The sequence below is a fragment of the Haemorhous mexicanus genome, chromosome 2 (genome assembly GCF_027477595.1).
Source record: "Haemorhous mexicanus isolate bHaeMex1 chromosome 2, bHaeMex1.pri, whole genome shotgun sequence".
Taxonomy (NCBI): domain Eukaryota; kingdom Metazoa; phylum Chordata; class Aves; order Passeriformes; family Fringillidae; genus Haemorhous; species Haemorhous mexicanus.
The window spans coordinates 56801270-57037305 of record NC_082342.1 but is presented as its reverse complement, the minus strand read 5'-3'; the positions used below and the strand labels follow the sequence as shown (position 1 = coordinate 57037305).

Below are 236036 nucleotides of genomic sequence, written 5' to 3'. Positions count from 1 at the left end.
AACACTTCCTGAAAATAACTGCATGTAAGTCAAGTAGACATTGCCTTTATGCCCAAGGTGGACCCCTGAGTTTCTGAATGGCTTTTTTCATTAATTATTTGTTCTTTTAGTTTGAGTCATTTACCTTAAGGAAAAACTATATGACCAGAGCCCTTAAAATCTTAGTGTGATGAGACAGTGATAGGATATTTTGCTGTTTAATTTTTATTTGTTTATTTGCTTTTTCACATGGATCCTCTACATAAAAGGCCAGTTTTTCTGAACAGCCTGTGTTGTGCCTTGTTTCTATTTTTGGCTAGTCAGCAAGAAGGATTTCAAGCATTTTTAGACACGTTGTTTTCCTTAGTTTCTGTTTCTCATCCACCCTATTACACTGATGTTATCTCCTTCTAGATGTCCTTTACTTCTGACTAAACTTCCAGGAGCCAGGATCTCCCTTCTCCATGTCAGAAGAGATAAAACAGCCTGCAGTCATCACAGGTGTAAGCAATTAATATTTAAACATGTCAAGAAAATCCTTTTTATTAGAAAGATCCGCTCCCACCTATAAGCTGGATGTTGTTAGTTGTTTGAACAACGCTTCAAATGTTGTTACCCTGATGGATGAGTTGACAGTGAAGGCACATTTTGAAGTCAGAAAGGCTCCAACATCTGAAACTCAAGTGTCAGAGAAGTCACAACCATTGCCAAATCTTGTCCAACAAGTTATACCACAACCAGAAAGAATTCCCTCTATTAGTTGGTACATGCATTTTCTTTTGAAGCAACCTGTTCTGTTTCCAGATGCTTCTTCATGGGTGTGTATTTCTTCAAGAATGTGTTTCATGAGCCAGAATGCTTCTAGCTAATGTAAAACATTGGGCTGACAGGAACCAATGGAGTTTTAAAACATGTGTTTATCTATGCATGTGTTCTTTTGAAAAAATAAGAAGGAATAATCAAGGGAGCACTTTTTTACCTCTCACAAATCTAAAAGCTGTTTGTATGAGGATACCAGCACTTATATCTTGTTAATCTTCTAGAAATATTAGATCGAGCTCTGAAAAGAAATCTTCTCTTTTTCTGATGCGAATAATTTTTGCAGGATAGATTTTTCCTCAGAACAGATTTTTTTAACAGAAATGCAAATGTAACTGCAACGAAGTAACCATCTAGAACTCAGCTGGTGTGCCCAGTCTTATATTCATCACAAAAGTGGGTTTGGCATTCTTACCAGTCTGCTTGGGCAAGTCTGGTGGGCACCAGCAAACATCCTGTTAAATCAATTGGATGTACACAGTGAGATAAAATGCTTGGATTTTGTGATCTGTAACTCCAGAAGGTACTTTGATTTCAGTGGTCAGTTTCTGTGTGTCAATGGTAGATAGATTGTGTAGTATGTGTAATTTACACCACTGAGAGTTCCCTTACCAAAGCTTGACACAGCAACAGAACTACAGGTGTCAGTAAAGAAATGCCTGGCACAGGGTGTTTTCTGTTAATTTGCTTAGTTCCTTACTAAGTTTCTGGTTTTGTGGGCTTTTCCTCTCAGACAGCAAAACTGTTTGACAGCTGTTACCGCTGTGCAGCTGGTGAAAGTGTTCACAAACCACTCATTTGGTACACAGACAGGAGCACAGTTCAGCCTGCAGAACAAGGCGTGGTCAGGAATGCCACCTGCTGTCTACCTAGCCAAAGCTAGTAAGGGCTGCTGTACTTTCAAATGCTTGGGAGTACATGTACTTTCTGAAGACAAAGACAAAAAAGGTTTGTAGTAGTAATCTGAATTTGTTCCACAAAAGGCTAAGTAGTAATAAAACTTCAGTGGATGTATAGGTTGACTGGGGTCAAAGACATGGCTGGATGCATTTCTCTACCCTGTGACAAAAGAGGAGTGACAGAGCAGGACATAAAGAAAATATTTCCTTAAACACAAAGAAGGGATAGCTTTTGTTATGGGTGTTGTCATAGGCAAATGAGTGTGAGAAAGGAAGATTTCTGTGATGAAGGAAAAACAAAATGTACACATACATTAAAAGAAGGGAGGGAGGGAGGGAGGGAGGAAGAAAGGAAGTGGCGGAAGGAAGGAAGTGGCGGAAGGAAGTGGCGGAAGTGGCGGAAGTGGCGGAAGTGGCGGAAGGAAGGAAGGGGCGGAAGGGGCGGAAGGAAGGAAGTGGCGGAAGGAAGGAAGTGGCGGAAGGAAGTGGTGGAAGGAAGGAAGTGGCGGAAGGAAGTGGCGGAAGGAAGGAAGGAAGGAAGTGGCGGAAGGAAGTGGCGGAAGGAAGTGGCGGAAGGAAGGAAGGAAGGAAGTGGCGGAAGGAAGGAAGTGGCGGAAGGAAGGAGGGAAGTGGCGGAAGGAAGTGGCGGAAGGAAGGAAGGAAGGAAGTGGCGGAAGGAAGGAAGTGGCGGAAGGAAGTGGCGGAAGGAAGTGGCGGAAGGAAGGAAGGAAGGAAGGAAGGAAGGAAGGAAGGAAGGAAGGAAGGAAGGAAGGAAGGAAGGAAGGAAGGAAGGAAGGAAGGAAGGAAGGAAGGAAGGAAGGAAGGAAGGAAGGAAGTGGCGAAGGAAGGAAGTGGCGGAAGGAAGGAAGGAAGTGGCGGAAGGAAGTGGCGGAAGGAAGGAAGTGGCGGAAGGAAGGAAGTGGCGGAAGGAAGGAAGTGGCGGAAGGAAGGAAGTGGCGGAAGGAAGGAAGGAAGGAAGGAAGGAAGGAAGGAAGGAAGGAAGGAAGGAAGGAAGGAAGGAAGGAAGGAAGGAAGGAAGGAAGGAAGGAAGGAAGGAAGGAGGGGCTAATGTAGAACTTGCCTCAATATGATGCCCAGAGCACATCGGAACGGGAAGCGTTATGAAGTCAGGGATGTGAAAGGTTGTATAAAAAATGCCCATAATTAGTTCGATTTTTCTTACAGTATAATAGATAAAAAGAATCTAACAGTGCTATTTTGCATAAAATTTACAGGTCCTGCAGTGAAGAAGAGTATCTGAAAGAAGCTGGCCATGATATATTGCTGCTCAACTATGTCAGCCCTTTGAAAATATTTGCAGCCCTTTATGCTTTCATCCCTATAGATGAATAGGTGAGAACTTGGCTCTGCCAGGCTCTTCACTGCACACAGCATACTCCAAAAGAAATCCACCACTGCCTTAAGAGCGTCACTAGTTCTCTGCCATGAAATTATTTCTTGGCATTCTCAAGTATTTTGATGTCTCTTTCTGTTAAGGTTGGACTAGAAAATCCAACCAATAGGCAGGAGCACATGAAAATATTCTGTGTCTTTAAGTCAATTAGAGCTGGGTTTTTTAATGATTTATTTTCTTAGAGGTTAATATTGTAGAATCTTTTCACCGGACCAAATCAATCAATTTCCTGAGCTAACCTTTTTTCAAAAAACTCAGACAATACTGACATCATCTGGAAACTGGAAATATGACTCTGGGAATGATTTGGCCAAAGGTCACCCTGACAGCAACATGTAGTGATGTAGTCTGTGTCCCTTGAAGGTCCGGGAGAATGTACAGTTCTGAAGTTTCAGGTTAGCTCATGCTATCTCGCTTAAGGATTTATTGTTGTGCCTCACAGTCAGCAGTAGTGGCTCTAATATATGTGATGCTGAACCAGCCACCTGGCTGAGGAGCTATAAAACTTCTGTTTGTTATAACTCACTGAAAAGATAACACTAGCAGTACAGTGTGCACTTTAATACATACCAAACCCATGAAATCTTCCTGTTCATCTCCTGCTAAAAAAACCCCTCAACCATTGATTTCATGGGAAGTACTGTATCAGCAAAACTAATAGAGTTTAGTCTAAATTTATTTGATTCCAGAACATGGCAGAATAAAGGACCTTTCAAAGCAGGTGATTGTCTAAACTATGTGGCCACAACCCTGGCAAGGTCAATTACATTGGTCATGGCACTCACTTCAGTGAGGGCCCAAATTTCACCTAAGAAGAAAAAAAGAAACAAATGATTTAGATCATGGAGCCATGAGAACAAATATTTGCTTGAAGCAGATGAACTGCATCATCTTAGTGACACCATGTCTCTGTGGCTGAAGTATAAAGCTTATCTTCCTTTGCATATGCTCACTAGTATCCTTACCATGACAATAAAAATATAGCAAAAAAAAAAATTTTTTTTGCAAAAAGAAAATACAAGCTGGACACATGAAAATTATGATGTGTGCCAGGCCTGCTGACCTAACTCTTCAAGCAATGACTGTCTCCTGGCAAAAAGTCTCTGGAATGTGTTCTGTTTTATAGGTGAAATAAAAATAACCCAAACAACTGAAAACAAAAATTACAACAATTCACCATCAGACAAAAAAAGAGTATCCTTCATTATGTCCTGATCTCAGCTGAATGTCTAGCAAAGGAAATCTAGAGAATGAAACCTAAATTACGGGGCAGTGCCCTCAGATCAGCTGATCATCAAAAGGCCCTCTATGAGATCATGGCAAGGTCATGATGTGGATCATGACAAGCAAAAGGTAGATCTAGTGAATTGCAAGAATGACAGCATTAGAAAAATACCTTTGGAGTCAGTACATCAGCAACACAAGTATTGACAAAGACTGCTACAAACTTTAACTCCAACTGCTGTATTTTAATCGTGACCTGTGGGTCAAACGTCCATGTCTTATGGATCTCTGTCAAATCTCTTAGTGCTTTCCTCCTCTGACTTGTCTGTTCTTGTGAACAGACTCTACTTGTAGTGCCTTAGTGGAAACTCAGGAATTGCCTTAAGTCCCCCCCCCAGCATTTTTGTTATTCCCAGAACCCAATCACTATGGTCACTTTGTTTTTAGAGTTCAAGTTACTGTAGATGTGTGATAAATGTAGCATATATTTCTGTCATTCAGGATTCAAACAGGACTCCAAGATAGTATAACTCCACTTGGCTAGACAAAAGATACATAAATGTAGAATGAAGTGCATTTTTGCAGCCCTTTCCACCCCCCCCCCCCCCTCTTTTTAATTACATTGACTGACTGGTCTTGTGTTTTGAAGCCAATTTGAATTTTCCAAACCTGCTTTTAAACTCCTGTTGTCCAACTTCTGCCCTCTTGCCCTTTTTGCACCTACACACACATACATCTTCCATGCAGGCAGGGTAGTATGACACTCTTCTCTCAGCTCCTGGCAATTTCTTTACCATAGTCAGTATCCAAATTACAGTCCTTAGTGTTAGTAACTGCTCTGCTGGATCTGGTAGCTGTTCATTGGGATGTAGTTACATTAGATAATAGAATTTTCACCTTGCTAGCCCAGCAAATCCTGCATGAATGTTGTAGTGGCACGGAACAGACAAGATTATATGGTCAGGGATGTCTGGCATGTAGAAACTCCCTTTTAAATGACAGCTAACAATTTTGTCAGGCAAAAGTGTATCTGGAGCCACGCGTGCACATGGAGCTCTTGAGGGAGAAAGCCATAGTAGGGCATGAGGCAAAAATCATACAGCTTCACCACAAAAGCCATTGTCTTGTGAAACAGCACTTGAGGGATGTTGCTAGTAAAAGTTGCAAAAAGCATGTTGATGATCACAGCAATTTTCATAGCAGTAATACAACATCAACCTAATTTTACAGGTATGGGTGTCATAAATAGCTTTTCCTAGTGCTCATAACAATTCTGTTTGGGTGACTTTAATGGAACTTTATTGCTACTTCAGGAGAAATAAGTTTCCAAAATGCCAGAAGTCGCACTCTCAGACATCTGTTAGGAGCCTAGCCAAACAGCTTCTCAGCAACTCTGGTGTGGAACTACCTGGTGCATTTGGATTTGATTCTTTCTGTAAAGTTGACTCAGAAGTGTCATCTGGGCTTGCCTCAACCATTCATCTTTGTGTGTCAGCTCATACAGCCCTTCCAAAGCCTTGGCGAGATGCCATCACCCTCAGAGATGCTGGAGAGCTGCTGTGTATAAAAATAACTTATTACTTAATGCCTGACACTGGTTACAGTCACTGCTGTTGGCTGCGAATTGCAAACAATTTCTAGGCAAAGATCTGCTCACCTCCAGATGAAATACATTTAAACCTTCAGTTTCTTGGTAAAATGACCTGGCATCCCTTTCTGGTGGTCATTTCTGCCTTCATGGCATTATTACAGAACTAGCATCCCCATGACTGGTGCACTGGAAACAAGTAATTGTGTCCACAAGGGCAGGCAAGTGTTGTTCCTAAACTTTGGTATATGTGGCTCGTATTTATCCATTTACAATCTGAAATAGTGGGGATGGAGTGAGTCTCTGCCAAAAACTGGCAGCCTGATGGTGGCTGAGTGTGTCCTGGGATCAGCAGTGGGCTGGAGGACATTGGGGGAAGCATGTTGATGGGCTTGGTGGTTCTGGTGCCGCTCTGTGGCTACACTGAAAGGGAAAAGCATTTTGTGTTTGCTGCTTAGATGAGAGTTTTGACAAAGCAGGAGCTCTGTGTTGGCATCTACTGCAGCTGACTTGGTTGGTGAGGCTGGGTGTACAGAATGGTGTCAACAGCTTTGTGAAGCACTCACATTCCCTGGCAGAAGCTCAAGGAACATTTCCAGCAACCTCCAATTACAGTACTAATTACAAGAGATTATCAAGTTCCCCAGAATAGACCCCAAGCTTCCTTTTGCATGCAAACTAGCAACAACTTTCTTGTCCATGCAGGTAAAGCTCTCTTCAGAGTATCATCAGTCTGAATCTACATCACTCATCACTGTCATTTTTCTTTAAATGCCATCTTAAAATATTGTTGTGCATGCAGAGCACATGCCTGTCAAAAAGCAAATGTCATGTTGAGTGAACTGCCAGTCTAGAGGTTTTGAAAGGATATTTTTATGCTAATTTTGATGATTAGAGGCTTCTTTCTGCTTCTGTCCCATACATGTCCTTTAATGTGATAAAGTCTAGAGTACTAATAATATAGGCAAGGTAATATCTCAAAGAAAAGCATCAGGTGCTTTAACTAGATTGCAGTGCTAACTGGCAAAAGTAATAATTTGTGCCTCACTGAAGAAAGCTTATGACAAGAAATGCCCATGCTGGCCTGGAGCTAGACTTTCCTTTTACTGATCAAAAAGCAGATTATTTTGCTATGGTGTAATTGCTGATCCATTGCTGATATAGTGATTTAGGGAGCTCTTAATATTAAGTGGCCTGAATCTATTCTTGCTCTCTTCAACTTGAATATCTGAACACTTGCAGACAAAATTAAGAACTTTTAGAGGGATACATCTCAACAATCTTCTAACACCTAAAAGTCAGAGGTAGACCCCATCGCTAACCATCTCTACCAGAGCATGGAAAGAAAGACACTCTAAGAATGCAGTTCATCCTCAGATTCCTACCTAGTCTTCTCATCTGCATAGAAAACTTGTGCACTGGACTGTTGAGTAGACAATTTTTTTTTACCCCTATTTGTCTGACTGTGACTTTTGACTTCTCTGCAAATAATTCTAAGAGTATGACCCATCTTCAGTACTGTGTAAATGAAATACTGTGTTTGAATCCCAGTGTAACCCCAGGTTCTCCTTATGCTCATGGGAAAAGGGGTAAAAAACCCAGGAGGTTTGATTTTACAATTAAAATATAAAATGTCTTGTTTTCACAGCAAAATGATCTAGTTGGTGCCTGTAGGCATGTGACATATCATGCAGATGTTTATCATTTTGGATGACATATCATGGACTTGCCAGTTTAAAAGGTAGAACTGCCCAAGGGCTGGTTTAATTTTTGCACCTGAATCAGAAAAAATGTTTACATTTTCATTCATAAATCAATGCTGCAGTCTAGTTCATACCTGCTACTTCTGTTCTCTCTTCTCCTGTGCCTCTTCTCTTCATTTGTTACCTTCTCTCCATCTTCCCATGCAAATCCTTCTCTGAGAAGTATGTGTTTCACTCTGTCATAGACATGCCCATTTGGAATGCATAATTCACCTTCTCAGATACCAATATTTATCTAAATTTCCTTTAGTGTGATGGGATTTGGACACAATTTCTACTATCAGTAGTGAAGATATGCCAGCATACTACCACAAGGATACTGGCTGATGTCTGATTCATTGAGTAGCTGTTTTACAAGAGACTTGAGCGTGAGTAGGAGCTCCATATGTTGAGCTTCATTTTCCAAAGTGTCAGGCACTGTCATGAGGATATACCTAAGTTCTTGGTGATTCATGGACAGAATTTCTGTGTTTTATTAGGTTGAGCCTTTATTTTTTTCAGTCACTGAAGTTAAAAGAAGCCCTCATGGATGGGTATTGCAGCATAAATTAACTTCAGTTGAAGAAACAAGATGGTTGCAAAGGAAGAAGAAAGTAAATTCTTACTGCATCAATAAGAGAAGAAGGATTCATTGCCTTTGAGAATTCGAAGGAAGAGGATAAGAATTAATTCCCTTTTTGTCACTGCCTCAGCCCTATTGTGCCTCATTTTTCTACAAATGTCTAAAGACTCAAGCAATGGGCAGTTCTTTAATATGCAGAGCTAGCACAGAGTCCTCTCTACTCAAATATGGAAATGGCTTAGCAAATATCTAGTTTCTCTAAGGCCAGCTTATGGTGTATACTTGAGTAAAGAATTTTTTCCTTAAAAAAAAGGTCCTCGTTTTAATGGGTAATTTCCCTTGAAAATGGTAAACTGCAAATTAAATGCAAAAAGCAATTAATTATTGAAATTGTAATATCCTTGTAAAGGTTAAGAGGTAATATAAATGAAGTTCCTGTGAGCACATTAGTGGAATTACTATCTCCCCCCTTATAAGTGGTAACTGCAACGACCTTGCTAATTAGCTTTTTCATTGGGAAAAGGAATTTTGAAATACGTAGTTATATTGCAAAAGCACTATCTATGAGTAGGTTATTTTGTTACAATATAATATCGAGAGAACACTCTGGGTGCTGAACCTTCCCAGAGATGGTTAAGAGATCTTCCAAGCGCACATATGGAAGATGAGTGAAGCCCCCATAAACTAAGAGGAGATGATTAGTGACCTGCTATGGCAATTAGACATGCCCAAGTCTATGTGGCCTGATGATCCACCCCAGAGTAGTGAGGGAATTCGTGAAAAGAGCTTGCCAAACCACTTTCAATCACCCAGCAGCCCTGGTTAACTGTAGAAGTTCTAGCTGACTGAAAATTGGGAAATGTTGCACCCATCTACAAGCAGGGTGGAAGGACACTCTGGAGGGTTGGAAGGACGCTCTGGAGAACTACAGGCCTATCAGTCTGACCTTGGCACCGGGAAAAGCTATGGAAGAGACATCCTGAGTGCCATTGCATGGCCCATGCAGGACAACCAGGGGATCTAGCCCAGCCTACAAGGATTTACAAAAGGCAGATCCTGCTTGACTGGCCTGGTCTCCTGTATTCTATACTTATATATGTATTATAGAGATGTGTATATAATCCATGTATCTGTGTTATAAATACACATGATATATCCATGTAGGTATATGAATGCTATATACATACTGGATTTACTAAGCACAAGCATTTTGGAGAGTTGTAAAAAAAGAAGGTTGTTTCTTCCTCCACTGAGTACATGTTTTGGACATTGATACACCTGGAAGTGAGCTCTGTTTGGGTTTCAGCTGACAAGAACTGGCATTACAATTCTTCTGTGGATGAACCTCTGTGAGATTTCAGAAGTCCCAGCTTCATGGAGTCCCTGTACAACCCTCAGGGTGCGATGGGGAGGGGAGGAAATGAGCTTCCGCTTGGAAAATGAATTGGCCATTGTCCCCAACAAGAGGATTTTTAGCTTTCCTTTCTAAAAACCCCAGAAATCATTAGCCATATCCTTGGGAATGTGATCTAATAGGGTGACCTAGATGCAAGTGATTGCTGGAACTCACAGGGAGAGGCAGCTCTGCTCCAGTTCTGTGGAAAAAGGCTGGGGGAGGAACAGGACTCTGCCTTGAGCCCCTTTTTCAGATACACCGAGTTTAACCAAACCGCTAAAAGTCACCTTTGGGTTCTGCAAAGGCACCTTAGAAGCCTCAGGACAGTGGCCCGGGGCGGTAACAAATCCCAGAGTTTTTATGGAGAACAGAAGCACACTCTGTTCTCTGCCCCCGCTTTTCACACACACGCCCTTCCCCGTCCGCAGCCGCATCAAACGCTGCGGAGGGGCCAGGGCAGAACCCGCGCCAGCCCCGCGGGGCCGGGCGGTGCGAGGTCCCCCCGCCCCGGGCTCGGCCGCCCCCAGCCCTGCTCCGGCCCCGCCGCCCACCGAGTGTCACTGTCGAGCAGCGCAGCGCAGCGCCCGCCGCCCCGGGCACCCATCGCCGGGGCACCGGCGCGCTCTGGGCCCTGCGCGGAAACTGTGACCTCCTGCGGAAAGCCCATCCCAGACTGAGGCTTTAAAGTGAAAAGAAAAATCCTCTTTCTGTTGCACGTGTCGTTAAACAAACCCGTGTCTGCGAACGCGCCCGCCGCTTAGTGCGAGGAAGCACCGCGGCAAGACCTGCACTTAGTACGCTCCCCGCATCTTTCTTTGCCAGCATCAGGAGAAGATAGACAGGTGTCCCACTCGTAAGTAAGATAACACATTATTTGTATTGGGTCTACATGCACAGAAGGCAGGCTGCCAGTAGATAAGCATTTCTTACTGGGAAATCACTTGTTCATCATCCAGATGTTTCTTATTTTAAAAAGACAAATTAAGAATAGTGGAAATTCAGGATTGAAACCAACCATGTTTTTCATGAGTTTGTGCAGGGCTAAGACAATTCCCTGGTAAAGGAGGACAAATCTGGGACCTATAATCTCAGAGCTCAGTCACTTTGGCCATATTTGCAAGGGCAGAACAGGCATTCCAGCGGAGGGGCTGGTGCAGAATAAACTTCCTAGGCCTCTCCCACAGCCACCAGACTTGTCAACAACAGGACACAGAAGAGAAAATCAATAACTGTAGCTACTATTTTAGAGCCTTGCAAAATGTAGAGCACCTGGTGTCTTTTATATAATAGATGATAAGTAATAACTTCATAAAGATGAAACAACATACAGAGGGTTTATGGCAAATAATAAAGATTGTTTTCCTCTTTTGTTTTGCATAGACATGTTATTTTTATGTGCACCCAGAGATTAAAAGACTGATGTTAGCAACAATAGCATTGCGTAAGACAACTGTCTTTCAGAAATATGACAAGTTTTGTTATAAATTATTAGTAAGAGAATTCACAAAATCTATCACTATTAGAACCACCAGAAAAATATGTGTTGATGACAGGATAGTATTAAAATAGAAGTGAAGAGAGTATCTTTTGGTTAGAGCTAAGTTTATTGGCCAAGATTCAGGTCTGGATGGGACAGCTCAAAACCCCAGGTGTCTAGTTCTACCCACAGCAGAAAAAATGCAATTTGTTTGACTTGGAAGGACAACATACAGATGGTCAGGATCTGGTCACTTGAATTTGTCTTCTTAGCTTCTATGAGAAATTTTCAGGTGTTAGAATTGAGGTTCTCTTTTCATGTCTGTTAAGTTGATTTTTTTCCCCTAGCTGCTGCAAGATTGGACATAATTTCAGTCAAATATACTAATTACCAGGTTATTTCTCTAGCAGTACTTGTCTGTTTGGTTTTCAGTGACTATTTGAATAATTCAGTTGACTTTCTGTTGCTTCTGTTGCTTCTGTACATAGCCTCAAGTCTATTTTTGTACCTATACTTTCCTTTTTGATTTAAAATCGAGTACAGACACGACCTGAAGATCCAGTTTTGTGAGATGCTTGGAACCATGTTGGTGTGATCACTTTTCTGCAGACCACATAACCAAAAACAGATGGTGGCCTGAAAGATAAAACTCCTTTGGTTTGTTTTCTGGTCAAAGACTGAAGAATGAGGTGGAGGTTTGATAGCTGCTTCATTTTCCTTTGGGTTCAGGAACATACATATTCCCTGATGGCATATTATGTTGTCTTACAAGTCCTACTGTAGTGAAAGAGTCTGTGGTCGAGCCTGTGATGTGTATATTAGCCAGGATTGATTTAGGTACCGTGACAGGATTTTCTGTCTTTATTCTGCTGTGCTGATTAGCTCCATCAAGTCTGTAGTGCCCCAGCTGTAACAGCAGCTTAGTCAATGGATTGAGGAGAAGCAAAATGGTAAAATCTATAAGCATTTTTCCATGTCCCTGCTAGGGTAGTTTTCTGACAATGTATTCATGGGTGTTTGATTCAGTCTGACTTCAGTGGTTGCAGCAGAGGGTCATCTGTGGCTCAGGTTCCCTTGACCAACTATGAAGATTTCTCACAAGTGGATTCTTTTAAAATTCAAAACACCAGGACAAATTTTAAAACTAGCTGCTATTTCAGTATAGACAAGACCATGGGGACCATGTGTTTTGTTACTGCTGTATTCTGAGGAGGTATCTGCTTTTGTAGTTGCGAGAAAGATTGTGAATCCTAAAGCACAATGTAATAGCTCCCCTTTTATTTTGAACAGGTTAAACTGGAACAGAAATATTTCAGCTAACTTTCAAGTAAAATACTTCCATGCACAATGATCCTGAAAGGGGAATCAAATGTTGATACAGTTGAAGCATTATGAGTTTAAAACATTAGGAGAAAATGGAATGAGAGTTTGGATGTTACCTTATATACACAATGTGTTTAATTTGTTCCTAATCAAAACAAAACTCCCTGGACAGAAAATGAATCATGAAATGAAGCTTATTTCCCTGCAGGCGACTAAGCCATGCAGCCAGCTTGTGGGGGCATTCAGAGACAGTTGGCAAAATGCGATGCTTCAGGAGAGATGCAGAATTCAATGTACAGTTTCCATGAGGGAAAGCAGAATGGCAGCAGCTCAGGGAGGGAATGTACAGGCCATATAAGGCAAATAAATGAACTGCTGTAGAGATGCCATTAGCAAAGCAAACACTGACTTGGGGACCTTGGCATATACCATGGAAGAGATAAATTGCATGAATAAATTCATGCTTGTTTGCTTCTCCCTAGGCTTCCAATGCCAATTTTTACTGAGAAACAGTTTCCATGTGTGAAACAGAAGTTTTTCCACAGTCATTTTAATGCCAGGCAATTTCTACCCATGTCTGATCCCAACACATGCCTAATTTAGACATATTTATCACAGTTTCATTATAACCCAGGCCTTTGGCTAAGAAAAGAATGACAGACCTCAGTCTTTAAACAATTAAACAACTTTTTAATAACAGTACTCAATTCTTCTTCTTTACACTGAGAGCAGAGTTCCATTGACACAGAATTAGCTTAGTATCCCTGTCATTTCAGGCATTGGAAAAATGAATAGCAGGGGATAGAACAGCACACTGAGCCAAGTGAAGGCATGTGAGCAGTAAACAAGGAGTGTCTAAGCTCTCCAAAACGTGCACAGCTCCTTGCAGAAGTGGAGACCTGAGAGCCCATGCATGCTTGGGGGTGGAGGCACAGCACCAGGCAGAAAGGTGATTTGAGGGGAGGATGCTGGAATGGTATGCTGTGGAGCAGGCTCCAGCTCTCAGCTTTGGGAAAGTCATACCAGCTCCCTTTCTGTCAGACACCCCGTGGGCACATCCACTTTCATGTTTTGGTGTGGATCAAGGGTGTGCTTTTGAAGTGAATCTCCAGATCATCCTCACTTACCAGGTTTTATTTTGCCCAGCAGAGGTGAGTACACAGAGTGGATCCAGATGGCAATATAGCAGAGGACAGGTGCCAGGAGTGTATCAGATGCCTTCTGAGTTCTCATGGGGCCCCTTGTTCACAGACCCAACCTAAAGTGAAACTGAAGAAAAAACTGTGGAAAAGTGTGAACATCATTTAGGCCCTCAACACCATGAGATCCAATGCCAGATTAATCCACATTACTTGTTAATATAGATGTATAGTAGGTGGATGTAGCCTAGGGGTAGTCAGCTGTGGGTATGGCTGCTTTGGGGTTGTGCCTTCATTGTCTTCCTTGTGGAGTACTTTATTGCATATATTCTAGCATTCAGCCTACATTTAACCCACTTCTTTGATTTTTTGAAGCACATTTCCTTAAATACACTTGAAATGTTAGGGTGGAAAACTTGATCATGCTAGATACTTTCCAATCCATTTCTTATCCCTTGAGAAAGTATGCATTTTCAGTAATATTCTAATTTTAAGACTTTGCATTACAGGGAAAAAACATGGAAGGCTAATTTTAAAAATATAATAAAGCAGCTTTGTAATTCAATTCTGAAAATAGCTGCTGTTACTATTAAATGGTGTAAATGCAGACTGAGTGCAATAAACCTCACTTCCATTTAGCATGAATAATATTAATGAATGGTGTTTAAATTACACGCCAGGACTGTAAAAGAAACATTACCAAAGAGATTTTGCATGTCTGGTGCTGACATAATTTAAACCTGTCATAAAATTGTCTTGTATCTGAGAAATATATTCACGTTTCTGGGCGTAGAGGAAAAACCAGAATGGGAAATGTCTTTTTCTCCCAGAGGCTCACTGTGCAGAAGGCAACCGCTCCTCAAAACTTTCCCACTTTAAACACTGGGAAAGGGCTGAAGCTCCTGTCTCTCCGCTTGACCTAACCCATCCGGGAGGAGCTGCTTGGTACTGTGATCACATTTACTCTCGCTGTAGACCAACTCGGGAACTGTTGCGATCAAAATGCTGGATCAGCAGCTCGCATGCAGAGACAGACACAGTTCTTATCACACGCACACCATCAGGATATTAGCCCATATTTTCCCATGTAAGGACTGCAGCATTCCCCCTTTCCTTCAAATACTCCTTCTTCGCTGTCTTTCCTCCCCTCTCCTCTCCTGCTCTTTCCTCCTCTCCGTCCCCGGCTTCACCGCCCCTTGCACCCCGCACTGAGCCGCCGAGCCCGGCGACGCCGCAGCGCTCCCCGCCACCCCCGCACCACCTCGGCCCCGGGACCAGAGACCCCCCCGTTGCAGTCCAGGGCGGGCTCGGGAAGCCGGGACCCACCCCCGCAGCGACCCCGCGGGGCCGGGACCACCGCCCCGCCCCGTGAGGACTCGGGGAGGCGCCCCCGCTCTCCCGTTCGCCGCTCCCCCGCCGCCGCCCGGCCCCTCGCCCCCGGCCCCGTCCGCGGCCCCGCAACTGCGCCGACCGCGGCGGGTCCCGCCCGGGGAGGCGGTGGCGGGGAAGGGGGAGGAGAGGCGGCGGAGTGCGCTGCCTCCCGAGGAATCAAACGGGAGGAGAGAGGAACGCGCGGAGGAAAGGACGGGCCGGGCTGGGGAGGGTCCCGGTCCCGGTCCCGCCCGCCTCGGAGCACCCGCGTCGCCTCCGCGCCGGGACCGCGGAGAGTCGCGGTAGAGTCGCTTGGGGCGGCCACCGCCCGCCGGCCCCGCGCCCATGTGCTCCCGGCAGCCGCGGCGGGCAGCCTCCACGCCCGGCGTGTCCGTAAGTAGCCCTTCGCTCCCCGGCACCGCGCCTGCCCCCATCCTGGCACTCCTGGACCCTTCGCCGCTCCTGCTCCTTCCAGACACCGGCTCTCCAGCACTCCATGCGCGGCTGAATCCCCTTCCCCTCACGGACCCCCTGCACCCCCTTCCTTTCTCTAACCCCTGCCCTCCCTCGCTCCCGGTACGTTGCATTTCTTTCATGAGTTCCGATCCTCCAGCCTTCAGAACGTCCTTTCTCTCCCCGACCCCTCCCTACCCTGCACTGCCACATCCCCTGCATCCCCGGACCCTCTTTACCTCCTACGTTCCCTTTCCCCGCTCTGACACCCAGCTTGGCAGCATCCCTTGCCCGTTGCAGCGGACCCTCTAGACTTCCTTCCCTGCACGTATTCCCAGCCCACTCATCCTCTTGTCTTCCCCAATCCTTCCTCTCCCGGGCCCCCGTCTGTCTCGTATCTCCCGGTCACCCCGGACCGCTTTCCCTTCCCGGCCCCGCAGTTTTCCGGCTCTCCGTCCTCTTGGGTACTGGGATTCTCCACACTCTTGGCACCTCTGCCTTTCCAGCCCGTCCCCGGCCGCATTCTCCTTTCCCTCTCATTCTGCTCCTCTTGGACCCCCTGTCCCCACAATCCTTTCTCCTCCCGCGTCTCCTGCCCCTCTCGGATCCCCTGCCCCTCTCAGGTCCCCTGCACTCCGGCCCGCTCCGCCCGGCACTCCCCCACCCTGCCGGCTCCGCGGGCGCTGCGCCCGCTCGCCCGCAGTTTTTCCCTGGCATCAGTTTTAGTTCCCGGCCGCCGCCTTCCCTCGGGGCAAGCCGTATCTCTCCGCCGCCCCCTCCTACCCCTGGAGGGCAGGGAGCGGGGTTTCGAGACCGGAGGGGTGAGCCCGCCTCCCGGGCGAGCGCCCGGGCTGTGAGCTGGCAGGCTCCAGGGAGACTAAGCTGGAGCCCCGCTGGAGCGGCACGATTTGCCGGGTCATACCCTGCGACTCCCCATGTTGTCCCTTATTTCCAGACGTACCTCGTCCTGCGATTCAGGGAATGATCTCCCCTAAGTGCTGTGACCCACTTTGGCTTAGACTTTTGGTGCCACGCCAAGACATAGACAGATCCTTCTCTAGATGATGCTTCTGAAGAAATGGTGCCCCCTCCATGCCTCTCTGGCAAGTTTTTATGCCCCAGGGTCTGGCAGTTTGCAGGATGAAAGACATTTCTGTGGATAGGCTACGGGTAGATTGGTGAACTCTTCTTCAGTTGCAGTATAGGCCTTTTTAATATTACAGATGAGACTTCCTTTTCTTAGTGTTTTAAAAGTAAAAAAAAACTTTTGGGTAGTGCACATGGCTAATTTCATGTACAGACTTTCTCTAAGTTCCCTCCTTGTGCTGAAGTAGTATTCATTTTATTGCCTTTTCATGAATTGGATTCACTGATTGGCGTCTAATCATGCTTAGAAGAAAAAGCCCCTGTAAATAGCTATCAGAATTAATTTGGCAGCAACTGTGAGAAATGATCATAAATTTACAAATGCAGTTAGAATAATGATCCAACATCAATTTAACGAGAAATACACCCCCAGCCTCTGGGAACAGCATGTAGGTTTCTGTGACAGTCAAATGCACTTGGGCACACTGATACTGAGCTGAGAGGCTGGGATTTGTCTGACAAGGACACAAAGGGGTTATGGCTCCTGGGTTTGAGCTGGGAAGAGGCAAAGAAGAGCTGGGCTGAATGCAAGCAGGAATATTATGAGAGAACTCTGTGTTTTAATTGTGGGCTCCTTGAGGTTGTGTAGGGGTGAATCCTGAAGATGTAGCAATGTCTCCATATACCAGAAGCCCACCTGGAGTACAGGTTCCTGGCACTTTGGGACATCAAGCGATAAAAGGCTCCTTTTGCACAGGGATGCCAAACAACTTGGAGTGCTGCGAAAAATATCGTCTCATATCACTTCTTTTGGGGATGTGTAATAAGTTTTACTTGTGTCAAAAGAGTCTGAGCTTGAAATGCCTTAGCCGCTGTGGGTGGTTCTGCACTGAAGCTGCAGGACCATCTATAAAGTGAGGTACATTCTCCAGGCATTGTAGGAGGAAGGTCTAGCTAACTAAGGATAAGCAGGACCTTATCTGTTTTTTCTATCGGCACTGGAAAGATCGGAACTTACAGTTGAGAAAAGTGAAGCAAGTACACAGGAGACCCCTGAAGGTGGCTGCAGAGCATTCCTGGATGTGCACAGCAGCCTCTTCCAGCTGGGCTGCTGGCCACCACCATCACACTGACAGAAGCTGGTGTCACTGAGAGTGGTTGTAGGGTCTGCTTGCTGGGGTGGGACAGAAAAGTGACATGTCTTATTCAGAAGTCTTCTAGGAAGGGAAAAACATTCTGGCAGACAAATATTATTTTCTAATGTCTGTGTTACTGAACTTGTATTTTTCTCCTTTTTTGTGTTTTGTTATTTAATTAGGGACCTTTGACTTCATGATGGGAGGAAATATACCCCCGGCTCTTAGGATCCGAGCTTCTCCCAGTGTGAGGATTTGTCAAGGCTGAGAGATTCCGGATTATCCATAAAGCCCCTCTAAAATACACAGTTACTTTTGTGTCTTCCCGTCTTGAGGGGTCTTGGAGCAGATACAAAAATGGCCTCCAGCCTCACCTGTGCTGGCATCGTCTGGGCCTTCCTCTCCTTCCTCTGCGCTGCTGCCTCCTGTGTTGGCTTCTTCATGCCCTACTGGCTCTTGGGGTCTCAGCTGGAGAAGTCTGTTTCCTTCGGCACTTTCCGGAGGTGTTCCTACCCGGTGCGGGATGAGAGCCGCCAGATGACCGTGATGGTGGAGCAGTGTGGCCGCTATGCCTCCTTCCAGGCCATCCCGAGCACCGAGTGGAGGATCTGCACGGTGGTGACGGGCCTGGGCTGCGGGTTGCTTCTCCTGGTGGCCCTGACAGCGCTCATGGGCTGCTGTGTGTCCGAGCTCATCTCCAGGACTGTGGGCAGGGTGGCAGGAGGCATCCAGTTCCTGGGGGGTAAGTGCTCTTGCGGTGAGGGGATGGGGATGTCCAGGCTGTCTGTTTGCTCGTTTGGAGACTCTTCTGGTGCTTTGGGAAGAGGAGGGGGTGATTCAAACTTTCTCCTAGCAAGGGAGACCACTTGGCTCCCTCGATGACTGAGCTGCTTGTGTGGCTGCCTGAATGTGGCCCAAAGACGCAGTGGCCTGTGCTCTCTTGTGCTCCAGTCCCTGTCTGGTCATTATGTGACCTTCGAGAGCTGCGTGGCAAGACGGCTTCTGCGGGCCAGCATCTTCAAAGCAGTTTTGTGGATTGTAGTCTCCAGCACAGCATAGCTGAGTTGGAGGTACCTGGAGAAGCATGTGGGCTACAGATCCACATGAAAAATGCTTCATGGTTTGGCAGAGAAGAGGCTGTGTTGTGTGGGAACAACCTCTTTCTCCTTCTTACCCCTATTACTGGCAGAGCTTCCTCCAACTCTGCTCTCTGCAGCTGCACGTATCTGGCAACAAGCTTTGGCCCAGGTTTGAAGTGTGGATTGTTTATCCCTGGTGGAGGTGGCCCACAATCTCCTGGGAAGAGCCCTGCTGGACTGGCTGACCCATGCTGCCTGCTGATGGTGCCGCAGGTTTGTTGGCTCCATGGGCTAGACAGCGTGTGGGAGAATTACCTCCGCTCCTTTTGCTAACTTGTAATTGTGTGGCGACTTTGTAACTGTAAGAGTATTTGAAGGGTATGAGACAATAAATAGGATCCACGAGCATGCTTTTTACAGGGCACTTTTCCCAGTAAATCATCACCCTCTTGTCATCGGTGACATGCAGATCAGTGGCATTCACTTTGCCTGATGCAAGCGCTCCACCACGCACACGCACTTGCCCCCATAAGGTAACATGTTTCTCTGAGCTTTGGGTGATGAGGCAGTGCAGGTGCCAGCTTTTTGGGTGCCCTGGAGCGTCTGGTCCCAGCCAGGCTTTCTGGCTCATGCCCCAAAGGAGTGGACTCTAGTGGAGCCCTCATTTCTCTCCCCTCCAAACAGGCACTTGCCCTGCAAGAGCAGTCTGATTACATGCTGTGACTGCAGCTTATAAGGAAGCACAAGACAAAAACTCCACTAACTGTCCAGCTTGGTGAGGACAGCTGAGGCTGGGAAAGGGCCCTGTGCCAAGCCTTCAGCCAGATGATACCAGTGTAACTCCCTCCTGGCCACAGGAAGTCTTGTCTCCAAATTTTTGAGTAGTTTCTGCACTTTGGAGCAAGCGGACCCTATCACTTCACCCTTCCCTCAGCTTTGTGACCCACAGGCATTCCTGTGTTTAATCTGTCTGACAACTTGAAAGTGCAGCAGCTGCTGGAGAGTTAACTCTGCTGGGAGCTGTGGTTTCTTGAAACCTGCTCCATTATACAGTTCCAGCCAGGCAGTTGGGGGTGGAGGAGGTTCTCTGTTCGGTGACAATCTGCAAGCCCGCTTTGTCTGACTATTTTCACTTATGGCCGTCACAGGCTTTAACCACCCCCTCTTTCCAACTGCTGTCTCGGCTCATCTGGTTTTAATTTGCATCTGGCCCCTTTCTCGTGACCATGCTCCCCCGTGTGCCTGTGGAGCAGGGCTGGCAGGCGAGCTTACAGCTGTTTGCTTACAGCCACCCCAGCAAACACGGCAGCTCCAACAGTGGGCAGGTGGCCAGGGGATGCAGGAGGAACCCTGCTCCCCATGACACTGGTGTGGGCTGAAGGCATGCACCCTTCTCTGAGGCAGGATGGTGGCTTGTGGACAAGGAGGTGAGAGGTTCCTTCAGAGCACACCATGGAAACCTCTTAAGCTTGTCCAAGCTGACCAGGCAGCATCCCATCCTGCCTGGAAGGGCACGAGCAGCTAGTGCTTGTTCTCAGTAGGTGGCAGTTCAAAGAAACATGAACCTGTGATACGAAATGAAAATTGCCAACAACTTTGCTTACAGTTCAGAAATTAGTTACGCAGCGTGTGTAATTTTCCTCTCTACTGGCTTTTATGGTTGCCTCACATTTCATTCAGTACTGCTGGAAGTGTGTAAGAAAAGACCAAAGTGAGGACTGTCATTTCTTAACCTGCTTAAAACCTGCCTGTGGGGACACAAGGGAGAGGCCAGGTGGTGAAAGCCAGTAATTTGGATAAACTGAAGGGACATATTAGGGTAAAGAGGAGTTTCTTACATCCCTCATCAGATCCCTAGCAGCTATAAATCAGTGTAGGTTAATTGTTTAAATAACACGACTACATTTACTCAGATGTCTAACTTAGGCACTATAATTATTATCTTGTTTTATGTCAAGATAGCCGTGAGCTGTTCACCTTATTGACAAACAGGGAATGCCAGCTCTTTGTTCCCTGTAATGCAGTTGTAGGTGTAGTTGTATACCATGATGTGGGCTTTGAATGTGGCTTGGTGGCAGTGCAGTCATTGTCATTTTAGTTGGTCTCCACTTAGAGATCTAATAAAATAAAACCCTTATAAATGTTGATTTTTTTTTTTTTTTTTTTTTTTTTTTTAATTTTGAAGTAGAACTCCCACCTAGCTTTCTATAAGGAAAAGCCTAGGAAAATAAGCAGCCACTGAGTGATGCTATTAATTAATCTTCTGTGTTAGGACAGGGAGGTGGCTAAACGGTTTCACTTTCTTTTTGTCTGAGCCATCTGCAGCCATACCCTGCTGGGGCTCTTGCTCCAGTGGCAGAAGATGAGAGTTGGAATAAACCATATTTCTCTTGAAGTTAGAAACCAGCATAAAGACAGGTTCAGTGTATCTAGTTTATGGCTTTACTTGTGCTCCCTTTGTTTAGGATCCAAGTAAGTTTCTCAACATGATTTAAAAACACAGACTTGAGGAGGAAGTAAGCTAACGAATAATGGATTATTGTGGGAGGCCCAAGAGCAGAGGAGATGTACAAGCCACTGAAGCTGTGGTGAGCCAAAGCTAAAACTTAGTCCAACACTAGATGTGTTTTTACTGCTATGAAGACGTGGCAGAGAGGTTTGCTTACCAGAGGTGGTAAGCAAACAGCCTGATCCTTTTCTTCTAGCTCTTTGAAGGAGGAATAACTCCAAGTAGGTCAGTGGAATAACACCTGTAAAAAAGTAGTGCAGCTTGTGCTAGCTAAATGGTGCCAAGGTTTTATAGCTGGGATTTCCCCAAGTTGCATGTGGCAGCTCAAGGGAGTGAATTATTCATGAGTGCTTTTACCATAAATCTGCTCTTCTGATAAAACTTGAATGGCAGAACCTGCAAGAAATTGCAGATCTAGGCAGAGTCAGAAGGGCTCTTTGGATATTGCTTATTCCTATGTATTTCGGCTGTATTTGCTATTTCAGATGAACCTGGCTGCAGAGTATACATGTATTTTAAGGTGACTCTGGGATGAATCAAGTTGAGTTTCTGTTCCTACTAGAAAGATTGCATCGTAGACATCTCCCATTTGTAATTGTGGGAGCTGCCTTCTTTCCCATACAGGATCAAGTGGCAGCTCTGTAGCCATTACAGCAATTGCTTGCATGAAAAACGACACTTTTAGCTTTTTCTAAGGCAATTTGGTGGTAGGTGACAGGAAGTGTCCAACTCCCCAAGGCCAGCCTTTGCTGCAGTGGATGTCAGTGGTCTGCAGTCTACAGCTGGAAAACTGCTGCTGTGGTCTCTCAGACCATGCTTCCTGAACACGTCTCTTGGACTGCTTCAAAGAAATGACAACTGAGGTGGAAGTTACGCTGTCTGAAACCTCTTGAGGGCACAGTCATGTAGATGGATACAGTCTTCACTGATAACTTTAAGTGCAGTGTTTCCAGCTGGTTTCCTTTGTGTGTTTGGAAGGCTGAGGCATATATAATGTAGCTAGAACAGATTGTGAGGATGCAGCTTTGACCATAACTATTGAGGATATGACAGCAGGGAGTGAAGTTTAACAAATCTATCGCAAATTGGAGTCTGTAATTATTGATCTTCTTTTCATTGTGCCATGGCAAGTCAATTCCACTTAAATGGAGAAACTAGAAATTTAAAGGTAGGTAGCTCAGATATGACATACTAATTTGGTGAATAGTTTCACTCTCTAAATGCAGAGCAATGATTTTAAGAATATAGCAATATTTTTAAGAACATAATGAACTTAAAGGTTAGCCAGTTTTATGAGAGGCAGTGGATCAAAAGGCACAAGTACTGCAAGGATGGTCAATTTAAAGAGCATTACACTGGCAAGATGAAGCTTTTCATTAAAGTGGTCAGCACGTGGGAATGAAATCTTCACTAGCTCAGAGCTCCCTTTTGCTGGGTGGAACAGCTAAACCAAGCTCAGTGTACAGATCTGAGGGAACAAACAGTGCAATAATCTGCTGGCTGAGACACCTCTCTGAACCTGACACTATGACCCTGATTCTGAGTGCCACGTGAGAAGTGAACCCTTTTCATGATTATGGGGTAGCCACGTGGCTGTCAGCAACTGGCATGTTTACTGTCATCTTTAGTATTCATTGATTGCACTCTAAAGGAGAACAAGTTTTGCTACTCCCTTCATTAAATGAACAAAGTTTTTAGCAGCATCTACTCTTCCTCTCCTTATTTCTCTGTCTTGTTTCCCTTGTGTCTCATGGAAGTGCTGAAACTCCTGAAACTATGGTCCTTGAAATTGTTGGTTAGAAAATCTGGAGAGCTCTTGGAGCAGGGGGTGGTGAAACGAGCATTTTTTTTATTTGAGAAAAAGGGGACACAGTTCCTAACAACTTCTCATTTTGTCTCAGAAAGTAAAACGTGGCCTTATGAAAAATGCTCTCAGGAGTACATGGAAGAGTACATTGCTGAAGAATCCTTCTCCAAGTGTTGTGTGCCAACAGAGGCCATCATATTTTCCATCACCCATAAGGTGCTCAGGGCAAGTGCTTGCTGGGTGCAGAGGGCAGAAAAATATGGACTGATCCCTCAAGATGAAGAGAATGTAGAGTGTGGGGTGATGTTTTGGTTCTGTGTGGTCTGTGATGAAATCTCAGAGAAAGCCTTTGCAATTTTGGGCTAGAGATTCGTACCCAGAATGCAGCTTATCTTTGTCTAGGATGAGGATTGCCCCATCAGGTCCAAACAAAACCTGCAAGTTAATGGCATATTAACGGCCGAATCTGACCTTGCAGGTGAGATGATACTGAAGTGTAAGGGACAGGTGAGGAAAGAACACTAGGTTGTGGCCTGGTGGGGTCATGTAGAGAAGCTTTCCCTCAAAGGATTTGCTTGGGGAAACAGTTAAAACAGTAAGAAGAGGCTTTTGGGGGAGATGGAGTCACTGAAACAAAGTTGTATTTCAAGAAGCGTGGCTGGCAGTTAAAGACAGCTCTGGGATTCAAGTGGAACAAAACAGACTTGGATCTGAGGCTGGCTAAGAAAGAGGCTCTGAGGAGAGTAGTTCCAGTTGACTACAGGAACCAGAAACTTCTGGGAGAGGTTTTTGTGCAGCTGGAGGAAAAGGCACTGACCAGTAACCATTATTCCATCTGACAGCTCAAGTGAGGCTTTCTGCTTTCTGCCTGGAAGACTAAGATCAGCATAATTTGCTCCCTATGGAGAGAAAATGCAACTGAGAAAAGCCTTGTGGGAACAGGGAAGATCTGAGATGGTCAAGGGACTTCGATCAAGAAAACAGCAACCCCAGACTCTTTTGTGGTTCTCCCAAGTAATTTCATCCTTTCCCCCATATATATACTCTTGCCATCTCTTCTTGCAATTTTTACCTGAAATAAAACAGACATCAAAAAAAAAAAAAAAGGCAAAAATATCCTTTTAGTTCTTTCATTCTCTTCAGCCTAAAAATATTTTTTGAAAGACTAACTTTTGGGGGGAGGCAAGGCAGGTTCATTGCTTCTCTCAGACTCATCTTAAACTACAAGTTAGCTGTTAAGGGCTGTTTTGTCACACCTTCCTTTTGTCAGATGCAAAACTTCAGTGACTTTGCTGTGCTCCTGTAAACACATGATGGGGCAATCCTCATCCTAGACAAAGACCAGCTGCAGGCTGGGTATGAATCCAGCATATGTGTGCACGTATAGACACTGCAGGAGAGGCAAATGAAAGGACAAGAAGCCTCTCAAAGGTAACAGAAGAGGAGAAAACAATGAGAGCAACACTGTTAAAAGTTGCTAGTGAGTGATTGTGTGTCATGTCATAGGCTCATTGATTCAGCAATAATAAAGTCACCAGAGAACACTGTGACTGCTTAGTCTGAGGTCTGCAGTAGCATGGTTTGGAGGACAGCCTTCATATAATTTCAGTTTGAACTAGAATGTATCTCTAAGAAAAAAAACTTCTGGTCTGAATTTAATTAAGTTCGAGAAAAGCCTGATCTCCATAAATTGTTCCAGTGGTGAATTACTCTGACTGCTTTTTCTTCCAGATCATTTTAACATTAATGTTAAAAATGTAGCACCAAGAATATATCATTGCAAAATTATGCTTTCTCAAGGAATATTTTGTCTTTTTTTTTCTTTTAAGATCTGACACTTAGGTTGCTTTTAATCCATTTAAGCTTTGCTTTGTTGTGGTTTCTTTAGCAGAACAACCTGTATAGAAGCTGCTTTGTAGCTGGTGTGTTTCACACTAGTTCTTTCTCCAGTTTTCTTTAGCAATCCACCAAAGGATTAAATGCAGTGTATAGTTTTGCAGCTTCATCCCTTTTCAGCTAAACTTTGACTTTCTAAACTGAATCCTCTGGCTGCTTGTGCCAATGTTCAATCTTTGCTTCTCAGTACTACAAGGTACCTTCACATACTGTGGCACAGCATAGAGTCAAATTCTTGTATTTCGATTTGGAGTCCAGAATAAGTAAGGCAGGGAAGTTCAGGACAAGGGAATTTGGACAGTAAAATTTTCTTAAAGATTCTGTAGCATATGTTTTATTGAAGATAAGCCAGCTCTCTTTCTGCTGTGTTCAGATAGGAATTAAAATATAAGACAAATTCAGGATTGAAGCCTGAATGTAATATATGAACCAATGCAATGCATGTCCTCTGACAGCTTATAAAGGACCATGCTTAGATTCCTACTCTCTTAATCAGATAGGGACTTGCATTACTTGAATCTTTCCTGAATGCATGGGCCATCAGGTCTGACTGACAGGGAATCCATCTAGCAAGTACTTACCTGGAAGAGGTTAAGAAAGGTGCAGATTTAGATTCTGTGTATTTTCAAGAGATGATACTGTTTTGCATGGTTGCCTTCATCTTGGTCACAGAAGTTCCTGCTGCTGCCCTGACAGATCTAACAGCATAGGTTTTTGTGAGATTTTCCTTGAAGTCCTACTGAAGGAAACCTGGTTGGCAAAGTTTGCAATTTAAGCTAACCCCGACCATTTTATCAAAACTGGTTAGCAAGGAAGGATCAGTAATAAACATTACTGGTCCTCAGGTGCAGAATCAGTGGCTCTGAGGAGGCCATCCCTGCCAGCAAGGTCACAAGCAGTACAGAGCAGGCAAGGGGCTGTAGGGCTGCAGAGACAAAGGGGATGTAACTTGAAGAAGACAAATGATGTGGAGAGTAGCCTTCATACTTAGCTTTACTTGTCTTAGTTTTTTAATTCTGTTCTCAACCACTTCAGATAACTCTTCTGGTGTTTCAAAATCTTCCTAAAAAAAGCATCAGGGCCCTTACAGGCTGCAAATTTTTTGTGTGTCCTTTGAAGTCAGTGACACTTAGTACAAATTACATCACTACTTCTATTCTAGGATTATTGGATTTGACATTAGTCTAAAACAGGTGTGGTTCTCATGATGACTTTCTTCTTTAAGAGCTACCCCAGTGAATTAACTTGTTTATACTGAATTGTTTTGAATACATATTCATTTTGGTTTTTTAAAAAAATTACATTTAATCCTAATATAAATTTTGACTAAATACAGAGGAAGAAAAAGCCCCATGCAGAGTTTCAGCCTGGAACAAATTCTGCAAGTAAGATTTTGATGGTTTGGAACCACATTTAAAATGGAAATTCTGATGTATTAGGAAAAAAAAAAGATATTGCTAAAATACTGGGAAGGATCTCTTTACTTCTCTTGTTGTGCTATTAATGTTGACTATAAAAGTGATGCTTTGAATATTACTGCAGCTGTGTTGCGTTTAAGCAGAATTTTGCATTGAGAACGGAATTTTTGATCTAAAGAAGTCCCGGAGTGCTGTTTTATTTATCTCTAGAATGAAGTTCAGTCTTCCTGCTTTTTTATCCCTTTTTTTATTAGAAAGAAACAATGGTGCTCAGCACTTCTGTGACACTTTTCATTTCAAAAGGTTTTGCTTGCATAACCTAATGAAACTTCAGAAAATGTGAGGCAGGGGACCAAATAATTAATTTTGCTGGTGTGGAGTCAGAGTAAATTCAGATGTACCTCATTTCAGATCCTTTACATTGGTGTTGATTAGAGAAGAACCTGGGTTGTAGTTAGCAATTTTGTTTCTGCATTGAAAGATCTGGCTTGTTTTGCTTCCTGAGATATTTCAATGGATATTTGAATATTGCTGGGAATTGCATTTAGGCATCAAAATGTTTCAATATTTTCCAGTGCGAGTGAAGTCATATGCTCTACAGACAGGATAGAATTGTTCCCAATGGTGTATTTTCCAGGATTTTGTCCAGTCTGGTGTTAAATGTCTATGTAATTTGTATTTTTTTCTCATTTCTCTTAGGAAACTCAGCTTACTATGCATTCCACATGGAATTTTTTTTTTTTCACAGTATTCAACCTGTATTTTCTTTTCCTTGCTCACATCCTTTTATTTCTCCAATACACATTTTTGCCTTCTAAGGACTTTAACGTTGGCTACACAAAGTAAAAAAAAACAGTTTTCAAACTCCATCATTTCAAGGAAGTGAGGAGTAGAACTCAAGAGAAGCCAATGTATTGATTCCATGCAGTGAGCAATTAGGCAGGAATGTGGTGTAATTAATAAACACAGAATCTATTTGTACAACCAAAACTCCAACCACAACTGCTTAGCTTGTGGTGACCTTCATGCTGGCTGGCTTCCTGCTCAGTGATTTCCTTTGGCTCTGTGGAACACCTTTGTTGACTTCAGTGATGTTAAGCTTTTTATGCTGTGCAAGTGCGAGGTCCTAAGTGACTTTCAGATCAAATGAAGAGGGCCTTAAGTCACAGAGAACCAAGAAAGGATCCTCTCCTTGCTTTTGGGATGACTCTGCCACCACAAGATATCGCAGGTCAGAGGGGCAATATTGCATTTGACAGATCCCTTCTAGAAGCTGTCCTCTATCTTCTCAGGCATGAAAAATTGGGCATGGTCACTGCACCCTGACAATGCTGGTGATAAGGCTGATTCACTAGGCTTGATTAGATCTCCTTTTTTGTTTGTTCCGCTGTCAGTCCCCTGATGTCACAGGTACATCTGAGAACAGAGGCAGACTTTTTTCCCCCTCCAGACTGGCTTTTCCTTAGAGCCTGACCTGTTGAAATCAACAGCAGTATTCTGCAATGGAACCCAGGGGAAGAGAGGATCTGGAGCTCAGCGCCGTTGCTACTTGTTGTGACTAGAGGGATTTGGAGGAGGTTGCTGCTGTGTGCAGAGACCTTCCTGGGATACGAGATTCTACCTAATTCCCCAGGTATGGAATACTAATTGCATCAGGACTAACACCTTAGCACAAAACTCTTTCTTGAGAGGATTGCTGTACCGTGAGCTGAGCCCACATTTTCTTGCATAAGCCTGAAAGCCCCAATCTTTCATGAGGACTGACCACGTTGAATTGATTTGCAGGTAGAGTTCTTTACTAGGAGAACAGATTTTTGTGTAAGCTTGGCAGTAAGTTTGTAGGAATATGAAGAAAAATTATAATGAATGAAAACTTAAACAATAACTTATTAGAAATCATTGTTATTTTATCTTGTAGCAGAATCCAAAGAGCTTCAGAGAGAATTAAGCAGAAAATACAGAGTTCTGATAAACAAAGTGTAGTTTCTATAGTAATGTAAAGATTTTACCCTTTTTTTTTGTAAGCTGACTATTCAGTTTTCTTGCCTTGTTTCCCAATAAAGATGCCTTTGTAATATAAATTTGTATTGTTAATTTGAGAGGAACAGTTTTCTAATAAATACAAAGTGAGAAAGTATTGAGATAAAGCCATGAAGGGTCAATCTGGGATAACGGAAGCTGCTTCTGAAATACAGCACCTTGTGAAAGGATATGAAACCTGCTAACATAGCAATGTATGAGAAATGTATGGCCTTACAACTTCTGAGGAGTGCACTGCCTGACTTCTTCACAAGTCCAGGTTTTTGTCCAAGTCTGCAGACAAATGAAAGCCTATTTATGAATACTTTTAATTTTTTTTTTTTTTTTAATTGAGAGCAAATTTGATATTCAGAGCATCACAAGTCATTCAGGCCAGGCACAATACAGCTGAATGCCAGTCCCTGGGAATGGTTACTAGGATGTACTAAAAAGTGCTTTGTGTTGGGGAATTTATGGAAACCAGGGTAGAGTGATGTTGAGGGACCTTTGTGAGTGCATCTGCGAGAGGAAATTTATTTGTTTCAAAATTTGCTCTGACTGGGCCCAGGTGCTGCTAAGTGACAACGAGCTTTGAATGTCACTTGGAGATTAGTGCAATCTGTCTGGCAAATTTGTACAAACATTCCCAGGTGTACCATGTTGCCTCTGTTATGGTTGTTGTTATAATGTATGAAGCTCTTGAAATCCTTTGTGATGGGGAAAAGGCAGAGGCAGTTGCTGCTCCAGAAAAGTACTCACTGAATCAAAGTCAAATGGGGAAATTGAGGGAGATTTGGGTTAATTTCATTTTTAATATGATAAGAACTGATGCCAACCCATTTCTTGTGTGCTTTGTAGAGGAGTAAGTAAAGGGAGACCTCAAAATGTTGGCTTAGTAACAAGTGGCAAATGTATTACTTTCAGGGGTAAAGTTCAGATAACCTTTATTCCCTTAAAAGCTCTTTTACTTCAACTGTATCCTCAGAAAGGTATGAGCAGAGGAGGGAGCAGTCAGAGGCAGGGGCATGTGCAGGTAGGGAAGCAGGGGAAGTGGGAATGGAGAGGGCTGTGAGAGGAGAGGAGCATCACCTCCTTGTGAAATTCCATTTGCCATACCTGCAGGCAGATGGATTCTTCGGTACTGCTGACTTGCAGAGGGTGTTTCAGATGTGGCATGGGCTCTGCACAAGAAAATTGGAAACTAAAGGCTCCTGTGCTATAGTATGTTTTAGATTTCAAGGAATTCTGTTAGTTTTCAAGTTCTTTTTTTGGCACGGCAGTGAAAACATGACGAATGGTACTAAATGCTGGCATAAAACTCTTTACTGCCAAGACAAGCCCTGAAACTATTACAGGCACATTCTGCAAAATCGAGAGGTCATGGTAAAAGTCATGGCATTTTTATGAGAAATCCTTTTAAAAGAAACACAGTGGCTGGCTTTGGAGAGCTTTGTTCAGTTCTAGAAATCTCTCTTGCTAGAAACTTTGTCTCCAGAAAGTATTCCAGCTTCACCAGCAGACCATTAAAAGGAGAATCTGGCCGACTGGGCCAGGCTACAAGTTCCAGCAGGTTGCAATGTTAAAATTCATCAGTGAGGTAAAGGTGCAGACTCTGAGCCTCTCTGTGTTGTCCAGAGCTAAGACTACTGATAAGCCCCTGAACAACTGAAGTAATGAGTGTACTGAAGCTGTTTCCAAAAAAGATGGGCTGCACAGCTTTTTTGTCCCGTGTCCTTAACCAGAGTTTGAGGGATTACTCCCACAATGAATGCAAGCAGTTCTGTTTGGGAGATCAGGCTTTTCTAATAACAATTTCAGAATAATGTTGTTATAATAATTAAGGAGTAAAAAGATCCCTTAACCGGCTGCAGTGGAGTGATGCTTTGGCAATTGTTCCCCATGTGAGCACCGTTCAACAGAGTCCTTCTCCTATGCTGGCATCATCTTCTATTTCCTATTCCCCTCTATTGACTTCATTGCCCAGGCTGTGGAAGGGGACACCATGACTGAAGATAGTTTATGCTGAGCCATTAACATCTCTGATTAGCTTGTTCCTCTTTTCCATAACAATTTGCAATAAAAACTGTCAGGAAAGCACTGTGCAAAGGCCGGGACAAGCCATATACTGGAGACGGCAAATTCCATTTCATGCCACTAAGCCAGGGATCCGGTGCTAAGAACACAGGAAGCTGGGAAGATAAATACTGTAACTTTTCATCTCATGCATAAGAATTGCAGTCTGTTTTGATCTAGTGATAGAAAAAGTCATTCTGCTTATCTCATCTAACATAGTGGCTAGTCTGATTACAAGCTTCTCTGCTTGGCACTTTTTTAAATTCAATTTGGCTGCCTGTGCCCTTGGCACACAGTGGGTTTCATTAAATTTCACAGCAGTTAGTTTTCATTCCCTCTGTGACACCTTTTTATCAACATTTGACTCTAGTGTAATTTCAAGCAATTGTGCTTTTTTTTTTCTGAAGTGCTTGTACCATAATAATTTGGCAGAGCAGGTGGGGGAAGACAATTCAGACACTGTTGCAAACCTCTGTACAAAAGTAATGTATGAGAAGCCAGGTCAGCTTGCAAGTGTTTTTCACATATGACAGCAAAAATGAGCTCCTTCTCTTTCTGTATCATTGAAGACTGTCAAAAGTGCAGTTAAAGAGCTTGCTGTAAGAGGCAAATTTTATTTCCTTCAAGCGAATCACAGCTTCATTTTAAAAGCAGACCTAGTGGACTGTTGCTGGATTGACGACCCAAGGTTGTTAGACGAGCCTGCAACCCGGATTGCTTAGCAAGTCTGTGTGAGTTTCCTTATCAAAAACAGATGAGAAGGTTGGTATGGCAGGAAGGTGTGTGTGTGCATATGAGCACAGGAATACAGACAGCAAATGCAGCTCTTTTCCTTTTGGTGTGGGATGCTCAGTTTTTGGTAGGTGGGGTGAGGCAAGACGAGCACCCCAGCATGGGCCTGGCATCTCTTGTCCCCCAGACAGATCCTGGGCAGATTTTTACAGCTATGAGTGGTTTTGCCAAAGTATAAGTGGTTTTCAGGTGCACTCTAAAAGGTCTTTATTTGCAGAGTGTAATGCTAGCCCTTTTTCATTCTGCCAAGCTGAACTCCCAAAAATAATGTGTTAGGGTTTCTCAGTAAAATTTTTTAAAGTACCTAATTAAAAATTAATTCAAAGTGAAGCTTAAAAGTTCTTAAAAGTGAGATCTGCATTGTGAGGTGACTAAGAGACCAACAGATCTGCGCCTCACTGCCAAGGCAAGGACAGCCAAGCTTAGGAAACCATAAATTATTTTCAGAAGGAGACTTCCAATTGAGGAAAGTTTTCCTTAAGCCCTTTAGAAGGTGTTGCTTCTTGTCCTTTCAGTTTTACTAATGGAATGTCTTGCTTTCCTCCACCCTAAGGTCTCCACTGTGCCCTTGTAGGCAAAGAGTTTCCGAATGTACACTGTCTTGAGCATCCTGAAACAAATCAGATTTTCCTTAAACACCTCAGAAAAGCTGGAGATTGTGGACAGCTCCCCACCTTCTTTGCAGGACACACCTTTATGCCCTGTAGTTCCTGGAGAATATCTGCTGGGAATTTTCCTCAAGGTACCCCCCCTTCCTTGGAAGTTCCCCATGTGATGGGACTGGTCAGTCCATGCATGCAGTGGTACAACATTTTTTGGTGGATAGGCTGACTGTGGTTTACATCTCAGTCAGTGTCTTGAGTTCCCTGAGAAGGAGGAGGCTTGGCAGTGCCAAGAAAGCAAGGGGGTCTTTGTGGCAGTGACTCCAGCATCCACCATGCCTCTGAAGGGCAGTGGCTGCTGCAAGATCTGTGTGCTCCAGCTGCCACTTCCACATGGTGAGCCGGGTACCCAGCCAGTGCAAATTGTCACAGTGCCATTGAAATCAGCCCTGACTCGGGTCTGGCTGGAAAAGATGGCCTCACCCTTTCTTCTGGGAATGGCATTTCCAGAGCACAGTTTTCAGTGCATGAACCTCTGGCTACGGACTGAAAGCTCATTTTGGTTTTTCCAGGTTGGCTGAGTACATTGGTTGGCTGGTTTATGGATGAAGGCATAGCTCATAGTTTCTGTGAGCTTTTTTTCCCTCCTAAGCTGAATACAAGAATACAGATTATTCTTTGTCTTAGCATGAGGGCTTGAAGTACAGAATCTTGGTGTTTTCTGCACGAAATGTGCCAGTGTAAGTAGCAGACCTAATACAGTGTAGCAGACTGTTCAGCAATAAAATTGCTCTGGGGGAAGTTTCTTCCTCTTCCACAAAATTAATGAGCATTTTATATCCTGAAGTCTGGAGATTCCTATAAATTTTATACCTAGCATAATGGTAGAGGTTTAAACCACAGAAATCACATTATGATTATGATCTAATTATGCAGAGATCCAAGACACAGAATTTTTGATCCCTGTATGGGCCATTCACTTAAGAGGGGACTCAATGATCCTTGTGTGTCCCTTCCAGCTTAGCAATTGGTTGTTATTCTGTGATTCTGTGATTTTTTTTTTTTTTTGACATCAATATTTTGAGAGAAATTTTTTTTTTACCAGTGTGGCCAGTGGCAGCTCTGAAAGAGTAAATAATAAAAATATTATTTGAGAATTAATCAATGCATATCTTAGAAGAGTTATATCTTCATATTTTTATCTTAGAGGACTTTAATAGAAGGCCACATCCTTTTGCTTCAAGATGATGCCTTTCTTTATCAGTGCTGATGATCACTTAACCCTGCGGGCCTAGAGAGAAACAGGAGTGCCAATGCCACGTGGATCCTGAGGACTTACAGGCCTTGATATATATGCAATCTATGGATATTTCAAAACTGATTAACATTTCATAACCTGAGTTAAAGTTATACTTGGCATTTCGGTAGTGTCAAGGCAAAATTAATCAGAGCTCAAAAGATATGCACTCTTACTGACATGCTAGTGACAGTGGAAATAGAAACCACTGGGAAATATCCTGCTGAAAGACAGACTCTAAACTGGATTTTGGAAGAGGATCTGCAAAACTGGCTTACTGCCATGGACAGACTCTGAGGTGGTGTCTAATAGTGTAGCTGGCATTTAGTGACTAAGGTACCAGCTTAAATGACTCAGGGCTCTGCCAAGTTATATGTCCTGTAATAAGTCACTGCAAATCTTCTTACTTGTGAAACATTAACATATTAAATATGCAAACTAATCTCTTGAAACAGTTCAGATAAGCAGCATTTTTAAATGTACTCAGTCAAGTGTTTTTCAGCCAATGAAGCTCAGCAAGCAAATGCTTTCATCTCAGTGGCTCTCATGAGAATGATCAAAATTTATACCTGGTTGTGATTTTAGGCTGTGTGACGGTCTGTCTGTCTTTGTAGTAAAAATAATGAGCAGAATTAATTTTTCCCCTATTAGTTTTGTTTGTCTTTGTTTTAAATGGGTCAGCGATAATCTTTACAAATTTCAAAAGATGTTAATTCAGCCTCAGTGAATGCTGTTAGGATCCAGTTTGAAAAGCATCAGATCAAATAGGATGCCTTTTCAGAAATCATGCTTTTTATTTGTTCCATAAAATAGAACCCCAAACGAGGGATTAGCAGAAGTTTTGCTTTAATAGCACTAAGTACCTGTAGGAAGATATGACAGACTCCGTGTCTGCAGAAGGGTGTCTCTGTTTCCCAACAGAAGGATGGTGTAGCCCGTCTGTCTGTTGTGAAGCTGGCCATCATTTTTAGGTGGAGAGGAACCCTCAGCTAATTAGTTTTGAAACTACAAATATTTTGCCATACTTTTGTTCTGGAAAGAACACCCAGTGAACAGGGCAAAAGTAAATAATAAAGAGAATCTACTTAGAGCCAGCTGCCACTGCAAACACTAAAGCAGCCAAAGCTAGAGAAGACCCAGGAGGGGGTGAAGTTTGGAGTGAAAAGGGGTTGGACTTTATTAGTTTCTTCCCCCCTAACTTTTTATATTTTTCTGCTTGCTCATTGTGAAAATTGTCTTAATCTAGACTTTGGCAAAAGCGCAACAGCCTCCACTACTTTCACTTACCTCTGAATTCAGAACATGGTGACCTGTGTACTGATCCATTGGCACAGTGACCTGGATTTTATCTAACATCTGGAAACCATTCATGTCTCTCTCATGAAATCTCTTAGATTCCTCTTCACATTTACCCCCCTCCTTCCAGGACACTCTTTGAAGTACTTTATGCCGTATCCAGCAAGCATTCCTTAGTATGCTACTAAGGAAGTGGTGGCATACGAAGGTGGTATGGTAGTGGTTGTTCCCATTTAAATCCAGACTACTTAGATTCTCTTTAAAATATCAGAGATTTTTCTTAAACTCTGGAGACACAAGGACACAAAGACAATGTAGAGTCTTCTGTCGTTCAAACATGGTGTGAGGTGCTATTTCCAGACTGGGAATGTGAGCCCACTTTGAAAATAGACTGGGCTTGCTGTAAACCAAAGGGACTGGTAATGTGGTTTTCAGAGATCTTGAACAGTGGATAAATGAGAATGGGAAGAAACTGTTGCCACAGGACCATGGTTTCAGCATTTTTCAATGTGAATTCACAAGTTGCAATCAGATTTTTTATTGCAGCCTATCTTCAAGTGCTCACAAGTAAAACTGAGAAGACAGGTGCATCTCTGAGGAAGCTAATCAGTCTGTGAGGTGGATGAGATGGGCAAAACAGGATGGAAAAATAGGAAAGATCTGAGGGAGAATAAGACTGCATAATTATTTTTTTCCTTCACTATTTGAGTACATAGTTTGATGTAATCTCTGGCAAAGCTGATTGACAGAATTCTATATTGTAAGTTATAGAAGTATCTCTCTGGAAAATCTTTATCTTCCAAGTGCCTCAGCACAGATGCAAGGAATATTTTTCCTTTTTACAGTTAGGAGGCTAGAAAATTATTGAAGGTTATACTTCCAGAAGAGTTCAACAGAGGCCTTCCAAGTCTTGGGTTCAAGCATAGCCACTGACCCAGCTGTCATGTGCTGCTTCCTTACAGTAGTTCATGACTAAAGGATTATCTGCCAGACATTTTTGAGGCAGATGGGAATTTATACTGTGTGCAGCCCAAACTGATGGTGGCTGTGCAGTGTTGGTCACAAGCTAACACAGACTGTTTCTCAAGGCAATTTACCCCGTTGAGCTCCTTGCTGCCGTAATTAAATGGCTTTGTGTAGTCCAGCTGTGCAGAAGGCATGTCCTAACTGAAAGACACAGCTAATTTTCTTTCTTTGTGAAGCTTTTCTTGCAATAATGAATACTATCCCATGGTTCAAAAGAGGTCATAGCTTCTTTTATGTACAAAGATTATATATGCTTGTTTAGATGACTGGTTTTCAACTTTTCCTGTCTGTTGACTCCCTAGATTGCTGAAAAGCATGGCTGAGCTTGCTGTGCTTAGTTACCTTTTGTGGGTGATGAAACAAGAGTCTGTGACACCTTCTGCGGTCTATGGGTCACTCCCACTGAGAGACCATTTTAGAAAATAAAACATTTTCCATGGATATATTTGTAGGTTAGAGCTGCTTTGTTATGTGGGAGTTTTTTTGGGAACATTTTATTTTCCTTGTGTACAAAGAACAATGGTCCTGTAAACTTCTGGCCAGAAAAGCAAGCAAACATGCAAGCAAGGAACAGATCTGCCAAACAGATCAGAAGGGAGATTTTGGACCAAAGATCTCATAGAGCCATTAAGTAGTTGTCTTATGTACCTGTAAAATATACAATACCTGCACTTTTATTTTGATATGCAGATACATATTTAGAGGGTTAAGGCAATGTGGATGATACATTCTTTCAAAAGCTTTATTCGGGTATTTTGTCCCACTTTCTAAGTGGATCTTTCACAGGAGCAATTAATAGCTCTGCAGATTACCTGGCACTGAGCAAACAATACTTTGCAGCAGGCTACACAGCATCATATTTAAAAAGAAAGAAACATTTAAGACCAGTGGTGGACTGGGGCACCTGGTGGGAAATCAGTGTTTGGAAGCTGATGGAAAATTTACCATTTGTAGGAGTGGGACCTTGATGCACTGAGCAACACAGTGACTTGGAGTCTACATCTGATAGCTGTAAAAGGACCAAGGCATTGATACTTCTCACTGCAAAAACTACAAGGAATCCTGTGTAGCTGGGCCTGCCAGGCAGGATCTAGCACAGCTAAAGTGACCCTCTGGCATGTCCCAATGATTGGATCTCTATGGAGCTGTGGCTGTAAAGAACAGGGGAAGCTCTTTTACATTCTGTGAAATAAGTGCCAAACAACAGAGTTTTGTGATAATGTGATTGCAAGATTAATTGGCACATGCATTAGCAAAGGACACAGAAAATTTGCATTTGCCTGTGGGAAGAGTGAGTCAGAATGGCTTTGTACCTGTTTCCTATTATGCGTGTGTCACACGTCTTTAATATTTTTAGTTTAATACTTCATTTCATTGTTTTCTTGATTATTTTAATTTTCTGAACTACGTCAGTGTGAAAACATATCACAGAAGATGCTGATACTTTTTATTTATGTAAGATGCTTAAATTATACTTCTGAAGTTACTTCCCAGCGTTTTATTTACCTTGCAGTCATAATTATTTAGTGCCTCCTCCATCTGCTTTTATTTAATTATGACTGTATAGACAGCAGCCACAAAGATAAGCCTCTTCAGGCTGATCTGTTGCACAGAGAGCTTTCTGTACACTGTAATGAGCCTGCTTGACACCTGGCAATTAAACAGAATAGACTTTTTTTTTTTGCTATTCAGGAGAGTTGGCATGATATCAGGCATGCAGTGATGTGACTTGGTTCTCACATGTGGGGCAGACTCGCCCTGGCAGTATGAAAAGGACAGGTGAAATAAATTAGAGAGTTGCCAGCTGCTTTAAACAGCCCTGTTCAGCTCCATAACCCGGGTTTGTCAAATGTCTGGAATTCGATACATTTCTGTTTGAATGTCTTCTTCAGCCTTTTCAACTGTTGCCAGAGAGAACCTCCTACTGAACTTCTTGCTGCTTAAAATTCAAGAGTGCTTTCAACTCCCCCTCTAAGGCAGAGTTTGTTACAGAATAAAGATATTCCTTATCATGCTACTTATTTAATATATCCTTTTTGATGCTGTAAAGATTGCTGGAGGGACTGGAGTCTGTGTATGCCTGTTGGCTAAAATTACACTCTTACACACTTGTTTATTGCTAGGACAATATCATTGATTCCCATGGGATTTCTCCAGGTTCACGCCTCATGTAACCAAAATCCAGATATTTACCTGCCTGTTTTCTGGGCACATAGGCACAACTCCAGTTCCCTTTAGAAAGGAATGGCTTTGACCAGTGTGGGCCATTTGTCTTTAGCCTTGAGTGTATCTTAACTTTTCACGGGTGTGACTTGGATCTACAGTTGCTAAGGTCAATGAAAATAAATGTTAAATTAGAAGTTTATCGACAGTTTTATCACTAAAAATATATGCATTGTGTGTACAAAAGGTAATAGTTTGCCTTTCCTTTTCATTATTACACCTTTCTGTGAGCAATGTCCTTTAAATTAGTGTTGTGACTTTGAGACACTAACCATTTCCAAAAGTGCATTTATTTTGTACTTTAATGAAGCGAACATTGTAATTAATTCAACAGTAGGATAAAATCTGTTTATTTTGGTCTAAACATTGGAAAAATTTCTTGAACTTAACCTTAAAACAATGATGACTCAGCCTTATTTCTCAGTGGTTTCTAATGTGACTTGGATCTGCTCTGCCTTAATCCTCATCATGCTACTCAGCTACCTACTGTGAAATAAAAAAGGCAGTTCCCAGAGGGAAAGACAGCAAAAATTGCTTTCAAAACTTGCTTTTTAAAAACAATTTGCAAGAAATTATAACTTTTTTTGAAAGACTTTTTTTAAGGCTCCTTTCTTCTTGGTCACATTTTTCTGGTGTTTTTATTAGCAAACCAATGCTGCTTCACTCATTCCAGTAATAAGAGTATTTCAGCCCAGATTCATACACTGGCCACTACTCATGGACCTTGTGCCACTTCCTGGATGCATGAGGGGACAGCAGTGGACCTTGTCTACCTTGCTTTTAGCAAGGTTTTTGACACTGTCTGTCACAACATCCTCATAGATAAACTCAGGAAGTGTGGACTAGATGACTGGGCAGGGAGGTGGATTCTAAATGACAGGTCCCTGAGGCTCGTAATCTCAGGCACAGGATCCCGTTGGAGGCCTGTCACTTGTGGTGTCCCTCCAGGTTCAATTCTGGGGTTCAATATTGTTTCACCTACTCATCAATAACTTGGGTGAACGCGTAGATGCCTTGTCAGAAAGTTCACTGACACAAATCCAGGAGGAGTTGCCCTTCAGAAGGACCTCCACAGGTTGGAGAGACGGGCAGAGATGAGCTGTCTGGAGCTCAGCAAAGGCAAACGCAGGGTCCTGCACCTGGGGGGGAATAACCCCATGCACCAGGACAGGCTGGGGGCTGACCTGCTGGAAAGCAGCTCTGTGGAGAATAACAACAAGCTGTCCCTGAGCAGCATTTCCTTCTGGCCAGGAAGGTCGATTGGATCTTGGGGTACATTAGGAAGAGCATTGCCAGCAGGTTGAAGGAGGTGACCTTGCTGTCATACTCAGCCCTGCTGAGGCCACATCTGGGGTGCTGTGTCCAGTTCTGAGCTCCTCAGCACAAGAGAGACAGGGAGCTCCTGGAGCAGGTCCAGTGGAGGGCAACAAAGATGAATAAGGGACTGGAGCATCTCTTGTGAGAAGAGGCTGAGGGAGCTGGGTCTGTTCAGCCTTGAGAAGAGACAGCTGAGAGGGGACCTCATCAATATATATAAGAATCCAAAGGAAAGAGGAGGATGGAACCAGGCTCTTCTCAGTGGTGCCAAGCAATGGGACAAGAGGCAAGGGGCAGAAACCAATGAACAGGAAGTTCAACCTGAATGTAAGGAAGAATTTCATTTGCTGGTGTCTAAACACTAGAACAGATTGTCCAGAGAGATTGTGGAGTCTCCCTCACTGGAGATATTCAAGAACTGCCTGGACACAATTCAGTAAAATTTGCTCAAGGATGATCCTGATTGAACATGGAGCTTACACCAGATGACCCACTGTTGGTCCCTTCCAACCTTACCAATTCTGTGATTCTAGGAGATGAAGGGAGCTGTTGGAAAGTAATCGAAGCCTGGATACCCCAATTATACCATAGTGGTCAGACTGGAACTTTGGGTCTCCTGCTGTTTCTCCTCAGTCTTTCCCCAAATGGCCAAAGACATCTTTTTTTTGACATAATTTCAATCCCTTTATTTGTACTGATCAGCATTGTCACCTGCTGGTTTTGTACCTGTGTGCTTCAGATGATAATGTATGTTTTAGTATTTTCTGTCTTCTTCAAGACGTAAGTACTTTGTGCTTCCTAATACACTTTGGAAAAATATTGTGGGCATCTAGTTCTCATGTTCTTTTCTTTTTCAAGCCATTTATTGCTTGAAAGACCAGTGCAATAAATAGCAAGCTCAGTAGTCAGTCAGGAAATTCCTCAAAACTTGTACCTTATGTTCTGATCAGCTTGAGCCAGCATAACCAGATGTAGGGGGGCATCCTGCTCTCCCAGCCTCACGTCCTGATCCTGCAGCCCACCAGCTTTGCACCACCCTGCCACATCAGGAACTGCTCTGCCTGAAAATTGACTTGGAAAAAAAAAAGTTATTTTTAGCTGGATCAATTCCCCTGTTTGATTCCCAGCATGGCTGCATAAATGTTTGTGCTGGCACAATTGAAAGGATGCAGTGAGAGTGGGAATGAGCAGTCCCAGATCTGAGGAGGAGGATGCCAGGAACTGCATGCACCACCAAAATAGTGCTGTGCACTTGGAACCCTAAGGCGTGACCCTCAGTCGGAGCATCTGTGGAGTCCCAAGAGAGCTAGAATGTAACACTGTATGTAAATGCAGGTGATGATGAATGTGGAAAGTGAATGTTTTCAGCCAGAACACTTGAGAAGCAGCAGTTGGAGTTACAGAGCAAGAAGTTTTAGCAGAGCCTTGCTGAACGTAGGGCTTTTTTCTTTTTACATGATCATCACAAAAACAGCAGGGTTGTCTCTCATTGCCAGATTTTCCTAAGTGCACACTGCAAGTGAGAAGTACACGTGATAAACAAGGTTAGGTGCTTGATTGCTTGGAAAGGAAATAACTTCTATTACAATATATTTTTCAATGGCAGCTTTTAGGTTCCCTTCCCTGTAGCCTCTGTGACCAAATCCTTAGTCACAACTTGAGGCTGCAGAACATTGTCATTATTTGGTGGTTAATGCAGAGATTTCAGTAATCCTCAGGGGGTAGGTAAAAAAAAAATGAAGAAAGGAAGAAAGAAGCTTCCTGCTGATGAGATTTCCAAAGCCAGAGTTTATGCACTGTATATTTAATAAGCCCAGGTGAAGCAATTTTATTGTTTCTTTCCAGGATTGTATGAACCTTGTATTCAGGAGTTCTTTTCAGTGGGATTCCTGTATCCAACATTTAAACAGTACTTTCTGGAGGGAAGCAAAGAGATCTGAAATTTCAAGTCATGGATCTTTCTAATGCAGTTTTTCAGGATTAATTTTGCATGTAATCATGATACAGTTTGTCTTCCCCAGCCGTAATACATCACTGCGCTTTTCTCTGAGAGCTGATTGTTACTTAATTCCTGCAGCCAGGTTGTGAAAATTCGAGTTTTTTTCTCTTCAAAACATACTCTCATAAAAAAGGCATTTTTCAGAGCTGCATCAACTGAAGTGTTTTTGTTATTATGCTTGGGTGCTTTATGATGCTGTTAGCATCCTCCTAACATACTATACAAAAATGATCCATTATGCCATGTTAGTTGCTTCACTATTTAATCTGCCTTGCATTTGTTGTCTTGTATTTTAAAGTTAAGACATGGTCTTCTAAATGTAACCATCTTCTCTTTGTGGGCGTAAAACCCACAAAAAACATGTTCACTGTGGATTGCAATATCTAACGTTTTTTGTTTACAAAAGGAAGAATGGCAGGGGTATCTATGTTCCCAGGGACTTTGATCCTCTGGAATCTTTCTGTTTGCAAATAATGGAGCAGGAGGTGTCAGCAGCTCCAGAAATCTTACCAAGTTACAGAGAATTGCACTGGTTTCCCAGAGTGAATGGAATCCAGGCGGTATGTTGTTGAGCACGGCCAATTAGGATGACTGTTCCATGTGTTTGCAAACATAAGACCCCCTTCCAGAGACCCAGTGGATTTCAAATCTCTCCCTTAAAATCCCATGCAGTGTTATTTCTTTACACATCTCTTCTTTAGTCTGCTATACATTTGCTTGCTTGAAGTCCAGTCTAATGTCTGACACTGGCAGGTAACTATGTAATTTTCAGAAGAATAAAAATATCAAAGCCACAATACCAAAATGACAGCTGAAGTTCAGTGTGCTCTATTTTAGCCTTCTCCTCCCATTTCTAATTTGCAATGGGCTGCTGAAGTTAGCCTCTACCGCATGGCTGCCCATTGTGAAGCTGATGCCCACAATCACTTGCTTTTTCTATGGAACCACTGGGGCACAAGGGGAATTTCATGATCTCAGTGACAGTGATAACAATGCAGAGTCAGATCCTGACATTCAGGAAAGCTGGTGTTGAAACTTGGCAATGAAACAAAAAGAGCCCAGTTTTAAACCCCCGTGATAAATTATCCTAACACTTAGAATTAAATGTGGAGCTGTTTTTAAAACATGCAGGGTGTCTCACATTGGAGCAGGTCTTTCTGAAATATTCTATTTCAGAATAGCTACTGGATATTTGTGTACTTCAATAAGGGTTGCACAAGCAGTTTTAAGTGCTTCATGGTAATGTCTTAAAGCATGCCATAAACATAGCAGAGCAGCTTCTTTACAGGCAATGACATTACAAAAATATTATCTCAGTACTCCAAAAGACTGTTCCAGACCTTTGGTCCTTTGGTGGTTAGAAGTCTTCTCCTAATCTTCAGGATGAATTTATGTATTCTTAGTACATACTTATTTGCTCTTGGGCCGATGTCACACCTTAAGTTATATAACTGTTTTCCCCCTCTGCTCTAAGCTGCTCTGATGTATTTATATAAACAGTAATTTCAGCCCAGACTTAACTTCCATTGTTTACTTTTGTTCATTTTTGTTTAAAATCATGGGTAGTTTCACCTCCTCTTTTGAGACAGGGTTTGCAGTCGTCTGTCTCACTCTGTTCATCCCTGACAATCTTGCATGAGTTTGTTGCTTCTGTTTTTAATATTTGCTTCCCTCAGTTTTTCAGGTGAATGGTTTTAGCCATTGGTTGGGGTGCTCGATGCAGTGAAGAAAGTACTCTACGCCTCTCCAGTAGAAGCTTGGCCCCACCTGTGTCACATCCCATCTATATTAAGAGAGAATGCACAGTTTGGAGGTGCTCTGGTCAGTGTAGAGAGAGCCTGGACAATTAGATCACATAAGATGTTTCAGTTTTAGCTAAAGTTTGGTGAGATGAATCCTGCTGCCTCTGGACAACCTTATTTGGTAGTAGTCAGCCTCTTTCAAGACCAGGGGATGATCTATGAGTACAGCCATGGCACACATGGATATGATTCTCCTCCTCCAAGCTGGCTTCATAGGGCATGAAAACACCTTGCAATCTTTTAAAGAATCAGTTCAATGACACCATGGCGTAATGCTTTATCATCTGTTATGCTCCACTGCACTGAGTACGTCCCATAGGACAACTCTAGATGGAGGTGGTTGTCTGCTGTCCATGTGGAAGGTCTGTTCCCCTGATTGATTATCCTTCTGCATTTCACACTTCAGATCATCCCTGCATAAGAGAGCTCTGCCTGACGAATGCTAATATTGGCACTACAGGTTGTGCCTTATTTAACATCAGGCTCACATTACTAATTTTCTTACTTCAGTTTCAAGATCTTCACTGGATGGCCCTGTGTCTGTACATTTAAATGATAGGAAACTGGGAACTTGCTCTCATGGATAGTGACAACATCCTTTGTTCACTAATAAGCCTTGGCAATTAATTGTGAAACTTGTGTCTGCACAACAAATTATTCAGCACACGTGTGGCATGTAAGCCCCATGTTCTGGATTCAGTAGATCTTTCTTTGAGTCTCACTCCATAGGCATAAAATTATGCCATGAATGAAAGATCATGCTTGAAAAAAGGACTCAAGTGTGATGCCTTGCCAATGTAGTTTGTTAATGTCTGAACAAGTGTAGTTGAGTTTCAATTATTTATGATAATATCTTTTAGCCTGCCAATAAAATAGTGTAATATGTTTTCTAAAAGTAATGAATTCCTAGAAATATGAGATCTTGTTACTAACATAAATTAAAACTCTGCTGTGAAGTGGGATGAGTAGTACCCTTGAGGGTAAAGGGGTTGTTGAGTTCTTTAAATGTGTGGATTAGCAAAATGTGAATTAATGAGTTGTTATTATTTATAGAAGCAACATCTGATCAGTGTTTCCTCATAATTCATACCTCCCAAAACCTGGATTTACTTTGCTTTTTCTCAGCTAAAAGCTTTAGACTCAGTAATATTTCTTCTACAGAACCAAGATTCAGCAGTATTTTAAACAGGTTCTCCATTTTATGCTAGAATAATTATTCCTGATTTACGTTCTGTTTTGCATACAATGGTCAAGTCCCTACTTAAAATTCATGTAGCCCCATTCATGAGAAAGACTTTTTTAACAGTTCAGAGGTAGAACAAGGCAGCTGAGGAGATGCCTGAGACCAGGACTCGGACCAGAGACTTTCTTTGTGATCCTGACCGAGACTCTCAGGGTGCATCCACCTGCAAGACAAGATAGCTGCATACCTGATCTGTCTCTACGCCCAAAGGAGAGAACAGTTCATCAATCAGAGGCTATTATTTATACCCTAAATAATTGTCCTAGATGATGAAGGCTTTATCATTTGTCTATTCTATGGTATTTGGTGGTCTGCTTCACGGTGGTCTTTCATGAGTGTCAGAAACTTTCCTGAAAGTCACTCAACTTTGGTGATGATTCCTCACTGAGAATTATTTCTCAAGTAATAGAGCTGTTTTTAAATGCATTTTTTGTGTAAGTATGTTTGATAATATTTGGCTTATGGTAACTCCTAGCACAGCTGCAATTGCATCTTATCTGTATTGCTGTATCTGTAGTGCTTATCTGTACTGCTATTCCTATATAAAGGAGCAATGCCAGTGAGTTTGGCACCAGAAAGAAGTGAAGGGTGGCACACCATGACATACACTTTTATATGCTATGTCTGCAGCATCAGTGCAATCCCAGCACCTCTGGCTATGTTTTGTACTGTCTGAGCCAGGGAAGTATCTGAATCACAAAGCTCCATCACATAAGAGTCCTCCTTTAGTGCTGATTTCTAAGCTTTAGCCTCTGTGATTATTTCTGCTCCATAATCTCATTACCTAAACACTCCTATATTGAACAGTCTGAGTCACTTACCATGCTGTAAACTAATTTATTCCAGTCTCTTCTGAATGCGTTTGCTTTTGTGTTCTGGTGGATAGAAATATCTCTGTGCTTTCTGCCTCTCGCTGCTGGCATCCCATCTATTTCTGCTGCTTCCCAGGCTGGCTGATATTCTCAGAGAGCTGCTGTTTCCTTCAGTGAAAACACCCCATATTTCTCTCTGCATTTACTGGCTTGTTCCTAGTTCTACTTTTGCTCCCTTTTAATTTTCTCTTTAGTCTTAAGTATATTTTCTTTCTGTATCCTCAAGATGATATTTAGTGGTTTCCTTGGTGGTTTAGTTCTCTGTTCGTATGCCATATTACAATAACCCTCACTCAGATATGTAGGTGTCTTTTCCTATTATTACCATTATTATGTCTGCCACATTCATTACCAACTGGCAGCCACAAGCTTTACATACTAAATAGTTTTCCCCTCAAATACCCTTTACTTCTCTTCTCTCAAGTTTATTTTTCCTCTCAATATATAGGACAAATTACATGTGTAACTACATTAATGACAATGGGAGCTATGGGTGTAAATCTCCCTTGTGCTGAAAGGAGAATGGGTCCCCAAGTCTCCTGTCATCCAGGATGCATCCTGGTGGGCTTTCTCAGTGCTTCCCCTTTGGGGTTTCCCCCATCCTCTCCCCCTGGCACAGAATATGCAGCTTGCAGGGAAAAATGTGGCACAAGTCATGGTGAATTGAACAGATATCAAAATCCCTACTGAAGAATGAGTAAGCTATGCTGAAAAAGTGCAGAAAGCAGACAGGCACTAAGGAGGATGAATGCAAGCCGTGCCTTGAATAATTAAATGGAACATAAATAAAACAGTGACATGATTTGTTTCCCCACTTTCCTTGTGAATAGGAGACATCAGTTCTCATTCTTACTGGAAAGGAAACATCAAGTTCAGTGATGTTACTCCTGATTTGCACTGAAGAAAGTGAAAAAAAGTCTTCATTTTGAGAGATGATATTGAGAGAGTTGTTGGAGAATAATGAAGCTACTGAACTGACTAAAGTCTCCTGTTACAGCCTGGAATATGTCAGGGCAGAGTTCACACTTTGCCTTTATGATAAATTAGTATTTATTCTGGAGCAAATATATATATTATGGTACTAATATTTCTTATGAGTGAGATGGGAGACTGAACCATGACAGAAATAAAACTGTAAGAGAGTTAATTTATTTGGCATGGTAAAGGAGGCTATTCTGTGAGGTATAGCAGATAAGAAATAGTGTCATGTGACAATGTTAGTTGAGTGCTTTAGCATATTCAACAAAGCAACCTAACTGAAGCAAAAAACCTGGCCACACTGAAGTATATCTTGAAGGGGATTTTATTGTGTTTTTCTTCAGAGGTCATAAACAAGCCACTGAATATTGCTTTTTGCACATGGTGGGAAGCAAGTTGTCCCATTGGTTTCAGTAGAATGAGATGGCTTTTTGTGCAGGCACCACTGTTATTATTCTTTATTAATTCACTTGGCATCCAAACAGGACTTTGCAGACAGACACAGTAAGGTTTTTACCCTGAGGAGCATAAGAGTGTAATTAATCCTAGCAGTGATTTTAGCAGGACATTTCAGGCATTGAAAATTACATCTTGATTTAAAATAAGATTTAGAGGAGAAGTATGGACTGGTTCTACAAACTTGTGGTGTCTGCCCCACAAAGCCCTCCCCTGTCAGCATCTTTCTTATTCTGTGGTCTGTTGACCCTTTTCATTTCGGCTTTGACATGCAAAAAGGGAGAAGTGCTGGAGCTGTACAGCTGCAGTTAGGCACTCCAAATGTCCCTCCAGGAAATACACAGGAGTCACCATCTCATGGTGGAGCTGTTCCCTCCTGGTGCTTGGCTTGACTGAGATGTAGCTGCTGTGTAGTTGTGTTCTCAAAGACAGTCTCCCTGCTCAGCAGAAGATTGGACAAAGCTGCCTAATGCCACATGTGGACAGCAGAACATTCCAGTTCCTAAATATTTTCAGTGTTTTTCAGTGAGACCTAGTGCACTATTACTGTCATGCATGAGTTATTTTTAATACTGCCATGGTTCTAATTTTTATTTATTCAAGACAAATTCAGTCCTGGAATAAGCAAGCGCAGCTCCAAGGCAAACCTTAGGATCAAATATGAAGTAAGGCTCCAAAGATACACATTTGGCAAGAGGATGGGTACTGGTTTGTGAGAAGAGGGCCTGACAGAGCTTTTAAACCCTTTTTCGGGTTTGTTGTAATTCTCTTCATACCTGTGAAGAGAATTACTTGTAGTTGTATGTCTCTGTAAGGATTCACATCCATTTAAGTGGATGGATACTTGAGCCTAGAAAGTACCATTTCTGAGTCAATGGCAGTTCACAGGTGATGCACCACTAATATTTTACTTGATGGAAGCAATTTTGAACACTGAATTAAATAAATTAAGACTTTACTGAATCTAAAACCAGTTTAACTGGCTTTTTTTGGTTTAAATTTTTCTAATTGAAAATGTAACATTACAATCTGCATTAAAATTACAATAATCATAACAATGACACCCAGATTTTATGTAGCATATGTATTTCTTATTAGTAGAAACTGGAAACTGGTAGTTTCCAGTTATGATGATAATGTGCGAAATAATTTCCATGGGTTCATGTGCTTGCTATAAAAATATAAGTTCAACCCATAGTCTTTAGTGAATACTTTGTTATGAAGAATCTATAAAAAAATGGCCACTTGGGAAGCAATTACTAATAATTACAGAATCCTTCATCACTGCTTTTGATCTTTTGCATGCATGGATCTAAACCCCTAATATTCACGTTGCTGACAGTACAGCACGGTTCAACAAAAGCTTTGATGCCAATAGGAACAAAAGGCCTTTTTAAAAATATTCAATTCAGCAATTACTGTCACAGCTCTACTCCTTAAATGCAACTGTGTGTGTTCTTTGCAGTTAATGAATTCATATTACCCTTTAGAATTCACAATCCTTTTCCCAGCACTTTCAGTTTTAAGGTGTGAATTGTATCAATAGTGATATCCATCATCACTAGGTGTTTGCTCTGTGGGCGGATGGTGCTCTGTGCGCAATGTGTACAATTACTTTTGAACTGTAGACAAGATAATAGTCAGGCCATTTCATGCCTTAGGCAAGGGACATCTGCCAAGCATATAGTGTACTCTATCAATAGGTCTTCAATCTTTTGCATCCCATGAAATTAATTTTTCCTGGGGCTATAGATAATTTGTCTTGTCTAATGAAAGTACAGCGATTTCACAAACAACAGACAATAATTCTGGAAGCTTGTATTATAGAAAATACTTGTGTTCTTTTTAAATGTGAGAAGCTGATTTGTTCAGTGAAAATAGTTTAATTTTCTTGGAAATTATGAAAGTAAAACATAGGATGTGTCAAACACTCAAACACCTTCTGCCAAGGCAAAGGTATTTAGAATAGGTCTGGAATGCAAACTGTGTCCATAAAGACATATGGGATATATGTGATATATTTCTGTGATATATTTCTATGTGACTCATGTCACACATATCTTATATAAATTATGTAAGGTGAAATATAGCCAGCATCATTCACTCCTTTGTAAGCTACAGCCCATTGTTTTTTGTCACTTGAGACCGAGCAGTCTCTGGGACAAGGGACAATCCTGCCATTCAGCATCTCAGCAGCATCTCAGTGCGCTCCTGTCTGTGTGTATTACAGGTTGCTGCTGCCTGGTGCCCCATTTCTGGCAGGTCAGACTGAGTCAAACTGCAGAGATGAGCCCTTGCCTCGTGAGGCAGGAGGTGTGTGGTGCTGTGTCCTGTGACTGGGGATCACCAGAAGCTGGACTGGTGCATGTGCCATCTAGCAAGGCTTCTCTCAGCGTGGGGCTGGGTTTGACCTCTTCTCCTTTGCAGAAGTTAGGTGCTGAGGCATTCTTCCAGCTTTAAGCTCACCTGTATCTATCTGGCAGAGGTCTCTGCCTGGCTGTGTGGCCAAGGAATAGACGTGAATTTAGGACCAGGACTGGAAAAACTCTACATAGTTCAGCTACACTGAAGAACTACAAAATCCTGGATATGGAGAAGGTGAATAAGGGCTAAATGTTCAGTGGTTCATCCTGGGCAAGGGTAAATGTCCCTCAGATGGTCTGCTTGGGAGACATGTTCAAAACTGCAAGAAGAAGGTGGTCCTCTGTATAATGGGCAATGAACCCATGGGTTTCCCTGCCAAAGGGTGTTATGAGTGCAAAAGTTCAAGAAGAGAATGAAAAGGAGTACTTGAAAGAGAGATTTACGAAGGATCATTAAGCAGGTGAAGCACATGAGGTTTAGAAAACCTGCTCAGTTGAAAAGAGTTTGAATAAGAAGCTGAGATACTGTGTATGGGGAAATGCTGTAAATGTTGCCCCATTTCTTAATTTGCAATGGATATGGCTTATGGCTCTGCTGGAGGCTGGAACTGGGCTAGGCAGACCCCTTGTTTGAACCAAATGCATCCTCATATAAACCACAGCAGTGGGGGAGAAGGAAGCAATTGCAGGCAACCTCCTAAACAAAGGCAGGCATCTCTTAATGCCTGTCCTGGAAAGATGACAGTATTGGAAATCAGTTGAAGTCATGCTTGTCTGGGGCCTTCAGGAACAGGCCCTGAGATCTGTCTGGCTTGGCAGTCCTTTCTTATCTTTTTAAAACCTTTAAGTAATTTATTTCCAGAGGATTTTGAATGCCTGCTACGGCAACTGGAAGTTTGCCACTGTTGTTCTGCATCTGTATCTCTGCGGATTTGCTGGATGTTGTGGTTGAGTCAATTCCACTTTAAATACACTTCAAATTTTAAATGGTGACGCTAGCAGTGGATTCAGTCAGCAACAACATAAACAAATAGGACTCCTTCATCTCTGTGCAGACTCTTGTGCCACAATTCCCAATATGCTTCAAGGGCATGAAGTGGCTGTAGAGTTTCAATGACCTCGCTTATCTCCTTCTGTCAACTTAAACAAGAAAAACTCCTCAATGAATCATGTAATTACAAGTTACACAGAGATAGGAGTCTGAAACTTGCAGTATTTGGGTTCTACCTGTAATTTGCTTCCCTTGAAGCAAAAAATTTATGCCTTGTGTGCCCACTGCTCCCCCACCTTGTCTTTTGCATTCACAACCCTTGTGGACTTTACAGAGGACTTGTGAGCTTCCTCCTACATTAATCAGTGCAGGTTTTCAGTCTCCAGTGAAACAGGTTTTATCATGTAGTGTTTCCACTGCTGGGCTAACTACTTTGCTTCTCTTTGGAAATTTCTTGAAGAAAAGCTGGGATACTAAAAAGCCTGCCTATATTCACAACTGAATCAGTTGGTTCAACAAAATAAATTGTATCTTCCTGAATACTTTGTGTTTTTGAGATCCTTCAATGGTCTCTATTATAGCAGAACTATGTTGAGAAATGGCCAGCGCAGCAGGAAATCTATCAATGGGTTTATTAAAAAACACATTAACCATTTTGATCACAGAATGAGTTCCCATTTTTATGAAGTTTGCATCATTTGGAAAAAACTTAGGTGACCTTTATAGTAAAAGATAGATACCTACTTTTTGCATTTTTCTTCTTGTACAGAATACTGATAGATAGCCTTGTCTAAGAAAATAATTTGAGATAATAATGTATTTATGAGACATGTCTTGGAGCAAAGGTGTTTACAGATAAGTTAATACCTTCATATTTCTTGGTTTTATTTTATGTATATATTTTAGACCTGACCCTCTGTACTTTGCAGAAGAGGGCTCTAATTTTGCAGGGAGGCAAGGCCATATCCTGACTTGGTGAAGTAAGTATGGGACCAGGTCCTGCCACAGGGCCTGCAAGACAGCACAGAGCTAGTGCAGCCACGAGTGAGACCCATGCTAAAGAACATCCTGGTGAGAGCCTTCCTGGGCTGTGATCATCTGAGACCTCCTTTGCCTTCTTCATCCTGCTAAATATGCTAGTGTGTGATATCTGACATGCTCATCACCATACTGAGTGCCTACAGGAATTATACTTGCCTTTATTCTCCCCACAAACTCAGCAAAGAGTAGATTAATGCACTTTCTGTTCCTCCTACTTTTCCTCCTACTCACTCATTTGCTTCGGGCACCAGTAAACTCAGCAATTATAGCAGCAGCAGCAGCAGCAGCAGCTTCCAAACAATGGATTTGGCCAATAAGAAAGGCATTCTTCAAACCTGCACTCTGCTGCTCAGCCCACAGTCAGAACAAAGTCTGCACCTCCCAGCAGCAAGGAGGGCAAATGTGCTAAAAGAGAGGCTTGCAAACACTCTTCCCTTCCTCCCTTGCCAAAGGTAAATACTGAACTGGTTTGCAAACCCAGCTGAGGGTGAGGAAATGTTTTCCCCAATGTGTTTAAAAAAGGAGCTTCACCTTCCTTTGCCTGGGACAGCACCTCCAGATGAGTAATTTTAAAGCAAAAATCTTCGAAAAATTTCATAAGAAATGAAAACAGGGGGATGGAGAGTCATTTGACGGGGAATACTGCCTGCCCACAGGCAGTGTTATATTAACAGTGTTAAATACAGGGGGCTCTGTATCTAACATTGCATTGAGGGTGTTTCATCCCCAGCCTCAGATTTCAGAGTGTCACTCTTGGTAACATTTCATTAGCTGCAGTGGGGGAAATGCTACAAGAACAGACACATTAGACTAAGCCAAAGCTTTCTAATTTGCCTATGTGAATAAATTAGGGACTTCACTGGCTTAAATTTTATTATGAGGTACAAACTCTTTGAATAGTTATTGCCTTTCTCAGGTGAGTCAGTGTCAGAAGACAGCAAAATTGAGGTCCTTTATTGCAGACCTCAACAAAGTCTGCTAGATCTCACCGTCAGGGGCAAAGGGATCTGCAGTGGTCACCAGCCCTTATTCCTTTCTGAAAGCTGGAGAAAATTGAGTTTTCCTTTCATAATAAATTACATGCCAACTTAGAACCTACCAAGATTTATAAGGCCAGATTCTGGCCTCAGTTGGCTTCAGTGTGGCAGCACTTTACATACATCTAAGGACAGAGCATAGTTCACCTTTCAATGGGTCTCCTTCCTTCCCTGTCTGTTGACAGGCAGTGTTTTGGATTTAAGATGAAGTTGCAAAGCCAGAGTGGAGCCTTTATTGAACATTCCTTCTTTTTTTTTTTTTTTTTTTTTTTGTTCCCCTTAATCAGAACCAACACCAATAAATGTCACTCACACTAAACATTTATATATTTCTGCCTCCTGGATGGGAACTTGTGGGACCCTTTGCTTTGATAGTCACTCTGCATCTGAGTCATATTTTGAGTTTCTCAACCAGCAGGTCTGTTCAATTGCTATGGCTTTTTCTGAAGAACAAAGGGTGTGTCCCTGTTGGCACTCTTTTATAAAGGTTGCCCTGTGGACTGTATTTCCTTTGTGTCTTCAAAAATACCACAGGGCAGATGAGAGTTGTACCTTCTGCATTTAAAAAAAATTAATTAAAATAGTATTGCCAATTGAGAAAGTCAGTGAGGACTTTGACCTTTAGAATAAGCACTGCCAGAAATAAAATAAAGTGTCAGGGTGTTGTAAGAATTAAGTGTATTACTGAGTCTTCTAGTGGGAAGGAATCCAGCATCTTAAATGGAGGGCACCGGAGTCTCTTGTTGATTACAAATGACACTGCAATGCAAATCATGAGCAATGTTTCAGGCTGTTCTCTTCCCCTCTTCCCACTCCAGTGATCTCTGGGTGCTCACTTAATCAAAGAAGAAGTTAAGTCTCCCAGAGATGCACAGTGACCCACACAGCCAAGCCAAATGTGAACCCACAAAATCCTGAATAGCTGAAATCTGTTGAACAATAGGAGAGAAAATCCTAGGAATCTAATATTTGATCGATGTAAGGCATTGCTTGTTAAGGCAACTGTCTGTAGGATGAGGGGGGGAGGGAAGCAGAATAATAATTGGAAAAGGAGTATATCAGGACAGCTTTTCTGTCTTAATATTTCCCTCTTTCTGCCTCTCAGAAGGCTTTGAAGGGGATGCAGTTATTCTGCTCCATTCCTTCTATAGACAGGATGAAGGATCTGTTATTTTAAGACTGCGGACTTTGTCAACCTCTAAGTTCACATTATACAGGGTGAGGATCAGCTATCTTTCTCTGTGTTTATACTAGGACATGAAATGCAACACTGGCTGATGTATGCTCCTTAGGATCCTAAGGCTGATAGCTGATGTTCCAAGAGTACCTGAAGAACAAAATAGGATATAAATCCCTTCTTCTAAAACAAATGTAAGAGGAAATGTAACTCTTCTGTAGGAAGGGAATTTTCATTTCACCCATGTGTGACAGAAGGTCTGTTAAGTAACCAACATGCTTAGAGCTTTGAAAAGGAGTGTGACATGGTCTCTGTGGGCAATTATATTTCACTTAAACACATGAATTACCAACAGACTAGGAAGGAGAATATATCTGAGGCCAAATGTCTCCATAAACCATCGTAATAACAAGGAGGCTGATCCTTCCCGTCTCCCATTTGGACTTTCTGCCACTGCCCGTTCTGCATTGCAATGCTCATTATAAGCTGAAAAGTGTCTCTGAATTTTACTTTTAAACCACCAGCCACCATTTTGCCATAAAGCTGAGCCATTTATATTTTCTAAGCCTGTCCTCACGGGTATCAGAACAATACTGTGAAGAATAAAAAGAGCAATTGCCATGACTCTTCTTTGAGAGGGGTGAGTGTTAACAACCCGTTTGCCCCAGAGGCTCAGTCTCAATTGGAACTAAGGGGCTCAGTGGTTGGGTAGTCCTCTGATCAGCACGAGGCCGTGTGGCAAAGACGGAGGCAGAGGCAAGGGCTGAGATCCGGAATTTGTGCCTCTCCAGACAGACCTCCTTCTACCCTGACCTTGAAAATTCAGAATTCCAAATCCCTCTCCTCATATGCATTATTTAATAAAGAAGAACCTTTTCTTAAATATTCAAAAAGCCAGACACTTTGGATTTCTTCCCTCTTTTCTACTGTCTTTGTGATTCTCGCTCAAGAGCTAAGCCTATTTAAGTTTTGTATAATGATGCATATTGTAAAAGTTTATTGCAACAGAATTTAATGGCTGGGAAGCAGAAGTCTGCAGGCTGAAACATTATATCAAAGGTAACCTTTTGATAGAAAATTTTGCAGACATGGTAAATTTAATCCAACTCAAGTATTTAACTCTTCACAGTATAATATTTCTCATATCTCTCTAAGGTGGGGAGAAAAGAGGCTTGATTTCTCTCCTGCCTTGCATAATTATTTATACTTCTGCAAAGTGGATACAAAGTTCTTCAGAATCTCAGTGGCAGGATTTTCCATGCAATTTCTGGAGAAGCTGAGAAGTGCAGAAGGGATCAAGCAACAGAGAACTGGGGGATAAAAATCTCCATTCTGTTGCCTTAACACAGGTGTTTAGCATCGCTTGAGATGCCCTAAATAACCTTACCTGTCCTCAAGCTGCCATTCCAGAATTGCATGGATTTCCCATGGATCTTATATCACATATGCCAGGCCTGTGATCTGAGATACCCTAGGGAATTTTGGCTGGCACCAAATGCTTATGTTTAGGCAGTTGACTCAAGTTCTAATAAACTTGACTGCCTGATTCTGGCTGAATTCACTGAGATGAGAGAAATTTGAAGTTTGTTATAGGCAGTCTGAGTATAGCCTTTAGTTCTTGCTCAGTGGAAAACCAACTTCCATCACATAGGCTAACCCATTTAGTAGCACTTTGGGCATCTTTTGGACCTTGCTGAATTAGATGTGAGCTTGGAGAAGGAGAGCACAGGCTCAAGTGAAATTTTTGAAAACCTACTGTAGATTTCCTTGCCTTGCCATTGCCAGTTGCATGGGATTCAAGCCCAAGAGTTGGAGAAAGGATTGCCCAGAAATCAGGATTTCCTTATTTTCTAATCAGCTCCTGGATACTTGTGCTTAAATCTTTTCACAGCTTGGTACCTCAGCATCCTCTTCAATGGCTGGGGGTCATGGCACTGACATCCCTTCTCATGAGCTTTGACAGGTTATGGAAAAGACTGTGATATCATCTGATTTTGGGAAAAAACTGAAGAGACAGTTTGTTAACTACACTGGGATATTTCATGGAAAAATTAAATCCTGTGTGTGCTTTCCCAACTTTAGGATTGTGCTATGGATGGATGCAAAACCTTCTCTAGCAAGTAAATACTGCATTCTGTTACTCTAAGCAATGAATTGTGGCATCTGACTTGAAGTAAAACCAGAAAAGAAGCAGTGAAATTCTCTTAGGTATGGTTGTTACTGATCCCCATCTCAGTGGTTATAAAGCTTGGTCTAGCATATATAATAATCTGAAATTGATCTAGTGAAGTCCTTGCCCACTTTGAACAAGTATTTAATTTTCTCTGTTGCTTATACTTTGGGTCAGTCCTTTACTACTTATGTTGTCTCCTAATTACCTAGGAAACCTATTGTGTTTCTTCTATTACTTAGAAATTCTTCCACTGAGAACATTCATGATCTAAAGTGCACATCCTGAGCTCCAGGTGACAAATCACCTAGAGAGGGAGCCTAAGACTTCTCATGGCCAAGTGAGTGCAAATTATCTAGTCCTAGAGCAATCAGTTCTTCCATCAAAGAGGACATTTACCCCCACCACTGTCAGGAATACTCACTATATTTATGTAAAGCCAAGCTCAGTTTTCACACAGCATTTGACCTTGGCTCCTTATGGTGATGTTTATAATCTTCAGTAGGCATGAAGTTATAACACTCTCTTAGGCTGTCTAATATGATTCTACAAAAAATACTCTAAAATTGGGAAGCTATTTTAAGAAATGGAAATTCCCTTTTTGAAGGTAATTCGAACCATTTTGCATCATGCCAAGAGACTGACATCAATCTCAGTTCAGGGAGATTATTAAAAAATCCCCAGGAAAATATTGTTCTTTTCTATTACATTGTCTGATATTTCTGGTAATATATTTAGGAGGTGAATTGAAGCAACACTCTGTAGGTTTCATTACTCCAGCTCCCCAGTGGATTTTTTTTCCGAGTTCAAGGCTCAGAAAAAAAACCTGTTTCTGACTAAATAAATTCCCTGTTTAGTCTTCTAAAACGTTTTCAAGTGTAGAGTTCCCTGGACTCTTGGTTCTCTTGGTGTGTTGGTGGTAGATAGCTTTCACAGTTAATTCTCCTTTAAGTGGAAAGAAGGCCATTTCCAGGCTCAAGGGCAGCTCCTACTTATATGTTTAATTTAGTTGAATGACTTCAATTTCATTGTTAAATTTATTATACTTATATTAATACTCCTAATTCCTTCACGTGATTAGGAATTTTGTCCTCATATGAGCTCACCTGTGTTTGATTCCAGAAAAATTCTGCACAAAGCCTTGTTAGGACCTAACAGCATTCCTCCTTGTAGTGTGAAGTAGAAGGAGGGACTGGATCAGGTTACATAGCAGGGGAGAAAGGCAGTGGTGGGAGGCATACCCCAGTAAAGCATACACCAGCACGTGCACGTTGTGTATGGACACATGTTCTGGGTTTGCACAGCACCCTTCCTTGGGGCTGGTAACATCAGTAATTGATATCAGCATTGTGATGGGGGCTGTGAAGGTTATCAGATGAAGCATTCCTAGGGGATAACTCATTTTTCAAAAAAAGGGTACAAAAAGGTATTACTTTGTTACAGGAAGTTCATTATACAAGACTATGGGCATGGGGTTGATAGCCACCTCCTGCAGAGCAGTAATCCTTTGTCTTTAGGATATATAGGTGTGCCATTATCATAGCCTTTGGTAACAGGGAGGACATTCAGCAAGTGAACAGGACTCAACTGAGCCACTGGAAAGCTTCATTTGATGTGCAAATGGACGGGCCTGTTCAATAGGGTACACATGTCCCATGTGTGTGTACATGAAACTCCACTTAATGTCTGCCAGAGCCTGCCAATAACACAGTGTATCAGATAAGGACTGGGACCCCTTGGGGGACTGCTTATCTTAATGTCACTAGCAGGAGTAAATTGAGTTTTCAGTCTGGAAAAGCCTTTCATTCAAAGTGAACAGCTTTGACATGTGCTGTAGCCCTGATTAGGGAATAAACTCATGAACCAAAGGTTGAAAATTATCATACCTAACCAGAATGAGCAGCAAGAAGCTTTCTGGTATATCCTAAATGCCTGTGTCCCTGAAAACAAAGATTTTAGCAAAAAAAAAAATCCAAACAAAATATTCCCATGTAATCTTTTCCTCACAAAGGTACGATAAAAATATCTTTGCACTTGCACAGCATTGTGGAGGAAAGAGAAAGAAGTGAGATCTCATCCCACTAAAAGACGCAGAAATGTCCTGTATGTGTCTATTTCTTGCCAAACTGTGAAACTCAGACAAGCTGTTACTGTTTCCAGAGAGGCCTTGTACCTGCCAAAGATCTACTCAGAACATCCTAAAATTAAGCCAGGGTGACAGATCATGTCTATACTAAGAGCATAAAACTTTCGATGTTATGCCTTGAGCTCCAGCACAACATAAACAGGCCAAAGTGAAGTGGCTTAGTACAGTGGGAAAAATCAGATAATGCCATTAGAAGGAACAACTCTATGTGAAGCCAAAATAATTCAGATGATGTAGTCTGCTTCTGCTTAGGACAGAGTAAGGACAAACAACCTTGATTTTAACAGAACTGCTTGGAAAAATAAAGGACTACTCAGTCTGAATAGAAGTGAAGAAGTCTGGTCCTACGATGTGAAACAAAATAAAACCAAATTTTCTTCCCTGAATACAAGAACTGAAAGAGTCTGTTCTTGAAAAAAATCTATTTTTCTGTACTCAGAGGCTGTGTCAAATAATTTCCTAGTGGTAGACAGATCAAATTCCAGCTCTGTTAAGGGGTACTTGAAAGAGTGGAAACATTTGAAGCTAAATACTTAGCGTTAGATCCAGGAGGGTGAGGACTAATTTGTGAATCATCAAAAGGCCCAAAGGCAACCTGCATATAAGTGCTCAATTTTGTGCTTTAGTTTGTCATCATCATAAAAATTGATTCTTCTGTGCTGCATGACTAATATTTATAGGCAAGACTTACTGATGGGAAGGGGGTTATAATAAAAGCTTTTGTCTGCCCAGGTAAGATAAGGCTCGTGCACAAATTTACCGTGCTCTCACTGCTCTGTGGTAACTCTCCTCGGAGTCTCTCCACCGGTGGGATTTATTGCACAAATAAAAGTATATATCTTGCTTAAGCCTGCTGGTGTAGACTCACTTGAGAATCAGTCTGCATGTAAGAAAACTATTTCACATCAAAGCATTTTCAGACTTTCCCAGTCTTGGTGCTAAGTTTGCTTATTGGTGGATTATTTTGGGTTTGCATAGGAGTGACTGGAAAGAGATTTTTGGCCTGTAATGGCCAAAGGTTACTTATTATAAAGATGAAATTTTGTCAACCACAGAGATACAGAAGATACAGACTGAAAATTAGAGAATTAGATTTATATAAAAGTTTCCAAATAAATAAAAGGTAAAATACAATGTAATTTACTAGGATAGTGGCAGAGAAAAATAGAGAAGTAGTAAAAAGGAATAAAAGTGTGAGACATATAGGAATTCTGGCAAAAAACGGCTTTTATTTTATGGATGCAATCACCTTACATAATTAAATGCGGCTTCCTAGGCAGGGGTCAGTCTTCATTCATGCCACCATCACACAGGTGAGGAAATGATTTCCCTAGGGAAGGCACTGAAATGACAGCAGAAAAAAAACTGTGAAAAATCATTATAAAATGTGCAACCACTGCACTATCTTTCACTATGGTTTAACCCTTTCCTGTACACTTTGCAATAAGCCAAGCTGCTTTGAAGTATTCTTGCTCTCTTTTGTCTTTGTGATACAAACCATACCAAAAACCAGCAGGTACAGTGGGCCAAAGGGATTTTCTTTGAGCCACATCTCATGATGTTGTGGTTAAATGCAATGACTGTACAGAATCTTGATGCTGCAGGGCTGGATGCCACTCATTGCACTAATGTCTCATTCCTCTTTTTACCCTCCACCCCTGCTGTGAGCACCAGTGGAAGAGGCAGAAAGCAGGGCAGTGCAGAAAGGCCCCACTGTGCTTCTTGTTCTGGAGCCATGTGTTAGCTCTCCAGTGAGTACTCCAGAGCTTGCTGTTTCAAAGTCAGGCTTCTCTGAGGCATGCTGAGTGCTCTTATCCACTACCCATGACATGCCTTGAGTCAGCTGGAATGCAAAATATGCTTGTTGGGAGTTGCGAGAAGACTGTGCCAACATTGTGGGGTTTATCATTTAGCTCTCTGTTTAATGTTCTTTTGTAGAAATTTTTCAGTTCTCTTTTACTATGATTTGGTGCTGATTGCTGGGAAAATAATTATTTGAGTGCTGATGCTCTGTGCTAGGCTGATAGCACATGTGACACAGATTCAAAGCCTCTTAGATGTGACTCTTTTACTGGACTGCCTGAACCTCTGGAGGATGAAAGTGCTATGATTTCATGTTCAGGTTTGAAGAGATTTGCCTTTCTCCCATGTTATTCCTGTCTGCTTCTTACCTGTCCTCATGATTATATCTGGCACTTGATTGAGATGGAAGAAGATGAGCAGGCAGATGTTGCAGTTTCCCTCATGCCTTGTGGGCTATTTAAAACCTCACTCACATTTTAAACCCTCCTGCACTCATTTTACACTGCAAAAATTCACCACAGATGGTGTAATGGGAATCTGGTCCCTGATGTCTTTATGCTGGTGGGGTGATTCAGGAAAGTACAAAGCCCCTGTGGCAGCCTTTGCAGATAGAGGGGCTTTTGAGTACTTGTTGCCCCTCTCAAGGGTGAGGTTGTCCCCACCAGTGGCCACGCATTTCCTTACCTGGCCCCTCCTCACCTTTCCCGTGTCCAGTGATATGACCAGCTACGTAGTGGTGTGGGGCTTGGTGAGAAGAGGGAGATGCTGTGTTTAGGGGCACAGTTGGGAAGCTCTGCAGAGCTGCCCCTTTAGGGTTGTGTGGTGATTGAACAGCTGAAAGCTCCACCTCAAAGGCTTCAGCCTTAAAAGTGCTGCCATTAACTAGCAGTGACTTGTGCTAAGGTCATGTCTGTACTCTCATAAGTTTTATGGCCCCTGTACCCCAGTTATCAAAGGTGCTGAATGTGCTCAGGTAACCAATTCATTCTTACAAGGCATGGGACATGTTTTCTCACACTCTTCCAACCTGTTTTTGCACCTGTCAGCCGATCTAAATTGTGATACGGCATTTGGGAAAATGCCTTTTGCAGAGCAGAAGTTATTTACCCAGCCCTGGAATATTTTGCTTGGCTGAGGCAGTCTTTGATCTTTTGTTCTGGGGCTTTAAGAGTTGCACATCCAGTCTCCAGCAGAATGGTAGCTGGAGCCTTTTGTAGGTAATCTCCTTTAAAAGCCAAGTCACTCTGGCTACCTCAAGGTCTGAAGAGTTCTCGTTTATAAATGACATGATTTTCTAAGAAATGGATTCACATTTTAATCTGCATTTGAGCATCTACCTTGCAAATCCATTTAAGCAGCTCAAATTATTTGGCAAGGCAGTGGAACCCCAAAGTGTGAGCTAGCTTTCCCAAGGAAGATTTTTCACTCATGCAAATTTGGGTTTCAAATACCACCAGCAGAAAAGCAGAACAAAGAAGAAGGAATTCAACCACCTAAACAGAGATTTCTCATTACACCTGGTTGGCTTTGTTTTTCGGATTGTGAATGAACCCCTGAATGAATGCACAGAAACACTTCCACACTGTAGTCACCTATTGTATAGTGAATATACCATAATTCATTTAGAAAAATGAAAATACTGGAGGGCCCCAGGCAGCCAATTAAAAATTTTTCCTAAGTCCAGATAATGCCTCAAGATCTATTTTTATACCTGCTGACAAATTAAGCCTGTATTTTTTTCCTTCCTGAATATAATTCTTGCACAGTTAAGCACACAGTAACTTTCCATTGCTTTGCTCTGATGTTTTACTGTTTCAAGAGTTAAAATACAACAATTCACAAAGAAATGGACCAAAGACAGGTAGCCGGGTAGGTGCATTATTCTTCTGCAGTCAGATGCCTCATGAATCACTGCCCTTGTAACAATTTTAATTAACTCAATATATTTCCCATCAGGAATTTAAAACAAACAACCATTTCAGAGGGAGTTACTGACTTTGTGTACCTCTCACAAACAGCAATATGTATACAGGAGAAGGAAGAGTTTAGAGAAACTGCTTTAAGAAGTGTTGTGTCTCTAGAGCTGCCTATTTCACAGCTCTCTTTCTACCTCCAGCTCCTGCCTATGCAGCATTACTAATTTACCTTGACAATTGACACTCGCTGTGTTTCCAGCAACAAAATCTGTAGTGACACAGTGACTTAGCATTTCTGTGTTTGCTGGGAGTGCAAAGGGAATTGTGCCGTGTGCTGCTGCCTGACCCTCATTATGTATTGCATCTGTTCTGGCTGGGTGCTGCAAGAAGTGCTAATTCCTGTCTTGCCATCTGCCTGAAATTGTCATAGTCCTTCAAAGCCGTAGATGCATCCATCCATCCATCCATCCATCCATCCATCCATCCATCCATCCATCCATCCATCCATCCATCCATCCATGTCACCATCACTACCTTTGGGAACTCACTGCTTTCTAGCCCAGCCCTTCAGTGAAGGCACCAAGGAGAAACAGCCAGAGGCAAGCAAAGAGTATTTTTTATCTCATGTCATCTCAGGAGAACCTCCTCAGCACTGGACACCACTGCAGGGCCAAGTTGTCAACAGCTTTGGTGGGACACAGACATGGCACAGGGAGTCCTGATCTGCCTTAGTCTATCCCAGTAGAAATCCCATTTTTCTTCTCTCTAACCTGCTCTGGGACACAGGGTGTGACCTTACCTGGCACCTGCTTATCTTGGCAGCTACACCAGTGGGGGAGTGCTCCAAGGCCACAGCACCTGGGCAAGCAGTGGGGGAAAGGAGATGCTGCAAAAGTGACCTTTATGTGGACACTCTTTGTGACTTGGGAAATCCCTGAGCTACAAACTCTTGTTACAGGATAAAGCTATGCTTTCTGCACAAATACCTCAGAATGTTTTGTCTGGAGTCATACTAGTCTGCCAGCAATCTCCTTTGGCCCATCTCACGGGTTCCTGGGCTGGATGATCTTCCCATCCTGACTTGGCCAGAGATAGCAATTTGCTCTGCACCTGGCATTTCCCAGCAAAGCAAATAATAGCTAATGAGCTCACTGCTGACATTAAACATTTCAGAAGGTATTTTTAAAAATAATTCTGTTTGTTTATAATTATATATATATAAAAAGATAATTCTGTTTGCTTCTAAAGGAAATAAAGCTATGAAAGCAGCTGCACGGACTTTACATAGGGACCTCTGAGAGAATGAATTTGTAGGCTGCAAATTTGTAGATGCATTTTTATTGGCTTTATCAGTTAGGTTACAAATAAAAGCTTTGACATGGATAAATGCCATCATGCATGTGTAAAATCAGTGAGAAAATTCTCAAAAATCTAATAATTGACAAATGCACTAGGTCACACATGTATAGCTGAGACACTACAGTATAAGTTTTATTAAATATATTGAGTTACCTAATTTCGAGAAGATCAACAGACACATGAGGTGGTTGGAGTTTTTGCTAATGGGGAATAAGTGGGAGGTGTCAGGATGTGCTCCTCTAAAGGATGCAGGGATGAGAGGTGTCCTCCATGGAGAGTGGCTCTGTGCCACCAGGACTGTGTTATTGACTGTCACAGGGACTACTGGGCATGGGGAGGGGCATGGATAGCCCTCTGTGGGATATGCTGGCATGGACACCCCCAGCACAGCCCAGCACATGGGGTAATGCTGCCATTACCCCTGCCAAATTGTACACCTGAACATCAGGAGGCTTTTCCTCCTTCCCTCTGGGAATAATTAAGATTTTTCCTAAAGCAGGCCTGGTGAGGAAGTGGGTGTGCCACAGGTCATTTGGAAACATTTGCTAACGACCTCCTTGGTTCCAGTGCTGAATGCTAATTTACATTATGAATTTCACTCCATGGCCGTGCTTTCTGCCAGAAATGCTGACTCAAGATGCCATGAGGTGAAGCTGTCGGAGCTAGCAGAGATATTTAGTAAATCTGCTAAAGGCTGCACTAATCAGGAAAGAAAGGGATAAAAATTCTGATTAGAAGTGACATCATTTTACTTAATGTAATTTTTTTAATGCTTTTAAGGACGGCATCACACTGAAGCTTCATATAGTATCTGCATCTTAAAGCTAAGATAAGTTTAAAAAACCCTTGCATATAATATCCAGATCTAATCTTACCCTGCCAGCCAGCAAGTTTCCAGGAAAAGGAGTAAGGATCTGTAATTTAATAGCATTCAGTATAATTAGCAACTGGTGCCAAGAGAAGAAAATGTAGAATTAGCTGTACTAACTTTGAAGGGCCTGAAACAAAGGGGGAATATGCATGAATAGCTGGAGATTCCTCAGATAATAGTAATGTCATAAATTTAGAATATTATAACATACTTTCTAAAGCGAAGTAATTTCATATTCCAAGTAGAGAGCAAATACAAAGAGCTTTCCTAAAGCATGCCATAGATTAATGAATTTCAAACAGCAACATCAAAGTAAATCTAACAATAACACTGCCACAAATAAAAAATATGATGGGAAGCAGTTAAAATATAAAGACAAAGGGCCAATTTTTTCTCACATTATCCTGGTGTAAATCCAGCGTAACTTCGTAAATCTCCTCTGCAACTCTTGGTCTAGAGATGGGAGTGACAAAGAACAGAATTTGATTCATGCTTACATTAAAAGAGTATAGAGCCATGAAAGAAAAAAGCCTGAGGGGTTTTAGAAGATGAGAGATCTTGAAAGCAGGGAGAGAAATGCTCTGGAGGAAATGCTCAGAAAGACAGAGCTGTCTTTTGCTATAGTGTGCTGTTATCCCGGCGTGTTGTAGGATCCCCATCCACATTCCAGTGAATGCTGATCTGCAAAGCACAGGAGGAGTCGCTCCAGAAACCCAGCAGATCAAAAGGGACCTGAAGAGACAGATAACTTGTGTGGGGCTTGGAAACATACAGGGCTGGGGGAGAATGTAAAGCTCCCTTATGAGCATGGCTTTGCTCCTGGAGAAGGAAGAGGAGAGACCTCCAAGACAGCTGTCTCCTGGGTCAGCTCTGTGCATGCTGCCTGTGCCAGAGTGCAGAGCCAGAGGAGGAGGGGGCTCGGGCTGGCCATGGTGCAAAGCCACGTGGGGCAGCCGAGGTGCACAGCCCCTCTGACTGGGACAGCCATGGGTGACAGGACTGCAGCCACGTCAGGGGCGAATGCAGAGACCTCCAGGCTGGGACTTCCACACCAAGGGAAGCAGACAGGGGAGGTTACCTGACCCATTGTGTCCCAGGCACCTTCTGTTTCCAGTGTCAACCACTTTGAACCAGCTGCAGCTTCACCCTCAGGTGGCTGAGCAGATGTATGATCTCCCTTTGCTGCAAGGCTGATTAGAGGGGAATCACTGGGTCATATGCTGCCACTGCTGCCTCCAAGACTCTCTCCTCTCCCCAGGCAGTGGGAAGGAAATGAAGGAAGTGACTTATGCATCCCCAGAGTCATCAGTAATGCGTGAGACACCTGAACATTTCAGCTGAAATGAATAAATATGCACATGCATCCACTTACTGGGGTGACTTAGCAAATGCATTCCGACAGTAAGATACTGAAGCCTGCACACAATGAATATAACTAAATATTTTTGCTGGAAGCTGTTCAATTGTTACCATCAGGGAAAGCACGGTTAAGGCTGACATGTCCTCTCCCTTCTGTTAGCTTTATTCTCCCTCCTAGTGCTTCTGCCATAAGAAGCATTACACACGTACATAAAAAAGAAGGCTGGGTAATGATGGGACTTGGCAGGACATGTTATTTGGGTTCTGCAGCAACCTACTGAAGTGCCACTTGCCAGGTTGCAATTCAGCCTGAAGAGATCAGGCAGTCAGTGTATCACATAGCAAAGGATTGCTAAAAAATAGAGAGGACTTGTGTCAAACTCAGAGGAAGTATTGACTGAAGCCAGAAGCGAAGTTAGTGCTTCCTTCAGTGTTTCTAATCTGTCTAAATGACCCTCACAAAGAAGCCAGCTGCAGACTTCTTACGTTTGCTCTTACCTGTAAGTGAAGAGCAGGCAGGAAAAAAAAATCAAAGGCATGTCAGATGTGCTGTGAAACTGGGTCACTGCACAGCAAATGGAATTTTATGTGAAAATATGAAGAAAATGATGGGTAAAAACATGAAACACATGAACCTAATGAGAACAGCTCACAAAGCAAAGCCTTTGGAGTAGCAGTTGCCTGGTTTACCAAAAGAGCTGAGCATTTGAGAAATCAGTTTCCGGGAAATAAATCAAAACTGGAGACACTGCTAAGATATCTGGCTACTCCTCAGTACAGGAGCACTGCTTTCATCATATGGGCTATGGTCAAGGAGCAGATAAGAAGGATATGGCACCTGCTTGGATTTCCTTGGATTTCCTCAGATTTCCTCATTTTCAGCTGTTGTAGACGTCTTCCAAAGCTGAAGAAAACTGAATTTAGTCCTTTTTCTGGTGAGAGCTGCAGAAACTCGTGTCCATTAAGGCAAAGGGAGAGGACCCTGTAAGGCCTTGGGACAAATCCCATTACAAAGGCAGTTGGGAATTTTAAAGCATCCCTTTTAAAAGTTCTGGTAGCATCCAGTGTAGTACTTGATTGAACAAAGACCTCCTTGTTAAAAGCTGTCAGCTGCTCCAGGGGACCGGGAGAAGGAATTATGGCAGATCTGGAACAGGCAGATTTCTCTGGTACACAGTGGGAGGTTTTGGGATGCTGCATGCACTCCTTGATCCGAATAGGCAGTTGCAGGTCAAGAAGTTCTTTGGGGTTTGACTGAGGAATGTCAGATGGAAAACTGGGGAGATCAATTTTAAGTGGAAAATTGTGAAAACTTATTTTTTCTCCTTGTTATTTCTAGATCATGGCATTTAAGTTCAGGAGTAACTCCAGGACATTTCTTCCAAGTGGGTGGGACACTGCATGCCAAGTTTTAGCAGTAATGGGGAGGATGAGTTTGGAACACACCTGCACATTCCTCTTCTTTAGTGCGGTGCCAGAGGACTGCTGGGGTGGGATGTAGTGTTGGTAAGGATGTTAAAAGTAAGAAATCTGTATGATTTAAAGTGGTAGTGGCCCCCAACAGGTAGGGAATGGAAGGAGAGGTGGTGTGTACTGGGTGTCTTCACCAGAAAACTAGGTCTCTATGCACATACAAACAGAATAAAACATATTTTCAGCTGGCATTCCAAGCTAAAGCCTTTGAGGTAGAAACACACTGGTGTTACTCGGTAAATCATGAGTTGCCTTCTTGGAAGAAATAGAGCGTTAAATAGAAAAGCTAAGTGAACTCTGATGAACCAAATGGCCTAGGCTTGTTCCATCATTTTTTATTAATTACACCAGGTGGCTCTCAGAGTAGATCTGAATGCTCTGCTCTTTCTCTGAATTGTCACTTGCTCTGATTACTGGAAGCCTAAAGTGATGGTGACAAACTATCCTCCCCTGGTGTTCTCTGATAGAGAGCTTTAGGAGAAGAAGGACCACCACATGGACACAGAATATGCAGAAGCCACCAGAATGATGTACAAACAGAAGGGCATGGGGTTTACTGCCCTGCAGGAACAGAGTGAGGCTGTTGGGATGAAAAACAGCTCCTCTGATAAACCACTATGCCAGAGATAGCTCTCCACTGCTGCCTTTTTCTGTATTGCTTCCTCCTGAGGGCAAGATGGCTTTCAGGTAGATTCTTACCAGACATGGGGGTAAGAGGGTGGGGGACAGACAGCAAACGGCCTTTACTGCAGGCCTGAGCTCAGAACTCCCCTTGTCTTTATTTTAAAAGAGGTTTTTTGGCATCAATTTTAGGTGAACAATTTTTTCTTCAGCCTTCAGCTTCTTTTTTGTGCTCACCTCAGATGCCACTGAGCCACCACAGTGATGACAGTTCATCCTTTAGATGGAGGATGTCAGTTGCCAATGCAGAGTATTGATTTCTGCTGATTGCTAATGAGTAGGTGGAACTGTGACTTGCATGGAGAAATTGAGCTGATTCAGGAAATTGGAAATGTTATTCAGGCCTGTGGAAATTTCCTAGCTAGCATTTGGCTGTGAGCTTCTTTGGTACAGGCAATTCCCTAGGGAAAACGTCTCACCCTCTCTTTGCCTTGGTCTCTGAAGCAGGTTTGCATGAGACTGGTACCTCACCCTAGCCTAGGGCAGGGAATTCAAAGGAGGGGATCAGCCCTCACATCAGAATATGAAACTATGTGACATATTTGTATTTTTAAAGCAGCTGCTTCTGATCTGTTGGAAGTTCATCTGCCTTCAGAATAGTATTTACATGGATAATGTAGTGCACCTCCAAGGGTAGGCAAGCAGCCACCTCCCATTCAAACTGATTTTCATGGATATTATATCTGCACCAACAGTTAGCTTTAAATCCCAGCTCCTGATCTGTGTAGAGTAATTTCTGTCTGGTCTTGAAAAAAAAGGAAAGTCTGCTTAATGCAAGATGCAAGCAGGACAAGAAATCCCTCTATATGAGTTCTAAGCAATGGATCCTCTGTCATCCCTTGAGATTTATTCAGCTAAATTTTTCTATTTTGATGTATCTCCTCAGTGCTTTGATATATTTTTCTCCCTGTCAGCAAGTCACATCTTAAGCAGTACAGATGCTTTGCAATTAAACAGCATTTTGAAGAGTCAGTTTCCCCCCTCCTCTCTCTCCAGTCTTCATCTGGTATTATGCTTGCAAAGTCAGTGGCAACTGGAAAACTAATCCTGTTAACCTCACTGTAGGATTTCTGAAATTAACTTTCTAGAGAGGAGAAGAATCTTACTCCTTACTGAATGTTGAGACTTAAGAATTACTCCCTTCCCTTGAGCCATACTGCTTTCATATCTCCACAATGGATGCTGTATAAAACTTAGGACAGGTATTCGTGTTAACAATAGTCAAAAATCATATTAGGATGTCATGTGGTCATGTGGGATAAGATTAGTGCTCCAGCTGATCAGGATCCACCTTCACCTGCTCTAAAGGACCTTTTAAATCGATTATCTGTGCAACCTGATCTAGTGGGAGGTGTCCCTGCCCACGACAGTGGGGATTGGGACCAATTTCTTAACACTCTATGATAACCATCAAATTTCTCTAGTTTTTGACTTAATACAAAAATGAAATGTGATCTAGCACCAAACTTATTTTCCAAGTCTCTTCTAAAGGGATGGACAGCTCAAAAAGGTGTCCTCTGTTTAGTCTAGGGATTTTTCCACACAGCTATGTTAATCTGTGTCTTGTGTAAAAAAAAAAGTTACATAAAAAAGCTTGTTTGGATTAATTTAGAAATCACAGATATATATATTTATAAAAGACCTTCTTTCAGCTCATTTTGTGGCTCAGTTTACTAAGTTTTAAGGTGGTGAGATGACTTTGCCAAGAGCATGCAGGGCCCTAATGTGTCAGCTTTGATGAGCTCTCTGGTCCTGGTGGGTGTAGAGGTGTTATGGATGCTTCAGGCTGTGAAAGAGCAGCTGAGCTGCCTCTCTGTGCTGAGAAGGCAGGATTGCCTGTAGAAAAGCTCTGTCTCAACATGCTGCAGCTTTCTCCTTTGTTTCATCCAAAGGTGAGGAATATTTATGAGTCACATGGCTCATGACATGGCAGATGTATAGCCTAGGTGTGGGTGACCTCGTGCTGGGGAGGAGTCCTTGCAGCAAGCTGATAGCTCTGTGTCTGCAGCCTGCTCTCTGTGGCAGGAGCACAGGAATGCAAGATAGCTTGTAAATAAATTACATCACTTGGATGGAATGAAAGCTGGCTGAAAATGTTTTGTATTCCTTTCCTGGAGGCTCCTAGATGTGCAGGATAGCTGTGCAGGGGCCTGGTTGTTGTTGTAGCTGTTGCTGCAGGGCCTTAAGTTTGCTGATAACATATGTTAAATTCGACTTACAAGGAGATGCACCAAAGGGGGTTGGCAGTGTGAAACTGTAATTAAGCCTCCACAGAATTTGGGCTTCTGGGGCACGTAAGTTAACACAGGGAAAACTTGGTTTGACTTTAATGGAAAAATACCTATGGTGAACAAAGAAAAACTTGTAATTGGTTCATCAGAAACCTCTTCATTGTGGAGGTTTTTAGGTTTATTTATGTGTTTTGAAATCAAAGGTTTGTCAGGTGAGATGGGCTTCTCAGTCAGTGACAGCATTCAGCATTCATGGAGAAGATGTCTTTGCTTTTGAACATCTTCCATACCTAAATTCCATTCATCTCTTACATGAAGGACAAGGGACATCTGGATCACCAAATCCAGCCCTCTGACATCAAAAGCAGCCTTATGGTGTGCCAGCAGCACTGGCCTCAGTGGAACCATCCCTCCAGTATTCCTTGGCAGCACTGGTTCCTCAGCATGGCAAAAGAGGGAAAACCACTCAGCACTCTTTCAGAGGGCTTTCTGGGGCAGGACAGCTGCTCACTGGGACCCAGATGCATCCCTGCTTCCCCCTCCAGCCCACTTACCCTGCCAGGTAGTGCAGGAGTCTGGGGCAGAGCCCTGGAGCATGGTGACCTCTCACAGCTGGAGGAGGGAAAGAGTTTAAACTGCTGAATCACACCACATGCTCCAATTTCTGTGCAAGGGAGATGTGGGGAAAGAGCTTGCTCTTGCCATCAGATGTGCCATCTGCCCTTAATAACCTATGATCAACTCATTTTTTATCCTCTTTTGTATGTAGTGTGGCACTGGGAAACGATCACAGATCTGATGTTAATACACAAATAGTCAGCAGGCTAGTTAATCACAGCATTCAGGAGGCTCTGGGCCTGCCTTGCTGTTTGGCAGAGATAAATTAGGGCATGCAAGTGATACAAAACAATATCTTAACATTATTAAAACCTCATCCCACATTTCAGAAGTTATTCTGCCACTTACAATTCCAATAGAAGGTGGAAGTCTGTTTTCCATTCTCTGTATTGAATATGCATACATACGTGTATGAGTAATTGACACTGCTGGCAGTTTTTCTATTAATAAAGCTACTATATATCAATAGAAGTGATTAATAGTTGCTGTGTCCCCAGATTACATCAGATCATTCAGTGCAGGGCATATAGATCCTTCCCCTGTGTCTCCAGGAAAGCACAACAGGCTGATCTCTTTAAAAGAGGATGCAGCAGTTCAGGGGGGATGCAGCTTGTGGGGCTGCTGGGCACCTGAACCTGCAGGACAGGCTGCAGCAGATCTTGTGTCTGCAGCTCTGTCATTGGTGTCTTTGCAGACTTCCCTGCAAAGTTTTCTGGGAAAGGTCTCTGTCATTGTAGCCCCCAAATCTTGTGGATACAGTGGAGGAATGAGCTTGCAGAGAAGTTTATTGGAGTTTGAATTGTGCTTTTTAAGAAAGACCACTGCTATGTGACTGGTTCAGTCAAAGTCCTCTGCACAGCTCTTTGCAAAGGGTTTGGCTTTGCCCAGAGGGTTTTGTGACAAAGGTCACGAAAGGAAATCCTTTTCATGACCCTTTTATGCAATAATGATGTATGCATTAGTAAAGAAATCTTCCAGGAGATCTTTGGTTTCTTTCAATAGCAACCATGCTAAGTGTTGGTATTTTTGACATTCAGAAAGGATTCCTCACTGCAAGTAATTCAGCACACAAGCCAGCACAAAACCAGCATATCTTTAAAGTCTCACAAACACACCCTAAATTCCAAACACATGGTCAAGACCAGATAGACATCAGGTAAGAACCATTCAATGTTTTTATTGCATTTAGGCTTCAAGTTGGCCTTCTGTGTGACATGAGTTGCCTGAAGAATGTATAGGAATTCAAAGGATGCAACTGCATATCTGTATAAAATAATTTTCTTATCAGGGTACCAGTACAAAAGCTACCATATCTCAACATACTGAATTTTTTACTTTCCTGATTCTCAAAGCCTTTGCTCTGAAAAGGACCTGTTTGTTGCAGCAGAGTTGGTGGAAGGCATTGTGGTCTAATCCCACTGGATGAAGGGATTTACTTCTTCCTCAAGTAAGAGGCAAGGGGCCCTAGTAGTGAAAGAGTTTTTATGAGCTTTTGGATGATGCTGGGAAGAATTAGGCTTTGCTTTTAGTATCATACACCTTATCACACAGTTGTGAAGAGAATTGCATCTCTGCAAGAGCCAGCAGTTTTAAAGATAAAGCTCTTCTGAGCAGGACCAGGGGCACTGGCAGAGTCACTTCCACAACAATGGAAGTGTGGAAGTGTGATGGAACTGTCCTGCTTGCTCATCTCCATGGTCTGTCAGCCAGAAAGAAAAGCTGGTCCCAGCTGCAGCACGTGTTTACTTCTGTACCTGCTCGTGGCATTCAGGTGCCTTTTCCTGCCCCCTGAGGACCATGATACTCTGATGCACTCCAGGGCATTGCCATGGAGAGAAGAGCACGTGCAGAGCTGGCTAGAGTGGGAGAGGTGGCTTGGGAGCTACAGAACCATTTATTTAATCTACACCCCAAGTAGCCATTATAAACCCTGAGCTATGTTCTAAGGCTGGAAAGCATCAGGCTTTTTTTACTGCAGCATTTAAAAATACTTAAGCATAAACTCATGACCTCTGAGAAGTTTTTTTAAACAATGTGCTTACCACTTTGCAGTTTTGGGAATTGGCCCAAAAATCTCTCTGAGCCAAGAGCAGAACAGCATCCTTGTAAACACATGTGAATTGGAAGGGATTATAAGGATTGATGAATGCTCATAGCTCTCCTTAGGTAGACACTGACTTTCAAACCTGAACCAAACCACAGTTTTTAGAGTGAGTAATTCTGAAAACTTAATGTTACCTTCCAAATGGCATCCCTCCAGTGCTGTTGTTCATTAGTTGATAATCTTCTGTAAAGCTTTATGCTTGGGAATGCTTCTCTGGGAGAGCCCAAACCACAGTCCTTCCTAGTTTTAATAGCAGTTGTGCCATTGATGTCAGCTGGCTTTGGGTCCTGCCCTAAATGCTTATAATATTGAATTATGTGGCAACTGTGCATTTTCCATTGAACTCAGCAACAACAAAGTGCTCTCCCACTGCTTATTGGAGAAAGGTGGTCTCCATAGAAAAGTAAGTAAGGAAAAGCCTCCCAACAGTCTTTGTGTAATTGTTGGCCACCACTGCTGCTACTTTCATTACAGGAAATGTTTCCTTAAAATTGCTATGCTGTTGGTGTCACCCATTCTCTGGTCACTGCCTGACAATATTAATAAGGCAGTGACAAAGTTGTGTCAGAAAGTTCCAGCTCTGACTTTATTTACCCTTGAGGGCAGATACAATCTCAGGAAGAGCTTTGAATCCTATTATGGCAAACCGTGGCTGCAGTGGCAGGCTGATGAGATAGAGAAACCCACATTTCCTTGTCTGGAAGCATTATTAATAATGTTTCTGAGGGTTGTTCAGTTATTTTCTAGTTTTTCCTCAAATGTAAGGCCACCTGCTATATGTATTTAATATAAATACTCTGCTTGGGATTTTCTTCATAGCAGATAAGAAAGATTACTGTAAATGATCAGAAGGGGTTACTTACTTCTGTCTCTAGACCCAAACAAAGCCTGTGACTCCAAGGATCACAGGCCAGGAATGCAGCAGATTTGTTACCTATGGTCACTCCAACATGGGGCAGAGAATGCTGACTCTGCTCCCCTTTTGATGAGAGTGGAAGTTGCTTGCATCAAACTGCAACAATGGATGCTGCGACCTTGGTGGGGCCGCAGCAGCCCACTGCTGGACAATGATGCTTTTGACTGGCTGCAAGGCAATTGTTTCCAGCAACAGCAGCCCCCACAAAACTGGATAATGAGATTTTTTTTCCATGCAGTCCCCACAAGAAATTTGTTTGCTCAGGAAACAAAGATGCCTAGCAGGACTTTTAAGTCTATAAATGAGACCGTGTCTCTTCTCTTCGTATTTACAACATGGCTAGCCCTGTCATCTTTGGTAACAACACCAAAAGGACTATTTGCATAGAAAACAAGCCCTCATTGTTCAGGAAATTACCATTGAAATTTATTTTATTAAGTCTCTTCTGTTTGGCTGACCATGGTGTGGGAGCACTGGAAGGCATACAGGGCAGAAAGACTGCTGAAGTCTAAATCAGACTTTAATAAGGAAATGCCATGTTTCATTTAAAAGATTCTCATCACCTTCCCTTTTGTGCCATCAAGTGAAAATAAAAGTAGGGCTATAACTACATCACTGCCTCCACTCCATATTAACTGTGAGATCTCTCACATTTCTTTCCACACCTTTTCCACTCCTCCCTAGCTTTGCTGCTTGCTTAGCAGGCTGTCAGGATCTCGGCGCCCTCTCAGATAAGCAGATGACTAGCTGTGGTCCTTGTTCATTATGGGGTGACAAGCTTAAGGAATAAATACCTACAACATGGAAAGTTTCGTGCCTCAGGGTGTCAGCCTGATGTGGTTGGGTGGAAAATGAGGTGGCCTGAGCTTCCCCACTCTCCCTGGAGCATGAAATTGGACAGAGACTGACTCTGACAGATGCTCACCCTCTTTGGGATCTTATTGCTGCTCTCAGACCCATCCTGTCACATTGCTGCATTATGCTCTTACAAACTAATGTCAAGTCTTGCTTCTCCTTAGAGTGCTTGACAAACATTTTGGCCCAAATCCTTCTTTTTATTACCCCTAAGCATTTTCTTTTTTTCATTCTTGTATCCTATGCCCTTTTTTTCCTAACTCTTAAGTTTTTGCTTTAGGCAGTTCTTCCACATATGTTCTTTCCCATACTTCTTAATTCTTTTTTCCTTAATATCTTCCTTGGGATCAAGCCAGTTGATCCCCAAAGGATATTCATTTCCTTGGCCTTCCCTGAATTCCTAATTATACTTTTGGTCCAAACCAAACTTTATAGAACCCCCACAGGGCTCTCAGGATTTCAGGGAGGCTCCATGCACCCATTGGCATGACTTTGGATAATGGGGACCTAAGACTATAGTTTCTTCAGGCAAGGATTTTTGTCTCTAAATTCTTGTGTCTGCTAAATCCCTGGACCCCAGGCTGAATGGTGTTGCGTGGTTGCATGGGTGACACTTAGGACCCCTAGAGTAGATCCTAGGGTAATTTTTGAGAAAGCTTCTTTTGCAGCTGTGAAAAATAGAGCAGTGGGGACAACCAGTGGCTCAGAGCTTCAGGTCCATCCCTACCCCTCTCTCTTAAAGGATTGCAATTTTATTTGGTCTTCAGGAGGCTGCTACAGTCATTACTAGGATTGAACACTGATCCTGAAGTTAGTATCGGTGTATTGTTAAGTGGCAATAGTGCAATTGTAAAACTGAAATGAAACTCCTGTGCCACTGAATTTTGTCTTCTCTTAACACAGGTCATCACATTATACACAACTTTACCTAAAAGGTAGGTGTTTTAGTTTGAGATAGCAGTTTTCCTTCTTAAACTGGGAAAGTACATCACTGAGAATGTTGCATTCAGGACGGGATTTTGTCTTTTGAACATGAAACTGTGATTACAAAGGATCTCTCATCCCAGAGACATCACTGCTACCTCTGAAAGTGGTGGGCCCACATTATTCTTTGCCTCAGCGGGCTCATTCTTGGCACCTCTGTTGAGCAGCATAATCTTTCATAGACTTGCATCCTAGGTACATCCAGCAGCTGGAAGTTAACTTGGATAGGAAAAAAAAAAAAAAAAAACAAGAAAAAGAGGAATATTTTCTGACTTGATATGATGAGCCCCACCATGCAGCAATATTAATTCTAGAGCCAGAACCTTGACACAGCTGGAAAGAAGAGCCAGAAGAGTTCCAGAATACCTCTTACCTCTTCTAAGCAGTCTGGATTGATGCCAGGTTAAAGTGACTTTTCTCTGCAGCCTTAAAATTGCCTCTTTTGCTCTCCTTCACAAGAGACAAGAATGAACCAGCTGCACTTCACTATGCTTTATCTGATGAAGCCTTTTTCATGCTTTTCATAAAAGTAGGCAGCATTGTTCTGAGTGAAAGAGAAGCACAGTTTAATGGGAAAAATAAAGGCTGAGCACTGGATAGTTAAAGTGACAGCTATTGGTGTGGGCAGGCTGGATGCTGCACATTTGTCTTTGGCCCAGGCTGGAGATAGGAGGGCAGAAGTTATTCTCTGAAGTTCTCTGAAGTTGTTCTCTGATTATAAAGGTCTCTTCTTCTGGAAAAGCTGTGAATATATATCCATAACAAGAAGCCATATTCTGCTTAAACTGCTTTAAGCTAGTACAGTTAGCAATTAGCCTTGCTCCAGCTTTTAATAAACACTTATCAGAAATATTTCATGGTAATTTTTGATCAGATACACACAAACATTCAGCAGCAGCATTCAATGGAAACTTCAGAAGCTTTACCACTAAAGCTTCTCAGTGGATCTGAATTCATCTGTAGGCAGACTGATCAAAAGTAAACTGCTATTGGCATCTAAATATAAAAGATTCAGTTTGTAACTGATCACAGTCCTTTGTGAAGCCAGATGAATGGGAATTATTTTAAAGGCTTTAAACATCTTTTTATTTCTTATCTCGTTTATTAATATTATCTGTGGCTAGATGCTCAAGCAAAGCACAGGATTAATCTGACCAATTTATCACTTTCCGCTGTGATGTTAATTTATTGTACATGGAAGTCCATGGATGTGCCGAACAACATGGTTCTTAATAAATATAAACTCCATTATTAATCTTCTGGTGTGGACAGCCAAAGGGCCAACCTTCAGGAATCAGTATAAACCAACAAAAGCCCCTGCTTCATCAGCATGAAGTATACAGCAGCTGATGCAGCTTTGTAATAATAGACCATCATAAAAACCTTTGAAATGGAATGATCTCAGTAAGGACTGACATCTGTTATGATTATTTGTACTTAAGTAAAAGCACCTATTGGACCCACCATACTTAAAAGGATGAAATCAAAGTTCAGTCTAGAAGTTACTTGCAAATCCAAAGTTTCCTGGAATTAGCACAAATTATAAAATATTTTGATCCTGCCTCAGAACAAGGTCTGGTCATTGCATCTTTGATGCCTCCCAACTGAAGGTTATGATTCTGTGGAGTCAATGTAAAAATATAATGGAGCAAATGAGCGTTTAACTTGGCAGATCAAAAGGGCAGAAAGATAAAGTGACACCAGGCACTGCTATCAACAAAACAAAAGATACAGGCAAGAGAACTTTCTGTTTCATTGTCCCTTATCTCCTGCTGGAAATTTTTCCTACTTTGTAGTTCCCTCCTCTTCTGTATTTCACACATGCTATACTGATTTGCTGATTCGTAGTGGTGGCACTTTTATTACCCTTACATCACCCTTGAGTGTAGCTCACACAAGCATCACTTTCCAAACAAACACAATTGTGGAAATGGAATAATGCAGTGGACAAGTGCTTATTCTTGACTTTGAAGAGCTATGGCTGTTTCATGTCACCGTCATGGTTTTCAGTTATTCTTTCTCTCCTTTTACTTGTGTTCCAAGCAATGTGTCCTGCTTTCTTTTCCAGGTAATGCCTAAGCTTTATGCTTCTTAATTGCAAAGCACCATCTATTTGTTGGTTTCTCACCGGCAAACAGATGGAAAGTGAGAACACATTCACGTGGTGGTGCCAAGCACGGAACTCTTCACTGCTGGATTTAAATGTAATGCTCTTTACAGAAAGAAAATGCTGCTATTGGTGCAGCTGATGCATGCAAGGAAAATCAGCTTGTAAAAACAAAATCAAAAGAACTATGACACATTTTCATTTCTCCCTTCTTCTCTCTATTAATATATACCTTTTGTATTTAATGTCTTTACCAACAGCATGACTGTTTCTTGCTTTTCTCCCTCATCACATCCTTGAATAACGAACAAGTTGTATTAGTGTAAACCCTCTTTGCTGGCTTTGTAAAACAACAGTTTTTCTCATGCACTGTCCTTATGTTGACAGACCTCAGAGTGTTAAAATTCTGTTCTTTCAATTCAAAGTTTTTTTTTTCTGGCTGCTTTGTGTTGGTGTTGCAGCCCTGTGCCTGTGGCTGCAATAGGTGCTTTTGTGTCTGCTCTGGAGTTGTTAGTGCTGGTGCTTACTCTGCTGCCTCCTGTTTCTGGTGAAATTGATGGTTTCAGGTCCTCTTTGATCTGTGTTAATTACAGAGGGGCATGAAAACAATGTTAATTGTTTAGTTTCTGACTCCAGTTCTTGTCCTCAGATACGCATTTCTCCCATATTGACTCTGTGAATGCAAACACATGGGTTTTATCCACTGCTGGACTGTGCCCTTGCCAGCTCCTGTGACCCGATTTGAACAGCAGCTTGTTCTGCTCAGTCATGTGCTGACAGGTGCAAAACCAGGCTCCTTATTTCAGAATTGCTTCCTGTTAGGTGTGAAACCTGAGCAAATAATTCTCTTTCAAAAGGAAAAGCTTATATTGTTTTCTGGATGTTTATACCCCACTGTGTAGGTATTAGTCTCTCTGTTATGGGCAATATTAATAATTGACAGAGGGCAGGAAATGCAAACAGATTTAATCTTAGCACCATACATTTATTTAACAACAACATATACATTTTTAATGGCATTATGGATTTTTAAGTAGGGGGAAAAATGTGCATTCTCTCACTGGGGTGTGATTGAGGTCTTACATTCCTATGTGGGAGAAAAAGGTCAGACCTGACCTTGAGGCATTTAAACACAATCTTAAATAGCCATGGTTGTATTGAAACCTACTAATTCTTTTAAAAGTATCTTCAAAGGGAACTGTGATAGGATGCAATCACTGGAATATAGTTATTGTAGGTCTCTGAATTGCTATCTAAACACAAGCAAGACAGAACCTCAGAAAATCTTTATTAAGTACCCTATTATTTGAGGGGCAGGTCATAGACTGTACTACCATTTAAAAGATTGAATAGCTTTTGGGAAAGTATACTGGCAAAAAATTCCAAGTTAACTCCCAAAGCCAAATATGATATGAGAACCTATTCTATTGTAGACTCTACCCTGCTATTCAGAAATAGTCAATCTTGAATCTCTTCAGTGTCTCAAATTCATTTGAAAATACAGGCCATAGAAGGTTTTTCTTATCAGGTTTGAACATGCCCTTTTTGGGCTAAGTGCTCTCCAGCCCAAACTGTTTCACACAAAAAAACCCAAAACAAAACAAAACCAAACCAAAACCAGGGAAGGAGGAAAAAAAATAAAGGTCATGGGATTCCCTGCATTTGCCCTCCATGTGGTGCACAAATCACTGGAGGTAGAGGAAGCAAACTGCCCTTTGGCTTAAATGACAATTGCTGCAAGCTGTCTAACCCCAGCCCCAGGGTGCAGTCCTTCAATGATGACACAGTTTCATTGGTCATCTTAGAACATAAATTCGCTGATCTGGCCTTGCTGAAATGGCCAGGAGCAGAGCTTCTGCACTCATGGAGACCTGGTCAAGCTGGGCTCAATGGCAGGTCAGCTGGAGGTCACTGATGCAGTGCTCAGCAGCAGCAATTGTCTGTAAAAGGGTCACTAAGTCTCATTTAACATCTTTCTAGCTGAGAAGACACCTTACCATTATTTTCAAGATGACCCTAGATAAGTTCAACCTTTTATCTTGCATTTTAGCTAATTTGTTCGTAAAACAGATGTAAAAACAATTTCCTGCCTCCAATATGACAGGCATAGCAAGCAATGGTGGCTGGGGGCTTTCTGATGAAGCAAATTCATTTTATAAGAATCAGATGTGAGAAGCTTTTGCTCAGGTCTTTGATCTCAATCACTTGCCTCTGGGACATCAGTTGCAACCTTCAAACCAAGAGAGAAGCTCTAACCAACCTGTCTGCTGCCTGATGTAGAGAAGGAGTGCTTAGAGTTTTGGTGTTGGCATTTCATGATTTTTCAAGAGTCAGAACTGAGATAATTCTAAAGGAGGACAGGAAACAGTTTTGAAATACCAGGAATTTTTGAGGATGGGCAAACATGTTTCCAGATCATAACTCTGAGCAGCCAAAAGCTTGGGGAGGGATAGGAATTTTAAGTGCTGTGAGGGATGTAAGTGATAGTAAGTGTTAACACGGGCACACACGCACACACACACACACACACACACACACACACACACACTTTGTTTTCCCCCTCTTGGATTATCTTTGGCCTGGAGATATAACAAAAATCTTTACTGCATAGTTTGGCATGGAAATATTAGTGTACATGTGGGCAGAAGCTGAAAATGCCTGCAGCTGACTATGGGTGCTAGCTTGTGTTAATTTTGTGGTGGTTGTCCTAGACAAAGTCCTTTGGGGATCAGGGGCTTTCCCAGCTGGAGGCAGACTGTCAGGGCTAAGATGGGAGTTATTCCACAGTGGCATGCAACACAGATGCTTCCAGCTCAGCTTCACAAGGCCTGTTTCTGCCAAGCTTTCTCTCACGAATAAGCCTGCCTTGGACTAATTGTTTCATTGGATTTCAAGGAAGAATGTTTTCAGGCAGGTGAGAGCAGGCTAAGGTGAGGTCTTGTGCCTTCTCTCTGGTTTGGCCAGACACAGAATAGCACCATGGCTTCAGGAGCTGTAAAACTGCTCTAGTGCCAGGTTGTGTTTGAGTTTGCCATGCCTTCTTTCATAGGGTACTAACTCAAAGGCCTGCAGCATCACTGGGCTTAAGGACATCGCTTCAGTGATGTGGCTGGAAGGGCTTCCAGATCAGAGCAGCCTGCAGTCTGCTCAGCCCATACTACAAGTGGTAGAGCAATATGCATACCAGTCTTTTAGATATCCATTAAGCATCTCTCTCTGTTGCAAGAGGGGATAAGATTGCATCATTGCCTTGTAGGATTTGTGCCCCTGCGGTGACAAAATACTCCCACTCAGCCAGGTGAGGTTCCACAGAAAATCCTCACAGAGCCCAAAACCAGAAATCCAACCCCTCTAAACTCCCAGCCACAACTGTCTCTGCCTAAGCGTGATTGTCAGCATAATTTAAAAAACAAGATAAAGAAAAAATGGAGGCACTTTCTGAATTAGTGAATAGAGAACTCTCTCTAAAGTCTTGCCATTGTTCCTGAGAAGAATGATTTTGTCCAGTCCCAGTTTTGTTTAAGGAGAGATATCAAAGGAAGGAGTGAAAGAAAGAAAAGCTATTGTAAGCATGAGCACTTTCATTGCCCTTCATTCAGAACACTGAAATCTGTAGGAATATTGTGTATGTATCTGGCAGCAGAATTGTACCTCATCATTTGTGGCTTCTCTGTTGTGTTATTTTTTTTTCTCACTTTGAACTCCTCCAGTTCTTTTAAGCTCTTGAATAGATGTGGTGACACAATGGCTTTCCATGCCCCCTGCCACTACCATGATCCCTCTGATAATTTTGTCTCCTGAAGCCCCTCTGTACCCTCAGTCCAAAGTTTAAATCAGGTGCTGACTGCAACTCTTTCAGCTGTGTTTGGTGGAATTTTACTGCTTTGGAGTCGTGTTAAATCTGATATATAGCTCAATCTACACTGCCCACAAAAGGTAATTGTTCAATTTTATTTTTATGGTGCTTCAATTTACAGCAGGTAGTTAGATTTTGTATAGGTTTATGCATTTCAGATGGCAAAGCCCCATCATTTTAGTGCAAAACTTTCATGTACCCACCTGCAGACTGTATTTTAAAAAGCCTGGCAATTTTTTGTTCTGGGTTCTGGGACAACTTTGTTACTTCCTGTGGTTTAATATGATGTGAGATTAATTATACCCTATAGGTAACTCTGCAGCTTTTGTCTTTGTGTCTGAAAAGAATGTTTTAGAGGTGTCCAGCCACATGAAGCAGGGGGGAAACATTGTCTATGTTATTACTTTGCCATTCTTTAGCAATAGACTGGCCTTTGCTGTGTTGTGATGGTTCTGCAGCTTGAGGAATTGGATGTGGATTTCTCCTTGTGATGGGCTACTTTTTCTGTCAAAATTGTATTACTGGGGTCATATATGTATTACAGGTTTATTGTGAGCCTAAAGAACATTCCAGCCAATGAACACCATGATATGCCACGCTTAATTCAAGCAGATTAACCTTATGAGACAATAAAAGAAAAAAGAGTTGCTGACTTTAGTGGGAGGCTTGGATGATAATTATCTAGGTTAGATGGCAAATCAGCAGAAGGTGAAGCAGTTTGGCTTTCACAGGAGACTTCACAATGTTGTTTAATTTAGTGGTATTCCATTAAGCAAGAAATACTAGAGTAAGAGTCTGTGGGGTGTTTCTTGTTGTCTTCTCCATGCTGAAGCCTTATGTCTTTTTGTACTGGCCCACTTCAACATTACACAGGAGCAAAGAACTGTCTGTTCTGATGCTGTAAGTGAATTTCATCTAATATCCTGTCACCATAATGGTCAGTGCATCTGAAAATACTTCTGGATGCTTCATGTTGGTGCTGAAGGGAAGATCACTTTCAAAACTTTATCAGTTGGGAGCATGTGTGTCTTACAAAATACCTCATGCTTTTTCTTCCCATACCTTGGATGTTGCTGAAAGGCTAGCATAAATAATTTCTTTAGTGCTAGCTGTTGCTCTTGCCTCTGTATCATTAATAAATTCAATAACCAACGTCTCTAGCATGGAAATTGTGGGCATCCTGCTGGTAATCTTTTGCTACAGTAAAAGCAAGCTATCTTTGATCTCGGTCTCTCAGCCGCTTTCCAATGCTTGACAAAATGTTACCTCTCATCCCATGACTACTCTTTTTTAATAAGTCTCTAGAGAGGGGCTTGGTCAAAAGCTTTTGCAAGTTTAAATAAATGGCCTCTGGTGGTTGCTAAGGGACAGGGTGTTTCAGGTCTCCTTGTGAAAAGTGCAAAATGCAAGTGTATTTGCAGGCCAAGATTTCTTGTCCCCCCCAGCTGCAGGAGGGGCGTTTATCTCAGCTGCCTTTAACTTCTACATGCTAGCTGCCTAAGCTTAGTTACCTAGGCTGTGTCTTCAGTCACTGTAGAGAGAAAAAAGAACATCCAAAGGGCAGTTAATTTCTTCCTAAAGAGGTGTCTTTAGAGGTTTCATTTGACAAGATGCTGACTTCAATGACAGACCTGGTTTAAATAGTTTCTGCTCTGAATTTGCAATTTCCATCCCTTTGGATGAGCTGGTACAGCTGTAGCTGGGACCATGCTAGAAGAGGGAAATTGAATGGATTTTTTTCATTTTTAACCTCACAAGAGGCTCTTGTGGAAATTAAGGATATGGTTTTGCAAGTCTGCTGAGCTGATTTAATGGCTGATTGACACTGAAAGGTGAAGGTCTGGGTCATCTTCCTTCTGCCTCTCTGACAGAACGGTCTGGTCCTCCCTTACATGTCCAGTTTGTTTCCATCCTCTTTCTGTGTCGGCACAAAGCTCCTGCACTTGCATGATGAACTTGCCAGGGAAACTTTCAAATGGAGTATGGGCACTACCAAACATAATTTCTTTAGATGCACTGTGACCTTGATTTTGTTGTTGTTGCACCTGCCAGAATGACAGTGCAGGTGGTCACAGAAGAGAGTGTGGAGGAGGTTGTGCCAGACCACTTGGTAGTAGTGTGTGTTTTCATGGATACAAAATAACTCATGGATCCACATCCTTCATAGTCACTGGATGAAAGTTAAGGTTATGTCATGCTTTGAAGCAGGTTGCCCAAGGCTGTAGCCAATTCAAAACCTGATTGGACACTATCCTGAACAACTTGGTCTAGTTGGCCCTTATTCAGCAGGGCATTTGGGCTGAATAATTTCAAGAGGTGCATTCCAACATCAGCTGTACAATTATTCCTTGATTAGGGACTGCTCCACAAAAAGGCTTTTTTTAAACTTGTCACATCAGTTGTTTAAATCAGGATTAAAAGCATGGTCCCACAAATAGCTGTAATGGAAGGATTGAGAAGTGGCAAACTGGATCACAAAAGTGTGAAAAATTGACTTTAGATTGGTAGGAAATGGAAGTCTTAAAAACAGTTTTTGCTGTTGCAGTCAGCATCTAGTTGAGCAACCTTTATAACAGTCTGGAGAAATTTTGTTCACTCCAGGCATCTATTTCACGTCACTGATTGAAGCAGGAGGCTTGATGAGTAGCTTAGATTAAGTGGCTAACTTTCAGATGACTAAAGTTTATCAAGATGAGTGTTACTATTAGCTGCTGCTTGTTAGGGCTACTTGAGACCCAGAATGCAACAGTTGTGAAGGGCTGACTGGAATAGCCTCAGAGGGCTCAGGAAAAGCATTTCATAAAATGGTAAAATAATTTCACTCCTGGGCTTGTTTTTTTGATGTTAATGTAATGCTTGGAAAACTTGTCTGATCACTGCGCTTTCCTGATTTCCTGTCTCAAACTGATTTAAGTGGGGACTCCATTAGGACATCAGAAATGATGTGGTAATTTGGTGTGCTCAGAGCCTCTTTACTTATTTAAAGAGAATTAAGGCAGTGAGTGAGCCATCCATTATTTATTGGTAGCTCTTAAGAAAGCACTATGGTAGATGCTGTTGCAAACAGACATATCATGTGATTGAAGAATTAAAGACTGTGGATGACAGTTTCTGAAAATTGTTTCAGTCTTTCTAAACAAAACCTTTCCATGCTTTGACATCTTTGAAAAGATTTCTTTGGAATCTCTTTCTAAATTGTATGAAATGGTATTTTCAGATGGCACAAAAAAGCCACATAAATTCCTCTACATCCTAAGATGCCCCAATGTTGTACGTCCTTCTTGAATGAGGAAGGCCAGACGGTAGGAAACCCACTTGGTACATAACCTAGCTGTCATGCAGCCTTCAGGGATGAACTGTGTCCCTGATTCAGTGGCTAGGAGACAGCAGGACCTACAGCCTTACCTCCTACCACCTTTGTTACTTGCTGATCACCAGGTACTTCCTAAAAGCAGAACCTGCTCCGAGAGGCTGCAGATGTGGTGGGTCAGAGATGTGGATGTGGAGAAGGGATCCCAGAAGAGGTACCCTTACCTTATCTATATGCAGAAGTCTCAACCCCAGCTTTTCTTGCCTTCTTGCCAAGCCAGAGGCTTATTAGAATCTGACCCATGTGTTGCTGTCTAATGACAAAAACCTACTCGCAAATTACCTTTCTTATACTTAGTATACTTAATATCAGAGGGAGGTGGAATGTCCCATGTATTTATGAGATGATGTCAAACTGATAACCAATGGCCCTAGAAACAGTGAAAGTTACAAAGATACTTAGGCTAAAATATTAGGTTGGGGACTCATTATCCTGGCTTTGAATGCTTGCAGCACTATGATTATGTCTGAAATAGATGTCTAGGTACACTCTAGAAGAAGAAGGTGCTCCTGGGCTCCAATTCGTCTGGCTGATTTTAATCATCTTGCTTTGATGCAGAAACTCCAGTTTGTGCACTAAAAAGTTTCTGTCAGTTGACTAGAAAGGAAGACCAAGTGAGCACATCCACGTGGAACTGAGTCCCCTCCCGGTGTACAGCAACTGCAGCACGTGTGTGTGTATGTGTGTGTGTGTGTGTGTGTGTGTGTGTGTGTGTGTAGTCTACCTTTCTCTGTGTGTGTGAAAAGCCTTCCATAAAAATCAGATTGTTGCAGCACAGCATATGTAATAAAAAACCTGAATTCAGCTGGACTTCAGGAAATGAGAAAATCAGTGTGTGACTAGAGGAAAAACATGGAGGAGACATTACTGGTTTAATAGCACCAAGACTAAATATAACTGCTGGCCTGTTCTTTAGACTTCTGGAAAAAAGGTCCAGTCTGTTGTTCCTATGAGTATTTCACTAAAGAATGCAAACCCCTTGCCAGGTGAGATATTTGCTTTTAAGTTTCTGCACAATATGGAGCCATTCAAACTCATATTCTAGTCTGCTATTTGTATATGTTGCAAGACTTCCCACTTTTTCTAAGTGTCTTACCAATGTGCAGAAAAGTCAGTACGTGCAGCCTTGAGCCAGCTGAAGAGTCTCCATCTGTATTTGGAAATCACAGGACTGCTGTGTCTCTACATAATTAGTTCAAGCACGGTGCCAGACTAATAGGACTACATAGCTTCCAGATTGCATCTGACTGGCTTGGAGAGATGCAGACATCAGAAATTTAAGCATGTACTCTGTTGGACTGAGGAATGTCTGAGTGATATCAAAGACTTCTTTTTTTTTTTTCTTTTTTTTTTTGGGTGTTGTTGAGTGTTGTGCAAAAGAACTAAATGAAAGCAGTCACTGGAGTGGATGATGTCTACTTTCTCTGTAAGTAGTTGTGGCCCATCACTGAAGTCTTCAATGAAGAACTGAAATCCTTAGAGGAGATTGGAATTTTGCTGTGGGGTTCTTTTCTGCTGTAAATATCACTAACTACATTTTGTGCAGGCAGTCTTCATTGTTATGTAGCATTAGTACCTGACTAAAACTGGAAACTTGTAACAAACAGGAAATCAAAGGACATAAACCCAAGTTTCTGTGTGATTTTGAAGGACCAGTTGCTTTGCACCAGCACTGGAAATGCTTCAGTTTGACTTAATGCATATCAATACAAAAAACAATCAATCTCAGAAAGTATCTGGTTTCCATTGGCACAAAAAATTAAAATGAACTAACTGTTGTGGGATTTTTAACATGGTTTTGGCTTTTTTCTACTTTCACAAAACCTGGATATTTTTCACCCATAGCAAAAAAATGAATATGTTTAGTGTTTCTCCATATACTTTTACTGTTCATGGTGGAAGCCCAAGAGAATCTTTATTTCCTAACTTTTCCCATGAAAGTGGAGCTGATGACCCAAGCTCCTCCCCCTACCCCCCAATCTGAGACTCCTATGAAGAGTGCCTTGGACCTTCCCGAAGTTTTACCTGTAGGAAATATTTTTAAAATGATGAATCTGCAAATTCTGCAGAAAAGAGCAGTTAGTGAGTAGTCAGAAGGTCTCATGATTTGGTGACTCTCCTCCCTTTTTGACCCTTTGTATGGACATAATCTGTAGTCTTGTGAGCATGCATTCCATGGCCTTCAGCAGCATCCCCCAGAAAAAGTAGTTATTATATTTAGGCACCTGGGAAGCAATTTACTGATGCCCTGAATGAACAGTAAAAATCTCATGTTACTGGCCATTAGGTTTGAAGGCTTCTTCACCTGTTCCCATTCTTGACTGTGTACGAGATCTCTAAAGGGAGGGACATCTTTAATTCTGCATCTTCATAACCTATAGGAGGAAAATAAGGAGCAGAGGAGTTTCTTAATCCCTTGCAAGAGCTTGTGTTCCAAGCTGTAGTCTCAGCCAGTGCACATATATTTTAATTCATTTGTAAAAGGTCATTTCTACTAATGAACTTCCTCAGAAATTTCCCTCTTGCTTTACAGTGTAGACCCATGAGAATAAAGTCCTTGTGCATGGCATGAAAGATGGGACCTGGTTTAATTGTAATGTGTTGTTTGCTGACCATTAAATAAAGATGAAATAAATTGTCCATTTCCTGTCTCCAAGGCTTGTTGTTTGAGCATATTACTCATCTGGGGAGAGTGCACTGTATTGCCAAGGCTGAGAGCACATACATTTATCACTAGTAACAGCACAGGGATGAGATGCTTTAGCCTTGTCTTTTGTTTGTGAGATTAACTTGTTTTCAACATTGTGAATTCAATGTTAGGGAACAATTCCATACTCAGTTGTTTAAGAGCTGAATATCATTTTCCCTCCTGTAGAATGCAAGTTCCTCTCCTGAGCAGTGTACTTTTGAGATTTTACAGCTGTTATTCACTACTGAAATGCTGCATCAAGCCTAAATATAGGGGGAGGCAAGATCTTTTCACTGTGGAGAGGGTTCATGCTCTCTTTGCTCTCTTCCATTGGCTCTATTTTGTTTGCCAGTGAGAATATTTCCTCTGTAGAGTTTATGGACTCGGGCACCTTTAATCCAAAACCTGAAATTGCCATAATGTCATAAATGTCATAAAACCCTAAATCAAAGGCATTTGGTATTTGGAGTTGTGGAGTCTTTTTAATCTCCTCTGGTCCTTGCCCCTACTGTGAAGTCTATTTATTTGGGTGTCAAATATGGATTGAAATGCATGATATTGTTAACCCTTTGGCTTTAAATGGTGATAGGTTTGTTACCTGCAATGGCAACATAGAGAGATGGGACAAAGGAGTGATGCAGATTAAAGTGATCAATTATTCTGCCTTATCTGGTGTGGAGTCATGATGTAGACTTTGCTTTGTGCAGTGCCTAAGGAGATTCCATGGAGATTTCTTAAAAGTGAGGTATTGGCAGGTGCAGGTGAAAAGGAGCAAGGAGAACTTCACTACAGTCCTTAGGCATTGGGGTCAGAACCCACCATCTGACTTCCAGCTGGAGGTCCTGCAGAAGCCAGCTTCCAGAGACATTGGTGGTTTGGGTCCGTGGGCCCTTACCAGCCACGCTGCTGTGAATCCATGGCAGCCAGAGGTCATTCTTAGCCTTGTATCTCCAAAGAGGCCCTTGGGGAACATGTTGCCTTTCAGCTGCTGAGAAGAGGACTTGTGTCTTCTAGGTGCTTGTGCTCATCTTGCAACATGTTCCACGCTTCCCAGAACCGCCTGGCTTCTCTGTGACAGAGGAGAGAGCAGTCCCTTGCAGGCAGTGATGCTTTTATTCCCAGTCTCACAGAGGACAGTGCAAACTGCCGGTGATACAGGAGAGGAAACCAGTCTTCAGAGTGAGGAGGGAATGCAGAGGCTGCCTTGAGTCTGAATGGCCTCACACCAATCACACCACTGGATGATGAATATTACATTTATTTCTGGGTAACAAAGGATCCAAATTCTTACTGCTTCTGGGGAAAAGGTTGGAGGCAGCTCCAGGGCACTATGTGAAAGGAAATAAAAAATCAGTTGTAAATTATTACAACCCAGTGGAAAAAGAAAAAAAAGAAAAAAAAAAACAAAACCCCAGATCATTGCCTTTTATTACAATGCTAAATCAACAAGAAAAAACGTAGGTGATTTGTCAAGGTGGAATCCACATTCCTTACAACATCCAAACTTTCTTTCATTAGAATGTCAGTATTCTGATCAAATGATTTTGCTTTTATTAATAAGGCTTGATGCAAATGAACCCCCCAAAGTGCTAGTTCCTGCTCACAAGAAATCCTATCTGCATGGAAGTGGAGTAGTTGTGTAACTCTCCTTCTCAAGGTGAGCACAATTAAATGTAAAAATCCTAACAGACCCAGGGCTCTCAAATCTCTTTATATAGCCACAGTGATAATTGATAATGCTCTGACAGAATTTCATCTGTGTCATTGAAAGACAGCAAGCACAAGCACACACAGCTGATCACAAACAGCAAAAAGAAAGTTGAACTAAGATATTCAACAAAAGCTTTGTCCAAAATCAGTTGATGGGCAATTGCAAGCACAGAAAAAGCTTTTTGAATATAGTTTTTGAATATTTTAATGTCAGCTGCACAATCAATATTTTTCATATATTGTGTATACTATTTTACTGCACTGGCTGTTTTTGTTAATTCCCAGCTCTCCATAATGCTTTGGAACACTTTCAGCAGACACTCACTCAATTGTAAGGAAGATTGCCTCAGTGATTGCACCTTCATGGAAAGAAGAGGAGAGAGGGGCGAGGTGTGGGCAGCAATGAGAACCTCTTTGTAGCTGAGTAGATTTTTTGGGAAGAGAAAGAAAAGATTTCATGGAAGCTTTCATGTTGCTTGGTTATGAAGCATATTGAAATGTCATATAGGCATAATATAGTATAATACTGGATGGGTGGTAGACAAGGTTGGAGGGGGCATGATCTGTGTGGCTGATGTCTGGAGGAGAGACAGACCAAGTGTACCACAGAGGGAACCCAGAAGGTGCTGAGCCTGAAGAAGTATAAGGCTTCCTGGGGGTCCCTTCAGAGCTTTACTGAGAATACCACAGCCACTGGAAGAACCAAAGGGTACCAGAAAGTTCTTTGGCGCTAAGAGGGAGATGGGTTAAACCTCTTCAAGAGCTGGTATATTGTTTTTCCATCAAAAATAGTTGACTGTCCTGGAGGTCCTGGAAGCATAATTACAATGCAGGGACTGGGGTGGCTCAGTCCAGATTCTGTGTGGGAGAAAGATTCCAGGGCATGCAGACCCTCACTTAGACTGTGGTTTCCACAGTTTTGTGGACAGCTTATTTAATGTTGGTTCCCTTTCCCCTTCTTCCCTAAAAACATGAACTAGAATGTGAAAAAAAAAAGTAGAGTTTAATAAAAGTTGTAATATGTGCTATAATTTACTGAATAGCTTCTACATAAGGGCTAAGTAGGTAGGACTTTTCAGCCTGGAAAAGAGGTTACTGAAGAGGTTATGTGAAAGACTTATATAAAAGTAAAAGAAAGAAAAGTGAATAAAAGACTCTCCTATTCATTAGAAAAACTGAAGGGCATCAAAAAGTATTAGCAGGCAGTGAGTTCAAAACAAACAAAAGGAGGTGTTTCTTTACCCAGGTAGTGAGAAACGTGCATAGAATTGCTTAAAATGCTGAACTGTCTCTTTTATGAGAGTAATTTATGACAGGAAAATCCCCCAAGGGCTGTCAAGTATAAGGGCATTGCCTCTGGCTCAGAAAGTCCTTGAGCTGCAGAGTCTGCTAGCCTGGAGGAATGATCTGGAGAAGGGTCTGTAACTGACTTGCTCTGTTCTTCTCTGATGGCCAGATGGGAAATTAAGGAGGTCTTTGATGTGACCCAATAAATCCCTATTTTTTGTCCTACAGTTTAGGAAGGGCTTCTGTCCCACTGCATCTCTTTCAAAGACCCATCTGTAGGAGAATCATCTCGAAACCTTTCCAAATATCTTCCTGTTCTTCCACATGTGCGTTGCTGCTTGATGGTTTAGCCATATGGATTGCACAGTGCTGTGGCTTGGCCTGGGAGGCTGGTGAGCACAAAGGAACAAAATCCAGTGTTTATGCTTTTAGAGTGTGTTTGGAGTGCATTTTAAAGCACTTTTTTTTCCCCTTTATTGTCTCTTTTATTCCCTCCCAATCACAAACCATACACTGGTGAGCTAAGTGCACTGGGTTAATTGTCTCTGTTTGTGCTAGGGGAAGCTGTGGAAAGGTAAAGATAGCATAAGCTGTCATGGGAAATTCTTGGGTCCAGTGTTTTCCAGAGAATATTGCAAGGACTGTCAGCTGCCCCTGATATGAAGATAGCCACTTCAGAGCTGCTCTAATTTATGCTTATCTTTCTACAGGCTCTGGAAAACAGGTAACAGGAGAGCAGCACGCTCCAATTATGCCCTTGATGCACTCCTTATCCTGAGGACCATAAGCATGACAGCTTTTATTCTCTTTGCTCCTTGTGTCTGCTCCTTAAGAAGGCACAGCAAGAGGGAGAGAGGGAAGAAGGGAGGGGAGCCCTACATGGGTAGCAGAAGGGTAATTTCTCCTGGTTTTAAATACCTTTGGGATTTTTCTTTCTTCTTGGATTTTCATATTTCTAAAAATGCAGCATCTTAGTGGTTAGCAAAGCTCACTTATTTTGTCAGAGTATGAAATTTCTAGCATAATGGAGAATCAAGCCTGCTAGACTGCTGCAGGCAAATTGGTCAAGGAGATTTCCAGAGCTGCTTTGTCTTTTCATTTGGAATTCCTCCATTCTCCCCATCATCAACTCATCCTCTATATCCCATGTCCTCTTTTCTATTTCACATTAGCAAAATGAACTAGACATACCATTCTTACAAAATTAAGATATCAACTGGGGACTGACTGATATGTGATTTCATTCCTCACCACCTTCTCCCTCACTCTCAGAAATGTTTATGCTTTCATTCCTCCCCAGCCTGCCAGGAGAAGCCACTAAAGCATTTAAATGATGAGTCTGTAGCTGGGGAGGGCAAGAGGGTGGTCTCCAAAGCATGGCTGGGAGTTATTAGTCCAGGTTAATTACTAGGGAAATTTATGTAGTGAGCATCAATCAAGGCTTCAGCACATCAGATTCTGCTGTATAAACTGGCCTGTGCCCAAACTGCATAAGATGGCTTTTGTCTTAATATTATTACCATGATTTGCTAGCTGAATGTATAGCTCAAACATATTCTGAAAATAGGAAACTCTGGCAAAAACCATCAAATATTCCATGACTATGAATGTCAGTCTGCATATTGAATGGATTAAACTTGGACTGCCTGGGGTTAGTGATAAATTATAACAATTTGGAGCTGGTGGGGTAAGGTCCAGCAATGGATTGTTGCATGTTGCCTTTGCTTAGGGTTACGGAATCATGTCAAGGAATTATGGAGTTAAGGATAATATGCATGAGCCAGTTTTGCTGGTGGGACCGAGGCAATGTTCTAGACAAAAGAACGTTGTAGCACTGGTATTTCCTTTATCAAACCAGAAACTCTTTTAAATACTTGCAAACAAGTGAGAATTACTCCCTGCTGGGTCTGACTTCTTGAGAAAGCCATATTTGTCAAATAAAAGGGATTGGGTGGTCCGTGGTAATAAATAGTGTATGTAACTTTTCCATACTGGCTACAAAAGAACCAGAGGCAAAGAACACTGCAAAACATAAAATGTTTAGAGAAGAATTAGTTGGTGCCCAGGCTAAAAATGCAACCTGGCCTCATCATCCCCTGTCATTTCCCTTGTCTCCCAGTTCCCCACAAGAAGCTTCCAGTTCATCTGCCGCTTTCCTCTTGGGCTCTGTGGAAAGCATCTTGTTCAGCTCAAGCTTAGGGGAGGTAAGAGACAGTGGGTTGGCTCTCAACCCATCTTAGACAGACAAGGGTGTGTGGGATCTGGGCTGGACTTCCTTCCTTATTTATTTAAGCACCTACCTGGATGCAGTGGCATTGAATGTCTGTCCCCACTGAGGCCACCACAGTCAGATGCTGGGCCAGGTGGGATTGCAGGTGGGCTTCAACCCTCTGGTCATGTGCTCATTGAACTGGGTGCAAACTTTGGCTGAGGGAATGCCTCTGGAACCTGAAATTAGGTATAATTATTTAACGACAACCAAAATCATGAAACTCAGTGACCTGCAGCTTAACAGTTATAGTGACCAAATGTCTTTTAAGAAAAAGACTGAAGAAAATCAGACTATTAAATGTTACACAAACTCACCCTTTACTTGGTAAAACCACACTGTTTAAACTTGTTATAGCACTTCCATGGCCGCAAGATGCAGAGTGCCCAGCTGTGGGCTGCTGGAAGAGTCCTGTGACACACACACAGTGCCTGTGACCTGTGGTGGCAGCGATGGCTCCCTGCCCCAGTGTCCCCGGGCGAGGCAATAAACCCGCAGCGTTCAGGCTGCATGGCAGTCCAGGAGCCCCAGTCACCAGCCCACATTCCAAGAGCTCCACGTCCTGCCTGCCAGCAGCACAGAGTGGAAAAGCTGCTGAATGCCTGCCTGGCTCAACCGGCTTTTCCTATTAACATTCCTCCAGCGTGAAACCTTGGCGAGTGCCACGGAGCTGGGGCTGGGTGGGAAGAGGGCAGCGGGGAGCCCAGGCACTGCTCCTGTGCTGGGACAGCAGTAATGGGGGACAGCAGTGGTGGCAGGGACATCATCTGCTGCTGCTGGCAGGGGATGAGAGCAAAGGCAAGAAGAGGAAATTGGGCACAGGGGGAAAGTAAAGTCAGGGAAGAGGAAAAGCTAGGGATATAAAGTTCACAGGTAGCTTGTATGTTTTCTGTCTCTGGTTCCCACCCTTGCCACACCCAGACACTGTCACTCGTAAGGATCATACACTGAACCACACCCTGGTGCTGTGGCCTGAGAGAGGCCAGAGAGAAGGGCCAAAGGCTTTAGAAACAGCCCCATAAGGGGCACCACAGGGTGCGTGGGGAGGCACATGCTCAGGGCTCTCCCCTCTGCAGGAACAACGTGTGATGAACTGACCACCCCCATTCTCCTTCTCCTTGTGCTGCTGGGGTGGGAGGTAGAGCTGGGATGGAGGAGGAGTAGGGGAAAGGTGTTTCTAAGATTTATTTTACTTCTCATTATCTTGCTCTGATTTTGTAAGTAATAAATTCAATTAATATCCCCATTTTGAGTCTGTTTTACCTGTGATGGTATTTGGTGAAGGATCTCTCATGAACAACCCACAAACCTTTGTTATAGTTTCTCTCCCCTATCCACTTGTGGAGAGGAGTGATAGGGAGGCTTTGTTGGGTGCCTGACATCCAGCCAGGGTCAAATCACTACACCCTCCTCTGAAGAAGGAAAAAGAAGTGGATATCTGTGTGGTTATCAGGGAAAACTTTATTCCCTCAGGGCCAGAAGCTCTCCTGTGGATGGAGATGAGGTTTATAGCATATGAATACTGTGCAGTAAGGTCGAAGGTTGTAGATATGTTGATAGCTATAAATTTTATGGGTGAATTATTCCCAGCACCCTCCAGTTTTATGGTGGACAGCTCAATACTTCTGCTTTTGCTGGAGCAATGCAGAGTGAGCTCTGTGCATCAGACTGACATTCCCAAGTGGGCCATAATCTGCTCTCACATAAATAAATAGTATGCAGCTGTCACAAAAGCTTTCATGGATTCAGGGCAAAAAAAAAAGAGGATGAAGATATGTGGCCATTAAAATGCTTAATATTCAAGTGAGCCTGATGTCCTGTGGAGCTGACCCAGAGTGTTTTCTTGTTAGGAAGAGCAAAGCCAGCCAACTGGATGCTTTCCTTTCAGCAAAGTAAGTGACTTCTCCTGCTAACTGATGCTCTCTGGTGCCCTGTGCCTGCATGCTGAAGGGGAATCAGGCACTGTCTAGAGTGTCATTGTAACACAAAGCTTCAAGGGTCATCCTCAAAACATGAGTCTTTTCAACTTCCTTCAGCCAATGAATTGACTGATTCCCTCTTGTCCTGCTTTGCTCTGTGATGCCCATCAAATATTATTTTTTCTATACTCTTTGTGAAATCTGTAGTAACCCCGTGGTAGGTAAGAAGAATACACCAACAATTAATTGATCCGCTTTTAAAATATTTGGAACCCAATAAAAAAATAAATAAGCTTAAGGGACTAGTGGACTAGTCTAAAGACAAATGATCAAGAATGCATTTGTCTCAAGGTTTTTGCCAGTTTGCAGCTGGCAATTTTGGTGGCTGTGGTTTTAGACAGAACAAATGTGGATTCTACCTTGGTTAACATACAATACAATACTAATGTAATACCAATTACAGATAAACATCTTAATTAAAAACTGAGGAAAGCATGCTTTGATATTGTCTAAAAAGTAGGATTGGAATGTAATCTGAGTCTTTACAAATGCAATAGGGAATAACAGCTATTCTTGGTGTTCTGACAAATTCCTCATAGAAACAGCATTTATTTGGAAACAGCAGAGCCCTTAGTTTTATCTTCACAAAAAACTGCCTACCATCTTGACAAGAGAAATCAGTGTTTGCACTCAAACACAAACCATGTGACTGCTTAGTATGTCCTGAAATGAAGAGCATCTTTTCCAAAAGAAGGCTAATAAGCTTCTCTATATAATTATTGAAATTTGGCAAATGCTTTACACAATAAGGCTGTTCTGGTCACACAGTAATTTCATTTTTGCTTGCTTCTCACAGATACCTGTTATTCAGTGATAGCTGAATTTGGACACAATACAGGCAGAGTTTCTGAGTTCCTTGCTGCTGTCTGGGTTGGGTGGGTAAAAGCAGGAGGATCCTAACAGAGTCCCTCTGGAGACAGTGGAGGTCAAACAGCAGTCAGGTGTAACATTTGGCCGGGAGGTTTCCTGAGTATCACAGGCCACATCCTTGGGTGCTGCAAATACAGCAAATCACTGAGCTCAGTGGCCTGTGTGGGTTTCTTCTGGGATGTTCAGGTGCTGCTTTTCTTCCACTTTCTACAGTGGCTTTTTATGCATGAAAGGCTCTGAATCAAACCTCTAAGTAGTATGTAGGATGAAAAGTACAGCGAATTTAGGAGCAGCTATCCAGGAAGCTAACTTAGCAATAAGAACTTCATAATAAAGTGCTCAGTGAGAAAGAGAACTGAAATTTGAGAGTAGTAACATGCCAACAATGGAGCACAAAGGAAATGTTTGAGGCTTTCAGATGTCCCAGCTGATTTTTGATGCTGAAAAGATATCAGATAGTCAGAGCTAGCTGCACACTGGAGACTGGTGTGAAACATGCTGCAAAGTCTGTCTTCCAGCTGAAAAAACAGCCAAGCTATTACAAGGCAATCTGGCTAGCATTATACCTTTTAATATATTTCCAGACTAGGTTCTGAAATCCCCAGAGGATCATGAGCCTCCAAGGTCATCAGGGTTTTGACCCTTCTTTCATTGCCATAGCAACCAAAGCTGTCTTTAGTGTTTAAATTAGTTAATCAATTGCAGTTCTTGATTTATGCTCATTGGCAGCAGCCATCCTTGGAAGTTATTTCTTGACTAATATGTGCTTTTATCACAGGAGGGTATTCCCACACTCCAGTTTAATAAGACCCTTTGATAGAGGAATTGACTTCATCATCTGAATTCACTACCTCATCTAGAGCCAACTAGTATGAATTACTGTCATAGTTTAGTGTTGGTGTTTTGATTTTTTTCTGCCTAGAATCATCTTGATTCTGGTTTACATTCCCTTAGAAGGAGATGGGGGTGACTTTGTTGGAAAAAAGCACAGGCTCTAATTGCTTCCATTTTATAGAATGCTCCACCTTTCCACTGTATGTGAATGAAATTGCAATGCAAAAACAAGTTAATCACTTCAAGCAGTACTTTTGAGTGAGATCAAAATAAGAACTGTTGCCTGTTTAACTGTCATGTTCTGATAATCCCTGATTCTTCTGATATAGCATGGAATAAAGGATTAAGGTCAAGGTCATCAACTGAAAAGCCCTGAGATTCAGGACTATACATTGTTTTAACTGTGTGGGTTTGGGTATGTTGCTGCAGCCCTTGGCAATGTGCTTCCTTGAATTGTAACATGCAGCTAGCACTTACACTGTGCTCATATGGAATCAGAACATTTAATTGGCTTTCCTGTTTGAAATGGCACCTTCTTCTCTGTTTCTTCTGCTGTTAATCAGATACTTCTGCAGGGGTGCAGGTGCTCCGTTTTGCCTGGCTTAAGAGAGGCACAGGCTTGCAGGGATGAGAAGGGACCTCTGAAGGTCTCTAGCCAAAGCCCCTGTTTAAATTCCTGCAGGTTGTTCAGGCTGTGTCCAGGTGAGTTTTAAATACCTTCAAGAATGGAGATTTCACAGCCCCTGGGCAGCCCTTAGCATGACACTGCCTCACCTCTGCAGAGATGTATTTCTGAGGACTGCACTCTCCCAGTAATATTTATTCGTACAGTAATATACTTTAATAGTTTTGCACTTAAACCTGCTTTTAACCTTGGACAATTAGTGAAGTCAGACTTTGGCCGTGCACATTCCGAGAAATGCATGCTCTCTGTGGAAGCTCAGTATTAAAAGTAGTTTCCAAATACTGGTCAAGTTCTGATCTGCAAGCAGGGTTTTCTTTCTCTTCTACTCATTGGTGGCAGCTTTAAGAACAACAAGCATGGGGAAAGCTGGGAATATCATGATGAACTACTAGGAAACAAAGATAATGTCTTCTCTGTTTTGGCAAGTGTCCACAGCTAGAGTCCTGGATGTCAAAGCTCACTATATTTGGTTGAAACACTGAACACATGCTTCTTGTAGTGCCCATCAACAACATCTATTATTCATTGGTGTTTCGAGAAAGTCATAGAGTTTGCAGTGCCAAAGCCCATGTCTTGCTGAATGGTGAAAAAGTTTTCACTGATGCAGAGTGGAGCGTGCTGTTTGCAGAGCAAAAAAATAATCCCTGCAGTCCAGCATGGTGATGCTTTCTGTTGCCTTAAACCGGTGGCCCCTGGGGACATGTTTGTCTGGGCTGGCTTCTGACAACATGACCTCATCATTATGCTAAACCCATGTTCTTCCTGTCTTTACACAAATAGTCCTGCAATCCAAATGAGCACACTCTTTGTTGTTTTAAAGAGTGGCTGGTACCAAAGCGAATCATTTTTCTTTTGATTAGCATTTTCAAAGGATAACCTTCGTGAATTTTCCACAGAGGCTGCTGCTTCTGCTGCACAGTGCATCTGGTTGAGTTTTAATCATTTAGCAATTCTTGGCCTCAAAATGCTGTTGTTCCTGGGACTTCTTGAAAGCTGTGACATGACGGCTGGTGGGGACAATGCCTTTTTTCTGATGTGTGCTCATTGCAGGATAGGACTCATGTTTTACATCCTCTGCTTACTGCCAAGGCAGCTGCTGTTGAGGGGAAGGTGAAACAAAAGAAGAGGCATGTTTGTAATATGCAATGGCAGCACATCTCTGAAAGGCACGGGACTAAGTGCCAGCACAGGGAATCAATAAAACCAGAATAATTTTTATATGCTTGCTTATGGCCTTGGACACATTTCCCCTGTAACTCCAAGAGGATTTTAATTTGTCTAAGTTTTGATGCAACTGTGACCAAGAAGTTGAGGTTTTGCGATATATATCAGGCACTATCAAGTGAACTGACAAGCCCCGTATTTGCAGTTTCTCTGGACCAACACTATCCATTTGCAGAGGGATTAATTAGTTATGGTGCTCAGAGAAAGGATTTCAGCAGTAACTTAAGGAATGTATTGCTTAATGTAAAATAAATGAAGTGGGAGAGGGTACCTAGATTAGGATGCAGCTTGCTCTTTTGTGATATTTAAGATGATTGCAGGGATTCAGAATAGTTTGTGTATCATTTTGGCACCAGTCCTGAGCCTTTTAATATGATCCTATTTTCTGACATGACCATGACTGAGGGACTCAGGCCCTTTGTGAAGGTAGCAGAACAAGGCAAAAGGTGCTGGCCCTGTGCCAGACACGGCGTGGTCAGGGCTGACAGTGACCCTCACTGCTCCAATCTGTGCTGGGAGCAGCGGAGGCACAGTTTTGGTTGGAGCTGGGATTTCTTGCGGCCACTGGGCGCTGTTTGAAAAGTAACTATAAAAACAAGAGGCTGTGGTGGTCTCTCCATAAAGAAGAGGTTAAATAAGAAGATTTAAGGAGACAAGGTCACAGCACCTCAGAGGAGGTTTGTGTCGGACTTTTGAGCTCCTTCTTGATCCTTTAGTCTGACATGGGCTGCATCTCCTTCTGTGGCAACACCAGGGCACCACAAGTGTGGATGGGATAAGGTATTCAGACTTTGGTCCTATAGGAAACATTTTAAATTATTGTGCAGCAGCGCTTCTTGTGAGAATGAAAGTTTTGTGGGAAAACTGCCTAACAAGGAAAGCAAGGGGAGAGGAACCTTGCAAACAAAAAATAGGATTTAGTGGTTTCTCATTTCCAGTAACTGGCAGAAAAGCCATAGGATATTATCTGAAAAGTCAAACTGAGGAAAAGTCACTGAATGAAGAAATCTGTGTTAACAAGCATATGCAAACTGCAAAAAGCAGAGTTTGCCTTTGATGTCCATGTTATCTGTTAATTGTGTGCAGATAAGGAGTGATTGTCTCACATTGACTTCAAGTTGCATTTCCTGTCATTATCCACGATACTTTGCTACTTTGCTCTCTCTTTTTTTTTTCCCCCTTCACTTTGCTTTTCTTAGCTTTCTCTGCTTTCCCCCTACTTGTTCTTTATTTAAAGAAATTGCAGAGACTTCCTATTTCTGTCTTGCCATCTGGTCTAACTCCACAGTGGCTTTCCTGCTAGATCACTGCCACTGGAACAGCATAGCAGGTATATGCCATTTCAGGCACATACGTTTTCCAGAAGCAGCTGTTACAACAGCGGGTTTTTCTTGAAAATGGAATTTCAAAGTCAATTAGGATGATAGTTGCTTGGATATTTAAAAGTAAGGCACAATTAGACCAATATCCTTTTCAGATATTTGGGGGTTTATTTAAAGGAGAGGATTCTAATCCTTAAACCTATTATTGTCTCTTCATTTTAAGTATGAGAATTTAATAATATAATTTTTTCCTTTCCTTTTTTACATAGAAGCTCTGCTTTCCCTTATAGACTGCCTTCCCTTGCTGACACAGTATTCATCACTGTTTATCCAAGTATCTTCCTTCATGTGACTAATCATTTCCACGTGTTTTCCTTTTCACCTTCTCCCTAAGATCAGTGGGCTGTTCAGTGACATCACTGTGCAAGTAGTAGGAAGAGGTTCTGTTTGGGTAGTGGTTCCTTTTTTTCTAATCCTTGTTTTCAGTTGTTTATTCCCCCTCTTCTAGTTAGTGCGCAGGGGCTTTCATTTTTCTCCTTCTTGTTCAATTTGCTTTAATACCCTTCAACATCCTCAGTCATTCTCAGTACACCTCCACCTCCCAAATAAGCCAGGATCTGAGATGATTAATCATGGCATAGCAGTTTATTTTCTCTAAGGTATACATAGCTGAGTAAGATTTAATGGGCTTCAAAGGACAGACTCGGGAAAACAGCAGGACATTTCAATTATCTCTTTGGAGAGACAGAGGAATTGTCAGGAAGGCAATAACAGTGATACAGAAAGATATTGCAGTGAGGGGAGAGGATTTGCTTGTAAAAGGCATTAGCATGGGACTCCCCTGCTGTCTGACACCTGACAGCAGGGGTTGCTGCTTAAAGCCTGTTTTTAAGACTTGCTCTAGCCATGCTGTTCTCTTCATCCAGGGTTGTTTCTAAGCAAGTGAAAGCTCAAAACAAATTGACTTTTCCAAATTACCCAAGCATGGTGTTTCTTGTTGATTAATGAAAGCCCAGCTGCCAGTGAACCAGATGATGACAAAATTAGGCCCGTGCATCACTCAGTCCAGTTTGTGCAAGCCTCTGCACCAAGCAGCATCTTTCCTACCCCTTCCCCCCACAGAGTAGTTGCTGTGTTGAAAAGCATGACTTTTAGTCATCCTCAAAGTATTTGGGAGCTTGCCCTGAGATTGCTGGAGATGTTTTCAGGATGAGGGTCACCGGGGGGGATAGTGAGAGCCCAAATCAGGTGTTAACCCTCAATGCCACAGGGGTGCAAGCTTCTGTACCCTGGGAAAGTTAAACCATTGCCTGGGGGGGCTGGTTTCTGTCCTACTTGTGGAAACTTATTAAATATTAAATACTTAAATAGTTGTTGCACTAGATGGAAAAAAAGGAGTTTCCCCTCCCAAGCAGTCTCTCTCACTCTTTGTCTCACTGAATAGTTATTTCTTCCATGCAAGCCCAAGCCCAGGGACTCACAAGGGCTGACCTCAACACAGAGCAGGGGAGGACAGGAGGGTACGCAGTCTGCTGCTGAGGTGCCCTGGTTGTATGTGAGAACTGATGGGATATTGGCCCTACTCTTGTGTGAATCTGCCAAAAAATGAGCTTTTTTGTCATTCGGAGTGTTGACACAGAATTAAATTTGTTTGGGATTTTTTTTTTAATTGACAAATACTAAAAATACCCCAACAAACCATATTTTTTACTTGATTTGATTTATTATAATTTTTTAACAAGTCAATGATGTTTTCATTTTTGATTCAGGGGCCAATTATCACATAACCCTGCTAGAAATAATTAATCAATAATTGTTTTTCTCTCGCTGCATTTTCATTGCAGAACTGTTTCATTTTCAATTTTGGTGCTTTACTTACTTGACAAAACCACCTTTATTTTATAGATTAATGCTGTTGGACAACACTATCATCTGCTTTTTCATTTTGTAACACTGTTTAGATCTAGATTCATGTAGATAATGTATACACTGTGTAACAGCAAATAAATATCATGGGGTTTGCTGGAAGAAAGGTAATACTAGATTTGAGAGCCTTGTTCCCTGGAGAAAGGAAACTGTAATTGTTTCCAGAATGCGCTTGCCCTATGACTTCTGAGCTTCACAGGCTGTGGGACTGAGCTCCCACTCTCCCCTGCCTTCCCACAGCAGGCTGAGCTCAGCCCTGGAGAAGGTCTGTAGCACAATCCCTGTCTCCAGCTGAGAAAGAGGAGTGCAGCTCAGCCCTGGAGCTGCTGCCTGGGGAAGGGCTGGGAGTTTGCAAGTGGGTGGTGGCAGCTCCCTGAGTCTCTCTTTGGGGCAGCAGCATTGCCTTCTATGCCTGCAGCAGTTCATGCAGAGCTGTGAACATCAGGGGCTTGGGATTGGCTTTCCTCCACTCTGGCCTCATGCCTGTAGTCCCTTCTCTACTACTCTGAGTATTAGTGGCTGCTGGAGTTTGGAGGATTTGACCTAACAACACGTTGTAGCCACAAGAATACACTCCATCCATCAAATACCTCGAGGGGGAATTGCTGAGTTGGTGAGGCATGGTGTTCTAATCTCCACAGCCTGCAATGGTTTGGGTAAAGGACACTCACCACAAATCACAGTCACAGGTGGTTTTTTCTGAAACCCAGAGGTCATAACCCATGGCCAGTAATTTCAAAAGTAAGCAGTGATTATTGTGCCTCAGGGCTGGCGGGATCTTCTCAGGAAAGGCTGATTTCAGACTCTGAGCACTTAATGCCAGGCCTGGCTTCAGCTGAAGCGTGTTAAGCCCCCCTCATTTCATTAGTGATGCCTGATGCAGCATGCATGTCCCAACAGGCTCTGGGGGAGCAGCTCTGCTCCTCACCAATTAGTTATTGGAACAGGAACAAGGCCACCATTCCATGTTCATTAATTCTGGATCTTTGCACTGCAAAGTCACCTGGCTGCACCAGGGGGATCCAGGACAGGATGATCATATTCCTATTGAATTTGCCAAGGTGCACACTGAGCTTTTTGCTGGCTGTTGGGTGACAAATAACATGTGGTCCAGCATGAAGTTGCTTCAGGTCCTTTGACACAAAGTCTTCAAGTAAAAAGGAATCCTTTTAAAATTTTAGTCCAATTCGAATAAATGCAGTGAATTTTTACCTGCTTCTTTATACTGTGTGCCTGTTGCAATTCTTGCTCTGATACAGGGCACCTTAGCAGCGAATAAAGAGTCTTGTAGACCCATGCCCACGTGTAATCCTATGCAGAAATTGAAATCCTGAGTACACCAGCAGCACCCCGTAACCACAATTCACGCTCTTTGCAGAAATTTTCCTTCTGCTCTCCTTTTCCCAGCTTCATGTTTTTGTCATTTGCTGAACAGACTGAGGCTTCAGACAAATAGCTTTCCAACAATAACTAGAGGTGGTAGCAGCCATGTCAAGGATATTATAAAATCCTGCTGTCTGTGCTGTTTTGCTTAATCTTGACGACACAGCCAAGGGAACCAAGCACCGAACAGAAGGGATGTAAAATCACCTAAGTCAGTAGAATGACAGATAGCAGGCTTTGTCCTCTTGCAGATCTTTATGAATGCTTAAAATTATGGCTGGGCTTGGATTAAAAAGCATTTCAACCAAAATATTGCATTTGGGTCTTTCAGACACTGAGTCATTTGAAAGATGGAGAACATTTAATCTTACACCCACACAGACATCTTCATTTCCAAAACAGAATCTCTCCTGACGTTTAATGACTCTCCAGTCTGTGTTGAAACTGAATGCTGAAAGGAAAATACATCAGTAAGCAAGGGAATGCTAAAACTTTCTCTGTATTTGTTCAAACATCATTGTCAGCATCTCTGGCTTTTGAGGGTTTATACATGCTAAGTATTCTGAACAATATTCTTTATAGCCTCCAAAATCTTTCCTATGCATTATATTTTTAACTCCTTTTTTTCTTCTTCTTTTTTTTTGAGTCCCACATCAATATTTCACTAGCCAGTTCTTTACTGACCAGAGTAAAATACTCTGGTTTTCCACAAGCTGTTTCTCGGCCTGTCCTGGACTACTGATTTCCTTCATGTCTGGTCCCTTTTGATTAGTCATTTGTGCCTCTTGAACTTAGACAGGCTGGAAAATATAATGAAAAATGGAAGTTCTGGAAACTGCTCACTGTGTCTCCTATGAGTTCTCCTTCATAGATGCAGTTCATTTCTGTTGTACTTGACATATCAGGTGGTTCTAACTGCTTTCCTGTTTCAATGGGAACTTCTCTCAAGTACATTTTTCATGATCTATGGAGATTTTGTGTGAATGCTGTAGTGTCACTTAGTCACTGTTAAGGCAGACAGTTGTCAGCAAAGTAAAGGGACGGTTTTGGAGGAACTCTGACTATAAATCATTTTGAGCCTGGTTAATGATGTCACTTCTTTAACAGACTGGGCAGTGTCTGAAGCTGTCCATAGCCCTCATGAGGATCAGAGTATCCTCTGCAGCCTTTGGCAGTGCTGGGACTGAGCTCTCCTGAAACTGTCCCCAAATAATCATCTTGCTTCCACATGGCAGCAGACCAAGAAGCCAAGAGCTACAGAGAGTGACAACAAGAGCTAGTTGAAGCAAGCAGCCATCAGCTGGGAAGTTCACAGGATGTTATTTTACCTTCTGAGTGATGTTGTGTATGTGCCTAAGAGAATGGCAACCTTCAGGGAAAAAATGAAGTCCAAGGCTTAGAGGTGGCAGCTGCCTTGGCTTGAGGGGTCTGCTCTGGAGACCTACTTGATTATCTGCCAGCAGAATGAGCCACCTTACAAGGTTTTATAATGTGTGTTTGCCTACTCTGGCAAGCCTGACATCAAAATGGCATTTGTGGATTTGAGAACCCCTGGGATGAGTGAAGTTGCAGAGACTGTAACCCAATCCTGAGGAATTACCATTAAATCCACCCCCTCTGTGACCCTAAAACCCCATTCATACAGCTGCAGGCTGGCTCAGCTGAGGCTGCTCTGCTGCTGCAACCTCCCTCCCTCCCTCTCTCCATCCAGGTGTCTTACTGTCACTAGGGAGGGTCACACAACTGTTTCTGGCAAGTGAAATAACACGGTGAGTTTCTGTCTTCCTCTAACCATCTCACTGAGTTCTGGAGAAATGAGTTTACCTTTTCCTGTGGGGAGACATGAGACCCAGCAGCAGATGTTTTTTCCCAGCAGTTTAATCCCTGGTTTTGGTTTGGTTTTTTTTTCTGCAAAGGGACATTTCTCTTTATTTTCTTTACATTAGTTTTCATCACCTGTGTTTTCCTTTTGTTAGTGAAAAGAGCTGATAGGAATTTAGAGCAGAGGGTGAAATGGCAAATGAAGTATTTTCACTAGCTGCAACTCACTTTGAAATATGGTTTGTAACGTTACCAGCATCCGTGTGTACAGAAGAACAGTGATTGATTTTGTCCTTTCTGTTCTTTGGCACTGACCCACTATAGCTCCTTTCAAACCCAGTGTTTTAAAGACAGAAGGCTGCCTTGGAGAATGGCCTTTGATGCACAGGCATAGGCACCTGTGCTGTGCATCAAAGGCACAGCACCTGTGAGAGCTGCTGGTTTGTTATGACCCTGCTAAGAAAGGTACTCAGGCTCTGCAAAGAATCACTTCAGGTGCCATTTGGTGGATCCAACAGTATAAAGGCAGTAGCATAAATAATCTTGTCTGCTGTGAAATGCCAGGGATGCTGAGCTCTATGTGCAGTGTGGAGCTCCAGTCCAGGTGCAGCACTCCAGGCAGACCCTGTCTCTGCAGTGCTCACCCCTTTTAGTAATTTCAGCTCTTACAGGGTGTTCTTACAAGAAAACAACTCCATTCATCATTTCCAATGCCAAACAGAGAGAGGATGCTCACGTGAGATCTCGTTGCTGCACAGTGAGATAAAGGCAAGGCCACACAGGTGTGTAATCACTGGTGCAGAGTGGGAGCTGCCTCTGGGATCCCCCATCATCATCACTCAGCTGAGTCTGCCCTGCACCAAGGGAGAGAGGCAGCACAACGTGGGCCTGAAATAAGTCTGCACTCCTCCTCATGCATGGCTTTGTCAAAAGGTTCTCATTCAAAAGAGGTGTCTTAATTGTATTTTAGCAAAAGCATTTATTTCTCTCTGCACTGTCATGTGTTGGCTAATACCCTGTTAAGCTCTGTGGTGGGTTCTTGTGGTGGATTAGCTGAAGTTTCATCTGTTCCTTAGAAAGAGTATATCTTTGTCAATATGTTTAGTTTCTCTGCAAAATCAAACCATTTAATATGCAAAAGATAGTATTTATCATTTATTTCTTGAAATAAAATCAGGGACGAAAAATACTGACACATAAAACAATCCAAAATTTCAGATTTTTAATCCTGTAAAATTTCAATACATTGAAACTCACAGATTTTTAATAGATTCAAATTCTTCTGAATAAGTGACAAAAAACTATTGAACTTGTTATTGATATAGTTTGACATGATAGTTCTTTTGTTCAGTTGCTCTTTTTGTACGATTTCTTGAAAGATTTTTGAGAGGGGGAGAGAACAAAAGAGAGTGAGGGAGGAAGGTGGGGGAGGAAGAGAAAAAGAAAAAAGAAAAGAAAAGAAAGTGTTCTAGCCATAACTATTCCAGTTTCCCTGGAATAGTTTCCCTATTACTGGCCTACAGTGCCTAGTTTAATTTTCTTCAAATAAAAAAAATGGTAGAAGAATTGCCATACTGAAGCTGAGGACATGTCTTTTTGACATTAATCATCTTCAGCACGTTATGTCTGTAACTGCTTGTACATGCTGCTCGGTAATCGCATTATTCAGATCTGAACTTTACGTCTGACTTTCCTTCCAAAGTTTGTCAGAAATGATCACATTCAGAATTTCAAGTATAATTTTTTTTTACTAAAATGTTGATTAAAAAGACTGGCCCAATTTCCAAGTTAAAATACAAAATGTTCACTTTTTTTGCACTATATAGAGCCATAACAAGAAGAACAAATTTTAAAGGATTTACAAGAGTGATTGGCCTAATTTATTAATTGGTTCCACTCATTTGTCCCTGCCTCTTTCCCCAGCTATCAAGAGTGTTTCCTTTGCTTCTCATACCCATGGAATTTTCTAAACAGCCCACAAGCTTTTGTCTCCTCTAGATTCTCCTAAATGCTTACTTGTTTCACAATGCTCTTGGGGCCATAGTTCAGCAATAGTGACATTCAGGTGGGTATTATTTCCATCTGACTAAGGGTAAGACACCTTTATAACTATTTTCTTACCTCTTACCTGGCGTGTTCATTGGTGTGTGACTTTTGGTTCAGTTGCTTAAATAGTTTAAGGCAGCATAAATTAAAGTCAACAAACTATAGGCTTGTTTCAGTCAGTGTATGAATATTGGTGATACCAGAGCTGAAAGTTGAATGTTCAGGAATCAAGATTAAATTCTCCTTCATACATTTTTTTATAAGCCCATATAATCTCTTGACTTCTCTCCCTTTTTTTGGATAAGATTAATTTTGATCTCTGAGCAAAGAAGTAAAGTGATCTGTTGTTGGTATTTCTTGTGCCTGGCACATCCATCATGGCATACTGGCAAAAATGGTTTGTCTCTTCTGAAAACTGCTGGCTACGACAGAAACCTAAGTATGTCAGGTTCATAGCAGGAGCTCTGTAAAGCTCTGTGTAATTAGTGGAGGCTAAAAAAGTTAAAACTAGATGGTCTAATAGTTTCTCAAGTAAGGGTAATTATTTCCTAAAGTTGTTCTTTCTTCTCTTTTCATATTTTGAATTGTAGAAATTGTGGGGTTGGAGAGGCAAGGCATCTGAAAGCCTTCTTCACTTTAAAAAGATTAAAGAATCCTCCACCTGCACTGCTCCTTGTGATGCCAGTAGAATTCTTATATTTGGGGCAAAGATTGAGCTGTGGCCCAAAGGCTTGGAAGTTTCAGAAAAATACAGGCTTCTTACTTGCTCATTAAGCATTTTCTTTTCTTATCTACAAATATATGCAGATAAGCTCTAATTATGTGGACCCATCTGTTGTATTTAAAGTGTGATAAATGTAGATCCTAAGTTTAAAGCTTCATAGAAGCTTATTATATTTCAAGACCTTCTTTTTAAAGTATGAATTTTAGAGTACTATATGCATCTAGAGCAAACTTTAAGAGTCTGTGGAGATCTGCAGGTTTCCTGTCAGATGATTGTGAACTCCCTTTTCGCTCTTTTTTGGGAGTGTCCGTGACAAAGAATTTTACTCACTCTGGCCACATCTCCTGCCATTTTTGAGGCATCTGTTCCTAGCACATCTGTTTAACACTGTGGGGTAGAAGTGCTTTCCTTCTTTCTTCAGCAGAGACCTGTTAACCTGCCAGAGAAGATCTTTCAGCTGAGCATTTCTACAAATCTATTTGCCATGTCTCATTTGTGTGTCTTTTGTGACATTTTCTGGCACAAGCCTTGGAAAGGAGAGACAAATGGAAAGCTTCTTAGAATTCTGCCTGATGGTCAAGGGTAGAATTGTGATCCCCTTTGATGCAGCTGGATTGTCAGAAATTTACTGCAACTTTTCTTTCAGATTTTGCAGCAGGATTAAAATACAACGGGTCAGGGGGAGATCCAGGTGATGCATTGCTACATGAATTGGAAAGTCCCAGGTGTCTAATACCCTATATTTTCTCTTCCAGTTCAAAGCAAACCCATGTGACACATGGCTTGCTTAAGGAGCACAACTAAGCATTCACATTTTTCTCTTGAATGTGCATTTGGAATTATGGATTGCTTGTATGACAGCTCTTGTGAGGAGACCCCTGAGATAACACAGTGGGTTTTCTTCACTCCTTGCTCTGCCTCCCAGCACAGTCCAGACTCGTCAGGCTTCTTGTCTCTCAGAGTCATCCTTGGAGAGCAGAATGACAAGAAGACAGGGATATTTACAGGCTTGCAGTTTCCTCTTGTGATCCAGCAAGTTGTGCTGCTTTATGGAGATGCCAAATACCTTACAGCCATTGATAAGAATGTCCCTTAGCCAATGTTAGAAAACACCAGATGTCTTTCAAAGAAGGGAAGTGGCCATTTTTCAAGCAAGGAAACCAACAATAAATAAGGACAGCAGAAATAAACCTGTGTTTCAGTCAGAATGGGTGGCTTCAGCCATGAATAGCAGGAGAGAACTACAGGAGCATTGCAGCAAAGTGAAACTGTGCCTTCCTGTTCCATTGCTCTGTGTTAGAGACACCTGATTGAGGGGCTACAGACCAGCAGGGAGCTGGTTTGCATGCAATCACTGAGCCTGTGACAAGGCCCTTCAGTGGGGATGTTGAAGCAGTCTTAGCATGGCTCTGTCCTGCAGATCAATGAGTCTGCAGGTCAGTTGTCTTGACCTGTGTCAAGTAAGGACACAGACTGAGATGAGTGACTATGACTTGACATCTCCTACTTCCGAGAAGTGTTTCCTTAATGACATCATGAGCTCTACCTTAGCTTTTGAGGAAAAAGTGTTAAGGGCAATGTACCTCATACTGCATACTTGCTTGTACACGGTAATATCTATGAATATTTGATAGAAAGCTTGCTGAGGCTTTCTTAGAGGTGTTTATGTTCTGAAAAATAGGAATTGGTATGATTTGGCTGTGAAATCACTGTAACCTTCCTTTTATTTTTCTCAGTCCATTTGTAGTGATGGAAACTACTGTTTGCATTGATTTTTATTAGATCACTCTTTTTCTTGAAAGAGTGCTGAAGCAACTCCCAACACACCACAACTCACATTCCTCAAGAAAATTATGGCTGAATTAAAGCTTAATTCAGATTCAGAATGCAAAGCCCTTGAACATTTGTGATGCACAAGCTTAAAAAAGATGCAAACCTCATCCAACAGTGAGTTGTCAAGCATCAGAGAGGTCTAAGGAGCATTCTGGGTATCTTTCATTGTCCTCAGTTGTTGACATTGCATTGTTTACTACATAACTGTTTGGTCATAGAGAAATATTTCTCCATGGAATTTAGCCTGCAGCAAGGTAGTGCCCCTTCACATTCTTGTGGTTACTGGAAGTGAAGTTTCACAGACAGGTTAAAAGATTTGACAGGAGGAAGATTTGACAGAAGATAGGTAATGTCTATTGAAAGCAAGTCCTACTATATCATCCAAGTGCTATCTGGGATGTAACCAAGTCTGAACAGCTTCAGTCTGGCCGACAACAGCTATTAAAGCTACAAAGAAGTGTAATCGATTTATATTTTGCATATTGACTGCTGCACTTTTCAGGATTCACTTTCCTATACTGATGCTGTCACAGTCCATATGCCAACAGCAGTAATGCCCTCAGCTTCCATTCTTGTGGATGGAACAACAGAAGGATAGCTATTGCAATTTGACATCCAGGCTGAGAAACTCCAGCATCTGCTGCAAAAACTGGCTCACATATTTTGAAAAGGTTCAGCAGAGGTTCTCCCCCCTCCCCCTGTCTGAGGGGGTTATATAAAAGACTTCTTAATATTAAAATATTTCCTTTTTTCTATGTGGTCTTTAAAATAAAGCCTCTGGGGCTGTTAATATCTCTGATGTTACAGCTTTGAAGACTGCATAAAATTATTTTAAAGGAGAAGCTTTTAAAGGACCCATCCATTTCTAACATTGGCAATCAATCTAGTTTGTAGCTCTAGATATAAGTGGAAACTGATATAACACAAGTTAAAGGCAAAAGATTTTACATGACAGTTTGAAAAGACGCATATTTCTAAGCACTGAACTTTCATTTGTTAGGATTTCATTTAGTGCAGGATGCTCTCTAAAACTGCAGCTGTCTCAATGCATTTGGCTGCAGATTGTAGAGTGTAAAAGATCTTCTTTCTTTTATGTAGCTAATTCAGTAAAAAGAAAAAAATGAGCTAATTCTATCTAGCAAGGAGTCCACAAGATTTTTAGCACATTACCCCCTGTGTCAGCCTAGAAGGAGAAACTAGGCACATTAAGGAATTTTTTTTTTTAAACCCAGAAAGAAATGTCTAATAAAAATGCAAAAGGTGTTTAAATTTACTTTAGTCTGTAGGAACTTACTTATGTGTTGCTCCGTGGAAGATTTTAGGGGAGGAAGCATCCTGTTTTGCAACATGGTTTCCTCATTTAATTTCTTAGAATTCAAAATATTCTTATTCTTTGAATCATAAGATTTTGTCTCCATATTTGCAAAAAAAAAAAAAAAAAGGAGCGTGGGTTAAATGAAAGGTGAGCATTGGGTGGTGGTTGTGACTCTTTTGTGTTGTACATGAGAGAGATCAATTGACTCTAAGAAGAGAGGAATCAGGTAAGAGGTGCTAATCTGACTGAAGGGACACTTACCCCTGGAAAAGAAAATTTAAGCTTTTGTTATGAGATCCTGGAATTCTCATGTCCTGTAAACTTACCTGAGGTAGGGCCTTACAGAGGGGGAAATTTCACCCTCATTTTAGGGCAGTGGTTTGATCTTCATTCTAAGGAACGTTTTAGAATGAAAGGGGAGAAAGTTTATTCTTTGACAAATGACAGATTCCAGTATAAAGTCATTTAATTCAATCTATTTTGTTCCACCATCTATAATTGCATTCCATATCTCAGTTCCAGGGTTATTATAGCAGCATGAGTACCATCACCACAGAAGGATTAGATGATGGATTTCTTATTTCCAGATCAATATGAATCTTCTGGTATTGTTGAACTAAACAGGGTGTTCTTCCATCATTTTTTCTGTTCTTCCTCACCACTGCTTTAGCTTTTTCCTTATTTGCTTTTCACCATAGATCATAATGTTTAAGTACTTCTTTTCCTTAGAGACATTTTGGGGGTTTCAATTGCATTATTCTAAAGAAAGAAATATGACTTAAGTTGACCGCAACTTTCTGGGCGGAAAGGATATTATAATATGAATTTCATATCACCATTCCATACATCTTTATGTCTACACAGCTGTACAGCTGTCACTTATGTCTCTTATATTCTCTTTGGTCTGAAATTATATTTTGTGTTTGTGATACTACATATGTTTAGATTACTTATTTCCTTCAATGTCTTTGTATAATTTCTGCCATTTACATAGTTCCTTAGACTCTTTCCTTTTTTTTTACATTACAAGACACTCTATTATTTTATGTCTTTGTAACATCATGTACACAGAAGGCTATATACCTGTGAGATGTAACAATTAATGCATTACAAATATTCACACTGACTAAACAAGTTTTCTGGTTTCACACCAGAAGTATGTGGTACATTCAGGGTCGAGTGGAATAGGGCTCTAACAAACCTGATCTAGTTGGAGATGTCTGTGCTTATTGCAGGGGGTTGGATCAGATGACCTTTAAAGGTCACTTTCAACCCAAACTATTCTATAAATCTGATTCTGTAACATTTGAGCCATTGTTCAAATCTTTCAAAGAAAAGATATTAATATGGATGATACTGTAACCACCCTTTTCAGTCTAAATACACTCTCTTGCCATTATTACAGCTGTTTATATATGATCTGCTTCACTGATTTATATTTGTGTAATAAGGAATGACAAAAACTCTACCTTGCAAGAATTGCCAAAGAAGTAGGTATACAGCAAGCCAAATAAGGTGTAGTGAGAGCACTTGGAAAGCATGTATTTCTTAGCTGAACTTGTAATCCCTCCTCTAAGTTTACATCTGGTCTAACCTTGTGATTTAAAGCAACAATAATTTATCTGAAACACATACAGCAAAATCCTTACCTTTAAAAAGAGACCTGAGTCTTTTCCCTTCCCCAAATGTGAGCCTGGATGCATTTACAAATGAGATGGGAAAATTTGGGAGAACAATGAAGGCCAGTGAAACAATAAAAATCTCCCCTTCCTCTCTTCCAGTTCTTGGGATGAGCCTTTCTGATGAAGAGACCAACAGTGTTTGCAATGCCCTGTGGGGTCCTGATCTAAACCTCCCCTCACATGTCCCTGGCTTAAGCAAGAGGATGGACATATCCATCCTTGTCCCAGCATATCACAAAAGGACAGAGCAAAAGTCACATAGGGAAGGTGAAAACTGGAAGGCTTCACAGTCCTGTGATGTCCATCAAAATGTGCATCTGCAGACAGCCGTGAATGGAGTTGTTGGGTGTGTTTGGCTGATGATGGACACCTGTCCCAGGACAAAAGTCAGGCATCCTAGCAGGTTTAATTACCCAAAAGGCCCAGTACTGATAGAGTATCTCTCAGAATGAGGAAAACCAGAGGAGAGCTGAGACAAATTAGCAGGCCAGAGTAGTAAAGAATGCTGTCACATGTACGAGCCATTGAAATAATGTTTTTATGGTGGTGATTAGCTCAATGGCCTTGTAGCTCTTGTGCAGAATGAACACAACAAGGCAGGGAAGGGGCGTTCCTCTGGCTCTTCTCTCCCCTTGCCTTCAGGAGCCAGCCACTGTCTGGTGCAGCCCTTGGAGTGTTGATTTGATTCATGGCATCCAGCATGTCACCCGGGATTTATGCTGTGTCAAGGGAACCGTAATCCTCTGTTTAAAGTGCTTGTGAAGAAAGGCTTCATGTAAGTCAGGCACTCTGTTGCATTAGGGAATGTTTATTGCTACTCTGATGGAGTACTTTCAGGTATCATAACTTTTGTCAGACCTGAGCTCTGAGCAGGGAGGCATAAATATCCAGGAGAAGGCTGTTCCTGCTGAACAGGCTGTTCCTGCTGGATCCTCTTCAGCAGGATTTGGCAGCACGTGTGCATAGCAATGGTGGGCAGCCTCTCTCGCAGGACTTCTGGGGTGATATAAGGATACAGAGAGATTTCCAACATGAGTGTTCATCTCAGCACACCATTTGGAAAGATGCAGGAAGGAAAAGGAGGAAAATGGAGAAGACTTGCCCAACTGTAGAAGTTTTAGGAGGATGGAGATGCCAATCTAACCTTATGTTGTCATTCCTGGCAGTTGCTTCAGCAGACCCAGATTCAGACCATTCACCTAGAAAAACCCAATTTACAGTCAATACTGAGGAAGCCATACTTCAGAGATTAAGAAAGGCCTTTTTTCTCACCTCTGCATGTATTAAAGTCATGTGAGACTGAGCAAAGAGCAGAAATAGAAAATATAACCTGTCTCTCAACATTGAATAATTCACATGATTTATTTAGCATCTTTTTTGCCAAGTCAGAAAACAGCACATTATTACTCTTTTTTTTTTAATCTGAAATAGTGGTGCTTGCCTCACTATCTCAGAGCAGCCATGCAGTGTGCACCAAATATAACAAGACCTGTTTTTCCAGATGTGTTCAGCTTAACATGAAACAGAGAGTGGCTCTTTGTTTTCCTAATGTGCTGGTGTACGCTTTGCTTTCCAAGGGGAATGGACTTTGAGCCAGGCGAGTTACTCACCATAGATGGAGCAGGGTTAATGTTCAGATGAAAATGAAAATAATTATGATTTGAGTAGATCAAATTTCTCAGGATATGAAATAATATACTGGGCAAAAGCTATAATTCACATAGCACAGTCACCCACTAATGACATTTCTAGGTTGTTTCTGAGAGATTTCAAGACACTGTGCCATAAAATCGTAATGCATTTTATGAGAATAAGCATGTGTTTTATATGTAATGATCAGCAAGCTCCAGGGCATGAATGGAACAGTAAGGGGCTTTCTTACAGCATTTTTGTTGTATGATTTAATGTGCCTTAGATTTATTTTTCTCAGCTGACATTTCTAAATGATAAGTATTTTTTTCTGCCTGGTAGTGTGGCTGGAAACAAAACCATGCTGAAAATAATATAGTTCTGTATTGTACAAATGCAGTTAATACTCTATTGCAAGAAAAAACAGTCTCAGAATTTTTTTGTGTGCAACAATATGCATCTGCTCAATACACCAGGAGATCTTGGACAAAGGGAGTCCTGTGATGAAGGTTTTGATTGTTCCTGGATAAAAAGCAGCCCTATGAATTTCATAATGACTCATAACAGAGCAATGCATAGCAACTAAGCTGTTGGGGTCTTTGAGGAAGCTGAAGGCTTGAATTTTTGCGTGCTTTAGAAATATTTTCCTCCATTTTAATGGAGTTAAAGAGCAGTGAGTTAGGCATAATGGGTCTTCTATTATCAGTTAAAAGTACTCCTGAATTAACAGAGTTGTAAGGAGTTGTTGAGCAGGCTTCTGGATAGTTGGTTCTGCCAGGACCCTGCAGGGTTGGTACTAGAAGGAGCAGCATGGCCCATGTGGAAAGGTTTCAGGCTTTGGAGGGATGGGTGGTGTGGACATCCAAAATGCAGCACTCCTGCATCCTGATGTGGGGTTTATTAATAAGCATGATTAATCCTGTGAATACTCCTATGGGACAACTGTGTTTTGCTTAACCTTCAGAGAAAAAAAAGTCCCCATAATTTCCTTTGAGTTTCTTGACTCTGCATTAATCTACTGAATAGACACTTTTATTTGTGCTCATCTCTTGTTCCCATGTACCCACTGGAAGTTCCCTCACAAACTCTCCTCTCCATCACGTCTTGTCTTTGCTAGCCCACACCAGTTATCTCACAGAATCACAGAATCATGGAATAAGCTGAGCTGGAAGGGACCCATAAGGATCATTGAGTCCAACTCATGGCCTTGCACAGCACCATTCCAAAGAGTCATACCATGTGCCTGAGAGTATTGGCCAAGTGCTTCTGTCAGGGTTGCTACTCAGCTCACAAAGCCTACATTTCCTAGCTTACAAACATTCCTGTTTCCAAGGAATTTGGAAAATTCCTATTTCCTTTTTAGCTCTTGTCCCTATCACTCCTCCTCAAACTGTACCTGTTTTTCTGTGAATTTTCATATTTGGTTAAGGTTTTTCTGAAGAACAGCTTTCTTCTTAAAATTGCCCAGCAAGCCCGCCTAGCTTGTGAGCTGGCCTGAGTGACCAGTCCCAGCAGCCTGTAACCCCCAGGAAATGGAAAAAATAAGATGAAGCTCATTGTCCCTCAGCCACTGATCACAACCCCAGCTGTGATAACTAAAGATGACTTGGGCCTGGGCCCAGTCCAAGCAAATCTGATTTAGGACTGGATCGCTCTGGCGAAATTCAGGTGTGTTTTTCCCTCTCCCCTGTCTCAAAACACTACATCTTACTTTAGCTACATTATTTTACTCTGTGCTTTTAAATGCTGAAAAGGTAAAACATGGGTGCTTCCCTGTATAAGGTGGTCATACTGGATCCAGTCCATGTAATAATAATAGTAATAATTATTATTATTACTGTTATTATTACTCTCTGAACTTAATATTCAATGGGAATATCATCTCTCTACCAAAATAAGCACATCCAGGACTTTAATAAAGCTGGATTTCCATAATCCATGTGCTGGTCATTGTGGAATATAATGGTCTAATTAAACTGTGCTTTGCACCTTTCTACTCTTTTGTGTCAATCTCTCACCAAGCTCTGGATTAATTTGACTGTTTACATGCTATAAATCCCACAGGGGGTTTTCCTTTTGTGGAACTTTGATGTTAATGCAAACGAGCCAGTGAGCCCTGAAAAGTCAAGGCTGTTTAATTTTTTTGAGATACCACAACATGGTGGTTTTGGTGGTTAAACCAGTTATTTTATTTGAAAAACTTAGAAAAACTTGCAGCTGTGACATGGTAGCTCAGAGGCTCCTGCTTTAATGCATGAGAGGCATGCAGATGTTTGTTATTCAAAGCATGAGATAATCATCAGTGTCTGAACAAATTCAAACTGATATCAGCTTTTACTCATTTTATTATGCAATTTCCTCTTACTCCATCTGTCATTCATATTATAAAAAGGAGATGTGTTTATAAAATAGAGGATTTACATACTTCCTGGAAATAAAACCTCAATAACCAGACCCTGGCATCTGGTTTCCACAACCATTGATAAGAACCAATGTGATCTCTTTCTTAATGCAGGCATGATCCAAAGCACATTAAAACGTCCTTGGAGCCCAGCTTATTCCCACCAAACCCTCAAAGCCACTGCAGGGTAAATAATGGCCCCACAGTATTTCCCCTTATAGCTCTAATAACTGCATTTTGATCCTTCTGTCTTGTATCCAAAAATGTGCCTGTAAATTAGGCTTCAGAGTTGCGTGAGTAGTGTAATTAAGTTGCATAGCAGGAACCCTTCACAGTATTTTTCGTGTTTAGAAAAGGAAATTATGATACAATACAATTTTTAATGTCCTGAAGTTCAAAGAGAAGAAAACCAAAATCCATTAATGAAACACTTTAGTGTTACCAAGGCTTCTTCTGCTTCTTCCCACGTCATTGTTGCCAGTGCATTACTTAGTGTGGGCTGCATATGATGGAGAGAGAGCCTAGAAATGAACGTCCATTAAACCCATTCTTCCCCCTGTAATGCTTTAAATCTTCTGATACCATCCCAATAACTGCAAATATGCAGCCCATTTCTGTGCTGAAGGACCCTGAAACATATCCAGACACAGGCACAGGACAGCCCTGGGTCCTGATCCTGCTGGCAGGGCAGACAGGGAATGTTTTCACCCATCTCTGGTCTGGAACATGGTCCATGGGGCAGCATGAGGCTGCTGCAGGGGGTTAAAGTTCACCAACAGCCTCAGTGATAACAAAGACTCAATTCTCTGCTGGAAGTTCAAGACAGAAAAGGGGGAGGGCAGGGAAGAAAAAGAGAGTGGGTTGTAAGGGAGCAGTTCATTCATTAATAAACTTCTGGGGGAGGACAAGTGGGACCTGGCTGTGCATTGGTGTTCTGCTTTGAGACCAAGCAAGCGTCTTCCTCTTCCATTACGAAGATCTAAGGCTTATTGTTTAATGCAGTAATAAATATTGCATTAAAATAATTGGCAAAGTAATGCCAATAAATAATGCATTTCTCCCAGGAGTTTAGCAGAAAATCTAACGCAGCCCCTGCACACATCTCAGCATTCGCTGTAATTGGTCACACAGCCATTGTTCCTCATTCCTGCACTGTTTTCTCTGGCCTGGCTTTAATGCAGTGATTTGACCTAATTTTTCTCTGAGTGTCAAATGCTACCCTTGGTTTCACCAGGCAGGGAGCAGGGCTGCCCACCCAGCATATCACATCCTGACACAGCCTGCAGACTGCTGCCTTTTAGGAAAGGTGCTGCTGTGCTCCACATCCATAAGTGGATTGTGGTAATCTCCTTGACTATAAAGTTGATGCCAAGGAGAAGGATTAAGTCTTCTTTTTCTGGTAAGGTGAGGAAGGAGACCAACAAATAAACTTTTTGAATCTTTCTCTCCTGACATAAGGATTTCATTTGCTCCCTGATGAATGCAAAATTTTCCCCAGGAGCTGAAATAAGTTTTACTTTATAATGATGTCATACTTTTGCTACTCTTTGTCTCTAGCTTCTTCCATCTGTATTAAATCAATCATACTGGCTGACCTGTAATGGGTCACCTAAGATCTTCCTGCACAGAAACTAAGGCAAAATAGATTTATTAAAATAAAAAAGAAAGGTTAAGGCAAGCGACCTTGTGATGATTTTCTTTTACTGAGGGGAAAAGAGAGTTTTCATGACTCTGCTAAGGGAACGTCTTAAGCATTTCATTTCTTGCTGATGAGCAGCAGCACCTGTGGCTGATACCACCTCCCCATTCCAGGACTGAGTCAGCCTGCCTCTGGACACCTCCACCCTGGAATGTCATAGCCATCTAATTTCCCATGTCCGCTGTAGCAGCTGGGAAAGACGAGCAAAAACTGAGTACAAGGGGACATAGAAATCCCTCTTGTCTTCCACAGGTTCTGCAAATAGTCAGCTCCTCTCCAATGTCCTTAGACATGGAAATATCTATGAAATGCAGAAATAACATTGGCTGTTAAATATAAGGGCTTTATTTGCCCCATGAAACCTGAGCTGCAGTAACCTCATGGAAGGCACTTTATCTGTCACAAATGCAAAACATTTTGACTTGCCCTGACCTTCTCTTGTTTGTCTCCCATTGCTATGAGGAAGATTGTTCCTACAGGCAGCTCGCTCCTACCTTCTGATTTAAAGTGGTCTTTTAGTAATATCCCATGCCATCTTTCTCTCCTCCCATCAAAAATCATCAGTATTCTGGGTCTACCTGTAAAATCATCATCTGTCAGAGGAAAGAGGTGTGGCTGAGGGATCTGTAACCTAGGCAGTGATAACAGATAAAGGGCTGCCCCTGCTTTCAAATGCTGGAGGAAAAAAATCATGCATAGCATTCACCAAAGCCAAATGGCTTCTTAAAACTAGCAAGCTTCCAACTGAGGCAATTCCAGCCCAGAGAACACTTCAGAGAAGAATACAAACACATATTTCTCTATCCCCACTTTTCATGGGCCCTGCTGGAAGGAGAATTCCATTGATATTTATTTGCAGCATTCAGCTTCTGCATTTGAGAGGCATTTTGACTGACAGAGAAAAGCAAAAAAGAGACAGATGTACTCACTGGGGAAGGCTTATATATAATTGAACATGTAAACATTTGCAAACCACTGTTATTTTTTACAATTGTATGAATAACATTTCCCTTGACTTGTGCTCATAGGCCTGTCAGGAGTTATGTAAAGCTGGGTACAAAGCAGCTGCCCCTGATTCACTGCACCACAGGCTCTAGGCATGCAGTGTGTCACTGGTGGAGTTTTGTGCACCCCTGCTTCAAAGTACTGCATCAGAGCAAGAGGGGTGCATCACTACAATGGGGGTGTCAAAGGCACCTTTTGCCATGGCTCTGTGGAGCAAAAAGGAGCTCTACCTACTGCAAGGACTTTCTGTTGTAAACTGTCAGCCCAAATCCTTTTTATGATGTGGAGGGTCAATAAAGGAAGTTGTTTATGTTCTTACACCCCTCTACCTATGGAAAATACCCCAAACCAGCTGAATTAGTGTCACTTGAGTGACAGGTAATGATAGAGGGTCCTCAGAAGGTGTCTCTTCGGACAGTTTGTAAGAAATTGGAAAACATTTCCCTTGCCCGCATTTGCAGAGGACTTTGGTAGTGCCTGATGTAGTAGATCTATTTGATTATTTTCAGAAGCATATTTTCAGTACTACTGCTTGCTGGAGGGAGTTTCCACAAAAATGAGATTTAGAGGAATTGTCACGCCCCTCCCCCCCCGTCAGAGTAAATGAGTTCTGAGTTTTGATAATGCTCTTTGTGAGTACAGTGGCTATGTTCAAAAGGAATATTGCAAGGAGAACACCCTTCTTACCCTGGGAGTTAAGCTTTCTTCAGTGGCATACATCGCTCACCATGGCAATGGGAATTGAATTTTCCACTCTCTGAGCTCTCCTGGTTACTTAAACCAGCCTCATGTAATACTATTGTGGCCGGTGTCATTGCACCACTGAAAACTAAATGAATGAATAAATTAGAGCTCTGGCGTTTGGGATTGCTGAATTGCATCCAATCTTTTTATTGCAGCCATGAGCTCCTTTTGCGCTGACAGACGGGGATGGTGCTTATTAGGCAGTTAGGCAGATCATTGTAAGGAACAAACGTGAGAAGTACGGGAGCAGGGCAATACATCAGGGAACTGAGACAGGATTATCTCTTAAGAAACCCCTTTCCAACACCAATTGCCTTTTGACTGCAGGGCCCCTTCTTATAACACAACAGTTTATTCTTCCTTATTGATGCAAGTAATCTAAGTTTATGGCTCCTGTCACAATCTTTTCCTCCTTGGCCTTTTAACTGCCTTGAATATAGAAGCTATTCCCATCTTCTTGAAAGTTTGTGCTCCTTCAGCTTTCAGCTTTCATCCTGCTCCTATTTTGTAGGTCTCTAAATATTCCTGAATGTCACATTTGCAGCACTCAGTTCCCTCTTTTGTCTCATTTCTGCGCTAGTTGTCTTCAAGGCTTTTTCTCAGCCCCATTTACTCTGTTTCTCCACAGCCACTCTCAGCCGTGGGCAGCATTGCAGGTCCCCTCAGCTCTGCCCACCTCTCCAGGACCTGGTCAGGTGCCAGAGCTCTGTTTAGACACCCTTTGTTCCCTTGATGTGTCCATATTAGGCTCCCAACCTGTTTGTCTGGTTGCATGGCGGGTTCCAAACAGGTTTGATAATTTGCTTAAGATGATTTACTGGTACTCAGGAGGGAGTGACCCTTTGCCCTTGGCATGGCACTTAACATTATCCATCAGTATGCCAACTTGGAGAGTTAACACCAGCAGAATAATAACCCTGTAAAAAGTTGTGATTATTTTCTGGCTGGTGTGGCTCCCTGAACTGGTTGATGTTAGCTTGAAATTGCATGAGGGAAAGAGGAGAAAGGGAGTAAGAAGATGTAGCTAGGAATGTGTGTGTCTAACTATTCTTTTCAGAAATGGCAGGACATAAGATCCTCTGTGATATGAAATTTATCCCAAAGTTGTGATTTGTGGCCATTAACCAGTGTAGGAGCAGGCTGCTGGGGAGGAGGAGCAGTCCTGTTGGGTTCCCCTTGTGTTGCCACCTGTGCCTATTGGTGGTACACTGCACGTGGTGAGCTGGAGCACCTGGAGTTCAACCCAGGGAGAGAGAATCCTGACTGCTCAGCTCTCCTCGTGGCCACAGCAAGTGGCACTGAATGTTTCCCGAAGGCAGTGGTGAGCTGCCATGCTCCAGAGGAGGCTGCTGTGCCTGGGGATGCCATTGGTGTTTGTTGTGCTGCCTGTTCTCACAGTGTGGTGTTTGTGTGGTGGGGAATGAGAGGCAAGCTGAGTCTTTTTCTCCTCGGTGGAAACAAAAGGTCAATGTGACAGGACACAAGATTGTCATGTAGTATTGAAAAGCAGCCTTGCTTTAATGTGTACACATGCACAAAAAAATTATTCTGGGAGAGCTCTAAAGTGAAGATGTATTTTCCTGGAGAGGCAGAGGATACAAGCCTCCATTTAACTGCACCCCTGAAATCACACCAGAGCAAGCCATTTGGCTGTGGAACAGTTGCCCCAGGAAAGCCATAAACCTTTATTGCTTGGAGACCTTTGAAATTGGACTGGACACACTGTGGTGTTCAGCACATATTAAAGCAATGTGCTTCAGGGAGCAAAGCACAGCAGCCTACCTCAGGGAATGAACCACCCTTTGGGAACAGGGGACTGGATGCAAATTGTACATTTCCATCTCCAGTTTCTGCAAATCTGCTGCATGTTAGACTCAGAGACCTGAAACACAGTCATCTACTGCAGAGTACAGTGGCACAATCTTTGGTTTTTGTCATCTTAAGTTGGGTTAAGTATCACTTCCAAACTCCCATTTCTGACTCTATGTTGTTCCTTGTCTTCAGGAAGCAAAAAATGCTCATTTTCTACAAAGCAGCCACGTAAATGCTTGTGGCAGTATCCTGTTGGACAGGTGAGGAAGAAGTCAAGTGGGAGTGTTGTGAGCAGAAGGGTGCAGACAGGAAGGAAGAAGCCTTTCAAACCATCCCTCAGTGACAGCCAGGTGGAAAGATGGCCTTTTTCTGGTTCCTGTTGTTGATCCTGTTGAAGTTACCCTGACACTGCCAACAGGATTTTCAGGTGGGAATACCCAGACTGTGGATACCCCAGCCTCGTAATAATCGGGTTTTACGTAAAGGCCTTTTCCACAATCATCTTAATCAAAAGTAGCAGGTATTTACACTTTAAAGTTTAGTTGCTGTTTCTTCCTGCAAGCTGCAAAAAGTTTCTCATATATTATTTATGCTTATTTCATTTTTTAAAAGGAAACAAAACATAAATAATGAGTTAGAGTATTAAATCTTCAAGTGACACTTTTGCACGGTTTCCCAGGGGCATGTTGTTCCCAAATGAGGTATGTAGGTGCTGAGATTATCATTAGTGGAGGGGTGCACAAAATGGAAAAGATACTGTGGATTTTGCTCATTCCTGGAAACACAGGATTTGTCAGCTAGTTGAATTATACCTGCTTATCACATCCTCTGGCCATTCCCTATGGCTCCTGTGAGAGAACCACTTAGCGGTATCTCAGCCTCTTCAGATCACAGCTGGATCTGCTGGGTTAAATGGCTAATTGAAGGTGAGTGCTTCAGTGTGCATTAGTCAAACCCTGTAGTTAAAATGGCAGATAATTTCCTTGTAGCTGCATGCAAAGGCAAATGTCTCTGTTTCTCTTGTTCATGTCCATCCCCACAGCCAGCTATGAAGGGCTGCTGATTTAATTGCCTAATCTAGCAGGGCTCAGGAGCAGGGCTCTAACTTAACTCTAGCTGAGGAATTTGAACTACACAGACTTTTATTCTATGCACTCATTCCACATTTGTGTTGAATCACATGGGGATATCGAGGATGCTGCAGACCTAGAAGTCTGCTAGAATCTCAGACTGTGTCATTTGCTGTGGCCATCAAGACACTAGCTGAGGAGATGTGTCATGTAGTGAATATTGCTTAGTGTTGGTGCCAGGAGCTGAACCTTCAGGTTCTGCAGCCCATATCACAGTCTGTGAAAGTAGCTGTGCCCACTCCTCCAGGATCAAGGGCTGTGGTGAGCTGTGCCCTTGGAAAAGTTGGGTTTGTTTATTTGCTTGCTGTTGCGATTTTAAAATCTTTTTAACACCTCCTCTCAAGGTCTCAAAGCAACACACAGAGGCAAGAAATCCCTGTGCCTTTTGGAACTATTATTCTGTCTTCTTTATGTAGGGAAAAGAAGGCTTCAAGAGGCAATATGAGTAACACAGTGGTTGCACAGAAGTCCCTGGTAGGGACAGAAGCTGGCTGTAACCTTTGGGACCCCCCAGGTTTCTGTAGTGATCTTGGTAACGTTTCTCAGTCATTATAGTTGCAGCTTTTTTCTTTAAAAAGTAGTACCATGTCAGTTAAAGGCAAAATTAAAACAGTGCACCAGGACCTTATCTATGTATATTCAACCCCATGTCTCTGCTGAGTTGCTCATGCTGCTCTTTAAATCCTAACAGGAGAGAGATGGTCAGAGCTGTTTTGCTCTCCTCCAGAGCCTTGACCTGAGTACTGGCAGTGTCTGGAAGTTTTACCAGAAAGGCAGAACAGGCAGGGTGAAATGTGCTCCTTGAGCCTTGACCCCTTCTGCTTGGTTACTGTGAAAAGCCTACAACCGAATATTCATTCATTTGTATTCAACCTGGCTGTTCTGCTTTCAGACCTCCTTTCTTGTCTGCAGCTGACAGGATGTCACGAGGAAGTGACACGGCAGTGACACTCCATATGTCATGGTCCACTTCTATTCGAACTTGATTTTTATCTAGTAATGAATCAAGCCACAGGAGTCCAGTCTGGGAAAAAAAGTCCCAAGGAAGCAAGTTGAAGCTAGAAAGTTTTTCAGTCCAGTTGGAAATAGGAATGCATTACAATGCACTTTTCCCCTCCACAGCAGACCCCGGTATTCTCTCAAGGTAGACTGGGTACAAAAGGGGTTTTGCATTATTTATTAGTGTGCCTCTGTCAGATGTAATGAGGACTATAAAGTATGTAAGAGTTTATAATTGGCTATCTGCAAGAAGTAATCCTAAGGGGGCTGTGTAAGGATCAAATAAATTATGCTTCATTATAGTAGTTATGCCAAGGATATTAGAAAATTGTTTTTGGTTGGAGGAAGAAAAATAAGGAGAAGCAGAAAAAGAAAACTCTTTGTTACTTCCCAGACCCACTGCTGTCAAAGATTTTACAGTCTGAGGGAAAATTTCAGTATTTCTCTTTAAAATTCCTGATGTGTTCAAGATGCTAAATAAGCAGTTGCCAAGATACTAGTACAAATAATGCATAAATGGAGTTTATCTAAATTGTTTTATTAATAAACTTCACTGAAGTCTCCCATGCAGTTAAGCAGGAATCCCAATTCCCATTATCCGCCATTGGCACATCAGCTTTCAGAAATGAAACTTTTATCTCTTCCTCTCAGGGGGACAAGAATGCTTGCCCCGCCCCCTCCTCCTTCCTGGAATCTAATTATTGTTCTGATAAGTCAAAACAAGGATTCTGTGGCAGTAAAAGAAACAGGGAAAAAAAAAAAAAGATGAACCACTGGTCCTGGAAGCTGTGATGGTATCATTTGAAAATGAATATTTACATTTTAGAAAAGCCAGGAGTAAAGGGATCTCCATGTTTCTGACTTATTTATAGGGCTCTTCTAATGCTTTTGGATACAATTTTTGTTACAATAGAGGTACCTCTGGAGTACATAAGTCAGACAAGGAAAAGTCTTGTCAGATCCAGGAGGGAGGGAATATCCCTTCCCTTAAAGCAGTTGCTGGTTATTATTCTAGTTTTGAATAGAAAGTCAAAGGACGACAGGGTTTCTCTCATGATAAAATATACTTGGTTTTCAACAATTTCCAGCAGTGAAAATTACTCATGCTTTTGTATGTTAAATGTAATACTTTCACAAGTCTAAAAATATATCCTATAACCATTATGAGACCATGGTTGTTCCAGTCCCTGTCCAAGCCATAAAGGGAGCTCATGTTTTGAAATGCTTTAGCATACCAGTGTTCTGTATGGACAGCATTGTGTGGAAAGCAGGGGGCAGCTGCTGGGACCTGCAGCAGCAGAGGAATTGCAGCCTCTCTAAGAAGCTGAGCTCAGCCTGCACACGAAAAGCTGCTCTCTAGCTTCAGTCAGGGACTGTTTGCTGAATATATAACTCTGCCAAACAGCTTTGGCTTGGGATTGCTTGCAGGTGGTTTTATTTGCATAACAGAAATCATAGGATGCTCATTTGATATCTGAGATATAAATTGTGGGGACTCAAGCAGGAACCAGCAGCACAAGTGGCCAATGAGGAGCTGGACGGGTCACAGGAGTGAGCTGTTTCTGATAGAAGAATGGAGACAATAGGCAGGGTATGAGGAGAGTTGAAAATAAGGGGCTTTTCTTCCTTGAAGACTTTATAAATTATCTAAGTACCATTGTTAGTGGCTCCTGCATCCATCTAACATTTACCGCATAGCCTGTTCATGTTTTGCGTCAATTTTTTTCCTAAATTCTCTCTCAATCCTTGTAGGAGGTCCAGCCAATGCTGATATTGCTCCTTAGCATTCCCTACTCCTAGGTCTAAATAAAAATTCATGTCTTGTACCTAGGAATTGCATGCTTCATTCACTAAGTATTAATCCATTAAGCCAATGATCTTGTAAATTGGAGCAGAACTATTGAGTGCTGGCAATGGTATCAAAGCATTGATTGGTTTTTACCAAGGACAGCCTTAATAGTGAAGAGTTTCTAGAAGACTCTTCCACTGCTCATAAAGCATTATTTCTAAAAAGTTTTTAGGAAGAAGGGACAAAGATGAGCTCCAAAAGTCCCACAGTTCATTTTAGGGTTTTGCTAGTTGGTATTTTCAACCCCTTCAAGGTCTTAATTTCATTTAACTCTCCTTTTGGGTTCTCTCCATTGAAAGCAACAAGTTTGATTCATTTTTCAACTGCTGTCATAGTATTCTGGCATGGCTTTTTTGTTTTTTTTAAAGGGAAAATTCCAACAGACTGTGAAGCCAGCAGCCACAGAAATCCTCTGGGAAGGAAAAAGAGGCTGTATGGAATGGCCAGTTCTAGCGGGAAAGAAAAGGAATAAATTTGGCGTACTTAATTTGTTATAGAGAAAGGTGTTGCGAAGAGGGAAGAAAATGAAATGGTTTCTCAGAGCCCCAGTAGGGGTTTAGCAGAGTCCATGCTCAGGGGTGAACTGAAATTGCCACAGGAAGATACTGGTTAGACAATGAGAAACTTTTCTGTAGCAGACACAGAGCCGCAAGAACAGAATCTCTTTAAAAGATGGTGGGATCTCCATTGTGAGGGGCCTCTTAAGAACAGATTAAACAAACAGATCTTTTGGAAGGTACAAGTAGAGCTTATCCTGACTTTGAGGCTGAAAGATGATTTAAATAACTCCTTCATGTCCCTTCCAGCCCTAGTTTATTAACTAAACTTTACTGAACTAATTTCAAAATTATTTCAAAGGTGGGCTCATGAGAAGGGAGAAGCACACACTTCTCAGTTCTTCCCTCTCAAACACTGGTTTTCATTAACAGAAGAGTCAGTTTTGTTTGAGATGTTGGCGAGGTTGTCCATATGGATTCTCTCTGAAGAGGATAAGTGACAGTGCCAATTTTTTCTGAGCTGCAGATGTGCAATATATTTGTAACAAACTGCAGCTCCTATCCAAAATCATATTTATCACATTTTGTGGCAAACTGAAAAATGGGATCTCTTTGAGGAAAATTGACTCGATAGAGTACTTCTTCCCTCTGCAAATTGGGTCAGTTATTGAGTTTGAATGCCTTTGGATAGGAAGCACAAAAAAAGCTGTATTTTTATTTGTTTTTAAAAATAAAAATATCTTTTTTTCTTGGATATGTCTCATGATGCAAGCTTTCCAGCATGTGAAAATCATGCAGAACAAAACAGCCAGTCTAACAGTATGAAACAGTATTTTGAGTGTCACACAGTTCTAATTGGAGCTGTGTTGAATCTTACCGTCCCTCTTACTGAAAACAAAGTAGCTGAAAATGGGGTAAGAGTTGGTTTTAGTTTAATTGAGGAAGGCATATGTACAATCGATTTCACATGGAGTCTATTATTGCTTAGATTTAACTCCATTTCTTTCGATTTCCCACTGTAATTCAGCACAAAGGCAAAAACTGAATGCACCTTTGTTCATGCATAGATTAATTCATGTGCTTAGCCTCTTGCTCTGCAAGTAGCCTTGAGAATGTAAAGGGTATTTAAAAAGCTGCTAAAAAATGCTGCAGCTACAGCAGCAAACAGTAAATGAAACTGACCTCTTCTCCACCAACTCCCATGTATTTTACAGCACTTTGCTGAGCATTATCCATCAGCAGTGGATACACTGTACAGATAGCAATGCAGTTGATGGCTGCAAGCCTGTGTATCAACTACACTGCTGGTGTGAACATTTTTGCAGAGTAGAAGACTTAAACCTGTGAAGCAGCGGTGAGAAAAGCATAAAATGAAAAGTGATTCTCAGCTGTGCTTGATGATTGCCACTGACTTTTACAGCATTATTTATCTTACTCTATTTCCTATCTAGAGAAGTGATTTCCAAACTCATTTGATTTGAGGGGTGTTAGAGACTATCCAGTAGAAATGCAGAGCCATTCAGTTTTTATTGCAGGTATTGATTTCCTAGTAGCATGTATGAACTTCCTTGGAAAGTATTCTGTGGTTTGCCAGAGGGTCTGCAAATATGACTTCAGTATAGTTGAAGTTTTACTGAGATGTGCAGTGATTGATCTTCTATTAATCCATGGACAGCTCAAGTGAAATAAAACCAACCCAGAAAACCTTTTAAAAGGCAAAAGCCTGGTATACAGTACTCCCCCAGTGGAGGCAGGCTTTGCATCCACTCCAATTTCCCTGTGACTTTGGGGATATGCCACCAAAGTGAAGGAATTGGCTGGACATTTTTTGTTGCTTTATTCATGATCTACAAACAATTGCTTTTTAATAAATTAGTGAACTAATAGACATGGAAAAGCAATCATTTGGTTTAATCTGTGACTGAATATTTCCAAAAGCAGCGGAATCACTGGAGTAGTGCTCAAGAGTCAGGGTGCTGCAGACTTAGTCCTTAGTCTAAATGGATTATGTTGAAAAGATATGGGGATACCTGTCCATTTAGATATGGGAATACCTGTCCATTTATCCATTTTTCTGCTTAGGCACCTTCACTGATGCAGGATGTATTTCCTTCATTCCCTCCTTACAATCTGTCATGAGATCAGTTCATGTATTGGGAAATCCTTCAAGCATGGAGCTTCTAAAAAGTTCTGTCTAGTTTTGGCCAGTTTGCTATTGAAATTCATATTAATGAAAAGGAATATGCCTTATCTACTATGAAATATGCCTTATCTACTATGACTACATGGAGAGTTATGCATTTTGGGAAGTTAGTTATTAAACTTCCTTTTATTAATTACAGTAGGCACCCTTGTGTTTCTAATGGAATGATTTCTATTTAAATACATTATGCCATATGCCATATGCTGATCTAGACTCTTTGAACTGTCAAGCATTTGATTCTGAGTCACAAAACTACGGAGTGAGCACACAGATGGGTTGTCACATAAAAAAGTCTGATGGCATGTGATAACGCTCCGGCTTTTTTTTGCTTTGTTTTTTTTTTTGCCATAAACCTTATAATGTACAAGCATTGATCATGGCTTGCCAAACAGAAATGAGCTGACAGTTAAACTCCAGAGTGTTTTCTGGAGCTCTTCAAGCGTTTCAGTTCCACTCTGCAGACTCACTCTGCCTCTAACTGGACCATGTCACATCCTTTTCAGAACAATTGGTGTCAATCATTTTATTGTGCAACAGACTCTGGGAGAAATGACACAGAGACTTGCCAAAGCTAGCTCTGATTGGTAGCAACTGAGGCAGACCAAGGCCATTTTGAAGCAGCAACTTTTTTCAGTACGAATTGTTTTCTTTTAAAGTCAAGCATACAGGTTTAAACTCAGGAGAAACACAGTTTTTCCTTCAATCTTTTCCTTCTCCCTTAAAATTTCGGTAATTTCCCATAAAGGAAGAGAATTGATGACAGGAATTGAGATATTTGCATCTTTTGGGCAGAATGAGGGAAGAAGGAAAGAAGATAAGGGATAAAGAAAAGTGCAAGTAACTTTGGGCCAGGTTCATACACTTTATAAAGGTGTTTACAACACAGCTATTTTCCCTCGAGGTAGGTTTCTAAGCTCACATTAAGATCAATAGATATCCAGGGTGGAACTCATTAGGCTAAATCTAGATGCCTTGCACTGTTAGAAATACACTCGGGTCTGCAAAATCTTTGTTTGGGCTGGCAGGTATGACAGAGGACTTAGGGGAACCTTGCATTGCTCTGGAGAGGCAGCTAAAGGAGAAAGATACTAAACAGCAATTAAACTGGAAGAAGGTGACATATTTGGGTGACTAAATCCCACTCTGGGTTTGTACTGCCAGTGGAGCAAAAATCAAGTCATTGACCTACAAGTGCCTAGTGCCATTTGAGATGGCTTTGGCTACTCCACCTCCAGCTGCTAATCCAGATGCATTGGCTTTCCCTGCTGCCTCTCTGTCTTGTCTGCCAGTCCCATGTGAATGTCTTTGCTGTCTTAAGAATTATGTGAGCTTAGATGTGTCCTAGTCACAGACCTATGTTTATGCATTCTTTAAGATGAGAAAAAATGTCTTCTAGACTCCCCCAATTGTACTGACAAAGATCTCAACTCAATTGCCACTGCAGAGGCATCTGCACAGGTTTGATACGCCCTGTGCCACCTGAGGCACCTAGAAAGAAAACATCTCTGGGTGGGAAAATTTCCCTCTCTGAGCCTGAAGCACCTGTGTAGTACTGAGCACACCACGTTTGATCAAACAAAAACCAATGTGAAGTGATGTTTCATCTGTCAGAAAACTCCCATCTGTACCCTCCATTGCCCCATGTTCTAGCACAATGAAAGTGATGGCTGTAACTCTCCCATGACACAGCACTTTGCTGGCTGGATGCTGACACACATTTGTAATACCATTTTTAGGCTTCCTCTGCCACTGGCCCCACTTTCCAAGAGCTCTAGTAGGCCGGTAGCATTTCCTCACTGTGCCTGTTTGCCAAGGTTGGGAGCCAAGCAGGTGCCAGGCAATGCATGCTCATGACAGTGTGGAGTAACCCAAAGTAACATAAAAAGTCTCAGGAAAGGTATGGGGCTTGACAGTCAGAAAAAGGGGGGCTAAGTAAAGTCAAATGGTGTGAATTAAAACCTGGAGTCCAGAACCAGAAGAGAAAGGGTGGTAGGGTATTGCCCTTGGTGAAAAACCCTATTTCTATCACTTTCAAGATTAAGCAGTGTCACTGGAGGCAAGATGTGCAAGCTGAAGGTTGTAGCATTTTATTCCTTCTGGTTTGTGTTCTTATGCTTAATTTTGCTTTGCATGTAAGAGACCCTCTAACATCCTGCTACAGGAAAACTGTGGTAGAAACACCTTGACCTGAGTGAAACCCTGAACTAACTTGCTGTCTCCCATGTCATGACCCTTGAAGGAGGAACGGGAGGAAATTTGGTGCAGCATAGAATCATTTCTCTGTGCCCCCACTGCCTGAACACTGGGACGAGGGAGTCCCTTACTGAATTCATTCACATTTGTGAATTCACGGGATTGTACCCTGTCTCAAATGAGGCACATTAAGCTCAGGCTCAATAAAGAACCAGTCAAATGTCCCATGTTTAGTGACTACTAACTAAAGAAAGAACTTTTGCCCAAAGTGTTGATCTTGTGTTTAATCCTAATAAAAGCCCATTTCAGCTCCATGTCTGGGTTTCCTGAGGGACAGATACTAGCAGCAATGGAAGGGATTGGTGTGATAACATTTCTCTAACAGAAGAACAACAGAGAGACCAAAGAACAAAGTGATGGTGCTGAGAAAAGGTAGAAGTGTCACCCTAAAGAAGGGGTGTTCTGGGTGAAGTGCTGGGAGCTGCCAGGATAAAGACACTGTCCCTCACTGACTGAATTGAGGCTGACTCCCGTGGGCATGGGAGCCAGGCTGCCTGCAGCTGGCACAGCCTTGCTCCCCTGTTTCTTCTGTTGGATCCTGCTGTTCTGCCCAGGAGTTTGTATTAATCTGTTCTGACCCTCTCCTATCACTCCATTGCTGCTTGGTGTCAGCTCCTGGGACTTCTGAAGTAGTGTCTACTGGAGTATTTCACATCCCAGTTTTTAACCAATTCTTCTGTAAGCTCAAGGTGTGTCTGAAAGCAACAGACAACTTCAGGTGCCAGCTCCATTTTACTTTCACACTCTGGAGTCACTTTTATAGGAGATAAATGCTTTAAAATCATTACAGTGAGGTGAGTTTTAAAATCACAAGAAACAGAGAGTCGAAGTCTGTGCTGCATCTAAAAATTGGTTTTGTTTTGCTTGTCAAGATTACTGTACCTTCAAGTGACAGATGGGAATGTGAAAACTTTCTATCATCCTTGAACATTCAGTCTGGCTAATAGAGAAAAAATGTGAAAGGAAGAATCATCATTAAAATGGTCTTGAAAGTGATGACTTCCAAATTATTGTCTGTCAGCTTCTCCATATGGCCTGAATATCTGTCAGATGAACAGTATACATTAGAAATTCCTTTCAAAGCAAACACAAAAAAAAGACAAGTTTTCTTTTTGGTCAGATCTGAAAATAAAAGGGGAAAAAGTAGATAACAGGGGAGAGAAATGAGGAAGACAATTTGAAGTAGATATTTCTCACTAAAAAGTGACTGTACAAAAAGAAACCTTCAGTTCTGGTTTTATTTTTCTTTACAGTACATACATCAAGTCTGGCCCATTCCTTTTATTTTTCCAAGTGAAAATACAAATTGGATTTTTACACTGACAAGGCCCACTGAAGGGCTCCTTCCTTCCTCAGAGACTTCCCAGGGTCCCTGTTACAGCAGTGCAGACCCCTCTAACTGTTGGGCAAGGAGGCTTTTATGGTGCCCAGCAGTCCCTTTCACTGCATTCACAGGGTGTAACTGTCTGGAGCTGAGGATATACAAAAAATGAATGCATGTAAAAAGCTTTTAACAAGCCCATAATCAAGGAAAGCCACCAAGGGTTCAGTTACCATTTTAAAGTGCATTTTGTAGCAGCAAGCCTCTGAGGCTGAGTCCAAAGCTAAGTGCCTCATTCAACGCCATCACCACCTCTCTTTATTCATCAAACTGATGGCTTTCATCATCAGACTTGGCTGAATCATGTGCTTAGATTCACCCTAGGCAAGGGAGAAGGAAGGAGACTATCGAAGGTTTGTCTTTATTTAACAGACTTTTGGGGGATGCAGTCATCAATTGGACTGACACAACAACCAAGAATGAGCCACTTATCAATCAGGGAACACTGTGCCCTCAACAAATGAGAGGAAGAGCTGTAAAACAGGACTTTCAGCTATGAATGGTCAGGACAGTTGCAATTAGTTTATGATGTGATTGTTTCAGGCACATCAGGTCCTTGAGTGGAGGCTCCCATTGAAGCCACAGCAGCAATCTGAGGACAGTCCACCACAGGGATTTGCAAGTTTCCTCTGTTGTGCACTGCTTTTGCTGATAGGTCTTGGTGTTTATGAGTGCAGTCATTTTGCCCACAGCAAAATCTGGTTAATGTCTCTTGGTTTGTTAATCCTTCTTTATTTATCCTGTATTTATTGTTCAAGACTCGCTCATATCCAGGATATTCTTGGAGATATTAACAGTGCTTAATATTTTACCTCTAGGAGTAAGCTGTTTGCTGCATGCCACAAATCATTTCTTTATCACTTCAAAGATGAGACCTAGATCTGTGCCAAGCCACTAATGTAATTACTGTCCCTTCCCTGCCACATCCACCATATGCAGAACCTGTTATATGTAATTATTTTCAATCACAAACACCACTCCAGACAGACAAGATCATCTTTCAAGTGCTAAGTGTTACTAAAATACGATCATGCATTATACTCACAGCAAGAGTGACAGGGAAGGCAGTCTGGAAGGGACAAGGATTACTCTGGATGGTTTAATATTAAGGCATCCACTGTCTGACCCCCTGGTTTGCAGTTTTACAATCTATAGGTCTGGGCAGCTCCTTACTTAGCCTGGTTTTAGATCACTTTTTGAAGGGATCCATCATTCTGCATGGACCACGCAAAGAGTCTAGGGGCTGTCTGCGACCCTCTTAGATACTGAAGCCAAGGTCTTAATTCCAGCTTTGGATTGCCAAGGCTGGTTGTGCTCAGTCAGCCCTGCATGTCTCTCCCCATGCCTTGCTAGCACACTGAGCCAGATGCAGCATTCACAGTAGCAGTGTTTCACAGAGCCTGTTTCATTCCCAAATATGGAACCTCTCCAGAAAAGCTGGTCTGTGACAGTGCCAACACCTCCACTGGTACATGCTACATCATCTAAAACAGCTGCCAAGTGCCACCAGCACCTCCACTTGCTGACTCGCCCCATCCCACTGACTGGGTCCCTCCCACCTCGAGGCTGCAGCCCCTTTTGTGAAGGTGCCATTTAGGGATTTGTGCATTTCCTTCCCCTTTCAATTTCTTTTCATGACTGTAGTGGATAATGGAAGATGACAGAGGGTGGTAATTACAGCAGATTGTTGGTTTTGGTTTTCTTCCTTTTTAAAAAATGTTATAGGCATCCTAAGCATTTTAAGCAGCTGTAAAGATGGGTGTGGTATCCTGGGTAGCATAGCTGGCTAAAGGCAATAACTGTAGAGCAGGCCAGAATGTGACTTTTGAGGTAAACTAGTAACTGCTCTTTACTGAAGTTGCAAAATTAGCTTAATGATATCCACTGGGTTTGCAGCCCTTGGATTCAACTTGGATCTTTCACTGAATGTTGCAGCTGTTCAGCAGGATCTACATTCTGTGTGATTAAATAAATTGGCTGTGAGCATGTATGAATTATTAGTGGTAATGGTATGCAGCCTGTTTGCTTTTGCAGGATCTGATCCACACAATTGCTTACAAACAGGGATGGGTTGATTAGAAAGGAAGGAAGGGACTGAAGGGCTTTTGCCCAAGTCTTATGCACACTACAGGCACGCTGCACACTTTCAGTGCATACAATAAGGGACCCCAAATGCCAGCTCTCAGCTTCAGTACCCATGCAGACCAAGGCAGTATCAGCCCTGTTGAAGTCATGTAGAATCCTGCTGAAAGCAATGGGACATGACACGCACATGCTCATAGATATAAATATACATCAGGGCATAAAGCAAAGCTTGTGAAACTTTTTCTTGCTGACTAGCAGGCTCTAAATCTTTGTGGAAATCTTATGCTGATGGCAAATCCCTGAGCCTGGCCTGAACCTTGCCTGCAAGAAGTACTGGAGAACACAAGTGAAGTGTTTCGTCAAGACACAAATCCACAGCAGGTGCATATGCACCACAAAATGGAACTGTCTGAAGGTCAGTCAAAACTGGCTGAAAACCAGTGATATCAAAGGACATTGCAGGGCAGCAGCTTTAAGTCTTGTGGCCAGAACCTGTGACAAAACAAATATTTATAGAAGCCTTTTTGCCAGATGGGAACTCCTGACACTCCGCTGGTCTCTGAAAGGTGTTGTGTTCACTCAAAGAAGTGTGTGAGCTTGCCCGTGGCTTTATACCTTGTCCTTTGCACATAAGCCTGCTTACAAAGCACCACTCGTGCTTTGGGGTCATGTGGCAGCACCAGCAATAGGCAGCAGGTTCCCATTTGATCTCGTCATCACAGTCAGCACAGTCTGTGAGGAAAAGAAGCTGCACTGCTCGGTGACTGGTGAAACTCAGTGCTGATAAAGCCCCTACCCAGCTGGAGAGCCAGCTGTCACTGGGATAAGAAAGCTTTCTGACATAGTTTTCCCTTATTTGGTTTATCTCTTAATAGGAGGCCCAGCTAGTGGTGAGGCTCACTGGTGGGTGCTGTGGGCTGGTTGTTAGACAGTGTTGGAATGGCTTTAAGGGCCAGCATCAATGAGTGAGCTCCTTTGGAGCAATTAAGCATTACAGTATATCGCATTGCTAAGGAATTTTTGACTGAACCCCAGAATTTATTTTCACTGAAACTGGGCTTTGAACTTACAGACATGAGTGTACAGAAATGGGAAAAGAGGGGGCTGGATAGGGAAGGAGATAAATTGCCAAGGTTTGTGATCCACTGTAGAATCAGAGACAGAAAGAGCAAACAGGTACTCATGTTTGGAAAAGGATGAGCTGTGTTTGGAGAGTGGCAGTGGAAAGTCCCGTGAGCAATACTCGTGGGAAAAAACCCAAACAACAACCTGTTGCTGCAACAAAACCTAAAGAGAGCTGAAAACAAACAGTCTGTGAATGCAATGGGCACTAGACACTCTTGCCACCTGAGGAGAGTAATTGGCAAGGGCTGAGTGAGAGCTTGTTCTGGGTTTGGAGGAGCAGCATTGTTATGCTAATAGTCCTTTCACTTGCCTGCAGTGCTGCTGTTGTGCTCTCCTGGAAGAACTGGGCAGGAGGCTTTCCCAGGACCTCTTTGTGAGGAAGGGCTGGCCCCAGTTTAATCTGGTCCAAGGCAGGCGGATGCGAGCCCTACTACCTCCTGTGTTCATCTCCCTGCCCTCGCAACAGAGCCCTTTGGGTGTTTGCAAGGTCTCCCAGACAGCCTGTTCAAGGGCACCAACTGGGTGCAAAAAGCCCAGCCAGGGCACTTCACTTTGGGCAGAGCAGCTCCTGAGCTGTGGCTGCCTGGGCTGGCACTGGGAAACATGAGCAGTGTGGGAAGAGGTCAGAGTCATGGCAGCACTGGCTGGGGCTGCCACAGTCCACTGGTCTGTGAAGCTGACTCTGGCATCTAGGTGCTCTTCCTCCCTTCCCCAGCCATTCTCATAATCAGTGGTGATGTTCCTTCCTTGCCCTATGGGGTCCTGCCCCTTCCTAGCACACCACCATGCTATCTGTGCTTCACAACACCTTCTTGTTTAACAGTTCAAGAGAGAATCAGCAGGGGCTTTTTTGAGAGTCTTAAGCTGTCTTTAACAAAAGTAGACTCAGTTTTGGCCTAAATTCTCTTGTCTGAGAAACATCCTTTCCGAGAATTTAATTAGAAGTGACTCTCATTTACATGGATTCTACCAGCTGCCCTTAGCTCCACAGCCCTAGGGGAAAAAAAATGAAATGATACTGTGAAAGATATTAGTGAGGACATTAGAAGCAACCATACCCAGATCAGGCAAAGTTCTGAAAATATCTAGCATTCAAATGTCCTTAATTGCTTTTCTCCTGTCACAGCTGTTGGGTGAATGCTCCATCTGAGAGAGGGCTGCCTCAGGGATTTCTTTTTCATTATGTGATGTAGATATGGAGACAGGAGCAGGCAATAACTACTCAACAAGGGAAGGAAGAAGTAGGCTTGAGCAGCAAGAAGAAAATTGAACTTAGTGGAGGAAGATCCAGGAAGCTAATATTGGGCTTAAACAGGGCAGACATGCTTAGAGGAGAAGCAGAGAAGCTGCTGAGCTACTTTGGTAACAGCCAAAATGCTAAGAGCTTTAAACACCTTTTAAAGAAGGATGAGATACCACTTCTGGGCTTCAGGGCCTTGTTCAGGTGTGTCTTTGAGCAAATCAAAAACATAATAAAATGATTTCCGTATCTTACAGGAACATCAGCAATATGAGAAACTTAGGAATCTTGGGAAGGGAAACAGTAGAAAGGAATGGCAAGTTCCAGGCCCTGAGCCATCATCCCTCTCAGGACTCTTGTTAGACTGGTGTGATGTCCACAGTGACTCTGCCTCAACACCCAGGGCTTTCCTGCCCTGGGAGCACAGCAGCAGAAGTGCTTTGCCAGGGAGCACTGCTCCTTATTGTCAGGAGAGGAGGAGCAAGATTATGTGAGGTCGAGAGGTATGCCCAAAGGCAGCAAGTGACAGCTGTAGGGCTTGAAACCTTGTGTTCTGCCTCGCAGGTAAAGGGCACCCCTGCAAACCTTGGGAGGGTTTGTTTGGCTTTATAGCCTGTGAAGTGTCAGGTGCTCCTGGACCATTATCTACACAGTGATTTGTTTCCAATGTCATCAGTAAGATCTGAGGCAAAGTAGGCAACATTTAAATGTCTGTCGTAACATACATTGAAATGGTCTCTCTAGGCTGTCTGTGTAAAATGCTTTGCCAGCTACATCGGCCTTTTGGCAGCTGCTGCAGTGACAGCTGAGAATGCAATATGATAAAAATGCCACTTCTGCAAAACAGTCATGGTGCACGGGCGCATTGCTGATTCCCTGCGACATCTTGTGAAGGGACAGGATTTGCCAAAACACATCTGTTTGGGGCAGCACCAGGGTGGAGAAAGCAAAGTGTCTTGTGAATGTTAAACCAAGTATCATAACATGTAAATGACTCAAGACCTCAGTTGTTTCCACTGAATGAATCAGGAAAACTTGGTGGAGTGTGTTCCTGTGGTATGCATTGATCAACTGGTATGAAACCATTACTCCCTTGCTTTTGAAAGAGTGAAAAACAAAGCAAAATGACAACAGATTAGCACAACCGACAGTTTTCCTGATGGAACCTAGGTGGACCCTGATTGTTGTTTTAATTAATCAGAAGCAATCAGGTCGTAAATTCTGGCAATAACGCACTTCTATTTAACCTCATGTTGTGTTCCAAACTGCATATTAAGCCATTCTGGAGAGTAGAAGAGGAGTCTAAAAGCTCTCAGATAAAAGCTTCAGAAGCTGAGCATGGCTTCTGATGCTGAACTACTCAGACTGGCTCCATCCCACAGACCACCTCTAAAACACTGCAGCAGAAGGCAGCAGTCCAAATGGTTTTCATCTGTTTTTAGGAGAAGAAGAGACTTCTTTTTCTCTGGGATTCCCAAATTGCAGTTTGACACTTTGATTCCCAAGTGGCAGCCTGTGTTTAAGCTAATGGCAATTGCTTGTATAAACTTTTATTTCCTTTTCTCTCCACAGGTTTGTTGATCGGCTCTGGTTGTGCCCTCTATCCTCTTGGCTGGGACAGTGAAGAAGTCAGACAAACCTGTGGTAACCTTTCCAACCAGTTTGAATTGGGTGAGTCATCACCAGAGCATCTCAGCCACATTAGAGTCTTCTATATGTTGGCCATAAAAGCAAACTAGGACTTTAAAAGCACAAGCTTGGGGAAGCAATGTACCAGTGTGTGGTAGGCTAATCATATTGAATAATTCTGGAATGGTGCTGAGGTAGGGGATTTCAGATGGATCTCCGGAAATATTTTCCAGAAGAACATTTTAAAAGAAAATATATGTATTTATGTATGTATATGTGCATATTTTAAGAAATAAATCAGATTTAATGGTCTTGCAATATGGGAGCTAACACTCCTGGAGGTTTTGACAGGGTAGACCGAGGCATCCTGTCACAGCTCAATTCTCTCCATGAGTGCAATTGGCTGTCTTTGAATTCTGGGATGTTTATGGCCTTCTAACCCAAGCCTAGAGTGTATTTGTAGGTGACTCACATACTTGGGAAGCTGGCAAATAACACTTGCACCCTATGTTTGCCTTCTCCCAAACAAGCTACTTGTCTTACTGCTGCTGACTGCACTGCGCCTGGAATGAGAGCCAGGGATGCAGCCACATGGGGCTCACACCTGTGCTTTCTCTGCAGGGGCTCTAGAAAACAAGGGAACAGCAGTGACCCAAGGATTAAGCAATGTGGATGATCAGGATCTGATGTGTGAATGCACATCTGAGTCCCTTGTTTAGCTGGAAGGATCAATGCAATCGCTGATACCCTTCTCTATAAGAATTCCCTGATCCTGTGCCACTTGACAAAGAGAGGGATCTGCCATCCTCCTGAAAAGTAGGAGGGACTGAGCACCTTGACTGCCCACAGACTTGAGAGTTTCTGCTCCTAAGCATACAGAGCTCCCCATTTCCAGCTCTTGAAAGCTAAACCTTATTTAAGCAATAGAAATTCTTTCCATAGGTGTGTGCAGGACTTGTGCAGGGCCTGACAGTAATTCCAGTGCGAGGAATAGTAGATAAAAATGGTCTAATGGGTTAAAGACAAACATGCTGCATCATCTCTTTATTTTACACTCATGTTCCTGTCAGATTTCAGGAGTAAGGAGATTTGTTTCCACCTCAGAGGTATTTCTTGTCAAGATGTGCAATAGAATTGAGGTTGAAAGATTAAAAATTATTGCTTTGGTAGAGATGCTCCAGGCCACTCCCCCTACAGAATTCCTGTGATGTTTTGAGTACATTTTATCTGGCAGGAGACCAGAAATTTTCATAACCAGTATTAGCACCCATCACTACAGTGCCACTGATGTCTTATCAGCAACCACCTATGGTGTTGCTCAGAGGATGTTTAATGTACTCTAGAAGCTTTACCTTGTTATTCTGAACTCTAATATCCTTCTGTGCTGTTAATATTAAATTTGCTCTTCAGCAAAGTATAAAAAGTTCCTGCAAATTTTTTATTCACCTAATAATAGAAAGTTTTAAACACAGAGGAGAGAGAACAATAAGAACAGAAATATGTAGTTAACTAGCAGAGAAAAAATGTTCCAGAACTTAGATTCCCAGCTCCATGGAAAGATATGTCAAAGGATGTAGTAGAAAGACCAAGCAAAACTCTGTAGTAACTGTTGCAGGGAAGATTCAGGTTCATCCCTGCCCAAGTCCAATCTTCTGTGGAAGCCTGAAGTAGTTCCTGGCCAGCCCATTGAACAGTGCATCCTTTGAAAGGCCACCTAGCACCTCACTGGTGCTCCCTGGTTCCTGCTCTTCCGTGCCAAGCATCTGAGCAGCTCTGCTTCTGGGGCTCCAGCTTGTGTCCCATGTTTGTTCCCAGGGGCAGAATATTACCTTCCAGGTTATTTCTCTGCAGAGTCACAAAAGGTGGGTGTTGTGACAGTGTGAGCTCTTCAAAGCACTTGGGCTGTTACCCAAATACAAACAGTTACCCTTAAACACTGTCATGTCCACGGTCAGAGCAGTCTCTAAGACTACCTTCACTGTCTCAGTTTTGACTCATGAGTCAGATATTTGCATAAATTGAGTCACTCTGTCTTAAAAGTCAGTGAAGAAACCAGTGTAAAAAATGTCATCTGGCAGCTTTCCTTCCGGGTATGCAGGACCAAGAGAAGTCTTGCATTAACTGTGAAGTCTCTCTGTGTTTTCTGGTGCTGGAGCACACAGCTTCTGTGTGACACATGCCTAGACTTGACAGCAGTGCTGGTCTCACTGATCTGCTGCAATCGTATGTCAACACATTAATTAACAGATCATAATGTAAGCTCAAATTTGCAGCAGTGATTTCTGCTAGGCAGCCCTGCCACTAAACATCTTCTTTCCATGTACATTGGCAGTGAACTCAAATGCTTGGCTATGATTTTTTTTGCTTAAGGTCAGTGTCTGTTTGATGGTGTGTTATCAAAACCATCTGTAAAGAAGAGGTACTGTCCGAGGGCCATTTAATAACCATGCTGCTAGTCTTCCATAAATACCTCTTGGTTGGTGATAACCCCAACCCTCTAGGTCTCTTCTGAATCATTAAGGACTGGCATACTCATTATAGCCTACAGGCCAAAAATGATGTTTCAAAGACTTAATCTTATTATGTCTCAAGACAAATTTAAGTAATTATTGCTTTCATTTGAATATTTAATTTGATTAAGCTGCAATGATATGCTTTCTGTTCCTGAGCCTGTGAAATGGGTTGTCTGAAGAACCATGCTGCATTCAAAATCCACTCTCAGAAAACCTGAGCTGCTGTGAGCCCTGCACTGTTTGCTAATGGGAGAAAAGTTGATGATGGGAGTGCTGGTCCTGCACCCCCTGCTGCTGTGGGTGCCAGTGAGGATGACACAGAGAGGATAATTCAGCTCATGGTTGCTGTCAAAGAAGATGTGTTCATAGGAAGCTGATCAGCAGACAGCATGCAACCTCCTTTTCCAGGAGGGCAGAGCAAGTGCTGCAGCCTGGGCTGCAGGGAACATGTGTGTGCAGTTGGGAGAAGGTCAGAGCTCAACAGGCTTGACCACAGACCCAGCAAAGTTGGGGGTTCAGCACTGATGCTTGTTCTGGACTTAGAAAAAGTCAGGGGGGAAAATGGTTGAGGTTGAAGGTAGAAAGTAAAAGCCAGGAGCTGAAATCTATATTGTAGGATGATGAAGAAGAAGAGGAAAGTACAGTTGAGGGAATGCAAAAACTCTCTTGAGAAGCAGCTGAACTGTGCACTGTGATATGTAATGTCAACCAGAAATATACTAGAATACATAATTAAATGAAAACTTTTGCTTAACAAAAACATGACAAACTCCTGCCCCCATAACATGCTCATAACTAGAGAGAATAAATAAATAAATAGCAATGCTAAGAACCCAGGAAAAAAAAGGCTAATCTTTAGTGGGTGTGCTAGATAAGAAATGCCATGTCTTCAGGCACTCTGAAAAGGCATTAGACTAATAGGCACTCCAAATAGTGCTGAGATGGCCCATATTGTGATGAGGGGACCCCTCCCTCCACCCCTGCCACACATTTCTGTGTAGATTTCAAAGTAGTATTTAAAAAGGCTGCAGGAAAAATAACTTTTAATTAATGCCTTTAATTTAAGTGGATTTGAGTATTCTTTTCTAGAAAACCTGAGCTGACAGTGTAAAATACCTAGCGGTTTACTGCTCTCTTTAAAAACTGATATTTATTTGATTTTTATTAAGTGAACTATGTCCAAAGGATTCACTTAAACATTTATGTGTTTAATTGGGCTATTTTTTTTTTTTCAATCAAATAAAAGTGGTTGTATAGCTCTATCTCTAACAAAGAGGAGTTATTCTTCAAATGAAGGTATCCTGCCAAGGAAAACTCAATTTGTTGATTAAATTACATTCAATAGATGAGCTGTTTTGCAAAGGGGGATGGGGAATAACCTCCATAAGCAGACACCATAAAGACCTCTATAAAGAGGCTGATGGTCCTGTAAAGGGGCTTGCTCCCTGCCCTTCTCTAGAAGTATGGTTTTGTCATCATGAAAAGGAGCCCACTGATAGATTAGGCCTTTGACAAATGACCTCTTGCAAATATTGTTGAGAGGTCAAGGCCATGATAGGTTTGTGCTGTGTTGCTCTGCTTGTAGTTCCCAGATTTCCAGCAGTCAGCATGACCTCTATAAAGGCCCACTCCCTATTGCAGCATCCCATCTGGATCACAGGTCACACGTGGAGCAGATTTCTCACTGGAACACTAGATTATGAGCAGGAGAAATCTTCTACCACTGTTTTAGGGGGTTAACTCCTAGAAATAGGGAAATACACACAAATGGGGGCAAGAAAAAAAAAGAGATGTTTATGTTTTAAAGCAGCACAGTTGCTTGCTCTTTGATTGAGTCAAAGTCTGTACTCTGGTTTGGCAGCAGGCTAATAGTGCCTGAGGTGGAGCCTGGAGTAGGAGCTGCTCAAAGGGACTGCCTTTCACTGAGGGTGGATCAAAATCACCCTAATTTCTTGTCACCATGCAAACTTTTACTGTTATGTTGCATTATTCACACCCTGGACTTGCCTGTGGGCCCATTCAGGGCAGCAGTGACGTGGCACAGCAGGATGGAGCTGCTGACTGAAGGGTGTAAAAGCGAGCCAGATGTACGAAATCCCTGGGTCTGCAAAAGGAATTAGCAGGCAATTTCCCAAAAGTAACTGTCATTATGGCATATCATATAGCACACATTCAATTTTGCTGAGCTAGAGGCACTAATACTATTTTGTTTTCATTTCTAAATGTAATACACAAGAAAAACAGATGGAAAAGAAGTGTTTTATCAGGAAATTCATTAAAGTAAGGGACTCTGCATTAAGGTGAGAGTATGCACAAAAGTGAAGACTGCACTAGACATTTGCAAAAGCTTCCACATTCTGCGTATTTAAGCTGTGTGAAGAAATCTTCTGAACTTGCATGCCTCTTTTAAAGGGGCAATGTGAGTGTACACGTGTGAACACATTTGTATTGGTTTTGAAAGTCTGAAAATCAATGTGAAGATTCATTTTGGTCCATTGATTTCCCTGAGTGTGCATGTGTAAACTGCTCAGTTTCACATGCTGATTTCTGTGTGATGGGTGCAGAGGCAGCCAAGTTCCACAGAAAGTCCCAGAGAGGTCAGGGCATGCTCAACTTAACTCACAAAACTGAGCCTCAGCTGGCATCTGGTGAAACAGCACTACAAGACCAATACCTAAGAACCCAAACAGCAAAATGTTTATCTAGAGTAAGATTCACTTATTGAAACATAGATGATTCATGTCATCACGAGCCACCTGCTGCCACTTCCCAACCACCAGAAGAATGAAGTGATGCTAGGTACTTATTAGCCAGGGAGAGTGAAGACATGAAATTTAAGATGAACTCCATTTTTTAACACAACTTTTTTCAACTACTTGGCAGATATATTTACTTTCTTTCTTTGACAAAATACAATAGCTCTATCTCTTCCTTCACAGTCAGAGACATCCTTGACCTGGGGGTCCAGCTGCAGCAGCAACCAAAACAGATAGCTCCAAACACACACCTTTGCTTGCCATCTGTGACATCCCATCTGTCTGTGGACTGCTGTGAAAGGGCACACCTGGCTAAAGTCACTGTCTAGAGAGAAACTTAAAAGCCTGGCTCCCATCCTGAACTAAACAAGCAGCTGGATTGGCCTCAAAAGCTCTCAGGAATTTCTCTTGTGATGGATATTTGTTTCAAAAAATCATTATTATTAAAGTTCCCCTTTGCCACTTTTATAGGCAAAGGGGAACTTTGAAATACCTTGAAAGAAATACCTTAAAGAAAATACCTTGAAATACCTTAAAGAAAACTGTTGACTTGATGATTACTTTTGCTGTGGAAATGTTAGAATAAATGATCTTTAAAGCACTTTCCAAGCAAACAGTGAAGTTACTGAAACAGCATAAAAAGAAAGCAGAAAGCAGTGTGGATGTAAAAAAGGCTTTGTCAACTATTTAATTTGTCTTAGGTAGCATCATTTCAGCATCTGGTTGAGTGTTGACGTTGAGTGCCAAAGAATCAAGAAAAGGATTTAGAAGGGAGGACAATTTGTGAGAGTCCTATTAAAGGCAAAACATTCAAAGGTGTTTTTCTATAAGCAATTTATCTGAAAAAGGCATTTTTCTTGTTTGCAGATCCTCTGCAAACAGCACGGAGATTTCACACATTCATTTTTTGACTGGGACTGAGCACAACCTTTGCAAGAATACTTGAGCTGCTGCTGCTGAGTTCTTAGATAAATGACTGAGTAAACTACCTGCTAGTAAAGGAAGAATTCCATCAAGAAACATTTCCTCTTCAGTGCGACCCAAACAGCTTCCATTCTTAAATCTTTGTAAGCTTTTGGTGACTATATCAAGGTCCATATATATTCTATCTAACATAAGGAGAAACTATGTACAAGAGCATGTAGTGGCAGGTCAAGGAGGAATCACTTCAAACTGAAACATTAGGTTTAGCTATTAGGAAGAAATTCTTTACTGGTGAGGAACAGGTTGCCCAGAGAAGTTGTAGAAGCCCCATAGAAGTAGAAGCAGCATTCAAGGCCAGGTTGGATGATCTGAGCACCCTGGTCTAGTGGAAGGTGTCCCTGCTCATGACAAAGGGGGTGGAACTAGATGATCTTTAAGGTCCCTTCCAGCCCTGTCCATTCTATCATTCTATGCTAGGGCACATACCTTTGTTGCCACAATTTGCCATGGTCATGCAAGAACCTTCTGCAGTCAGTAGACATAACAAGCGGCATCCAGAAAGGGACTCAGACCACCTGGAGCAACTATTTGGTATTCTTTATTATTCAAAAAGTGCAACTGAGCTGCTTGTTTGGAATCCCTTCCCAGTTAAAATGCAGAAAAATAGGAGCTACCAGAGCAGGGTTTATCTGCTGTACCTTACTGTTTACTTTAAGAGGAAATACAACACAAGTGATTTTTCTTCTTCATAGTCTGTGAAGGGAGTCTGGGGTACTAGTCCAGTGAGAATCTCAGCATTGTGCAAAGAGAGGGGAAATTGATTTCACTTCTGCAGTAGGTGAGCTTCTGCTGACTTCTTGCAGGAGTCTGAGAAAGCTCCTCATTAGCAGCACATAAGCTGTTTCCTCCTGGGAATTTGAGCATTGTAATTGACACTGGGTGTTGGTTTCTCCTTCATTGCTCCGTGATAAATGCACACCTACAGCAAATTTGAGGTTTGATTAAACAAAATTATGTGATACTCTAAAGAAAGGAGGATTTAATCATATAAATGAGTGTCTGCATACAGCAAGACTAAAGAATTTCAATTTGGCATTTTTTTCCTCACTTTTTTACCCTTCAGAACTTGATGAAAAGTTATGCATTTAGTTAGAGACCAATTGTAAGTAATCAAAATAGCTCGAAAAAAATATACATGCATTAAAAAATCATATATTTTTTAAAAAGATAAATCCATTGAGAAGGCCATATATGCAACAGAAAAAGTCACCAGCTCCACCGAATTAATTATTTTGTATCAGGCTGTTTGCTGGGCTGCAGTTTTACCTTATATAGTGTTCTTTCTTTGTTTCACATGACTACTTTAATTCTTTCTGGACGCATTCCAAGTTTCAACTTCTTTTTCTGCTTTTGCAGCTGATTTCACATGACAGTTTTGCATTGTTACTATGTCAAGAAAAGATCTTCAGCTATTTAATTTATCTTGGCTTTGTTTCAAAATAGGTTTAACTTCTTATTAATTAGCTGATTATCTTTTACATTCATTTATGTCTTTCATATTTCCAAATCCCAGTATATTCCTTAGCATCACACTTTTATTTTTTTTTTCTGACTACTTTTCCAACACCCTGATTGATTTTGTGAATTCACATTCTCTGTAGTACTGTACTCTCATGTAAATCTGTTAATTATAATTCCTGCACAACTTCTTGGAAGTAGGAATTGTAGGTTTTATTTTTGAAGGTATATAATTTGTTCTCTACAGTCTGGCTAATTCTGAACTCTTTTCTCCTTCAACTTCGAAAATAGGCTGTACTTAAGGTTAATTGATTAGAGTTTGCCAAATACTCCAGACTGTGAGTCCAGGATAGTCTTAAAATTAACAGCAAAAAAGGTACAAATATTTAAGATACCAAGTCTTGCAATTAACAGGTTTGCATCCAAGACACTTTCATATTCAGGATATTTTTTCATAAGTGGCAATTATTGGGTATTTTAGATGAAACCATATGTTATTTCCAAGACCCTGATAACTATATGTGATAATTATTTATAAGACATCATGAATAGAAATCCTGGTAAAATTATGTTTTGGCAACTGAATCCTGGCACAGCTCCATGGTAGATCAAGTATCTACATATTTTCTGTTGCCAAATTTTACTCACTCCCAAGTTTATCTTAATCTTTATTTGCCAATATATTCAAGAGGAGGAGGGAAGCAAGGGGATGCATCTCCTGGCCTTGAGGATCACATTAGAAATCAGGAAAAGACATGGAAGTGCTTTTTCATAAGCCCATTCATCACTGCAAAACTACCTTTCCACATTTACTGATTTCTTTTGGTTTAGTAATACTGTCTTATATTCCATGGGACTCTTTTCTGTAAATCTCCTTTTGATAGTGTCCTTGCTCTCCCTAATGTTTTGTCCTCTGTCCTCAGGGACCATGATTTTTCTCAATCCTCTTAAGAAAGAGTGGAATGTTTCCAGTCTTTCATTCCTTTATTTGCTTGGAAAATGGCCATCCATGCCTCTAGCTGCAAGCTCCATTATACTGTTATTTCAGTGCTCATCCTGACACTCTCTTGCTGCCAATCCCAGTAAAACAAAGGTGGAAACAAAGTTCTTAATGGCTGGCTACAAACTTATCTGAGCCAGCTTGGAGAGTCCTGCTTCACTGAACAACCAAGAGCTCAAATTATTTATGCTCTCTTTAAAAAAAAATATTTATATATGTATATATAGATTTAACAAAATGCAGAAGTGCTGAAGCCGCAGCTTCTCCCTCAATACTGACCTGTCAGGTGAAGCCTGATTTGTTAAAAGTAACACCAGTTCTGTGCAGAGAAGCAAGCTGCTGTGATGCTTGTCATCTCTATCAGCTAGAAGAGCACTTCAGCTGCTGGGAATTTACTTTGGTACAAACTCAGATCAGCCCATCTTAGGAGCAAGAACATGTGCACATTGTTGCTCACGCCTTCACACCCTCAATGGATGGGGACTCCTCTACCCATGTGTGTATATATATATATATATATATATATATATATATATATGTGTGTGTGTGTGTGTGTGTGTGTGTGTGTGTGTGTGTGTATTCCAATGCATATTTCAGAGAAACAACAAAGCTTTTGTGCCTTTTTGTGTGTGTGAAAATTGACATGGTTTCAACAACTACTTTAATTCTATCAAGCACTTAGGTAGTGTTGCTTCTCATTTTAGAACTTTGACATTAAAAAAAAAGGGAAACTGCAGTACTGGATTTCTAATCTTTTATATGACAGGCTCAATGAATGCAAACTGCTCTATTTGATGGTTGAATTTAAGCCACAGTTCTGCAAATCTCTTCAACATTTGCTTACCCCTGAAACACAACTAGTCCTGCTGGTGTCAGTACAGTAATAGCTTCTCAACTCTGCTTTTTATAAAGCTTTCTGTTCCTTTTTAAATGAGTGCTTTATATCAACGTGAAGCAGAAGTCATTTTACAAAAACTGCAACCTAATTATTGATAACCAACAATCTTTCTTTAGGATGCAGTAGACTAAAATAGGTTATACATGTGGTAAAAAGAGAACACCAAAGCAGAAACAATTACTCTACAGTGTTTTCCTCCTTGTGTAATATAGTAATAAAATGCCTGTCATTGTTTCATTTTGCAATATAGGCATTCATTGCAATGGGTATCTTTATCTCTGGTCCTTTACCTATCCTTAACTATACTTGCAATGAAAAGTATAGCTAAGTCCTATACCCTCAGGCACCTGCCCTGCTGCAGGCTCTTTTTCAGCACAAGAGCTTGAAATTCTGTTCTGCTCAGCATCATCTGAGTACAGATCAAGCTGTTCTTTCCAAGGCCTCCCATTGCTCTTGACATGGGCTGGAAATAATGGCCAGGTTTATTGCCGTGTTATTATTGCTCTAAGGTCAAGCTCCCGGCTCTTTCATCCATTCTCCTGCTCTCCCATTCTTTCATTTGCTCATCTTGACCCAACTCACACTTGTGAACTACATTGCATTTGTTAGATCAAGAGGCTGGCTGCCTGCCTGCCATGCCTCAGAGCATTAAGTAGGGCAGTGGTCCTTTGGGTCCTTTCCCTGGGGAATGGATCATGGTATGGAGAAATAAATGTTAGTCTCTTCAGCCAAGAGTGAATGTGTGTGCTGTATCTGTTGAACACATCTCTAAAACTGATTTAACAGTTCTTTCTTCTTCATATGTACACATATACTCTCTCCCACTGCCGAGGTACAAAAGTTGAAATCGCACCATATAAAAAGGTCAAATTTACTTCAATCTGTCCTGCTTAGGTTACAGCTTTGGGCAGTGCCACCAGGTGAATCTTCAAGCTCTTTTGAAGTAGTATTTTGACATTTTCTCTACCTGGAAACATCATGATGAGAAAAATGTACTTTTTCAAGCTGCAACTACAATTCTCTCATAGTTTTTGGAATATTTCATAGTTTAAAAAGACCTATCAGATGGAGTCCATCTCATCACAAGAAATGCTGTAGCACACCCTACTCTGGTATAAACAGGATAATTTTCAAAGCAATCCAGTGAGTTTGAACATCTGGTGTAGGCTTCAGTCAGTTTTTGAAATTCCCAGTAGAAGCTAAGGACAGGGTATGTACAGAGCCAAAGCAATAGGTGGCCCAGAGACAGATTTCCCCATGGACTGCTGAGTGATTGGGCAAGTGTCAGCATGAGAGACATTGCCAGGCACTAGACAGCTCTCCAGGGTTTCTGATGGCCTTTTCTTCAGGAAGTCAAACTCTCTGTGCAGTCTTCTGTAAGGAATGCAAGAACGGTGCTATCTACGGAGCACAGCTAGATCACAAACCAAGTAAATCTCTCTGTCTGCTCCAGCTCATTAAGGAGTGAGGCTAGGGAGCTCAGGCCAAGGCCACAAGTCCTCAAGTCCTCTTGGTCACATCAGGATCTTTGTTTCACTGGACATTTTTTAAATAAAAATTTGTGAGGGTGATGAAGAATTAAAAAAAAAATGAAACAAGTATTATGCTTCATGCTGTGGTGTCAGCCTGAGATCTTCAAAATGACCAGGAGCATAAGTGTTGCCTCCCACTAATGTCTCTTTACAAAGCCTGCCAGACAATATCCTGCAGTCAGTGGTGGCAGTGCTGTCTGCCTTGAGGCATGCGAATGCCTTGGACACGTTAAGATGAATAGACATTTTGTGTTTCTTGTGCCTGAGGCAGGATTAGCTGAGTTGATAATTTCCTGAACCTCAAGCCTGGCCCTCGGGGATGCCATTGGGACAGAATACCATCATGACACCTATTTCTAGATGGAAACTCTGTTGATACCTTCTGTTCTCTGCAGGGAAGAATGGTTTCTGCTGCTTTTGGGAAGGCTGGGAAAGAAGTGTTGCATTGCTGCTTGTGTCTTACTGAGAGCACTCACTGCTCAAAGCAGGGTGATATCACCCGAGGTGTCAACAACACAGAAAGAACCTCAGTGCTAACAAGTCCCAAGCACTCAAAAAAGACAAAGATGATGCAGCCCAAGTGAAAATTGATTTTGAGATGGATTGAAATCCTGAGGATTAGCAACAGCCATCTCCTTGCTTTTGGAGATCTCTAAAGAGGCTTCCTCTCTGCTGCAGCTGCTGTTTTCCTGATCTCCTCCCCTACTGCAGGCACAGTGCTGAAGGGGAAGTAATCACTTTATGGTCCATTTTGGGATTCCCCAGCACCATTTACTGTTGATGAGTTTGACTGTATAAAGATGCTGAGGCCTTTAAATGGATTGAAAGCCATATTCTGACCCTCATTAGACAGAAGATCAGTGAATTTTTCAGTAATGGGTTGTGGCTTCAGGCAGGGGTAGGGAAATTTGTCTATTTTTTTATTTCCGGGCTTTGTGCTTCCATTCCCACAGCAGCCTCCATACAGGTGATCCCCTGATGCTGCACACCTTTGGGGATGGTCAGGGTCGCTGCCTGTGTGAGGGGATGTGAGCAGGTCCCCCATGCCCTGGGTTATGGTCACCCAGGCGTTCTCAGCCGCGTCCGGCTTCCAACTCCCCCGCTGCAGTGGCAAAGCCTGAAGTACGCCCCGCGTTCCCTGTCGGAGGTGGGCACACAAGGGGACCGAAATCTCAGAAAAGTGTTTTCCTGGGCGGGCAGAAGGGGAGGGTGGTGGTGGCGGCGCTTCCCCCCCTTGTAACGCTGACCCTTGTCCCTGTGTTTGCCTTGCAGGGACCTGCCACATCGGCTGGGCCTACTACTGCACGGGCGGGGGCGCGGCGGCCGCCATGCTGGTGTGCACCTGGCTGGCCTGCTTCTCGGGCAAGAAGCAGAAGCAATACCCCTACTGAGCCGGCCCCGGGCCGGGGGCCTGCCAGGCTCGCCCAGGTCTGCTGGACATCAGCGACAGACAAGGAATTTTCAAGTGCTTTCCCTCAGGAGCAGGAGGGCGGGCGGCCCCGGGGTGGCCGGGAGGTGAACGGTGGTGCGAAGCCACCGGGCCGGGCTGGGCAGGGACCGGCTCTCTCACCCGAGCCTGCTCAGGGTCTGCTCCACAGAAATAGAAGCAAGGAAAACTCTGCTTTGGCAAATGGTGAAATTCTGCATGCACCAATTACTGGACAGGCTGGTGAGGGGTGGCAGCGCCCACGTGCTGGGGTAGCGCCTGGCAGCCCCTCAGTGCGGCGCTCCCGAAAGCACACACGCACGCACAGATGTTGACCATGGCACAAAATAAGTAGAGGGGAAACTTTTTTTTTGGTGCGATTCTTCTTTCTTTTCCTTTTTATTTTCTCTCCTTTTTTTTTTTTTTCCCACTTCTCTCTGGTGGTTTAAGACTTGGTGTTGCAACACTTTTTAATCTATACATTAAACTTAATAAAAGGACCAATAAGCCACTTTATCAGTATTTTGTATAATCTCTACACATTTTTCTTCCCCAAACATTTATCCACTGCTTATTCAGCCCTATATAACTTTTATTAAGACTCTGTGTTTTCAGCATTATTGCAAAATGCAACATAATTACTTGGCATATGTACCCTTACTATAGTACTTTTTATGAAATGCAGTAAATGGACGTTTTCCCGTCCATTGGAAATTCCACTCACGGTACTGTAGAGCTCTGTTGGTTACGTACAACTAACAGCAAACTTCTTCCAGACATAGATTTCTGTTGCTGTTATGTTTAGCTCATTGATGTTGTATTGTGCTGTACCATGTTTATTATTTCAATATTCATTTTTGTAAAATATATATATAATATGTGCTATTTTATGTTTGTATTTGAAAACTCTCTGTAAATAAATTTTTCCTTGATCAATATTTGCAATGTATGGTTGTGCCAGTAGATGAAACTGTTCCTTCCCAAATCTCCACTGGAAAAATTCTCAGAAATATGACTTTTATAACCCTGCTGTATCCTTTTACCCCATAAAATACAGACACATTTAGGGTTCAGTTACAGTGCCTCAGGATAGACATCTACGGCCACAGGAGACATTCTGGCATATTCCACATTTTTGCCTGCTGCTGTCAACTGTCCTGAAGGATTTCAGCAAGACCTTCCCCATTTTGTCTTGGCTGCTGCAGACTCCAAATTTCACACAAAACTGTATATCCCAGTTTAGCCAACTGAAGTAAGCCTTTACTTCCTTAATACCAATAACTGATCAAATACCTACCAGGCAGCATTCTCTGCACAGGACATTGGCACTGTACATAAAATTTTTTTTAAAATCAATCTTTTATTTTCTTTGTTTAAAGCAGTGTGAACTTATAAATAAGTTCATAACCGTTTTATTTAATCATAACTAAAATAATGTTATTCCCTTTCAAATTTGTTTTTCTCATCCTGCTTTCCCAGTATTATATTTCTGTTGTGTATATTTAGGTTACCATCTATGTTTAAGTTGCAATTCTGGTGGTTAACACTTAGGGCTGAGCAAATCTAGCATCATGCCAGTGCTTTGTACATTGCACTGGGTAGGTTTTTGGAGGAATTTGGAAATAGCAATGTCAGCTTACAGTGATCAATCCTGATATCACTCAATGGAATTTTATTGAGTTTTATTATCGGTTAAGCACTGTTTATTTGCTTTATGGTGCTGTGCAGTGAAAACAAAATTGTACCTTAACACTCCCAGATTAGCCCCTAATAGCCTCATCTCATCTGACTGCACTTCTGCTAAGGAGCGCACCAACCATGCTGGGGGGATTTGCCTCCCTGCATGGTCTTCCCATAGCACTAGCAGAAGCAGGAGCTCTTCCCTCCAGATTCCAGGTTTTAAGGCTGATCCCTTCTTACAAGCACTCAGGACCATACCCAAACCTCCTGTGGGAGGTCAGCAGCACCCCGTACAACCTCATAGTAAGGATGAAATGTACCTGTTAGAGTTGTGGATTGCTGCTTTACTAAAACTGAAGGAGATATAAACACAATTTTGACTGTGGCTCCCCTGACTGCAGTCAGATCTTTGGCAGGTGTATCTCAATCAAAAAATACTGCCTTTGTACACTGTGTTACTGTGGAAACATGCCTTTCCTTCCACTGAAAATGTGCTTGGCTATAAAAAGTTTCTGTGACCTGGCTATAATTATGTGTGTTACTATTCCACATTTAACTCCTGCAAGGTTATATCCTGGACTGTGCATTGTGAAGAGCACTTTGACTGTTTTTTAGATTCTTCCTATGCTTGGGTTCAGGCTTGATTGATCATGACAAACTGGAACTATACAATTACTTCATGAAGAAAATTAGGGTTTTGTTGCAATGCAATACCATTATAGCATGACTGAATTTGTATAAAATCTCCTTTTTGAAATTTGGGCTTGAATAAAATGTCAATTTTTAATAATCAAGCCAATGACATATGCTGCACCTGCTTTGAAGCTGTTTATCATATAGCCTTCAGCTGCTGTGGTATGAATAAAGCAATCACAGCCTAATTAGGTTTGTCCATATTTGTGCATTTTGGTTCTGATATCCATTTTGCACTAGAATATAAATACCATTTATTATCATGGTTATCAAGCCTCACAGCTACAAACTCTAATAACTGAACTGGCAAAAGATTGTTTTCTATTTCTCAGTCTGGAGTGTCAATGAAATATTTACAATACTTACCATGTTTAATTTTCCATTTATTTATTCTTGAAGATGAGGAGCTTGGCCTTGCATTTCTCTAAACAAAAGAGGTAAGCTTGCACACAGTCCTAGGTCACCGATATTTTCCCCTGCCATTGCTGGCAACTGTATTCCATAATCCTGTTCATGAATTTATCAAGCTGCATTTTAGAACTGCTTAAGCAGTTTTCCCCCAGCAAACACATTTGGAAATTTATTGCAAAATCTCATTCTTTGGGTGATTATACACTTCCTGTGTTCCAGACCACCCACAGATCTTAGTCCACTTCCAAAAAACACTCTGGAAGCTGCAAGTTTCATCGGCCACTCCCAACTAATACAGGAGCTATATATATGCAGAAAAAAGTCCTGTAATTGCAGACTACTGTTCATTATCAGAAGCTGTTTTAGGACAAGAGGATAATTCAGGTGGGAAACAACCTCAGAAGATCTGTGGTCCAACCTCCTACCCAAGGCAGGGTCAGTCATAGGGCTACAAAAGGTTGCTTAGGAGTTTATCTCACCCAATTTTGAAAACCTCCTAGAATGGAGATGCCCATAATCTCTGAGCAGCCTGTGCCACTGCCTGACTGTCCCAAGAGGGAATGACTTTTCCTTATAATTGATCACATTTTTCAATTAATGACGACTGTCTCATCCTCCCCCTGAGAATAACTGAGAAGAGCTCACATCCATCTCCTGCCACCTCCCCGTGGATGCTGGGTGGCTTCTCTTGGGTTACTGTGTGCCCCCACAGCCATCCTGTCACCAGGCTCAGTAAGTCCTGGCCTACATCACTGCAGGGCCCTCTTCCTTCACGTGCATTTGTCCTGGTTGAATTTCATAAGGTTCCTCTTGGGCCATTCCTGCAGATTGTCTCAGCCCTATGGCTGGCAGCCCTACACCTCAGTATATTGCCTGATCCCCCCAGCTTGGTGTCACCTGAAAACTTGGTGAGAGCACACTCCTCCACTGATAAAGCCATTGGACAGGACAGGTTCCAGAACAGACGTGGATACGCCACTCACTGCAAGCATCCAGGTCCAAACAGGAAACATGACCCTCTGAGCCTCATCATCTAATCAGGCTTTAACCTCCCCATCCAGACCATATTAGCCCAAATTTGGTGCAAAAACCCAGGGAGCCTGTCGTCCTGATTTTCTAGGATTTTCTAAGCTTTCTGATGTTTACCTCCTTGTGGAGAACTTTCTCACACACTGTCTGGAGATAACACATTGTTTTGCATTTCTTTATGGAGGAGGAGAGACTTGATAGACTGTTGGTTTGCCCTCCAATCCACTGTCACTTTTGGAAAACTATAAATGTTGGAGTCAGAAAATAAACTTCCTCTTTTGTTCTTCACCTTGGAGCAGCGGTGTGCATCTGGTTCTTTTGTGTTCAATAGCGACATCAGCCTGTGTCAAAAGCCTTGTTAAAATCCCTGCAAACATCCACTGCTCTTCCCTTGGTCACAAATCCAGTCAATACACCATGGTGAGTCAGAAGGGCTTGTCTGAAATAAATATAATCTGACTGGAAAGGCACTTCATATATAAGCTGGAGAGGGGCAAGTGGAGGTGGAGGAACTTGATGCAACTTAATTTACATAATTTTAGTCTTTGGGAATGACTGTGGGAGAACATTCCCTCACCCAAATCCCAGAGAGCTGGGGACTTTCCCTATGCATCTTAATGTGCACTGCCAGACTCCAGACTCCAGTCCTGAGCACTAACACAGTATTTCCTAAGAGGAAAAATGCAAATTGTGTCGTTCAAGCAGTAAGTCAGTCATGTCTGCATAAATATGAGGCATGTGAAGGCCTGTCTGGAGCTTTAGAGAGCATTAAGCTACTCCTATCAAAAAGTAATTGCTTTTCAAGACAACAATATTAAGAAACAAATTTTTACTATGTGCCGTAGAGTTTGCTCTCTCCCAAAACCATAAATATACGTCTATGACAAAAATCCCCAGCCCTTAAAAATGTTTTGAAATTATAACTCCTGAGGCAATTTAACCCCTCTATTTCCTTCTTCTTGAGGGAAAATCCAGAAATCAGTTGTAACTGCAATTTATCTGTCATTCATTGAAATAGTCTGTGAAAAATATCAAACTGAATGACAAGACAGATAATCTGTACATCAACATAAGCATTAATTTTTCTCTACACACTTAACCTTTCAGAGAGACAATGGTGAAATTAGATATGTCTTTTTTTAGAAGTGACATTTAAGTGTAATCCCTTAAGAAGACAGGATTTTAAATATATGCTTTTGAGTATTAAGTGTTTTTATTATTATTCTTGAAATAATGATGGATCAGAAAAAAAAAGGAAAATCTTGAAACAGTTTCAAGCTCACTTGTCTTAGTGACAGAAGGCTGGTTATTAGGCTAACATATAAATAGATGGCCTTTTTCATGTCCCTCACCGAGAAACAGAATGTTCATTGAAATTTAAATGGATATTTTAGCGGAGTAAAGACAGGCTCTGACTCCTTCTGTGGACAATTTTGAGACCTTTTAGTCTGCTAGAAGTATCTGCTGTGAATGTCAGTATGTTGGGTATATATTCTGTGTTATGCCAAACATATTAAATTGCGTAAATGGAAAACGATAGGAATTCTGAGAGGAACATATGGCACAGCTTCATTGTATAAATCTACATCACTAGGGCCCAGTGCATTGCTGCCTGACTTCCTGGCTGTCTGAGAGCAAATGAACTAAAAGTAACTCTGCTCTAAGCATCTTCCATCACATAGGGACAGCTCATGACCCTCAAATAGCTCCTCAGCGGGTGCTGTGGCCCGTACTGACCGTCACCAGATGCACAATCATCTGTAAATGTGCACCAAGGCTGATCATCTCCCCAGTGGCAATAAATCAGTTTGGCTTGGAGGCAGTGCTAGGGCAGAGAAAAGCCCCATCTCGCCCGAAGCCTAAACCAAAGGCAGGTCTATGTTAACAGTCAGAAAGCTGCTCATGCCTTGGGAGTGGGAGGAAAGTTTGCTGTTAACATGGAATGCTCCTGTCTGCAGCAAGACTTGGCAGCCCAAGGAGTGACTCTGTGAGTCTGTGGCCATTCTGGCAACTTTACAGACATTTTTCTCACAGGACACACATGGAGGCCAGTGCCTGGGTTCTCAAGAGGGCACATTAAGGACAAAGAGTGCTCCCATCTAGCTTGCCCCTCTCAGAGGCAGTCCCACCTGGGGCAGAGGGCAGTGCCTGTGCAAAGCTCCTGCAGCAGCCCTGGTGTGAGACCTCTGCACCAGCCCCAACTTCAGGACTAAAGACAAGGTGTTTTGTGTGCCCCGCGTGCATCTCCCAACTGCATAGAGCCCTGCTATGCATACATGGATTTCTTCATCCTCTTTTCATTCTCCAGGAGTTTTGGTTATCCTCAAACCAGCCCTCAAAATCAATATTTAAGTATATCTAATAGAGAAATAAAGTATATTTGTTTGGCTTGTAGACAGTCATGGTGTGAAGCACTTCTGCTCTAGCTCATCACTAAAGAACTGAGTATTTCATCAAGTAAAGAGCAGCCAATCTGTACACAGGTGTGGGTAATTTTCTACAAATTACTCTGCCACTAAGCCCAAGTATTTTATCTTGTTCCTTAAACCTCTGCCAGTTGTGACCACTTTTCAAAACCTTGGGCTTATGACAGCATGGGATAAAGCTTTAGCTTTCCCGGCTAAAGGGAAAGCAAGCTCTTCATGTGAATGCTTTGTTCCCTGTTAAGGATTTAATTCATTCCAATAGGTGTGGACCAAACTTCATGACCCTGGTCCAAAAATTATAGGAGTCTGTGGCAAATAGTCCACTGACTTAACTCAGGAATGGATTCAATGGGAAAAATTCAGTAGCTATTCTTTATCTGGCTTTATATTATGTTTTGATAAAGTGTCCATCTTTTTCCCTATGGAAAACGTACAGACATACACAGACACACATTTTATAAGCAAAAAATCCCTTTATCTTCTTTGTTTTGTACTTATCTAAATGTTTCTTGTGATCCAAGAATTAACTAAAACAAGATTCTACAAAAGCAAAATCTATGTGACATGTAATATTGGCAATTTGTGTTTATTTAGGAGTTATATTTTCGAATATCAGAAGCTCTTAATAAAATAATGTTTTGTGCTAATTTTTCAGATAAATAAACTGCTGTATTTGTATAATATAGCATCTTTTTTTTTTGCAAAGGAAGCCAGCTGTGCATCCTTATTTTGCCTGTTCCAGAACAAGAAAAATCAAAATGGATTAATATATATAATGAACTTTTCAAAAGATATAAAGTAAAATCTGCTATTGATGTCAGGCTGCAGTTCTTTGCTGATATTACCAGACTGGGTGGGTCCAAAGGGACTCTTTCTACTGACAAATGGTAATTTTAATGTATAGAAAGTTGAAACAGGGCCTTGTACTGGGGAGCTTGCTGATGACCCCACTACAGGGTGGTAGTAGATGCCCCACACCTGCCACTTACTGTGGCTCAGAAACTCCACATAAAGCATTTGGATTATTCTCTTCCATATTATAGCAACAACAGTGTCAGTGTACTTTATTTGACCAGCACCTAGGAAAAATATTTCCCAGTTTATCAGTAGGGCCCAAGTCCTACCCTAAAGTAAAGTAACCCCACTTTACAGCAAGAGTAAAGGACTCTCTTTCACTCAGTGGTGGTATCTTTTGGTAGGGAAATGGAGAAAAGAAATCTCAATTAAAACACAAGCTATAATTAGGATAGTGTATTTGAAATGATGAAGTGCTTCTTGCCTGGAGCTCTGTGGCTATATTAAGAATTACAGTGTGAGATATTTGTTTTCAAGTAGCTGTCAACATATCATTTGTTTTCTACTCTTCTGGGATTAATACCTAATTATGGTGCACACAGAAATTAAAAAGACATTAGAGTGCCTTATTGTACCTACCTGTCTCTCTGGCCAAAATCAGAGCTTGCAGAAGCTGCTTCCCACTGCTCCCTCCTGTTGGCTTCAGCATGTCCATGTGCCTGACAGCTGCCGTAGGAAATGCCTCCACTCAAAGGCATGCTTAGTGAGCAGGGTATCTGCTGCTGTTCTCCACATCACACTCTCCAGACCTCTGCTACAGCTTGCTGCTTCATGGCATGGCTGTCACTTCTGTAAGGTTTCAAGCTGTTTCTCAGTAACTGATCAGAGTACCTTGTTGTGGGATAATCCATTAGTTTAAGTGTTTAATTTCCAGAGCATTTCTTACACCCCACTCTCTTGAAGACCACTGAACAACAGTGACCTAATAATTGTTATTACTAATGTCTATTCTATTTTTTTTTAAGTTCTGGGGCAACAATATTAGGAGAAGTCGCACTGTGGGCAACAGACCCATCTGTGGTAAGAAGGAAGAAGTTAACTTTTCAGAAATAGCACGTAGAAAGTAAAGGCAGCCATGCCCAGATGTGCAATGACATTTCAAAGAGGAATAACATTAAATGTTTAGCTCTGCAATGAAATATTAATCAATCTGCATTTGCTGTCTATGTGTAGCAGTGATATTCACCTCTCTGAAGAGTTACTCTGTGTTTGTCATGTACTGGTGAGCAGTTTCATGGCTCCTCAGTCTGTCGTTACGCCTGCTCATACTGTCAATATCAAGGAATGTGAATTACAGGGCAGATTTCTGGGCCAGCCTGACTCTCAAGGAGGATCTGAAAGATATTTTAGCTAATGGAGTAAGATTACTGAAGCATACCTTTCCAGGAGCTGATTTTGTGTGACCTGTGACTTTCAGTGTAGCTATGCTTAACTTGCAACTATGAAACCAGCAATCAGAGACCTAACAGATGACTCGATAAAAGCTGTTGAAAAATGATAGCTGTCAGCAAGTAATATAAGCTGAAAACTTGTTTTTGAGCAATTTTGATATGAAAATTTAGGCACTTGAATGAAAATAACTGGTATAGAAATTCCAAACGTACATCAGCAGTGTTGATAGTTGGATTTTCAGTAACATCTGTTCCAGGTAATAGACGTGGTTTTGTTTCCAGTTTATCCAATATTAGGAAGATTGAGAACTAATTAAATGCCTATTAAGCATTGCACTTCTCCGTTCTTCCTTGCTTTCCATTTTTTACTCTCACAAGACATTGATCTTCCTGGTGGAAGCCACTGTATTCAGCAGTATTCTGTCACTCCGTACCTAGACATTTCAGGATTTTTTTTGTTTTGTTTTGTTTTAAAGGCAAATGCTTTTTACAAAAGATTCCAAAAGATTCAGCAACCTATTTCATATGCAGCTTCCTTTGGGAGCCACAGTAAAACTCCTGTGAATGCAGCACTCAGTGCTGGGTACTTCGCTGGCCTACATAATTAGGAAACATTGCTGCCTGAACCTCGTTCAGACAGATGATTTCAACAGTCAAGAAGTAAATGTACTTAGAAGCAAAGCCTGCTGTTCCTTTTTCATTGCCTCTCAGGCAGCAGGACCATTCAGAGCTGCCTCAGCACAATTACAAAATGTTCTGAGCTGCTTGGAGCCATTTCAGTCAATCTGAACATTTATTTCCTTTCATGGCAATGCAGAGTGAAGGTGCTGACAGACCCTAAATACTTTGCTTGAGCTATTCAGCAATTCACAACCCAGCTTCTGAGGCAGGTGGTTTTAAGCTGTCCAGTGTTTTCAGGAGCACAGGTATTGCTCCCTCATGCTGATACTTTACCCAGCTATGACACTGTGGATGGGGAGACATCTCAGGAGCAGTGGTAAACTGGAGATCTTCTTTTTCTCCTTTGCATCATGGGCCCAAAGAGAGGCCAGTGTACCTAACACCTGATGTCTATAGACCACTGAACTTATAGGATGAGCAAATAAAAAAAGTGATTGATAACTTTTCTGCACACTTTGGATAGCGTTTCTGACAACAGCTGAACTGGAAAGGTGATAGCCTTGGTCTCCGTCTGCCACCCTAACTGCCCTGACTGCCAGCTCAGCTTCAGGACATCGTGAAAAGATGTCATCCTGCCAATGAGGAGGAAACATTTTCCATATTAGCAGTATTTTTTTTCCTGCCTACTTACCTCTAGGAAAAAGAAACACTCCTATGTTGCTCAGGCTAAATTGTATTAAAAAGTCCTGCCCCCCTCCTTCAAAAATCAAGTAAGGCTGACGTATGTCCTGAAGACCTTTTTAATGACTAAGAGGCATGCATTGTGGCAACTGTTTACTGTCTCCTGAATAATGGAATCTGTGATAAGCCATTTGTTTTGTAGGGAAACAATGTCGCCTCAAGTAGATGAAGCATAGAGTAGCAACTTTCCCACATTGTCAGCTAAGTCAGTTCCCTTTTATCTTTTGGTTTCTTAGTACACTCCCATGTTAAAATTAGTACAAGTTAAACAGAAAGTGGCCACAAACATGTTAAAAATGCTCCTACAACGCTTTGAGGATGTGGCTGTTGACTTTACCAATATAAAAACTAGAAACTGGTAGGAACCTATGCCTTTTGCACAGAATAAGAGAGCTGGCTTTTGAATGATAGGCCCCATTGCATTATTATTCCTACAGCCTGAGGATGTTTCTTTTCTGGGAACTGACAGAACTTGAGGTTTCTTAAGGAGGCTTTGGATTATAGGCACAGCATGGGCTCTGTCTTGTGAGCCATGTCTAACGAAAAAAATCAAGGAATTCTCGAGTGTCTTCTGATCTCAGTTCAGGACTAAACCTCCAAAAATCTCCACAACACTGGGAGATTCCATAGCTTTTTTTGATTTGTGGATCAACTGCCTGTGGAGAAGGGCATCTAAAAATAGCTGAACGATGAAGGGACATGCAGGGGAGCTTTAGCAATGGAGGAGCAACCTGAGGGAGGCAAGAAGAAAATTGGACTGTCTTCTGAAGTGTTACTGCTGCTGACAAAGTACCCACTTATTCTTAGCATCCTACAGTTCAGCACAAAAGGGCTGAACTTAGAGGGAAGCAACAAATTTATCATATCAATGTATCTTATACACTCAGCTATGCTAAATTAAAACCACTAAATGAACAATATTGAGACTCCTCTGAGCAGTGGCTCATGGCCTTGGGCATGCACACTCTGAGAACTGAGATAAACTAGCCTTGGCATTCCAAGAGGACCAGAGCATGAAAAACTGAATGTGAGCACAGACTGATAGAAGCCTCAGGGTATCAGGATCTACACACACCTTACTAGCAGAGTCGGGAAAATGTGCACAAAGGTGGGACCTTGCACAGCTAGAGCTGGAGAGGCAGACTGATCTGGGGATGGTTTTGGTCCCATGGTAGCCAGGTGTGCCTACCAGAGGCTGTCTCCCACCTGGAGAGCATGATATCACCCTCTTCACTGCAGCATGTGTCACCAGAGCCACTCAGCTCCTGCCCTGCACCTTTACAGGGCATGGGACTCTGCTGGGTCTGGTTCACCATGGCTTTCCTTTTGTCTCACCTAGCCCAGTCAGTCCACGCTGAAAGCAGCTCTGCCTGGGCTCTAGAAAAGCCCCATGCCTTCACACAGGGAACAGAGGATGTGCAGCAAGGCAACCTACCTCACTGAGCAGCTCTTAGCATTGCTACACCATGGCACCATGCAAAAGGATGCAAAGCCTCTCCCTTCCGCAAGGGAGGCAGAGAATGCCACAGAATAAATGTCATTAATGAAGCTCAAGCATCTTTCTTGGCACTCATGTCATCAAATGCAGAATTTTTCCATTGGCAGGTCTCAATGGACTTTGTTTCTTTTTCCCTGCCACCAAGCACCCTCTCAAACACTCATGTAGCATTGCCAAGAGCTGCAAGCCAAAGGCAGAAACAGACCTATGAACCAGGCTCTATCAAACTTCTCCATGAAGCATCACTGCTTTCTGGTGGGGTCTTAACCTGCATCTTCCGGGTTTTATGAACTTGCCTTGACCAAGAGCTTCTGAAGTTTTCCTTCTATTACAATGTTCCTCAGAGGAGGGAAATTTCCTTCCAGGTGATGTCTGGCTTGACACCACTTCTCTTCCTGGATGTGGTTGCTATGACAGCTGCTCCTGGTTTGGCAAATCCTCATCCTGCCAGTCCTCTGCAAACACAACTCTTGCATATCTTGTGTTCTCCGGGAAATCAAAATATGCTCCTGTTTTTAGTCTTTTAATCTTCTCATGTCTGTGTCTCCTTTTGTTTGGAATCAGTAATGTTAAAGCAGACTTGTACTGCCAATATTTTAGCAGCAGGTTTCAGAAAAAATATCCCCACCTCAGCCAATGACAGATTTAGAGTGCTGTATCGCTTAGGTTGCTGAGAAGAGAGGCTGGGGAATATTCTCTTATGGTTTGCCTTTGAAACAAAAGCTCTTACACATAAAAATCAGGAAGTCAACATTACTTAGCAAATAAATGCAGCTTAAGTGCTCTTAACTGGAAGTAGTTACCATAAACCTTCCTTCTAAGAAATCTGCTGGGCATTTTTCTGATGCTGTGAGCTGGAGTTCTGGTGGACTGGCAGGATGCCTGTGTGTGCAGGAGTGGCCACTCAAAGGTGTTGAGAAAAGTCATTTTAGCAAGTGTTACAGCCCACAGGGATATATATTCTTTCACAGTCCCCTGTTGCCATTGTGAAGCACATGAACACACATAACACATGGGCATTGTCTTTGTTTAAATTCTTGTCAGCTCTGGTCTGCACATCTCCATGCTGTTAAATAGATTAAGCTCAGATTCCCCTTGCCCCCTGACTTATCTACATTGATTTGCATGTTAATAACTCTCCTTCCTTCAGTCAGTTTGTTCTACCCTCTTCTTGATTTTCTCTCCATGGTAACTTTGATTGAGTTCCTTGCCCTCAGCTCACAGTACAGGTAAGAAACTGAAGCAAGGTGATGCAGGGGAGAAGGTGACTCTGGTGGCTGTTTGCTTTCACCACCACTGCCTTTTCACTGGTCAAAGCCAGGATAGCAAGATGACTATCTTGGATGCTTTGGATGCCTGCCAGGGATGGATACTGTTCTACCCATCTTCCCTTCCCTGGTTTTCAATATGCACACAGGTGGTGTTCTGCATGCATTTATGTTTTGCTCATCCCTGAACCTTGATGACTCCCCCAGTTCTGTAACGCTTATCTCCCCATTCTCAACAAAGTTTAGCCTTTAGCTTAGGTCTCAGCCTATCCTGACTGAGGAAGAGAGTTGGGAGAATGACCAAGTGTAGCAATAATACCCATTCACTCACACCTGTGCTTTCCAGAAGCTGTAAGAAAAAATGGCCCCTCTAAACCAACAGCTTTGTCCTGCAAGCAACCAGTCAGCTGTGCAAGGATCATTCTGCCTATCTGCTGGCAACTTGTGTGGGTAGTCTGAGTCTGAGCAGGTCTCCTCTTGGGAGGAAGCTTTCCAATGCCAAAGAGGAGAAGTCTGGCTGTGTGCCACAGCCCCCAGCAAGATCTGTGAAAAACATGCAGCTACTGGTCCACTGAATCTGGTCTCTTGTGTCTTTGCACGTTGCTTCAATGGCTCAGGGCACACTTTTAGAACTTGTGTTTGGGGCAGGAGGGAAGCTGCTGCCATTGTGATACAGTTTCAGTTGATTTTTCTTGACTTCCTGGTGGACTGCCAAGGACTATGAGGCTTAATTTCCCACCTTTGAGTTTCTCTCCCCCTCAGGATCTTCCCATCTGCTGCATTTAATGTTGCCCAGGTAAAGCTATGCTTGCCAGCCTTCCCCTTCCAAAAATATTGCAGAGATTGTTTTGGTTCCTCCAGATTGTGCTGGCTTTGGCTCCACATACTGACTCATGGTCCTGCTGGTCACCTCTATCTGATTCCAAAGTTTTCATTATCTTCTGCTCTTTGCAGGTCTGTGCAGACACATTTGCCTCATAAAACGTAGCAATCTGCTAATGTGGCCACTGTAGAGATCAGCATTTATATTTAGTAACATCACTCATCAGTACAGGATTTTTTCAGTAAAAGAAGCCTAAAAAAAAAAGATCATGAGTTGTTCCCATGTTTTTTTCTCCTCATAGACTACAGAGAAAAATATTCCACTGAGATTTCATAAGCAAGCAAACTGAACTACATGCTTGTTTTTTTATTTTTATTTTTATTTTGCATCCATTTCCCAGGCTCTCAGATTAAAAAATATCTGACACATATTCTAATATGTAATTTGCTGAGTGCTTTTAAGTGGCCCTAGGATTGTGCACAATGGAACTGAGAACCTGAACACAAGACAGAGTGGAATTAGCTTTATCTTGAGTCCTCCTTGCAGAATGTAAAAGAAAGCAAAGTCTCATTTACAGCATTTTCTTCATGTATTCCTGGGAGTCCTTGCACATGAAAAAGGCCAAGTGAGCTGAGAGGACCTCCGTGGATCAGCTGCATCTGACCAGCTTAAAGCAGAGATCCTTTGACAAGCCTCACATTGTAGCTACAACTCTGTGATATCCCAGTTTAGGGCAAGCACAACTCTCACTTCAAAGCTTGTTCACGCTGCCGGTGGGCAGCAGCAACCAAATCTGTGACCCCAGCAGCTGGGATTGTGTGGTTTAGCCAAGTGCCACCAGCTGCTCGCTCACTCAACTGCCCCCACCCTGGGGGGATGGGGGATGAGAATTGGAAAAAGGTGAAACTCATGGCTTGAGATAAGAACAGCTTAGTAATTGAAATAAAGTACAAAAAATGACATTGAGTTTGGTGATGATGATGAAAAGGAGAGAGAGAAAGAGAAAGGAATAAACCCCAAAAGACCAGTAATGTACAGTAAAATTGCCTACCACCTCCTTGCCATGCCTGGTCAGGCCTTGAGCAGCAATCATCCCTTTCCCAACAGCTCTCCCAGGTTGTATATTAGACATAACATTCCAACGTATGGAATACCCTTTTGGCCAGTTTGGGTCACCTGTCCTGGCCATGCTCCCTCCCAGCCTCTCGTTCATGGGGCCACTGGCAGAGCATGGGACACTGAGATGTCCTTGGCTTAGGGTGAGCCCTGCTCAGCAACAACCAAAATACCAGCATGATACCAGCACTGTTTTCATGCAAAACCCAAAACTCAGCACCATAGCAGCTACTAAGAAGAAAATTAACTCTATTCCTGCCAAGACCAGTACAGATGGATGGGATGACATCTTGCCCCACGTGCACAGTACACATGTGAAGCTTGCAGACCCCTTATCTGTTTCTTGCCTGAGGATCAGAGACCTTCAAACAAAACAAACCCCACAGATTAAAACCCCTTCCTTGGAAGATTATCAGACCCCGTTCTATCCTCCCCTTACTCTTTTACCTCCAAGCTGGCCTTGTTGCATACATTCATTATTCACTCTCTCTGTCCCAGTTGTGCATGCAGCTGGTGAGGCTTAGCAGCCACCTGGGCCAAACCTGACCCATTGCTTCCACTGCCTATTCCATATTCCCTAAACCATGTACACATCCCAGTGCTGGCTCCTCATGGGGTGGGATGGTTGCCACATGCTGTCATCCTCCTGTCCTTGCTGGGTGCTCCTGGGGTACCCACCCATCGATTGTACCAAAGCACAGATTGAACACGGCAGGCGCCAGAGCTTTTGGTAATTGCACCCCAAGGCTATGAAATTCTCTGACAGCAAATCACACTGCCAAACACAGGCTGCAGCATTTCTCCCTGCTGAAGCATGTCAGGCAGCACAGTTGGCATTTGTGCCCTTTCAATCTGACAGCACCATGTCAGCCCAGGAGGGGCAAAGCTGTTTTATGAAGATGTCTGCTGCCTTTTCAGCTGCCAGCAAATACAAGGATTGGGATTCTTTGCCCTTCCCCTCATTCAGTGTCAACTCTTTCTTGGATCATGTTTTTGCTCAGAATTTACTGCAATTCAGGTGTCACTGTATCCTATCTCTGGTCTACCCAGGTTTCAAACACAGCAAAACTTTATTGTTTAGCATTATAGACTTATTTGTCCCACGTGAACATGAGAAAAAAAGGGAGAGTAAGAGACAGGTCCATAGAGTTCTGTTTCCAGGTGGCTGGCTCCCAAGTGAAGATGTCTTTCTGATCAATCCCTAGCTGATATGTTTAATTAGCCCTGCTTCAGCATTGTTGATCATTTTTCTTTGCCTCTGGGTCTTCTAAGGATCATACCCAACATATCATCTTCATGAAGAGTGAAAACTATGGTGTTACCCAGATTGCCAGAAATGGATTCGTGGTCATTTTCATGAGTATTTTCTGTGTCACTAGTTAATGTGAACACTCCCAGGTCAGCAGAGTTTTATCATCAGACATCATGGTGTTTCTTTGCTGTAGAAACTGCCTGGACATCCAGGGTAAAAAGAAAATGCAAGAGGCCTAGTGATGAGAAGGAGACACAGAAACTGAGGACCTAAAAAGAGCCTGGAGGTGTATCTGTGAACAGTGAGTTTTGGTGTCTGTTCTGTGGATAGTGTCCAAGAGATCGAAAAATAAACGTCTTTAACAATGGCTGGAGTAGGGACCGTCATTACTTACAGCTTTTTTACTAGGGCACAAGCAATATTTCAAACAATGGCAGCATTGCCAAGGACTCACATTAAAACCAGAAGGATCTGATACTTTTGTCTGTCAAACATTTCCATATACCAGATGAACACTGGGCTGGGCTCTAAATATTTTTTCTGCATTTTTCAGGAAATACTCATGTGTGTCCAACATGAATTTGGTGAAGCTGTGTGAAGAGCAAGTTTTTAAAAACTAAGATGTACAATTCTTGTCACTTCTCCAGTTTTTGTTTCTTTCTGTTCCTGATTAACCAAGAAAGCAGCAACAATTCCTTTAGTGGCCATGCCTGTGTCTGTGCAGGAAGAGGACCAGGGATTCTTCACCATGCTTTGGAGTATGGTGAGACCAGGTTTGTGGGGCTATGGCAGGGCATGTCCTGTCTCCATGGGGGCTTTGCAGCTGCAGGTGGGATTCACCTCAGGGCAGCCTGATCTCCAGCCTTACCAAGTCACCAAGGGTCTCTCAGTCTGTCTCAAGGTTTCCTGGCAGCCTTTGAATCGCACCAAAAGGAGGGAAATCTGGGTGTTGCAAACAAGAGAAGAAAGTGCCATGGAGGCCTTTCTACCAGCTTGGAAATAAAACATACTAATTCTCATTCAGACACATCATACAGTCTGTATTTGTCACCCTTAGGAGTTAAACAAAGATGTAAATATTCAGACTCGTGGCAGTAGGTAAACCCAGAGATTCTGGACTTCAGAGATGGGTAGGCTGGCAAAGTGCCTGCAGTTTTAATCTTACTTCACTCTGTCTGCATGGCTAGGAATTAATCTCCATACTACAACTTTTCCACCCAGGAACAGGAAATGTTGGTCACCTGCGTCAGAGAAGTGTTCATGAAGATTAACAGGGATTTTGGTCTTTTATATAAAAGATTTACAGAATATTCTGAGTTGGAAGGGACCCACAAGGATCACTGAGTCCAAATCTTAAGTAGATGGCCCATACAGGGATTGAATCCCCAACCTTGGTGTTGTTAGCACTAATTTCTGACCAGCTGAGCTCATCTCATAGATCTGGGAATGAGGGTTTTTAAATGACCTAAGGCTGAGCATGAAATAATACTGGTCTTGCTATATGCTCCCAGTTGAAATATTGGCATCAGAGCCATGATGTTTCGGAACCAAGTTTCTTTTTTTCCCTCCTTGTTTTTCTGTAACAAACAGGGTAACATACAGGGTAACATACAGGGGCTGTAACACTGCCATGGCCCTGACCTACCACTGAAGAAAGGGAATTTGATTTTTATGTAGCCTCCCATCAGAGAATGCAAAGCATTCAGTGCACTGGCATCACGGGTTTGGCAGCAAGGAAGGAACCAAGCAATTTAGTTTGCTCAGTTCTGGTTTGCTCTTATCTCTCAGAGGCTGGATCTCTGGCTCCCACAGAGAGAAACAGACTCATGGAAGAAGCTCTCTACTGTAACACTTTTGGGTAAATAATTAGCACTGAAGTGGCTGCCTATGCCACAGTGTCTGAGAGCTTTCTGCCTCCACATAGCTGTCCAAGCTGCATCTTGACCCCAATGTGCCCAGCAAGGACAGGCACATTTCTCCCTTTTCCCTGCTCCTGTACATTTTTGCTATGACACCACAAATCCCTCAGACTGGAGAAATGGCAGATGCTGACTCGGTGTGGCAGCAGCCCACACTGAAAGACATATATTGATGAAAAGGAATTCCACAGCCAGTGCAAAAGGGTGTTAAGCCCTTGAGAAGGCCCCACTCTGCAGTCCCAGGCTCTAATAGAGAATCATGGTTTGGGTTGGAGGGGACGCTAAGCATCATCCAGTTCCAACCCCACTGCCATGGGTAGGGACACCTTCCAAAAGGTGTCCCTTCCCCACCTTTTGAGCAACCAGTAGACAAGGTTGCTCAAAACCCCATTTAGCCTGGCCTTAGAACACTTCTAGGGGTGGGGAATCAATGACTTCTCTGAGCAATCTCTGCCAGTGTATCACTACTTTCAGAGTGAAGAATTTCTTCCCAATATCTAGTCTAAAGCTACCCTCTTTCAGTTTAAAGCCATTTCCTGTTTTCCCTATCACTACATATCCTCATAAATATCTCAGGGTTTGTTTGGATGGGCAGACAAAATTCCATTTCCCTGCCTTAGTACAAGTGTACAATAAACACAGCCTTTTTAAGGACTGAAAAATCTCAGAAGAAAGTGTTACCTGGCAAGCTGTCCCAGCTGGTGCCTGTGCAGCCAAGGAGATGTGCCATGGGAGCAGGAGGCTTGCTCACACTTTATTCCTAAACATCCTCCATAGTCCTTTTAAAAAAACATTCAATGTGAGGAGACTTTCCCTCCATGCAAACTCTAATGCATTGCAGTGACAGTAATCTATTATGCAGATTTTATGGATCACTTATACAAATTAAAGTGAAACTTCAGCCTTGACTGGGGTTTAAAATAGACTCTGAAATAATACAGCAGTAACAGCAATAAAAACAACAGCAGCAATAATAATGAGCAGATAAAAAATTATCCATTTAAGTTCCTCCTCTCTAAAAGTAATGGATAATAAAAAGGTATTTTTAGACTGAAAATTATTTAATAGAGTTTTATTCTTTATGGTTTCAAATATATTAGTAAGGTTCACAGAGTCCTACAGCATTTAAGACACAGTAAAACCACATTTTCTTCTGAGCCATCAGGTTACTCTTGTATGAAAATAAATATTTTAGATTCATGTTTTTCAGTTTGTTGGAATACATCATCCTGCAGAGGAAAATGTCTCTTTTTAGTCATGCAGTATATTAGAGGTCCCTTAGAAGGGAATTCTCGGCACAGAATTTTCCCTGGCAGTGTAAGAAACCTACTGAAGTATGTATTCATTTTGTGGTGACTATAGTTAGGAGTCCCCTTTTATTGAACAACGTGAATCTCATGGAGAATGCCATGCTCAAAATAAAACACTGAATAATTTTTATCTAACAACTTTAGCCAGTGCTGCTAAGAAACTTTTACAAATTACTTAATGTGCACAGTATTCTTGTATCACCTGAAAGCAGCCATCTGTCTTTCTTCTGCCTTTCCCCAGTGAAGACATTAAAAAAAAAATATTCAGTTTACACCAGGCCTGTTTCTCCTTTGCTCTCTGACTGATGCACTTTCTGAAATGGCAGGCAAATCCTCACAGCACAAGTGGTAGCATTCTGTGAATAGTCATGAGTGAACTCCCTCCCAAATCTAAGCAACTGGACCTTTCAGAGGACTTGAAAAATGTAATGCCTCTGCCTCTCCTCCGAACTGTTGTCACCTTCTCCATGCTTATGGGTGACTTGTGGCAAGAGGCACACAAGGATGGGTTCCTGTCTCCCCCATAACAGAAATATTCCATAAATTTATTTTGAGAATTCCTTACTTTTTCCACTTTACAAAAATATTCTAGACTAATTCTTAATTGGAATTAAAATAAGAATATAAATTATCATTTTTACCCAAAGATGTAAAAAAATTGGAGGTATCATTAACTGCATATGTAAATTTTCTTTTCCTCTTTTTTTGTTTGTTGGTGGTTTTTCGGTTTTGTTTGTTTGTTTTTGGGATTTTTTTGTCGTTGTTGTTTTGGGGTTTTTTTGTTGTTGTTGTTGTTTTGGGGAGTTCTTTTTTGTGACTTGTTTTGGGTTTTGGGGGGTTTGGGATTGTTTTTTTTTTTTTTTTTTTTTTTTGTTAAATCAGCTGGGTATTTATTAGCTCAGCAAAGACATCCTAATGATTTGAAACTCCTAAATGTTTTAAAGACATTTCCTCCCATTCAAAGAAGTGACATGCTTGAATTGTTACCAAGTAAAAATGGATGGATTCACTAAAAAAAGCCCCCAAGTAATTCGATGGGAAGGGTGAGGCTGGAGAGGGTGGATGCCTTCCCTTAGAGGCAGGACCCTGAAACCTAGCCATCCAAAATTGCTGGCAAAGTCAGCCTGTGAAACAGGGCACACAGCAGGGCTAGGCACAGCCAAAAAAACTTGGTTGCCATGGCATGTAGAATAAACATTACTGGGAGTTTCTGATGGCATGTCTGCAGCTCCCCTGCCTTTTGTTGCTTGATGTGCTTTCCTACAGCTGAAACACAATAGAGGGAACTGCTGGAGTATCCAACTAGATTAATAACCCCTTTTCTCAGCAAAACTATTGTTGGGCACATTCACTACTAATATTTATTACAGCTGAATGCTGCAGAAGGATATAATCATTCCTAACTGCAGCTGCTTGTAGGTAAGCTGAGACAGTCCATAGTCCTTAGCATTGCAGCCACTCCTGCAAATTACAGGCTTTTGATTCATATAGTTAAGAGTCAGATGCCTCATAGTAGGACTAATGTCACTTAATAGTGAGGGTCTGAGTGATAGATGCTTACACCTTAGATAATCTTCTTTGATGTGAATGAAGAGAAATAGGCTTTTTAGGGGTTTGATCCTAATTAGTCTCCTTACTTTAGGCTGAAATTAAATTATTTCCGATCTATACTCCTTGGGAGTGCATGTTTCTTAAAGAACTTGACTGAGCTTATCAGATTAACTCTGTACCCATGAAAAAACCCAGACCAATACCCCCAGGGCTGACATATGTTTGCCTGTACCCTTTTCCTATGGGCTTTTCCATGGTTTTCATTTATGCCAACCCACACTCTCCCAGTCTTTGCCCAGGCACAGCCCTGTGATTGACATGTTCATAGGGATATTGTCATTGGGAGGGCTGAAACAGGGATGAGAGGCTTAGCGAAGCAAAGAGAGTGTACCTGCATGGACATGGGCATACCAGGCTACTTGGACTTGGGATCTATGCATGCTTCTGCCCAGTTTCACTTACAGGCCTAGGGTTAGCTTTTAATGTGCTTGGATTTCTTGAAAACAGCTAAAGTTGTAACAGCCCTGCATGTCATTGGATTTTGTGTGCTGAACTCCATTTCTCTGTGCAGGGGTCTTTGAGACTGTGGCATGTGCTTGTCCAAGAAAAATGATGAGCTGCCATCCCCTCCTGAACTCCCCATCACCTGAGCAATGTGGGGCATGGATGATGCACAGTGGCATCCTATGGTTGTGCTTGTGGCATCCCAGTGGATCTCCCCTGGGACATCATCCCATCATCCTCCCCTGGTCAGGGTCTAGTCCTGGCTTTGACATGGAAACAATTTGGTGCCTTCAGCAGATGGCATCAGGTGCTTGAAGCAGACAAACAGGCACTGGCTTCTTCCATGGGTCTCATTGCAGTTGTCTCTCAAAAATTTTCATTAGCCTCAGTTCTGAAGGATGACACTCAATACACCTTAGAAATGTTGAGGTGCTGTTAATTCAGACTGCTCTGGCTGCTCCTGCTCTCTGAGCACACTGGATCCTCTCAGGACTCCTCTCAGCAAATTCCCTGGGCTGTCCTTTCTAAGATATGCAAAGGACCACATTTTAATTTCTCACTATTTTCCTTGACTGCCTTGTACTTACATCATGAGGCAGGAGGAATAGAAGGTCTGGCACCATGTTACTCATTGAGTTACACCTATTTTGTCCAGGGCTGAGACACCATTTTGGGGTTTACTCCAGCTCCTGCTGTTGTATCATCTCCTTCTTCTGGAGCGCCTGATCATGGCTATCAGACAGGAAAGGAAGCACTCACTGTTCCAGTGGTTGAAATTGAGGCAATTATCATTCTGACAGCCTTCAATCTCCTCTTTTTAATTAGTTCCTCCTTCTCAGCCACTGGATGCATGGACTCTACATGGGCTTCTGCCTTCACTTGTACCTAATTAGTCTCTATTAATGTTTACTCTTTGCTGTTAGAAGGTGTTTGTCCTTTGAACACCACCTTGGGTGTCACATTTTAATTTATGCTTCTGTTTGCTGATTTTGTTTGAATAAGAATTGTACATATTTAAGGAGTTTTGTTGGGCTGGTGTTGAGCAGCTGCAGCCCTCACACAGAAAGCATTGTGCATCTGCCAGCATGAGAAGTGATATGTACAATGACGTGTGGTATGCAAAGATTTCAATTAAATACTCGGATTAAGGTTTGATGTTGCAAGAAGACGCTCTTCTATGGACACTTTTAAGTCCCTTTTCTCCTTGCTCTTGTGTGTAAACTAAAAGCACATTCCTGATGACAACTGGAGTCACTAAAGAACACAAATCTGGTGTTCCCTTCTCAAGCTATACATACTTTTAACAACTCCCATGCTACAGCAAGAGATTTCTCATCCACTCCTTGGCAGCACACGCTTTGCACTGCCATGGTTTAGCTAATTAGCTGTCAACATCTTTGGAGTCCACATTTGCAGCTTTATTACCAGAATGAAAGCCACATGAATCTTCTTTTTTGTGTGTGTGTGTGTGTGTTTTTTTTGGTTTGTTTTTTTTTTTTTTTTTTTTTTTTTTTTGTTGTTTTTCTTCCAATATAAGGGCTTCGGACCTTTTGGATTTTCTATTTTTATCTTATTTTCCACAGTTCTGTGTGAGCAATTTTTGCTTGATGTCTGTAAAGTTTAAATGTGTACCACCTGCCTCCATTAGTCATCACTGTTTCTCTGTCAAAATTCATTGGTGCTAAGTGACTATTGCCAAAGTAAATAGAAAATGTAACTGGAGAAGTAGAACACACTGTAGTATTTGTTGGTTTTGCCTTTTTTTGAGATTACTCTGTCAGCAGTCATGCTGAGTGAGGGTATTTTGTTCTTTTCTTCTTTTGTTTTGTAGGCGTACCAGTCCTGCTGTTATAAAGGATTTTAATGCAAACATTTACATTTCAGCTAGTTATGGCTTTTTTCAATCCTTTTCAAGCTTGTGCACACAATGAACTGCTTGGCAGTAAGACTATACAATAAGCTTCTTTCCAATAAGTGCTTTACACTTGTACATTTTTAGGAGAATACTGCTCCTTGGAGTCTTATCTGTGCCAGAGGACCACATGCAAACCTGTATCACGGACCATTCCTCAATGCCTCTGTCCTTTGAGATTACTCCAGATATGAAGCTTCATCTTATTCTGCCTCAGGATAGAAGGGAACTGTGTGCCATGCTGAAGTTCATGGCAAAGTTCCTGTGGATGTCAAGGAGGCCAGGTTTTCATTCAGAGAGATTTGGCATCAGCTTCACCGGGGAAGTGTCAACATGTACTGCACTGATAACATTCTTATTTTGTCAGTGCCAAAGCGTACGCCCACTCTATGTCCAAACAGGAGAAGAACCCAGATGGTGCCATGTCACACTGCCATCCAGAACCATTCCAAAAGAGTTTTAGTGCCAACTCTGATCAGTGTGTTTTACTCTAAATTACTATATTGCTCTGATAGACAGATCCTAGGATATACGGCGCACGTAAAAAGATATGTACAATAAATATTCACAGCTGTAACAACTGGCAAAATTCCTTCCTTCCTTCCTTCCTTCCTTCCTTCCTTCCTTCCTTCCTTCCTTCCTTCCTTCCTTCCTTCCTTCCTTCCTTCCTTCCTTCCTTCCTTCCTTCCTTCCTTCCTTCCTTCCTCCCTCCCTCCCTCCCTCCCTCCCTCCCTCCCAGCAGCTTATTCTAGGGTGGCAGAGGCAGAGGTTTGACTTTCTTCCCCTGTCCTTATTGCCTCTGTAGGAAAATGGATATTGACCTGAGCAGAAGAAGAAGTCTGGAGAGCTTTTAGAGCAGAGTTTGTTTTACTTCACTGCTTAATGAAACTTAAAAAGCAATTACAATTAAATTACAATTGATTAGAGTTGAGCATGAGATTCTAAAACATAAAAATAAATAACCTTTCTCCTAAAATCTGTAGTCGATAATGAAACCTACCTGTATCTTTTTTCATTCTTACATAATTTCATAATAAAATAGCAGAAAATGCAAAGATCTTCCTGGAGTTTCATTTTAGCTTGCATTACTGACCATGATGAACTTCATAGACCAGATCCTTCTTTCCTGCTTTAACTGGATCCAGGGGAAATCCAAAGTGATTCCATTTATTCTGATAGATTTATTTAGAAGAGCACTGCTTGACCTTCCAGCATCATGTTTAAAATGTGTGCAACCAAAGCAAATTCAAACTTCCCTCCAAGTTATGGTGTTATTTGAAATTTTTCACACCTTTTTTTTGCCTGTTTGCAAAATAGATCACCATGTTCCTAACACTTAATAATCCTGGGTTTTTGAAAGAGTGCTCTCCACTTAATTAAATACTTTAATCATATTTTGGAAGTAAACCATAATCTATATTGTTAAGGTTTGATATGTGCTATGTATGTTCATATTTATATGCTAAATCTATTATATCTATGTTGCTTTTACTACTCTTAGAACCATTCTCAGCATCTTTTTGTAGCATGCATGGCTGGGGGAGGTGAAGACTCTCCTGTTGGCAAAAGTAATGCATCTTTCATCCTTGGATCCTGGCCAAGGGCTACGTAGCCTTGTGATTAATACGCTAGCTGCATATTTACTAGGTAGAAAATTCCCCTTCTGCTGAGCTTGTACTCTTGCTGATATTAGTATTTTCCATCTCTTGTTGTTGATTATGGTTTTCCATTTTTTCCTGTAACAAAAATGAGACAAAAAAAATGCTCAAAAATATCTCCAAATATTTAATACAGCCAAATTATTGTAAGTAGAAAGACGGGTCTGACATTTTATCACATTATGGAAACACAGGAGCCCTGTTATACACAAGAGAGGCATCTTACTTGCAGCTTTGAAGTATGATTTCCAGAAACATGCAACAATTTCTCTATGTTTCATCTCTCAGCTTTTTGCTAATGAGCAAAAACTCAGTGAAATTTCCTATCCTGTAAAATCAAACATTCGACACTAAAGAAGTGAGGGAACAAAAAATATTATTGTGATTACCTGGCCTGATTCCCTGTAGGTCTGCTTTTTTTTTTTGTCAGCACACTCTCAGGTGTGCAGCTGAGGTTGTCGGACCCTGTAATTTTTATCAGAAGCCCCAGTTACCCCCAGACCCTAACCCAGTTTGCTTCAACAACAGCTCTTTTCTAACAGCATTTCATCCATTACATTTCATCCAGCCAAGTACTTATTTTCCTAACTTGGCTTCTTGTTTTCATATGTAAAATGTTTTGGATTGGGTATGTATTTGCTGACATCTCTGTAGGAGGTGGTAAATTGTTGACATTAAATACCAAGACAATTATTTTTGCTTATGGAAAACTGTCTAATGTCTGTTGCAGCAAGGCAGCAATATTTTTCTGTAGGAGTATTGTCACTTTTAATAAGCACCCTAGTGGTTTATTTTTCAGTGTGACATCTGTCTCTTTTCCTTCTTCCATTGAGTTTATGTATTGTATGCACATAGTGTTTGATTATTCTTTTTCTTGCTTGTTTTTTGCCTCTACTTTTCTGAAAATTTACTCAGTTATGAAAGGAAGTTCTTTAATGTCTCACTTGTTAATTGTTGTTATTTATACTTCCTTCCCCCTTGTCTTCTATAATTCAGGAGGGAAAGCAGACTGAAAACCTGTAAGTAGATTTGCTGTCTATCAGCATTTTCAAACCATAGATCTGGACCAGTGTATCATTTTCCCAAAAATCTTGGGAACTCCTTTCAGGGCCTTGAAGATAAACTGAGAGCCTGAAGTCCACGGAATGAGTGACAGAGGGTCAGAGAAAAATGGAAGCAAAGCCAAATCCTTCTTGCACTTTGTGGGTCTATGCTAAATCTGGATTACATTAACTATGTTTGGCAAGGTAAACCTGCTCTGAATAGTAAATTTCCAATCTCTTTTAGTCCATTGAACCAGTAATTGTCTTAGGTACAAGATACAGTGTTAGTAATTTGCATTTGATCCCTCAACTCCCATAAGGACAATCTCAAGCTCTCAGTAAAGTGCCTCAGTACAAGACCTGTGCTATAATTGCAGGCTCTCTTTTCTTAGTGCACATTTTGACCTGCAGGATAGCTGTGTATCCTCCACATTTCTCTCTCTGTTTGTTGGAGCAATTTAATGCAAGGCTGCTAGCACTACCTGTATATACAATTTAACTAGGTCAACTTCTCTGAAAAAGTGCTGAGTTCTCTAGTGGTTGGAAGCAATAATCACTATTCATGAGCCTTGCCTATCACTCAAAGGTCTTGTTTAGATCAGACAGATCTATCGTGTCAGCTTCTCTGCAAAGACATAAAAGTACCTCTCTCAAAGACTTTGTAACCAGAATTTTAGAGTAGGTAAAGTAATGGAAGGAGAAGGGGAAAGATGGGAAAAAGGAACAGTGAGCAGCTTGAGACATCATTTAGTAGAATGTTTAAGATATATGGCTTTTGTTTAGATGTATTGCTTTTATGATGTGTGAAGCCAGATTGTGCTGATACAACGCACGTTTTTTAGAGCACGGTACCTGAAAAACTGGTGTTATTTTCAAGAAACTGAGGGATTTCTTGATCTATGTGGTTTTATGCCTTTCTGACTGGGGGTTATGACTCTCTGCCCTTTAGGCACAGCAGATAATCTCCTTCCCAGGTGGAGCAGGGAGCCAAAGCTCTTTCCCTCATGAGGATAGGACAGAGAGTAATAAGAAATGTACCAGTGGCTCATTTCTTCCTATGAGCCTGATCTGTTGGGACAAGGAGATGATAGGGACCTGTAGATGATAGGCCAGCCTTGACCCTTCTAATGCTTCTAAGCAATCTATAAAGCATAGATCCATGAAGTTTCCAAGCTACTTCAATTTATGATCTGTTCCTTAATAGTTGATATTGTCAATGAGGATGCTGATGACGGTGACTGTGAATGTGAAAGGTTGCTTGAGTTTCAAAAAATGCTCCTTAAAAACAAATGTCTGTATAAGTAGCTCATGCATTAAAGAAGTTGTGAAAACTTGGAAACAATGCAGAGAATAAAAACTTGGAAACAATGCAGTGACAGCAACGTTTGAGGAATAGAGAGATGCCTTATAATGAGAGATGCAAGGAAACCCTTTTGCTCATTGCATGTAAAATAAAGAGGCAACCTACATTCTAATAGGATGAGAAAATATTCATGTTTTTATTATTTTTATTTACACATCAAAGAAAAACATAATAAAAAACAATGTAAGGCTGTTAATACCAACCAAATGAAAGTTAGGAGTAAAACATGCATTTTCAGCAGCAAAGATGAATAACTGCCAACCTAAGAGGGGCACATCTGCCTTTGACTTCATCAAGAGAGTTTTGATCTAAATCAAGCTTCAAGTGGTGGACTTCATATGGGAGGGGAAGCAAGGCACACTGTGCATTATTCAGAAATTTTAGCTGCATCATCTACGAGGTTCCCTCCAACCTCATAATCTAAAGCTCTGGTGTTGTAACACAACACAAAATGAACAATGCTCACACTTTGAGATGTTTAAGGTAAAAAAGGTGTGTTTATTTTTGGACTTCAATATTTATAGAGTTCTAAAAGTGACTATAGACTGGAGGATGAAATTGCTACTTCTCTAACTACACTGGTTAAGCTAACAGTCTATCAATTCTTTTTTTCCTCTAGAAAGGAATGCAAAACAATAATTATTTACATGAAAAGTGTGTGAGAAACTCCATTACAAAAATGTAAACACCAGAAGGATTAGAAGAACTTTAGAAGTGCAGGGTGACGCTCTGGTGAGACTGAGTGCCATGGAGAAAAGTTGTGTTTGAGAGGAAATAGTCCAGTTTCTACTTAGGTTCCCATGGTGATGGGATGTTGCGTACAGCCTGACCCCTTCATCCTCATAAGGTGAAGGGAGCAGGAAGGAACAGGCAGGACAGCGACTTCTTTGGTGCAGGTCACAGCTGTGCTAAAGGACAGCTAATTTCAACAGGTCTAATTTCAGGATTTTTATTCTTGATTTAAAAGACAGTGAGGACTTAAATAATGTTTTTTTAATGTGTATGAAAACTGTGATCTACGCAGCAGACATTTTGGGGGTGTGTCAGATATCTGATCCCATTCTGAAATATATTAGTCTAAGGCTGCAGTGCAAAGCATTAATTCCTGATTCTGGCTTTAAAAGCATGGATGTCTTTCTGCACTTTGAGTCCCAAGCCCACGCAAAGCAACAAGCACAAATCACATGTGCTGCAGTCTGATTGCTGAACCAAAAAAAAAATCCAGAATCCTTGCCAGAAGCAATTTTCCAGTATATGTTTGATACATTGAACAATGGACCCTTTGCCAATAATACCCAGCACATGAGGAAAGTGGTACAAATGTCTGATAGGAGCTGTAAAGATAAAGCACTGTGCAATAAAGACCAGAACTGAGCTGAACAAACCAGCTGAGAGCAGCCTGCGCAGGAAGAGAGAGAGTTCATCTCTTGTCATTCATGAAATTATGCTCGAAATAAGAGTCAGAGGGTAGCAGAGGAGTCCAGTGCAAGTGTTAGCAAGCACACTGATAGGGAGTATCTTAAAATTTTGAGCAATAAAATGGATAAAGAAGCGGTGTTTTTAGGCAAAGGAAAGCATTTAGAGTTCTTGCAAACTCAGCAATTGAACTGAGTTGTGGCTGGGTGGGAGGGAATTAATATGCCTTGATTTAAGAATTTCTTTACTGTTTGTTTTCTTTCTGGTATTGCCTGAAGTAATAAAATGAAACAGTTCAGCTTTCATATGAAATGAAAGTTGAATCCTGTTCTTTCCCCATGTACAGATGAATGCTCTCCACTAGGACTCATATCAATTTGGAGCACTTACTGCCAATGTTCTTTTCAGAACATCTCATGTTCAGATGATGAAGCCCTGCAGCACAACTGTGAGGCGCAGGAGAGCAGAGCATTGCCCTCATTTCTCTGACAATGGGCCAGAAAGGTGTAGGTAAGGGCTTTATCATGGCCACAGGATCAGAGAAAATGAAATGGGACAGAAATATCAGAGATTCTAAAAGACAAGCTAATATTGCCTAGAAAATCCTCCTACAGGTGGGGAGCAAAAATGTACGATGAGTTGTGGACAGTATTTGTAATGCTTCGGTGTCAGGAATCAGATCAGGGCTCTGCCATGAACCATCTCAGGATCTTCTCAAAGGTTTCACTGATGACCTGTATAATGGACTATAAAACAGGACTGTGACATTTCATAGATGAGCTGAGAAGGGCTGCAAAATTTTTGGAAGGTTAACCTTCCAAGAATGTTGACAAATGGATTCAAAGAGAGAAAATAAATAGAACGGATCGATTGCAGCAAGGACAAGTTTCACTCAAGCAGTAAAGGGGCAAACCTTAGATCATGTTAAGGAAAAATCAATTTACTTGGGCCTGCTGTGGATGAAGCAGGGGGTCAGTTTTGGATCTTCTGGCAAGTGTAAGAGCATCCCTAAGCCCTGAGGTACTTACATCCCACCCTGTCATGTTAGCCCCTGTTTTAAGAGTTTTTTCCTACTTAAAAAGTGTTTGTTTGCTTATTTTTTGTTCCTCTAGATAAACATGGTTTCCATGGAATGGTCTTCCCTAGAATTTAGTATTGAAAGGAATTAGATTCAATTTGCTTCTAATATTTTGAATCCCATTTTTTACACCAAAGCCAGCTTCACGCTAAGCCCCCAGTTGCACAACATGCATAGAGCTGCACATGCATTTTTAAGAGACTCCCTTCTCTGACATACTGCCAGAACAGAGAGATTTGAAACATCACGGCAAAAGTTTCTTACAAATTGTATTAAATCAGGAGCTCAGACTACACCAGGTATAAGTTCCACTGAGGCTTCATCCTCTGAGTTTACCATCTGTTATATAAAGCATGAGAGTTGCCTCTCCTCAAAGGCTTCATCTGAACCTGCTGCAGTGCAATTTAATTAAAACACTTGCTCGGGAGAGGGGTGGACTGATTTTTGCTAGCTGGCATATATCTAGGAGTAGCTAGGAGCATGGTCCTGTTCCAAAAACTACTGTAGAGCCATTAGAAAACTTGTACTGCCTGAAGTACTCGCATTCCTTGTGGTTATTTCTGACACACGAATGGTACAGTCATCAAAAATGTGAAAAGCATGTGGTAAAACTGGCAAAATCCTGCTTTTCAAGACATTCACTGGACTTCCTGCCTGCAGCCAAATGAAGAAGAATTTCCCACATTAGTATTACTATCAAGGAGTTAAAGTTTTTAAATTGCTTTTCTTTATGCTTCAAACAAGTTTCAGCCTAAGGTAGTATAGGCAAGACAGAGGGTCAGGTATTGATTCACAAGACGTAAAAAGTAGGTTTATTTTCCTCCACTTTAGCTGGGCTAAAACTTGAGCCAAACCTGTTTGTGAGGATGTGATAGTGGCAGGAGGCCCAGTCCTGATATTCAGCTAAACAAAGCAGACTTCTGCCCAAATCTCAAGCACCACATATGTGAATGATCAAAAACATACTTTAAGGGAAAACAGTTCCCCAGCTTTCACACTTCCTGGCTTCACTGGATGGAGAAAACTGCTGGAGTTGCCAACTGCAGCCTGGGAAAATTTTTTGCAGTAGGGTGAGAGAATCTGACAGCATGAATTTTCAAAAGTGTGAATGTTTGTATAGGAAAGCCTAGGAGAAGTTCTTGTTTTGCAAAAATGAATTTCTGAAGATTGTTTAATGGTAACTATTTTCAGTAACATGCTGGGTTCTGCTTTCAGAAAGTTTTATTCATTTCTTTCAGTATTCATGTTAGACTACTGAAGCATTTGTTCAATCAAATGAAGTCCAAATATTGGGATCTGAAAGAGCAAAACAGAGCTATCAGGTTTTCATATTCTGTTTTATATAAGTGGCAAGTAATTTCCAAAACACCTTAAAATCAAGAGAAAGGTTTTAGCAGTGCTATATTGCCCTGCAGGTACTTTTGTGTTTTGCTGACTACAGCCCTCAAAACCCATCTCAGCATGGGGGCAGATGATTGTAACATCTCAGATAGAAAGAGACCAACTTCTTTCAGTCTTCTCAAATTTGCTGTCAGGAAGCTAAAGTTGATAACAAAGGACTAGAAAGAAAGAGCTCAGCCATTTCAAACTGGGGGCTGGAAGCAGACTTTGGCTGCCTGGATGGGTTAGTGACCAGAGTACAGCATCTTGGAATCTAGAGAAAGTATCTTGGAGACAAGACATGAAAAAACGAGTGAAAAAGCTGCATGCACTCTTGTTTGCTGGTTAGTGCAAACTTGCACTTCTGTAACAGCCAATTTCAGAAATGCAGTAAGGGCAAAAGCAAAGCTGTTGTCCTGTGTAACTCTGTGCTGAACTTCTGTAGAGTTGGTGAAGTTTTTTTTAGGGGGAGTCCCAGAATTCTGTGGGCACATACCAGGTACAGTCTGACCTCAGTTACTTCAATAGAAAAATGAGTGTGGAATTTTTTTCAGGTTATTTGAGCAGCACCCTCCATAAACAAATTTCTCAAAAAAGAAATATTTTACTCTCCCCATCCCCTTGCTGCTCTTTCCCAGCCCTGCAGCTCTCCTCTACTCCTGCAACAGCCTGGGTCATATGGGTAGGAGGACCTGCTCCAACTTAAAATTAGCATGGCAACATGGAAAGTTAAAAAATGAGATTAATTTGGTATGAGGAACTGTGGAGGAGAACAAATGGCTTGGAGACTGCAGTTTTTAGTCACAGCACACTTGCAAAGGGTATGTGGGCTCTGACTTCAGCTACTGGCCATTTACATGGCCTGACAGCTCTGTCTCTTTGGCAGCCATTTCTCATTGCTTTTTAATAAGAGGGGAGATTTAAACTCTGCAGAAAAGGCTGTTTCCATTCTTTTTAAGAGAAAAGCCTGTAATTCACATTTTTACTGTAACATTTTTTTTTCTGTGACTTACTAACTGCACCTCAGACCAAGAGGAGAAGTAAGATGGTAGCACCAAGCCCTGGTTCCTTTCCACTGTTCACACAATCAGCATTGATTGCTAAGAACAACCTCTGTTGCTCTGCCCACTTTGGAGATATTCCTCTTCACGCTATTTTTTATTTCATTTCCTGTGTGTATGTGTTAGCCAAGGTAAACTCATCCCACAGCACAGTGAACATGAACTAAATAAATATAGGAAGCTTATGGCTTTTTTTAAGCTGGGTGCTATTCCTCTTGTTGAAACGAACAACCAGAAACCCCTGCTTGGCAGAATGCATTTTCAGGCCAAAATAGAGCTCTTGTTTCTCTAATGTGAATTCTGCAAAGGAGCCATTGGTATTGTGTAGGAAAATTTCAGTAGCAACTAAGCAGACCTGCAGGGTTTGCATAGCTGACAAGAAGGACTAAAATGGAGGAAATTCTGCCCATATCCATGTTTCTCTGTTGCATGGAGGCCTTGGCTATTTCCTCCTCATTCATAAGGTCTGTCCCTGGGCTGGCTTTTCCTGGGGAGTGCTCTGAGACCTTCTGTGCTCCACAGACAGTTCCAGACTGTGTTTGTACCCAGACAGTGCCTGGGTACAAACACAAGCTTTGGACACAGCCAGTCTCAACAGCAGTCTCAAAGGCACTCTTATCAAATGGTGCCATTGCACAACACTCTTTTGAGATGGATCCAGAGACTGGGAAGGGCATTTTCCAGTTTAACTGACTCAAGGTTCATCTGAAGTTTGTGACATGGCCTTTTCCACACCTTGTCTTCACTGAAAACTGCTTTTCATCATAATCCACTAACTCATTCCTGTCTGTTCTCATTGAGGAAGGGCTGACTTTAAAAGTACCTGGTGGCAATCCCAGAAAGATGCAGTTTCAGTGTATTACTGCATGCAGCTCATCAGAAATGTCATTTTCCCTCTGGAGATACTCTCCTGCTCCCCCACAGCACAGCAGGCTCAAAAGAAATCCTGAATTTATCAGCAAAACAACTGGCAACTTCCTCACAGCTAGAGAATTTATCTGCAAATGGAAATAGTTGAATTGAACCAGCTGCACACCAGCTGGAACATTTTCACTGCAGCAATTTGTAGCAGAAGAGAATATTATATATTTTTTTAAACCTCTCTTAAAATTATCACAATAATAGTCCAACTAGCTGAATTCAGGGGTTTGTGCCAGTGGCTCTCTGGAGGCCCTGGGGTTTTGATGTGTTTTGTGGCTTTTGGTTTGGTTGGGGTATTTTGGTTTGGTTTGGTTGGGGTTGAGTTTTTTGGGGTTTTTTTTTGTGGGTTTCTTTTATGTTTGATGTTTATGATTTTGTTTGGATTTTGTTTTCTTTCTCTAAGGCAGTGGTGAGCTCCAGTGTCCTCAGAGAATATACTGGGGTAGAGATTCCTTGTTGTTCAGGTACTCACAAAGATCAGGGGGAATCCAGACAGCTCTGATTGTGACCACTGTGGGGGCAGTTGTAGTGTGAATATAATTTCCTGAACTCATCTTGTTCCGTGATATTTTTTCATTTACATTGCCAAAATACATTCTTGACCCCAAAGCAGAAAGGCCACTCCAACCTCAGACTGCATTTAGTTATACCTCAACGAGTTCAAACAGAAAAGGCAAAGACTAGCATTTTTATCTGTGCCCTGCTTCACTGCCATTGGGATTTCCTTCACTGCAGGCTTCCCACTGGTGACATTAGGATTAGGATGTCTAGGAATCAAGAGACATTGACATAGTGAATGTTCCCCTGGAGAGTTATCTGGCATTTTCTTTCCAAATTAGGATGCTTAGCAAGCCTGGGACAGAAGAACTAGAACTGCACCCATTGGTACTGCAGATGTTATAAATACAAATGGATAGTCAAAGGCTGTTAATTTTTATGTGCATAAAATGCACACACAAGAGAAGAATATAAACCAACCATAAAACAGATGCATGGTTTTCTCTAATGCTGTGCTCATAGTGTTATGCCAAAATATTACACTGAATGCTGTGAAGCTCTTTCCCCCCACTTATTTATTTATTTGCTTTCTAAATGCTTGTGTGTAAATTCAGCTCTTATTAAAGCTCTTGCTTGAGATCACTGGCTGTAACAAGCTCTTGAAGAGGTTGGCTCTGCAAAATCTTTCCTCTTGACATCTTTTGGAAAGCATTTTTATTCAGGTCTGAAGATGCTATTTTAATTCCAATAGGACTGAATATACATTCTCCTTTAAAAATAAAGCAAACAAAAAATCCCTCTGCTTCTCTTGGGAATGAATTAGTATCTCATTTCTTTGTGGAAAGGGAGCATGAAAAAATTCTATGTCATCCTGAATATCGTGAATTTTCCACTTTTTCTAGAGATAATGTTGTTTCAGCAAAATAAGTAATTTCCTGGGGAAGTCTGACTTTCCTTGCAACACCCTTCTATTTTTATTCTGAAAAATATATCCCAGATACATTTGATTTGGTAAAAATTGATTATACTCAAAAATAAAACACTGTCATCCCCTGAAATGTTTTGATGTGAGCAGTTTGAGGTTAAAACACAATGTAAATCTTCTCTTTGACTGTGCTCTGTGTCTCATCTGAGTGCATAGAGCTCTCATCATCTGCCAAGTAGCCTCATCCAAGGGCAGAATGAGCATCTCAGGCATTACAATTGCAACTGTAATATGCCATGCCATGGTTTCTTGGGTAGGTGCACTTCAATGTCACCTTAATTTTAAATAGGACTTTTCCATTTGGAACCAGCAGAACCTTTTGTTTCCACGTATCAAACAAAAAAAAAAATTTTGGAGAGTTTTCAGAACTGGTTTTAGAGTTTGTTCTTCTCTTTTAGCTTTTTGACCTTATTTAAAGGGGAAGAGAGTGTCAGAAGTGATGGAAAAGGAAATCCAATTTTTTTTTTAAGAACTATTTGTGTCTTCTGTGCAGTACCATTGCTTGCCAATGTCATTGTCCTTGTCCAAACAAAATTTATACAGCCATTTTTGGGAGTTTTGCTGAAGCAAAGGCAGTGGGACTTGGACCATGTGAGAACAGATAAAGATGAAACATGAAATCACACTGATGGGCTGTGTTGGACTGCATGCATAAGGCAGCACTTACACAGGTAATGGGAGAAGTTTTGAAATTTCCTGCAGATGGTTTTCTGAAAATCAGCCATTAGCTGAAGTGTGAACTCTAGGGTTCAGTAATATTCACATCATCTCTTTGAGACTCGTTCTCCCCACTGTCAGAGTAAAAAAGGTCAACTCTTTGCCCTGCAGAGCCATGCTGCTGGATGGGTTGCAAAGATGGATTTTTTTCTTCCTGTATACCTATGAGTGAAAATTCAGTAGCTGGCCCAGTGAGGTATAACTTACCTGAACAGAAGTCTGAGATTTCAAAATGAAAGGGCAAGAGGTCTCCTCTGTATTCAAGTGCATAGATTAATTACAGTGTGAGGACCACAGAGGAAGAGCACAACTGGTAAATTATCTTGTCACTGAATGTGGAAGTGCAATAATGAGGCATGCTGTTACTTGTCATTCATATTATACAGTAGTTACCTCCACACCCTGCACCATTAAATTTTTACTCAGGTAAAGTGCATTTAATAATCTGTAGATGAATAATACCTTCAACACATTTAAAAGAAAATTTTAATTTTGTGATTTACACAGTTCTTATCACCTCTGTCCTTATACCTGGCAAAAGGCTTCAGGTATTCTTTTTACTGCAGTGAATATGAATTAACATGGGTAAGAAAAATCCTAATCTATGATTTGTCTATCAGGAATCTGCTACTCTTTGCACATTGAGCATCCCTAGTCATTTCTCATGTGGATTTCAGCAGAAATTTCCTCTAAATTGTACTAATAGCATTTGATTTGGTTTATTGTGATTTGCCTTGCAGTATCACAGGCAAGTTTTGTCTCTTTGATCATATGGGGAAATTTATAATAAGATGAAGGGAACATGGTCTTGGAAAGCAATGTATGGAAGCACCTACTTCAGTCCACTGACCATAGACTGCCTGACTCTGCTAAGGCTAAATTGCTAAAGCTGAGTGAGATAAACATGATTCTTAATTAAAAGGTGGGTGGGTTGATGTAACCTAGAACAAAAGGTATAAAAACAGACCAAAGGGCTTCCTGGAGTTAATTCTTGTTATGGTTTAAGAAAGAAAGAAGAAGGAGAAAAAAAAAAAAAAAAAAGAAACCAGCTAGACTCAGTTTTAAAATGCCAGCAGTAAAGAACTGATTACCACCCTTGATATGTCATTCCATTCCTTAATTACTCACAACTGAAACCTGTACTTCAGCTCCACCCTCCAGCCATTAGATGCTTGCCTGACAGACTGAAGCAAACACAACCAAAGGCTACATCCCCTAAGAACCCATATAACTGTGATTGTATCACTGTCTGCCTCCTCCTCAGTAGGATAAACAGACAGAGGTCCTCGACCTTTTCCCTATAAACTAAAACCAAAGCCATTCTTCAAATTCTGGGTGGAAGTAATTTAATTCAAACTATGTATTAAGTCACCAACTCATCTAGTCTTGACATTGAGATTTCAGAAGTGAAGGAGTAGTAGGTGTCAGCATGGGTGAAAGGAGTTGTCCTCTTAGGATTTCGCTCAGTTATTTGTGATAGAGCTACATGATGGACTTAAGCTAGAAGCCTAATCAAAGCTAGGGGAGAACAAATGTATGTGGTATACAAAACCCACAAAATCATACCCTAATAGATGAATTGGTACACAAAACCCACAAAATCCTTCCTTAACAGAGGAATTTATAAATATGGGTGACTTCTCATTCCTTCTCTTTTTTATTAAGCAAACGAGAAACGGGTCACAGACTTTTAACAAATCAATACCCAAATTAAAATCCTTTCTGTTCAGAGAAAGCACTGGAAAATTCTGATTCAGAAAATTGCAAGAATCAAAATAATTATAAAAAGTAGGCTGAGTTTCTACTCAGCCATAACCAGAGCATCTCCCCTGTGGCAGCATAATGTTAAATATTCCATTTCCAGCCTTGGAGTGAATTGTTTTATGTATTTATTGAATAATATTGGTATGCTGATAACCAAGTTTATAGATGGTTATAAAATCCTTCTGCTGCAGTCAATTTTCTTTTAATGTTACAAATAATAATAAAAAAGGACAGACCACTTCATAAATCACAAGATTCTTCCCTCTCATATTCATGGAAAAAACCCAAAAAACAATTCAAATGATAACGTCATGCCAGCTACGCATCCACTGGAAGAGGCATCTTTCATGATGGGATAGAAGTGTCATTTCAGTCACTGACAAAGCTTTTGCTGTGGTCTCTACAAAAGAACCTCTAATCTTATCACTGAACACAGCTGTAAGCTTCATAAATGTATGCTGCAACTGCCCAGCTCCAAGTCCTATTGTCAAAACCATCAGTAGAAATTTGATATGCAAATCTCTGGACAGTTTCTTGTCCTTGGGGTAAGTGTGGCAGCTTATCAGGAATTTAGTGATACTTAGAGATTACTCTCCAAGCAGTTCCTCATTACATGGGTGAGGGGATCTCGTGCCCTATCACAGCTCTTGAATGTTGAGTGTAAGGTTTGTTTAAGCATATTGATGTGGAAAACTTTGGGCTTAGAAGGAGCAGAGGGATAAATAGGAAGTCATAGCTTAAGGCTTCAATACAGAGGTAAAATTGCCTTCCATGTGCTTACTAGGAGTCCAGAAGGATTGAAGGATTGCATTCATTTTTTGTTCCCTGAGTTTTGGAGATTCATGTGTTTGCCCTCTATAACCCTGCTTGATTTTTGAAATCCCTGCTCTCCAGGGGACACTCCTTTGGAGATACGGCTTGCACCTTGTTCATGGAAGTATGATGAATTCCACTTTTGCAAGAAAACCCAAGAAGCCTGTGTCTTTGCCTGATCCCCTTTTTTTGTTTTCCCTCCCTGTCCTACCACCCAAACATACCAAATCAGCCCAAACCCACAGATCTCGTTCCGCAGGGCAGCCGTCCAGCCTCTTGCTCCTTAATTTGTATATATTACCTTGATGACTCCAGACCAGGTGGAGAATTCAACACTTGCTCTTGTTCTGTTTCAAATAGTTGGTGTTTGTCCAGCTCTCTCCAGTCTTTCCAGATCTCTGTCATCAAGGAAATCCAGAGCTCCTCCTCAGCAAACTTCATGTCCATTCAACTGCACTGTCCAGATCATTGATTAAAATTATAAAGAGCATTGGCACTAAAAATGTGTAATTTTTCTTCCAAAGACAAGGTATTCCTCTCCTACTACTGTTTGCATCATTTCAAGTCCAAGGCATGACAATATCCTTAATAAACATACAAGAATACTCAAGCTTCAGTAGTGATTTGTAAGGAGATGGAAATTCCCATCTGGAAATCCCAACTTTGATGATTTGAATAATGCATGATCTTACCCTGAATATTCAACTGACTTCCAGCCTAATCTGGAGTGTGTCACAGAGCTGTCATTTGGGGAGATTCAGCTAATTTCAGATTAGCAATGGAAAAGTTGTGGATCTGAGCTGTGTACTCACCTGAGTGTTCTTTCCATGTCATGTAGAGAAATAGGCATTTTCAGAGAGCTGGGCACCCCACTAACTTGAAGATACTTTTCAAGCATAAGTTTGCCTGTGCAGTGCTTAAGTATTTATATGTTTTGGAAGAAGTTCAGTTACTTACAGGCAGCAGTGCCTTATTTCCAAGGAGGAAAATATTTCCACTCTGCCTAACTTTAAGTACTTAACTACAAAGCCTAGAAGGCCAGACTAAAATTCTTTGGATGACAGTGTGGAATGCCAGTCTTTTCTGAATTGCCCTCTGAGGAAACTTGTCTCTTCTTGATAATGTAAGAAATTGCTTATCTAGACACTCAGAATTATGGGGTTTTTGTTCTAGGTGTCTTGGTTATACAACAACCAGGACTGTACCATTTGCCAAGTTTTATGGAGAAAACTTTTCTGGGTGCCAACTGAAGATGCTTGTGTTCTGCTTTTTTGAGCCTACTACAAGGCAGGACTGGTTTCTCAGATGTGCAGGACAGCTCACTGTATAGCCTCTGCTAAGGATAATCAGGTAAAAGTGGAAAGAAATCCAGCTTCATGCTGCATTACAGTTTGAAAAACCTTGTAGTAACACCATGTGCCTAAATTGAACCTGGCAGCCAAACATACTGTGACTCCAGATTGCCACAGTGCTCCATAAAACCCCTCAAACATGTAATTTTGAGCAGAAAGCCTTTTTGTAGGCTGGAAGTCTGAGAGGGAACGCTTTTCCTTGGAAGCATAATGTGCCATTTCTTTCTATCGAGAGTAAAACCTCTGCCACTGAGTACCAGTGAATTTGCACCTATACTTTTGCAAGGCAAGATTCACCTCTAACTTTGTCCTCCAGCTCTGAAGACAGCAATGCTGTGTGAAGTCTTGCAATCTTCTGGCAGAAGCTGCAGTCTTGCAATCTCAATGATTGCATTCAAACAGAGATAATAAATATGAAGACTGTGGTGGAATGGACAGTTCTGAAGCAAGTTGCACTATTTCAAACTGCTTAAGTGGTCATGTTTGCCTTTTATTTCAGCTCACAGTCTAAGAAGATGGAAATAGTGAACATTCAAAAAAGGATGTACTGTGAAGTACATCATGTTTGCATGTCCATAGCTCACACTTCTAAAGAAACCATTGTATCTAAAATAAAATCTTTTGAGATTCCAAGTGTGGAAAGACACTGTTAGTATGAGCATCTGTGAGCTTCAAAAGCCATTACAGAACAGCCATATTGCAAGGAATATAAAAACCAGATTTTGTGCTTCATTAATACTTTCCTGTTTTGCTTTTTTTCCTGGCCTGCAGAGGGACTCCTGATGTGTTTTGGACTTATTTCACTTTGCATAACCAACTAAATATTCACTGCCATAGGGACATTTCCCTCAACCCATATGTGTACCTCAACTTCCAGGTTCTGGAGACAGCTGTTTTCTAACTCAGGAAATATTATTTATTTGTTTGTTTACAGGAAGTGGAACTGCTTCAGGTGGAGATGATAAAATGAACATCAGAAAGGAAAGGCTGTTCTTGAAGAGGGACTATTTTTTGAAGAATTTCTGCCTATTCCTACTCAATTTCAAACTATACACACAAAGTTCCATGTTTAGAAAAAATATGATCCAAAAACACATTTCTCAAAAATGAGTTTCTGAAAACAAGGATTCTCACCAAATTCTAGTAAACAAAGTATATGTACTAGCTCAATATTTTATCTGAATTTTGTGGCAGGTGGAAGCAGATTGGCGTAAATATAAGAACAGGAAATAGATGAGACAGCAGGAAGCTGTCCCTTAATGTCTGAGTTTCCTCTTTAAATAACACATTGTTTTCAGGTTGACCTGCAGCTTCACCAGTTGAAATCTCTGTGCAAGCACACAAACCAGCTACAGAAGGTTGAGACCAAACTCTCTGATCCATTATTCTCCAGTTTACTGCTGTGAAGATTTCTGGCACCATCTGCTGAAACACCATGGGCAGACATTGAATCCTGTCCCGAGTCCTGTTTGAGATGGGGGCTGGTTCTGCCTGATAATTCCGTGCTACCTGCAGGGAGTAAATGAAGTGAAACAGCTCTATGCTGGTACAAAATACCCAATGGCATCCAATGCCATTTAGGCTTGGAATCCAAGTTTTGCTGCATATAATACACTTCCCAGGCCCAAGGGATAGGAGGTGAGAAATAAAGCAAAGATAGGCATATCAAGACTGAAGAATTTCCAGGTTGGAAATTCCCACATTGGTGATTGTCCCCTCTGCAGTGAGAAGTGATTTGGTGTTCATCTTTGACAAATTATAATCAAGACTATTTGTTAGCTACACATCTCTGGTGTCCTGTAGAGGTGTAAAGAGCAGCTGTGTGGTCCTCAGTCATGTGAAATTTTACCAAAGACCAGCAAGGTCCAGTATTAATTAGACATTCCCCTTAGACTTGACCCAGAAGTGATTTTACAAGACAAAAGAGGGAAGCAGTCATCTCCTCTCCAAGTGCCTCTTTTCTAATTATTTTAAGAAAGCAGGTTTTTTTTAAAAAAAAACAACCAAACCAAAAGAGATGAAGACTTCAGCCTAATATGTTCATGCAAAAATAGAGGAACCAAGTTTAATGACAGCTATCAGGCTGTCTTTGGGGCCAGAAAGACTGGTGACTCCAGTCACACCAGGGAAATGGTTGTCCTGGTCTTTCTCAACCTTTCATTTCCCAGGAGTTTTTCAAGACAGATGAAAAGGTATCTTCTCTGATGGACATTTTAACATCAGCTAAAGCTATGTTTAAGCACCTGGAACCACCCAACATGCCTACTTTGATAACAAAAACGCTTCTTAACTTAGCAGTGAAACTTCTGTTTCTTCTATGATCTTATTTGCACTGCAATCTAGTACTAGACACAGTCAAATCCTGAGCAGACTCTCTCCTTTGAACAATTAGGCTTGAGAAGGAAGGAAACCACTTGACTATTTGTTTCACAATTCATTTGCAGGAGTTAAAAAACATGAGAAACAAGGAGGAACCAAACAGTACTTAAGGCTGCCACTGTTTAACTCCTATGTCCCAAGGGTCCAATGGAATAACATAGTTAATACAGAGCAAAGGTGATCATAAACTTTATTTTTCTCCAGGAGTAGGTAGCAATAGATAAAATAAATAAATAACTGTCCAAAGACTCTTGTCTTCCTATCTTTCTGCAGGTAATTTTATGACTGTAATGTTGTGGCCTGACCCATAGAAATCATTTAACTGTAAACCTGGTAATCAATCTAAACAATATTTATTTGGTATTTCCCAGGAAGAACCTTGGATCTCAGAAACAGTTTTTCAGAGCTCTTCTACTCATTTATGCTTGGAAGCACATGGATTAATTAGAATAAGGTTATTTCATGCCTGAAACACCATCCTGATATGCAACAGCAACCCTTACAACACCCTTGTGGTCTACAGTATCAGTACACCTGCCACACATTTACTTTTTGAGTGATTGCCTGCACTGAAGATGAAAAAATTTCTGTAAATCTCTTCACTAAACCAAATACCTGCTGTTGCTGTTACATGGACTAATGCACATGGCAGAATATCACAGATCCCTTCCATTAACATGTGTGCTTGTATGTGCCTGCACAGAAACATAAATATAAATATTTATAGAAAGGAATGTAAGAAGTATTAATAATCTTTTGTTTTCTCTTTTCATTGTAATTTAGCACTGCCTACTTTAAGACAAACTAGAAATTAATCATATAGCACTGACTCCTTTGAGTGTGTACCCAAACTCACATACCTCTGATAAAACCCCAAATGTTCTTTGGGTTTATATCTGTCATTTCCACACATTTTCTCACATCCCTGCCTCTCAGCCAGAGACAGAAATAGAGGTAAGATTGTTGAAAAACGTAGTGACTATGTCCTTTCATTTCCTCCTAAGTGGCCCCTAGTTTGGCAAATGTCCTCAAGACATTTCCAAAACTTTTGACAATTACATGATTAAGATCAGCATAAACATGTGCACTCTAAGGGAGGCATCTGCTTCAAAGCCCACCTAAACACAGTAGCTTTCCAAAGCTGAAGCATTTGCTGTTTGAAGTTCTGAGATGGGTGCTATCTTTAAAAGTTTATGGAAGCCTTTGAACACAGGCCCCAGTGTCATACACAGGAGGAAAATACCACACAAAGATGGGGAAACAGGAATGCAGTCTCCAGGATATGCCAGAATTTCTTCCACCCTCATTATCCCTGTCAAGCTGTGCAGTGCCCAGTGCTGGGTGCCACACTGTGAAGGTGGGGATCTGAAAGAGGACTGTCAAGGGGAGAATTGTGGGGAAGTTTAGGGCTGAATGAAAAGAAGAGCTACAAGCAAAGACTGCTGAGGTGAAACAGATTGTTAAATCTAAAGAGAAGACTGAAGAAGAGGAACAGCTTGCAGAATCACCATTGCTGGTGTCAGTAAAGGTACTTAACTATCAGCTAGATAAACTGCCAGGAAACAAGTGCTGATGGATGGTATCACCCCCAGGTGAAGGAAGGACCAGACAGCTTCCATCCTGGTGATTTTGTAACCATACTGACAGATCTTCACCTGCATTGGTTCACAGTACAGTTTCCTCCCTTTTTTCTTTTTCAGTCACATAAGTATTTAAGTCAGCAATGCAAAAAGAAGCAGCTTCAACGGGATAGACTGAGAATGTGTGAATGAATGGTTCACCCCACAATAATGACCAGGGGATTTTCTGAACAACTAAGATATATCTGATCAAATAATTAGCAAAATAATTTAAATATAGGCCAGGTAATATAGCAAATATAAAGTTTCAAATTAAAGCAGATAACAATCTAAACTGCCAAATGAAACAAGTCCTGAGAAAGAGCCTTACCCCTGATCATCCACAATGCTAAATAGTTATTTTGCTCCCTGCATTTCTTTTGGTTCTGTACTGGTCTCTCTCCAAGAGGAATTTGCTATGGAAAGGGCTAGCCCTAAACAGTGTGGGCAGTGTGTAACTGTGCCAGAAGACTTTAATGATAAGGATCAGTTCTGGCCTTTTGTCCTTCATCACTACTGACAGCTTCTGTGACCTTCTCACTTGTTTTGTGCATGACAAAAAAAATCCTTTTGAACGTAGTCCTTTCTTTTTTCATTCTTTTGAAAAGTTGAAAATAAACCAAAGCCAATTCCAAATAAGTCGTTTCAGTTTTCAAAGACATTTTCTCGAACTGGTTTAGCCCAGCATTTCAGCATTTCAGACTTAAGGATATAGATATTTATTTATATATATGTTTGTATGTTGGTTTGTTTGTTTGTTCCATTGCTAAATTCAAAAAAGGATAAAATTAATCACTAGTTTACATAGTCCTTGTCTTCAAAGACCTCTCCTTCAAGAATGTGTGACAGCAACTTGTAGAAATGCAGAGCCCATGTCTTCAAAACAACACTTTACTTGTATTTTCCTCAAAGCATTTAAAGTGAGATCTAAATCAACAGCAGAGTTTTCTCACACATGTGGGGCTCTGGGCCTCTCTAAGCTCACCTCTGACAAGTGGAAGTGGCTCACAGAGTGTGCAGTGTCTGTGCTCTGCAGAGTGTGATGCCCTACAAGGCCCTGGGCTGACACCACACTGGCAATCTTTGGTACAGACAGCTATTTCCATCTCTAGGCTGCCTGTTTCAAGTGTCCACTGAGTCCTTTAAAGGTGACTCTGGTGTCTCTGCATCATGCTGAAGCCATTCCTGCAGCCCCTTTGCTGTCCTGTACTTCAGGCTCTCCAGCATCTACCCTGGGCAGCCCCTCTACACCCACCTCAAAACTCTCCCTTCCCATGGTAATTTCAGTTTTAGCTTTTCCTCCAGCCTTGGGAGGAATAGCATCTTCTAGGCTGACTGAGGATAGCTGGGTGGGTGGATAGCTTCTTCCCTGGAGCAAAGATGGCAAAAAGAGAACAAAATTTTCCACAAACCCATGTGATTAATGCTGCCTTATCTCTATAATAAATCACTTGTCCTTAGCTCTTTAAAAGTTTAATTCCTTAAAAAGGCACTTACAGCCTCCCTTTATTTAACCCTTTGTATTCAGACAGGCAATTCAAAGCTGGGTAGAGGAAAAAACGTGCCATCTTCAAAGTAATTCCAGTTAAAATGTCAAGATTTTCTTTGCTGATTGTAACAAATGCTGTGATATCATGTATAACATCAGTTAGCTTGCCCATCTTCTTTTTTGTATTATCAGACTTTCTGGTGTACTGATGCTGCAAATACTTAATCAGCTCATATCTTGCCCCATTTTTCATGAGCCTGAAAAGTGACTCTGTCTCATCTTTTTCAAGTCAAGGTTAAGGCTTGAAATTGGTATTAATGGCTTCCAAAGGAAAGTGCATGCAAGCTCTGTGAAACTGGAAAACATCCCAACGGGGAACCGGAGGGAGAAACAACGAGAAAATAAGGAAGAAGATGAAACATTCTTTAATGGTATCCTGAAAAAGAAAGGAAAAATTCTGTCTCCTCGGGGGCAGGGTCCTTTGGGGAAAATGTAAGCACAACTACATACTCTTCCAGCAAATATCTTCTTCACTAGTACATGCTCTGAGATTGCTTTCAAGTCGGCTGCTTCCCAGGAGCTAAGCACTGAGTCCCCTTGATGTGCCTGGATGTTTTGACAGGCTGGGAGCTCCCAGGGGGAATCAGGCAGAACCCTCCAGGCTGTTGGGGCTACACTCTGCAACCTCTGACTGCAGAGAGAGAGGGCTGGTTGTGCCCCAGCCAGGCTGAAAGCATCCCTGGGCTACTGGTGGACAGGAGCACCTCACCCACACCTCAGAGCCCCTGGTACACTGAAACTGAGAGGGTCCTCAGGAGCCTTTCATTTATTGACTTTGCTTCTGGGGGGAGGGGGGTGCAGATTCAGCACATCAGGCTGTGTGCTTTTCTGCTCACAGGAGGTGTGGGATGAGATACAGGGTGGAGCTCAGACCCTTGAAGCTCTGGTGGGTGAGTTAATATGCAGTAACACTGCTCTAGCGAATTTTGGGCACCAAAGGAAGGAAAGAAAAAAGAAATCTATGCAGCAGAGCATCTTTCAGAGGCTCCTTATGAAAACAGGCCATCTGGCTTCACTGCAGTGCATTTGTTAACTCTCCAGCCTACTACTCTTCCCCTGCTGGGTGACACATGCTGAATCTGTCACACAACTAGGACAAAATTATAAATAAACAATGCTGCATTCAAATAAAACAGAACTTTCACGCAGTAGGCTTACAGGAAGAAAAACGAAGTCAAGAGGCAAATCCTTGTTCTTTTGTGTGCAGGATAGTAGGTCCCTTGTTCAGCTCTGGAAAGGATATGTAGATCTCTCCCTGGAGGAAGGTGCCTTTTGTTGAGTGCTGCACCTCATAAGTGCTGCAGATGCAGACACAAAGGTGCTATTGATAGCAGCCACTTGGGCTTTTTGGGATCTCAACCACTGTCATGGGCCTGTTTTGCTCTTCATTGGCATGTGGTGAGAAACAGCTTGTAGTGCTCCAGGTTTTAAGAGAAATGAAGGCAGCGGGGAAGAACAGAGGTGAAGTCTAATATCAAGTTAACTAGGAGGAATGGGTAAGAGAACCAGAGATTCTAGTAAAGCAGCTGGAGTATGGGATTGCACTTGCTTCACTATTTGTGGGGATTTTGTATGCTGTCTCAGACACTGAGCAGTCCTCTCCTTTTCTCTTATATAATCAGAGATCTTCTCCTGCATCGAGATACTTGTGGATATGAGAAACCTATCTGAACTGCAAAATTCATGTAAGCCAAGATGCAACCTAAATATGTAGGACTTCTCCACTCTCGGTCATGCCCCCTTTCAGAAAGAAAGCTGAAGAAAACTTACATGCCAGGTCCCTGGCAGTCAATTCCATCCCTAAGCCAGGCCTTGTATGCCTGTGAACTGTAAGGCAGTGTAGTGATAGCTCATACTGACACCTCCTGGGAAAGAGAGAGGAAGATTTCCATAGGCCTGTGAGTCAAAAGGCCATGTGAACATTGGCTGCAAGCCACCATTGTCTGTAAGCAAAAGCTTTCTCTAGGCTGGAAAGGTAACAGGCCATGCTAACTGGGGTATTCTTCTGTTTTTTTCATTCCTTGAGTCTATATCATTCAATGCCTGAACAAACAATGTTGTGAAATGGTGCAAAATTGTTGCAAGCTGGATTTCCCAAAGGAGGTGGCACATTTGCACAGCCTGTGGTGTTCAAAGGCCAAAAGCTGGGTTGTTAAAAGATTAAAGACTTCTTCTACTTCAATCTTCAAAAAATAAACACCCAGTTGGTCTGGTTTTGCCCAGTTCAATGTTCTGCAGCTTATTTGAAGTCATAGTAAATGAGTGGAATTGCTTTGGATTCACGTTCATGGGAGTAAGAGATAAGCTGGGCTCATGGGGGTGAACAGATGAGACCTGAGGCATAATTAAGGTCAGGGTATGAGTGAATGTGTATGTGCATGCACAAAACACACAGCTAGGATGCCTCTCCTCCCCACACACAGCCCCACAGAGGTGGTACACACACAAAAGGCTGTATCAATTGTTTAAAAATAGAAAATTAAGAGGAAAGCTGTAGGAGCTACTGAGAGTGCAGTGCCATCCCATGGAAATTCCCAGCTGCTTTTAGAGCACTGGGCCATCAAAGAAACAGCCTGCTACTCTGCCCAGTACTGGCTCCAGGTTTCTGCCCACAAAAAGCTGATCACAAAGTCACAGAGAAAATGGAAAGGTCATGATTGTACAAGCAGTTCTGGGAAAGTCAGGGGAGAGAGGCGGCACTGGCACTATTGCCAGCAGAAGGGACTTTGATGAACACAAGGCTTCTGTAGGATGTCACCCTCATTTTGACCTCCTTTAAACCCATTTGTTTCAGGAGAAACTCTCAGAGGGTCACTGGAGCGACACATTCATCCAAGCTCCCCAGAAGAGCTGGGCAGGGTTAACCCATGCCCAAGCACCAACAGCACACTCCTACCCAAGTTTCAGACAAATATTTTTTAATAGAAGCCACTATTAAACATTTATGTAAAATTCAAACTTGGAAACATCGCAAGCTCCCTCCCACACTGAAAATCTCCAAAGGCCATAGCAAAAAATCTGGTAAAAAGTGTACATCTCCCCATTGCCTACATCAGGAGTTATGCATCCAGCTCTGGGGTCCCCAGCAGAGGTAGGACATAGACGTGTTGCAGCAATCCCAAAGGAGGGCAATCAGGTTGGTTAGTGGGGTGGAACACCTCTCCTATGGGGAAAGGCTGAGAGAATTGTGTTTGCTCAGCCTTGGAAAGGGGTGGCTTTGGCATTACCTAATTATGACCTTCCAGTACCCGAAGCAAGTCTACAACAAGGCTGCAGAAGGGTGCTTTACAAGAACATGTAGTGACAGGAGAAGGGGGAATGGGTTAAAACAGAGTAGGTTTAGATTAGAAATTAGGGAAAAAAAATCTATGGTGTAAGGGTGGCGAGGCACTGGCACAGGTTGCCCAGGGAAGTTGTAGATACTCTGTTCCTGGAAGTGTTCAAGGCCAGGTTGGATGGGGCTGTGAGCAACCTGGTCTAGTGGAAGGTGTCCCCACCCATGCCAGGGAGGTTGGAATAAGAGGATCTTTAAGGAAATGTTCAGACATGCAGGCAATGAGAACCATTGATAGGGAACAAGTTGCTTGTCTCTTGGGGAAAAAAGCAAAGTAGGCAAAGGGGAGCCTGCACAGGAGCAGAACTGGAGCATGAAGCCTACAGTACAGAATAATAAATATATTTAATTTCAACCTGATACTGACAAGAACCAAAAAGTTACACTCTGCTCCACTTTAAGCACACAGAAGAGCCTTGAAAAAGCCAAGAATGACCATGCTCTTCCACAATGTGACCATCAAAGGGCTCATGCTGCACTGGGGTACCTCCACAGCCTCCATCAGATCCTGGAGAAATGGTGGTGTCATGTAGTTCTTTTGGAGAGGCGTGCTCACATCCCCAGCAGGGGTTTCAATACAGCCCTTTGGACTGACTAACCTGTCACTTGGGCCAACAAGAGGATTTGCCCCACTGAACCCTCGAGACTGTCCCTGCCAGCAGGAGCCACATTGGAATGCAGCACTGAGCAGAAGCTCCAATCCAGCAAAGCATGTTCAGGGATGTAGGAACACAAGTAAACCCACGCTCTGACTGGGGCTCCTCAGGTGCCTTCTGCTGCTGCCAGGGAGTGTCTCTGGCAGGAATACATTTGTTTTTCCCACAGGGAGCTGGGACTCGAACTTCCCCTCAACTGTTGTGAGTGTGGCAGCACTCACCCCCCTCTTGCATACCAGGCAAGCCAGGGAGCAGCTCCTGCCAGTGCTGGAGTTTTGTATCTCTGCCACACCAGAGCCTCCTTGCGTGCAGCCTGGCTGCCGGGAGCCAAGGCTGCTTTCCATTATTCAGGTCAGAGTTTGCTCTCTGGCCTGTGGGGAATCAGACTCCAGGATCAAACACTTCTCTCCGTTTGGAGCTGCTCCAACAGACGTGCTAGGCAGTTTTGTTTGTGTAGAGACAGATTTGTCCCTGGCTTGCTCCTGGGAAAGCTGCACAGCATGCTCTGGAAACCATGAGCAACGGGAATTCTTGTTGGAGTGAATTACGTTTGCCAGATTTAATTTATTAAAATAAGAAACATATTCATCCATTTCCCACCATACATTGTTTATAAAATCAGTGGTGCAGCATCTCCAGAAAGTCATGAGCCAACTGCTGCACATGACCTGCTCTGGGATTCAGGCTGCAACAGGAAATTGGGCTTGGAACAAGAATTCTCTCTTAAATGAACTTTTGAAACTGGATCTACATTGTGAAATATTTGGATATTGAGCAATGGAAGAATGTGGAACATAAACAATATCAACTTCTTCCTTTGAGCATTAGCAAGCTTCAGCAAGCAGGCTGGGTTCTGCTGTGGTGCAGGGCACACAAGGAGGCTGGTGAGGAAGCAGGGCTGGTTGGGGTGCCTTTGTCACATGCTGGTTAGATTGCACTCCTTACCTCCTGGCAGCCATTCCTCTAGTTACTAGTGTGGGTGAAGCATTTGCAAGTGAAAATTGAGAACAGTGCCTTTTGCTCCTCAAGTCTCTATGACAATACATTCTTCTTCTTCTGCCTATGATTGTGCTAGGAAGTAGGATTTGACTGCTCAGAGAGTGAGTTTGTGTCATCCACCACATTCTGGATGTTCTGCTCAGAGAAATCTAATTTAATCTGGGATTACTTGAATGTCCTACTGAGCCCCACTAGGCTGTGACTTGCAGGCAAGGAAAAGAGGGCATGCTCTTTATTGGCTCTAATTCAGTAATGGCCCAAAGCTGCAGAGAGTCAGCTCAAACCTCAACAAAATATATTGCTGCTTCACCAAAGCAAGCAGAAGAACATCATGCCCTTCTGGAAGCAATTAAATAAAGAAAGCCCTTTTTTTTTTTTTTTCCCTTTCCTAGTAGCATCCCAAAACTTTTTTCTACAAATGATGCAGATTTTTGAATTACACAAATTATACCTATCAACAGTAGCTTTGATCTGTTCAAGGGTAGCTTGACAAGCAAAGCCTCAAGCAAGAGTAGAACACTGCATTGCTTGGAAGAGACTGCGTTTAAAAAAATCTCTTCTGCCAGGCTCAGTGCCACAGCCAGAAACCAGCTGTGAGCTTTAGTGTCATTACAGAGCTGCAGTACCTTCTTTAAACAGCACTCTGACCTGCAGGATGGTCTTCTCAAGGATACCTCCCCCTTGTTCCCCATCTCCTGCATGGTCACTCTGGCCCACATGACTGCCTGCTGATTTACCACTCCTTAGGGAAACTGCCCTCACACTCCCCAAGGAGTAGTAAATCAGCAATGGTGAGGAGGATGTGACTGTGTCACCGTGCAGCTGTCATTCAGTAAGCACTGAGGACACTGACATGCACTGGGCAGCACAGATCCCACTGCAGACTTGCCACCCTTGATCCCATGAGGATTATGGCTGTCCTGAAGCTTCTTCACAATTAATCCATTGGGTTTGCCATCATGAGCTGAGCAAAAGCTTGTGTGGGCACACCACTGAGCTCAGGTTATATGTCCAAGATATGTAGGGAAGATGTGTGCTTAAATTTAAAACATCACCTCAAGCAAACCTGGGAGCAAACTGACCATGATTCTTCATTGATTCACTTCACACTGATTCACCTAGGTTCAAGATTAACAAAGAACTTGCTTCTTGTGCATCTGAGCCTCAAGGAGCTCTAATCCTGAAGAGCTTCTGTCCAAGTTTACCGTAAGAGACAAAGGGGTGAGGACACTTAAGCAGTGAACCCTAGAGATGGGTGCACTGAGCAATGGCCTCAGCAGCTGCCCAGCCTGTCTCTGAGATGCTGCAGTGCAGGGTCTGGAGGAGCAGTAAGTGCAAGTTTGCAGATAATGGGGAGAATCCTTGAGAGGCAGCATGAAATCCCATGGCTGGGCTCTTTGTGGAGACATGCACAGGGGAGAACATGAATTGGATACAACTCTCTCATGCCTGTATTAGGCAGTGGCTGAAGAGCTTTGGCAAGGTGGTGGCCTACAGCTGTATAAAGTGGAGGAAAAAGTCTCATTGATGTCTCATAGCATTTTAACTTTCAGCTTCCAAGCATACTTATTCTCATCTCTGTTTATATACAGAACTGAAGGAGGGCACTGACTGAGGTTTTCCCATCTCCATTGACCATAGATTTGGCTCTGCCACACCTAAGCACTCTGTCCTGAGCCAGCTAAGCACTTCTGCATGTTTACTTTTAAGCAGGTGAACTGTCCCATTACCTTAGTGACTCTTGTATGATACATTATTTATTGGATCTACTGTTAGCACAGTTATCTCTATTGCTTTTCATCTCATTTATTTTCCATCAGTTCCTGGCCTTTTCCCCTAACCCTCTCAGCTTTCTGATAACATATGTACTTTTAAGTGTAACATCTTTTGCTTCTCCAAGCTTGCATGTGCACAGACCTTTAATTCACAGTGAAAGGGTATCCAATAATTAACCAGTACTGCAGCATCGCTTCCTTCTTTCTTATTAATGGAAGACAAATCTCTGTTTCATAAACCTACATCACCATTATGGTACTTCAGAATGTACTCATTAAGAAGAATTATACAGACAATTAAAGATTGTCATTTAATTTCTCCTTTTTATTCATGGTTAGGAATTTGAATGATCTAAACATCTAAGTTAATGACATGGTTTTGTAAGGATGTTTTGTCTGGCATATTTTGCCAGACAGCTTCCCTTTTGCAAGAAACACTGAAATTAATTATCTTATTTTCCTCATTAGTTATCACAGATGAATAATTTCTAGATATTTAACAGATCTGGTATGGATATAGCAGCTAAATTTCATACCCAGGATGACAATACTCAACAGAGATATTTTTTAGTAAGAAGATGTTTTTGTGCATTCAGCCTTGCCTCCACTGATCTAAAATTAAATCTTTTCTGGACTTCAGTGTAGTATAAAACTTGAGCTGAAGATAGGAGCCAGTATCTCTTTGGTGTCTGGTGACCACCCTTCAGCCAGGTTTTCTAATAGCATGTTGGAGCTTCCTTCCTGTCACAGAATAAGATGTCTACATCCATCCCTCTCTGTCATTTCACTCCTAATCCTGATCTGTGCCTGATGCTTCATAGGTCTCTGAATACATGAAAAGCATTGGCTTTGCAGGTCACTATCCCAGAGTATTCTTCTTCCATGCAATTACTCAGCTGACTTGCAATCTTGCTGTTGTTTCCAACTATAACCCTGAAGTTTGTAAACTCTTCCAGTGCACTGCAGCATGCAAAGAAATTTCCTTCCATACCCCACACAGATTTATCAGGTGCTCACACCTGTCCACTAGAAGAACTGAAAGAATAAATTTGCTTACAACAACGAATAGTAAGATCTGCTCCATATGAGAGTAATGGTGGGATGGTTTTGTGACCATGAGTCCAGGCATGGATGACACCAGACTGGCTAATGACAGGATCCAAGTGGCCAGAAAAATGGTTGCTGGAGTCCAAACTGGTGGAAAGCTCTGTAGTTTGGCCATATATCAAGCATACAATCTTTGCAGGTCAGAAAGAGAAGGGACAGTAATAAATTCCCGAAAAACCGTGCATCAAATCTGATGTCTGTTTTGTTTGAGATTTTTAAATTTATTTTAAAAAGTAAATCTACATAATCTTCATTTCCTTTCCAGAGTAAAGCAAATTTTTTGTTCTAAAAGATTTCAGTTTTCTTTAGGAAGTACTGTGAAGACAAATGACGGGACCCTCAGAGTGTGGATTCTGTGGCATTATGTTTTACAGCTAATGACCAGATCAGTTTCCACACTGATAGCATTATTTACCATTACTATTTCTATTTACTCCCTAGCTATGCTATATGAAGCAGGCATCCAGGGTCAATTAGAGCTAGTTGGGGAGGGTAATATGTGCCTTTCTCTGCCCACTCATTAAATCTGTCCTTTTAAAATTGCTTATGGACAGTTTTTCAAGAAGCACCCAGTGAGTGGTCTGGGATAGATGGTTTTAAGCCCTGTATTGGCTCATTCAGTGCTTCCTGCCTGGACTCAGCTGTGTTGGGAAGCAGCAGAGGTTTGGACATGGCTTGTAATTTCAGTTCACACAACCCACAAGCACATGACTTCTTTTTCCACATTATTACTGAGTTATGCTACAGCGAATCTTAATGACCCACAATGAAATGCTTCCCTACACCAAGCAAGGAAAACCACTATCCACAAATTCCCCATTTTCTTTCTCTTGCCTCTATTAAAATAATTAATCACGTGGGGGAAAAGCACACACAGGCTTGCTGGGAGGTCACAGTGAAATGATACATCAGGAAGGCCATAAAAACACTATAAACATAAAATTACCAGTAGCAGTAAAATAAAAAAAAAAAAAAAAAAATCAAACCCTCTAGAAAATAAACCAGAGAAGAAGTGAGGACCTCCACTGACACACAGCATTAGTATTTGCCAAATGAGGGACTTCAGCAGGGAGCACAAGGGCTGTGCAGGAGGGTTTTTTGGTGATAAGGAGGCAGGCAGCAGGTGAAGCTGGAGAGAGGGAAAGCCTTGGCCCCAAGCCATGTTGAGATAAGGCATGTTACAGCCTCACCAGGGCTGGCACAGCTCCTGGCATCCTCCACCAATCGCTGGGTGTCAGTGCAAGTGACAGCTGTGTGTGTCTCGTGTCACCCAGGAGGGTCCTCTGTCGGAGAAGGGAGACGCGGACACCAGGTGGTCATCAGCAAGTCTCAATTTATTATCATTATTCTCATGATTAAATACACTAGTTAATCAGCTCATGCATATTGCAAAATCATAGCTCCTTATTGGTTAGGCTGCATTTTTCGTCATTGCGAGTTATCACTAACAACTTCTACATTCCTGTAGTTAAGCAACAATTTCTGTTCCGCGTTCGCATCTCTTTTTGCACATTCTTATAAAGCTTCTTTGTTCTCAAGGGAAACTTTGCCCTTGGAGCTACCCTTGGCCTAAATATCTCTTAGCACAATCAAGTCAGCTGGGCTATGGCCCTTCTCTTCAAGCCAGCCCTGCACAAAACTCTCCACACTTCCCCCGTTTTCTTTTTGGGCAAGAAGGGTTGCATGTTTTTCAAAAAGGCTGTCTGTAAATGCTCTAATCCGTGCTAATATACACTGCAATATACAAGGCCCAAAAAGCAAAATACATATTATAATAAGCAAAGGTCCTGCAAACATCATAATTAAGCTCTTAAGCCAGCCAGCAATTCCCAAGGAGCTCAGCCAAGCATCAAAAGGATTTGAATTAACAGTAAGTTTCTTCATGTTATCACGCAACAGTTGCAACTTCTTATGAATTGACTCTGAATGGCTGGATAAGTTAAGGCAACACATACCCTCGAAGTCCTCACACCCATGTCCATGGGCCAAAAGCAAAAAATCTATTGCGGCACGATTTTGTAGTAGCTGATGTCTCACATTGTCGACATCAGTCACCAGTTCACCCAATATTTCAGAAGTAATATTAATTTGTTTTCCTGTCCAACAGGCCAATTTTTTACTCTGCCACAACCCCCACAGCGAAAGGCGACCCACGCTTCACAAAGTACTTGTCCACAGCTGACACAAGGACGATGCCTCCACGGCTGGAAGGTGGGTGGCTCTCGATGTGCGTATTCCCCAACCCACCAAATCCAATTGCCTGGCTCCTGTTCAAGGGCTGCAAGAGCAAAAGTGTTATATGGGGCTAAAGTCTCCAAATATGGTCGCAATACCAACGTCAACTTCTGTTGAACTCTCCTCTGATCTGCTGGTGACAGTCTCTCCCACTGATCGAGCATGAAGGTCGGGTTTAATCCATTTGGCGGGAATCCACAGCGATCCTGTAGGGGTGGAAACACAAACATAACCCCTTCCCCAATATATAACTTCTGCTGGACCGTGCCACATCCCTGTTTTGGGGTCCCTATATCGTACCCATGCTGTCTGTTTTTTATCCTCCTTGCCTTTTCCAATGTTAGTATGCCTGAAAGCAGGCGGTTGCTTTTCTTCCCCGAACACACACAAGTGATTTAAAACATAAAGGGCTTTATATAACCTTTCCTGAGGGTCTGTTATCTGTTTATGTTTGAGCAAATATTGTTTGAGGGTCCCGTTTGCTCTTTCCACGATAGCCTGGCCAGTAGGTGAGTGTGGTATTCCCGTAACATGTTTAATTCCCCACGACCTCATAAACTGACTTATTCTTCTGCTCACATACGCAGGCCCATTATCTGTTTTTATCTCCTTGGGTACTCCCATAACTGCAAAACAACTAGTCAAATGTCGTATTACGTGAAGTGCCTTTTCTCCAGTTTGAGCAGTAGCCCAAATATACTTGCTGTACGTATCTATGGTAACATGAACATACTTAAGCCTACCAAATTCAGAAACATGGGTAACATCCATTTGCCAAAGAGCATTACTCTCCAACCCTCTGGGATTTACCCCGCACCCAAGTCCTAATCCACTATTATGGTGACTGCAAACAGGGCAGGCCCTCACTATGGCCTTCGCCTCTTGGATGCTTATCTTAAATTCCCTTACTAGTCCCTTAGCATTTTGGTGAAATCTGTCATGGGCTTCTCTAGCTTTCATCATGTTATCATCTGCCACATGCATAACTAGTTTATCTGCTCTTGCATTTCCTTCTCCTAAACCAATCTCCCACTTATGACTCCGGATATGTATAATACAGTATGTTGCGGTCCTGGCTCTTAATGTCCACTTAAGTTGTACTAAAAGTTGATAAAGTCTTTTGTTCTGTACTTCCTTAACGGCGGCATCCTCTATTCTCTGAGCCACGCCTGCTACATAATATGAATCCGTCACCACGTTCAGGGGTCCCTGGAACTTGCTCAATGCCCAAACGACAGCAAGCAGCTCCAGCGTCTGTAAGCTGTCTTCGGGTTCAGCTTCCAAAAGGGTATGTTTCCATCGAGAACCCTCTTTCCACGTTATAGCCGCTTTCCGAGATTTCTTCCCAGCGTCTGTGAAAACTGTAGTACACCCTGTTATAGGCTTTTCTGAGCGCAGGGGTCTGGTTACCCAATCCCAGTCTTTTAGCCATTGTAGGTGACGTGGTATTAGTGGACCGGTTTGTATTTGCGCTCCGGCTCCTAAAAGTGCTACCTGCAACTCCTCCGAATTAAGGAGATACCAGTCCAAGTCCTCCTGTTTTATTGGCAAATAAATGGTAGCAGGTTCTACTCCAGTAACTTCCACTATTCTAGTGCGCCCCTTCTTAAGCAATGTTGCTATTTGCTCAATTTTTGTACTAATTGTCCTTTTGGCTTGTAGGGGCAGGGACAACCACTCCAATACCCTTAGCTCCCCCGTTTTCTTTTGAAGTTGAGTAAGTGCCCCAAGTAAATGATCAGGTGTGGTCCATATCGTAAGATCAATGTTCAAGGTGGGCTCACGACGAGACACAAAACCACTCTCAACACATCGCAAGATATCCCGTAAGGCGGCGCCCTGCAACGGAGTAACAGTCACTGGGGTAGCTGGATCAGTACCCTTTAGTAATGGCCGCAAAGAGTCCAACAATGAATTAGGGATTCCAACTATAGGTTTTAACCATTGAAGGTCCCCTAAAAGTCGTTGAGCCTCATTTAGGGTTGAAAGTTTCGTTGCTAGCTGCAGCTTTTGTGGACGTACTGCTTGATTCGTAATAGACCAGCCCAGGTATTTCCAAGGGGATGACTGTTGCATTTTCTCTTGAGCAATTACAAGAGATGATTCCGCTAAAGTGGTTTGAATCTGGTGTAGCTGCTGTGTGGTAAAAGGTGTTGCTTGTGCAAACAAAATATCATCCATATAGTGGTAAATAATGGTATCAGGCCATCTCGCCCGCAAGGGCTGGAGTGCTGCATCAACATATAATTGGCACAGCGTAGGTGAGTTCCGCATTCCCTGGGGCAAAACTCGCCATTCAAACCGCTGGTCTGGGCCACCCCTATTAATGGCTGGCAGGGTAAATGCAAATCTCTTAGTATCTTGGGGGTGCAATTCGATGGTAAAAAAGCAATCCTTTAAGTCAATAATTAATAATGGCCAATCTTGCGGAAGCATGGCGGGATTGGGAAGCCCAGGTTGTAGCGCCCCCATTGCCTCCATCTGTTCATTAACTGCTCGAAGGTCATGTAGTAGGCGATATTTCCCTGACTTCTTTTTAATCACAAAAATAGGAGTGTTCCATGGACTAGTGGATAGTTGTAAATGTCCTTGTTGAAATTGCTCCTCCACTAGTTTATGTGCTTGTAGCAAACTTTCCCTTTTTAAAGGCCATTGCTTAACCATTACAGGGGTATTTGTAGTCCATGTAAGTGGAATTGGGAAAGTCCAAGCAATGGCAATTACCCCAAAGGGTGCTCATTTGATAATACAACCCCAAGTTGTGCTAACACGTCTCTCCCAATTAAACAGTGTACTGTGGGTGGCAAGGTGACTATTGACAAAACTGTGACCAATTGTTGGTCATCTATCGCCACTGTCACTGGAGGTGTTTTTCGGGCTAGGGTAAATCCTCCTATTCCTGTAACTGTATCCGTTGTATCCTTAGTGGGCCAATCCTTAGGCCATTTATCGGGAGAGATAATGCTGGTGTCCGCTCCTGTATCTAACAGACCCCAAAGTTCAATTGTATTTCCTGCATAAGTTATTTTCACCTTCTTTTTGGGTCTGCTGTGCAAGTCCATTGTGAGCATTGCTAAACCAGAGGATCCAAAACCTTGGTTACCGCGAGGGGTCTGTTGCAATGGTTGCATTCCCCTATTAAGCTGTGGAAGTGGTATAAATTGTGCAATGCGTTGTCCTGCCTCAATCGTTAGCGGTGGAAAGGGAGTGTAAGCCATAATTTGTATTTGCCCTTGGTAATCCGCATCAATCACACCGGGTAACACAAACAGTCCCATTATAGAAACCGAAGATCGTCCCAGCAACAGTCCTCCATAAGGTTGTCCTTCAATTTTTATAGGGCCATATATTCCAGTGGGGATTTTAGTGGGCCGTGTCGTCATCAGGGTGACTTTTACTGCTGCTGCCAAGTCGAGTCCCAAGCTCCCTGTTGTTGCTGGTTGAAGACAGGAGGTGGCGCTGATGTCACGGCAGCGACTTGTATCTGGGCGCGGCTGCCATTCGCGCTCCGCCGGGCGTTTCCCGACGATCGGCGACGGCAGGCAGAGGTATTATGAGTGCCACTTTGACAGTTTTGGCACCATACCCCTGATGCTCGACAATTCCTCCTCATATGACCTCCCCCTCCACATCGATAGCAGCGTGTAGAGGGCGGCCGGCGATCACCGGATGTTGCTGGAGCCACGGTGGAAGCACGGAGAGGAGCAAGAGCTGCAAGCACTTGTGACTGTGTGGATTCTGCCTGTTTCTGCAACCCTAGTCCTAGTTCCTTAATAGCACTAACTAAAAAAGCCTGCGAGCCCGTCGGTTGCAAAGCCATCCTCTCTAAAGCTTCCTCTATGGTCCAGTTGGCACCCAAAGTCGCTAACACCTTTTTAGTGGACTCATTGCTATTTTGCAAAGCACACTGTTTAAGTAATGCCCTGCGCATATACTCTGGCACCCCTGCTCTCTCAATAGCTGCAGCAGCTTTATCTATAAAACTTCCAAATGATTCCTCGCGTCCCTGCTTAATTCCCATATACATAGGTATTCCTGAGCTATCCTTCACTTGTTCCATAGCGAGCCGCACCAACCTCATCGCTTCTCTAACCTTATCTGGACCCATTATCATTTGGGCTTCGGTCCTTCGATAGTGCCCAACCCCCATTAATTCCTCCAGTGTAACTCCCTGTAACGGGTCTCCTGGTCCCCTCTGTACCGCTAAGGCTTCATTAACACGTCCGTGCCAGTGTGCATTAAATAACAACTGCTGATGTTGTGTAAATATCAATTTCACAATGCTCCGCAAGTCATTGGGAAGCAGCAACTGTGTATCAAACAAATAGTCGAGCATTTGCTTAGCGGGCTCACTCTTAAATCCAAACTGACTAACTGTCTGCCGCAACTGGGCCAACAATTTCCAATCCAGGGGTGAGTACGTTCCCAATTGCACCGGCTGTCCCTGTTGGTCCACCCCCTGAGTGTACACCACGGGAAATGCCCATTCTCTTGCTGCATCTACCTCCGCCTCCTCTCCCGTTTCCAGCCCGTGCTTAGCCAGGGTATTCCATGCCTCCCTCCGCTGCCGAGCCATCTCCCCCCACAGGTCGCTAAGCGCCCCAGGGACAGGTTCTGGCTCCGAGGGGGTTGCTTTTGGAATGTCGCGCCCTGAGGTATTTATGGGCTGTAACAAAGTATCCGGAATCTCACTCGCGGGAGGCGCAGAGGGCTGCAAGCCGCTCAAATCCGGACATTTCTCGGGCCCCCCAGGGAGGGGTATCACGACTTGCGAAATGCCAGGTGCTCAAGGTTCACTGTCTGACCCATACTGAGCATTCCGTTTATGTGCCTCAACTGCCTCCCTAGCCGCCCTCTTTTCTGATTCTTGCTTCAACAGCGTATTATGCACTACTCTCCAGACCTTCCCTAGCTTTTTTGCCGTCTTATCGTCCTCCAAAACTGCGTCCCACAATATATCTCCTAACTTACGCCATTCTGTAAGCTCATGTACCGTGTGCGGATTTAAAAAACAACCTTTCGCATATCCCCAAGCTAACAGCCCCGGGAGTTCCTTTTTTAAATCTATCTCTTTTACCCCCCTCCTTTCTAAATGGGAGATAAATAAATCATATGCTGCTTGCCTGTCCATTGTATCGTCAGCGCTGTTGCAACTCTCCGGCTTCGGCAGCACGTATGGCCCAGGACCACCGCTGTAGCTCCTGAGGGTGTCTTCCCTGCGTCGTTTGACACCGACCCGGTTGCGTCGGGTCCCAACGCTACTTCACCGACCGTGGCACGTTCTCCCCTGTTTTCTTTTTAAAAGCGACAGAGGCACGTCGGGGTCAACCATTTGTCGGAGAAGGGAGACGCGGACACCAGGTGGTCATCAGCAAGTCTCAATTTATTATCATTATTCTCATGATTAAATACACTAGTTAATCAGCTCATGCATATTGCAAAATCATAGCTCCTTATTGGTTAGGCTGCATTTTTCGTCATTGCGAGTTATCACTAACAACTTCTACATTCCTGTAGTTAAGCAACAATTTCTGTTCCGCGTTCGCATCTCTTTTTGCACATTCTTATAAAGCTTCTTTGTTCTCAAGGGAAACTTTGCCCTTGGAGCTACCCTTGGCCTAAATATCTCTTAGCACAATCAAGTCAGCCGGGCTATGGCCCTTCTCTTCAAGCCAGCCCTGCACAAAACTCTCCACAGTCCTCAAGGACACAACCAGGAAAGATGTTGCCTGATGCTCAAATATTTTCTCAATTTAACATGTGCCTGCACTAGTAAGCCAACTGTTCTGCTAGGCTAGCAGAGAACTGCAGCACCCAGCCTTAGTGAGTACGAGTGCCCATTGTTGTTGAAGCAGGTCAGGGGAGAGCAAGGTGCCAGGTTGGACACACTGTGCCAGTGAAATCTGTTCCTCTCCCAGCTCCTGCTGTTCCCAGGAAAGGCACAGAGGGCACTCACAAGCGAGCTTCTGACTGTGCTGTGCTGCTGCCAAATGATCTTCCTCCACAAGTACAGGCAAGGTTGGAAAAGGGAGCGAAGGTGTTTGCCTGAAGCAGAGGTGTCACTGCCTCTGACCTGGGGCTTCTCAAGGAGGAGCCTGAGTCTGGGCACTGACACTGCACTGTGCTGTGGGGAAGGATTGTCCATGTGTCTGCAACCTGTCCTGCTCACCTCACCAGCAGTGGAGCCCTGCTGTCCCTGCCTGCCTGCTGAGTTCTGCCACTCCACACAGCTCTGCCGTGGAGTCTGCCTGCATTAGCACTGCAGGGGAATTGGCCTGGACAGTCTGCAAAACAAAAATTATATGGTACACCCCTGCAGTGAGAATGCATTCAAATGCCCACACTCAGATGAGAAAATATTTTGTTTGCTGATGGAAATACCATTTTCTTCTGTTCCCTCAGCCTGCCTCACATAATTCAGAGGTTAAAATGGGAATAATCCAGGGGACTGGCATAACCTAATACTACCAGAGCCAGAGATGGAATTTCATGCATGGAAGGGAAAATTGATTCTATCTAAATATATTTCTCCTTATAAACCTGGTTCTTCTCCAGTGGGCCTTGAGGAAAGCAGGAATAATACTAGAGTAAATCTCTCTATTGCAGGTGCCGACTCAAGGTGCTAGGTCAGAGATATTTACTAAGATAGCCTTTAAAGCATGAAAAGTCACAGCAACTTAAAAAAGAATATAGTAAGTAAGAGGACATGATATTTGCAATCATTTCTTTATTACATGATGTTTCATCATTTGCTCTAACTGAGTCTTGCAGTTTTGATCATGTCTGCTTTGTAATTTTGTCCCTCTAGTCAGTCAAGAAAAAAGGATGATACGGTAACAAGAATAAAATTAAGATTCTGTGGCTATGTAAATAGCTGGAAATTAGCATGGACTAAGTTACAAATAAATACAAATATGCATGATTTACAGGAAGGAGAAAATGTGCTCAGAATGCAAAATACAACAAAATTTCTGATCATAGTATAACCCTGGAGTGTTATAACCCTGGAGTGTGGAACTCTAACAGAAATAGGCAACAAATTTCACTCTGTGAAATGAATTTTAATTGAAGAAATACAGAAGCAGAGGAGAAACTACTGATGAAATTATAGTGCATCCCCAAAGGAACTTCTACTGGGGATAAACTAAAAGGAGTTAACTGTTTGGATAGAATCCAAATAAACTTTATGTTTCATATTACTTGTTTCTCTTTGCACCAGGGGATAAAAAAAAAAAAGCCAACCAGAGTTTTTACCTTATTAATGGAAATCAATTAGAAACAGTCCAAAAATCAAATAGAAGCCAAGTGAAATGCAGAGCTGACTAGAAGCTCTGAAGGAAATGTTCTTTGTCTTAACTAGGCTATTAGAAAACAAAATATAGAAGCTGTAAGAGCTTCAAAGAAATGCAGTGGACCAGGTCCAAATCCCAGCAACACACTGGGCTGGAAAAGATTCACTGGACCGTCTAATTTATTTAACACTTTCAGTTCCTAAAAGTGCACCAATTATAAAAAGTACAGCATATATTAAAAACCACATTGCATTTCTTTGAAATTAATGAATGGCTGCTAAATTTGAGCTCCTATTTTCCATTTAAAAACCACTTAGTATAACCAGAAGCTAAATAGTTTGGGTTACTCAAAGCAGGGGAATGCAAACAAAAGAAATCTTGGGTACTGAAAGATTAAGAGTAAGAATGGCTATTGAAAAAAAGTTACTCATACAATTTTATGCATAATTCTGCTAGATAATTCTTTGTTTCTTGTAAATGAAAGTTTTATCCTAGTTTTAAGGGTAAGATGCTAAAGTTAAGGTACAGTCCATCTGCAAGACAGAGCTATTATCACTCTATGTCCAACACTGTGTCAGAGCCAGCTTTTTTAAGCCTGCTACCAGAGTGAATCCTGAGATGGGTGTGTGAAAAGGAAGGACATGCACCTTCCTGCCAAGGTGTCTAAAGGCCATAGAAAAGAAGTCTCCTCTCCCATTCCTCAGTGACTTTTCCTGCCTCCCTCCTGTTGCATCCTCTGCACCTGCAGTAAGGTGACTTCTGGTATCTCAGGGCTCAAAGCTGAGCCCCCTTAATAAGGAAATCAAGAGCTAATTCTCAATCAGCCTCGGTGCACTGGCCTCACTGGGGTTACACAAACTAAACCAACATACTGCAGAGGTTACACAGCATCTCAAAGCCTTTAAAAGCATTTTGGAAAGGGAGCAAGCTTGTAGACACATATGGCATGTATGAAGAGGGTGAAGTCTGAGGATGAAGAGGATGAGTCAATGGGAAAACAGCCACAGAGCAGTGAGGTCAGGGAACACACCTTGTGCATACACACAGGGATGCATCCACACATCCACACAGGTCTGTGCTCTGTGTTACTGACAGCGCCATGTCTGCTTTGAGCTCAGGCTGGGACATGAGCTCAAGTGATCCTAATTCCCCCCAAGAGGACAAAACTTTATATCACAACCCACAAATCCGCCAGAACCTGAGCGCTGGGCTTCCCTCAGCAACCTGGAAAACTACGACTGGCTCTAAGGGCCCTATTGATGGCCAGCAGGACAGAGGAAAGGGGAAACTTGCACTGTCTGCAGATAAACAAGAGACTTTCCTCTCTATTGATGCCAAGCCAGCACTTTTCATCAACATCCAATCAACGCCAGAAACTCCTTGAAAGAAAAAAAGAAGCTCTTTGGAGCAGAGTCCTTTTGTGCATCATCCCAGAACACAAAGGGGCCCCTAGCTCTCAGGAGGCCCTCTTAGGTATTGGCTCAGTATCACAAACTGTAATAATTAAAATAATTAATAGTATTATTTTTGTAAGTAGGGATTTTCCCTGTCTTTCTCTCCCTCTGGAACTTTCCAGTTTAAACGTGAAGACAATGGCTTCTTGGTTACTGCTGGAAAAGCAGAAAAAGAGAAAAGATTTGTTGTTGTTGTTATTGCTGTTGTTGTTGTTGGTGGTGTTGTTATTGGAGGACATACCAAAGAAATGAAAAAGAATGTTTCTATACCCATTGGCCTTTGTGGGCTGTGAGCGCCTCAAAGGCTAGACAGGAGCTTGAGAATACACAGAGATGTAAAACCCAGGCTCAGCTTTATCCTCTCTGCTGAGCAGAGACAAAGCACCCGTCAAAGCATCTGTGCCAGTGAGCGTTTGCATGCACAGGTCAAAGCAAGAGAGGTAAAGAGATGCAGGCAAATAGGAAAAGGAGAGAGGGAGAAAATAGATGGCTACTAGTAAGGGGAAAGAGAGATATATTTAGTCACCATAAATTTCATTATAACTGGTGCAAATATTTCACTTGTATCACTTTTGTTGAAAAATGATATAAAATAAATATTTAGAAATGAGGAATTTCAGTATTTATCTTTTTTTTAATGCAGCCAAAACCCTCAACTCTATCTTGGAATTTGAGTTTTACTCCTTTCACATATTAGAGTCAAAAGCAGGAAAGACTCTAACTGATAATAAAATGGAGGAGAAAAGCAGCAGTGACATAAATGAAGGGGGAAATTGCAAATCTGAAAATTTTGATAATTCTTGTTTCTGACAAAATGTATATATCACTGAGCAAAAAAAGTGTTCCTGTTAAAAACTAACATTACTCTCAATTATTCTGCGCAGTGCCAGGCTCATTTTTCAATGACATCTTGTTATTATTATATATTAGATTCATTACAGGAAAGCCCAGAGGTTCTCAAGCTTCTGTCATGCTGAGTAAGTACAATATTTAGGAAAGATTATCCTCATCTTAAAGAACTGACAAGTTAACTAGGGGCAGGATGCAGCAAGCAGGCAAAGAACATAACAGAAGATGGAGAGGAGGAATAAGGAAAGGGGCCATGGTGGGAGCATGAGTAGCACAGCTGGAGGCACTTACTGCATATTTCACAAGCCATGGGCTCTGGTGTGTCCCCCACAAGTCACCTCCTCCATGATCAGTGAGTACAGTGGGGCTGAAAGGGCAGCTGAGGGTTGTTTTCTCCCCATTGATACGAGAAGTGTGGTGAGTACAAAGCTGCCACTCCTTTCTCCCTGAAGATGGAGTCATTCTGTACTTGTTTATAGAAATCCATGCCTGCTCCTCACTCCAAGTGCCATGAAAGGCTGAGGACTCTTCTTTCTTCAGCCTTGGACAGCAGTGCACCTGTACCAGCAAGGCACTGCCATGCCTAGTGTCTAAGATCCAGAGTGACTCCCATGGCAGGGAGAAATGACGAGGAAGACTCCATTGATATCAGAAGGCTAATTAATTACTTGATTATACTATATTATTCTAGACTATTCTATATATTACACTACACCTAAACTGAATCTGCCCAAGCACTCAACTCAACTGAACAGAATCTCGTGACTGTCTGCTGTCTGACAGTCTGAACATGCACTTGGCCCTGATAGGCCAAGGAAACAAAACTCCATCACTTTGGGTAAGCAATCTCCATATTGCATTCTACTTTTGCACAAACACAGGCGCAGACAATGAGATAAGAATTGTTTTTTTCTTTCTCTGAGGTTCCTCCCAGCGATTCCCAAAAAACATCCTTTGGGAAGCTGTGCCTTGCTTTTCTCTGTGAAGAGAAATGCAGGCACACTAGTTCATGTCAGGGAGCATCTTCTCATGCACTGAGACAAAAGAAGTGGGAGGTCTCATCCCCGTTTACCAGCACTGAACATTTCCTGTCTCCCCATGGGTAAAGGACAACCACTGCTGCCTACTTAAGACTCTAGTCTGCTGACTAGAAAGCACTGTAGCTGCATACAGCGACAGCCCTGCTATTCTGTCTTCAGAGACAGCTCTTTTACAGAAGAGAAATTCTGTCTTTTACCACTCTGGGCTACTTGCAGGAAAATATCTGCTAAGGAACTTTCCACTATGAGTAAAAGTTCTAAAAAATGTCTCCCCAACTTCTGTTATTTGAATCAAAGTATGCTGATAACACGCTCTTTGACTTTCCCAAGACTTGAGAAAGACAAAAATTAAATGAAAAAAGAATAGCAATTTAACCACTTCTTCCTTTTTTTACAATGACTCAGAGGATGTGTGAAAAAAACCATTATATGGTATTTGGCTGAGATTTCCCATGGTTGGTAAAACTCCCCTAGTAAAAACTGCTTAGAGTATCACTGTCCAGAAACTTTATCATTAGCAGATTTATGTATTTTCTATTACCTGCAGCAATAAACTGCCTTTAAAAAATTATCTTGTTCCCTAACTACAATAGAATTTCAATAAATGTATGTAATATAGCCACAGGAAAGCAGAAAGCAGAGTTGTGTGCAATCTTAGAATTTTACATGCAGTTCTCATTGCCTTAGAAGTTTGATCAGATATTGTCCAATCTAAATGTATCTGTACTCCCTGGGCTAGAAGAGCAAAATACACCTGCATCGAAATCTTCTGCTATAGTCAAATTAAAGGCATAAAAAAATGGAATGACAAGTGGAAGCACTACAATGGGTTTATGACCTTCAAATTCCCTGCCTGACTAGTAATAGGAGAACCTTGGCCTACACTCAAACATCTTCAGGGCTCTCATAAATTGGAAGAAGGATCTTTGGGATACACTGACATAGCTGGCATATTTCTAATTCCTTCAGCCTTGCTCATGAGATTATACAACCTTGTCGCATGACAACCTCTGTCTCCTATATCAGGTGAATTTGCTGCTCCAAAAAGATGATTCAGTGGCTTTCTGCTCCCTTTACACCTGCAGTCTAGTATAAAGCAACCCAAGGGAACTGGGCTTTTAATGCCCAGTGCCTGAGGTCTATTAAATTAGCTACATCTACCCATTAAACTCTCAACCTCACCTGTGGCAATTCCTCACCTTTTAAAGGCTGCTATTATTCTCATCATTATCTGTGCCCTGGTAGAGGCTCCATAACCACACAGCTTTAACATTTTTTGAAATAGACATCAATCTTAGTGTGTAACAGAGCCCTGTCCAAATTGCTTCAAAGGGTCAGTGAAGGCCCCCTTGCAGGCACAGTCCAGCTGATACCTGGGAGTCTGTGGTGGTTAGGTAAAAGAAGTATAGCTGTGTGCATCATCATTACTTCAGAGGTGTGGGCTGAGCAGTATCCAATTCTCCTTTCTCTCTTCCTCCTGTACTGGCACGTCACTACAAAGAACATTCTCGGGAAAGTTTTGGCAAGAGGCTCGCTCCCAACCTGTGGCCTCTGCTGAGGGGTTATCAGTCGGCCTGTGAAACTGATGTTCCATAAAAATGTTTTAAACTTATGAACTCCTTCTGGCTTCGTGGGTGGTCTGGGAAAATAGAAGATTGAAATTGTTTGAGCTGCTTGAGATCCAGTGGTTTAGGCAACAAACTCCCAGTGGCATCAGAACAGGCTGTGGTTAGGAGCTAAGCACAAGTGCAGCCATACACAAAGGTCCTGAAAATGCGCACAGCTTTTATTTTGCCAAGACTCATCATTATCCTGCCACGAAAATGGTGATCATGGTCCTGCCATGCACCACGAATACAATATACAGGCAATGTCAGCAGACAATTCTGTGTATTTCCAGTCACAGCTTTTCTGCGGATTTGGCTGTGCCAGAGGTATCACTGAAGTCCACAGGAAAAGTAAACAAAACCACTGCTTTTGCTGAATACAATGGCAAACCATAGTGTCTGTGACCACTTTTCTTCAAAAAGTGAGCATGCAGTCATCTGTGTTTGCGGACAAGGCTCCTTCACTTCATCATCTGCAGCATCACATCCATCTTGGAAATAATACGTTGGCAATGACTGGCAGCAGAAGGTGCCTGTGGCATCGCTGGACAGCATTTCAGCTCCTGGGGAGCGATATAGGAATGACACCACTGTCACCATTGGTTGAAAGAGAATCAATACTGAAGGTAACATTTGGCACTTTTAATTGGTGAACATGAGATAATCAATGTCGACCTCTAGTACTGAGATAGTCCAGCATTCCCCTTCCAGAAAATGTGTTGCCCATCAGACTCCACAAGTGCAGGTAAATCCTGACTTCTAATGGCTGCTGTTACAATACAGCACTTTCAAAATTATTTATTTGCAATAACCCAGTAGGTTCCTCACTGGATTTTCAAATGATTTCATGACCTTTTTACTCCTTGATTCACAGATATGTCTGGTATTTCTTGGGCCAAAGAAAGATGAATTTGGCTCAGTTTTGACCAGCCTACCTGAGTTTTGCAAGTGATAAGAGCTCATGCATCAAACCCCAAAACTCACAGGTGTTTGTTCCTCGCTGGCTGCATCTTCATGACACACGGCCCTAAATTTCTCACAAGTACAAGGCAAGGATATGGAGCAGATGCCACTACTGAAGGTAGAGTCATAACTCAAGAGCTTCTACGTGGAAGAATGTCTTAATGACACAACTGAGAACATAAGAGACTGACCTCAGAAAGTGAAATAAATGAGCTTGCCTGCCACATTTTCACTTTAAAATGTCAGTAATGATTAGAAATAAGTGGAGATTCAGCTTGGAGCAATATATAATTTAACACAGACACATTTTGAGTAGAAAACATAAAGCTGAGAATTACTCAGGGTGGAGAGAAAATGATAATAAATTATGCAAATCTATAGGCAGAGAGACTAATATCATAGAAAATCACATTACTGTGTGTGAGCACAGATCCAATAACATGCAGTGATGTGTGGGGACAACCTGTAGACAGAAAAAAGGTTCTGACATGCCAGCTTTGGTCAGAGTATTTCCTGTTTATCAGAGGTGGCCTAGGCAGATCATATGGGATGATCATACTAAATAAAATGCAACAGCACAGTCACAGTGTAAGCACTGAAAAGGCCACAATCCCCAGATGAAGCACTGTGCGGTGGCCACTGTGGAACCTGCACAACACAAAAAGGCACCTCAAGTAGGTACAAACTGCAGCTTACTGCCCTTTTCTGCCTGCAGCTGGCCCTGGTGCCAGCATGGCAGACAGAAGAGCAAATAACACTGTTTAAAAGCTTTCCAGCTAGGGCTAAATTTTAGAGCAATGTAATCTAATACACAATACTCTAGGGCTGTAAGTGACAGTTTGGCCTGGTTTTTAAGAGGAGCAAACTAAGATTTGCCAACCCTTGGTTGTATTCAGGTAGTTTCTGGAAGAAGTTATTTGTTCAGGAAGGCAAATAATGTCCTAGCCAAGTCAGGGCAGGCTTGTAGTAAACTAAATTACACTTTGATTGTTGCTGCTGATGAAAATGCAACTTGATTCGTCTTTAGTGGGGAGATGGAATCTTTAATACGTTCTTAACTGTCCTTTGCAATTATTGCTGTCTGTGCCAGAGCCAGGCAATTAAATCTGCAGCTCAGTCTTTGCTTTACTAAGCTCTGTCACATTTTCTAGAAGTTCTGGGGAAAGGAGCCTGCAAAGAGGAATTCCAAACTTCTGCCAGTCAATGCTGCATAGAATTACTCTGCTCTTCATCCTCCAGATTCTATAAAATTAAGAGCATTTATGCTACCTTTGATTTGATACCTGCAGACAGATGATATGCCTGGATCAAGCATGTTTCTGAGTTGCAACCACATATTATGCAAAATAATGATATTAAAGAAGAGCTGATTGATATGTCTTGTCAGCTGCATTGGTTACCCTGTTCTCCTGAAGTAATTGTGGATTCACAGTAGAGATTTACACTTAGCTTCCCTTGTATTATTTGTGGCAGCTTTCATTATCTGCCAACAGAAATTTCATGACTGTTGTGAGGAGCAAAAGGTGGAGCTGGGATGGCAATGCATCAGACATCTAGAAGTAGCAATCAACAGCAGTTGTGGTACAATAAGTAATGACTAATCAGCTTGGCTGTGTTGTGCATTCCTTAATACACTGCCACTGCCCCCACTTTCTGAGATGGACTGTAAACCACCTATTTAGGATCACACTCAAGGAGGTTGAGGTGTGCACCTTTCCTTGTGCTCGTTATTGCTCATGTCATTAGGTGAGATTCATTTGATGCCATTACTTGTGCTCGTTAAAATCTTTGTGACTGGAATATGGTACAGTATCAGAATTTTAATGGCTCATATATTCTCTGAGAGATGATGGCAATAAATGCTACTGCTTTGACCTTCTCTGGGTTTTATCATTTGATTCACTGATCATCTCCATTCGTTCATCTCCATTTGTGCCCACATACAGAATGAAGAGCCAGAGAAGAACTACAGTTACCAACAGAAAAAAATATTTACAAAATGTAATGTCCCCTATTTGTAAGCAAATTAACAGTTTATATAGCTTTTCATCATCTGCATTAAGCATTAATATCCTGCCTTTTCCTTGAGACAGGGATGGCTGTGAAGAGGCAGTGTGTGGATTCTTTAGCATTACAGGAATACTACAAAACTATCCATACCTGTGAAACTACTTGCAGTGAGGGATGGGAAAAAGGGCTTCCTGTTTGGTGCTCTTTACAGGGGTGACCTTAAAAGAATTTCTAGGATTTTATTTTGGGTGATTGTGAAGGTGTAGCAGTGACTAATTAACCCTATCACTGCCAAGATTTCTCCAAGCTTTCTTTATAGCTGGCCCCCTATTACTGTATATAGTCAGTAGAATACAAAAGGTCCTTGGAACAGGGATATCCAGGTAAAGATGTGCTAGGCATACTGCCAAACTACAGCCAGCAAACTCAGGAGTTTATTTTAGAAGCCTAGATTGGACTAATCTCCCCACAGCTCTCTGGGTAGAAAGACAGAACATTTTAGGACTCATTTGGCCCGTTTTAGACATCAGCCTAAGCTTTGCATATAGGCAGTGAACTGAATGAGCTCTTTCAGAAGGATAGGACAAATACTCTGGATTTCTGACTGGAAGAAGCTGTCTCTCTCTCCTTTGCCTGTTGAGAGAAAGCAACCCTTCCATAAAAGCTCCCAAACTGGGGGCTTAAAACTAGACAGCATGATTACCTCCTCTACTCAAAACACTTGACCTGGATGCTCCTGGAGGTGAAAATGGAGAGCTGTGTGATGTACACTCCCTGCAACAGCAGCTTGTGATTTGAGGGGGTGTTTCACAGGCTCACTGACTTGAGGGAGTTCACCTGATTTACTGCACAGATTGGGGTGTGGTGTTTGAAACAGAATTGCTTGAGCTTGTCCATAAAGAACAAGAAAATTTCAGTGTGAAGTGTGAAAGAATATAATTTTTTTAACCTATTTCCTATTTTTTACAAACATCTACTTTTTTCAGCAGGCAGATTATGCAATGAGGCTCCATTTGCTCCTGCATTCTTCTGTGCCTTGGTACAGGGGAAGGACTATACATTCATTGATCCATGAATCTCCAGTGAGTTCCAGCACTTGATATATAAAGCTACCATGAAAGACCAAAACTTTTTTTTTCCTGTCACAAGAAATTTACTCATCTAGCATTGGGCAGGGATTTTTACAGGTCACCAGTACATCAAAAATACATCAGCAGTAAAACATGGCCAATTTTATCCTCATATCCAAGCCAGAGCTCCTTTGGGAACAGACAAAGCAGGTACCTGCCCAAAGCAGCATCCTGCTGAAGGGAGGTAAACCACTTGTGATGGCTGCTGGCTTTGTAATTGATGGAGAGTGGGAGAACTGGAATAGCTGCTGCTCTTCCTTCTGGGTCACTGTGGGAAGGCGTGGCTGCTGGCTACTACTCTCAGGTGAAGCAATGGAGTGGTGGTCATCACCCCATCCTCCCAGCTTCCTGGCTGCAGGGGCAGAAATTCCAACTTGTCTGCACACTCCCCTGCCCTACTCCCCTTCTTCTTGCCTTCCTCTTCAGGTGTGCCCAAACCAACCTGCAGCCTCTGAGCTGAGAGGTGAGAATGTTCACTTCTGGGAAGCCTTTGTTAGCTCTGGCCACAACTTTCAAAAAAGCTTTCAACTAAGAAAAATAATTTAGGCATAGTCCATTAATGACATTTAATAGCCCTCATGTTATACTCAGCGGAAGATTTGGTACAGAGGCAGTCAGAGCACCTCAGACACACATCACCATGGTGGGTCAGGTAACCTGGTGTCTCAATAGCAGACTTTTGTTTGTCTGTTCTTCCCCTCTGCATCCAGGCAGTGCCAGCTGTGGAGGTAGTTAACTGATGGCACGTGGAAGAAGAGTGCATCACAAAATTACTGCTGCAGTCTGCAAATCCCCAAAATCTCCCTAGAGCACGAGGGAGCTCACCTGCAATGGCAGCAGAGTGGAAAGGATGTGGGCTGGCTGGCACCAAAAGGGTTAGACTACTGGTTCTGAAATAAAGTAAACTGGGGAGAGGGTATAAGAACTCATGGCATCAAAAACAATTGCTAAAACAGGGTAATTAGAGCAATTCCTTCTGTTCTCTTTAAGAAAGCAGCAGCAAAATTGGGGATTCAGTGGTGTATTCCTTGTATTCACTCCAGTGTATTCCTTGTATCCACTCTAGACTGATCCATATGAGACAGATCCACAGACAGGTTAGGAAGAATGAGGCAGTAGAATGGTCAGTGCAAGGAACTGAGCTTTAGCTGGAGAAGATTGGTGCCTAGGCAATTTCAGGGTGATGTGACAGGTTAAAGCACCAATGCAGAGATAAACATAACTTCACACTCAAAGATATTTGGAATCCAGAACATTATCTGATTTGACATCATTGTGAAGCAGCAAGAGAACAGCTGTGGTTGTACTTTCCAACACAACACAGTTTTATCCTGATGGGTGCCAACCTCGGGTAAGTATCACCAACAGAAAACTAAAACCTTGGAGAAACAGAAAAAAGAAGGGGGTCCTCTGTCTAGACAGAAACACAGAATTATGTGTATAAAAGCCAAGCGTATCAGGTTAGGGAATTTTTTACCTGATTTGTGGGGTTTTTTGTTCTTTTTTTTCCCCTAATCCTTTATGTGTAAAGCAGCTGCAAGAACAGTTGTTGCTTTGTTTCACTGCAATGTCTCAAAATCACACTTTCTACATATTTACCTAAATATCTGCCTGTTTAGCAGGAAAAATGTGAGATTCTTTTTCTCCCTCTTGTTGGAAAGGAGATATGAGATGGCATTTCAGTACCTTCTCTGGTTGTGTTTTATAAGTGCAAATTTATTCATATGTCAATGGCAATACTTAATTTCCTATATATGAGACTACATATATATAATTACCCAGACATAATTCTGGAACTTCTGAGCAGTAGATGAGGAGCTCTGAAGTCAGAATGTGTTTTTACTCACTAATTGGAGGAAAACAAGGATATGAGAGGTCCCCAAACAAATATTCCTGCTTCAACTTGAGACTGGAGGACCGAAGAAAAAGCAAAAATATCTCAGCTTTAATTCTGGGCAGTGGGTGAGGTGAAATAGGACAAAATTTTGACCTTTCTTGCTTGGGAGGGGCTGAGTTGGTTTGCCTAGAAATGAGAGATCATTCAGCATGGAAGAAACAAATTCGAGTAGCCTGCAGAAAGATTATTTGAACATCTATCTGCAAAAGCCTGAAAAGCAAGGTCAAACTCTCATTAGACATACACTGGTGTGAATCCAGAGCAGCTCTAGTTGAATCAAACTGAGTTATGCGCTGATTTAAATGAGATCAGACATAACTTGCTGTCAACACAGTCAAATTTTAAGTTGATCAAAGAACAAAATCTTCCCTTGTGTATATTCAGAATTTATCTGATGACTGTAGACAGATTTGGATGAGAATATTTCCTCCAAAGAATTCAATAAATCTGAGTAACTTCTCAGTGTGAGAAAGAATAAGCCAGGTTTTTTTACAAAGGGAACACTAAATCAGAAAATATGTGGCCTTTTTAAAAATCATAGAACAACTTCTTTGCAGCCTGTTGAGTTGTGTATCACTTATAGTGATCAGATTTTCAGTCACTGCTAATGTACTGAATGCAGCATAACTACTTCAATAGATTGTTTAAAAGAGCTGGAGTGCTGGACAGGATGGAGGAGAACTTTATGCCAATGCTGGCTAGAATGGGAGCTGTCAATTCCTGTGCTTTTAGTTTTTCTTCATCTCGTTCAACGATATCAGCTCCGTTTATTTCAGATTAAAGGCTGCAATATTGTCATTAAACATTGGCACTAACATTGGAAACCCAGTCTGCTGCCGTGGTTGGCAGTGCCAACACAAGCTAATCATTCAATGCCTCTGAGGTCCTTTACTTCCATCTTTTTCTTTTGAACTCCAGCAAGCTGCTTTCAGACCCTGGCATTCCAGGCATCTTGTTCAAACCCAGGTGAAAACACAGCACAGGAGCCTCTTGTCTGCCAGGGTTCTGAAATGCTGAATGATGTTCATGGTACTGCCCCACACAGGTTGGCCATTGTGCCCCAGTTCTGCTGAGGGGGGCTCGTACACGGAGGTGGGAAGGTTCCCTGGTTTGGCAACCTTCAAATCTGTCAGCTGGATTTGCCAGGCAGGAACGTGGGTGATTTTCAAAACTCTCAGCTGGCTGAACAGCTAACACTGCTGGTGATGATTGTTCCAAGCTGGCCCAGTTTTCCTGTTGGAAGACATCAGTCTAAAATTGGGGAACACAGTGGTTGTTTAGGCAAGATCTAGATGAAGCAGTGCTATTGTAGACCATAATCATTTCGTCTGGCATCCAAATAACTTTGCCAAAGGCCAATCCCAGAACATCTCACTCTCTCTATCCTAACTATCTCGTAAATGGTGCCTCAACATTACAAAATCTCTAACCTTGTACTTTTTATCAGAATTTCACCTCACCACAGCACATTGATTTCTTGATTAGTTCTGAGGGGCATCATGCCAATAAGTCGGGAATACAAACTTAGTTAAAGAATCTCTTTACTGGACATACACCTGTTCCTGAGACAGCAGTAGATGTGGGTACAGTTTTCCAGTGCAACACAGTCTTTGAACATGTTCTCTATGATTGGTTTGGTCTGTTTTCATCTATTTGTGAGTCAGAGGTCTAGGGGCTCCTCAAGTTATCCTGTCCCTTCCTTTGGCAGCTTTCTTTTCTGTAATAAGGTCCACAGAAGTCCTAGCTCAGATATTCAAATTTATTTTATATTAGACAAGTTTCTAGAATGAAGTTAAGGGACAGCAGCAAGAACATGAAGAAGATACCCTCCTTTTCATCCAAGCACCCAAACTACAGGGTGATTTTTGCACCCCTTCTCTCTTAACCAGGCTTGAAGCTTAAGTCAGAAACCTGGTAAAATAAATCATACTGGTTCTAGGACAGAAGCTGTGGATTCGAATCTGCTCAAACAAAAATTGAACCTAGGTCTACCATCTCCTGAAAAGCACCTAAAACATCCAAAAGTTTGCCTAAAAATGTGCAAAACCACTTCTCTTTAAAAATGTGATACCTACATTTCAAATTTTGGAAGAAGAGAGCTGCATTTGGGACATTACAGATGTCCAAGGCTATTTTCAGGACACCAACTTTAAATGCCTTTTTTGGTGGTTTCTGAAAGTAACTGTGACAAGGGCAATGAGCATCTTGGAGAGCATGTTGTCAGGCCATGATGGCCCTTTCAGTCAATTTGAAAATAAGCTGTAATGCCTAAATTAAGTGTCTGTAACAAATGACCTACTTATCAGGCTGTGTGGAGGCTCCCTAATGAATATGTTGTGCCACACCCCGAGGTCACGCTGCTCCCTGCACTTCTTTGGACTCTGGTTTCATTTGCACAGAAAGCAGGTTTGGGGAGACAGCATATTCCCAGTTCTTGCTCCAAAATTGTATTGGGATGTGATTTGGATAAGTAAAATCAGGGAGTTAGGAAATTCTTCCACTGTTCTAGAAATGAAGCCTTCAACTATCATGTCTATTTATATTCATAGCTGATATAGCAAGGGAGGCTGCTCTGGGAAACTCATCTGAATTAATTACAGACACAGGTAAGCAGTTAGGTCACTGCAACTCCTAGTTTTGATATGGCCCCCAGGTCCTAGGCTGAGGGGCAGTATAAAACCTGTGCAGGAAACAGAGATTTCTACAGCAGATATTGTATTTGCATCTTTCTATTCATTATCCTTTGCCTTCTTTGCTGCCTGAAATGCTGAGATACCAAAATCATGCCTGTATGATTGATTTGGGTTTTCAGTGAGGGCAGTGGGGAGACTGAGTGCCCATCATGGCAGTGGATTTGATAGTAACTGGGATGGTTTTTTTTTGCCAGAGAAGCTGAAAGCACCCTGTGGCTATTGTGGGCTGGGCCTACAAGGCATGATTATGTGTGTGCTCTGGCATGTGGGTGTGATGGTAATTGTTCACAGCTGCATGCATGAAGAAAACCAGCCCTGGGCAGGCTTCACTTTTTGCTCATTCCTTTCTGCCAGATGTTTTTTCACATCTGTCAAATTTTCCTGCTCTTGAGAACAAAAGAGTGGACCCAGGGTGCTTCTCAGTGGCTGTCAGAAGAAGGAGGTGAAAGCTCTGTGCCTTAGGGAGGGACACTGAGCTCTGCTGAACAGCTCCCCAACAGTAGGAGGTTGGATAGGATTTGAGTGAGGTCCATGACTCCTGTCCTGGGCCAGTAGAAAAAACAGAAAAACACAGCTATGGCTGCTCTGGAATTCAGGAAGACTATGCCCCTGTGGCTTCACAGATACCTACTGTCTTTAAGTGACCTATGGGATGTGCACCATTCTTCATCTGGAAAACTTAAAGGCTAGACCTGAGCTTTCCCCAGCTGCCCAGGCTTCAGTCTCTCTAAGGTCTTGTATCATATTGCCAGCTTACACTAACCCCCATCAGCACTGGTACCTGGTCTGGAAACCTTTTCTTTTACAGCTGACCTGGCAGGCACACCTGCAGTGCACCATATGGTCCCCACCCCATAATAATTACCAGCGTTCTCTACCCATTTACCAAGAAATGAGCAATTCCATATCCCCTTATAAAACTGACCAACACTCTTTTCCCTGCAGCCTGCCCCTGTCTCGCTTCCCTACCCACCTTCATGTGCCTCATCCCACCTGCTCCCCTGTGAGCTGCCCTTCTGGGTGAGGAGAAGGATCCCAGCACTAAAGCCATCAGGAGATGTCTTTGAAAACATGTGCAATGCAGTAGTAATTCTGAATGCAGAAAAATCAGACAATGGCAGCACGTCCTCAGCTGGCACTGCAAGAATTCAAAGGCTTTCAGAAATGTTGATTAAAGGGGATATCTTGAAGCCACTTGTTTAAAGCCCTGTTTACAATAGGACTGCTGTGTGTGTGCTAGATCAAGTCACTTGTGACTATTGATCTGGTTCTCCATTTTTCAATAGTCTCCATTAAGTTCAAGTTAAAACTCATTCTCTCCTCTATTCCTTCAGATTTTTTAATGCACCCACCAGCATTGCCACTCTGTATTCTCCAGGCATCTGCTGCTTCTGTGCTCCTTCCGCAGTTTCCTTTCATGTGGTCCAGCCATTATCAGAGTTTTTTCCCATTACAGTCAGGATGGCATTTGAACTGATACACATCTTTGTTCCTTGAAAAACAAAGCATGGTGTTTCCTGCCCCTCTATAGACCAAAGGACACAGTAAGCATCTGCCTTGAGTGTATTTTTTGAAACTTTGGTGGAAGTTTTTTAACAAATATACATGACTTAATGAAAAGGTTTCTCCTCTTGTTCTTCTTCCTCTAACGAACAGGCTTAAACAAAGGAAAAACAGGCAGTTGTAACTTGCCCAGAACCTTAGAGGCCATGAACAAAAGATTTCTTCCCCTTATCTCTTAAATAGTTTATACAGAACATAAAGCCATGAATAACATAATAACCACTGCTCTGACTGATACCGCTTCAGGGAAATCTCTGGGAATACAAGCAGCAGAAGACATGCCTATATAATCTCTGGAACTAAATGTAGAGCTGCATCTCTGCCTAATTGTTCAACCCATTTCCTCCTCTCACAGTGGAACAAGGATTCCCCCTAGAGCAGGTGGATCTTGTTCAGTTTAGCTTTCCTCCTAGGAACCCCATCTTTTAAAGCTGTTTGCCTTCTGCCTATTCTTTCTGAATACATCTCCAGATAGGCCTGTCAGAACTGGCTCCCTTTGGAGCAGAGAGTTTTGCTGTGTTACACTGCAATCCATCACACCCAGTCAGTTGTTCAGTTTATATTGGAAGGATACCAAGAATGACCAGCTCCTCTCTGCTATCTCAAACCAGCCTGGCTTTTTAACATGGCTTCAAAAGGCACATGAAAGATTCTCTAGGAGATATAGAATACAAAATAGAAGAAGAGTTCAGGTGCAACATCCTAACTGTACAGCCTGAGAGATCTTTTGGGACAGTTTTCCTCATAAAGTGTTGCAGTATCCAGCATGACTCACCAAAATTCCTGGTCCCACCATCAGCATATTGATAGGAAATATCAATAGGAAGTAAAAATAAACTCCTGGTTGATAAGTAGTAGGATCTTGAACATGAAAATCACTCCACTTAAATAACTAAACAAAGTTTGCGATTTGAATTGAAATAGTGCTGCTGACAAGGTAGCTTTAACTCCTATAATAAATAATGGAGTTAGGCTGATAATACAGCTGAGCTGAGCTGAGTTGTCCTGATGGCTGCTTGACCCTAAAGGAGGCCAGTTCATTAACCTGTCCTCTCTTTTCTTCCTTTTTTGCCCTGACCATGACTGCTTAACCTTCTCCTTTCCTTGTATTGGCCCTAGTGCTCCTCTGACTGCATGCTAAATGAGCTCAGCATACTGATAATAGTAAAAAAACTAATTTGAGGGGGAAAACTACCAAGCATCACCCAAAGACTTTTATGACCATTTTCAAGTTGAAAGAACTTAGTACAGGGTCAGAAGACAGTGACAGCCACTCTAACAGAAAAAGAAGTGTAGCGAAGCCAGAAGGACACATATAGGGACAGATATGAGGGAAAAGGAAAAAGTGGAGCTTCTCCATAGCTCCATTAGGAAGAAGACATTACTAACTCTAGAGACCCCTCTGAAGACCCAATAACTCTATTTGAGGAGACTCTGGGTCCCACCAGGCTGTTGCAAGCCCCAGTATAAAAGCAGCTCTGCCAAGGAAGGCAGAATTGAAGATCAAGACAACTGGGAGATTGTTTTCACTTTTAATTTTAATCTGATAATTAAATATAGAAACATTTTCTACGTATCCTCCTCAAGAACTGCTAGCCTATTTGGGATCCTCTTCTGGTGATTATTGTCCCTGTTGCCACAACAGAGAGTTTTAGGCTGTTGCCCCCAAAGGTGGGATGTAAGATGTGGGCTGGTGCCACAGTGATATTAGCAATCCAAGCTAACTCTGAACTAGAACAGCTTGTCTGATATAATCCAGTAGGAAAAAGCTAGACTGCTTCCAGTACTCTTGTGATTTAATTTAACAATGCACAGCGTTTTAGACATCTTATTCTGAATAATGAATACTTCTATCTCATTTTGATAAATAAGTGCTTATTCTGATAAAAAAGAATGACAAGAAACATTTTTTTGCTCTTGGGACTGGAGGCATTTTCATTGCATTTGTTCCTATGTTCCAACTAGAAAGCTAGTATTATCTGCTGGCAAAGATTTCTGATAAAAAAACCCCTATGTACAACATTCTATTCTAAAAAACAAGCTGTGTGGGGAAAAAAGAAAAGAAAAGAAAAGAAAAGAAAAGAAAAGAAAAGAAAAGAAAAGAAAAGAAAAGAAAAGAAAAGAAAAGAAAAGAAAAGAAAAGAAAAGAAAAGAAAAGAAAAGAAAAGAAAAGAAAAGAAAAGAAAAGAAAAGAAAAGAAAAGAAAAGAAAAGAAAAGAAAAAAAGAAAAAAAGAAAGAAAGAAAAGAAAAGAAAGAAAGAAAGGAAAGAAAGAAAAAGAAAGAAAGAAAGGAAGAAAGGAAGAAAGGAAGAAAGGAAGAAAGGAAGAAAGAAAGAAAGAAAGAAAGAAAGAAAGAAAAGGTGGCAGGGTGGGAGATGATTACTTAGACATGAATGAATGTCCAGAAATTCTTCAGTGCCTCCCATGTCTGTTGAAGTAATACAAGGACTTGAAACATCATTAAATTATACACTGTAAAAGTGTGCAAATTATTTCATCTTATCTCCTTGTCTGATTCTAAAGCATTGCACCTGCATAAATACTTTTAGGTAAAAGGAAGTGGCAAAAGCAACAACATTTTTCATTTTCATTTGATTTGAAATCTTATTTTGTCTGCTGCACAATAGCCTGAATCTGTATACAAACAACTATATGCCACTTGCCCCACTGAGCTGTGCTTATGTTAACAGGCCATCCATTCTCTGTTCTCCCACTGAGTGTCTTGAACACAACATATATATGACTTTGGCTCCCAGGGTAACAGCCATGAATCTCAGAAAGTGAAAGCTGCAGGAGAGATGCAAGCAGAAAGGCCACCTCACGGGACAGAGAAAGCTAATCCTCTTTAATTGAGTTTGGATTTTCTTTCACAGTGTGTACTAGTAAATGGCCTTAGAAACCAGAATATTCACAGAGGTGACTGTCATTGTAAGAAAATACTGGAAGAAAATGTATTTTCCAAACACATGATACTTGCTGAGATGTTTTTCTAAATCAGGGTACAGAAACAGTGCTGAAGGATCTGGGTGAGCCATAGTGGTGAAGCAACATGCCTCAAGTTTAAGTCCCTTCAGTAAACTCATTTTAAAGGATCCCAAGACTAACAAATAGGTACATTTGCACCAGCTTTATTTTAACTTTAAAAACCAAAAATTAGGTCAGACAGGAAAAATTCTTTTTATAAGTATCTCCTAAAATAGAAAATGCATGTACATATTTCACTATTTACTTAAATTAGAGCTGTGTGTATATAGATGAGGTTAAAATGGAGGTTCGATACCCATGAAAGAAAATTTGAATACACAGACAAGGCTGTGACTGATAACTTGTTCAGAAATCATTTGTACAGAATGTCCCAGGAGAGAAAAGTGATTATCAGACAACAGAGAAATGCATCATTTTCTATGAGCAAAACATTAGCATTGAATTATTTTTTGAGTGAAGGAAATCCAGAAGGGTTTCCTAAACAGTGAGAAAAATGTTCACTGTTTCCCAATTTCCTCCATAGTGAAAGGCCCTGAATGACTCTTAAAACTGGGGTTTAACCCAGGAAGCTGGAAAATATAAGGTAGGATAACTCTCCTTCTTGAGGTACCTTTCAGTCTCCATAGAACAAGAGAAATTTCCACAACCAGCTCAGTCTAAGTGTCTTAGGAAACCAATGCCATTCAAAGTCTCTGAGATTTTTAAGAATCGATAGAAGCTAAATCCTTGCATTTTCATTTCACTAAGAAACATGCTTGACTTGGTCTACAAATATTTCTCATTGCTATGACTCTCAAAAGAGATCCTAAAGCTTTATTTAGTGTTTGCCATGTCCTTGTTTTAGAGACTTCCTTCTAAAATATTTTCAACAATATACTTGGAAATTATTTGAAATTTATCTAATGCTGGAAAGAAAAACCAAAACTCAACCCAAAACCAAAACCAAAACCAAAAGAACAACCAAGCAAAACAGAAACAAACAAAAACCAGTGAAGGAGACATGGATTTTTTTGATGGGTAGGGTTCAGGTTTTCCAGGGCTAACTAAAATCACTCTGTCAAAACCCAAAATGAGACTAATATCTTTAATTTCCTAAAGGGTAAGTTTTTCCCACACATAGTATATTTTTTTCTTTGGAAAAGGGAAACCCTAAGAATGAAAGCTTGGAATGAAGAGTTGGCCAAGTACCCAGTGCTTTAGGGTATATATAAGCAGCGTGCTCAGTTATACTGCAGAACAGATGCCCCATGTCCTTATAGTTTTCCATTTGCAGGCTACCTAGGTACATTTTACATTTCCTGAAATGTGTCTGTGGCCAAAGAATTCCTTGCAAGTTTCTTGAGCCATTTTCCTTCCCAAAATTAGACACTATGAGAAATATGACCCAGTGCAAAGAATAAAAAAATGAAGTGCATATGGCCACTGAACCATAGCTCACATAAATCAACACTGTAACATTTAACAACAGTTTTTCCCTTGGTTGAAATATTTGAGGCATTCTTTTCTTTGAGAGTTCAAGATTTTTCATTTGACAGAGAAAGCTGTGTTCCCACCACTGGCAACTTTCATCCTGTTCCTCATATTGCAGGTTTTTTCCAACTTACTTCATCATTTCTAACTGTCAGCTTTGGTATTTTACTGATGCTACAGATGAATTTTCAGGGACCTGACTACAGGAATTCTTCAGCATTTTAGCTCTTCTGTATGAAAAATGAAGTTTCTGAATCACAGGTTATTGGACAAAAGTATGATCTGATTGTGTCCAAACAGACTGAAACACAGAAGTGGAATTTCATAAAAGTCTGGAAAGTGACATAAGAATGCTGGCTTGTTGTCTATTTCTGCAGTTTCTTCTCAAGGGCATAATTTCAGTATTTGCTAAATGTATCTTAGAATTAATTTTATCAGTGGAAAACAAGAAGTTACCTATATGAGTAATGACCCATTGCTGGATCTATTGGGCAAGAGAAGTCAAATCCTGCGGTGGATACTTTACTAATTAATATTACATTTCCTATTTGAAAGAGACAGTTCTCAGATTGTTGGCTAATTAATGACATCTGTAAAATGTGTTTTTCTAATTAGTAACTAAATTTAGACTATGGTTCCTCAGAGCAAGTCTGCTGCATAATAATATCCCTTTAAATGATGGCTTTGTCCCATGCCTAGTTGTGCTGTGATTATCAAGTAAGAATAAAACTCTTCTGGCAGGTGTTTTTGTTTCGTGACAAAGAGTTGATAGCTTCGTGAATTGAAGTACTTTTTTATGGTCCCATAACTCATTCAAACCTACACTGCAGGATGACTTTGTGGTTGTGCACACACAGAAAAATGGAGATAAATTCTTGCGATGCCCTTGCTTCACCAACTCTGCAATTAAACCACATGCTGTTGGAGAAGCAGGAACACTCTGAAATTAATAGACACACCTGCAAGGCTCTCCATGTGGTGCTGCGCAGTCAGCACCTTAGACAGTATCAGGGATCTGAAGGAATGAACACACATTAAATATGACATTTCAAAGTAATAAAATCCATTATGGAAGACAGTGCTTGCTTTGGAGAGAGCTTGACAGACAATGAAGTGATCAAAGGTGCTTTGATATGTCTAATTTTGGCTTACACAGCTGAGTTCTTCTGTGGCCGATGGAGGTGATGAGAATAGTGTTCTCTTTTGTGTCTTCCTGAGGGAGGGATCAACAAATATAACAGCTTATGCAGGTGACACAGTGATAGAGCATTTTTTTTTTCTCTATTCCTAGCTCAAATTAAATGGTAGAACAAATAGTTGTAGACTGGGAAGTAAATCTAACTGAATGCTCTTTTCTTTGTTTCTGAGCATTGAAATTTTATAAGATTTATAAGAGAATTAGTATTACCTTTCAAATACTGACCCTTCAGCAGACTAATTGCCAGTAGATCTTTCAGCAGACTATGCAGTTTTGCTATTTGCTCCCAGGAAAATATGTGCCATTCTGTATTCTCACAGCGCAGATGTGCTGGGAAGGGACTTTTACATCAGTAAGAAGTAATTTATGTATGTGTCATATTTGCAGTGTTTCTGTGAAGCATCATAACAGAATTACATTGCCTCTGCCAACAATTAAAGCTAGTAATAAATTAATTCTATTGTATGGATGCTTCTTACAAAGTATGCAATAGCATTATGAGTTAAATTGGACTAATACACAGATGTTTAAAAGTACCAGTTGAAATTTAAAATATCAATGAAATAACAAGCCATTTTGTATTACACAGAGTCTTAATGCCTAATGTTCTACCAATGTTTAATAACTTAAATGTCTTCAGCAACTTCCATAACTCAGCACTAGACATTTGCAAATTAAGCAGCAGATACCCACCATGGGAATGATCAGTTAAAGGAGATGGGGTAGGGGAATGGCATCAGCCCAGATTCCCTACAAGTGCTTTTAAAAATCTTTGAAATAATTTGAGATATTTCCAATGCTTACCAGATTTTTGTTAGTGTGCTCTTCACAATGATCGAGGAGATAACTGATGATGTTATTAACAACTTGCTATTCAGATGAAAAATGGAATGAGTGTGCAAACTAGTTGGACTCCTAAATCTATCAACAGCATCCTGAGGCCATCCCAAGGGCAGGGACAGTGGGAGAGATAAAACAAGGCAAGGCTCGGGAGCCATGTGGAGGGACTCTTGGCTGCAGCCCACACAGTTCATATCCCAGGCTCGGAGAGCATCCTCTCTGTCAAAACACTTCTCTGAGGAAATCAGGGTTGTGAGAGAGAGTCCTAGAAGGGCAGAAAGCCAGAAATAAAAATTTCACGGCCATTTCTTGGCTCTGTTCCTGTGTTCTAGCTCCTTCCCTGAGCTAGCTTAAGACAGGACTGCTTTTAACAGATGAATAACTTGTTTACTGGGACCTGGGCTAGTGGAGACACAGGCTTGTGACTGTTACATGGAATTGTTCATCCTGTGAAATTATATTCCCTCAGCCAGCTATTTTCAACAAATATTTTCTTTTTTTCATGAAGAGCCAAAAAGAAAAATTATTTGGCTCATGTGAATTTTGTCCCTTCCTAGACTCTGATTCTTTTATCTGTGAAAAGACTGAGGATGGAAGAGGATCAGATACTGCTTTTCAGGTACTTTTTGGTCTTTTTCCTTAAGACATTTCTGAATCAAGGAGTCAGTTTCCAGCTGAATACCTTCTGGAAGAGGTTTCAGAATCAGAAGCAGTCTTCTGAATGACTGGCCCAACATCTAACATAATGCTATTCCCCACCTTACTTCAGAGCTTCAATGTGTTCTTACTGCTTAATTCTTCTACTTTCTCCCTCAAAACTCTCTCTCATGCCTGCAAGTTTGCTAGGACAATTTTGGTGAAAGATTGCTTTCCTTTAGCTCATATAGTGCTCTGTCCTTGTTCCACATCTCCATATAATCCTCCTTTGTCATTATCTCCTCTCTCAGAATCATTGGTGTTGCAGTTTCTCCCTGGGATTATTGCTAGTTGTCAACCCTTCAGACCCTAGAAAACACTGCTGTTCACAGGCTGGACCTCAGTCCCCTCTAACCTTGAGCAATAAGGAGCTCCTCAGTCAGGAGAGCAACATGCATGGAAATCACTGAGGCAGACTTTTGGGGGTCTCCGGTCAGAGAAGGCCAGGGATTGTGGACTGCTGAGATTCAGTATTTAATGGTGTAACTCATTTGACTTCAGCACTTAAAGGCCATGCATAAAAAACTGCCAGTGATCTACTACCTTAGGAAATCTCTATTTTATATTCAGAATGAAAAATTAGTTGTAAAAATCTGTGAAGATGTGTCTGAACACATCCAGGCCTCACACACACCTCTTTTCTTGTTAGACAAACCCTTTCCTGTATCCAAATCCACAAAGGGATTTCATTTGGTCTCCTTCCCTGTTACAGTTCAAAAGGAAGGGAAAAAAATTAGTCTTCTCTGCCTGCTTAAGACCCATTTGTGACAGGAGAGTATTGGTATCAATTAATTCTCTTCAGTCAGTTGAGGACCCTACTATGTACAGGGTGCCAACTGCAGCATCCCAGGAGGGCACTGCTTCTCAGGGGAAAGGCCAAAACCCAGCCTGACAGCCAGGACACATGTGGTGGGCTGTCCTTGGCAGGACATCACGTGCCCACCAAGCCACTCTGTCACTTCAACTGCTCAATGGGACAGAGAGAGGAAAAAACAAAAAGATGAAAAACTCATGAATTGAGACAGAAAAAGAGAGATCACTTACTGATTACAGTTATGGGCAAAACAGACTCAGTTAGGAGAAATTAATTTAATTTATTGCCAATAAAATAATGCAGGGCACTGCAAAATAAGAACAAACCTAAAAACACCTTTCCCCCCTCAATCCCGCCCTTCTTCCTAGGCTCCCAACTCATCTACCCCTTCTCATGAGCAGGGCAGGTGTATGCAGGAATGAGGGTTGTGTTTAGTTCATAATACTTTGTCTCTGATGTTCCTTCCTGCTCACACTCTTGCCCAGCTCCACCCACAGAAGACAGTCCTTCATGAACTTCTCCAACATGGGAATTTCCCAGGGGCTGCTATGGGGTCGGCTGTCTGTCTCTGCCCCCACACACGCTCAGGATGGTTCTTGCACGCTGGGCTTCAAAGGATGAGACTGGACGCTAGGTTTTTTCGGTCTTCAGAATTGTTTATTATTTCTTATCTATAAAGTCCTTTCTCTGCCCGAAGGATCTGACCAGCACGGCAGCCAAAGGCACTCTGCCCACCCCCAAGGCGGCCGCATCTTTTATAACAAAAACTACGTATCTCATATTTACCTTTTGTCCCCAATACCTATCATCTTCGTCACTAACTACACTCTCATCCCAGACCAATCCCCAAATGCCAACACCACTCCAGAAGATGGAAGACAGGAAGAAGAAAGAAGAGCCTGGTGGCACACCCTGATTCCTCCATCTTGTCTCTGCAACCCCCCTGTACCAAAACCCCAAAATTTGTGATTCACCCTATAATGATATCTTCCCTTCACCATTTACACTCGAGTGATTCTCGCAGGTTCCATTTCTTCATACATTGGTGGCACATCTCTAGATGGATCAAAATCAAGCCACCAAGTGCTTTTGGCAACATTCTAAGACTCCCGAGCCCCCCAAGGGTTCTCTCGGTAGCTCTGGACATCAGGAGTGATGTGCTGAGCTCCCACATCTCCCCCTTCTGTTTGCACAAAAAGCACCTCCTTTGTCATGGACCCAAAAA

At 42.0% G+C, this 236036-nt stretch overlaps 1 protein-coding gene across 2 annotated transcripts; it reads left to right on the top strand.

The window, feature by feature from the left end:
• Positions 1-14651: 14651 nt before the first annotated feature.
• On the top strand, positions 14652-150546 carry LHFPL6 (LHFPL tetraspan subfamily member 6). Of its 2 annotated transcripts, none has more exons than XM_059838933.1 (4): positions 14652-14670; positions 17812-18371; positions 136985-137083; positions 149455-150546. In XM_059838933.1, the coding sequence occupies exons 2-4, from the start codon at positions 17987-17989 to the stop codon at positions 149571-149573; spliced, it is 603 nt and encodes a 200-aa protein (XP_059694916.1). In that variant the 5' UTR covers positions 14652-14670; positions 17812-17986; the 3' UTR covers positions 149574-150546. The 2 variants fall into 2 exon arrangements, with proteins under 2 accessions (XP_059694916.1, XP_059694915.1); XM_059838932.1 differs by lacking the exon at positions 14652-14670 and adding an exon at positions 15208-15347.
• The last annotated feature ends 85490 nt before the right edge of the window (positions 150547-236036 follow it).

Bases quoted from the DNA above. Each gene is read 5' to 3' on its own strand.
- LHFPL6 (XM_059838933.1), top strand. From the start codon at position 17,987: ATGGCCTCCAGCCTCACCTGTGCTGGCATCGTCTGGGCCTTCCTCTCC. The intron at 18,372-136,984 runs GTAAGTGCTCTT...TTCTCTCCACAG, and splicing joins AGGCATCCAGTTCCTGGGGG to GTTTGTTGATCGGCTCTGGT. The intron at 137,084-149,454 runs GTGAGTCATCAC...TTTGCCTTGCAG, and splicing joins TTCCAACCAGTTTGAATTGG to GGACCTGCCACATCGGCTGG.